Here is a 280,409-nt window from a genome sequence, read left to right as displayed (position 1 = left end):
CACAGTAGGTTCTGAAAAGACAGAAATGGAAGCATCCTGTAGACTGAGGTTCTTGATGTATAGCTGCTAAATCAAGCCGTTTTCTGTCCTGCCACCACTGTCGGCCGACGCTCATCATTTGTTGTGTTTTCAGTATCAGGATGGCTGCTCTCCTCCTCACTGTCCTCCTGGCTGCTCCGGTCCTGCTGGTCGCCTCTGACCCGGTTCATGACTCCAACAACGGGACGGTCCCTCTGGTTCTGTGGCATGGAATGGGTGAGTCTGTGACATGTTCAATAGAAACATTGATTATTAAAACAATAAAAGTGTAGTTGTTGGATAAGCTCCACTGCTGAAGGATTAAGGTTCTTACTGCCATGTGGAACTGACACCCTCTGCAGACTTCTGACATTATATTAGAGGATCCTCTGATATAATGTCAGAACTCTGCTGCAGATCTCTATGATACTTTAGATTAATAAAGTAACAACAGTCTGATCCGCAGTGCTGTTGGATCATGGGGTAGACCTGTACAGATAGTTCAATGTGACACATCCTGTACAACTGTATTGAAAAAAGGGAGAGATGACTATGCAGTCACACATGGGGGGAAGATGGATGCAGGAAGACCCACGGCTGGGATTTGAACCCAGGGCCTTCTTGCTGTGAGGTGACCATTCTAACTGCAGTACTGTGCAGCCACACAGTGGAGTCAATTGTTAATAATATTGTAGAACAGTGGCAGTGAGAAAATTGATGCTTTTCTAGAATTAATGAAAAGATCATATGAAAACTGGTCGGATAGGTAGCCAAAAGACCAAAAGCAACACTGAATGAGCTACAGGAACTTCCAACAAGTACTGGTTTAGTTCTACAGGTGACAGCAGTTTGCTGCATTCTCCACATGTCTGGGTTAAGAAGTAGGTTTGAAGACAGAAGCTCTCCATCCTGGAAAACAACCAGGTCTGGCTAAAATCTCCCAAACCTTGAATGTACCTATGTCCTGCAGGTGACAGCTGCTGCAACCCGCTCAGCATGGGCGCCTTTAAGAAGATGATGGAGCAGGAGATCCCAGGAATCTATGTGCTCTCTCTGATGATCGGGAAGGACGTGGTGCAGGTATTTTTTCTTCGTTCACACCTGAAGTCAGTTACCATCTTCCTCATTACTGTAAGAATCATTCTTCATTCTGGAAAACTCCTGAGGTCATTATGGTCGATCCTTCACTGAAGATTTACAAATAAATCAGAACAGACGAGAAAACGTTGCACGCATCATGTTGCTCAGGTGGAAATTGCTTAATATTTGAAGTTTCATAAGAATGATAATTTCTGCAGGAATAAATGTTGCTTCTTTCCTATTCTGTATGACTGGTTATAACTGTGTTCAGCCTGCAGTTATTACAGTTTGTAGCTCTGACTTGGAACCAGATCTCTGTTGGTACCAGTTCAAAACAGGGGATCAGCCAAATATGAAATAAAACCAGAAACAATCAGAGTTAACAATCAGGTTGTTTTGCTTGAAGACTATTATTCTTATTTAAACGGCTGCAGAAACACAAGGTGAGACTGAAGCTGCTGCTGCACGGCTCTGTTCATGTTACTGAGATTCATTCACATGCTCGTTAATGATCTGAAAGTCCGGCCCAGTCCTGGTTCCTCATCGTGATCTCCTTTTATTTGTTTTTTCCTTCAACATTACACCCAGTTCCATTGAGTTCACCTCTGCAGAACCCTGATAACAAACCATTAGTTTGGTGAACCACTTTCATGGTTCCACCTGTTTTTCTTTCAGTCTCAGACTTTAACTGTAAAGGTTTTAATATATGCTTTGCTATATTTTAATATGGCAGAGCAACTCTGCTTCTTCATGTTTCAGCTCTCCTCCTATGTTCTCCTGCAGGACATGGAGAATGGGTTTTTCCTTGACGTGAACTCTCAGGTGTCGATGGTGTGCAGCCAGTTGGCTCAGGACCCCAAGCTGCAGGGAGGATACAACGCCATGGGCTTCTCTCAGGGAGCTCAGTTTCTGTACGGGAGTCTTTTCTGAGTTTTTTGTTTAAATGATGAAGTTTCCTCTGAACCCTGCTTCCTCTGCTCTTACAGGAGGGCTGTGGCTCAGCGCTGTCCTTCACCACCAATGAGAAAGCTGATCTCTGTTGGTGGGCAGCATCAAGGTAAGCTTATGAAGAAAAACAACCCACACACAAGTTTATCTCAGGTCCTCCAGTGAGTTTCACAACATTACCACCACAAGTATTACTTCTGTTTACCGAAGCTTGTCTTTCAGGGACGTTTCCAGGTCTTAACCATCAGTTTCCGTCTTGCTATGAGGAAACACCATCAGTATTTTTAGCAGTTTATCAGCAGCTTGTGAGAATTTCTGTGCAGAGTAGAGCACACTGCTGAGAGGGCCATCCTGAACAATACTTCTATCCTGACACTACATGTTGCAGATACATGACAGTCAGAAGGATTGTAAAATTATGAGGAAAATATTTTGTGCAGCTGTTCACAATTCCCACTCATTATGAATATGATGCTGGGCTTTTTTTTGACAGCCTGACACATTCTGCATTTATACTGCACCCTAAAAAACTCCAAACTTTCTTTGGTCCCCCAGCAACCAGCACAGCTTAGTCTGAGTTCAGTTTGGAGGTGTGCACACTTCTCTCAGCTGGGGGAGTTTAAGTTCAGTTCAAGCTGTCTCCTATGAGCAAGAGCCCTGAGTGTGGTATGGTATATTCTAGAATTGCGCTGCTGAAGGTGGTAACGGTTGGAGTAGCTCTGATATTGTGCTTCTGATTTATTCTTCTTAAAAACGTATTCCTACTTTTGTGGCTGAAACATTGCTTTTTTGGACAATTATTCCCTCTTGTCTTGGATTTTGCTGGAAGGATTTCTGATGATACTTTTGGAAAGTTGTTATGAAGTGTAACCATAGCAATAATGTGTCATTTCTTTTATAACTGGGAGAAGCTGGTGAATATCTCAAAAGCTATAGTAATATCTGAGCTATGCACCAAAATCCCAGAGAAGTTGAAATGCAGGCACCATGGATACAGCGCTGGAGCAAAGAGGAGAAAGAGAAGAAGGAAGTTCAAACCATCTCGTCCATTGATCATAATGGGGAACATGAAATCTCTCAATCCTAATAAATTAACTTCAAGCCCTAACAACGACCCAGCCAGAGTATCAGGAATGCAGTATTATGTGTCCCACTGAGACATGGCTGCAGGATCATATCTCCAACTCCAGCATCTCTCTGCCAGGCTTTCTGACCATACGAGCAGACAGAGATTTAAAGGGGAGCAGCAAACGTATAGGAGGTGGATTAGCAATGCTTGTGAACAACAGACTGTAATCCAGGACATGTTGCTTTGAAGTGTCGTCTCTGCAGCCGATATTGAACTGTTAGCAGCCAGTTTTCATCCATATTATTTACCCAGACTGTTCAACAGTGTTATTTTAGCAATAGTCTACATTTCACTATCAGCTGCTGCTGCCACTGCATGTGATGTCATCAGCCCAGTTGTTGCTAAGCTACGGACGCAACACCCCAATGCATTTGTGGCAATATTAGGTGATTTTATTCACGCCTCACTCTTTGCTACACTTGTAAGATTCATTAATGTTGTGATTGCTTTGAAATAATGTTAAGGTAACATTAAGCAAACCGTGAAAAGGTTGTCTTCACTCTGGGACACAGTCCAGAACAGTGCATTCAGAAGAACATTTACCAATGAGATCGGTCCAGTTTAGGGGCCAAAAGCACTGTGAAATGTATGGAACATATAAATGTTTGTCCCCTTGCATGACCCCAGATCAGATTTAACAGCCATTTTCTCAGGTTCTGCTGGTGTTTCTCATGTTCTCAAGTGACGTTTTGACCTCTTTCAAAAATGACGCCTTGGTTCCAGATAATCCGATTGTTTCTCATCCTGAAAAACCACATAGTGACACGGCTTCTTTTAAACAGGAAACACCCTCCAGCAGAACCAGAACTCGGTTCATATTTAAACTCATGGTAGTCATCAGAACAGTGTTAAACATCAGCATCCACTCATCTCCACCCCTCTAATAGCTGGTTCTGTTTCTGTCTGAACGCTCAGGTGTGTACGGGCTGCCCAGGTGTCCTGGTGAGAGCTCCCACATCTGCGACATGATCCGTGAAGCTCTGAACCACGGGGCGTACAGCGACCTGGTCCAGAAACAGTGAGTCAACATGAAGCTCCAGGTTTTCTTTATCCCTGCTTGGTGTGACAGAGAGGGGGTGTTTGTGTTGTCAGCCTCGTACAGGCCCAGTACTGGCACGACCCGCTCAACGACGACCTCTACAAGACGCACAGCTTGTTCCTGGCCGACATCAACCAGGAGCGGGTCAGAACCATCAGCAGTGATGAAATAACCAGACGTTTCTGTCCTCAGATCCAGTGACTCAGCTCCAGTCTGTGTTTCAGGTGGTAAATGAGACGTACAGGAAGAACCTGCAGCAGCTGGAGAAGTTTGTCATGGTGAAGTTCCTGCAGGACACTGTGGTGGATCCTGTTGATACCGAGGTAACTGATCCCGATCCTGCCTGATGCATAAAAACCTACTGACGGAGGTGATGAACCTGTATCTGCCTCTCTTCCTGCAGTGGTTTGGTTTCCTGAAGTCGGGCCAGGCCAAAGAGACTGAGACTCTGCAGGAGAGCGTTCTCTACAAAGAGGTAACCCTGGAGAGTTGATGCAACATGTTCTTCCAGAAGGAGAGCAGACCATCCTTCATTAAACATGATTTAATCCATAAAACTTTAATTTTAGGGTTTTAATCCAGTATTGGGAGCAGCTACTGGGAACCAGTTCCAGGAGCTTCGCCATCAGTAGTTCTTAGTAATGCTCTGCTGCCTCCTGCTGGTGTTTCCATGAAACTGGAGCTTTTCACTAAACATTTAAATCTGCTCTGAAAACCAGTTCTATGTACGGGAGTGGTAGTCTAGTGGTTAAAGCTGCACGCTTGCGTTCTGAGCCGACTGCAAGTCGCCGGTTTAATCCCACAGACTCACTCTGGGTCCATGAGCAAGACCCTGATCCCCAGAAAGCTGCCCGGGCCCTGAACAGCTGCCCACTTCTCACCGTGACAGGTTAAATTCAGAGGACACATTACTTTGAATGTTCTGCAATGACAAATAAAATGTATTATTTAGAAAACCAGACCTGACTAAAACAGATTACATCTATTTTTGTTCTCATTGGGTTATTTTCTCAAAATCCATTTTAAGACACATTCCCAAAACTTATTTTCTAATAAAGCTTTTTCCACTTTAACATTCTTATTCCTTCTCCCAACATTTTTCCTACAAACACGTCCATCAGTACATGGTTGTTTCAAACATTGGGGACAGGCCATCTCAGCTGCTGTTCCCTCCTCTTCTTCAGCCAGGCCTTTAGAATGTGGTTTTCCATTTTCATGGAGAAGATGTGGTCCTGAAGGCAGTAGATGTTGCTGTAAAACCTCTGCTGGACTTTTCTGAATCAATGCTACCATCACAGAAGAGGAACTGATCTAAGCCCATACCATGATACAACCTCCTACCATCACAGAGCCTGGCTGCAGAGTCTGCTTCCTGACAACAGGCTGGATGCTCCTTTTCCAACAAGCATCTGGAGAACTGATCCATGTTCCCACTGTGTGATGGTCCATCCCAGAAGCCCCTAAACCCAGAGAAGACAGCAGGCTTCTTCTCTGCTCAGTAAACTCTGTGAATGGTGCTGAATTGTGGACCTGGACAAAGGTTCTCCAAACTAATCCCTGCCTTATGAGGTTCCATTAACTGGTGATGGATGAGGATTCTGGATGCAGAACAGTTTCAGAGATCAATGCGGTCCAACTGAAGCTGCTCCACGATGCTTTCATGATGTTCTGGTCTGCAGGAGGAATGTGAATATTCTTCTATTGAGAAGAACTTTGTTTCTAATCAGTTATTTCTTCATGTTTAGTTACCCCGATTTATCTTTATTCCTTTAAATCTGTTGCAACCTGAAATGCAGCAACAGATGTGTGAACATAAGGAAAAGACAAAACAAATCCATCTCTAGGAGACGGATGTTTGGATTTTGACCTCCAATATGTGGAAGATGGATGTTTTTTTTTTGTCAGAACTCTGAATCATTTTCCTGTTTCTCTTTGTGCCGCCTGTTTCTGCAGGACCGTCTGGGTCTGGCCGCCATGGATAAAGCTCAGAAGCTGGTTTTTCTCTCCACGGATGGGGACCACCTCCAATTCACCACCGAGTGGTTCAACTCCAACCTGCTACCATTCCTGAGGTAGACCTGTAGGTGGCGCTGCAGCAGAAACTCCTCTTTCTTTGCACTGATGCTTGTTGCACATTGAGCATGTTTTCAGGTAATTTTAGCTTTCTGCAGGACTAGGTCTGTTCTGAATGATGATGTTGACAAACTGCTTCTGTAAAATTCAACTTTTAACCCAATAAAGACAAACTTCCTAGTTTTATTGCAACGTTTTAATGACTCAGCACTGATGAGAACATTTCAGTTTGGACCCAAAAATAAAGTGAAGAAACAAAAATGTAGAGCACATTTTTACAGATTTGATTACAGACTTCCAGGTGAATCAAGGTGCAGCTTTCCGTCTCTGACTTTCTGACATGGAATGTTTCTAACACTTGGGAATGTCCTGTGTGCAATGAAGTGAAAACCTGGAATTCTAATTGTTCCCAGTTGATTTGGATTGTTAGAACCTCAGCAGCAGATGTGATATGATGCTTTTGGTTTGTTTTCCTAACAGTAAATTGCATAATAGTAAAACTGAAGCCTGGAGTGGAGGAAAAGAAGCGGAAAACAAGGAAACATCCTGACAGAGGAGACTGATTGGCTGCTGAGAATCTAATCTATGCTCTCAGTTTAGCTGTTCACTGCTGATTGGCTAGAGGATCTGCTATAGAGCGTGAGCAGCCCTCTCATTGGCTAATGAAGGGTCAGCTGCAGCTGTGATTGGCTGATGAGGCATGGGGCGGGGTTAACTCATGAGGTCTGAATCTCAGTCTACAGTGTGACATTAGCTGGTGGGCGGGGTTGATCAGTCAAGGTGGGGTGGTGAGGAGGAGGAGCCTCGTCTATCCGGCGATCTCAGTTGCTGTGGTAACGAGCTTCTGGCCATCCCAGATGGTCTTGAACTGTTCGGGAACAGGAAGCTCCGTCTGAAGGAAAAACAGGATTGTTAGAACAAACCAGGACTGATTGAAAACTCCATATTTGTGACCAAATATAGACGAGGTGACAACCAGGAAGAGTAGGATCAGAGATGTTCACATCATTTTTTTTCCCAGTCAATTCTCTAACGACTGAAAAACATTTTCTCATCAAATCCAGAACATCTAGGTCACCTCAATCTCTGTAGGTTAGGAATCCAAACCCGAACCGTTTGTCCTCAGGCCTTAATTACACACAAATTCACTCTCAAACAGTTATAAACAGAAACAGTTTCTTTGAACATTTAATTTACCATTCAAAATCCGCTAAAGGTTGCTTTATATCGTTATAAAAATTGATCAAAAGTAACATTTACTCCATTAAAAATATAAATGGGCATTTCTGCACTAAGAAAAATAAACAGAATAAAACCTGTTAACGTTGATTTTCTGCTATTAGTCGTAATGATTAAGTTAACAGCTGTTTATCCCCGTCTTCATATTGTCCTCTCCTTCATTAGATGTTACACTAAATCTGCTCTGGAGGGTTTTCTTCTCACTCTGAGCTGTAGACGTTTTAATAATGATAGGAAAGCATTTTCTAAAACCTTTGTTTTTAACTCTGAACATTAAAGATGTTCAAATTTAAGGTATAAATTACAACAAACGAAAACGTGTAGGAGGGAAATGAAAGTGAACAGAACAGGAAGTGCTCTTATTTTGATATTTGCAGCAGGAAGTGTTCTTGTAATGTAGCAGCTAGCTTAGCAACGAGAGAACGTCAACGTTTATTTTGTTCCTAAATGATCCGAAGTCATTTAATACAGCGTTTAGTTAGAGAGACATTAATCTGGTCATTTTTAATGAAGCTAAAGCTAACATGAACAGGTTGTCAGGAGCCATCAACACCCCATAATAATCCACTAACATGGCTAATAATCAAGCTCATACTTTGACAGTAAAACATGCAGCAGCTGCAGCCTGGAGCTCACAGACCGGCTTCCTTTCACTCTTCATTACAGGAGATAAAAACTGGTTCTAAGACTAGAGTCTCAGACCTCGAGTCCAAGTCAAGTCTGACGTTTTTTTGTGACTTCCACCATTTTAACTCTGCTCTGATTCTCCACATCATCTTAACCAAATCAAACTGAATTTTCTGATACAAACACTGATAACCTCCTCTAATCAGGCATAATTGGACTCAAACAGCCCAAGAGATTCCTAGTCTTGCTGTAAACCCACTTCCTGTTGGCATAAAGAGAAGAAATCTTTAAAAAGGCCAAATTCAGATTAAGATTCACTTTTATTCTTAATGTGACACAAAGTCATCCTCTGATAACCCCAGAACCTGATCGTCTGACTGGGATTTACTGAACCTGCTGGTTCAATGAGAACACTGTAGATATGTTCTGCTTAGCAGCACAGATGCAGTTCTGATCCTGACCGATAACCATGTTTCATGTTTGGACCCATTTTAGTGACAAATTATTCAATACGTTTTATGATCATATATATCGCCCCTAATGCACTGCTCCAGAGCAGTTGCACCAGACTGATTCCTGGCATCTGGACCAGCAGGAGTTTACTCTTTTTGGTCACATGTTCATGATGCCAGCAGGAAGGTGCAGGATTTAAGCCCCTCCCATCATTCAGGAGGTTCCAGCAGCTACATCTATAACCCAAAACATCCTGCCGCTCCTGCAGAACTTCTGATCATATTTAGATTAAAATCAAAACAGGAATTGTTAGTTTTATGCATCATGTGAAGTTTTCAGAACAGGTTCATTCAGAGAAGATTGTGTTGGGTTTGGTTGCCTGTATGTCCTCAGCTTTGTATAAATCAATAATAAACTACTATAAATGTGGTGTAAACAGCTGCCCTGCATTTTATGAGCAGCTTTATGGTTAATCAATTTACTTTTGAATGATTTAGCTCCTGAAGGATGGAAAAGTTAAACTCAAGCCAAATCTCAAACGAGCCTACATGGATCTGCAAACTGAGCAGATCTTGGATCATCTTCACAATCACAAATCCTTTCTGATTCTCCAGGTAAGATACTGACTGCTCAGAGGCACTTCACCTAATCCTGGTTTTAAAAAGGAGAATTTCCTTTAATCTGGGAGTCATGACTAAATGAAGCCAGGAATAATAACTATGTCGAATCAGAACCCGTTTTGTGTTATTTCTGAGAAGAAGAAATTCTCAGTTTTCAGAGTTACTCACAAACTCTCCGTCCTTGTTGGGCACCAGGATGTTCATCTCGGAGCTCTTGGCGCTGACGATCTCGCAGCTCAGGGAGTCTTTGCTCAGGTAAACATGGCAGCCATCCGTCTTGTTGATGGAGATGGTCGGGATCTTCCCCATGACCTTCAGACAAACGAGGCAAACAGGAGCTGATTAGCAGCTTCTTCACATGACCGACATGTGATCAGGACTGAACGTCAGCAGGTTGATGTGTACACACCTGAACTTTCACGTCCTTGCAGTTGATGACCTCCACGATGCCCACGACATCATCAAACACCAGACCCATCTTCTTACAGCTGTCTAATGGAGACATTCAAAATCTGAATTAAATTAAAATATTTCATGGATACTGACTATAAATCCCATTTATCTCCCAGCTTTTACTTCCCAAACCAGGGGGCGTGGTTCCCTGATCGAGTCACATGACGGAGACAATCCAATCTAAAGCCAGGCTGAGACTCTCCTGCTGGAAACATCTGGACCACGGTACAGTGTCTAAAGCAGTTTGGATCGGCTGAGTGCTGGTGACAATTTTTCAGCCAAACAAACATGTTGAATCACTGCTGAGACTGAAACAAACGCTCTTATTGGACAAAACTCCCAGGGATTGGTAAAAACTTAGGCCACTAGTGGCGCAAAAAAACTGAAATTTTAAAAATAATTGTTTTTTGAATAATGTTCATTCAGTTTGCTGTTTAACAGCCTGTATGGTCGCAGGATTTAATTTAGAAAGTGTATTCTCTCACACAGCCAGCAGGGGGTGCACCCTTATGATTTCGTTCACAGCAAATAAACCAGGAAAATAACCGGATCAGAACAAATTAACATGTTTAATGTAAAAATATTCCGAGTTAGTTTAAAGTTTGCTTTTTACACCCAGGTGTTTCTGGATTAAACTGAATCTGAAGAAAAGCTCCATCAGCCGTTAAAATAAAGCAACTGTTCTGGTTGGTTTGGACCCGTCTTCATGCTCCGGGTGAGTTCTTACCGATGGTGATGGAGTTGATTTTGCCTTTGACTTGCAGGGTGCTCTGGTTACATTTGAAGGCGTAAACCACCTGCTTCAGCTCCGTGTTGCTGATCACCAGACCCTGAGCTCCCTCCTGGTTCTCCTGTTCTCCAAGGACCAAAATCACTGGGTCACAGAAGAATTAAAAAGGACCAGACAGCTAAAGATAAAGCCAACAGAACCACTAACTCACCACTTTCCATTTCTTCCCCTCAAGCTCCAGCACAGGAGGCAGCTTGCGGCTCGGGGTGGTAGAAACAGCGGGTCGGGGGGAGGAGGAAGTAAACGGTTTGGGTCCGGTACGAACAGGAGCCCCCTGACCCCTCAGAGCCGGGTTTTTGTGGGTCTTATCGCTGTCGCTGACGTGCTTCAGGCCTGAAAAGGGTTCAGTTTAAGTGCAGAAACAGCAGACAGATGAGGAGAACTGCGGTTCAGAACAAATATTAGAACCAGGAGGAAAAACAAGCTGCAATGTTCAGAGATAATATGAAAAATATACAGTTAATATGAAACAATTGTTTTATATCTTTCACATCACAATACATTTTTTATGTTTACTAAAATAGCTATCTAAATTAAATAGGATATTCTAAAAAAAAATATTTTATTTAAAAAATAATTCAAATAAAATTTAGATTACAAACAGGATATAGAAAATTTCAAAAAAAATAAATAATTTAAATTCTAAAAATATTTTTTACTGCAGAATTTTCAGCATTTCAATAAACCCTATTTTTTCTTGTTATTTTTTATTTTCTGGAGCAAAATGAAAGCTAAACATTTTATAAATTCAAACAAATTGCAGCAAATTTAAAAACTTTATTTAAATTTCCCTGCAGTCGCCCTCGTACCTTTGGTGATGCCTGAACCCTGGTTGAGGGCAGCAAACAGGGCGTTCCGGCTGTTGGCTCCACCGTCGCCACCAACTGCAGCAGTTCCACTCAGCTCCTCGGGTGGAGGAGGAGGTCCAGGGGGAGGTGGAGGACATCCACCAGCAGGAGCGCTAGGTGGAGCAGCAGAGGCTGAAGCAACGGGACCCTGAGCAGGACGAGACACGATGAAGGTCAGAGATTCTGAGATAATTTAATGACTGTTCTTCAAATCTCGGGTCTGTTCTGTTTATTTTGACTTACGGTTTTACTCCAGGTCAGTCCGGTGGTGTGGTGTTGTTTGATGTAGTTCTGCAGCTCAGTCCAGATGGAGACGTAGGCCTTCACCCAGTCCACATGTGTCTGATCCCTGTGAGGACAAGACGGTGCGTTAGATGTCTGAGAAAGTTCTTCCAGCTTTACGTTTTCACACCTCAGAGAACCTCTGCGACCTTGACACATTAAAACCTCCTGTACAGAGAGGAAACAGGAAGTAACTTTACTGACTTCTCCTTGTAGTCCTTGAGGACTCTGTTCGTGTAGAACATGGCAGCATCCTGCATCTCCTTGACGAAGGGAGCCGGCTTTGGAGCCTGGATGCAGAGAGACACATGGATGCATCATCAGGAGGAAGAAGAGTGATGAAAATTTAAAGTAGCTCCACATTCAGTATAACCATCGGACATGATGCAGGAGGAGCACAGACTGAGTTTGACGAGAGAATGGAAAACGCTCTGCAGCTCCAGCCAACAAACCCACACAGAGCAGAGAGTCAAAGAGCTCCTTGTTTCCTGCCACCACCAGTGTTGTTCAGGAGTGGAGCTCATGTTTCCGAGAGCTTTAAACTGAACAATGTTTTTAAGTGGAGAACTATGGAAGCAAATCGTTACCATATTTCAAATGAAAAAGCATTTTCAGAAATGCTTTTTCATTTTAAGAATGTGGCTGCATTATTTGATTCATAAATAAAATTAGTAATCAATCATCCTATTTGCATTTTCTTCTTCATGACTACACATTTTATGCCATAATCAAAAAGAAAACAAAGCAGATATTGCTTTTTCGTTTTCGTGGTCTGCCCGCAAAGTACTGCCCAGAACTCGAAAACGAAAAAGCATTCCGAGCTGCGGGCGCAGAAGAGTGACGTCAGCAGCCGCTCTTCCTCAGCTCCCTGCTGACCGAGCTACCCATCTTGTTCGGTAGGGGGCGCTGTGCACGTCTGCATTGCATTACATTGCAAACGTGCCGAGAAATTGATTGAATTGCAGCAGGACCGAGCTCAATTTGTGGCAGTGGCAGAACTGGTAGTTCCGGTGGCAGCCTTATGGCCTGGGACATCCAGCGTGTTTTTAAGCATTTATTTATATTTTTCTGTGAGTGACGATTCAGAATAGCCGCTGATGCTCTATAATAAACCGGCTGTTTGTGCAATAAATCGTCATCCTTTCAACACGTCACACAAACACATAGTGCTATTTATTTTCCATGTCAAGTAAATACAATCACCTTATGTTATGGGTCTAAAGCTGTTTATTAAATAATAATCAATAATGAAATCATTATTTAAAGGTAACAGGCTATAACAATAATGACAACCCATTTGCCGATAATCAGCATCAGCTTCCACAAAAACAGTGGCAATCGCATTGGCAAGCTTTTACGGCCGGTCTGGCACCTTCTGGCATCCTCGTGGAATCCCGTGCCGCCGTGCGGCAGACTGTGGCAGTTCCGGTGGCAGCTTCGGTGGCAGGCTGTGGCGGAACTACCAGTTCTGCCTGCCACTGCCACAAATTGAGCTCGGTCCTGCTGCAATTCAATCAATTTCTCGGCACGTTTGCAATGTAATGCACTGCAGACGTGCACAGCGCCTCCCTACCGAACAAGATGGGTAGCTCGATCAGCAGGGAGCTGAGGAAGAGCGGCTGTTGACGTCACTCTTCTGCGCCCGCAGCTCAGAATGCTTTTTTGTTTTCGAGTTCTGGGCAGTACTTTGCGGGCAGACCACGAAAACGAAAAAGCAATATCTGCTTTGTTTTCTTTTTGATTATGGCATAAAATGTGCAGTCATGAAGAAGAAAATGCAAATAGGATGATTACTAATTTTATTTATGGGTCAAATAACTGCAGCCACATTCATAAAATGAAAAAGCATTTCTGGAAATGCTTTTTCATTTTCAAATTTTACATTTCAAATTGAATTTTGGTATCTATTTGCTGGGGCATATTTTAAAAAATAAATCTCAAATGTCTTTTTCTTTTTCATTTTAATTAAGTGAAAGAATGAGCAGTCTTGAAGAAGAAAATTAAAATGCAAATAGGATGATTGATTACTAATTTTATTTATGAGTCAAACAATGCAGCCACATTCTTAAAATGAAAAAGCATTTCCAGAAATGCTTTTTCATTTTCAAATTTTACATTTCAAATTGAGGGCTGCACGGTGGCGCAGTTGGTAGCACTGTTGCCTTGCAGCAAGAAGGTCCTGGGTTCGATTCCCGACCGGGGGTCTTTCTGCATGGAGTTTGCATGTTCTCCCTGTGCATGCGTGGGTTCTCACCGGGTACTCCGGCTTCCTCCCACAGTCCAAAGACATACCTGTTAGGTTAATTGGTTACTCTAAATTGCCCTTAGGTGTATGAATGAGTGTGTGCATGGTTGTTTGTGTGTTGCCCTGCGATGGACTGGCGACCTGTCCAGGGTGTACCCCGCCTCTCGCCCATAGACTGCTGGAGATAGGCACCAGCTCCCCCGCGACCCACTATGGAATAAGCGGTAGAAAATGACTGACATTTCAAATTGAATTTTGGTATCTATTTGCTGGGGTACATTTTGAAAAATAAATCTCAAATGTCTTTTTCTTTTTCATTTTAATTAAGTGAAAGAATGAGCAGTCTTGAAGAAGAAAATTAAAATGCAAATAGGATTATTGATTACTAATTTCATTTATGAGTCAAATAATGCAGCCACATTCTTAAAATGAAAAAGCATTTCTGAAAATGCTTTTTCATTTGAAATATGGTAACGATTTGCTTCCATAGAGAACGTGGAGAGAACAACAAAGCTCATCTCGACGTCATTTAATGGTGTTCTGTTGGGGGGTGACAGACTTTGGATATTTCACAGAGAACGAGTCTCAGCATGTCCCCTCGAGGTTCCGAGTGTCTGCTGAATGTCTGTGAGTGAGGGTATCAGAGCTTTGTGAAGACCTATGGTGGTTATTTAATCCTCTGTGTCTCTTAACTGGAGGCTGAAACTCCAGCCCCAAACTATGAGGAGTTTTATGCTGCCTGGTTTACTGGGTTCTGGACGGCAGATGAAACAAAGAGAAGCTGCAGCTTTGGACATTTCTACAACCGTCCAGCAGGCCAGGAACTGAAACAACAGATGTGCTTAATTTACATGATTAACATGATGTTTTTATGGCTTCATATCTGCAGAATTATCCAAAAAAATTGAGGGTTTTGTCTAAGAAAACTTCAACTTTTAGTTTTTGGCAGTTTTTCTGTGCTCTTGTTGGTTTTCAGCTCTCTAATAACCAGCGACGGTTCTAGACCAAATTCACCAGGGGGAAGGGCCAGTGTTTTTTCATGGGGGTAAAGAACAAAGGAATGAAACAAGAAAACATGGCAATATTTCATTGTTTAATATATTACAGGAGCCACAGAGCTGCAGGTTGCAGACCCCTGATCTAGCAGATGAGAACTGTGATCCTATCTCAATACGGCTGAGGCTAAAAGTGCAACACCTTTTTTTAATTCATTGTTAAAGTAAAACTGTAAAGGTTACAGTTACGGTTTCTGTGCCAGCACATATAATTATAAGAAACTGATTTAGTGTTATGTCTTCAGTACAGGAGCCAAAAGAGGGACCAGGACCAGTTCTACAGGGGCACTGACCCCCTTTTGCCCCCATCTAGAACCGCCCATGCTGGTAACAATTTGAAGAGCATAAAGAACTTTCTGGTAAATCCTGTTGGCTCCAACATGATGGTATTAAGAAGGTTCAAAGTGACCCGGGTGATTTAAAGGACCGCTTTTCAGTCAAAATGTTCTTTTCTGTTGATTAAAAAGAAAAGCTTCAAATGCATGAATGAGGCTAGTGAACTATGAACATAAATCAGTTCATTTTCATCTGAACTGAGTTTAGAACTAGTTCTTTTTCAGGACAAACTGGCACAACACTGCCCATCTCACACATACACACACACACACGCGATATTACCATGGCAACCCATCCCAGGGCGGGAACGCTCTCGCTGATGGCAGAGAGGTGGTTGAAGAGCGGAGAGGTCCGGTTCTGCTCCCGGAACGCCTGAACCTGCTGGATAGCTTTGGACACGGGCTGCAGGAGAGTCGCCAGAACCGACTGGGAGAGAGTAAACAACAACAATAAACAAATGACATCAGCAAACACCAGTAAAGGGAGGGTGGGTGTTCCCTCCACGTTCCTCCACTCAGTCACTAAATGATGCCAAGGAACCTGATAAATTCTGTACAGTTCACATCGTTTCCTTTATCTTCATAATATTTTCCCCAGTTTGTGTTTCAGAACCAGAACGTTTACCTGCAGCAGAGGTTTTGATCGGACTAAAAAGAAGTAAGATAAGAATGAACCTGCCTGAAACCACTTAAACTCTGCTGCTGATATCAGAACCATCAGCCTTACCAGAACTAAATGAATCCCAACATCTAGAAGGTCCAAACTGGGCCCTAAAAAGCATAAACTCTAAATAATTTGTTCATTTATGTATTGAACTCACGTCTGAGGGCTTCTGGGAGGATGAAGCTGTGATGAGAAGCTGTCTCTGGCTGGAGAAGGCTTTCTTCATCATCTCTGCCTGAAGAAGAGGCAGAACAAACCATCATTCTGGAGATGTTCCTCACACAGACAGTTACAGGATGTTCAGCTCAACCTTCAGGTGTTTGTCTCAAGTTAAACTGACTTTTAATCATTCTGGAACAGAAACACCTGAAAATACCCGACTTAATATTCTCGCTACTCATTGTGATCCATCAGAACCTGTAATCTTGTTCCCTCCTCTGCCTGGATGAACCCAGGACCTGCTGATCGCTTCATAAAAGGCTGATGGGAGGTCACCTACGTGTTTCTGGACGTCTCCTCCAATCTTCTGGCTGAGGTTGACGTACTGAGCCATGGGACCATTAATGATCTCATCATAAGCCCCGACGAACGCCGCCACGGCTGAAAGGAGGAAACAGAAGGTTGCATTAATCAATGACCAGGTTCTGATTGAAGCAGAGATGGATTCTGCTGATCCAGCCCTCGTTTCTTCATATTTTCCTTCTTCTGATCCATCAAAGTGTTCTGGATCGGTTCTCAAGGTCTTTAGGAGGCTTTTCCTAAACTCAGGGGATGATCCCTTGAGATGATTGTACTTAACAGGTGGAAATTAGCATGTCTGCTACAACCTGGCACCATGCATCCTTCCTTTTGAGAAGGCCAATGAAATGTGGTGCATTTTGTTCCTGTCTAAAAAAGGTCATCAACATCTAGTGTTGTGTTGACACAGAACCAGCTTTAAACTGGACCTTCAGAGTCTTTCATTTTGTTTTAGGTCTGCTTTCCTCAGATTTCCTGAAACCAAACTGAAGATATTCATTATGCAGACGGACTGAAACGGAGAGATGAAGCACCCAAAAACCAAAGAAAAACCTTTGAAGGACCTTCAGAGAACCTGGAGAACTGTGGTCCAGAGCAGGTCCAAAGTGGACCACTGGAAGGAAATAAATGAGGGCTGGATCAGGGAGCCTGGAGTAGAACAGCGTCAGTGGTGTCGTTCAGGGTTACCTCCCCCAGCAGAACCTCCGGTGCTGCTTCCTGGACCCGACACGGCCTCCAGACGGCCAACCGCCACCTCCAGCCGCTGCACCAGACTTGCCAACTCTGCCGCCATACCTGCAGGGTGATGACACACAGGAAACAGGAAGTTAGAGAGCTCCAGGGGTAATTTGGGAACGTTCTTATAAAGTAAACATCTGAAGAGGGATCTGTGTTCCTCGGGTGAAGACCGCCTCCATGTCCATCAACTACTGGGACATTAAGTAAACCAACATGTTCCCATCTTCCTGCAGCTGCGTTCTGACCCAGCTGGCAGAGGGTTGGATTTCAAACTACAAATTCATCCAGAACCAGTGTGCTAGATTCCAGGTTGGAAGCATTTCCAAACATGTCTTCCCAGACGGCGCCAGCAGCAACAGGTCTTTGCTCACCGCTTGGATCAGCCTCGTTAACAGGCCAGGCTGAGCTCTTAACGAGCTGCAGCTCATTAAAGGCTCAGCTGCTTCTGCAGTCTTTCCAAAACACCATCAGCAGGAACCAAACATCCAGGCAGCGCTGCTGCTAAAACCACAGATCTGGGCCGTGCGTCAACCTTCGTTCTGTAGCCCTGAGGTGGCGTTCAGACTGAGCAGCAGGGCGAAGCGATCACACAGAACCAGCAGGAAGATCCAGACATACAGCCGGGTCAGGAAACAAGAATATTAGGATTGTCTAAGACGAGTCCACTTTGGGACAGCAGCCCGTCTCTGTTCAGACCCATCTGTAGCATGTGACAGATTTTGTTCTCAGAGAGAGACCTCAGTTTGGGTTTTAACACAAAAACAAGCCAGTATATTCAGGCCAAGCATATTTCCCAATAACAACCAGAACCATGTGGTCCAGTTTAGTTTGCAGCATTTACACTTTAAACATTAGAAACCCAGTGAGGCAGAATAACGGGTTAATATAACAGCATTGCAGGAGGAATATTTAGTTAGTCTAAATAAATATACAGTTTATGACCCAGATTCTAAGGTCATCTTTGATTCCTCAGCAGATATTTAATAGGACATGTTACTGGTTCTGATTCTGTCTTCTTCACCTCCTCTCTCCTGCTGCAGGTTAAAAACATTTCGCCAGTTGAAGGAATAATTGGACTTGATTTTTTTTTTGCTGCAGAGCGTCCAGGATTCAGTGCCAATTTCTCCGGGATGATTTTCCACATTTTTAATCACAATGTCAATAAAAGGTTAAAATAGATCAAAATGGCTTTAATTCATCTAAAGGCCAGAAATAGTTACACAGCCTTCATGAACTTTATTTGGAGATTCCCAGGAAACGACCACAGATGGAAAATCCCAGCATGACTGCAGGAAGACGTGAGGCTGCAGAAAGCCTGTCTGGGCTGACTGAGTGAAGGTTCTGATGTGAAACGGGCCAAATAAGGCCCGTTTCACATCAGAACTGCTTCCTGCAGTTTTAAAAGTTCCTTAGAAATCCCAAAGCAGGTAAAGACCAAAGAAAAACTGAGAGGCTGCGGTTCAGGGCGTCTTTGGAAGAATATAATACAGACTGAGTCATTGAAAGGAAAACAGAAATCCGGACTGGATCAGGATCAGAACCCTCATCTGTCCCGTTTAATCATCTGGATATGGCTCTGTGTGTCCTGCAGCCTCACTGTTAATGGGAATATATTTTTAGATGCAGGAAGTTATCAGAGCACACGCTGGTGTGTAGCAGCAGAGCAGGAGAACAAGCACTGACAACTAGCAGGAATGTGGGTCGGTATTCCAAGCCACAGACACCCTGCTGTTTGTTGGGATGATATTCCAACATGGCTGTTACCTGACACCTGGGAAATGGACTCTCAGGTAGTTCCACCTGGCTGATGGACAGGAGTCCTTCCCCCTAATTCAGAGTAGAGCTGATTGGACAGCTCCTCTGCATGTTCGGGTTATTCCGTCCTCGGCTCTGATCCGGCTCCGCTGGAATAAATCGTTTTTCAGCTTTAACGACTTGCTGCTGTTTGTTTTCCTGAAATGTTCTGAAGCAGCTTTCCTCACCCATGAACGACGGATTTAAAACCTGATTTCTGCAGCTGTTTGAGGCTTCAGTCTCAAACCAAACCAGGAACTGATTATTGGAAAGTCTGCAGAACATCTCGCTTGGTTAGTTCTGCATGTGGAGGAACATCAAACCAAGACACGTCAAATTTTCACACAGATCTTCACCGAGTTTCTCAGTGATCCAGCAAATAGACCCAGAACCAGAAATGAACGTTTTCTGATGTGGGTTCAGCTTCACAGGAACTGAACCTTTACTGACTTGACCCAGGCAATCGGGGTTGGAATAAAGAACTTGCTGATGCTCTGCTGAAATGATATGATGCCGATTTTTACTCTGATATGGACATTTATTATTTATCAGTGGATCTGGTCTGCTTAGGAACATCCGTCTCCGGGTTTAAATCAGACTCCTTTAACATGAGACCTGATTATTGCTAATAAATGGAAAATCTGTCACTCTGAACCCTCATCAGGACATCTGGAGTTAAACTTTAACTCTGAAGGTGAAGTGACGCCTTTAGCCAGGGAGAGACAGCTCCTTTGCCTGCAGGGTCCAACACTTCCTGCTTTCACCTGAGCTGACTCACCTGCATGGAGGGTGGGGCCCTGTACAGGAAGTAACCAGCTAAAGCAGTAGGTAAAATCCTGCAGAGATACACAAACTAAGCAAAATGTTTGCTGCAGATCTAAACTCCACCATGTCTGATCCAGAGTCAAAATGTTCCTCCAAACATTTGGAATGACTAGATGTTCCAGAACAACCAATGAACCCAGTCAGACCACAGTCTGCTGCCTGACCCAGTCCTGGTACAGATCTGGGATTCAAAGCTCAGAAACCGAAGGTTTTCCACAGCGTCTGTTTAAACAAGAAATCGCTCTGGTTTATATGTCTGGGAGGTCAAACAGGCTCGGCTAGGAGCCAATCAGCAGCCGAGGAAGCGGAATAGGTTCTGAAATCACCGGATCAGGAACGTTTCCATGCAAACCGAACCGATAGAGGATTAGAAACAGCTCCTGGATAACTGGGAGTGACACTACAGCAATCGGTGGGAATATATTGAAAAAAAAAAATCTGTTGTTTTGGGCCTGAATTTAGTCTTAACTGGATTGTGGAGACCTTCACCAGGAAAAAAGCTGTTTCATCTGCTTAACAAGGTTATGTGGAGGTTCCATCAATAAATGCAAAGGTTTCTTGCTCATGTGAGCTCAGTAATGGGACTATGGGAACTGAAGATGTTCCTGCAGGCTCCTCAATCATTTATTTTCCATCCCTGCGCAGAGTCCTGACCACCTGTGCACCTTGAGCCACTGTGATGTCCCTGAACTGACCTGGTCCCGGTGCTAACCTGGTTTTCCCACCGCTGAATCAGGTGTTTACATGTGCATCCTCGCCCTTGAGCCGGTCTGCAGGCTCAGAGCAGCGTCAGCATGCGGGGCAGTGAAGTAGGTTAGGCCTGTGCGGGGAGGAACAGACAAAAAAGCAGGGCGCGTCCAGTCCTGCAGCTTTTATTCTAAATTAAAAACATGTTCCGGTCGCGGAGGGATACGTACACAGACTGCCGCAGAACACGGCCCTTACCTGGATCACAGGTGGGCAACAAATCACATCCAGACTGCTGACGTTACTAATGAGACCGGACTGTCAGGCTGCAGCTAAGCTAACAGAACCGGGGTGTTGGACTCACTTCTGCGTCCCCGTTAAATGTAGACCCTCTGCTAACAAAACACAACCCGTTACCCTCCGAACACAGAACCACTGGATCACCTGGAGACCCAACATGTTTGATCAGTACCGTTAGTTCTGTAGGGGAAGCTCATTCAGTACCGAGGAAACGCACCCATATAGGAGTTGACCAAAGCACCCAGAACACCGTCTGAAAACAGAGCCGCTGAGATGGAGACAATTAACTACATGAGTCACAGCATCCTATTTAAACCGAGTTACTCTAGATTAATTGGTTCTGTCGGGAATATTTAAATGCCCTGACTAAATGTGTGAGAACCGAGCCGATGTACATGCGGTGGTTCGATTATTGGGACGATATAAACAGTTAATCTGTTTTCCGGGTTGTTCCTCTCAGCGTCCCTCCCTGAAGTTCCTGATTTCTCCGTCTGTCTCCTCTCTGTCAGACCAGTCGCTTCCAGCTCTGCTTTGACCCCCCCGCCGCCTCCCATCCCAGTAAAACCAGTGAAACGAGCTCCGGTCCGGCCTACCTGCTAACCGGGTCGAGCAATGATTTGGTCCGTGTTCTCTCTCAGGGTGTGCAGGCTGCAGAGTAGACTGAGCTTCGGTTGGTTTTCTTCCTGGATGTCGGGTGAATTTACCCAGCTGTCACCGCGCCGTGTTTCCGCCCCTCGTTCAGACTAATTCCTTTCCCATATAAGGAATGTGAAGGCAGAGGGCAGAAACACAACAAAACCGCCGCTTTCCTTCCTCTCATCATGTCATCATGACAGCAGAAACCAGAAGTTACACATGCATCCATCTGCATTTTGGATGTTCAGTTCACTGACTGCAGTTAGCGGCAGTTCTACAGTTACAGGTGCAAAAAAACAACTGCACATGTGCACGAAATCTGTTAAAATGAGAGATGCAAAACCAAAACTTTGCCACACTCATGGACTGAGGAATGAAGGTCAGAAGACTAGGTCCATGTGTGGAGGAAGGAGTCAAGTGGAACAGTGAAGCTGAAGGAAAAGAAGGTGTGTGAGTTTAAGTATCTGGGGTCATCTATGAAAGCAAACAGCACTGAGGTAATGAACTGGATTAATAATGAGTATATTGGAGGGACAGCTAAGGTCATGGAGGAGTAGTGGAAGTACTAGATACGGGATGCTAAATGTGGAGCTTCCTGGAAGGAGAAGATCATTGAGGAAGATTGTAGGGAGAAGGAGAAATGGATGCAGGATGAGGATCCTGAAATATTCCCAGGTCAAATCTGGTGTTCCTCAGGGCTCAGTGGTTGGACATTTTCTGTTTGTAATGTTCACTATCTTGTCTCTTTGTATCACACCTACCCTTGATGATATCTATCATCCCACCATCTAATCATAATGGATTACATCCATTCTTCTCTTTGAGAGAAACACCAGGGTGTCCTGACTGGTGCCCAGTTCTCCTTTTCTGGAGATGTTCCTTCTATCTTTTCCTTCATTGGTTGGAACACAGGCCTATGAGTAATTATTGTCCTAAAAACTACTGATGCATCATTTCATTGGTTTCACTGCTTAAAAATTGGAGCTATGTTTATCTTTCCATTATTTGACCCACTGGGAATGCTTCTCAGTAGAACCCGTGTGGAGTCCACATATTGGCTGGAAAGTAAATTATATTATAGTGAAACATCTCAGACTGTTTTTGATGGAAATGTACCACAAAGGTGCTTTAACCTAAGGAAAGAACATCAGGTTACACTACATACAACAAACTTGATGTTTTCTCTTAAGACAGAAAAAAACATTCAAAAACAGAAAATAGTCTAATAACAGGATATGGCCACAATCTGCTTCTTTCTTAAACTAACATACAAATTTCGTGTCTGTTGTAGTTTCAGGAGGTGGATACCAGCCAAGATGTGAGATAACAGCTCTTAGAAGGTCACTTCCTAATACTAGCCATTATGGACATCATCCCGATTAATGAAGCAGCAAAGGACAACTGAGTTTAATGGGATCATAAAAGTTAAAGAGAAAAAAAACTACAGCTGAGCCGTCCGAAAGAGACAATCACCGTGGCAACAAATGGATGCTTGGATGCAAAGTTCTCACACAGAAAATAGGTGGTACAATAAAAGTAGTATAATTATTTAAATAATTTTTCCTCAACCTTCTCTTAGGAAAAAAAATCCTAAAATCCAACAAATCTGGACGGATGTAAATAAATTTAAAGAATGTGATGTATGGAGCATATTTGCAGCCTGTAAATGTGGGTGACAAGTCTGAAAATTCCAACAATATTTTATATTATATATTAAAAATAAGCAATGATCTGTGAAACAGTAAGGTAGTGTTACGACTATGAATATGAATATATTATTTAATATTAACATTTTATTAAATAATATTTCGGTCTGTTAAGGGTTGTCCTGTGAATACCAGCCCAGTAAGGTGATGGTATTAGGACAAAATAGAAAGGTGGTGTGAGACGAGATCTGACATTATTGAACAGCATAAACTCTGCACACATGGAATAAATTCACACAATTTCTTAAAATACAAGAATTTATTAACAAAAATAAGTCAACTCAAAGTCAAACATATTTCAATCAGCAAACTCTTTACTATGCTAAAACAATCAAACTAAAGTACCAAGCAGAATTAAAGAATAAAGAAGACTAATGGGCTATGTACAATATAAACAAGTTGATCAAAGATGGTTGAAAATCATGACCAAAAGAGTGATGCAACATTACCATGCAATGTTTATGTTTGAGAACCAAAGATTATCTTTAAGAATCTGGAAGTGAAGTTAAATTAGTCTTGGAACTAACTTAGGAAATAATCAGCAAACGTTTAGACAACCATTCACAATGCAAGATCAGATAAAATAATGTTTTAAATAATGATCTGCTGAATAAAACCAACCTTCTGGATGACTAATTCTCAACAATGTTTAATTAGCTGCCTTTATTTATTAAAATAATATTTAAAGAAATATTATTAAGGAAATGGTAAAATATTTAAGGAAATATTTTGGAAAAGAGCCCATCAGAGCAGCCAGTGGGTCACAGCCAGGACAGGTTGGCAGTTCATCACAGGGCCTCTAGTAGGCAGCAGACTCTGTGGGACTCAAGGCTGAAGGACCACCGGAGGCAGACATGTTGGTTTGTACTTTGGTTGTGTTCCTAACTCCGTCCAGTTTCTCCATCATCCTTCCTTGACACTGACATTTTCAACAGAAGCCAAGCAAAAGTCAATAAACAGAAAACCGTTTGACTCAACCTGACCAGCCAAGAAGAGGTAGAACCAGGGCTGGACAAAGTAATGAGCAGCAAGGTATGGCCTGATTTCACTGTTCTTTTAAAGCTGCAAAAAGACTAAACAGTAATAAAGGTGCTGGTCATCAAATATAACAGCCAGGTTTGTAAAATGATGTAATTCTGGTGAAACAATGGGTTCTGATGGGGGTAATGACAGGTACAGTCAAATATCATCTGCAAAATGTATGACAAGAGGCCATCTCATAAGGTAACAGAGAAAGAAATGGCGTACCAGCAGTAAGCTTTGAGGAACATCTGAAGAGTGAGAGATGGATGATTGTTCCTAAAGATCCATGGAATAATCTTGACAGGCTGCATTATAGTTATATAATTAGCTAATTTTTAATTGTAATCCAAGCAGTTCTTTGCAAAAAAATGTATTATACACACTTAAGATATCACCTGCCTGCCTGAGTTTTAGTTCCTGACCACAGAGCTGCTGCTAACAAACAGAATCTCCTTCAGCCAACCTGAATGCTGTAACAACATGAAGAACAAACACAGTAACATCTGAAGAGGTGATGATCTGCAGAGAAGAAACACAGAGTCCAGTTTTACAATAAACCATGAAAACATTTTATTTTGATTTACAGATGATCCGGTTTCATCAGGTTTGACCACAGATAGAGAGGAGGACGATCCTTCATTAAACATCATTAGAAAAACAATCATTCAGCAGTTTCTCCCTGTGTTCTGCCTTCACAGTGAAGCCTGCATAGCTTAGGTCCTAAATGTAACAGAAGACATGCCGAGCTCTGAAGACAGCTGGAAAATTTAAGGAAAGGTGAAAAAGAAGTAACAGAATCAACATGTTTGTTTTCCTCTAAACACATCTCCACCCACCTAGTTGTTTTCAAGTGTTCTGCCAGAGGTGGCACTTCGGTGCACTGGAATAATTTTAGGCAAAGGACGGCCGAATAAACTCACAAAGTCTGAATGAAACAGTTAAAAGCAGAAGTGACATTAGCAAGAGGAAACAGACACAGGCTGAACTGAATCATGGTCGAACTCGTCTAACATTCAGCACAGAAAAAGTGACTCGGACAGCCCAACATTCTGCATGCAGTGATCCTGTGGACAAGTTACAGGAAAGGTTCAGGGCTTTTCTCAGCCAGGAAACATGCAGGCTACATCATGTTTCTGCTCTTAGGAGCAAATCTTCTTCACACGAAGCTCCTTCTTCAGTTCTCACTTTAGAAATGCTTCCCCACCAAACTCGGTTAAACAGCAAAGCAGTTTTCACATCTTTTCTTTAAATGCAGAAAAAATAAAATAAAAAATCAAGTTTTTTAAAATTCATCAATTTTTTTAAATGTCATGAGTTTTTTAGTACAGACTAGAATCAATGCAGCGAAGTGAGGAAACCCTGCTGGAACAAAATAAATACGGAAGCATTAAATTAAAATGTCCCAAAGTCCGGAAAAACCTCATCATCCAGATAAAAATCAGGGATCTTATGATGGCTTGTCTGAGCAGGAAGACTGATTAAAGCCACTGAAACTAGTTTAAAATCTCATCCTAATATTTCCACTTTCCAGGAAAAAATATAAGCTTTTAATGAAATAAAATCAAAGCTAAAATGAGGCAGACTGTCAGCTGCTCCCAACTAAAAAGCTTTTAGCTCACGATTAAAACTCGGCTAGGAAGTAAACCCCTGTGAGATCTTCATGTCTACAGTGAACAGCTTTGACTCAGACGCGGATGAACACAGCAGAACAGTTCCTCACTTTAGCTGAGGTTTTAAACCTTCAGCATCACAGCTGATTTCTCCCGTTTTCAAAACAACGCCAGTGACAAAACAAGACATGAAGTCAAAGTGCATCAACAGCATCTCAGCGGCTCACTCAGCGCCTTTACGAGCCTCCTTAACGAGGGGCTCTCCAGTGTGTGACAGGATATCAGAATAAAAGCACATTCTGACCGTACTGTGGGTCAGTAACACAGAAAAACACACAGACATGCAGCAGAATCTCTGGCTCAGGCCGGCACTCTTCATGCAGGTATCTCCAGACTGGTTTGTTTTTGGAGGTGGTAGCTCTGGTTTGGTTGTGCCGTCACATCTGCAGACCTCAGACATGGCAGTGTTTGGTTGCTTCATGTGTTTGTGTTGTGCATGGAAGAGGAGAAGTCTGAGCGCTGCAGGTGGCTGGCTGTCGTGTCGTTGAAGCAGAAAGTAAAGCGCCTATCAGTAAAGTCACAGTGTGTAACTAGTGGTTCCCACCGTCAGTCCTCAGTGAGGCAGCTCAGGTCTGCCTCGTTCCGGCTCAAAGTGGGAGCAGGAACGCCCTCTCAGTCCTTACTGATAAAGAACAGTCCTCACCACTATAGCAGCTCCTCTCTGGGCTTCTTCAACCTTGGGGGCCCCTGGCCATTCTTCAGGGAGCCGTTCTGGGGCCGCAGGAGGTGCCCACGCTCCTGGCCTTCATCGCTGTCCAGGTCAGAGTCCGAGTGCATGAGAGCTGAGGATGTAGGCCCGGGAACAGGCTTCTGACGCGCTGAGGGAGGAGAAAAAACAAAACAAGGTTTGGGATCAAATCAGGAGACCTTTTCATTAAATCTAAAGATTTAACATGAAGTTTTGATGAACCACAGTGAACTATATTAATGGTAATAAATCTGTATCAATCTCATAATCAATCAAAACTATGAAGAAGGAATTCTTTAACCTCTCACCGAACGATCATCACAAATTTAAAGAAACACATTCTGTTTATTCATCAGATAAAATGTCCTGGACATTTCAAAGCTACTTACAGAAAAGCATTGTTAGAACATGAAAGGTCTGATATGGTGTGTTCTGTGCTACTTATATCAGGACATAAGAAGGACCAGAATTGATGGAAAAGCATGACTGATTCCACTTTAACAATAACTGGACCAAAAAGTAGAAGCAACGAGTGAAAAACGAAGGTCATCCCATGTTCCAGCAGCTTGTAGGACCACCTCTCAGTGCAGTTGGTTGATGTACCTCTGCAAGGCTCTCTGAAGGTCAAACCACACCATTTCAATCACCTTAAGGTCTGGATTTTTACTAAGCCATTGCAACACCTTGATTCTCCTCCAATCTGTTGAAGATCTGCTGCTGTGTTTGGGATCATTGTTCTGTTGATGATCCTGTTTGGACCAAGCTGCAGCTGTTGGACAGATAGACTCACATTTGACTGTACAATACATTGGTCTACAGATGACTTCATGTTCCCCTCAATGACTGCATAGCCTAGGTCCTGTAGCTGCAACACAAGCCTAAACCATCAGCCCTCCACCACCATGCTTTATAGTTTATCTGCTGCATTTGATTTTCTCCAAACATGGTTCTGTCACTCATGGTCCAACATCTCTACTTTGGTATCATCTGTCCAGTGGACATTGTTCCAGAGTTCTTGTCCTTTATTCAGATGCAGCTTTGCTAAACCAAGTCCTGCTGCCATCATGTTTTTAGAGAGAATAGGATTTGTCCTTCAATCCTTTGTTTTTCTTACCGTCTTGTTATGACCTTTAACCTACTGAGGCCTAGGTCTGAATCTGCTGGGACGTCCACTCCTGGCAAGACTGACAGCTGTCAGATGTTTTCAACTTGGGAATAATCTTTCTGCAGAACGATGGACTTCAGATAGTTTGGAGATGACCTTCTAACTCTTCCCAGGTTGATGGCCAGCAGCAGTTCCTTCTCTCAGCCATTGCTCTTGTCCTTCCATCTTGGCATAGTGCTAACACACACCTGCCTTAACTGCTACTTTTTTTGGAGCTTCTCATACCGATGATGCAGCTGGCTGATACTTTCCCTTCTTTCTCGCTGCTTCTGCGTCTTAATTTGGGCTTCGTTTAATGATGTACGGGGATAAATTATGCGCAGAAATGGTGCTAGTTGAGTGTGTGTGTGTGCATGCTGGTCTTACTGGTTCTAGGTGGCTGAAGCTCTAAGACGTCCTGCTCTTCACCTTCAAGCATCTTATATCGACTTTTGCTCCGGCGAACTTTGTTTTTACGTCTTCTAGGAAACAAAAACATCAACCATCATCAGCAGCAGCAGCATCTGGTGGCCATGCAGCAACCTGAAAAACCAACGCAGATCAAGAATTGCACTCACCTGTTGCAGCAACACACCACTGACCAGACCAGCGTTCCCGTGGCAACCACAATCATGAAGGAGGCTATGGTGACATACAGCACGCTCCACTCTGGAAACAGAACATACATGTTACAGTTTCAACATTCCATGAAACAAAGAGCACCATCATCATCATCATCATCGTGGTCTTACCACAGTTGCTCTCTGCATCTCCAAGCTGAGCTCTGATGAAGTTTTCCATCCAGAAAGAGTGGCACACACACCTCCGACTGAACGAGTCACACTCTCCGTGGCCAGAACAGTTCAGCTGGCAGACTGAGGATGAGGAGGGAGGTGAGGAAGAGTCTGGGCAGGAAGCTTTAACATCAGTGTTTACCCTGTCCTAAACGCCTGATCTCTTCCTGTGATCGTTAATGGTTTTTTTCTTTGGAAATCACCTTGTTGGAGCTAACATTTGTATCTTTGGGGAAACTACAGCAAACAAACTGTGTCTTTGTAACAAAGTGTTTCAGGTTAATAAATGTTTCTTGAGCCTTGCTGTTTTCCTGTCTGGCACTCACTGACTGTGTCGACACGTTGAGCTTTGAAGATCAGGAACTCGTTCTTCTGTTTGTGCAGTTTGTTGCGAAGGTTCAGTGTCACGCTGCGGCCGGACAGAGGAGGGCGCCCCGGACCCCCTGACACTAGGAAGACCAGACGAGTGCTGAGGAAGAGGAAGATTTAATGAAGAGTCAGCCCTTTCAGACTTAAAACAGGTGGAAATTAAACAAATGATATTGGAATATTGACGTAGCTCACCTGTGCTCATTAAACGCACTGATCTCTCTGACGATGATGTCACCGTCGAGCACCCCAAGTAGAACCCCCACCTGACGAAGCAGCAGGTCTCGCTGGCGCTGGGAGACCTGGGACACGGCAACCTCCAGCACCAGCTCCACCAGGTCACGCTCCCACATATCTGACAGGAAAAACACACAGAGGACAGGGATGAAGTCTGCGAGTGGGTATGCAGGTCTATGAGTGGGTATGCAGGTCTATGAGTGGGTATGCAGGTCTATAAGTGGGTCTGCAGGTCTACAGGTCCTTCTCAAAATATTAGCATATTGTGATAAAGTTCATTATTTTCCATAATGTCATGATGAAAATTTAACATTCATATATTTTAGATTCATTGCACACTAACTGAAATATTTCAGGTCTTTTATTGTCTTAATACGGATGATTTTGGCATACAGCTCATGAAAACCCAAAATTCCTATCTCACAAAATTAGCATATTTCATCCGACCAATAAAAGAAAAGTGTTTTTAATACAAAAAACGTCAACCTTCAAATAATCATGTACAGTTATGCACTCAATACTTGGTCGGGAATCCTTTGGCAGAAATGACTGCTTCAATGCGGCGTGGCATGGAGGCAATCAGCCTGTGGCACTGCTGAGGTCTTATGGAGGCCCAGGATGCTTCGATAGCAGCCTTTAGCTCATCCAGAGTGTTGGGTCTTGAGTCTCTCAACGTTCTCTTCACAATATCCCACAGATTCTCTATGGGGTTCAGGTCAGGAGAGTTGGCAGGCCAATTGAGCACAGTGATACCATGGTCAGTAAACCATTTACCAGTGGTTTTGGCACTGTGAGCAGGTGCCAGGTCGTGCTGAAAAATGAAATCTTCATCTCCATAAAGCTTTTCAGCAGATGGAAGCATGAAGTGCTCCAAAATCTCCTGATAGCTAGCTGCATTGACCCTGCCCTTGATAAAACACAGTGGACCAACACCAGCAGCTGACACGGCACCCCAGACCATCACTGACTGTGGGTACTTGACACTGGACTTCTGGCATTTTGGCATTTCCTTCTCCCCAGTCTTCCTCCAGACTCTGGGACCTTGATTTCCGAATGACATGCAGAATTTGCTTTCATCCGAACAAAGTACTTTGGACCACTGAGCAACAGTCCAGTGCTGCTTCTCTGTAGCCCAGGTCAGGCGCTTCCTGCCGCTGTTTCTGGTTCAAAAGTGGCTTGACCTGGGGAATGCGGCACCTGTAGCCCATTTCCTGCACACGCCTGTGCACGGTGGCTCTGGATGTTTCTACTCCAGACTCAGTCCACTGCTTCCGCAGGTCCCCCAAGGTCTGGAATCGGCCCTTCTCCACAATCTTCCTCAGGGTCCGGTCACCTCTTCTCGTTGTGCAGCGTTTTCTGCCACACTTTTTCCTTCCCATAGACTTCCCACTGAAGGTGCCTTGATACAGCACTCTGGGAACAGCCTATTCAGTTCAGAAATTTCTTTCTGTGTCTTACCCTCTTGCTTGAGGGTGTCAATAGTGGCCTTCTGGACAGCAGTCAGGTCTGCAGTCTTACCCATGATTGGTGTTTTGAGTGATGAACCAGGCTGGGAGTTTTCAAAGGCCTCAGGAATCTTTTGCAGGTGTTTAGAGTTAACTCGTTGATTCAGATGATTAGGTTCATAGCTCGTTTAGAGACCCTTTTAATGATATGCTAATTTTGTGAGATAGGAATTTTGGGTTTTCATGAGCTGTATGCCAAAATCATCCGTATTAAGACAATAAAAGACCTGAAATATTTCAGTTAGTGTGCAATGAATCTACAATATATGAATGTTAAATTTTCATCATTACATTATGGAAAATAATGAACTTTATCACAATATGCTAATATTTTGAGAAGGACCTGTATGAGAGGGTCTGCAGGTGTATGAGTGGGTCTGCAGGTCTATGAGTGGGTCTGCAGGTCTATGAGTGGGTCTGCAGGTCTATGAGTGGGTCTAGGTGTATGAGTGGGTCTGCAGGTCTATGAGTGGGTCTGCAGGTCTATGAGTGGGTCTGCAGGTCTATGAGTGGGTCTGCCGGTCTATAAGTGGGTCTGCAGGTCTATGAGTGGGTCTGCAGGTCTATGAGTGGGTCTGCAGGTCTATGAGTGGGTCTGCAGGTCAGCAACTACCTGGTCGGACCTCCACGGTTCCTCTGTCTGTGCTGCTCTGTCCTTTGCTGTCGGTTACTGTCAGAGTGAAGCTGTACTTCCCCACCACCAGGTTCCCCAGGAACAGCACCACCTGGTGATCAGAGTTGTTCAGCACATCCTGAAACACAAAAAAAAACAAACATAAAAAACCTCCTGCAGAACCATTGTTTGGTTCTTCTATCCTGGAAGGAGGTGAACATCTTTTTGTTTCAGTATTATAATACTCAGCACAGATGAGGATGATTTTTGGTCCTGTGACAGATGGTCATCAGCAGGGGCTTTTTTTGGGTCTTGAAACATTGGGGGCTTTAGCCCAGACCCAAAATATTTTAAAGTTAAAATAACATAGGACATGTTGTACTAGTTCTCTTTCTAGGCCGGGTTTTGATTGAATGTAAATTATTGTGAATCAAAAAAAAAAAAGGTTTACAATAATTGTACTTGTTTTTTTTTTTTTTTGTTATAAGCTGAATGATGGAGTTTAGGATTCATTAAATTGATTAAAAAACGTTTTTCTGAAGCAGATAATGACACATTTTGTTGTGTTTAGAAAAAAAAAACCTAATCTAAATTTTTGCTGAGAAAATGCATTCTTAAACTCAGATATTTACTATGGGCCAAATAAATTTGCTTCTTTTCTCATATATGGAAATGACCTTTTTGTACGTTACACTCTCATCCAAATGTTTCACTCCTGAGGCTCCATGGTCTTCATTTCTTACATTTCAAAAAATATAAAAGTTGATTTATTTAAAACTTCGTCAAACAGTAAGATCCTAAAAACACATTTATTTAATTTAATTATGCTGAGAGCTTTCCAAACATTTGATTAAAATTGTTCCTTCTTACATGAACCTGTTCTGTTTTTCAGCCCTTCATTCCACTTATGAAGAAATTTTGGCCTTCCAAAATAATAAATGAAACATTTACAGCGCAGTCTGTTGTTCTCCGCTGAACATGTGAGCCATGAGTTAAGTTCTAACTGTTAAACACTTTCTGAGAGAAATGAGTGTTAAATCGTGGAGTTTGAAACATGACATAGAACCTCATCCTGGACCTTTCTTGGACTGTAATCTTTTGCTTTGTTATTAGTATTAATATTACATTTATTAATAACTGTATACATATGGTATGAATATCTTGCCTTGAGTAATCTTGTACCCTTGTTTAATTTGTTTGTATATCACATGTGTTATTCATAAAAATAAAACAGTTAACTAGTTAAAGGTACACCTGTGAATAATTTCTATGATTTTTATTTCTCATACTGCACCTTTAAACGCAGAGCTGTATGTTTAGAATCAGCACTGAAGATATGAAAAAGAAGCCTTTCTTCTATATCTTAGTGGCACCAGTTGATATTTTCCCAGTGTATTCAGCAACAATTTATTCTTTCTATAAGTAGAACTGGACTATAGGACTGGCTGCAGCAATGAGATACAATGTTATGATCTGAAGAACCTTTTTTAATGTGTTTAGTAACATTTATTTTGACTGAACCAAAGAACCAGATATTTTTCCCATCATGATTAATCCAGCTAGAGGCTCACAGAGAGGATTCCTACTGTTTTCTATCACGGCCAGGCCATTTAACTTTACCTATAACTCAGGTCAAAGTCCCTCTACTCTGTTCCTCATCATGACCCTGATGATGCTCTTTAGAGTAAACCTCCACCCCATGTCTTGCTGGTTGAAGAAGTGATTAGCTTCAACTTACGATCAGGCCATTCTGAGTCAGCGTTCAGGTTTTATCGCTAACTTAAACCTGAGTTATGCTGCTCTGTTTCCACCTGTTCCTGTGCGCAAACACGCACCAGACTCAGCTCTCCGGTTGGCTCCGCGGTTGCTCTGAAATAAGCCCTGTTCGAGGCGCTCCGTGTAACTTTTGCCGGTGTTTGTGCACGTATTTGCGAAGTCGCAATGCCGTCTGTGTGCGCAGATAACAATTTATTGTTTTTTTCTTTTAACTCATTCCCAGGTTAGGTGAAGCGGGCAGTGATTAAATGGAGCACAACAGAAACAAATCATTTTGTTTTTTAGAGAAAAGTGTGAAATCCAATGCCATTTTGTGGCTTAGTGCATCTTTTTAATACTTCTTAATTTTGTCTTTTAAGAGATCCAGGGCAATTCAGAAAACATCCGGGGCTTCTGCCCCAGAAGCAAAGTTCTAACAACGCCTCTGGTCATCAGAGGTGATCATCAGATATGTTTTTTTATTATGATTTTGAGGAGAAATGAGTAAAGTTCTGTAAAGTGTCCCACCCCAGCAGCCGGACTGCTGTCGTCTCTGCTCCACTGGAAGCTCAGACCACCTTTATCGTCCGAGGAGCGAGACCCATCCAGGGTGGCTGTCCTGACGGGCAGGGAGACTGGCAGACTCGACAGGACTCGGGCCACGGGTGGCTGGTCCTTTTCTGGAGGGAGAACACGGTCAAATTTAGAAACTTCATCAGGAAAACTGTTGTCAGGAAGCTCTGAGACGGATCCAGAAGCAGCAGGTTCTGCTGGTGGACCAGTTTCACCAGATTGGGACCAGAAGAAACACAAAGACAGACCTTGGAGCATCTATGGTGTTTATGTACAGATAAGGCTCTGCTTGAATGTGTTGTTAAAATGATTTCCAGATGTTTTTGATCAAATTATGTGATAAAATGGAAGGTCATAAGTTGGGGAAGCAATGTGGAAAAATAATGATTAATGATAAAAATATCTATAATCAAGCTTTAAACTGATTAAAGCGTGTGTGATAATCTGATAAATAATAACCCTGATGGACACAGCCACTACCACCCCCTCACAACCTGTAGAGGGACGTCAGAGAGGAAGATCTTCTCCACAAACTGAATCTACCCAGCTCAGAGGAGATCAGCATGAAAACTTCCATCACATTCATGTCTGAGCAGAAATGTGGCTGATCGCTCACAGACCTTCTCTGACGATGACGGTCACCGTGTCGCTGCTCTCCAGCATTCTTTCATCCGTTACAGTCAGCGTGAACTCGTAGATGCCAACCTCAAGGCCCGTCACGGTGGCAATGGCGCTGTCTGCATTTTCAATTTTCACACCATCCGGGCCGCTGAAGAAGGAGGCCAGAGATGTAGAAGAAGTTCAGAGAAGACAAAACATCTAGAAAAGGGTAACTTTTTCAGGGTTAATCCAGATCTCCAACACCAGAACTGTAACGCCTGACCTGGTCTTTCTCCAGTGGTAGGTGGCGATCTTCTGGTCATCACTGCTCTTACTGCCGTCCAGCGTGGTTCTGTCCACAGGCAGCGTCAGCTCCTTCTCCGGCCCGGCATCAGCTTTTGGAGGCTTGTTGTTCTCTGCAGGAGAAACAGAAAAACCACCAGAACATTACTGATGAGAAAAATGTCACCTGAATAATTACAGTACTTTACAGTCCTGTTGAAGCACATGATCCAGTCATCATCTCTTCTGATTCTCCTTCCTGTGATTTAGACCAGTCTTATTATCTGGTAAAATGCTCTTCATCAACAGTTCTTTATGCTTTCTGAAGGTCTTTTAGAACTTCTTGGACTTTGGCAGCTTTACACCCCCATTCAGTCCAGTTCTACATCATTTGGTTTTTCCACCTGTTTAATTTTGTTATTCTTTGGGTCTCAGTGGATCCATGCTGCATGGTTCTGGTGATCTGTGGTGCTGACTCTGAACAGATTCCTGATTGTAAACAGTTCAGTCGTTGAACACGACCATGTTAACTCCTGACCTCTGATTCATTCAGGCAGAAAAACCCAAGGTTTGGACCGCTGTTGTGTTGACACTATTTGGATTTAGGTTTATGGTTTCCAGCAAAAGTATTTTTACATTTCTTTTGTTACAGAGAATGGCCTAGTCAAAGTCCAGACCTAAATCCAACAGAAAATCTATGGCGAGGCTTAAAAGCTGATGTTCGCAGGGTCATGATAACATGCAGGCAATCTTTCATGAAGCAATGAAGATCTGGATGTGAAGGTTCTAGCTGTCCCACTGTTTAACTGGACCATTAAGGTTAAACTGACTCAGGTGGTTCTGACCTGGCTGCACGATGACGGTGACCTTTGACGTGTCCTGCTGTCCTGCTGAGTCGGTCACCGTCAGCTGGAAGGTGTAGTCTCCCTCCTGCATGGCCGACAGCTGCAGTATTGGCGTCCGAACACCCTGAACAACGACAAGACATGGTGAGGCTCGCCGCTCTGAAGCACAGAGACGCCAGCGCCGCAGCATCACCTCACCTGCATCTCCAACACCTTGTCTTTGCTCTCCGGGCTCAGCGACCACTCGTAGGACAGGTTGTCGTGGTCGTCCGTGCTCTGGTTGCCATACAGAGTGATGGAGTTTCTAGGCAGCTGGATGACCTGCAGGGAGCAAGACAGCGGGTTTGGTTTGGGTACCGCCTGCGGTCCATTCCAGAACAAACAGGACAGAGAAGGTTTCTGACCTGGTTTGGGCCGGCGTTGGCGACAGGCCGGTAGTCCTTGGCTTTGTTCACAGACAGGGTGGCCTGGGTCGAGCCTGTGGCACCGTCAGAGTCCGTTACTGTCAGACTGGAAAAGGTGAAAACAGAAATTTACATTTTTCTCCTTTTTTCATTGAAGTTTATTTTTCTAAATCATGGTTTCCTGTTTTATTTCCACCTCCTCCAGAACATCTCTGTTCTAACCATCTGTTTCTCACAAGAAACAGGAAAACTTTCAGGAGAAAAAAATTCATCGATCCATAAATTCCCTTAGATTTCTGCAGCAAAATTCCCAATTATCCAGCAGCTGTTCCTCATCTTTCCCAAAGTCTATCCTCTCTGCAGGTTTGCTGTAAAACATTCCTGATCCGTGGAGTTCAGAACCAATCCGACATTCTTAGCCTCTGATTGGCTCCTCGCTGAGCCTACAGGAGCTTTAATGTGGTCTCCAACCAGGGTCCACTTGTCCTTTGGGAAAGTTGTGGAAAACCTTTAGTTACTATGCTGCTGGTCCAGAATCTGGACCTGGACTGGGTCAGACTTATGGGATTTTCAAGAATCTGTTTCTAGAAAACCGCTTTCAGTGAGTTCCTCAAACTCAATGATATTCAGCCATTCCAACAATTTGAGAAAGATTTAGAGTTATATGTCAGAAGAGACCAGAACCACAACATTTACTGCAGTTAAATTGGGACTAATATAAAGAGACGTTTGAAGTGGTTTTTCCAAGAATTTTCCTGAAACATCTTCCTCCATCCCTCTGAGATCTTGTGTGTGTGAACTGGAACCTCTGCAGAGCCTGGTGGGTCTCATACATCCAGCTCAGGTTCTTCCAGCTCCATCTGTACCTGAACGTGTAGTTTCCAGGAACCAGGCTGGTGAGGGTGAGGACGGGAGTGTCGGCAGAGACCTTCTCCTCCCTCAGGGGACCTTTGACCTCCTCCCAATGCCACGTCACCACCTTGTCATCGTCTGTGCTCTCTGTGCAGAGGAGGAGGAACGGAGAAAGGTTTGAGGTCAGTGTCTCTGTCTCTTCATCTGATCGTGTCTGTGTCGTGTAAAAACAACTCACGACTGCCATCGATCACCGTGGAGCTGGTCGGCAGGGAGATTTCCTGGAACTTCGGGGAAACCACGGCAACCGGAGGCTTGTTTACTCGTGGCTCTGTCAGGTGGAAAAAGAGGCATTAAGTCGCTCGCTGAGCAGAGTCACAAACATTTCATCTGACAGAAAGGATCAAACACATTATGGGATGTTTTATTAATGTGTCCCATTTACTGATTTATGTTCTATAAATATAGTTTTTATCTGATGTGATCAATGATTCAGGAACAAATACGCTTCTGGAGAGCAGATATGATCTCCAGAAGCATCGCTACCGGACAGATGCAGTGTCCCCTGTCCCCCATTAGTGCACATGTGGACCGGTCCAACACTGATTCTGGTATAAACATCTAAACACAGAATACGTTAAGAATGGCGTGCTCCCAGCAGGTCATGTCATACATAACCTGTGCTGGTTATTCTGATGATGATTATTATTATTCTAAGCCTGGTTGTGTTGAAGTGATTCAGAAGGGACCCGTCTGCATCCAGTTTTATGGCCGAGGCGTAGCTGCATTTTGCAACAAGCAAGATTCCATCATTCATCGGGTTTTCATCCTCAAAGTTTAGGAAATCAGATTATTGTGAAACTGTAAAACCATCTTTATGACCCATGTGGGGTTTGATAATAGACAGCAGCTGCTGTAGATGATTACAACACAAGTTTCAGGCTCAACAGAAAAAGTCAGAATGAAGCAGTTCATTTAGAAAAGGTCTCAACTGTCTGAAAACCTTCAGGTGCTTCGCAGGGAAGGAAAAGATGACTCTGACCAGAACCTTCATCAGTGGTGGCTTCAATAAGTTCATGTTTCAGCAGATTCCTGCTCTCACCTGGTCTAACGGTGACGTTGACGTAACCCTGTCCATGGGCCCCCTCCCCGTCCACTGTCACCTCGAACTCATACAGACCCACTGTCAACTGAGGGGAGACAGAACCAGGAGGTGAGACAGAACCAGGACAAGAGACAGAACCACGAGGTGGAGGTCAAACAGGAACATATAAACCTAGCTGTGCACCTTGCTGAGTTTCAGAGTTTTGCCCTTCTTCCCCTCCATCTCTCCGCTGTAATCTTTGGGATGAGTTTTCAGACGCCAGTCAAATGCATAGTTGGTTCCTGAGTAAAGCAAACGAGGGCATCAGATTTCAAACATGTGAACATGATGAAGCTCAGCAGGCAGAACAGTCTGCAGCTTTATGCTCATGTGGAGCTTCCAGGTAAGTTTTACCTGGTGGGGGAGGTGGGACCACGAAGGCGTTGAGTTCGACCTCATTGCGGGGCAACGTCACCTCCACACTCTCTCCTGCCGACACCACCAGCTCCTTGACTGTCAGGATGAAACCCAGAATCATTGCAGAGAAGGGTCCAGACTTCGGCTTCACGATGTATTCACAGAACCTCACAAAAAACTGTTGCTTTATTTTGCTATTAAATGATATTTAACTTCAGAATCAAGGACTTTCTTCAGTGCTTTGTTAGATCAGAAATAAACTAAATATGATCATGATCAGCTTCTGGCTCTTATTTCTTCTGAAGTTCTTTGTTATCTGATCCAATCATCAGAAAACCAACAGGTATTAAATATTTAATCACAAGTCAGTCCCTAAAACCTTAAAGCTCCAGCTCAGGGTTTATGAAGCTGATCTGAGATCATCCTCCAGCTGCTCCTAATGTTCCTCGTTCCAGAGCAGAGTTTATGGTCAGTATCCCTGTAGAACCTTTTAATATCTCACGCAGAATTTTATTAAAACCACAGCGAAGCAGGTAAACCTGTGCAGAAAAGTCTTCTCTATAATCTAAGAGAGAATGAAGCAGTATTTTTAAACAGTTTTCTCTCATTAGAGACCAAACCAGTTAGAATAAGAACAAACGGAGTAAGCTTCAGTCCCGTCATTTGGCCCAGTAGATATTCAGAACCTCCTTCTGTTGTGATTCAAACTTTCACATAAATGGGCTTTTACTTTGAAGGTCCCAGTGGAAACAGCATCCTGTTTGATGCTTTTAGACCTGAAAACACTGAATTCTGCTCGGAGATCACATGATTGCTGAGATGAAACTGGTCTGTGGAGGCCGCCATGATGAATTAAGAAAAAGCTGCTGAGTCAGAACCTCAGAAACTACCAAGTCACCGGTTTCTATGGTGATTCCCTCTTATCATGGTGGAGAATCACCATAGTAACCAGTGACTCTGTAGCTTCCAGGGTTCTGACTCAGAAAATACCGATTCACTGGTTGCTATGGCGATTCCTGCTTAGTAGGGTGGGGAGGCAGAACATCCAACCAACAGATACTGAGTCACAGCAAATTAATTCTTGAACCATGACCATCAGAACCATCTTTCTGGGTCTGCAGTGTTTCCTGTAGGAGATCTGACAGGTTAAACAGAACCTTCAGGTCCAGTTTCAACAGAACCATTCAGAGCTAAAATCTACTGGGAGTGAATGACAGTGTGGGCGTGTCTCTCTGCACTCTGGGCTCTGATTGGACATAAACTGTAAGTCCTGCAGCAGTGAGAGACACACTGGTTGGAAGGAGACAGAAATACCTACGACTGGATGGAGAACCTGGAAATGTGGAGATGAAACTGTGGCCATGAAATCCAAAAGGTTCTGAATATTTCACTGGATCAGAAATTTAAGATGAAAATTCTGTGGAAAAATCTGAAAAAAATCCTCACACTTAAACTGATGGGTGGAAAAACCAGAAAACAGATCAAGATGATAACCGGGTCCGGTAAAGTCCAGCTTCCAGTGACCTGTTTAAACTTTAAATGATGGTTGTGCTGAGACCTTTTTTTGAAGCTTTATGAAATATTTATAAACATCAAATGCTGTTCTGATCTATTTATTTATATAAGCCCCATCTGTATTTTTGTCAAACTGGAAATCATGATGGAGAAAAGGTGCCAAACAGTGAAACCTGAGATTTGCTGCTTCTGCATTGAAACCTTTAAATTCCGCCAGTTCTGACTGCTGACCAGCAGATGTATTGAGTTAGTTCTGCAGGAGCAAAGAATGGGAGAGATGTTAGAAGCTGTCAGTCAGAGGACAGCTGCAGGTTTCCACAGATTAACCTCTGCAGGACTTCATAATCACATCTGACGGTTCCACTTACTCCGCTGTAGAACCAACTGATGTTCCTCAGCAGATCTTTAAATCAAACTGAGATGTTCTCTTCTGAGACTCCATTAGTCTGTTACCGTTTCCAGATATTTACACACGCCCAGAGGAACTGATAACGGCAGTTATACCTGTTTGCAGAAGCTCGGAGCAGCTCAGCACATTCCAGCTGCCAACATTAAACACGCTACTGGATCTGGGAAAACAACATCTGACCTGCTGCAGGGAGGACAAAGTCCACTTCCCTGCTCAACACAGTGAAGACACCCCAGGACACTTTTACTAGCAGAGTCGTGTGCTCGCATCAACTGATTGTTACTCACCTGCCGGAGTCGGAGTCGGAGGGCTCACATCAGTGTCATTTGAAGACGCCGTGGGGTCAGCGGTGGAGTTCTGCAGAGACATTGTAGTAATGTTGTCTGAGCTCCTATTGCCTGACAAGCTGAGGTTCTGCTGCACCGTCTGCAGGACAGTGAAGGTGCTGGAAGCTGTGGGAGCTGGGTGAAATGTTTCCTGTTTGAAGCTTTCCTGCACAGACGCAGATGAATAAATAAAACTGATCAGGAGGAGATTTCAGACACGTGGCAGCATCTACAAACATCTATCTGAACAGAACTTCGCATCTAAAACAATCTGCTTATGAAACCTTAAACTTCAGAAAATAACGACAACGTTTCCATCCAATGCACACAACCTGTGGCCTTACCGTGTCGGTGAAGTGCATTTCCCGTCTTCTTTTATGTGGAGCCCGCCGAGGCCTCCTGCGCGTCATGCTGACCGGACCCTTCAGGTGAAGTTAGGAGAAAAACTCTGATAAGATAACTTTTGACTTCCACAAATTCAAACCCTGCAGAGTCTGAGTCACCACTGTACAGAAAGAAAGCAGCATCACCTTGGAGAGCATCTGCAGGAGGCCCAGCGACTCCTCGTGAGGCTGCGGCAGAGACGAGATGTTGCAGCCATCATTCTTGGAGCAGCTGAGCAGCACACAGCGCCCCCCGATGCTCCACACGGCATTACACCTGGGCTCCAGGCAGCATGTCTCCCAGCACGTTGCTCCACCTCTGCCGGATGCCAGCGGGTACCAGCCCAGGCTCAGGGTGCTGGTCCAGTGGATCCCGAGCACACCTCCGGAGACCCGGCACAGGCCAGCTGATACAACTGGAGCAGGAAGAAGGAAAGCAGAGACCCAAGTCAAAGAGATCGTCTTTCTTAATCTGAGAAGTTCCAGGATCCTTCACCTATGGTCATGAGATATTGATCGGGGAACAAACCCCCAGAACTCTGACCAGGGAGGGATGGACGGACAAGCATCTGTTAGGCAGCTGCAGTGTGAGCTTTCACCAGAGAGGAACTCCGACATTTCCTGACAGAACCAGGCTCTGATTAAAAACCAGAGCACAGCCTGCAGAAGGCTCAGATCCATCCGAGTTAGAACTCAGAATCATACCAGCAGCTCAGTTAGCTGGAACAGTAAATTCATTCATCCTAAACTGATTAATAATCAGTGGTTTTTAATTATCTTAACGAGTTAAAACATCACAGAAACGTCCTTCAACATCCAGCAGAAACCAAAGTCCAGCCAAGTCTCCTTAAAGCTGTTAAGATAAGTCATGTGGAGCCTTTTTAGTCCTATTAATGTCAGCTGACCAGACAGCTGGAGAACAGTGGTCTCATTAAAGACTGATATCATCTGAAGACCTCAGCTTTAACTGCAGATACAAAAGGGTCAGGGCTGAGAATAACATCACACAAAGCCCTGCGGTTCTTCTGAGACAGGAGCCTTTTCTCTGTGCCCCCCCCCACACACTGTGTCCTCACAGAGGCTCATTGTCCTGCGTTTCACTGTAAACCTCAGACCTGCAGACAAACAGCAGCAGGCTGCCTCACTTCTGATGGCCGCAAACAGCCTGAAAACGTCAGAGAGGTCAGGCAGGAAGCTGCAGGAACATCCTGAGGAACGGCAGCTGAACGGGCACAGCTCCCCGTCACCTCTTTCATGTTGTTTGATTCAATGAGGTGCTGTTTTTACCTGTGGGCGGAGCCAAGAGCCAGAGGTGGGCCAGCAACAAGCGCAGAAGGTGAGGTAGGCTCCAGGTGAGCAGGTCGGGACTTGCATAGGACATTTTCCACTTGTAACCAGGACCTGCAGGAGGAACAGAGACTGTTATCTGCAGAATGATGTCTTCATCTCCAGAGAGAAAACTGTCCAAAACCACAGAACCATGAAAGATGTTAAATCTAGAACCAAATCCTGAAACAGACTGGGGAGAAACGTACAGAACCGCTCCAAAACAACAAATCCTCAGCATATTTGATAAACATTCAATAAAATTACATTAAAAAGAATTTATTATAAAAGAAAATGAAATTAAAAACATTTTAGTAAATCAATAATGAAAAAAATACATCTTAAAAATAATCACAAAATATGGTAATTAAATGTGAATAATTTCAAATACATTAGGAGTACAAATAAAAACAAACTAAATTTAATTTAATAGAAAAAAATACATTTATATACATTTAAACAAATTAAATGCACACATTTCAATAAAATAAGTAACAAAATAAAATAGATTTTTCAATAAATATTTACTCTGTAATTTTCTCATTTTAGTAATGTGTTTCCTGTTGTGTTTCTGTGATGTCACAGAGGATAAGCTGCTTACCTGCCTCCTGGCCTGGGGAGGGAGGAAGAGCTGAGGAAGAGGAGGAAGAGTTAGGTTGGCAGTGAGCTGCAGTGAGGTGACGGGTGAAGACGAGTCAACACCAGAACCATGACCAACAGATCCAACATGGCCGCCTCAAGAGGCTCTGACGCCGCGCTGCAGAGGAGAAATCTGATCAGAGAGCTGAAAGGAACCAGATTAACCAATCACAGAACACGCGGTCCATGGGCCTGATTTCAGGTCCAAAACTAAAAACAGATAAAACTCTTCTCTCAGCAACATTTTATCTGGGATTGGTTTTGGCCCCTCAAGGCCACTGTAGTACCACATTCATAACAACAGTGAGTCCTGATGTGAGTCAGTGTCATAAAGAGATTAGTGACTGAACCAGTGAAGGTCATCAGGAGATCCTGAGAAGGTCAACCTGGTGAGACGTGTGGACATGGAGCATAAAGAAGATGTTTGCTTCTTTGTTAGCAACCATTAAGCTGATAACTTTACCAGAAGCTTCATTTGTCTCTGCTCTAATCTGCTTTGTCTCTTTATCTCAATACTTCCTGACCAGAGAGAAACACCTAACTCGGCCCACATGGTGGCGGTGTACTGGCGTGAAGATTTTAAAATGCACCGACCACACACTGTAACTTTAAGTTCTGGTACAGAGTCACTCATGAACTTTCTCCAGACTGGTCCTGAACAAAGATCTGCACCATGGACACGTAGGTTCCACCACAATATCGATGCAAACGGTGCTCGTTTTGTGTTCTACAGACCAAAAACTCATTCTTTCAGGCTTGTGAAACAGCTTTTTCAATATCGACGAAAACGGTGCTCGTTTTGTGTTCTACAGACCAAAAACTCATTCTTTCTGGCTTGTGAAACAGCTTTTTCAATATCGACGAAAACGGTGCTCGTTTTGTGTTCTAAGGACCAAAAACTCATTCTTTCTGGCTTGCGAAACAACTTTTTCAATATCGATGCAAACGGTGCTCGTTTTGTGTTCGCGGGACCAAAAACTCATTCTTTCTGGCTTGCGAAACAACTTTTTCAATATCGATGCAAACGGTGCTCGTTTTGTGTTCTACAGACCAAAAACTCATTCTTTCTGGCTCGTGGAACAGCTTTTTCAATATCGATGCAAACGGTGCTCGTTTTGTGTTCGCGGGACCAAAAACTCATTCTTTCTGGCTTGTGAAACAGCTTTTTCAATATCGACGAAAACGGTGCTCGTTTTGTGTTCTAAGGACCAAAAACTCATTCTTTCTGGCTTGTGAAACAGCTTTTTCAATATCGACGAAAACGGTGCTCGTTTTGTGTTCTACAGACCAAAAACTCATTCTTTCTGGCTTGTGAAACAGCTTTTTCAATATCGACGAAAACGGTGCTCGTTTTGTGTTCTAAGGACCAAAAACTCATTCTTTCTGGCTTGCGAAACAGCTTTTTCAATATCGACGAAAACGGTGCTCGTTTTGTGTTCTAAGGACCAAAAACTCATTCTTTCAGGCTTGCGAAACAACGTTTTCAATATCGATGCAAACGGTGCTCGTTTTGTGTTCTAAGGACCAAAAACTCATTCTTAACACAAGGACAAATGGGAAAGTTAATGAGGGAAGTAGCGATGCACTGCCACTAGAATCGTCATGGTGATGATTTACAATAATAACCCAATCACATGATCTTCTAATATCTTGCAGCCCTTCTGGACACCAACCAGATCAGCTCAAAAAGGATCTCCACATCATTTTCCATCACAAACCAAACTGGGTCATCAACAGAACAATGGTCCCACACACAGCAGCTAATCTACAGATTAGAATGGCTAAAAAAGAGAAGATTCAATATGTTTCTATGGCTCAGTCAAAGTCCCTATCTTGATTTGGTTAATTGACATGCTGTGGTGGGACCTTCAGAGAGCTGAGCAGAAATGATTGTCCAGTATTTACTTATTCAGTGAATGTCCTGCTGCAAAGTGATGCTGTGTCTGGATTCCAGAACCAAGCCCACATAACTGAGCCTCAAGTACTGGAATAAATATGCAGGCTGTTGTTTCTGCTGGAGGTCTGCAGGCCAACCTACATTCCTCCAAACATACTTAAAAGCTCCAGCAGCTTCTGTGCCATCATCCACCGATCTGTGGTTCCTGAACCCACAAACATTCATCCACCCGAGTTTGTTTAAGGTCCAGATCAGCCAGCACAGCAGAGAGTGCAGATTGAGCTGGACTCTGCCAGACTTTTAAGTGATCTGGGTCACCTGGGCTGGTGACAGCTCAGACATTCGACTTTTCAGACGGTTGCTCTGCAGAAGAATGGCCTTATTCAGCAGCCAGCTCCTTCAGAACTGAGGAAGGTTTGGGCTGAACCTTCACTGTCCTCCTAGCTCTAAGTTAGATAGATCCGTGCAGCAGCAACACCTCCCACAGACTCATCCACACTCTGCAAAGATTCAGCTGCTTGTAATAATTGTTGATCATCAGGATTTCTACAGATACCTTCTCTGACAGCCAGAGTTGTTTAGCAGAATAAGAACTGGTTTTGCTTTGAGTTCCTGCAACAGTTTCTCTGTGTTTCCAGTCCAGTCACCTTGGCTTATCTTGCCCTCAGGTTTCTCTCTCATTTCTAGTATGTTTCCTCCCGCAGGAGCCTGTTTTTGGCTGGTTTTACTTTCACACCAATCCTGGCTTTATCTTCACGTGTAAATAATTTCTTCTTTTCGCTTGTTTCCAGTTTCTGCTCTGCACATTCTGACCATCTCATTCTGTTTCTTTCTCTTTGATTCAGTGAACTAAAGGTTAACGAGTCAGCATTAAACCAAAGCTTTCGTCCCAATTAAATTACAATACAGGCAGAGCACAATCAGACGCTCTGCAGGAACCAGTCCACAAGGGTGGAGGCATGCTGGAAGTGGTTTGGTTGCTTCATCAGGTTTCTGTTTTTTATGTTCCTTCATTCAGGATTAAATACTAAGCTAATAAGCAATTAAACCTTTTCTTATTTGGTTTCTATGATTAATTTTCTGAAACTTCTCAACAACACAGTCCGGATCTGATCATACTTCATATCAATAATTTTACATGATGGGAGAAAAAGAACTTTGTTCAACTTAAATAAGACTCACACAAGACTGAATCAGTTGGTACTCCAGACCAATCCAGGCATTCTGAGGATGCTCTGAGATGGCCTTTAACCCCAAATTCAACAGAAGAAGATGAAAAAAAAGCAACATGGAAAATCTGAGAGAACAGAAGGAGTTCTGAAGGAGCCTTCTTTTAGAAGGCACCACAACGGATCATCTGCCTTCATCTCAACCAAACCCATGGCATGCCTACAAGCCCGGTTCTGCATGCACCCTGTGCTCCAGTCAGGATCTCCACATGCAGTCTACAGGGATGATCAGAAGAAACCAGGTCTAACTTCTGTCTCTGACCTTTAAAAGCTGTAAAAACATCTCAGACAACTTCAAACTGCAACGATGCAGCAACTCGACAGGTGGCAAAACAAAGAGGTCAACAACGCAGATCTAAAATGTTCTGCTGATTAAAACAACTTCAACATTTAACATGTTCTTTTAGAAGGCTTCATCTTGTATCTAATGAACTTCAACCATGATCCATCCATCCATCTGATGTCTACATCCACTTATCCAAACACTCTTTCCTCAGCAAACATAAAAGTCAGATGGGCCAAGGGAGGAACCATGGGAGGAAGCCAGAGAACCTAGAGAGAACATGCACACTCCGTGCAGAAGACTGGGCCGGGTTTCGAATCCTGGACCTTCTTGCTTCATATCAACAGTGCTAACAACTGCAGCAGCATGCAGCCCAACCATGAACTAATCAGATCATATCAAAGTGTATTATATAGCACAGTCAAAAACTATTTTCCGTTGACAGAGGTGCCAAGTGTAGAACCATAGTTATATAGAAGCAATAAAAATAGAAGATCACTGTAATTCAAAAAGATTAAATAAAGTAACAACAAAAGTCAGGATGTACCGTTTAACTAGAATTAAATTATTTCAGTTTAAATCGGTTTGAAAGGATCTTTCTGCGGAGACTCACAGGAGGAACGTTTGCAGAGTTTATATTAAAAGAGAAGGGACCCCGACACTGAGCCCTGTGGAACTCCTGTGGAGGGCTGTCCTGCTGAAAAAGCCCCCCGCAGACTTAAACCTTATTTGTCCTCTGCGCATAACTTGCGGAATGTCTCCAGTTTTCATGAGTCCGGGTCAACAAGCACTGTAGGCCTGAGCTGGTGTCACTAGTTCCCTCACAGAATCTCTGAGTCCGGATCAGAACTGATCCTGGGTCTGATTACAGCCCAGACTGGTACATGACGAGAATAAACTGGAAGAATTTCCTACAAGATGGAGGGTTTCTGCACCGTGGATCTGACATGCGTGTAAACGTCAGTCAGAGGTTACAACAGGACGTCTGGAGCTGTCAGAGGACCGTAGGCAGGCCGCCGTGGAGTGGGTCTGGTCTGCGGGCAGGGAGCTGCAGGAGGTTCGCACTGACACCCTGATACCACAGGTTCGGTGTGGTTTACCTGTGTAATCCGGGATCAGCCGCGATGAGACACCTTCAGACTAACAGCTGCGGTCATCTCTCCAGGAAATAGTACTGGATCCGGACCTCGGTACCGGTATGGATGTCCTCCGGGCGGTGAAGCGGGCCTACCAGGGTTCAGTCACTGAGATGTGTCGCCTAGTTGCTGGTTCTGTCCTTCTGCACAATAAAGTGGGTCAGAGCGGATCTGTACAGCTGATGACTGAAGGATCGACGCTGTAAAGCACAACTTCCGGTGGGAGGATTTTCAACATAAAAGTCCGAAGGTGCTGCGTAATTGGATCAAAGGGAGCGAACAATGGCAGTTAGAATTTTTAATCAGAAAGGATCCGTTAAAAATTCGGTTCTGTTACGCACGGAACCAGTCAAACTGTGGTTTTAATTCTTAATTTACCAGAAAATAACAAACTTTACTCTGACTTCCGCTTTGCGCCACCTGCCGGCAGTTTAAAGCTGCATCAACTCGGTTTAAAGGAGGGACTTTGTACTCTGCTCTGATTGGCTGTCTGTTTATGAAGTAAATTGTGACGTACTGGGAAGTTAAAGTATGGAAAACTATTTGGATCAATATTTCAACAAATCAAATCGCAACTTCTATGTGATTAACGGTGTTTTAAAAAATCACCATCAACGTGAACTTGTTCTTGGTCCAGTTTACACAGATTAAAAATAAACCATTCATTTGTGAAGCAATTTTTCTGAAAAGTTATAACTTCTGAGCTCAAAGTCCAAAAAATCAACCAGAAAATCTCTTGAGTCAGAAATCCAACTTGGAAAGTTGGAGACTTCTTACCAACCCAACCTCAAAATCCAAAAGGTCTCCTGAGGTATAGAAGGTTGAAAGAAGCTGCTGAATGTTGGTAACTGAATAAATCTTCCACAAGCACAGTATACAGTTTAAATAGTAGTGAACATGCACCTTGTAGAGATATCAGCTTGTTTTATTAATGCCCAGTCACTGAAAAAACGCCACTGGTTCTCTGACCTGCAGCTGCAACACAATTAAATTAGGTTTTATTCTCAGAAATCTCTGAGGTAAATTAAATGCAGAATAAATCCAAATGCCCCAATACAAACTATGTTATATTTATTCATAAATTCACAATGACCTTTAATAGTCATAAACACTTACATGCTAAATATCAGTTTATGATGCCTTTTAATAACTTCTAAATGAAGTTCTCCATTGGGGTTTTCAGTCTGGTTTTCCAGCATTTCCATCAGTTTAACTTTGGTCTCTGTGCACACAGAAACTGGAGGTTCATTTGGCTAAATTTACAGGAATGCTGCTAAAATTTAAAAATATTAATTTCTGCTGGAAAATAGCAAAAAACCTGGAATGTTAGACTGAACAGGGCCCCGTTAAGAGTATTTGTTTTTATTCCAGGTCACTTTCAAAGCACTGCAAGCTTCTTGATAATAATAATGAAGTGTTTATTAAGTGCTTACTGCTGTTAACTATAAATTCAATAAATAATAGCAAATAATAAACAGATACCTGATTAACAAGATTTCAGCGAATACCCAAAAATGGATTATAAGTGTCAGCTATACCGGTTGCTGACATCAGTAAATTCATGTGTTTCCTACGCCTGCTTACGTTGCAGGGGGCTGGTGCCTATCTCCAGCAGTCATTTGGCAAGAGGCGAGGTCACCACTCCATCACAGATACCTTTATACATTCATGGAACAGGTTCATGGTTTTACAGAAAACCGATGCAGTAACAGGGAGAACTTGCAAACACCATGCAGATCCAAATTGGGTCAATATGACCCAATCTCTGCTAGACTGAATAATAAGGACCTTACCAGTTATTGTAATTATATCAACACTAGAGTCAGCCAAACAGCGCTAGTCTCTTGTCACCTCTACTTTAGTCCTACCTAATACACCTAATTTCTGCCTCAGTGGTACTGCTGACCTTCTGAATTCTGTTGCCTAATAAAACCAGTAGATCAGGTAGATCCAGCTCTACAACCTTCTACACACTGATTTCCCTCATCAGAAACCCTAAGTTCATACGGATTATGGACAGTAAATAAGGTTCCTCTGAGGTCATGTAGTCACAGGTTGCTTTCCTTAACGTCATCCGGCAAATTTCCTGGGAAGAAGTGCAGATGACCCGGTGTGGAAGGAGATTACCTCTTGAACTCTGCTCTTTACCGGCGGGAGCGATCACAGACGACTTGTGACGACTTGCATATGACTTGTTAATGACTTCATCAACCACTGCCAATTTAAATATTGACTTTTAAAATATCAACACTGGAAATCCCACACCCTGGCTGGGATGTATCCCACTCTGCCAGATCATCGACTTTATTTACTATTAAAGGAAACATTTCGGTCTCTGGACACAACAAATTCTGTTCCGTTTACTTCAGTTACATGGTCGAACTGGTTGGATGGATCTGAGCGGTCCATCCAGAGGACGATCCAGCTGACGCGCCGGGTGATAAATGGTGCACACCCAGTCAATGCCTCGTTTTCACAGCGCAGCTCAAAATGGCGTCTTGGCTGCTCAACAAGCCGCGCTCTGATTGGTTCCTGCTGAGTGTTCCAGGGTTTCTATTGGTTTCTGAAGGTTTATTTTGATATAGGAAAGTTTACGGGCTGCTGTGCTGCGTGTGGGAAAGGTGTGACTCCAGTAAGTTGGTTTTAAAGCCTCCATCCTGTCGGATTTTACGTTTTCAGCTGAATTTAAACTGAGAGCGGCTGCTGTTGCTGGTTACTAGGGTTACCAGTTGCCAGGGTTACCATGGCTGACCGGGATTCAGAAGAAGAGGAGCAGGGAGTAGCAGGAGGAAGGTCTCTCAATGAAGCCCAGAGACAGGTGTTGGACAGGTGTCTGCACGCGCTCAGGCACGCGAAGAATGACAGCCAGACGTTAGCTGCTCTGCTGCTGGTGAGTCAATGAGCGGGGGACACCTGGACAGGTGACCTGTCCATCACACACACACACACTCTCACCTAAAGGCAGCTCAGAGAGACACATTCACACCACATGCATGTTTTTAGATGGTGTCAGGAAGTAGGAGAACATGGGAGAACATGCAAACTCCACATGGAAGGGTCTCGCATTCAAACCCAGGATTTTCTTGCTGTGATGCAACAGTGCTGAAAACTGCTTTCAAGCACAGTTGTGGATCTCATGGATCTAACCCAAACACGGACATCATCCTGAAAACCGACCTCATCATAAGCTAAACCACTTGGGGTTGATGGAGTAAGACAGTCTCCTTTACCTGACCTGCAGCTCCAGATCATCACTTACTGCAGCTTCATCTCCGGGATTCATCTGCAATCCTTCTTCCGTCCAATCAGAGGCCATGCTCTTTTTTTCTGCTGCTTAGATCTTAATGGTGGATCCAGTTTGGCTTCTTTTCCTTGAGCTGGTTTTTCTTAATTTGCTTCCAAACACGGCTTTCTGTCGTTCATTTCTTTAGTTTTTCAGCATCTGATGAGTTTTCCGTCCTGATTCTGTGACGTCTTCCTTGGTCTACCTGGAATTTTCAATTTTTCAACCTGAACATTCAGTTTGGACCCAGCTGAGTGGGAAGAGGAAGCATGTTTCCCCACGCTCTGTTGATTTGAATGATTCAGTATCAGAATCATTTACATACTCCGCCTGCAGCTCTTTGGTTTCTTGTTAATCAGCTGCAGCAGCTCGTTAAGGTGTGATGGCTCTCTGTTAACTCCTGACCCATCTGCAGAATTAGACTTCTTCAGGTTAAATTGAAGGCTGATTCCAACATTTTATTTCAAGTTTTATTTTTTTTTAAATATGTTCCATTAACGGGCTGCACGGTGGCGTAGTTGGTAGCACTGTTGCCTTGCAGCAAGAAGGTCCTGGGTTCGATTCCCAGCCTCGGGTCTTTCTGCATGGAGTTTGCATGTTCTCACCGTACATGTGTGGGTTCTCACCGGGTACTCCGGCTTCCTCCCACAGTCCAAAAACATGACTGTTAGGTTAATTGGTCGACCTGTCCAGGATGTACCCTGCCTCTCGCCCATAGACTGCTGGAGAAAGGCACCAGTTTCCTGCGACCCACTATGGAAGCGGTAGAAAATGACTGACTGACTGATGTTCCATTAATAATGTTTTGGAGTGTTTTAAAGATGCAGAATGTTGACTACAGAGTCAGTAACCTGGTTTGATATAACTCATCTGTGATCTTTAGGGTTATTTAAACTTGGTAAATGGACCTGATTTGATCTCTGTCCGTTTCCTCCTCAGATAACCCGCCTGTGCCCAGCGAGTCAGTTGGATAAACCCACCATGCGGAGCATCTTTGAGGCCGTGGGTCTAAACCTCCCTGCTCGCCTCCTGGTGACAGCCGTCCGGGACACTGAAGGCTCAGGCTTGCCCCGCTATGAGCTCCTCTCTCTGGGCACGGCGCTGCTCGCTGCCCTGAGCACAGACCCAGACATGGCCTCCCACCCCCAGCTCCTCACCACCATCCCCCTCCTGCTGGGCCTTTTAGCTGATGGTTTGGAGTTGAACCTGCAGAACCGAGCCAGTGTCAGTCCAGAAGATCATCCCAAAGGTAAAGGGGTCGGTGAGAGGAAGGAGACCAGAAAGTCAGATGGGGATGAAGGCAGGGATGCAGACGGATCTTCAGCTGTTCAGGATACTTCCAAACTTGATGAAGCCATGGCTGCAGACTGCTTCCTGGTTCTGACGGCTGTGTGTGGATTACCCAGGGGAACTGAGCAGCTTCTGAACCGGGGGGCCATCCCTGCTCTGTGTCGGGTAGTGGAACAGAACAAGACCCTCAACCACCAGAGGGCGCTCTCCCTGCTCGGGAGCCTTCTCTCTGGTAAAACCAAAGAGAAGGCGTGGAGTAAACACCCAGCAGAACTCCTCTCTCTGCTGCTTAGACTCTCCAAAGACTTCTGCCGGTCCTCAGGCCTGACCCGGTTTCAGATGTGTGCCCAGCTGGTGCAGTTCCTGCCCCCAGCAGGGATGGCGTCAAAGAGTGAGGAGCTGAAAGAGGCTATAAGCTTTGTGTGGGCCGCACTAAGACCCATGCTGCAGGCCAAGTTAACACCTAAACAGATCGGGTTGGTTCTGGTCCTCAGTGCCTGCTTACTGGACCTGTATGGGTGGGAGTCAGTGGGCCCACCCAAGTTCTGCTGTCTGCTGGTGAACCGGGCCTGTGTTGAGGTCAGGATGGGTTTGGAAGAACCTCCTGGAAATGATCTGAGTCCAGAGCTGCAGCATACGCTCACAGGTAGTGTCTCATTCCTAACGGGTTGCCTGATCCAACTTTTCCTTTTCTCACGGGATTTAGAAAGATAAAATGATCCTGGAACCAGACGGGAATGTAGAGAGGAAGTACATTTGGACAGACCAGGATGATGATGAGGTTTTACTGGGAACATATTAATATTATACAGAAAAAAACTAAATATTATCTGGTATAATAAACTAATGCAAACTGCTACAGCTCAGCCCAAACAATCAGCTCAGAGTCAGAACCTTTTAAACTGCTCGCACACCTCCCCTTCTCAGGTTTAAATGGTCAGATGGGTTCTGTTTCTCTGTGGGAATCTTTCCACCTCCAGCTCTGAGAACTTCACCAGGACTGGGCTTTACTTACTCCCACAGCCTCCAGTAACAGAACTCTGGACTCTAGCAGCATGAAAGGATGGTATTCCTGTGTATCCTGCAGGTTAGATGTTCTGGTTTATTTATTTAAGACCTGAGCTGTGAACAGTCTTGCAGCCCTGAATGCATCAGCAACAGCTAAGCCATTTAACACCAGAGTGAAGCTCAGATCTCCAGATGGATCCAGATGGAAAGCCTGTTTTAGAGCAGTTTGAGCCCACTCAGCATTTTGCACCAGTTGGTGTTCCTGACAAGTTCTGTAACCTTCGTCATCATATACCCCATCTTTTCCTTCCCACAGGGTGTTACCGGATCATGGAGGCTGCCATGGAGCAGGCCTGCACGGCAGGAGACGCCGCACCTCCTCACAGCTCCTCCTTGAATGCTCTCAGCCTGCAGCAGAGCCGGCAGGTCCTCGGAGTCCTGCAGGAGGCCTTTTCTGCCATCATGTTCCACCTGCAGCAGGTCAGACTACCAGGGGGACTCTGGAAACACAGACCAGTAAAGGACTCCTCCTAATGCTGGTCCATGAATCCTAATTTTCCCTGTGGGAGGCTCTGCTGTGCACGTTCAGACTGTGTCTCTTCTTCCCTCAGGTGGACCCCAGTCGCTTCTCCGACCCGTTTGTGTTCGCAACATTCCGTGCTCTCTGCTCATGGCTGGCTGAGGAGACTTCCTGCCTGAAGGAGGAAGTAACTGGACTCTTGCCATTCCTGATCGGTTACGCACGGTACCACCTGCAGGAGGGAACCTTCGAGCAGAGCCTCTCGGATTGGTTGGCCCAGGTGTCTGTCAGTGAGGAGAGAGAGGCCTGGACGGGCGGGGAGGCTCTCAGGTAAACACAAGGCTTTCAGAGTCTGGAATACTTAGCTTTGATATTTTTGGTTAAAAATGATCTGGAAATTTGTTTAGAGAAGTGTGGAATTTTAACATGAAAATTGTACCAGAAACTGAACACAGAAGCAGCTGTGTGATGAGGTTCCAATTTGACACAAGCTCCGCCCTCTTTGCAGGTATCTCCTCCCTGCTCTGTGCCACCTGTCGGCTGAGGACGCTCCCAGGAAGGTGCTACTCAGCCTGGAAACCCCAGTGCTGCTGGTCAACTTCCTGACACGGGGCTGGACCTCCTTGAGGGGGAGGAGCGGCTCAGCACTTACCAGAGATCCCAGCATGGAGACGGCATGCTCCACCCTCCTTAACTTTGCCGTGACGGAGCCAGAGAGCGTCAGGTACTGCTGCCGCAGTGAGAAGGTTCCTGAAGTTTGTTTCTGATGCTGATGCCGTTTAACCATCTTTTCCCAGGAAGGATCCATGTTTCAGAACCCTGGAGGCCCATCTGAGTGAAGCACTTCCTGTTCTGGTGCATAAGCCCCGCCTCCAGGTCCTAGCAGCCAATTACTGCACTCTGGGGCTTATGATTGGCCGACTAACAACTCCGACTGCAGGTCAGAGTTCATGTAAAGTCTGTATAGAACTGGATATAGATGTTCTATGTTTCTGTCTGGATACAAATGAAAATAAGATAAGAACTAATCTTGCTCTCATCTACAGACTGAAGGTCTTCTCCAGTCTTCTTTGTAAAACAGCTCAAGATCTGTCAGATTGTGTGGAGATTGGATTGTCTGTTGGGTTTAAGTCTGGACTTTGACTAGACCATTCTAACACATGAATCAGCTTTGATCTCAACCATCCCAATCTAGCTCTGACTGTATGTTTTGAGTGGTCCTGCTAGAAGGTAAACCTTCTGCCCCCTCTAACGGGTTTTCCTCCAGGATTCTCCTGGATTTACCTCCATCCATCTCCCCATCAACTCTGACCAGATTCCCTCTTTTTGCTGAAGAAAAGCATCCACACATCATGATGCTGCCACCACCACCACTGTGTTTTACAGTGGGGACGGCCTGTCTTCTCTGATTAATGCTCTCCTTGCCCAGCATGTCCGTCTAGGTGGACCTCCTGCAGGAGGTCTATCCTCTCTCCATGTTCAGATGATGGATTAAACAGAGCTCTGGGAGATGTTCAAAGCTTGGGAGATTGTTGTAGAACCTAGCTCTGCTTTAAACCGAACCAGAACTTTTCTAGGTTTTAAGGTTTTGAATTGTTCAGACCCTCCTGCTGATTTGAACTGGACCACCTCGGCTGTATAAGAGTCTCTGCTGCTGGTATGAAGTTCAACTTTGCTGTCTGTTCATCCTGTTAATTGTTGCTCCTCCTTGCCAGGTACGGAGGGAGCAGCCCAGAGATGTTTCTTCTCTGCAGCCCTGCGGTTCCTCCGTAGGGCCCTGCGCTCTGGCTCTGGTTCTGGTCCGGTTCAGGTGAGCGTCAGCTGGGAGGAGAGCTGGGAGGAGGCTGCGGAGCTGTGGCGTTTGTCCCTGCAGGCTCTGGCAGGCTGCGTTCGGGCTCAGCCGTGGATCATCGGGCTGATCCGAGACGAAGGCTGGCTGAAACACATCATGGGGGTTCTGACGGAGAGCAGCGGCCTGCCTGAGCGGCACACTGAGGAGGTGCTGGAGGAGGTGCTGTGTGCCGTGGTGGAGCACCAACCCGACAGTCAACAGGAGATCAGAGAGGTAATGAGGAGCAGTGGGGGAGGAGCTCTGAGCAGGATGAAGAACCTGAAGAAGTTGGTGGGAGTTTAAACAATAAAGGCTTGCTTGACTGAACCCTGGCTGATGTGGTTTCTACCTGGATCATGTTCTTAAGTTCTGTCACCTCCAACATCTTCACTCTGTGGGAGACAAATGTTTAATAAAGATCTATTTTATTACAGAAGCTCACCACTGTTTCTGTTTTGTTTCTTCATTTGATCCTCTGCGTCTAAATGCAACATATTCCAGCAGGTTAACATGGAGCGTCGGTCTCTGCCACCACAAGGTGGCGCACTGAGACCTAACCAAGCATTGCTCAGCTGTCCTGCAAGTTTATTTCTGCTTATTTGTTTCAGTTTTTCCTGATATTTGCGGAATCTTGAATATTCCTGTTTTGTTCTGGTTAATCATCACAGTTCAGCAGAGATTCTGCATTGTTGCAGTTTGGTATAAAACCAGAAATCAGTTTCTAGACAGACCAAAATTCAAATTGTTTTCCACAAATAAACAATAAAATCGTAAATGATCAGAGATTTGATCCCTGCAGGACGTCATGACTGGGATCAAGCATTAAACAGAACCAGAACATACTGATAGGTTTGGGTTTGGTCCCTCATCAGTCACAAATCAGGAATAACTGGATCGACTCCGGGCCTCGACAGCTTCAACCCCGAATATTAAACACTCTGGACTCTGATAAATTATGTTGATCTTAAATCTTTCTTTTTATTAGTTTAGTTATGTGTCATTTGAATTATTTAATATTAATTGTAGTTTTTAGGGGTTTTTTTTTGTTTTGTTTTTCTTTTGATTCTGTTTTAGGTTAATATAAACACTGATTATTTTTACTTCATTAAATGTGCTTTAAAACCTTTCTGCTCAGCTGTTGCTGACTCTTTGGTTTTAATGTTTTGCTTGTTTCTGTGTGTTGTCCTGTTACCTTTCTTCACCACCTGGTTCTGTTTCTTTGGGTTTTTAAAGATCAGTTGAAGTTCCTTACCCACTAGAGCTGTTTCTGCTTCAGAACATGTTCAAATAAACGTGGAGAACACAGAAGTTCTGCTTTCAGCACCTTCCACAGTTCTTTAGTTGAACGTTTTAAATGAAAGCAAACATTTAAACTTTCAGAAGAAACCGCAGAGTCATGGATCACTGTAGAAATCTGCACAGATTTTAGAAAAGCTGCAGGTCATAAACGGGTCGAACAGAGTTCTGGTTTCATCTGCAGGCACAGCATAAAGATTTCCAGGTCTAGGTCCTGGGATCTGTCCCAGATCACCTGATCTGGTCCAACTCACAGCCTTACCGGGTCTGAGAATGGACACTCAAGGAGATCTACTGGGGTGAAGGATGTTCTCCAGTTTCTGAGTGTTGGTCCGGGTGCATGGCTTTCTGAGGAATGTTACTCAGAAAGGAGCAGATCCAGTAGCTGTGTGCCTCTGATCTGAAACCTTCTGCTTATTGTGGAGTTTTAAGGTGGTCCTGTTAGTACTGTGAGGACTCAGAGAGGGTTGGATCTGGGTTGATCTTTGCTCCAACCCTAAAAAGTTTTTGCCCCCCGTCCCCGCAACCAGCGCACCTCCCTCCCTCTCCCCTCCTTTGCCCTGACTCATCCACACAAACTCCTGCAGCGCCTCTCCAACTAACTCACTCCTCTCTGCACCTTCAGCCTGTCTCCTCCTCCTCCTCATCCTCACTTTAACCCCTGAGCTGCAGCCAGACACCCGGACAGGAGGATGCTGTGGAAGTCCCGGACCAAAGCCGAGGCCGCGCAGGTAAACTCACGCTGGTTCTGCTGGGCTCACTCTGGGCCAATCAGAGAAGAATTCTGTCAGCGAGGTTCTCCGATCTAGGTTGGGATTTAAATTCTTTGATAATTCTGACTGCATGGTGTGGATATCTGCAGGAAAGTTTTATTCTAAAATGTGGTTTTTGTGAAACGATTAAAAATAAGATTTTATTTATCTTCTTAATCGTTGCCTAAAATCATCTAAAACAGTATGAAGAATAATGAAAGGAATAAAAATGCATCGTTTGGACCAACTTGAAAATATCTCTTTAAGACAAATGGACCCTGCCGACCCCTCCCCTCTCTCTGCCGGGAGCGCGCAGATCCTATAAGTAGCGCGCTCATGGTGAGGCTGCACGAGTCCGTGTGTGTCACGCGCGTGTGCGTCTCCAGCAGCAGCTTTTCTTTCCAGCTCGGACGGACAGGTGTACGGCAAGCAGCAGCTGACACTTTTCATTTGATGGAGCGCTGAGGAGCGCGGATCACACCTGGACACACCTGTGCGTCACCGGAACCTGCGCGTCCTCACCAAGTCACATTCAGGGTCTGCAGAGTGGTCCAGATGTTAATCCACACATATTCAGCCATGGTGAGTGTGAACGGAGGAAGACTCCGCGTAAAGTTCGGGATGTTCGGGTAAATCAGCTCCATCAGTGTTTCAGGGGTTAAACCTGTGGCTGCAGCGTCTCTCCGCTGCTTTTAGAGACTTTTTCCTCTTTCCTTCCAGATAGAAACTAGTCTGCTCTGTGACGGCGCGTTTAAGGACGCATCAGTCCGCAGAGGTGCTCTGTGTCTGCAGGGTGTCTCCGGCAGTCACACGGCTGACCCTCAGCGGTCCACCCGGGACACGATTCCGCTCCCCCTGCTGCAGTTTTCCTGCTTCCAGGAAAAACTTTGTTCTGTTGGATCGAGATTTCCTGCGCGCAGTGGACGCGCTGTGACCGAGTTTCCCGTGGCCTTGTTTTGCTGCCAGATAATTGACATGTTTCCATCTCGGTGCAGCATCGATCTGACTGACCCAGCTGCAGAATACCGATGGCAGCAGGATGTGTGAGCGGAATGAAGCTACTTTACTTTCTGTTGCGGGGTCACTTTGTGTTTGTTCACGCAGAATATTTACAGATGCTCCCCTCCCGGGATGCTGTCGCTACTGCTGTGCATTAGTTGTCCTTTGTGCAGCTTCTTGGTGGCCCTGACCTCTGTGACTCTGTAGCGGCGGCGCCACAGGCGGCTGCTGCCACCGCGCATCACTTCAAGCTGTATCTCTGATAATATCCCCATTTAATTCACATTGGGTCGCCTTGAAATATTATTTGATGTGTTTAAAATGGTCGACGTCTTTTAAATCTTTAGATTTTTTGTGTCTCAGTATTTAATATAACTAAACACCCTCCCGTTTTTTATTTTTTATTTATTGCATAAAGTTATAATATTTGCAGGGTGCTGCCAGGGACACAAGACGCGCTCCAGTTTTTAACGAACCTAAGTTTGTTCCCAGAGTTATAGGTTCTTGTGATTTGTGGTCCTCTGGTTCTGCTGGTTTCTGAGATGAGGGTCTCTGTTGGGCCTCGCACCTTCTCACCCGCAGCTCTCTGGTTTCAGGAGCGCGCAGACGGAATCAGCGGCTCATCTCCGAGCGGCCGCCTCTCCCAGCTCTCCTCCCTGAACCAGGCCGCCTACTCCTCGGCTCCGCCGCTCTGCCACACGCCGGCCTCCGACTTCCAGCCTCCGTACTTCCCTCCCCCCTACCCGCAGTCCTCCCTGCCGTATTCCCAGAGCCAGGACTCGGCCTACTCCCACCTGTCGGACCCCTACCCCACCATCAACTCCATCCATCAGCACCAGCAGGCGGCATGGCACTCCCAGAGGTCGCGCTCGGAGGAAGGCGGCCTGCTCACACAGTCCCACCGGGCTCTGAGCCTGGACCCCCGCCGGGAGTACCCAGCCGTACCGCGGCTCCTGCACGGACTCGGGGAGGGGGCAGCAGCTCTGGGGGATGGACCTCTGGGGATGCACCTGGGACATCATGGTCTCGAAGACCTCCAGGTGAGTCCAGATTTGTTCTTTTCGGGGTTTTTTTAGCGCTTCAGGGAATATCTGCATTCAATTCTCTAAATGCACAAATTGTTTCCGAAATTACTTGGACTTAAATTATGAACTATTATTTTAGATTGTTCACACGTCATCTGTTGAAATAAAATATCACCATATTTCCTCTCCTTTTAAGACAAAGATTTTAGAAAAAAATACCCAAATTATTATTTTAAATGCTTATTTTTCTGATGTGGTTTCTGAGTCTTTTTAATCAGATTTCTATTTTTTATTAGAATTATTGCTTATTATTATTGTTTTATTTTAGAAAACCCTTTAGGCCCTTAAAAAATTAATTCAGGCCTGTTGAAAAGCAAAATTAAATAATTTAAATACAAATGGAAAATCATCTGAAAAAAACAAATATATTTACATGCGAATTGAAATTTTGATTCGATTTAAAATAATATTTTTAAATTCATTTATTCACTATTTTAAATGAAGGATAGTTTTCCAATTGCAGTTTGTATTTAACGTCGTTAAATTGTCATTTTATAATTGTACATTCTATTCTAAATATTCTTAAGAAAATAATTTTATCAGGCAAGCTCTGCACATATATGTTGCCTAAATCATTTTTCCCTAAAAGGAAACACGCCATTTAATTTGGGAAATAAAGTGACGCACGCAGCTGCGTTGTGTCCCGCCGCGTCGCTTCGCGCAGAGACAAAGTGAGAGCGCAGCTTGCAGCAGAAGCAGAGTTTGTGCAGTTTTTGTTTTTGGCGCAGTCGGCCTCCGTGCAGCAGGTGCAGCCGCACATGAAAACACGGCGAGACGAATCGATGCCCACGGTCATCCACGGAGACGAGTTTCTGTTCAGCTCCGTGTTGACAAGCAGCTTTATTTGATTAATGGATGTTAAAGTCAGCGCGACGCAGCTTATCATCTTAGAGCTTTTGTCTTGTAGAAAATATTTTCGTTAAATCCCGTAAAATACTTAGAAAACACGTTTTATGTTGATTACTTTTGTGAGGATGTTTTAAATATGTATTTTCTGGAAAATAATAAACCTGAGTTTTGATTTGTGCTTTAAAATAAATTACATTTCAGAATCAGATTTATTGTTTTTCCGGAGGGGCAGAGGGAACAGAGAGTTGGACTCTCCATCTTTGACCTGAGCGTGCACGAGACACAGTGCGCGCGGATAAATGATACTGACCCGTGTGTGTGTGTGTGTGTGTGTGTGTGTGATGCAGGGGATGGAGGAAGGATCCGCCCTGGGCATCCTGGACCACTCTGTCATTAAAAAAGGTAAGAGGATATGTGTGTGCGCGTGCATGAGACCGGGAGAGGACAGAAAGAGTCGTGCGTGACTGTGTGCATGTGTGTGTGCACCTATATAATTGTATCCAACATGCTGAGAGGGGTTCTGTGTTTCAGGGCTCTCTAACAGAAGTCTCACTCTCTCAATAACACACGCACGCACGCACGCACACGCACGCGCGCGCGCACACACACACACACACTATAAATAATTCTGTTTTGCTTTTTCATTTGAAGTCAAGAAGTCCTCTAATACTGAGCTGCAGACTTCAGCCCAAAGGCACAGATTCTTAATGAACTGTTCATGGTCATATGAGAGAGAGGGTGTGTGTGTGTGTGTGTGTGTGTGTGTGTGGAAGTCGGAGCAGGGAAGAAAAGCGCAGGGAATGTGATAAAAGAGGAGTTGTGGATAAATTTGCAGAGGCTGATCGGTCTAATATCACCGTCAGCGACACTGGGGCCCGATTAGAAAATTCAAGCTGCTGCTGGGGGGTGGTGGTGTTATGGTTCGGGGGAGTAAAAGCTGTGGAAATGTCTCTCAGCCTCCATCGTTCGGGTGCGGCGGTGCAGAAACCTTGAGAGGAACAATCTTTCCACCTGTTTCTGGTCTGAACCAGGCTGATTCCAGCATTCCGATGATGATGATGATGAAATCCTCCTCAGTTATAGCAGGGAGACATGCGGGGGTGATGGGATGAAAAAGGCAGGAGAGGTCATGAACTCTGGGCTAGCAGCTATCTGGCAATGTGTGTGGGGTTCAGGTCGGGTTTGGGTTCAGAATCCTCATATGAAGTCAGACGGGGCACAGAACGTTTCTGTAAAACCCAAAGATGAAGGTCAGGTTCAGAGAAATGTTCCACAGATACTTTTTAACACACATCCTGAAAATGTTGCATCTGACCTGAAATGGATCAGAGCACAAAGAACAACTGACGGAGCTTCTGGGGGTTCTGTTGGTTCGGCATTTAATGTTTCAGAACAATCGAAATATGTTTTTAGTGGTTTTAAAAATCAGTAGGTATTTTTTTTTTTAAAGTGAGATTCCCTGTGGAAACATGTGGAATTAGCTTTTAGTTATTTCCGCCTCTGGATAAATAAAAAAGGGAAAAACATTTTGTGCTTCCAGAATATTTTCCACGTTTCATCTTCTAAAAGAGAACATTGAAACTTTCTGAAAATAAATATTTTAAGGAGCAAAATAACTTTGTTAGGGGACCAAAAATAAGCGGAGAAAGTAGAACATTACAGTCTAAAACAGAGACTGCTTGAAATACATCAGATTCAAAACTGTCAAGATTCATTAAACAAGGAGGATGTAGAAATGTAAATCTGTGAGTGAAAAACTAAGTACACCCTCACTGCAGCCAGGTGCTGCTAATCAGATAAATTCATTAACTGATCATCATCGGTCTGAGCGCCTCTATGAAAGCAGGAGGTTTGGCAGCATACAGCTGTGTGTTAGCACAATGTCAGGGTGGAAACGCATCAGCAATGACCTTAGAGAAGCAACTGTGGCTGCCCATCGCTCTGGGAAACGTTAAAAGATCATCTCCAAATTATCTGAAGTCCATCATTCAGCAGAGAAGGACAAGACTTCTGGGACAATGTCCTCTGGACAGATGAGACCAGCATAGAGATGTTGACCAAAATGCACAGAACCTGGAGGAAACCAAACACAGCAGATCTGTGCAAACATCCCACACCAACCTTCAGGCACGGTGATGGAGGGGTGATGCTTCGGGCCTGTCCAGTTAGTGGATAATGAACACATTCAAGCCCTAATTCAGCTGTGAAATGAAACCTTGATTGTTTTGTGCAGAAAAAGTTAAGTTAGGAGAAGAAAAGTGAGCACAAATGGAGCTGCTGGAGGTGTGAAACGGAGCTGAATGTGCTGCTCGGTTCATTGAAACAACACAATCAACAGAAAACACTCCAGAATTAGAGCTGTGGACTCACGAGACAACCTGACGCTACATAGATTACCAAGGAGCACAAACACTCCTCATCTTCAGGCTGAAGTTGTCTTTTCCTGCTTCTTCCCTCAGTTCCCATCCCGTCCAAGCTGAACGGCACCTCCCTGTCGATGCTGTCCATTGGAAAGGAGGGCCTGAGCGTCGGAGCCGTGTCCAACCCGGCAGAGGTGTTCTGTTCGGTCCCGGGTCGCCTGTCTCTCCTAAGCTCCACCTCTAAGTACAAGGTGACGGTGGGGGAGGTGCAGCGCCGCCTGTCTCCACCTGAATGCCTCAACGCATCACTGCTGGGCGGAGTCCTGCGCAGGTGAGCTTATGTTGCTAGGCTAAATAAACCAGGAAATTACTGTACTGAGATCTGATTTAATGTTACTGATTTAGAATAAACAGAAAATATAAATAATGCAGTTTGATTCACATTAGAGAAATTTAACTAACAAATTTATTTATTTGGAAAAACAACAGTAGAAATTCATAAGTACCTAAAGGAAAACTAAAGTGTCCCCGTTTACCTGAACTCAACACATTGAGGAAACATTTTAAAGATCCAGATGAATTTTAGGTCAACATGAATCAAGTCAAATAAGTTGCCAACGGAACCAGAACTCCTGTTGAGACTCTAGGCCTTAAAACAAAGTTTTAACCTGCACCCCGATTTCTGTAATTCAGATTTATGAAACTACTGCTGCTTCTGATCTGATTATAAATCTTCATTTTGACACTTTTTTTCAATTAAACAGCTTCACATCACATGACTTCTCTTTCCTCACATCTCCATGAGGCTTTTTTCCAATGAGATGTGTTAAATGTAACTGCAGTGCTCCGGCCGATGACCAGAACTGGGTCATGGGACTGAATCACAAGAGAAGAATATGTGGTTTAATGAAGCACGGCCTCAAGACACCAGAGCCAGTTTATGACCCCAGTTTCAGACTGAAACGCTTTCAAAGGACATAATTAAAAGATGTGACGGGCTGTAAAAATGCGGCCATAACAGAACTTTTCTGCCTTTAAAACAGAGGGTACAACAATCTAACTTGACTGTAATATTTTCCCATAAATCTGACATGAAGTCATTAATCTGACAGATCTACCAGCTAATTACTGTGAACATTAAAATTTCACAGAAATTCAAAATATCACTTCAAAAATATAAAGGAAACAATATATTAAAAATAAAAAATCATTATTCTGGTTAGATTTTTTTTTTTTAAGTCAAAGTTTATTTATAGAGTAATTTAAAAATGACCAAAGCCACAATTCTGGACAAATCAACCATAATTATAAATGGAACCAGATTATTATAATAATAAACAAACCACAGAACAATAAAATAATGGCTAACTGAATTAAACAGAGAGTAAAATACAGAATGTTGACAAAATAAATATAAACACTGATGGAGTCATGCTCAGCCTAGATCAAAGCCACGGAGAAGAAGTGAGTCTTTAAAAAGACTCTCAGGAGTCCAGGCCCATCTGATGTGCTTTAGCAGGCTAGTTCAGAGTCGACCCAAAGGCTCGGTCGCCTCGAATCTTGAGTCTGGTTCCAGGAACTTTGAGCAGAAATTTAGCCGGCCTAAACCTTCCGGCTGGATTATAAAAATGCATCAACTCTAAGAGGTGTTGTGGTGCCGGTGCATTAATAGATGTAAATACAGTCAATGACATTTTAATCAATTAATTTAACATTTCAATCTTCTAGAGCAGCGGTACCCAAACATTTCAGCCTGTGACCCCAAAATAGCAGTACCAGAGACTGGCGACCCCTTAAAAACAAATAAAATAATTTCACTCTATATTCAATTATTTGATAAATAAATATAGAATTTCATAATTTTATGGTATATTACTTTTTTAAATAATGTATTAAATTAATGGTTCAATTAAATTATTTAATAGGACATTTAATGGAACATTCATTCATTTTATGATACATTTATGTATTTGAATGTGACCCTTTTGGCCCTCCATGCACTGAAAATTATACCGCGTCACCGAACAGCAGGTGTGTTAAAGACTAACTTCTGTCAGGAAGCAGGAAGCAGCACAGTCTGAAACAAACCTAAGGAACAATACCAGCTCTACAAGAACAGAGACATTTTATCTTTTACTGCAGAACCTGGCAAGAACATGCACAGGAAGTCCTTTCTTGCCAGAACTCTCACTTCATAAGAACTCAGGCCCAAAACTGTTGAGTATCCCAACGGGTCTGTCGCACTGCAGCATTTCTAGATAACAGCGTTCAGGCACAACAGAAGAAAATGGTTCTGCCCAGATGATGCATCAAGAACAAGCTGGAAGAACTCTCATACCAGGTCCAGAAGAACAGAGTGATGGGATTATGTTCCTGCAATCCCGAGGAAGAAATGTAATTATTCTGCTCCTGCAGAGTCTGGACTTAGATCAAAGAAATGAGGCAGAAACAAGAAATCCATATTTTAGAACAAGAGAACAATTAGAACAAGAGAAAATAAAATGAATCTGCAGAGTTGGACTCTGCTGACCACAAACATCCATCAGTTTGCACTAAAAGCAGACAGAAGCTTGAAGACAACAGAGAAACTATCCGAATTGACATGAGACAGATTTTAGCCTCTTTCTCTCTGTCTCTCTCACACACACAAACACACACACACCCTCCTGAGCGTGCTCAGTGTCTCCGTGTCCTCCCTCAGGGCCAAGTCAAAGAATGGTGGCCGCTGTCTGAGAGAGCGTCTGGAGAAGATTGGGCTCAACCTGCCCGCTGGGCGACGCAAGGCTGCCAACGTCACTCTGCTGACATCTCTGGTGGAGGGTAGGCGTGCACACACACACACACACACACACACACACACACACACACACACACACGCACACACAGACGCTGTGACCTGCATACACTCTGGCAGAAGCATACAGAAAGACGTCCTCGCTTCAGCACACATGAACAAACAGCAGCAGAGGGGATGGTTCTGATGGCTGCAGGCGTTGGTCTCTCTCACACAAACACACACACACACACACACACACACACACACACACACACACACACACACACACACACACACACACACACACACACACACACGTGCATAGTGCCACTGCAGCTGAAGCAAACTGTTGGAGGAGACAGCGTGAGACAAACCAGCAGATCCAACCAGCCTGATACTGGTTGACCAGTACTCCTCCACTGAGGCTCAGTTCTAACAAACCCACTGCAGGTTCTGCAGGCTGCAGGCCTTCACAGCAACTAGTTCTAAGTTCACCTCACACTGATCCAGATCTACATATTTCATATTCATAGTTCACCATTAAACTCACCGCAGGTTTCCTCTTAAAACTGATGGTTTCAGGTCTGGATTCATGTGGAGTTTTGTGTTTCCAGAAAATCTACATTTCTAGAAAGAAACAAACAAGCAAGCTAAAACCTTTTTTCCTGCTTATTGGAATAACAATCTGAATTTCTACATTTATTGTTTTGTACTGAAAAAATGACCTCAAAAGTTATCCAAAGATCAGAAAATTTTCATCTGGAAAACTGAAAATGCGCAGGAACCCTGGTGGAACCATGGTGTTTCTGTGCTTCAATAAATCAAAAGGAACATCTACTGAGGAGTAATATGAAATGATTTCTCCTGCCGACACGCTGCTGGTGTCACAGAGATCTTTTTAAGACAGAGAAGCAGATTCAGCTTTTAACCCTTTAACTCCTCTTCCTCCTCTTCCTGCAGGTGAGGCCGTCCACCTGGCCCGGGACTTTGGTTACGTGTGTGAGACGGAGTTTCCAGCTAGAGCCACGGCCGAGTACCTGTGCAGGCAGAGTGACCCGGACCAGCTGCCGACCAGACGCAGCATGCTGCTGGCCACTAAGTGAGTCCCACCTTCATCACCCAGACTGATTGGTTGGCCAAACAAACTGTTAGCTGATCACATGACCTGAGAGGAAGGACCGAAGATCACTCAGCTGCAGGGATTCTCACAAACAAATAAATAAACAAACAGCAGGTCGATCATTTCCTCAAAAAGCTCCAAATTGGCTTATTCTGTGTTTTTGTTTTTGTTTAAATCCTTAAAAACCTATAAGAACTTTATGGATCTCAGGGATTTGTCCCAAAGACGTGGTCAGACTATCAGGACACACTCGATGGTGAGACCTTCGTGGCAGAGAAGAATCAATCAGTTGGACACGTTTCAAAGCCAAACCTTTGCTTTTGTGGGATGTCTGAACAAATAAAGCTTGAATGACCAGGTTCTGGCTTGAGGACAAGAAAAGCAGCTCCATCATCCAGGAGGGGCTGGGAGTAGAGCTGCTGCTCCTCCTCCCTGAAAGAAGTCATCTAGGGTGGTTCATCTGATCAGGATGATCCTAGAGGAGACCCAGAAATGTTGAGGGGCTATATGTTCCTTCTGACCAGGGAACATCTTGGGATCCTCCAGAAGGAGCAAAAGACTTGGAAGAGGATTGTTAGGGATTCCTCTCTGCTAGATCTATGATCTGATCTCTGAAGATAGAAGCTGCTGGATGGATGAAGATGGGGGAGTTTTATTCATTGATCTGGATCCTTTGGATATTTAAAATTCCTTGTAGATTCCAGAATCTGATGTTTAGGAAGGTCTTAGAGACTGTAGATTCACTGCAGCTGACATGTTTGCAGACATCAAACATCTCATGAGGCAGGAAGGGAAACTCAGGTTTTTATTTCCCGCTGCAGGCCTGATAAAAATCACAGCAAGCCTCCAGCACACGCTTCACTACTGATAGAACATCTGCTTCTTGGTTTTAGAGATGATGATGAGGGACACTTTGCCTTTAAAATAACCAGATCTGCTTCATGAACATGTGACCTCTGACCTCCACTCAGGTATTGTTGTGGTACGAAATACACTAACACTCATCCTCAGCTTCTCATTGACTCCTCATTGAGCCTATAGGAGCTTCCAGCAGGTGTCCAACCAGAGTCCATTTGTCCCTCAGGAGAAAAACTAAAGGACACCTTCAGGGTGTGTGCTGCTCTTCCCAGATCTGGACCAGGACTGGGTCAGAAAGTCCTGGTCCAAATCTGACCAGGTCAGATACCAGGCTGTGGTCTGACTGTAAAAAGGAGAGAGCTTGATGTTTCTCTCCTCAGATTAAGTGGCTTAGAGTGTGGTAAGGCACAGAGTTGTATTCCCGTGAAAGGACACGGATACAGATGTGGTGTTTTGGCTTATTTATTTGCTGTGGTCTGTAATAACAATACAAGAAAGGAAATACCTTCATTATAGTAAACTACAAATAATACAAACATAATCCATAACTAAGGTTGTAAAGGATTTATACGTAAAGTATAAATACAGAGAACATAAATCATCACCTCACACGAGTCCTACAGACATGACTATATTAGCTTATATTAGCACAGCATTATATCTTAACTTCTGCCCAGCTAAACAGTAAACATTATTAACGTCTTAACTCCAGCAATATAAAGTAATTAGACCCACCTTCAGCACAGCATCACACACAGTGAACGGTGCATTCACTAGCGTCAGAACGGCTATGGTGCATTGTAGAGCGTGGGAATTATTAAAACCAGAGAAACAGGCTACAACTGAACAGAACTTAATTCAATCAACGGGGTAACTATAAAATAACAATGTTTTCTGCTTTCAGTCGTCATTTTCTAGGAAAATTCAGAGATTTCAAACATCTGGAGTTCAGTCTCAGGAGCATTTAGTCATTCCAACGGTGTTGAGGACAACTAAAGAGACCAGAACCAGAACATTTACTGTAGATGGATCCAGGCTCTAGTTAGGAGGAGTTTGAGCCAGATTTTTCTGGATTCCAGAAGCTGAGAAAAACTTCCTCAAACTCTTTCTGCTCCTGAAAGAAAACCTATCCACTTTCATATTTTCCCATTTCTCTTAAATATTTAAATGTTCTGTGGAGAGAAACTTCCTAACTCCTCCTGTTATCCCTCCAGGGAAATCTGTAAGGAGTTTGTGGACCTGATGTCTCAGGACCGCTCCCCACTGGGAGGCAGCCGGCCCACCCCCTCCCTGGAGCCTAGCATCCAGGGAAGCCTGACCCACTTCAGCCTGCTGACCCATGGCTTCGGGACCCCGGCCATCTGCGCAGCGCTTTCAGCCTTCCAGAGCTACCTGATGGAGGCCGTCAAGGTGCTGGATAAAGAAGGAGGAAAGAGCCACCATGAGAAGGAGATGAAGCACCGAAAATAAGCAGAGGAAATGACCCAACCTCCACCCTCAGGATCAGACTCTTACCTGCCAGCAGCCCTGAGGCTCCTCCCACTGAGGGGCGGGGCTGATGAAGATATCTGTACTGTAAAGAACACCTGATGATGACGCATGGACCTCTGACCTCCTCCCAGTGACGAGGTTTTGATTTATTCCTGTTTCTGTGGACTCTCCACGCCGTGTTTTCCAGGAGCCCTGCAGCCCCCACGCTCACAGCCACACCCACTTATAAACGTCAAACAGCCACACCCACTCATAAGGACACGCCCACCAACACACCCACGCCCATGTCTGAAGGGTCTGAGGCCATCCGCCCTGGCTCCGACCTCCTCCTGAACTGTGGTCAGCGATGAATCTCTATCGCTAGTCCCCTGCAGCAGGTGCTCTTGGGAAATGGAGTCCTCCCAGCTACAGGAGATTTTTAATTTATTTTCAGGTGTTGGTAACTTACGATAACACAAATCATTTTGTACTTTCAGTGTGTGTTTATTATTGTTATTACTGTTATTATTATTGTATTACTTCATAATGTAATATATTATTAAAGAACTAAGAACTTGTTTGTTCAGGAGTTTAAATCCTCCAATTCAGCAGATTTTTTCCCTGATCCAGCCCTGATTTCGTATTCCAAACGTTCCTGAAATCTGTGAATGTGTTCTGCATGGAAAGTTCTCCAGGCTGTGGAGCTCTTTCTGAATCTCTCTGGACTGATTTTTCATTCAGTTTTAATCCTTGTACCAGATCGCTTCTATCAACCCATCCAGTTCTGGTTCTCCTTCTTATAGGACTAGTCTAGAAAATCTCCCAAAGGAGACATCTAGAAGGGCTCCTAGTCAGATGAATGTCTCAGCTAGTTCCTCTCATTATGAAAGAGCTGTAGCTCTACTCAGACCACAACCTGGATGATGGTCTTCCTCTTATTATATTTAAGGCAGAGCCCCCCTCAGCACTCTGAAGCCTATTCCAGCTGCTTGTGTCCAGGATCTGGCTCTACCAGCCATGATCCGTGTCTCAGAACCATAGGTGGAGGTTGGGCCATAGATGGAGCAGTAAACGCTGAGCTTCAACTTTCAGCTCAGCTCCTTCACCACCACATTCTGGAACAATGCCCTCAGTAGTGCAGATGAGGTTCTGATCTAGCTTTCCGTCCTGCAACCATTAAGTAAGACCAGGGTACTCCTATCATTAAGGCAGAAGGTCACCCTGACCCAGAGGGAGTTCCATATTGTCCCAGTTGGGAACCAGAACCTCATGTTTAGAGCTGTCTGTGGACCAGTGTTGGACTGACAAATAAATTACTTGGATCCAGTATTACTTTGGATCATCTGGATGTTTGTTCCCTGCAGGCTTAGAGCTGCAGCTTGTTCCCGTTTCTTCACCTGAATCTCTGACCCAAAGATCCAGTTAGACAGACAGAAACCAGGATGCCAGCTCCAGGATGGAGGTTTTATCTCAGGTACGTTCTCAGAGCTGAGAAGCTGCACCTTCAGGGCCCCGTGGAGACGTCACACTGCTGTTCTTCATGACAGGTGACGTCACCTGAACGCCTCGGTTCTCCTCCACCCATCTGCTCCTCTTTCTCCCCTGCACACTTTATTTAACCAAGACGAGACTCTTTCAATCACTGCTTTCCAGGGAAAACACACACACACACACATCTCTCCTTTCTACCTGCCGCCTCACCCCACCCCCACCCGTTTCTGACACTCAGCAGGCCGCTCTCCGCCTCTCGGTGCCTGCAGGCAAACATATGCTGCTCTTCCCGTCAGATTCCACTGTGTTTAATGTTTATTAATCACCTGTCTGGAGCTCAGAGACGAGGCAAAGATGGAGATACACACAGCTTCAGCTGTATGTCGACCTGGTTTCAATGCTGGGAGCTCAGCGAGTTTGGATCCAGTTACTGAGACATTAAACTGAACCAGACAACAGGATGTTAGGGAGCTGCACCATAACAGTAAAACAGCCCTGCTTTAATCTGTCCGCTCTGTCTGCAGTCTCTGGTTGCTCGTCTCCATCCAGCTTCACACCGTGCTGTCTTCACTGCACCCCAGAACTTTTCAAGTTCAGAGTAATGGTCAGTTATAAAGACCGGTTGTGGTTATACAGCCTCACAAACGCTGGCCAGAACCACCACACAAACCCATTCAAAATTAATATATCTAAACATACAACTGGATCAGGAAACGTGCTGAGTTATGGAGAGGAACAGAATCATGTTTATGAAGTCTTCCTCCATAGGCTGTAATGGGATTCTGGTTTAAGCAGAGATAAACCCAGTCTAGCTTGGACCTCCATAGCTCAGTCATCCTTTCAGTCAGAACCATTATTCAAAGTTTAAATGGGTCACAGAGAGTTGGACTTTACCTAACCCAGTTATCATCTAGATCCATTTTCTAGTTTTCCCAGTTTAGGTGTGATGATTTTTTCTGATTATTCCAGATTGTTTAGCTTACAATGTGTTGATGGTTCTGACCCGATCAGATTTTCAGAACCTTTTGGATTTAAACCTTTCACAACCACAGTTTCATCTTTCATCCATTTGTCTCCTTCCAGCCAGTGTGTCTCCTACTGCATCTGGACCTGAAGGTTCTGTTTAACCTTTCAGATCTCCTATAGAACACACTGCAGATACAGAACCATTTACATGTGATGACACGCCAGAAGGTTCTGATGCTCTGGGTTTTACTGGTTTGTTTGTGTTTCTGTGCTGAACAGTTTAAAACCTTTGAGGACATGAAACAAAACCACCAATAAGGCCGTTTTACTCAATCATTCACACAGAACATTTAAACACCAAAACCTGTAAAGATCTCTCTGTAGAACATGATGGTACCACCGGTGTCCACTGAAATCTCTTCTATCTCACCTCTGTTGCAGAAACAGGAATTAAAAGCTTTTCTAGCGGTAAAATTATTATATTTGATCAAATGCTCATCAACATTCCTGCTGATGGGTTTAAAACCTCTGCACGGCTGTAGAACCAATCTGGTGCACTGAATCAGAACCGGTTGAAATGCAAACGTGCACTCCTGTTTCCTGACACGTGCGCAGGCAGCAGCGAGGGTACATTACCCACACAGCTCTGCAGCAGCAGAGCCAGGAGGCTGTTCTGTTTCTCTGAGCTGATGAGTCGACCTCAGAAACAGGAAGCACCACAGGGAAGAAGAGCAAGAAGAACTCGTGTCTCTACTGGGGGTGATTTTTTATTGGAACAGAAACAGAACAAAGGTCATCGGTACAAAAACTGGAGAGGGAGGGCTGGTTGTGGGGGAGCGGTCACTTGGTACCGAGGGTGATCTTCTGCAAGTCATGGACGCCGTCCTTGTCGATCAGACGGACGTTAAAGGAGGGCAGGTTCAGAATGAAGCGTCGGTTCAGCTGCGGGAAGAGCAAGTAGAAGGACATCAGAGAAATACAGAACATCCTGCTGACCTTCAGAGGAGCACGCTTATTTAAGCTCGCCAACATTTTATTAAAGGTCCTAGAGCTAAGAGCAACTGGTACCTCTGGTCCAAACGACTTTTCTAAAGCGCCAGAACATATTTATACAGTGAAGGCAACATTTAAAAGGCTGGCTGTGAATCAGGCTCAAAGAGAGGAAGGAGAGGAGAAGAGTCACCTCTTCGATGCACTTCTTCAGCAGGTCCATGGCTTCGTCTCGGGTCAGATCTGCAACAGAACAGAACTTTCTTTAACCCCACAGTAAACAGACAGAGTGCGTGGACAGAACCAGAACCCACTATATGCTGCAGTTCTCAGCTGATTACTCTACTGGGTCTGAACCACTCAGTACAGAACTCAGAGAATTGTACACAAAGCTGGACTTTCAGTCAGGTTTCTGGAACCCTCGTGATTAAGCCAAATGAAAAGTTGACTAAAAATAAAAGAAATATGTGGAGAATGTGAGTTCTTTCCATCAGAACATGGCTACAGAACCTTTAAATAACATGTTAAGTGAGTCCAAGGTGACATAAAACCAACCTGTGACCACATCATTATTTAATGGAACAAGTTCAGAGTTCAGCTGGAATAGTGAGGTCCAGACATCTTTGAGATGGTTCCTCCACCTGGTTACGCAGGTCAGCTGCAGCATTTCCTCAGGGAGATGAGAAGAAATGAAAACCTTCTTTCCAATTAACCAAACATCTAAGCTGCACCGTGACCTGGACCTTCTGAAAGTGTTTGAGAACATTAAAGCTCTCCCTGCTGTGCTGCTGTTTCCAGGTTTCCAGTTTGAAACTGGTCTGAGACCAGCAGCAGGAGATGCAGCTTAATGAGTGAAGTTGGTTCTGTGGTCTATACGTTCGAAAATAAGACGTTTCTGTTGTTCTGAACAGTGTTTGTGTTCCACCAAGCCTTCATTTACATGGAAAGATGTGACGCTCCACTCTGACTGATTTTCTGAAGGTTCAACGGCAGCTGTTGGAACACCAGTAATGTTACTGGTCTCCAGCTGGTTTTCCCCTCCCTAACAGCTGGGTTTGGAGTTGGAGGCTGGAACAAACCCTCCTCCTCAGGTTAGGGAGGAACCTCATCCAGTGGTGCTAGGGATGATCAGAGTGTGACTGATTCCCGTCTCGGAGCGGGATGATAAACAAGTCACTTTGGTCTCACCTGGTCTGTAGTATCTGTCCATGATGGACAGAGTGAGGAAGGCTCCGTATCCATGGGCGGCGAAGGGGGCCTTGGCCAGGGAGGCCATGTAGTCCATGTAGAAGAGGCCGGGACCGTCGGATTCGTCGTAGCCTGCCAGCAGCAGGTTGACGTGGTATGGAGTCTGCAGAAGAATGAAGAGAAGGATTAATGTTCTGGCTGTGGTCTGAGTGGGCTCTACAAGCAGCAGCTGTGGACTATAGCCATCTGCAGCAGGGGTTCTGTAACTTTCAACAGGTCCAATTCGCTTAAATATCTGCAGTGATCCACAGATCTGAATCCAGGTCAGACATCAGGTTGTGGTCTGATTGGGTTGTCTAACTCCAATCATCTGCTGAGTTCAAACATCTGATCTCCTAGGAATATATAGTTTCCCTCTCCTTCACATATGAATCCACAGGAAGTTCTGAGGCCCTGGGTTGTTTGTCTTACTGGTGCCTTATTGGCTAAATTCCCAGTAAACAGTAACTTCTCTCCCATTAGAGCTGCAGTTATTCCATTGGAGCGTCAGGTCCGACTGGACCTCCAACTGGTTCACACCATCAACACATCTCAGTGCATGAAAAGTACAATCCATGTCCTCTCATTCCCTACAAGCGGCTCACACCTCGGATCCTGGAAGAATGAGGAGGCGAACGGGAGCTCAGGGGGAGGATGGAGGGTGAGGAGAGGTGGGAGAGGTCACAGGACTAAGTGTTCGGGGGGGGGGTCAGGGTGTCGCTGGCAGTGTGACATCTGCTGGGAGTCAGCACCCCTGTTGCTCCCTCCATCACACCCTCCCTCCTCCTCCTCCTCCTCCTCCTCTCTGTGCTGCCATCACCCTGAGCCCTGGAGAAACGCCAGCGCTCATTAAAAACTTCTGAAGTTGTCTCCCCCTCCTCACTCCCCCCTTTCTCTTTTTAAATTACATCTTTCACGCTCCCAGCCTCTCCACCCTCCTCTTCCTCCAACTTTCTACCCTCATCATCACGACTCCTTCTTTAAAAGCTCCTTCCCTCCAAAGAAGGAGCGTTTTCTTTGGTTTCCAAACAACCGGTGGCCTAAATTGTTCAGATTGGGGGAGGCCGGGAAACAGACTAAAAAACAACGACAGGACAGAACTTTGCATTCAGAACCGCTCAGAACACCAGGTGAGCGAAGAAGGACCCACCTGGCCCCTCAGCTCTCTGCAGACCTTTAGAGAAGTGTGGCACGAGGGTGATGTGAACGCTGGGCTCCCTGTGGGGCGTGCTCTTTGAGTGTGTGTGTGAACAAACACACAGATTCTCCTGTGTGTGTTTCACAGCGGCTGTGAATATCTTAATGTGTGTGCTGTAACTCCTCTGTGAGCCGGCGAACGCCCCGATGGCACCACCGCCCCCCCAGCTGACAGCTGTCTCACTGGTTACACTAACAACAACACCCACTTGGCAGCAGAATAAGCCGCAGCGGCAGAACCAGCTCAGAGGGAACCAGCACCTTGTTAACCTGCCACCTGCACCAACAAACAATACATGTTACCTCCACCCACCCCCAGCAGCTCACAGCCAAGAGGTGAAACAAAAGCTTCACCTGTACACACTTGCAGAGTGTGAGGCTGCTGGCCCCGTGCAGCCAATCGGATTCGACTACCTGCATCAAGCTACAGAGAAGGTCTGCTTCCCAACCATTGATCAGGTGGAACCTTCATGTGTCAGAAGAATGACTCTGAAGGACAGCGGCTGAACAGCTTGAGTCAGAAGGTCCTTCCTATGTCTCCAGTTCAGGTTCTGAAGACCAGCAACAGCTGGGTTAGAGGGTGTTTCCAGAATCTGAACCGGTCATCCCCCTACAGCAAATGATGTGCAACAATAAAGCCCTCATAGCTCAGAGCGACCCATTGGACTGTAACAGAAGTTACAGTGTCCGCCATTTTGTACGTGTTCTGGTTCTGTCCGACTGACGCCGCCCCTTCAGACAGTTCACGTCAACCTCAGAAATGCATCTGAGCACAGTCTGGATCCACTTCACATCTTTTAGACCTTCTCCTAGCGGTCCGGCAGTTTAAAGCAACAACCCGGAGAATCCCAGATGTTGGGAACGCGTCTGTCCCAGCGGGTTCCTCTGAGGTCTGATGGTTCCAACATCTGCTTCTCTGCTGATGAACGACCCACCAGGGCTGCTCCATATCAGTAAAACACGGAGTTACTGCTGCTGAATACAACCACAGAGGTTTTGATTAATCTTCATCACCACGTCCCCAAGCCTCTCCATCAGGAACGGGCGACTATCAAACAGTTTCTCCTGACCTTCATGTCGTTTTAAGAATTTAAAGCTCCTGAGAAAACAACAAACATTATAATGTTTGCAAAACTACAATTAGTGCTGGGATTGTTACTTTGACCTTCGTTCACTGCTGCCTCTATGACGGCAGCATAAATATCAATATCTTTACAAATATCATTAAATACAATCTATTGTGTTCAGTTAATGGTTAAAGTGTTTAATGCAGCTGATGTCCTGAAGAAGCCCAGTAATCATCTGTATGTCTGTCTGCTGTGACCTGCAAGTCTCCGGCAAAATTTAAATACTTTTTATCATCATTATTGCAACAGATTCTACGAGATATCCTGATAAACCTAGGTCCAGATCACCATCCCTGCTCTCCTTGAGCCCGAACATCTCACCTTCCACAAACATGCAGCAGGTGTGGGCATCAAGAGCGGTTAGGGTCCATCCTAACTGCCCTGAAATATTAAAAGCCCACCAGATATCACATCCAAGCGGTTCTTTAGGATTTAATCTACTGTGCAGCTCACTGAGCTTGGGCCAGAATGAGATTCTGTCTGAGCCAACAGTTGATCTTCATGCCTGCATTTTGGATCAGCTGCCATTAAACGGTGTTTCTGAGCAGATCTGGTGACCACTGGGCAGAGCTAACCCTTATTAACCAGGGAGGAGAGTAATTATGTTTCAGTGGAACCTTTAGGTGTTCACAGCACCAGTTGGGACTCAGATCATAGTCCCAGAAATCCTCCACCTCGAGCTGAACCGCTCATCCTCCACGTTCCCCCCACCCCGCCCCAAGCCATGTTCTCTTTATTGGCATTTCTCCTCAATCTGCTGAATTAATTGTTCATCTGTGCAGGAGCCGGGGAGCTGCTCGCAATATGGCACTACTAATTATTTGTGCCCATTGTGGGCCGGTGCTAGCAAATATTTCACCAACCTGAACGGGCCGGCGGTGGATCAGCAGTACAGAGCGTGACTGTTGCTGTAGCTGCCTGGAAGACTGAAAATCTCAAAATCTGATTCTTGAGAAATACAAAACACAAACTGGGGACAGAAAAATGTTTCCTGCATCAGGTCATCATGGTCCAACACCTTCCACTCTGCTCCACCTGTCCAGTCTGAGGCTCTGGTTCTGCTTTAACACAGAACCACGAAGCAGAGACCCGAATCAAAGCAGGGCAGATATCTGCACTTGTTTTGCTCCGTGGAGAGCTTCCTGTGCCTCACTGCTGAGGCCCTGAGGTGATTCCTGCTGCTCTAACTCTCCGTCTCGTTGGTGCAGAGAGCGAGCGCTGCACCCCAGAGGTTAGCAGTGTTGTTTTTGTGGACAGCAGGCTGGTTTGTGGACAAGGCTCCTTCACTCTGCACCGACTTCAGATAACTACGCCTCCCAGGGGCCTGGAGCCTCCGGGGGGAGGGGGGTGGGGGTGTCAGACTCATCTGTAATTTGTCCTGCAGGAATAAAGCCAGGAGCATTAGCAACAAATCGCTGATGGATTCATGAGCCTGTGCTGTTTAACTCACAGCTCAGACGCACGGAGGAGGAAGAATCATTGTTAATAAATGATATAAGGTCTTTATTCATCTTTTGAAGCATGATTTACATCCTAGTTAAATGTAAATATGTTTTAGTTTAGGTTCACTGAAATATTTGTCCTGCACAGACAGTAACAAGCAGCTAAAGTTCAATAAATGTTTCAGAGAAAACGGTGAGTTCATTAAATCATCATAGAGTTGATTCAAACTGAATATGTTGTATTTAATCACAGATTTCCATGAATAAGTGCACATGGTCTGAATTCTAATATTCACCATTATTTCAGACTTTCACAGGATTGTTTCAGCTTTTCCAGACCTAGAAGCAGATTTGTTCTTTCCACAGCAGCCTCCTGTCACTTTCAGAAGTTAGGATTCATTTTAGACCCATAGAGCTTTCCAAAGGAATCTTCTCTCAGGAAAATGATTCAAACAGAGCAGATAATGCTCTTAAAAAACACATATCTGATCTTTATTCTAATAACGTCCGTCACGTTTAAAAGGAAGCTGCTCATTTTTCTAAGTTCTGCTTTTTTAGTCATTATGAATTTAGTGTTTTTTGTTCATATTCCTCTCAGGCAAAATTATTATTACAGAAAGTAATCAGCAGCTAAAGTCATTAAACCTGATATGAAATGAATGTCTTTAATTAAACCAAATAATTGTTAACTTGAACAAAATTAGCCCAATGTGTTCTAGTTAAAATAGTTTTAGTCTTATTTCACCCTGAAATGGTCGAGAGACATTAGTGTTTCTACAGACTCTAAAACCTGTTTATACAAGCCGATAATTAGCGAGCGTCCGAGGTCAGAGTGTGAGGATAGCTGCAGGAAGGTGTGGGATGAAGTGGAGAAACGACTTCTGCCTCAGTTTCTGTTCACTCCTGAGAACGCAGCATCGTAACAAGCAGATTCATCACCGTGAGGCACAGGAGCATGAATATCAATGATATCCTGCACAACATGCTCAGCCTTGACTGAACAAACTGATCCTGATCTTACAGGTCCCTCCGAGTCTACTGTGTGAGTGTCGACTCCCACTTACACCGTGTGTGTGTGTGTGTGTGTGTGTGTGTGTGTGTGTGTGTGTGTGAGCTGTTGTCTGCCGGCTTCCCCTGGGACCTCCTCCTCCTCACCATCCAACCCCTCCTCCATGTGTCCCACATTCCCTCCTCTGCCTCACTAATTGTTTTTTGTAATTATTTTCACCCTCTGCTATTGTGACAGGCATCGGCTGCACTACTCTTAACAAATTAGTGGAACAGAAACGACTCGGAGCGAGACAGGCGCCTGAACTAGTGAGTAAAACCCAACAACATGCGGCCGCGCACACAGACATCTAAGTCCAGCTTCATCACTGAAATGCTCGCTAACCAGCTTGCAGAAAGCATCCCTCAGCTGGGACACGTTGCTGCAGAACTCACTTCTTGCAAACAGTTGGGACTACGTGATAAATGAAATAATTAGCAAATCATTTGCACCCCATATTTAGCTGAAGACTGTGCAGAAACAACTTGTTCTAAGCGACAAACTGTTGGCTTGTTAGAATCAAAGCTTTTTGGGTTCCTGCAACACTTTTCTTTAAGAGGAACTTGTGAAATGATCCCGTCTGCTTGCAGAAACTCCTCTGAACTCTGAGACCAAACAGATAAAAAGGTTCCTGGATTTCTGCTTTAAATTCAGTCTGAGGATGCTCCAAATGACCCCATGCTAAATCAACACGCAGCTCTTCCTGTTAAATGGTTTGATGGGGTTGTGTTCTGATGGGCCGGAGCACGGAACAGTTTTCTGTTTACCTCAGTACAGAGAAGGTTCTGAATGCTGTGTGTGTCCAAGTTTAAAATTCTGCTCTGAATGCGTGGATGAACTGTGTTCTCCATGTTTCTGAGCTCATGATGGGATTTGGAAACACATCCATGGTTGTTTCTAATGCAGAGCGGCCTGAGGGCCAGAGCATCTCCAACATTCAACCCTCGTCTCAGTTCTGTCCCCCGAGTTCCTCTGAATCTGCTTCAGCTCATGAAACGTTTGGATTCTTTGCTTTTCTATATTTAGAAGTAAGATTGAAATGTTGAATTTAAGCTGTTGTTTTAAACTTGTTTTTTACAGCTAGATGAAGCTCCAGAGAATGAAAAGCCAAAATTCAGTGTCTCACATAATCAGAACAACAATTAAGAAATAAAGCGTTTTTAATATATAAATGTTGTGCAACGGTCATATTATAGCCGACACAATCATAGAGAAGACTGCTGAGTGGACAGAAGTCCAGAAGACAGTCACTGACACCCTTGAGGGAAAGCCACAAAAGGTCATTCCTGAGAAGCTGGATGCTCACAGAGTGCTGTATCCAAGCATATTCATAGAAAATTAAGTGGAAGGAAGCGTGCACCAGCAACAAGGATAACTGCAGCCTTGAGAGGATTGTCCAGCAGAATCCATTCAAGAGTTTGGGGGAGCTTCAAGAGTTAGCGCTACGAAGACGGGTCCTACACATGGCCTATAAGCATCTTACCTGGGCTGAGGAGAATCAGAACTGGACTGTTGCTCAGTGGTCCAAAGTCCTCTTTTCAGATGACAGTAAAGTTTGCAATTAATTTGGAATTTTTCATTAGGTCCCAGGGTCTGGAGGAAGAGTGCAGAGGCACAAAGTCCATGTTGCTTGACATTTAGTGTAAAGGTCCCACAGTCAGTGATGAGATGCTGATTTCATTTTCCAGCAGAACTTGGTATTGGCCCACATTGCTAAAGGTACCAAGAGCCGGTCCAAAGACCATGATGGTACTGTGCTTGACTGGTCTGCAAACTGGTCTGACTAGAACCCCATAGAGAATCTATGGAGTTCTGTCAAGAAGAAGACGAGAGACACCGGAACCAACAATGCAGATGACCTGAAGGCTGCTAACAAAGCAACCTGGGTTTCCTGAACATCTCAGCAGAACCACAGGCTGATCTCCTCCATGCCATGTCGCATTGATGCAGTAATTCATACAAAAAGAGCCCCAACCATGTATTGAGTTTATAGAAATGAACTTAATGTTCAGAAGCCTGACATTTCTATTTAAAATCTCCCTTTTATTGATCTGATGTAATATTCTGATGTTCTGAGACTCTGAATTCTGGGTTTTCATTCTCTGTAAGCCAGAATCATCAAAATTACAAGAAATAATGGCTTGAAATATTTCACTCTGTGTGAAGTTTCTGCACCTCTACCATCAGTTGTTTCGACCTTTCTGAGCACGAAACACCAGATTTCTCCAGCAGCATGGCTAAGAACGCAGGTGAAGGAGTTTCCTGTGCACAATCTCAAACCCATAAACCCTTCTCCTCCTCCAGCAGATCTGACACCAACAGGAGCTTCTTGCAGTGTTTACCGGCAAAGTGAGAGCATGGACTGGTTCGTACAGCTGCATGCAGTAGTCTATGAGCCTGGTGCCGGGACAAGATGTCCAAAGCAGCAGCGGCACATAAAGATATGTGATGACTTAATAACATCCTGAAGACCTCACAAAGACCACACAGGTTCTAGCTGGTGTTTCATACCACAGTGTGATCTCCTGACTGACTTGTTGACAGATCACCGTTTTCTGATACTGCTTAAATTCAACCAGTGTGAGAGACTTTGAGTCATTACTTGCTTCTTACACTCTGAAAATATGTTGTTGGGATTTAATGCAGTTAAGTTTGTGACATATGCGAAAAAAGTGCTTTACTTCTACATTTTCAGATCACGAGACTTTAAATTTACTCCTAAACATTTTAAACATCGGCCCCTGTTAATGCACACTAAATCCTGATGGGTTGGGATTAGGAGAACCAACCAGGTTAGTTTGAGGTCTAATGCAGAAGTTGTTTTATAGAACTGCAGGGTAGAAGGTGGAGAATGTTTTCATCCTCTCTTTGAGTTAATATGACCTGTTTTAGAACAGGGGAATCAAGCAGACAAGTATGGCAGCTGTTGCTTTAACATCTGAATTAGTTTATGATTTTAATATTTGTCCCCTGAAGCAAAATGAGACATCAGGTCCTGGTGGAGGGATGTAATTAATTCAGACCAAAAACCTTTAATATTTATAAGGAGAAATTTGCTTATTTCTGTTGAATGTGCATGGCTTTACATTTACAGAATAGTCCCTAAAGATATGAAAAATAAGATCAACACAGGAGCTGTATTTATGACTGCCAGAAGGTTCCCTCCTAATGTTTATAAAAGCAGAGGTGATGAATAAGTTCAAGTTCATTCACTCTAACTTTCCAAATGTCTTGCCTCTATGGATGAGGTTTCATCACCAAATTATGAATCAGTAATACCTGTTCAGTCCATCTTTAGTAAATGTGAAAATGTAAAAATGACATCTTTATGTTTTATACAGTGTGTATGATGGACTATTTACCCTGCTCCGTAGATAGTCTGCAAGGTTCTTCCGTGTGAAGTTAGCTGCTGCTGACGGACTCAGTTCATAACCTAGAAATCAGAGGTAAAAAGATCTTAAATAACAGCAGGATGCTGTGATAAGATGAGAACAAGGAAACCTATAAGGATCACCAGAGTCACATCATCAACAACATACCGTTCCTCATTTTGTAGAGCTGAACGTTCTTCTGGATGTACTCGGCAAACTGCACCGTGTCTCCTGCCTCTCCCACGCACAGCAGAAGAATCTTCTCACTCAGCTTGAACATCTTGTCGTAGTCTGAAGCAGAAAACAGTGCACCCAGTTGGGCTCAGTTTAATCAATTATAAGATTTTTATACGCATGGACTGGGTGTGTAACTTATCAGAGAATACCAAGGTTTAAAAAGTTGGAAAACCAATCAAATTGTCTGTCATTTCTACAGTTAAAAGTAATATTGATGAGGTGCCAGAGGACGTGCTGGCGTTTTGTGTAGCTGTGTGGAGTACAGAGTAACACAGCACCCCCCGCCCCCCCGATGAATAAAACACAGTCCTGGCTTGACACTGAATGAACACCTCCCATCGCTCTTAAAGTAATCTGAAAACTACAGCTGGATGTCTGTTAAGCAGCTGACTGCAGGCTCTACCAGAGCAGATAACCTGACTAAACTGCCAACTTCTTATATTTGTTTACTAAAGAGCACAACAACAAGAAAGGAGACTATTCTGTGTAAAAACCACATTACCTAAAAGCTATCATAAAATTTTATTTTAAAACCTGAAGCTGTTGATTTTTCAGTGTTGGAATCTCACGACTCTTTCCTAACATTTAATCTCCAAAGCAGCTCACACAGGTTGGTATATTTCATCTGGATATTCTAGCTTGTTGTTGAAGTTTATGAGCTTCTTATAGGTGATCTCAATAAAAGTCAAAACAGGGGCAATGCAAGGCAAATTTAAGCAAACAAAACATTAGGATATGATAAGTGTTTGCTTTTTAAGTTCAGGTTCTGAGGACAAACAGCAAAGTGGTCTCAGATGACCTGATGGGTCTACATGATGTCAAACTCCAGTACTCGAGGTCCGGTGTCCTGTTTTAAACGACTCCCGGCTTCAACACACCCAAATCAAATGGCTGCAGGGGCCTATAATGAAATATTGTGCCGTTTGCCGTTACTGGAAATGTTTTTATTGTCATAAGAATTCAGATTTATTGTGACAACAATAAACTAAACATGAACTCCAAAAACTAAAATCAGTGGTGGGATTGTTACCTTTACTACGTTCACTGCTGGATCCATGAGAGGAGCAATAAATATTAACATCAGAGCAGTATTTGTGTTTGTGGGACTGACTACAGTGATTTGCAGTCACAACCATGCAACCTATTGCTAAAATGAATGCAAATGATTCCTTTTATTATCAGAATAAATACCACACTATACTGTGATAAATTTGAAGTACATAATACAGTTCCCTGATGAAGACCCAGTTGTTTGGTTCAGGTGTGTTGGGCCAGGGGGACATCATAGATCATGTAGGGCATTAGGACTGAATTTGGAGATGACTGGTATTAATATTACTGTTTGTCCTGTTGCTGGTACTGCTGTTGTTTCTGGGGGGTTTTTATTCAACTGACCAATACTTTCTAAAACTTGAGTTTTAGGAACAATTGACAATTGTATTAAATTGTAGCAAAGTATTCTTACTTTGACTATTTTCCCTACAGTTCAACTTGATGATCATAGTAATTTTGCCCACTGAAAGCTGTAGGATGTGTGGGGTATTGGCTTTAAACCGATTATTACTGGGTATTATTTTATGAGGAGTGAATCAGGTGGTCTGACTGATAGAGTGATAATCTGGGACAGTTTTGGGTTTCTTTCGAGAAGCAACTCTATTCTTTTCTACAAAAAAAGAAAACAGATCTTGTTGCTGACAGGATCTGAGGGAACCAGCCATGACTTTCACTTTCACAGCCTGTTCAACTCGAAGCTAGCTCTGTTCGTGGTAGAACTGGCAGGAGAGGTCGGGGTATATAAATATATAACAGGAAATTGGCTTAAAATAGGATGGAAGCCCATTAGAAATCAGGAAAGTTGTGGGATAAAACTAAAGACCAAACACTTTAGCAAAATCCCAACAAATCTGATGTTAGCAACGACATTAGCTCAACTTGTCCCCAGTTTCATTCCAGTTAACGTCACAAAAGCACTATAATACGTCATACAACAAGGATAAAACCTTAAAATTTGACTCAAATTATTATAAAAGCATTATATTGTAAACAATGACCCTAAAACCTAAATCCACCGGCAGAGCCAATGTTAAGCTAAGCTAAGCTAAGGAGGTAACATACCGTGTTTCATCTGAATGATGCTGCTGGCAGCAACATTATCAGCAGCGACGAGCACATAATCCGGCCCCTGAATCCCGATTAAATATTCCATGTTGTCCAAAAAGCAAAATGTGGATTATTGTGGGGAAACGGAGACGTCGAAACCGCGTTGGAGCTTCACCTGTTCGGATTACACAGCAAAAGTTGGAGCATACCCGTCGCAGGCTGAACACGTCATCACGCAGTGACCACGACGAAGGGCGGGTAAATTTAAACAAAGTGCTGTTGTGTTTGTTTCACCGAGTGGAGATCTGACCGTAATAGAACCCAAATTACACCGGGACAGGCCGCAGGATGAGCGAAGGGATCCCCCACGCCGTGATGGCGGAGGCGAACCACCTCCAAGCCTCGCAGCCGAGACGATCTGCTCGGTTTGGTTCTCCAGGAGCTCTGCGGGAAAGCGAGACCAAGATGGCGCTGGGAGTAAAACGGTCCATCACTGTGAGGAAGATCGCCCCCAGGAAAACCGTAGCTATATCTGAAAACAACAAGGAAAACACTCCGAGGAGATCCCAACAGCTTCGGGAGAAAGGGCGATCCCAACACATCCCGGAGCCAACGGTCTCAACCCCGGACCGCCGGACACCCACCATCTCTTCAGCCAGGAAGAAGAAGCAGCGGCAGCCAGCCGTACCTTCACCCGTCCTCCACACCTCCTCTGCCGCTAAGAAGACGCAACAGACCTCCGTACCTTCACCCATCCTCGCCTCCTCTCCCCCGACCTCCTCTCAGCCCACAGATGAAGAAGGCTCGATCTGGATCCAGAAGGTTCGCCGCTCCTACAGCAGGCTTAGCGACAGCTCGCCCCGCAGCCCCAGAAACAGAGAGACTTTGTTCGGCTTCGAGAAGCTAAACACCCCGGAGGTGATCCGTAGTCGGGTCGAGGATTCTAGGACCACTCTAGAGGTTTCTGGGTCATTCGTGTCTATGTTGGAGGCCGATGAACGCTGTCCCGAACCGGACCTGAACATCCCCGGCGTGGCGGTGGTGAAGGAGAAGAAGAGGAGGAGGAGGAGGAAGGTTCAGCAGATCGACACCGAGGATCTGGAGGTTCTGGCGGCCCAGATGAACGCAGAGTTCCGGGAGGCAGAGGAGTTCGCGCTGGTGGTGGAATGAAGAGTGACCATAAAAGGGACAGATTCAGAACATCTGGGTTTATCTGAGTCTGTGGGAGGGTGACACTTCAGGCTCTGTTAAATGTGCCTCTGTTATTTGTTTAAATATAGTTTATAGTTTGAAGAATCTGATTGTTTGATTTGATTTTCCTTTTTTTCTGTGCAGTGTTACTGAAAAACTGTTTTTCTTACTGAATGGACCGAACTGCAGCTTTGGGTTCTGTTTTAAATCAATTGAATCCATTCTCTGAGTTCTGTCTAAATCAGCTGGAACCGGATCATGACCCCATCGTTTAAGAGTTCCTGGAATGTTTTGTTAGGAGGTTCTTATGGAACCTAGATGGGGTTCTGGTTTTCCTTCAGAATATTAGGATTATGATGTTGGAAAAACTGTTTATTCAAAAGACTTCAGAAAGACTCTTTTTTTTTTTTTCCTGCATACTGTTCTTGGACTCTTATCTGGCTTTGCTTTCTGACATGTTTGAATAAATCCCGAATGAAGAAAATCAGAAGATGTTTGAAGGCATAACAGTCATTTCTTCTCTACAGATCATTTTAAATTTTTTATTTCAGTTCAGTTTTATCTCTTTAATTCCAGTTTACAACTAAACTTACCTTGCGTTGCTTAAAATAACTATTCCACCTAAAATCCAATCACATAAAATCCCATTTAATTCATTCCAGTCAGAAGCAGCTGATGATGAAATGCCAGCTATAGTAAAAAGTGGTCATTATGTCCTCCAGCAGCATAACTATAGAGATAGTTCAGGATAACCTAAGCCACTCTAACTATAAGCTTTATCAAAAAGGAAAGTTTTAAACCTAACCTTAAAAGTAGACAGGGTGTCTGCCTCACGGACTAAAACTGGGAGCTGGTTCCACAGGAGAGGAGCCTGATAACTAAAGGATCTGCCTCCCATTCTACTTCTAGAGACTCTAGGAACCACCAGTAAACCTGCAGTCAGAGAGGGAAGTGCTCTGTTAGGAACATATGGAACAATCAGATCTCTGATGTATGATGGAGCTAGATCATTAAGGGCTTTATATGTGAGGAGGAGAATTTTAAATTATATTCTGGATTTAACAGGGAGCCAATGAAGGGAAGCTAAAATAGGAGAAATATGATCTCTCTTTTTAATTTTCATCAGAACTCTTGCTGCAGCATTTTGGATCAGCTGAAGGCTTTTAACTGCATTTTGTGGACATCCTGATAGTAAAAAATTACAATAGTCCAGCCTTGAAGTAACAAATACATGGACTAGTTTTTCAACGTCATTCCTGGACAGGGTGTGTCTGATTCTGGCAATATTGTAAAAGAATGTTGTCATTAATGGTGTAATTATTTAGTAGAAGTTGTTCATAACTAGCAACGACCTTCACAGGAGGATGCAGGATGTTCTAAAGCTGCAGCTGAAGATTTGTGGGATGCTGAGTAAAACAACCTAAGACCAGAGGATGCTGATCACACAGCAGGGGTCTCTGCTGTAACTCAGTGACTGAATGGACAAACTGTTCATTTAATGAACGTAGGGACATTTCCCCCCAGAAAGGTGTGCTGCATTCGGCACTAACATGGAAAGATGCTGTCAGCGATCATGCGCATCCCAATAACTGCTGCTGATCCTGAATGAGGTTCCTGCTGAGACTGGAAACACGCGGAAGTTGCTTTAGTGTTTTCCAGCCCTGGGTAGTTATGAGTAGGGAAAAGATTCCTGTTTTTAAAAAGATGCAAATGTAAAATTTTTGAAATAATCGTGCTGATTATTTATGAAACATGGACACAGAGACCTTAGATTAAAGGTCCTGGAGCCCTGGAGAGCTTCTAGATGCAGCCCTGCTCCAACACATCAGAATCAAAAGGCACAAGACATTCATCTGGTTCAGGCTTGTTGGAGAAGCTAAAAGGAGCAGGATGGTATCTCTGCAGGACTGGACTTGGAGACCCCTGCCTTAGATCTTCCCAGAGTGCCACAGAGGGAAGATGTTAACGTCCCTGAAAGTTTCACTGTTGGATCGTTGGTGGATTCCACTGAAATCATAAACAAACACAAAAATGAAGCTTTAGATATTTGGATTCAGAGAAGAGTGAAATGGATAAAAACATCTTCAGGTGGTAAAATCAGTGTAATAATCAAAGATTAATATTAAATGTTGGATTTTAAGCTTTAGATATTTTTTCTGCATTTTTATTCGTCAAAGTGGTTCAAAAATTGATGAGGAAATCTGTAAATACATGGAAGTTTGGAGCTTTGAAAAGGAAACCAGATTTAAATTGATAATAAACAGATTTACAACAGTCACTTTGTCCTTTCATTATAAATACACTAAAACAAACCTGCTTGTTCTGTTGACCTGATGAGAGCCTGAAGGAACCAGAAACATGAGAGATTAGCAGCTTCATCCCTTGTGGAAACACTGCTGCGCGTTTTGGATGAATGTTCTGATGTTTACTAGAGAAGAGGACATCGGTTGGTTCCTTCTGGACCTTTTTGGGCCCTTCTGGCTGCAGTTTGTGTGTTTTCCTTGGGCATGTGGGCTTTCTCCGGGTTTTCCAGGTCCTCCCATGTTAGGTTAATTGGTCAATTAATTGGTCAATAAAATGTCTGAAAGGATGTGGATGTGGGTCAATCTGGCCCACCAGATGAACGTTTGTTAGTTTCTTCTCATGATGATGGATCACTCACCAGGGAAGGTGGTGATGTTGAGATTTATGAGCTCCAGCATCCTAACAGGTGAACTCCGTGGGACTTTCCACTCTGATGTTTGGAATTGTGGAAAATAACCCCTGAAGGTGGGAATGTGAAGCAGCTCTGGAAGCTGACAGGTGTGTGCAGCTGAGACGGAGCTTCAGATGAGAGCTGTTTACCTCTGCGTTTAGCACACACTGACAGTGTTACTGAGGAAGAGGAGGAGGAGGCAGAAATAATGAGCGTTTCTCTGAAAATCCACTGTTTGCTCATGCATTTCAGGGTGTGCACAGTGAGCTCTGTTTTTCTCCTCAGGTGCCTTTTCATCTTCATTTCTCATTTCGGTGTTTTTCTTCATGCAGACTGCCTTTTGTATATTTTTAACCCAGCAGATGCTGTCAGGAACAGTGAAAGTTTTCTCTTCCTGTTGGTTTACACCAAGCGCTGCTGCTGCAGGTTTTTTCTCTTATTTTCATGTGTTTCCCCCAGATCTCCCCCTGCCTCCCCCCTGCCTCACCCTCGGCAGTTGTCGCTGGTTCAGCCTGACTGCTTCGTTAGGGCTCATCATTTGCATTCAGATTAATTATCTAATTACCGACAAATGTCCGGCGGCCACCCCACACTCCGGCTCGTCAGCTCTCAGCCTGTAATTATTTTAATCATTTACTTTCATCTGGAGCGTTGCTGCCATGCTGCCGTGTTTAGAGGCCATTCTTAATTACCCTGCCAAGACTCCCTCTTCATGAGGGGGGAGAGGGGTGAGGAGGACCGATGGGGACGTGATCCAGAGGAAGCTCCTCTCCTCCGTCTCCCTCCCTCACCCAGCCGCCCTCCCCCCGTTATCGCAGGCTCACACAGGAAAGGCCCGTGGGCCTCGGAGCTCTGCTGCTAATACAATGACACAGAAACACGGGGAATAATGCTCCTTTTTGTTGCACTTCTCTCCACAGTCTGCGTGAAAATCTGAGCTCCTCTCAGCTGCTCCTCTCTGAACATTCAGGCCTGCTGCTCCTGCTGTTGTCCATGAGGGGTCAAAAGGTCAGCTTCGTCCTCCCGCGTTACTTCCTCCATGAAGCTGCTCCAAATCTGCTGAAGACAAGCTGGAGTGGAGGACAGATACCCACTCTGTAATTGGGCTTTTGAATATTCAAGTCAGTGCGGATGAAAGTTTAATGAAAAGATGATTATCTACCAGTTTAATCGCATCGCTCTTTCATATTCCATTTTCCTGTTCTCAGTTTTAAGCAGCTTCATCGTCCTGACAGCTGTGGAGGCCAGAGGAGGAGGATGAGGGATCAGGTCCTGATGCAGAATATGCACACTTACATTTAAAGAGCCTTTAATGCCAGTTTAAGGGACAGAGTCCCAGTAGAACCAGTCCAGTATCAGTGAGAGTTGGTGGAGTTAGTGTTGGACGTGTTCTCTGAAGGTACAGAGATAGGCTGTCATCCTGCATGTTTTGGATGTTTCCTTGCTCCAATACCTCCTCAGATTATCAAGATGTTCTGCAGAGGTCTGCTGATGAACAATTCCTCTCAATCAGGTGTGTTGAAGCAGAGAAACATCTAGAACGTGCAGGACAGCAGGCCCTGAGTACCAGGATTGGTCACCACTGCCACAGAAGAACCCACCTCTGCTCTGATGGCAGAACCACCAATGAGAACCATCTGGACTGAGACTGACTTGTATGGATAGCAGAACCAGACAATGCTCCTCAGAGGAAGCCATCAGTTCCAAAGAGCCTCAGGATGTAGGATTGTGGTAAACAGCGTCTGCAGATCCAGGAGGTCCTCTGCAGACAACATCTTCCTGGACCAAGACCTGGGATGAAGGACAGAGACACGAGAGACAAATATTGTATGAAAAGAACTGAAGTAGAACGGTCTAAGAGGTGACTTTGATGTGATCATCAGGGCAGGGCGTTATTTCATAAGGGAAGACCCGGATATGAAACAAGCTGAGATTTAAGCTGAACTTAAAGTGTCAATTAGTGAGAGCAGGATCCTGCTCCCTGAACCTGAAGCTTTTACTAGACCCAACTCTTTAGGTTTGTAGATATAAATGGGACCTCCTGACCTTCACTCTGTCCTTATATCTGTGTTCTTGTTCAGTTTTTTTTCTCTTCATCGTTTAGTTTTTAACATTTCTGCTTTTGTTTAGTTCTTGTTGTTTTCGGGTGTTTTCCCTCCTATCAGTTTCAGGGTCCCTACAGCTGCAAAGCATGCAGGCATCACTCTTCCCAGTATTCCCGGTTCTCCCAGTTTGGTCACATTCTTCTATAACTGACCCGTTTCCTCCCCGCTTTCAGCTGTTTCTTTGTGCCTCCATGACAAAAAACTCTGCCTTGTGTCTTGTGTTCCAGCATGTTAGAAGATAAGCTGCTTTAGATGAACACCAGAACCACCTTCTTCTGACTTTGGTCCTGTAGCTGATGACAAGTCAAGACAAGCTGAACTTGTTAAAATATTTTACAGTGTGAGCTTCCTGACTGAGAGACAGAAATATATAGATAATTACCACAATTAAATAATATAATAACTTTATTTAATAAAACACTGTGCTCTGCAGAAGCTGAGTCTGCACTGATGAAGATTTAATTACCTCTGCATGCTGAGAGCTTGAAACACCTCCAACTGACAGCAGAGATCACATAGATCAGGTGAACAGAGGAAGGCCCTGGCAGCACCATAATGAATTTTTGCTTTGCAAATGTTTTTCTAAACTAATTTGTCTCCATGTTGTTTCTTTTATTGCAAACAAACACAGTGTAATACATGTGTTGCACCAGTAGATGGTGTCTATCTAAATAGATGAAAATTGAAATTGTGCATAGCTAAACCCGAACATAGGAGTAGCATGTCCTTCAAAGGTCTAGGACCCATTGTCCTGCATGGTTCAGATGATTTAAAACTTGATTTTTTTAAAAAGAACGGGTCATTAACTGGTTTTTGCAGAACCTGATGGTACAAGGGACCGTGTTAGAGTGAAGAGAGCTTCTGTGAAGCTGCACCAAAACTGTGGACCAACCTGTTTAGTTGCATGAGAAAATCAGAGAGACTCAACACCTTCACATCCTCTTAAATCTCTTTTTAACAATTTAAATTATCCCAACAATCCTTATTTTATTTTGTATTATTCCACGGATGCTGCTGGTTCTGTTGGTTTAGAAGAACATGTTATTTCTATATCACCTTAAACAGATAAAAACCACACAAGGCTTCAGACAGAAAAATTATTAAACTTGAAAAATCAATAAAAAGGCAAAAACATTAATAAAATGACAACTAAAACCAAGGGAAGCTCGTTACACAGTCAAGGACCAACAGTTTTAACCCTGGTCCTTGGGACAATGGGTAAATGTTGGTTTGATAATCTGGAGGTTTTCATTTGGAGGTTTTCCAAGCAGGTCCAACTGGTAGGAGACCCAGATTCCATCTGGTCCGGGAACATGTTGGATACGTCCGGAAGCACTGAGGAGAGTCTTTCAGGAGAACATTATCTGGGTTCCCCTCCTTTACCTGTAATGTCTACTGATCTTCTGGTTCTAATTTATTCCTGTGTTGAAGCACCTCAGCAACTCAGTTCAGATATTTTCCATCCCACAGGAATCCTGTTAAACAGAAGCGACTCTTTGATGACTTCTCTTCCCTCCAGGCTTCTCCAGATTGTGTTCCTTTATGTGTTGTTTTGAGGACAGATCTTCTCCCTCAGTCCTGAAAAAGCTCCCACATTGAAGGAGATCTCCTGAAATCATCCTCTGCATCTCTTCCACATAGACATATAATTGAATGTTTAAATGAATGAACTCAGATCATCTGAGTAAAAATTTTTCTAGAACTAAATCCAAACCTGAAAAATAAAACTCCAGCAGACCTTCTACAAGAAATCCTGTTTGTCTGCTCTTAATTCCGATTCTTTGTGGGGAAAGTGATCAGCTCTGACCTTTACAAACAGCACCGGGATAAACAGTGGGCTGTTTGTTATTCATCATTATTTATAATAGTGAGGACATTAATCCCGTTTAGCTCAAAGATGGTGTGAAAAAGCTGCAAGCTTTATGGAGTTTTTAGGGATTATGTTGAGGAGCCACATGTAGCCCCGGGCCACCATTTGGAGAGGCGACACCGTTTGGACGGCAGAGATTAGAGGGAGCGGGGTTTGCAGCAAAGAGGCCACTTCCAGGCAGAGATACACCCTGCATAGGTCATCAATGTCTAGCTTTCATGAGGAATGCATGAAAATCCAGATAAGAGGCGACGCGTCCAAAGGAGGCCGCTAACACAAGATTAGTTTCCATCTCTATGTCACTTTGTTAAATTCATGAACTGCTTCATTAAAGAGCTTCAGCTTCATTAAAAGGCCGACATGTGTGAGGTGGCCACTTTAAAACCCAGAACCCAGCCTGGTACATCCACGCAGAAAGAACTGATCTGCAGCATTCTTCTTGCTTATCGGTTTAATCCTCGATTTCACGCTGCCAAGTTGCAGTCGACCCTCTCCTCTCGTTACTTTTGTTCGAGGGTGTCACCGTTTACCCCCATTTGAGGGACAGAGAGACCTGCAGCTCCCCCTCCGGGTGGAGCAGAGAAAAAGCGTCTGCAGCTGGCCCCCACGACTCCCCAGATCCCGGCACACGCACCTGCCGATCCCAGCCGGATAATCTGTGGGCGGGGCCCCACCAAGGACCCCCTCAATGCGCTTCTGAGAAAACCTCTTATGTGTGAAAAAGCTTTCTTTCTCCTGCTTTTGTTCCCAACAGTTTTATGGGCCAACACGGGCCTTTATGATGTCAGGGGGATTTTCACGGGACTCTATAGACAGAGATAATCCTTTCAGGGCCCAGTTTAACCTGCTGGTTTCATATTTATTAGCTGGTTAAAGCAGCCGAGGCAGCTGAAGCACCAACACACACACACACACACAGACACACACATGGATACAGTCCTGGAATCAGACACGCCGGAGCTGGCCTTCAACCTGCAGGGCGACCCGTGGGTTTCCCAACAGGTCGTTGAGAAAAGTTCTGGTTTCCACTCAGATCCTGCAGGATTAACCCGGCCCGAGCGGGAAAACTAATGATATGTTTTCCGTTCACAACTAAATCAGAATCAGGAGAGATTTAGTTCATGCAGAATAATTCCTGAGATTTCTCTGCAGCCTTTTATTCACATTTATGTTTTTGGTTGAAATTAAAGCAAAAAACATCAAATAAAACAGCAGAAACTCCTTCAGTCAATCATGAACCAATCAGAACATTTTACAGGAAAAATCAAGGATTTAAATCTGTTCCTTTTTCCTACATTTTAATAGTAAAATAAAAGACTCAGCTGTAATTTTTTCAGCTACATCTTTGTTCATCAAAAGTATTTATAAAAACTGATTATTTAAATGCAACAAATTAATTAAAATCAGGGAATAATCTGCAAATTATTTTTATTCTTTTATGAATCTGTAAAAGAAAACAATTTTTAAGCACCTTTATGTTGAATTTGAAACACGATATTTTAGAAAATGACGCAGCTTTTTATTTTTGATAAAAAATTATTTTTAATAAAAACCTGATAATGTGGTAAAACACCATCTTAACAGTAAAAATTGTAAATTAACTACATTGAAAACTTTCCCACGCCGAAGGTTATAAAACACTTCATGTTCAAATTAATAAATACAATCAAAGAAGATTCTCATTACTTAAAGGAAACAGGATTTAATCTCAAAATAATTTGAATTGTTCATGAGAAATTAAAACATCCTGGAGTCTCAATAGTAAGTCATCAGGTTTTTTTCTGTTTTCCGTTAAAGGTGCTCAAATAGAGTTTTTGTATTTCTGCTCCAAATATGCAGTTTTTTTTTGCAGCATAATTAATAACCTGAATGGTTGTGAGTGAAGGCAGCTGAAGGCCTCAGATGAATCCAGGTGGGAGAAATCAAGCTTAGATTATTTTTAACTTAATTACCTGATAGAAACACAATGTGAGAGAGAGTCCAAACACAAGGTATGGGCCTCCAGGGCTTCCATACATGCTGATCTCACCATCAGACTCAGACCAGGTGAGCTGATTAGAAAATGAGGAGCAGGTGTGACCTGTCTATCTATCTATCTATCTATCTATCTATCTATCTATCTATCTATCTATCTATCTATCTATCTATCTATCTATCTATCTATCTATCTCATCCTCAGGCCTCAGGGCCACAGCCTCCCCTCCATCCATTCTCCCCCACCTCACCCTTCTTCCCTCTCTCTTCCTCTTCCTCCCCCCTCAGCCACCCCCTTTCTGTCAGAGCTGATTGTTTCCACCCCAACGGAGCGCCGCGGGCCACCACACTGTCACAGTGCATCAGGCAGAGGAGGAGGAGGAGGCAGGGTGGTTTCTGTGTTCAAACAGCATCTGAACTGCAGCAGCGGTGAAACTTTCACATGTGGAGTCTGTCCGGTCTGGAGGAGTCTTCATGATGAGGAGGAAGATGAGGAGGCTGATGATTTGAAGTATTTCATTAGGAATGTTTTTGAAACCTGAGTATGATATCATCAGGGACTTTGGGTTGATTTGGATCGTCCTGGTGTTATTGTACTGATTCATCTTCTAGAACCTGCCCTGAAACTGCTCATTGGTCCGTCAGATCCAGCTGCTCACCATCAGGTCAGGGTCAGCATTTTGTTTTGCTGCCACTCCTGCAGAGACGGACTTGATTTCCTCCAAACATTAACATGATCTGTGGAGATTAATGAAGTTCAGCACCATTAAACGCTTTAAACTGGAAGAATTCAGTCTCTTTAATTCTTAAATTATGTATAATTTTATACATTAAATTCTAATGTTTTTACATCCTCACACTTTTTATATTTATATTGACGATGAACAGAGAAAACTCAGTTTATGTAACTTAGTTACATAAACAGAGAAACTTTGCCTCTTGTTTCATTTCTTTTCACCAAATGCAAATAAACCTGAAATTATCAAGAATTTCCTCCATTTCCCAGCGTGCACTGTTCTGTGCATGGAACGCTGTTCATCCTGATGTGTGGCCCTTGTCTTCGGTGCTCGCTGTCTACGAGGTGGCCCCCTGCTGTCACATCCTGCACACAGCAGGAGTCACCTCGGATCCGTTTTCAGTGTGGTTTTCAATCCAGAAATAAAATAAGTACACCTTTTAAAGTGTTGTTAATCTCTTGCATTGTTTATCTAAAACTGAGTTGTGAAGCATGTTTTAGGATAAATCCCATTTTCAAGAAAAATAAAGCATTTTATAAAGTAAAGTTATGATCTGCTAGTTGGAAAGGTCAGCTAATGGGTTTTAAAAATCCTCATATACAATTAATTTTACAGCCCTAAACAGAAGTTTGCTGGTTTTACCTCATAAATTGGTTTGCATCACACTCTTTTATGTTCAATAAAAAAACGTTTAAAACATTTTGAAATATTAATACATTTAAATTCAGATTTTGAGTGGAAGTTTTATATATGTTGAAGATTTTTTTTTACTTATTTATTCATGTTACTTTTTCTGTCTCTTTCAGCAGAGTTCTGGTTCTGGTAGTAAATAATCTGCTCTCTGTGAGGCAGTATCGCCCCCTGGTGGAGGTCATCAGAGACAGAACCGGCTGTGTGTTCAGGTGTGTGCACTCTGCAGTTTAACTGTAGGTGAACAGTTCAGACTGGACCTCCTGGTGGTACAGTGCCCCGTGCAGGCTTCAGATCAGCAGGTTTGACTCATTCATGTGAACCTGACCTGCTGCTGAACCATGGAGAGCCATGTTTCACATCTGTTTGTGAAGCCCATCACTGTGAGCAATCCTCCTAACAGTCCTACGTAGAGATGTCATTTGTTCTTATGGCAGAATGGGACATTTCATCCTGACTTTAGTTTGCTGCCACTGGGACCGCGACGCTGATGTTCACTGATGATGGAACTGCTGATCAAGGAACTCTGAGATGGTTGGATCTGTTCCAGTAAATGGCTGCAAACTCATTGGGTGGAGCTTCGTCTCATGATCCTAAACTAAAAAAAAACAGGACTTTTCTTACTGGAGAAATCTGTAAAATCCTTGTTTTCCAAGAGAAGAAGTTGATGAAGAAGTTTCTCCTCAGAAGTGCTGCTTCATTAACATCAGACTGATCGAGAGGAGGGGCCTTTACTAGTTTATTGTAAGTTTCAGGTCTAAAAGATGCAAGCTTCTGACAGAAATCCTCAGACACCAGGTTCTGAGGTGTTCTTCTTGTACTGCTGCTGTTAAATTAAATCCTAACATATTCAGCTGTTTTTGAATGTTTCCTGATGAAGTGCCTTTGAGCAACTGACTGCTGCCAGGTGTTGCCACTGCTGCCATAACCTCATGTGTTAAATTGGGTTTCTCAGGTTCCTGGTTAGTGAAAACAAAGAGTTTTTCTTCATTTAAGACTTTCAGCTGCCGTGTTTAGTCTCCCAGGTGTTCAATTTAGTCTGGTTTATCAGGGTCCTGCTGGCTTCTTTAATTTGAATCTCACAGACGGATTTTAAATTAAAATCTGTGAATGTGGACCCAATTGGTTCTTCCTGCAGCTTCCTTCATTTTGAACTTTAAACTTCTCCAAAACCACATCACCCAGGCTGTTTGTTCCTCAGCATTCCTTTTCGGAGCTGCTTGTTATTTCTCTGTTTTGCTGTAAACATGGTGGCCCGGCTTGATGCCTCCTGAACATCCACCTTCAGCCAGAGAACATCGGATCAGGATGTAAATTCACTCCGACTGTCAGACTGGGAACAACAGCTCCGATAAGCTTTAAAAACACCCGGGGGTCGGGCAGCAGGAGGAGCAGGGATTATCCAAAACTGGCCCTAGGGGGTCTAGCTTCTGCACTCAGCCAGATCGGACCTTCAGGGCCCTGGGTGCAGAGTGACAGGGTCCCCAGGGGCCTGGTGACCCCCTCAGGACGGAGATTACAGGGTGGGACTGCAGCTTGTATCTCTCATCCTGGATGTTAAGATGATCTCGGAGCGCCTAGGGCTGAGTCTCACACGGATATCACACGGACACACAACCAACCGTGTGATGAGAAGATACACAACAGCTTCGTTCAGCCGACACAGAGGCCATTGTGAGAGGAGAGGTCGCTGTAGGAATCAGGAATAAAAATAACATCAGCCATGTTCCTCTCAGTTTGTTCTGTGCAGTCTGGATCTGCTCAGATAAAAACTCTCAAATACACAAAGGTCTGATATCTTCTTTATTCTGGAATAATATGTCAGGAACAAAGACAGTTAAATATGCTAACCCTAACCCTTAAACCATTTGTGTTGTCATGGTTTTAACACTTTTGTCATGGAGTAGTCAAGGTGTCACTATGGGTGTCGTCATGGTGTTGTTCTTGTTTCATCATGGTGTTTCCATTGTATGGTGTCATCACTTCATCTTGACATCATCGTTGTGGGTATCACTGTGTGTGTGTTTGTCATCTGTAGTGTCATCACAGTGTTGTCACTGTTATGTCATGGTGCCATCACTGTGTTGTCATGGTGCCGTCACCATGACATCACTGTGTCGTCATGGTGTCGTCACAGTTCTGTCACAATGACATCACTGTGTCGTCATGGTGTCGTCACCAGGACATCACTGTGTTGTCATGGTGTCGTCACAGTGTTACCCATGTGTTGTTATGGTGCCGTTACAGTGTTGTCATGGTGTTGTGATGGTGTCATCACAGTGTTACCCATGTGTTGTCATGGTGTCGTCACGGTGCCGTGACTGTGCCGTCAAATTGATGCAAAGGTTTATGGTTCAGCTGTGAGTCGAGCACATTTAAAAAGACAGAAACACGAGTTCATTTTGGTAAATTCAGGAACATGAGAGCGTTGTGACATCACACTGTAGGCCTCTTTATGATTGGGTGACAGTGGCAGCGGCTCCCATCCGCAGAAGCTCCTTCCGGTGGGTTAGAATGACATCAAAGCTGGACTGCAGGCGGTTCTGCTGCTCTTGGACACGGCCCTGCAGCGTGCGCACCCAGCGGATCAGCGCCAGCCGGCGGTACATAGTCAGCTGCACCTGGTGCTTCTCCATCTCCTGTGCCTTGAAGCGTTCACGGTCCCGCAGCGTCCACACAGCATCCATCAGCTCAGGCAGCTCACCATCGGAGTCTGAGGATTGGTTATCGCCACGGTTACGCTCCTCCTGCAGGTTTCCCAGACCGCTTCCAGCCGGCGGCTTGTGGCTAAAGCTTCTCTGTCTCACAGCGGCTTCTTGGCTGTTTTTGGTCCGCCCAGCTTCATGCTTGCCAGATTTAGGCTCTCCAACTCCGATCCGGTCCCAGCCTCCCAGCAACATCGCATCGCCCCCATTATCCATGTTCAGGGAGCAGATGCTGCCTCCAGAGTGACAGCTGAACTCTGACTCCGAGTTGCTGTCTCCCCATTCGTCATCCAGGTCGTCAGCGCCATCCTCCTTCCTTTGACGCTCCTTCTTCTCATTAAGCATCATCATTCCCTCCTCTTCCTCCATCCTCCATTCCTCTGCTCCGTCAGGTGGCACCCGTCCGTACCCGTCATCCCCTGTCTCGATTTCAGGGAGGGGCTCCAGGGGACTCCAGCAGGGCAGGCGGGAGCGGGGTGACATGAGGCCCGAGTTGTATTGAAAGCCTGAGGTAGGCGAGCTCTGAGGGTCGCGTCCCAACATCAGGTTCCGGGGACGAACCTGGTTCCGGTTCTCATCTCCTCCTCTCCTGGTTTCAGCAAAGCCTTCATCATTGCTGCCTGGCAGGAAGTTGAAGTTGCTGTCTTTGTTCCTGATTGAGGAACTGTTGGTGCTGCCTCTGTAGGCCGAGTTTAGATGTTGGTCCTGATGGTGCAGCATCACTGACCTCGACTGAGACTCACTGAAAGACACAAAGACACAACAGAACCTAAACACAGAGAAAAACATCGGGTCTAAGAGCTGCTGTCTGAACTTACAGTTCTGCTTTGTCTAAAACCTCTTATTCAGTTTCCTTATATTTTCCTTCTTGTAATCCACACTTCTTAATCTGATAAAGTCATCTGCATCAACTGTCCTCCAAAGTTTCAGAAGGGCTTTTTCCCTCAGTCTCATTTCAGAAACAGAGCATGTGAAGAAAGCTGTTATACACCAGATCGGGACAACAGTCTAACCACCAGCCTAATAATGTTTTGGTTCCTCTTCTCGTGTCAAATCAGCCCTAACCATGCTCTGGTATCTGGCACAAATTTGCAGAACCTTTAAGTCCTGCAAATTAGGAGATGGGATCTTAAAGGATTGGACTTGCTTGTCCAGCATATCCCACAGATGTTTGACTGGACTGAGATCTGGAAAAATTGGAGGCCAAGTAAACATCTCAGACCTTTTGTTGTGCTCCTCAAAACATTCCTGAACCATTTTTGCTCTATTTTGGCAGAAAGTGTCTTGCTGCAAGAGGCTACAGCATCAGTAAATTCGTTCTCCATATACTGTCTGCAGCGGTGCTTAGGTAGGTGGTACCTGTCAAATTAACATCAGCATGGATGGTAGGACCCAAAGTTCCAGCAGACACTGCCCAAACAATGACGTTACCTCCACTGGCTTCCCTTCTTGCTATGCATCCTGGTGCCATGTGTTCTCCAGATACACATGGTGCACAGTGTTGCCATGTCTTACAATACAGACTCAGCAAGAAGGTCCTGGGTCTGAATCCCAGTTAGAACCTCAGTCTGAATGTCCTAAAGAAACCAGAATATTTCTGAACAACCTGTTGTGAAATCCCGGATTTGCCCTGCAGGTCCCAGGTCAGCAGACTGAGTGTGCTCTGTCTCTTGTCAACAACCGGACTGAACCAGAGAAGATAAGCAGCCAAAGTCCAAAGAAAAACCCTGAAAGACCTTCAGAAACTGTGGGGAACTGAGGATCCAGAGTCAGATTATAGAAAGTCTGGATGAAAAACTGGGTCGGGAGGTTCAGAACTGGACCGTTGATGCTCTGAGCAGCAGCAGAACATCAAGAGTTTAAGACAGAAATGTAAACACTGATGTACTGTTTCCCGTGCGCTTCCATCCTCATCTTCATCATTACATGGACACGTGTCTAATCCGGACTACAGGCAACTGTCAGTCCCCCCCACCCCGCCAAGCGCGTGAGCGTGGAACAGAAGGACAGGACAGTGACCGCGTCGGGAGCGCGCATGCGTTAATGTTGATGGTGGAGAGCTGCAGCTCGGTGAGCTTTAAACCGCAAACACGCCTCTAATTCTGCGGCATGTTGAAGATGCGAGAAATGGCGCACAGTGGAGCACGTTAACAAGATCAGAATAAAACCGGGTCGGGTCTGGGCTCTGCTCCCCGCAGAATATCTGGTTGAAATTCTGGATTCCGTGAAACAAGACAGAATGTTCGGGTTCTGCCTCCTTATGTAACTCACCCCATGTCTGCTCCGCAGCCTCTGCTTCTTCTCCTGTCGCTCCTCACTGCTCTGCTTTAACCGTGTGAACATGTTTGCATGGTTCTTACCTTTTTTACTGGTTTCCTGATCCCTGGAGCCGCTGCTGGACGCTGCGCCCTCCCAGTTCCTCCTCCTGGCTGATGTTTATCTGCCTCTTCCTCTCTCCTCCTCCTCCTCCCATCCTCCCTCTGTGTGACTAACATCCTGCTGGGCTGGGAGGAAGAGGGAACAATGAGAGGACAGAGAGTTTCTGTTCGGAAGCAAAATAACTCTAATTTAACTTCGTCAGGAGAAAAGCTGAAAGTCTGATCCGTTCTGCCGTTCTTAACATCTAAAAACGGATCAGAACCAACAGCTCCGTCAGTGTTCATCAGAGGTATAAGCAAACTTTGCGGCTCCCAGCTGGCTCCAGGAGAAACTAGATGTATGCAGGATCTGTTCTGTTCCTGATGAAAACGTTCGTAGTTTGACCGTTGTGTTAAGAAAGTCATAATTTAAAGCTAATCGAATCATTTCTGCTGTTTAAGCTGAAGAAACATTTTATTCACACACCTCACCTGAGTCCTTTTCTCCAGTTCTGCCCGTCTCTTTATCTAATCTGATCCAAAAATCTAAACCATCCATCTGCCTGTTCGAACCTCTCCCACCTGGTGTGGTCAAGTCTTGTTCGTCCTCGGGTTTTCTCTGTTTACTGGTACCATCCACTCCTCCTTAACGTCTGGTATTGTTCCTGTATTAAAGCAACCTGGTCCAGACACCAACAGTTTTTGTCCTACCTCAAACCTTCCATTCCCCATGAATGAATAGTTGTGTCCCAGGTTTCTCCTCATTCTTCTGGACCTAAATGTGCCCTTTGACACCCTGTTCCTCCACATGTTCTTGAACACATCTAACTAGTTTAACTCTTTCCTGTCTGCCCACTCTGACTGCACACATCTGAAATCAGTTCTATCTCAGCTTCTGTTACTGCTGGTATTCCCCAAGGTTCTGTCCTGGGGCTTCTTCAATTCATCTCCCCCTTCTGGGTCAGGTTTTCAGCATTAATTTTTCCTGCTAGGCCTCTGTTTGTCCATCTCTTCAGGTTAAGACTCTAGGAGTCATTCTTTGCACATTATTATTCCACTCGATAGCATCACTCAGTCAGTCATCGCCTCCATTGGCCCCTTACACCCCACAGTGCTGTTATTCTTGAACATAAATTGATTACACCCTGAATTTATGATGGCAGCTCGCTTCCTTATGGGAAAAACTTCAGTTAATCCAAAACTCTGCTGCCTGAATGACCTCCAGAACCCATCCACCAACTACATAACCCTTGTTTTGCAGCAGCTTCACCAGTAAGATATCTCATCAACTTCAAAGTCCTTCTTTCTAACCTTGGTCTGCCATACCTCAGTGAACTGCTGCAGATCTTCCTCCTCCATCCACCTCTTTGTGCCTCACACCTGCCTGTTCTCTGAGGTCCAGATCCTTCAGATGCTCTAACACTCACTTCTAGAACTTTATCCCACCAGAACTGATGTGGCTGTGTTCTGAGTCAAATTTTTTACATCACAATTACCTAGTGTGTATACTTTGTTTCTGCTGTGTGGAGGTTAAAGTCTGAGCTGCACGACATAGCCAGAACCAGCTACATGAGACCATGTTCCTTCAAGAGGCGATGTAAAGGTGCAAAGAAACACATAGGACATGTCTTCTGTGGACGGATGAGTTCTAATTGAAGCTGGATGTCTTAGAAAAACCACCCAGGCTGTGATGGAGGAACATCCGTGTCCATGGATGACTGGCAGATGATGGAGGCAAGGATGCCATTTCTTCCTAGGGGGTATGTAGTCATTTCAGCAGTATGCCGAACTTTCAGCACCGTGTGAGCTTGATGCAGACCTGTCTCCTGTTGGAAATGTTTGGAGCATCATGAAGAGGAGAGTCAGAACATAGAAAATGACCTTGGACTGGACTCTTGGATCCAGCAGGATTCAGGTTCCTCTGCAACTGCAGCAGTTAGTGTCTTCCCTTCATAAAAAACGGCTCTAAAAGGATGTTTGGGTTTCATTTTGGACCCACAACAAAAATGTAACACATTGAAAAAAGACAGTGAAGTAAAATTTAAGCTTTTAATAAAAAATACATTACCGGGGACATGCATGTGATGATATTTTTATATTTATCTTCCTGTGCAGCTGTATGGAGCCAGTTCCACCCCAATAGAACCAGAAAAACATCATTTCACTCATCTGGGTTAATTAGAGCAGATTAGAAGAACAGAGATAAATGAAGGCAGCTGCGACATAGAGGAAGAACAGTGACTGAATGTCTGGAACCAGAGAGCTCCATGAGGTCAGTTCCAGCAGCTCCACATCTACTTTTCCTACTGAAATCAGTTGTTTTGGTGGAGAACTTTGTTTGAAAGCTTCTTTTGTTTCCAGAGGGATGTGGTCACCATGTGTCCCAGTAGCTCATGATGTTCTGTCACAGCTGAGCTCTAATAAAACTGGAAATGTTCTGGACCAGTTTCTGACTTTCAGACAGAATAACATGAAGCTGATCTAGGATGTCCTCAGAGAACATCAGAACATGGAGGATGTTGAGGAGCAGGAACACAACTAAAATCAAGTCCCCTGTTGCTATTCTGAACCTGAGGGTTTTCTGACCTTATTGAGCCTGAATCTTCTTTCAGAGTGATGCTCTGGAGCTGCTAGCAGACTGGAGATCTTTGTGAGGAACCCCTGGCTGAGCTTTAACCCATTATTGCTTGGAAGGAGTACGCATTTGGTTGACCAAACACCAGCTCACCTGCTAACCAGAGAATATTCAGAATGATACTTGCAGATTTGATCAGCCTTCGTGTCTTTCTCCAGGCCTCTGTTTGTTTCGAGTGTTTTAGTGCAAACAAATGTCTGGTTTAACTTCTGGCAGAGCTGTTGGTGTGAGGACTTCTCCAAGCTCTGAAACAGCACTATGAGTTCCCCTCCTCTGCTGCATCCCGGGAAATGTAGTTTAAAACGGCAATCCGATGATCAGGTTCATCTGACTGAACCAAAGGGTCTGGATTGTTTAATAGGTATTACCCACAATGCAACAGGGCCAGGCAGTACCATGCAGAATGTGCAAGACGGCTCCAGGGTGATCCTGTTTGTTTGTTTATGTGTGTGTGTGTGTGTGTGTGTGTGTGTGGTATGCAGAGAGGCTACATCAGACAGATTTAACAAGTGTTCAGTGTCTCTCATCCCTCCTGACATGTTGTTGCTGCTGGCAGGAAGAATAATCCCCCTCCCCAACACACACACACACACACACACACACACACACACACACACACACACACACAAACACACACATTTTTATCCCTTTTCTCCTTCAACTAAATTCCCATTCAAGTGCATCAGCTGCCGGCGTCCTTCCTGCCTTCCTCCTCGCTCCGCTCTGCTCCCTCCTCATCCTTCTGCAGTAGCCTAAGCACATGAAAAATACATCAAACAGAAGCCTGAGGCCTCGTCACACACAGAACCGTCTCTGCCTCCGTCTGAGGGGGAAGAAGAAGAAGAAAAGTTACGTCTGCAGAGGACACTGATAAAGAGACGCAGCAGCTGTCCTCGGGGAGGACAGATCATTGTAATGTTAACATGACCGCCTTCTGACGTGCACACAGAGTAACAACAGCAGAACGACTTACCTTGTGCAGAAAGCTGCTCTGTTTGAGTTGGACTCAGCCTGCAGCAGGGTGAACCACTCAGCTTCATGCCTGTTGCATCACCGGGCCCAGCCGTGCGTTTGCTTGCAGAATCAAACTAGGCCGTCTCAACGCCTCGAGAACCAGTCCTCGCTGTCTGCAACCTGCAGAACATGGCTTGATCGTCAGCATGCCTCCATGTCAAGTCCAAACATCCCGGACCTCCCGCATGCAGAAAAACGAGCAGAACTGATCCACAACAGCCTGAATGTTGTGACATGTACACACACAGCCCTGGGTGCTACAGCTCCCGCTCCCCCTCACTCATTCCACTCTGGGTCTAAATAAATGGGATCTGTGTCCTCTGGACATTTTTCATGCCAGAACGTGTAACCTTCGTCCTGATGTAGGAGCAGAGTGCAAGGGGAGTTCAGGGGGGTCGGCTGCTCCGCTCTGACCTCCTAACTCCTTCTCAGAGGTTAAAGCAAGTTGTTCAGGAAGCTTCAGAGAAAATATTCCTATTAAACTCAAATCAGAGTTGATTTGATGACCCTGCAAACTGAACTCCACCCCCCAGGAGAGTTTTATCCACCATAATGGCTGAAAAATGATGATCGATGCAGCTCAGAGTCTAAACCTATCTGAGGTTCTTGGAGCCGAACTGAAAACTGAGGAGAAATGTGTCACCAGCATCACGCTGCAGGCGGGGCCCCTGCTGATGCTGGCCCCTAATGATGCATAATGGGGCCTCCTGCGCCCGCTCCAAACCCCGGGACCTGCTTCTAATCACCATGGCTCCTAATGAGATGGAGAGACATGAAAGGGCTCGTTAGAGGACCGCAGCTTTAATGCTGGCCTATTATTAGCCACTTACAGACTCATTAGTCTCTGAACTGCAATTAGGCTTCAAAACAGGAAGAAGTCTGAAGACTGAGAAGAAACTCATCCAGGCTGGGTTCTTTGGGTCCTCATGATGAAACTTTATTAGCATGACTGAAGGTTCTGAGAGAAATCACCTGGAAATGTCCGAGTAGAAACTTGCATCAGAGCTTCAGTCTGAGCTTCATCAGGAAACAGCAGAATTAGGAATGATTCTGGTCTCCTCAGTGTAGCTTCTTCCTTCAGAAGAACTGATTCAATTCACATCGAGCTGAACTCACAGCTCCAACATGAACCACTTCTGATTCATTTATCATTTTTAATGAGAAGGTCTTGTTGGTGGAAGTTAGGTCATCATGTGGAGTCTTCCAGATGATTTCCATCTCCTGATCATCAGACTCAGCTGCTCTCACCTCATGTTTCTGTTTGCAGATCAGGTCAAAGATCCAGACGGAAAAGCAATCATTTAATCTCTGAAGCCCTACGAACTGCTTGAAGTTCTTCAGACACACATAAACTTACTGATTTAACATGAAGAAAACATTTGAGATGTTCTTTTAGCTACACTTAGATACAACTGATCAGAGGAATAACAGACACCTTATCACAGCATCTTCAGTTTCTTATGCTCCTCTCTGCAAGATGAGAGTTGGACAAAGTCCATGAGGTCAGGGTGCATTCAGAACCAGGTTGCATGCAGAACTTCACATATGCTTTCAGGTCTGCTGTTTTCCTGAGTGATGGAAGGATGGAGCAGGAGATGATAAAGGGACCAATGAGGACGTGGCACCAGTCTGTGGTGCTGAAGGAGGAGCTGAGCTGAAAAGTTGAAGCTCTGGATCTACCACTCCATCTACGTTTCAACTTTTAACATGGTCTTCATTTCATAATGGGTCATGAGTGAAAGGAGATCCTCAATACAAGCAGCTAGTATAAGCCTACTCTACAAGGTGACCAGGCTCTGCCTCAGAGTTCAGGAGAGAAGCTTCTTCATCTTGGGGGATTCGGAGAAGAGCTGTTGCTCTTCCACAACGGAGTCAGCTGAGGAGGTTCATCTGATCAGCATGACTCCTTTGTGAGACTTTTCAGCCACCTCCCAGTGAGAAGAGAACCTGGAGACTCAGAGCTCACTGAAAGGTCTGTCCAGTACATTCCCTCTGGGATCCTCCAGGAGGTGCTGGACTGTCACTGTGGAAAGAGATCTCCTGATTTCCCTCCTAGATCTCCATATTAATCATATAAGGATCCCAACATTAAGATCAACATTTAATTTTACCTGTAAAGGTTAAAGTTCACAGTAAATATTTCCAGTACTGATAAATGTGCTGGTTTGGACTCACTCCTGCACAGTACCATCTGTTGCAGGATTCCATGCTGCTGCAGTCTTTAGAGGGAAACATTCAGTCTGATCCGGATTCTAAGTCCGGAACCACCTGTTTAACGGTCAGTCTGATCCCGCCTGTATGAACAGGATGATGCAATGCTGCGAGAATCAAACTGAGCTGCAGCAGCGACATCAGATGATGCTTCAGCCCAACAAAGACCCAGAGGAGGAGGAACGTGATTGGCTGAAACCAACACTGACACAACCACCATCACTTACTAATTCAGCCGCTCCATACAGAATACAGCCTTGAAGTCTGGAACCATTCACCTGCTCTCCTCTGAGGAACACCAGGAAACCCCCTCCGTCCTGATGGAGTCATCATGTGAACGTACAGGTCCTTCTCAAAATATTAGCATATTGTGATAAAGTTCATTATTTTCCATAATGTCATGATGAAAATTTAACATTCATATATTTTAGATTCATTTCACACTAACTGAAATATTTCAGGTCTTTTATTGTCTTAATACGGATGATTTTGGCATACAGCTCATGAAAACCCAAAATTCCTATCTCACAAAATTAGCATATCATTAAAAGGGTCTCTAAATGAGCTATGAACCTAATCATCTGAATCAACAGTTAACTCTAAACACCTGCAAAAGATTCCTGAGGCCTTTAAAACTCCCAGCCTGGTTCATCACTCAAAACCCCAATCATGGGTAAGACTGCCGACCTGACTGCTGTCCAGAAGGCCACTATTGACACCTCAAGCAAGAGGGTAAGACACAGAAAGAAATTTCTGAACGAATAGGCTGTTCCCAGAGTGCTGTATCAAGGCACCTCAGTGGGAAGTCTGTGGGAAGGAAAAAGTGTGGCAGAAAACGCTGCACAACGAGAAGAGGTGACCGGACCCTGAGGAAGATTGTGGAGAAGGGCCGATTCCAGACCTTGGGGGACCTGCGGAAGCAGTGGACTGAGTCTGGAGTAGAAACATCCAGAGCCACCGTGCACAGGCGTGTGCAGGAAATGGGCTACAGGTGCCGCATTCCCCAGGTCAAGCCACTTTTGAACCAGAAACAGCGGCAGAAGCGCCTGACCTGGGCTACAGAGAAGCAGCACTGGACTGTTGCTCAGTGGTCCAAAGTACTTTTTTCGGATGAAAGCAAATTCTGCATGTCATTCGGAAATCAAGGTGCCAGAGTCTGGAGGAAGACTGGGGAGAAGGAAATGCCAGAAGTCCAGTGTCAAGTACCCACAGTCAGTGATGGTCTGGGGTGCCGTGTCAGCTGCTGGTGTTGGTCCACTGTGTTTTATCAAGGGCAGGGTCAATGCAGCTAGCTATCAGGAGATTTTGGAGCACTTCATGCTTCCATCTGCTGAAAAGCTTTATGGAGATGAAGATTTCATTTTTCAGCACGACCTGGCACCTGCTCACAGTGCCAAAACCACTGGTAAATGGTTTACTGACCATGGTATCACTGTGCTCAATTGGCCTGCCAACTCTCCTGACCTGAAACCCACAGAGAATCTGTGGGATATTGTGAAGAGAACGTTGAGAGACTCAAGACCCAACACTCTGGATGAGCTAAAGGCCGCTATCGAAGCATCCTGGGCCTCCATAAGACCTCAGCAGTGCCACAGGCTGATTGCCTCCATGCCACGCCGCATTGAAGCAGTCATTTCTGCCAAAGGATTCCCGACCAAGTATTGAGTGCATAACTGTACATGATTATTTGAAGGTTGACGTTTTTTGTATTAAAAACACTTTTCTTTTATTGGTCGGATGAAATATGCTAATTTTGTGAGATAGGAATTGTGGGTTTTCATGAGCTGTATGCCAAAATCATCCATATTAAGACAATAAAAGACCTGAAATATTTCAGTTAGTGTGCAAGGAATCTAAAATATATGAATGTTAAATTTTCATCATGACATTATGGAAAATAATTAACTTTATCACAATATGCTAATATGTTGAGAAGGACCTGTATATGATGAGTGATCAAGTTCATCACATTTATAGAATCATCAAAAGATAATTCAGCTGGAATCAGGTGCAGAGTCTATCTTTGTGAAAACATTTTAGGATTAAATTAATATTAAAACTGTTTGTGATGACCAGTTAATGTAGCGACGTAAAACGTGCACAACGCAGCTCTATTCTAATACCTGATAACTTTAATGAATAGTGATGCTGACATACACTCACTGGCCACTTTATTAGGTACACCTTGCTAGTACCGGGTTGGACCCCCCTTTACCTTCAGAACTGCCTTAATCCTTCGTGGCGTAGATTCAACAAGGTACTGGAAACATTCCTCAGAGAGTTTGGTCCATATTGACATGATAGCATCACACAGATGCTGCAGATTTGTCGGCTGCACATCCATGATGCGAATCTCCCGTTCCACCTCATCCTAAAGGTGCTCTATTGGATTGAGATCTGGTGACTGTGGAGGCCATTTGAGTCCAGTGAACTCATTGTCATGTTCAAGAAACCAGTCTGAGATGATTCAGGCTTTATGACATGGCAGGTCATCCTGCTGGAAGTAAACCATCAGAAGATGGGTACAATGTGGTCATAAAGGGATGGACATGGTCAGCAACAATACTCAGGTAGGCTGTGGCGTTGACACGATACTCAATTGGTACTAAGGGGCCCAAAGTGTTCCAAGAAAATATCCCCCACACCATTACACCACCACCACCAGCTTGAACTGTTGATACAAGGCAGGATGGATCCATGCTTTCATGTTGTTGATGCCAAATTCTGACCCTACCATCCGGATGTCGCAGCAGAAATCGAGACTCATCAGACCAGGCAACGTTTTTCCAATCTTCTATTGTCCAATTTTGGTGAGCCTTAGTTTCCTGTTCTTAGCTGACAGGAGTGACACCCGGTGTGGTCTTCTTCTGCTGTAGCCCATCTGTCTCAAGGTTCAACGTGTTGTGCGTTCAGAGATGCTCTTCTGCATGCCTTGGTTGTAACGAGTGGTTATTTGAGTTACTGTTGCCTTTCTATCAACTCAAACCAGTCTGGCCATTCTCCTCTGACCTCTGGCATAAACAAGGCCCACAGAACTGCCGCTCACTGGATATTTTCTCTTTTTAGGACCTTTTTCTGATGGTAGTACGTGAAAATCCCAGTAGATCAGCAGTTTCTGAAATACTCAGACCAGCCTGTCTGGCACCAACAACCATGCCACGTTCAAAGTCACTTAAATCACCTTTCTTTCCCATTCTGATGCTCGGTCTGAACTGCAGCAGATCATCTTGACCATGTCTACATGCAGAGTTGCTGCCATGTGATTGGCTGATTAGAAATTTGCATTAACAAGCAGTTGGACAGGTGTACCTAATAAAGTGGCCGTTGAGTGCATTTGCTGCCGACTTCACATTATCCTTAATTATGACATCGCCTCACATCATCAGGAAATACAGGAACATCCTGCATGAAGCAACCAGTTCCATCTGGTAACATTAATACCAGAGATTCATGTGGAGAAATCCAGAACTTTACAGAGGAGCAGGTTTCTGCCTGTTCTCCATGTCTGGATGTTCTGCATGAACAGACATCAGAACCACCGACTGACCTCTCTTCCTGGATCTTAAAGAAATGTTCCAGGTCCGGGAATGTTGGGACCAGCTGTGAGAAACCATGAAGCCTAAAGGTTGAAAACAACCCTCTGAACTGAAACAAAGCTCATGTATCTTTTGACCAAGTTGACCAACTCCTCTAACGTGCACAGTTCTGCTCAGTTGGACCCAACTGATCCTGTATTTTGGGTCAATTTAAGCAGCGAACCTGTGATTAGTTTCTGCTGAATCCGCCTGCTGCAGGTTCACCAACGTCACAAACCGGATCAGGAACGACATCTTAAAATACACTTTTATTTACACTGTAAAAACAGTTCAAATCAGGCGATATTTACAGGATGAAACATTCAAACTGAAGCAGTTTAGGTCAGACGATGAAGATTAACACCAGTGAGCAGCAGTCTGAGGAGGTCAGATGTTAAACAGCCGCTGCTCCTCGTCAGTGGTCCAGGAAGCTGAAGATGCTCCTCTGAGAGTTCTTGGTGTGTCCAGCAGGTTGGGTCCCTCTGCACGGCCTCTTGGCTGCAGGGTTCACCACCTCCACCTGGCTCCTCTTCCTCACCACCTGAGGACCAACAGTTACAGAACCTCACTGAGGAGACACATTTACTGCTGGAATGACAAGAAACTGGATCCTTGCTGGGTTTTTATTAGAATCAGCTCAAGAACCAGAACTGCCTCAGAACCAGAACCTCTTAGGCAGGAAAAAAACAGCATTATTAGGAGGGTTCTTTAACTGTAGAACACCAGCTCCCTCTAGTGTTAGAGACAGGAAAGACCTGATCTCTCCAAAGATGGACGTTCTGCAGCTTGCAGGTCGAGATCAGATTCTCCTCAGATGGTTTAGGTCCTCCTAAGTTTAATGGAGGACGATTTAGATGCTTGGAGGTAAATTTAACAGTGACTCCTGAAAAAAAGGTTAAACCCTCCAGCATCTGAGGGTGTGACCAGCTTCTCCTCAGACCTCAAGCAGGGTGATGAAGACAACTGAGGAGAATCCTGAAATGAGCCAAACCCGAGCTGTTTAACTGCTGCTGTGTCAGACACTCTTTTGGAATCAGATACATACTGTATGAAGCAGGAGACCTGCAGGTTCTGGTTGGTTCCTCCACAAAGCTCAGAGTTGAGATGTTTGAAACTAAAATCTATCCTGAGAATGTTGGTTGGGAACAACTGGAGAAGTTTCATCCAGCTGCGGTTAAACGGACGCCTGTTCTTCAGATCTGGCCTACAGGACATCATCTACCTGCTCATGTCGCTGAGACTCACCTGGTTCCGAGGTCCGTTTGATGCAGCATTGACCTTCTCCGGGGAAAGAGTCTGAAACAGGAATCCTCTGGTGTTCCTGGGAGCCAGGGGATTCCCATCGGAGATGTTGGCCAGTTTCTGCAGGACGGCCTGAGGCTGACTCAGGAGAGAACCCCTCCTCACCTGGAAGAGAACCGGCACACTCAGAGCAGCTTCGGACACGCCAGAACCAAGAAATCCAAAAACTTAAAAAGGAAAATACTAAAAACTGAAGGAATGAGGATTTTACATCTGAATATCTACTTCTGTTAAATAGCAACATTAAACCAAATCCTGCTAAATAATCCAACAGAAGCTTCGCTGAGACCAAAATCTAGAACCTGGAGAAGAGATTCCTGCAGATAAAACATCTCAGGATGCAGAAGTAAGAGAAGGCTTGTGACTCACCTGTACAGGCTGAGAAGGTTTCTGGAAGGGGTTCAGAGCTGCTGAGGTCTTCTGCTCCGTCTGATTGGCTGCAGGTGGTTCTGATTTAAAACAGTTCACCGAGTTAGCTTCTGATTTAACCTGATGAACCTTCAGACCAATCCTCACATCAGAACCGTTTAACCCACAGTACAGAGACAGCCTACAGAACATTTAACCTGAGACGTGGTGAATAAAGTCCAGGTGAAGTGGCCTGACCCACCTTTCCTCTGCAGAGTTCTGGCAGTCAGTTTCTTGGCCAGCTTCATAAACTGACTATCTTCCTCTCCAATCTTATCATCTGCATCCAGATCTTCTCCTTTCTGAGCTTTCTGCTCCGTCTGAGAGAAACAAACAAGTTCGTTATTAGTCCAGGTTGGATCAGTTCTTCCTGCAGGTCAGTGAAGAACATACCTGCTCTCTGAGCCACTGTTCCCGCTCCAACCTGTCCTTCCTCCTCTGCACCTCAGCCGGGTCCACATCATCTTCCTCCCCCTCCTCCTCTCCATCTGTGGCCATCCCATCCACATCAAACCCATCATCTGAACAATAGGAAACAGAGTTCTGAGTCAGCAGGTTTATTACCAGGCTGCTGAAAAAAAAAAAAAAGGTCCAACTAGTCAGAACCACAAAGAGAAAAAGATTTGGATTTTTACAGCATCTCCCCAACCTCATTCTGAACAGAGATGTTGGAATCTGGACCAAAGTCCAGATTTACAGACCGATCATCTCTATAGCTCAGAACCTGAACATCTCAGGTATTTATGGAATCCATTATATCCTGAAGGTTCAGTTTTCCATGTTGGACAATGGAAGCACATAAAATGTTCCAGGAAAATACGTTCTTCCTGGAAGTTCTGCCAGGGAGCCCTCTCTGCTTGGAGTTACCACAATGTTCTGACCCAGATTATTTTAGAGGACTTTGTGACGCAACATGTTTAGCCTTCATTGTTCTCCTGGAGGTCTCTGATGGTGGAGCAGTTCACCGAAGTGATGGACTGATTGGATCATTCCTGCAGTTCCAGAAAGCTGTTCTCCTGATCCATACATTTACATCTCTCCTCTGATCGTCATGTTTCAGCTGGCTGTTTTGGAGAAGATGTGAGGAAGTCCTTCACATCCCAGATTTGGATAGTTTCCCTCTTTTATTGTATGGAGTGAAAAACATTGATTCCTTTAAAACCTCAGAATCACTTTATCAAATCCACATAATAAATTCCAAGATTATTTTTGTTTTCCAAGCGTTTTATCTGAGAGGTTCTGTTTTCAGGACCTCATGGTTTCCACAATGCAGAAACAAATGTTAATGTAAATTAAATGTTATAACCAGTAGGGGGCGACACTACTTCCTGTACCCAGAGGAGTTCTGTTCTGGAATCCCAACTCTAGTTTTCAGAACATTTCAGGATCTTAAATGTTTGAACTTCAGAACTTCAACACACTCCAGCTATAACCAAGAGATCCACAAACCAGCTGCTGTTGAGCATTTCCAGAACCAGCTTGGAAACCAGTGTTGACAGAACCCCTGGTCTGAGACCCAGCTGTGATCTGTTGGTTAGCATCTGGCTGCTGATCAGAAACATTAACTTGGAACTGCAAACACGTGGCGGGATCTAATGTCCTCATCCAATCAGCTCACCGATGTGCTTCCAGCGGAAGCGGCGAGCTCTTCCCGGTCCGTCGGAGTGCAGGTCGCCGTCGGCCAGGTATTGTTCCTGATACAGCCTCAGGCGCCTCTTATCATCGTCCAGGATCTGCTTCCTGGAGAGAAGAAACTGCATCTATAAAGTGGATTCCTGAGGTTCCCTTCAACAAACATCTGAAAACTGTATCTATTGTCACTCACATGTGGATCTTGTTGACTTGGTTGTGAAGCTCCTCGTCTGAAGGAAGTTCTTCCAGCAGCTCCTCTTCCTCGTACTCGCTCCCTCTGTCCCCTTCCTCATCGTCACTGCCAACATCACTTCCTGACAGCTCTGCCTCCGACTCCACGTAATCCATTAAAGTCCTGTGAACACAACCCAAACCCAGATTACAGGAGGACCTCTGAGGAAACCATAAATTTGAGATGTTTCTGAGGAGAATGTCTCAAACAATCAAAGCTGAAGGTGAATGTTTTTATTATCCTGAGGTGGAAAATTTAACGGTTGTCAGGAATCATCTTAAAAGCTTCTGTGGGAAAAAAAAAAAAGTCCAGATTTACATTTTCTTCTTCTTCTTCTTCACTGATCGGTGGTGGGCAAACACACCCTGCAGCTCCTCCTCTTCCACATCATTTTTCTCCTCTTCACTGACATCTGCTTCATCCTCCTCACCATCATCATCCTCCTGTACACCAACAGTCATGTGATTCAGATTTTGCCTGATAGACATTCAGATGTTCAGCCTCAGACTCTGAAGAAACCTTACCTGTTCACTTTCTACATCTGACAGAAGACGAAACTCACAGTTCTCCTCCTCTTCATCATCATCATCATCTGGCTTTGCCTCCCTTTTTAGAAAAGCAGAAGGTTAACCTTTAAATGAACATCTGTATTTCTCTAAAGGACGGACAGAATCAGTCTTTGTTTGGTACCTTTCTGCAGCTGCTGAAGCCGAGTGAGCAGAATCTGGAATCAGAAGCAGACACCAAATTAAATCTAAATAAATAACGTGAATCAACTGAAACGTTCCTAAAGTTTATCTGAAATATTTTTATAAATGGGAAAAAAAATTAAAGCTATGAAGGAGAAACGATGGCTGCTGTTTAGCATTATATATTGATTAATGGTTAAAATGAATGTTATTTAACACATTTATTCTTTCATCCAGAAGCTGGTCGGAGCAAGCTGCAAATGTTTCCACAAGGTGGCGCTAAGGTGCCAAACTGTCAGCAGCCAGAGTAGATTTCTGTCGACTTTAAACATACAGGCATCATTAAAAATAAACCTGACAGAATAAATCCTCCAGCAGGAGGACAACACCTAATGAGACCTCAGAATGCAGGCTCCCAGACAACACCAAGAAAAGGCCAGATGATGCTGGTGGAGCAACGCTGACATGGTGAGTTTTTCTGTCCTGAGATACCAGGTTTCCTTGAAGTAAGACAGCCAACTCACCACAACAAACCATCACCTGTTTCTCTACATATTTTACAAAGGTCTGAAAATGGACAACATTTAGCAATTTGTAAAAAACACTTTTTGTACTGGAAAAAAAAATGGAAACAAATGTTTTCTATACTGACTAAAACATGGAAAACTCCCAGTTTCCATGTGTTCTGGACTTTAAGGCTTCATGGGAACACAGCAGGACAGAAAAGGTTTCCCACTTAAAAACCAATTCTGGGATTGTTTAATAGAAGTCTAACTGCTGAGTGTAGAGAAGATGCTAGATGGTGCTGCGTGTAGACCTGGGGTGTCCAACTCCAGTCCTCCAGAGCTCCTATCCTGCAGCTTCTAGATGCACCCCAGCTTCAACACACCTGGTTCAAATAAATGGCTCGTTACCAGGCCTCTGTGGAGCTGAATGATATCTGATTCAGGTGTGTTGGAGCAGGGATGCATCTAGAAGCTCTGGAGAACTGGACTTGGAGACCTCTGGTGTAGACGTGAAGGTGCTACAGGAGGTGCAATTTATTTCCCAACAGTGGTGATTTAATTTCCCTGCATGGTTGAAGCAGGTAAAGGAAACAGATGGATGGCGTTTAGTTTACACTGAGCTGAGGAACTTCACCTCAACAGGTTGCTGATGGCTCAGAACATCTCCACCAGGCTGCTCTGCAGCAAAGTAACAGGATTCTGTGCAGTTTGGAGCTTAAATGTAATTATAGCTCCAGTAAAGAAAGGAGATGCAACATCCACTGTAATGTTGCAGAAATAAAAAAAGGCTTCTAACTGAACATCCTGGTCAAATCTGACTGCAGGATTTCATCTTCACCGCCAGAACACAGAACCGCTCCTCCTGGTGGCGTGTCCTGCATTCAGTTTTAACCTCTTGCAGCTCATTTGTTGAGTAAAGGAACATCACCGCTCCCTCACCTCGACTGGGGAATTTCCCTGAACACAGTCCCAGCAGCTGGTCCATGGTGTTATCAGGCTCTTCCTCCCTCGCAGCTGGAGTCTGGGGAAAAACTCCAGAGCACAACCCAAGCAGCTCATCCTCATGGGAGGCCCTGAGGCCCCTGACCCGGTCAGTGCTGCTCTCTGCTGTCCCAAACCCCCCTGAACAGAACCCCAGCAGCTCCCCCATGTTGGCATCCATGGCATTCTCATCTAGGTTGTCCAGGACTAGCTGTCTCTTGTGGGATGGCGGCGCTCCAGGACGCTGCCCCACATTAAGGAAGCCATCTGCATCCAGGAGCTGGGAGTGGGCATCATCTTCCAGGGAAAACCGACCCTGGGAGTCTCCTCCCAGACCTGGCCCAGATGCTGCTCCTCCTAGGGGGCCCGAGTCTGCTCCGGGGGACGGAGGAGCATACAGGTCCTGGGAGTCCTCAACAGGGAGGCAGAGGGATGGCTCGGAGAGTCTGCCAGAGCTCTGATTGGAACAAACAAAAGAAAATGAAACCAAACAGAAGATTTCATGGGAAAACTGGACAGAGCCTAGACATCTGGCCCGGACCTACTAACAGGGTGCATTTAAGTTGAGCCTTAAATGCAGTTTTAAAGTCATTTGGTTTTCATAAAACATCTGTGCTTCATGCGTTACGTTCCGTTTCACCTTGGAAGCAGAGCCGAGGATACTGGGCCGGAAGAAGCAGGGTGAAGGCGAGCGGAAGGCGGAGATGTTGGAGACGCCTCGTCCCATTGAGCGCTGGTTATTAACGGGCTGGTACGAGGTGATCATGGATTCGGCCAGCTCAAAGCTGCTGTTGTGACTGTTGTCCTTCACCAGGGACAGAGCGTCATCCTCCTCTGGAGACCAAACAGACAGAAGGATGTGAGCATCACCTAAATCAGGTTTCTACAGATTTAAAATAGTTTCCATCCTCCTGACCCACCGGACTTACTGCAGATGTCAGCGCCAGCAGGTCCAGACTTCCTTACACCATCACTGGAAGATAGGACAGCTTTCAAGGAATTTATACAGGTTGCTGAGAGTCCGATCAGCAGAAGCAGAGGAAAGTTCAAACTCACCCTGTACGGGAACAGGAACTACCGGTAAACAGCATCAGTGTGCCGTCTGTGTTAACCAGGTCAGGAGTCTGTGCAGCAGGAGAAAGGCTCCTGACACTCTGAGCCATGCTCTCCTCTTCCTCCTTCTCCCTTCCATCACCTCCCAGTAAGTCGTCCACACCCTGCAAGGGAGAAGACAAACACACACACCTGTCATTTATAAAGAGCCTGAAATTACCAAGAGAATTACCAGCAGCACGTTCAGGTTTTCACCTCATCCTCATCTGTCATATCTTCTTCCTCCTCTTCCTCCTCCTCGCAGTCTTCGTTGTCGAGGCGATATAGCTCAGCCTTACGTGCCCTCTCCTCCTTTCTGCGCTGGGCCATGGCAAGCTGCAGCCTCTGCTTCAGAGTCAGCAGTTTCTCTCCTTTACAGACAAACACATCAACAACCATCAGACATCAGTCAGAACATGTTGGATCATCTCAACACCATAATGATCACCATGATGAGCACTCATGGACCTGGTTTGGTGGCCACTGGCTCTTCAGCTCCATCTTTCACAGTGACTGTAACAGACTCTGTGTGCAACTCTTCCTGACCAGAGGGGGCGCTGTCTTTGCGGATGATGGTGAGATGCATGGTGCGCTCTACTGGTGGACGTACAGGCCTGTGAATATGCCGAAGGTACCGCTCCTTCAGGGCCTCCACACCTGTCAAAGTGGAGATCTGTGTGTGACCTCAGGACGGATTGGTTCTGGAATTTTGCAAGGATCCGGACACGACCAGGTAGGTTAATCTGTGGACCCACCTGGACTAATCTACAGACTTACCTGGGTTACAGTGAGGAGGTTCTAGCTGAACGAATGGTCCATCATCTGGACACAGCTTGGCGACAGGTGGGGGGTCCAATCCAAGCTCCTTCAGTCGAGCTAATTTGTCCTTCTTTGGTTTGGTAGGTTCTGATGCAGACTCTGAAACAGGGTCTGGCTGAGGTTCTGTTTGTTGGACTTCAGATGCAACTGCCGCCTGGTTCTGTTCTGAATGGACAGCTGGGGTTTCTGCTCCACAGTCAGAAACAGGTTCTTCTACAGCATCAGCACCAAGTGACTCCTGCAGACTTTCAGAGAGCAGCAGCAATGGGCCTGACTCCGGCTTAGGTTCTGGTCCCTCTGCAGCTTCTGCATGGACGTTCTCCTGTTGAGGGGATAAGGTGGCTGCAGGCTCAGGTAAAGACTGGATCTGATTGGATGAGAGATCAATAGAGGGAGGAGCATCCTGCTCAGTAGATGGCTGGGTGGGTGTGTCCACATCAGGAGGGGCTGACGGCGTCTGCAGCATCTGTTCTGAATACCTGGAAGATCTGACAGGAGGAACATCTATACATCAGCAGGTTGAGAGACAAATTCATTAAAACAGGCAAGTCGTAAAGCGGATCCATCAGAACCTGGCCGTGAATAAAAAAACTCAATCAGAACAAATGAGCAGAGAGGAAATCATGCAGCCATCTTTTCACCAGATCTGGTTCTGATGACATCTGATAAAAACATGAGACTCAAGGAGGTCCAAAACACCGTCGGGCAAAAGAGCTGAACCCATATGGAGCAGCAGTTAGAAAGCCTGGTTTTTATTTCCTACCATCAGAGGGCAATGTGATTGGCTGAGAGCTGGGTGAGGTCAGTGTGGCAGCACCTTCACCACAGAGAGCCACGTTCCAGCCAGGATCACATCCCTCCGATTCTAAAATGAGGAGAACCACCAAGAAGCTAAAACAGGTTCTCTTTTCCAGAGGCTGAGAGAGCAAGACTGGAAGATCTAAGAGGAACCTCAGATCATTTCCATGAAGTGAATAAAATATGATATTATTCCAGACAAAGCGATAATAGATCTACAGTTTAAACCGAGTCAGAACTGTTCTGTGTGCAGGCATGACAGCATCTGTTCACTGGGTCCAGATCAGCGAGGAGAACCGTTGTTCTGAACTCCAATGACAATCAGTGGATCAAGAAATCAACCTGAAAGTCTCCATTCAGGTTTCAGTACAGCTGTCTGTGATCCATGCTTTCAATGAAGACACCTAACCATCTGTAGCTGTTTGAACACTGAGCAGATCTTCATCACGTTAAGATGTTTACATCAGGGATGCTTTTTTAAAGGAGGAAGCTGACAGCCGAGCAGCCAGATGTTAGCGTGGACATCAGAGCTGCGCGCGCCAGATGTGTAGCGAGTTAAAGAGATGCTTGAACCACAGAGACATTAGGAAGCTAGAACATTACAAACACTGGGTGTAAAGGTTCCACCTGCAGGAGGACCTGTTTGAAGGAGCCTCAGTCGTTCTGTCAGAGCTAAAAGGTCTGAGTCCTTTATGTTCTTCAGGAACATTAGGAGCAGCACAGTTCTTCTGGAGGAGATGCACCTTAAATGACCCATTAATTCCTTACACCTTCCCACATGGATCATTTCCAGTATGAGAACATGCGTGTGTGTGCGAAGTGTTGTGTTTGGATTTACTTCAACAGGGCCATGGCAGGTCCCTCGGGCCGGGCTCTCTTCCTGAAGAACTGGTCGATAGTCTTGGGTTCTGGGATGTGGTACGGCAGACCCAGAGTGGACTCTGGGAAGGCGGAGAAGATGTTGAACCTTCAGGACCACCACTCACCAGTTTATCATCAAACTAAAGCCAGTTTAAAGACGCTAACTGACCTCGGACCAGCCTCTGAGACTCGCTGTGCAGCTGCTTCATTGCCTCTCTGCTGGCGCGAGCAGCTTTCCTCTCCTGCAGATGTAGAACGGTTAAAACAAGACCAACGTTTCAGGATTTCTGAGGATGTTGCTTCATTTTAGAGCTTTGGAGTCACGTACCACACGCTGGGGCTTCTGTGGGGACTCTTCATCCTCCTCTTCATTCAGGAGAGGATCCTGCCGTCAAAAAGCACTGATCACTCAGAGGAAGTGACTGTTTCCATGACTGAAGGTTGTTTAAAGGATGTTTCCTCCTGAAGCGTTTTAAAAACACTTCAAGAAAACAAACATTTACTTTCAGCAGCTAGAAGAACAAATCTCCTGGTCTTACCTTGAGTTTTTTCATTTTCTGTTTAACTGCAGCTCGAATGGCCTCCAGAGACTCTTCCTCCTCGTCTTCATCATCCAGACCAGTGTCGAACAAGTCTGGATCTCCCAGAGGACAGCCGCTGTCATTCAGAATCCGAGGAAGAGCTTCGTTCTGAGGAAATGAGTTAAAAATGTATCATTTTCATCTAAAGTCTGAAACATGTTCAGGATGAAGGACTCACCTCATCTACCTCACAGAACCTCTCATCTTTCTTCTTCTTCAGGTTTTCCACTGCTTTGCTGTGTTTTCCCTTCTTCTTACGATTTCTTTGACTCTTCTCCCTTTTCTTCACCTTCCCATCCTCCTCCATATCTGCCCTCTTCTCTTGCTCCTGCTCACTGTCTTCGCTGTCAACAGGAGCCTGGGTGATCCTCCTGCTCCTCAGCACTCCTTTATCCCTCCTCCTATCCTCCTCTGCCTCCACTTCCTCTCCACTGGAGGCAGGTAACACCAGGTGCTCAGCCATGTTGATGCTGTTCTCTGCAGCTGCCTCCTCTTCCTCGCTGTCGCTGTCTCTGATGGCGTTACGCCGAGGTTTTCTGTGGGCTGTGATGTCATCTTCGTCATCTGAATCTGAAAATTAAACTTAGCTGATTAGAAGCAGAACCTTATCGGATTTTTAACCACAGAACCAGCAGCATCTGAGATAAACGCAGGAGACAAAACAGCTGCAGAGTTTCTGAGCTGCAGCTGCTGCTCTGTGTGATGATCAGAGATGTTCAGCTGAACAGGAAGCAGCGTTATGGTGGGGTCTGATGATGTTGAGAGGAAAATCACCTCGATGTGTTTGTGCAGCTTCTGCTCCTGCTGATGACAACCAAGCTGCTGCTGTAGAGCAGGACCTCAGAAGAACATGGATGGTTCAATCAGCAGAAACATGGCAGGAAGCTGAAGACCTGAACTCATAGCAGGTCACTCTGAGGCCAGCTCCAACGCCACATCTGAACCAGTTTGATTGATCCAAACTCTCACTGACTGTGTCCAGTTTCACATGGATTACATGGTAAAGGCAGCCAGATGGTCTGAAGTGAATACAAATCCCTTCCAGTCACAGCATTCAAACGCTACCAGCTGACTATAAACTTCCTGTTGCTCAGTTTGTCCCCATTTTATTGGCCAAACACCCCCCATGTTACTATGTGAAATTACAGGAACCGAGGCTGGATCGCTCTGCCGGTCATCACAGTGGTACAACGTTCTGATCTGGATCAAGCCCCTCCTGTGTTGGATGTTTTTGTCTATGAGGTTTGGTGGTACTGGTGGACTTTTAGTTTGGAGAGAGGAAAGATTGCAGAGACAAAAGAAAGACGATCGGGTCCAAACCAGAAGGGTCTCAGTACCTGTGGTACCCCCTGATCTATGCTGCAACCAATGTCTGAGTTCTAGTTTATGTTTGGGACTGAAATAAGGTCTTTAGAACACCAGAGAACCCTGCTGATGCAGCCTGTTGGAGAACTAATGCAGTCCATGTGGGATAACCTGGGAGGTTCCTTGGTCTTCCCCTCCTGGCAGCATCAGGAACCAGGTTTACACCACAGTTAACCCACCCATCCTCTCTGGAGCTTGTTTCAGCCTTTTCTCTGTGTACCCTGCCTCATACAGATATACCTTTATCTCCGCAGATAAATGCAACGCCTCTTTACTGCTGTTATCAAGATATTTTACAGTCTCGTAGCTGTAGGATCAACAACCCAATCAGACCAACAAGCCCAGCACAGAAATCCCTGATAGTTACTGGAGAGGCATGAAAGATTGAATCAGTCACCATAATATCACAGCTGCAGAGTACTGCTTGGAGACTATAATATCTGAAGTACTACGGCGTAAATTACATGTTTGATCAGTTGGTGGGACTCTCAGCCCTTGATGCAACAGAGACGTTCAGAGCCTCACAGAAAGAGGAGACATAATTTAGCTTCCTTATTTCATGCAACATTAGGAGGAACACTGATGTAACCCAGGTTATTAAAACAGCTTGAGGATCATGATCTGCTCATGTAATGTGCTCTGGGTCTGAAGTCCTCTCTCCGAGGATCCTCAGTCTGACTGCTGCCAGGGTTCCAGACCCATTTTTAGTTTATTCTCAAATGTTTATGGCAATATGGACATTGGATTACAAAACATTTGCCTAGTTGGGTTTTATTATCTGCTCTTCCTCCATCCAGATAGGATGAAGCGTTGTGTTGACATTCATAAAGTGGTGAAGGACCATCTCATGTTTTTTTGTGGCATCTGGTCAAATTTAGATCTGTTTTAACCTGGACTGTAATATTCTTGATTCAGTTTCAGGTTTGTACATTTTAGATAATGAATAAGATCTAACAACGGGAAAGTAAAACTTTTCCATAATTATCTAGATTTGGAAAATGTTCAAATTCCAGACTGCGTCATAATATCCCTCTCTACAGTTGTACTTTCATAAAACACCTTTCTGCCGCAGGAAACGTTCAGACCACAGCTAACAGACCCTTACATGAAGAGATTTCAAACTAACATAAACCACATCAGGTCATAGTCGGTGTTATTGTTGCCTTTCTGTACCTGCATGTGTGTCTCTTTTATCACCCAACGCCTCGGCGGCCATCTCCTCGACTGGTGAGCCCATCCCGCTGTCAGAGTCGCTCTCCGGTGTCGTCTGGGCTGGTAGCACGTCTGCCTGATACAACAACAGATGGGTTTGGCAGTGAGGGGCACATCTACTGCACCAGTTTCTGGATTATAAACACAGAACCACGTTTTAGAAAGTACAGATGCCTCGACTCGAAAGAGTCGACAATATTTTTTACATTCATGGTTGATGATTAAGACAGGGTGTTCCCAGATTAGTTTGAGGAGGTTATGGACATTGAAAATAAACTGGAATCTGAAGGTTAAACCACAGAAGTCTGTATTCCCAGTAACAGCCTGATCACTGCACCTTTAATACAAATAGCACAGAAATCACCTTGTTTTAGTGTTTTCACGAATAGACTAAAGACATAATCAATCATAACCTGGGTTTTAAATAAACTGTTAGCAATTAAAAGGTTTTATTTTTTTCAACTACAGTCCGGTTCCTTAAAAAGTGACCTGGCTGCTGATTACAGTGTCATACATGTGAACTAAATCACCCTGAAGAGGATAAAGGTTTGCTTAGAACCTGTATCTGTGCAGAACAGGAGAAGACCACTGTCATGCATGAAGACCAGCTTAGACCAGGATCGGGTAGAAAAAGCACAGTACCAACTGCTTCAACCCGGATTACTTTCTCCTGCCCTGGCTCTAAAACCCCAGTAATTGTGATAAATCAGTAGTTTTCTGTAAAATACAGTCAGATCTCCAGCTGTGGCGCCTGAAAGCAAACAATGAACCATCATGGCTTCCTTCCAACCTTCACTTGATTCCAGTAAACAGCCATAAACTGAACACACTGCTGTCCATTAACTGTTCCCTGTCTTCATATTAAAGTAATATGAGGCGTTAACAGTAGATAAATGAGTTAACGTCCATTTTTAGTGTGAATCTCAATGAATTAACCAGGCCTCTATGAAGTCCAACCCTCCCGACCCTTGAAGCTAACTTAGCTTCGAAGCTAAGCGGCTAACTCTGCTCATTTTAACATCACAGATTACAGCCTAAAACCACACAAACAGAACCTGAACACGGATCAGAACCACACAAACACCGAGTATGAACACATATGAACCCTGTTCTTTACCTGCTGCTGGGACACAACGAGGCTCATCTTTGTTCGGACGTCTCCTCGGAATAAAACCCAACAGAGACCCGCTCAGTATAACCGACGCCGACAGCCCAGTTACTGTGACACCACCAAGTAAAAAGCTTCTTTAGGTCCACATTCAGGCCCCGGTTCGACGCACACAGCTCCTCTTCCTCCCGCCTGACCCGCTCTCTCGAAGCGCAGTTTGAGCTTTGGCGCGCCGTGACAGCTGGAGCTCAGCTTTAATCAGAGGGCTGTCAATCAACCGCTTCTCCTCCTACTATTGGTCAGTTCTGGACTCTTGTATCCGCCCACTGTGACGACACAACTCAGAGAGAGAAAGTCAAGCGCGAATAGAAAGAAAGAAAGAAAGAAAGAAAGAAAGAAAGAAAGAAAGAAAGAAAGAAAGAAAGAAAGAAAGAAAGAAAGAAAGAAAGAAAGAAAGAAAGAAAGAAAGATTATTATAGTAGTGGTCAGATTCACTACTCATGCAGTTTATTAATAATGTGTTAACACCACCTGAGACCAAAATAGGGCAAGCTGGACAAACAATTCTATAATTTTAATGCTACTTTTCTGTTTATATCATTAATATGTTTTAATTTTTATATTATGTGAATTGTACTTACTTAGTGTTATAATTGCCTCTATGTGTCGATAAGCTTGATATAAGATTAGACACTAATACATAATGGTTGGTATGCCACAACAGTTACTATAAATGTTAAAGCACAGTCATTTGAATGAATGCGTCGATAAACAGTCTAACTAGCAGAAAACTATTTCTGAGCTTCGAGTCCTTTCATAATAATGAAAGCTGCTTAAAATTAAATTCAATTAACTTCGGTTCAGTTTATTTATATAGTTCCAATTCACAACACGTCGTCTCAAGGCACTTTACAAAGTCGACTCAATCAAATCATACAGATTTCAAATCAGGTACATACATTGCAATTGATCCTAATTATCAAACAGTGCAGACAGATTCAGCTAATTATTCAAATTAGTTGAAAGGTTTTTCTGTCTAAGGAAACCCAGCAGATTGCATCGAGTAATCAGCATTCACTCCTCCTGAATGAGCATGTAGCAACATTGGAGAGGAAAACTCCCTTTTAACAGGAAAAAAACCTCCAGCAGAACCAGGCTCAGTGTGAGCGGCCATCTGCCATAACTGACTGGGTTTTGAGAGAGCAGAGCTGAGACACAAAAAGAACCCAGAAGCACTGATCCTGGAGTACTTTCTATGGGAAAGAAAAGTAAATCATTAATGGTAGTAGCTCCTTTAGTGGCTTCATCTAGGAGAGAAAAACAGCTAAGCAGATGAACTCTGAGTGTTCAAGTCTAGAGGATGAAAGAGAGCACATAAGCTCAGCTAGCTGTGTCTAGGAGAGAGACAGAAATGTAGCAGAGTGGCAGAAAGTGGCCATTATGTCCTCCAGCAGTCTTAGCCTATAGCAGCATAACTACAGAGATAGCTCGGGATAACCTAAGCCACTCTAACTATAAACTTTATAAAGCCCCTCCTTGAACCGTCACCTTAACGTGGTGGAGGGGTTTGAGTGCTCAAATGATCCTAGAGGCTATGTTGTCTGGGGCCTAAATGCCCCTGGTAGGGTCTCCCATGGCAAACAGGTTCTAGGTGATGGGTCAGACAAAGAATGGTTCAAGAACCCCTCATGAAGAACACAATATCGAGGCACGTGACGTCGCCCGGTACGGCGGAGCCGGGGTCCCACCCTGGAGCCAGGCCTGGGGTCGGGACTCGTCGGAGAGCGCCTGGTGGCCGGGTTGCTCCTCGCGGGACCCGGCCGGGCCAAGCCCAAACGAGAGACGCGAGGCCATCCCCCAGTGGGCCCACCACCTGCAGGGGGAACCGTGAGGGACCGGTGCAAAGAGGATTGGGTGGCGGACGAAGGTGGAGACCTCAACGGCCCGATCCCCGGATGCTTAGGCTGGCTCTAGGGACGTGGAATGTCACCTCGCTGGGTGGGAAGGAGCCTGAGCTGGTGCGGGAGGTCGAGAGATATCGACTAGAAATAGTCGGGCTCGCCTCCACGCACAGCGTGGGCTCTGGAACCCATCTCCTTGAGAGGGGTTGGACTCTCTTCTACTCTGGAGTGGCCCACGGGGAGAGGCGGCGGGCTGGTGTGGGTTTGCTTGTTGCCCCCCAGCTCAGCCGTCTCGTGTTGGGGTTTACCCCAGTGGATGAGAGGGTTGTATCCCTGCGCCTTCGGGTTGGGGAGAGGTCTCTGACTATCATTTCAGCCTACGGGCCGAGTGGTAGTGCAGAGTACCCTGCCTTCTTGGCGTCCCTGTCGGGGGTGCTGGATAGTGCCCCTCCCGGGGACTCCATTATTCTGCTGGGGGACTTCAACGCCCACGTGGGGAACGACAGTGACACCTGGGGAGGCGTGATCGGGAGGAATGGCCTCCCCGATCTGAATCCGAGTGGTGTTTTGTTATTGGACTTCTGTGCTAGTCACGGATTGTCCATAACGAACACCATGTTCAAACATAAGGGTGTCCATCAGTGCACTTGGCACCAGGACACCCTAGGCAGGAGGTCGATGATCGACTTTGTTGTCGTATCATCAGACCTTCGGCCGCATGTTTTGGACACTCGGGTGAAGAGAGGGGCTGAGCTGTCCACTGATCATCACCTGGTGGTGAGTTGGATCCGCTGGAGGAGGAGAAAGCCGGACAGACTCGGCAGGCCCAAGCGCATAGTGAGGGTCTGCTGGGAACGCCTGGCGGAGCCCTCTGCCAGGGATGTATTCAACTCCCACCTCCGGGAGAGCTTCGACCAGATCCCGGGGGATGTTGGAGACATAGAGTCCGAGTGGACCATGTTCTCTGCATCTATTGTCGATGCTGCTGCCCATAGCTGCGGCCGTAAGGTCTGCGGTGCCTGTCGTGGCGGCAATCCCAGAACCCGGTGATGGACACCGGCAGTAAGGGATGCTGTTAAGTTGAAGAAGGAGTCCTATCGGCTGTGGTTGGCTTGTGGGACTCCTGAGGCGGCTGACGGGTACCGTGAGGCCAAGCGTGCTGCGGCCCGGGCTGTGGCAGAGGCAAAAACTCGGGCCTGGGAAGAGTTCGGTGAGGCCATGGAGAAGGACTACCGGTTGGCCTCGAAGCGATTCTGGCAAACCATCCGGCGCCTCAGGAGGGGGAAGCAGTGCTTTGCCAACACTGTTTATAGTGGGGGCGGGAGACTGCTGACCTCGACTGAGGACATTATCGGGCGGTGGAAGGAGTACTTCGAGGATCTCCTCAATCCTGCCATCACGCATTCCATGGTGGAAACAGAGGCTGGGGACTCGGGGTTGGATTCTTTCATCACCCAGGCTGAAGTCACCGAGGTGGTTAAAAAGCTCCGCGGTGGCAAGGCTTCGGGGGTGGATGAGATCCGCCCTGAGTACCTCAAGTGTCTGGATGTTGTAGGGCTGTCATGGTTGACACGCCTCTTCAACATTGCGTGGCGGTCGGGGACAGTGCCTCTGGACTGGCAGACTGGGGTGGTGGTCCCCCTTTATAAGAAGGGGGACCGGAGGGTGTGTTCCAACTACAGGGGGATCACACTCCTCAGCCTCCCTGGTAAGGCCTACGCCAGGGTATTGGAGAGGAGAGTCCAACCGATAGTCGAACCTCGGCTTCAGGAGGAACAGTGTGGTTTTCGTCCCAGCCATGGAACACTGGACCAGCTCTATACCCTCTACAGGGTGCTCGAGGGTTCATGGGAGTTTGCCCAACCGGTTCACATGTGTTTTGTGGACCTGGAGAAGGCATTCGACTGTGTCCCTCGTGATGCCCTGTGGGGGGTGCTCCAGGAGTATGGAATCGGGGGCCCTTTATTAGGGGCCATCCGGTCCCTGTACGAGCGGAGCAGGAGTTTGGTCCGCATTGCCGGCACTAAGTCGGACCTGTTCCCAGTGCATGTTGGACTCCGGCAGGGCTGCCCTTTGTCGCCGGTCCTGTTCATATCTTTTATGGACAGGATTTCTAGACGCAGCCAAGGGCCGGAGGGGGTCTGGTTTGGGGACCAGTGGATTTCGTCTCTTCTTTTTGCGGATGACGTGGTCCTGCTGGCCCCCTCTAGCCAAGACCTACAGCATGCGCTGTGGCGGTTCGCAGCCGAGTGTGAAGCGGCTGGGATGAGGATCAGCTCCTCCAAGTCCGAGACCATGGTACTCGACCGGAAAAGGGTGGCTTGTCCTCTTCAGGTTGGAGGAGAGTTCCTGCCTCAAGTGGAGTAGTTCAAGTATCTCGGGGTCTTGTTCACGAGTGAGGGAAGAATGGAGCGGGAGATCGACAGACGGATCGGTGCAGCTGCCACAGTAATGGGGGCGCTGTGCCGGTCCATTGTGGTGAAGAGAGAGCTGAGCCGAAAAGCAAAGCTCTCAATTTACTGGTCGGTCTACGTTCCTACCCTCACCTATGGCCATGAACTTTGGGTCATGACCGAAAGAACGAGATCACGGATACAAGCGGCTGAAATGAGCTTCCTCCGTAGGGTGGCCGGGCACTCCCTTAGAGATAGGGTGAGGAGCTCGGCCATCCGGGAGGAGCTCGGAGTAGAGCCGCTGCTCCTCCACATTGAGAGGAGCCAGTTGAGGTGGCTCGGGCATCTATACCGGATGCCTCCTGGACGCCTTCCTCGGGAGGTGTTCCAGGCACGTCCCACCGGGAGGAGGCCCAGGGGACGGCCCAGGACACGCTGGAGGGACTATGTCTCTCGGCTGGCCTGGGAACGCCTTGGGCTCCCCCTGGAGGAGCTGGAGGAGGTGTCTGGAGAGAGGGACGTCTGGGCGTCTCTGCTGAGTCTGCTCCCCCCGCGACCCGGTCCTGGATAAGCGGAAGACGACGAACGAACGAACGAAGTAGTAAAATGGAGAAAAGAGATGCTTGCAGCTGAAGAGATGTGAGACAAGTGATATTGGAGCAAGCATCAGGGTTATAGATGAGACTATTGGTGTCAAAGACAAAGAGTGGCACGTAACTTGTAATGTGTTTGGAATTCAAGAGCTTCATGATCTGTTGATGTTTAATATATTAGTCATTGTTTGCATTTAAAACTCATACATCAGTTAACAGTTTTTTCTCAACACAATATTTTTATATAATGTTTTTTTTGTTGTGCATTTTTTGTTGCTGATTTGCAGCTCCTGTGGAAGCTATAAATACAGATATTTTTATATCTTCAACACACAAATTCGATTATGTTCTGAACTGAACACCGGTTCTGTAAAGAACCCAGTAGTACCTGAAGCAGCTCCACTCAGTTTTAACTGAGTGAGTGTAAAATAAATAAAAAGGGGGCAGAGTTACCGCCTTATTATATAAAGAACTGCAGTCCAGCAAAAAACATTTGGAAACTTTTGTTCTTTAGAACATGTTGAGGTTCTGGCTGGTTCTTTAGATGGTGGAACATGTTTAACCATCTCCAGGTCTCCAGAGTTTATCTGCACTGATTTTAACTGCATCCTTATAGTGTTACACAACGTGTAACAGAACCAACCCATAACCAAGGACATGTACTGGTTCTGGTTCTTTCCAGAAGTCTAAACATAGCTGATGTTACTCTTTCTGACCATTTCAATTTGCTATTTAAAGCAATTATCCCTGGAATCAGAACCAGAACCAGAACTGAGGTCATCACAGAAGGCTGCATTAATGATAACATCTCTGCAATGTTCTCCTAGATCTTCTCACCATCAGCCAGTCTACCCTCAGGTTTTGTTGATGACCTTGTAGATACCTTTAGTCTGAATATTGTGATGCATATGAATGAAATGGACCCGATAAAGTCCGAGGTTCTGTCTGGAGACAGAAAGTCACCATGGAGGAATGCTCCTACACTAAGAGCTCAGAAAACCTGAATAACTGTGGAGAAAAACAGATGTTCCCTTCAGGTTTATTACGACATAAAGAAAGTCTTTCTGTCTATAATCAGGACTTAAATGGATCAAGGCAGTTATGTCTTTTCTGATATAATCAATAAAAACACAAATAAAACTCAGACTTTATTTACTGTTGGCAGGCTGACAAACCTCTCCCTGCACATCCCTCCTGAACTCTGGTCCAACAAGACCAGCAGTATGTGTCTCCACCTTTGATAACCTGCTGATATCTCCTGCCTCCAGAACCATCACAGCATCTAAATGAGTTTAACAAACTGAATTATGGATCTATGACCGAAACTCAACTTGCTGCCTTGACTTCTTGTCCACCAGGCTGTTAAAAACTGTTTCTAGCTGTGTTGCTCCTAAAATATTACAGATATTAAACACATTCCTTCAATCAGGACAGTTTCCACCTGAAAACTGCAGCAATCAAAAACTCTTTTAAAGAAACCAAATCTATATGCATCCATAATAAGTCATTACAGACCCATATTCAATCTGACATTTCTGGTAAAGATGCTGAAAAAGAAGTTTATGAATAAAATCACCCCTTTACGACAGAAAAAATGTAACAATTTCTTCAGGTTTTTCCAGTCAGACTTTGGACCACAGCACTGAGACTGCAATTGTGAATGTTCTGAATGATATACAACTTAATACTGATGGGTCTAGAACTTCTGTCCTGGTTTTACTGGATCTCAGTGCTGTGTTTGACACAGTTGATCTGGTGCTGAACCATCTGAAGGACACCACAGACCTCAGCTGGACCCCCTGCAGTTTGCTTAGCGGGCAAACAAGTTGGTGGAATCAAAACTACCAAATGTATATATTCATATAAAATTTCTTTACAATGAAAGCAAGGTGGAGCCAAAGTTAAATTCCTTGTTTGTGAGTTCAATCTTGGCCAATAAAGCTGATTTTGATTCTACTTATTTGACAGACATGGATTATTTTGGGTCATTTGGTAATAATAAATCTGGGCGAGCAAAGATGAATTGTTGGATTCCTCAAAGGCTCCTTTCTGGGGCCACTTTTATTTGGCATCTAAATGATCCCCCTTGCATAGATTACCACATCTTCTGACAACACAAGACTTTATATCTCCGTGTTACTGCAGAACCACAGCCTATTACAGTCACTGGGTCAGTTTGTCCACAATATTCCTGAGTGGATTGGTCAGAATTTCCTCCATCTTAAAGTATATAAGACAGAAACCTTCCGTTTGGTTCTAAACATGGAAGGATTGATTACAGCGCTATATCAACTAGACTCATGGGACTAAAGACCACAGAACATGCAAGCAAACCTTGGTGTTGTTTTTGACTCAGATCTAAATTTTAATAGCCACATAAAGTCAGTTATTAAACTAGCCTATGATTATCTTAAAAACATTGCCAGAATAAAGAGTTTCCTGTCAAAACACGAAACAGAAAAATCTAGTGCTTTTATTTTAAGTAGATTAGATCACAGCAACAGTGTCTATACTGGCTTTGGAAAAAAATCAGTCAGGCAGCCGCAGCTCATCCAAAATGCTGCAGCCAGACACCAGGGACATGGATCACATCAGAACCTGTTCCTGAATCACTGAACTGGCTCCCTGTTTGGCAAGAGACCAATTTTAAAATGCTGCTGTTTATAAAGCACCAAATGGTCTTGGGCCAAATTTGGTTTCTGAGTTGCTGGTCCAGTATGAACCATGTATACCCATTATAAAATCAGAGACCTGCTTACTCAGTGTTTCCAGGATCAGAACCAAACAAGGCTCCTCAGCTCTGGAACAAACTGCCTAAAAACCTTGAGATGTGCAGAAACAGTTGGTTCCTTTAAATCAGGACTGAAAACATTTTTATTTATAGCAACTTGTGATGAAAGAATCTGACTAATAAACCCCTTGCCTGATCACTGATGAGAAACTGAAGTTTTAGATTGAATATTAGATTTGGATTTAATTTAAAAATTATTATTTGATTTGAATTTGCTTACGCTATATTTGAGTGCTGGACATATTAAGCCCTCCTTTAAGCCAAAACGTAAAGGTTTTTGTTATTATCTATTAGTCTTTCCTTTGATGTCCTCTAAAGCACTATGCGTTTCCTTGTTTATGAATGGCGGTAAATAAATAAACCTGCCTTTGTATTTATTTTCTATTTCCTTGTTTAAATACTGTACTGTACTGTACATGATTATCCCTTTTAATTGAAAATCAAGTTTGATTTTTAAAAGTGCGCTACATCCCCCTTTACGCATGCGCACAATCGGCTCCGCGGCTGATAAGGAGCACATGCGCAGTTCGAAATCACCAGCAGTATCAACGGTGTGTCCGTCAGCAGCAGCCAGCGAAACGAAGCTGAGCGTCCATCTCCAGTTTTCTTTAATCAGACCCCTCCAGCCTCGACATACCGCCCCCAATTTCAGCCTCGGTACGGAGCCGCCAGGCCGGGACAGAGACGGAGAGAGAGGCCTCGGCCATGGAACCTCTCGGACCAGGTAAGACATGTCCCATACCGAGGAGGAGCGGGCGGAGGGCGGGAGGCGTGTGTGGAGGCGGTGCGCTTCACTGGGGGCCGAGGATCAAGCGAGGCCTCCACGGAGATCACACCGAGGCCCGGACCGTGGTATCCGGGAGTGTTAGTGGAAGGTGGGGGGTGTATTTCCACCTGTGTGGGGGGTCTGTGGGTGTTTTGAGTGGGTCTCCGCGGATGTTGCAGCTTGTATTGTGTGTGTGTGTCGGAGGGGATTTAACTGGGACCTTCTTCCTTCCTCCTTCACGCTGTGTTTACGCTGGTGTTTATTCTCCCTCGCAGCTACACACTCATTCTTTCCTCTCAAAATGTCGTCGAAATCCGCCTGTAAACACTAAAATTTCCACATCGCCATCAGAGGCAGGCTGTCTGGATCTGAGATCTCACCGATGGGCGGAAAAACAAAATGAAAGCTGATTTAAAAACACAACGCGTCTCCGTGTTGAACCGAGCCACCGTGCGTGGTTTCGGCTCGTTATTTTCGGTTTTCCTGCGGGGTTGTCATCGGTTCAGGCGCCTGTCTTCGAGCCGCAGCCACGCGGTCAGCACCGGAGGATGGATGGCGCTTTTATTGATCCCATCTGGGGGCCATCTCCATCATATACGTCTCCTATATGATAACAAAGACAACGCACAAACAGCGCCCAGATGCGGCTGTTGTGCGTGAAAATCCATTTAGATGTCTACAGATTCCTCAGCGTTGTAGGTTAACGGGGAACCTGGTGCTTTTATTTATGTCCAGGAGGACTCTGATCTGCTGGTGCTGGTGAGAAAGGTCCTGATGGACAGCATTGTTGCACAACCATCCACAGGTGTGTGTTGGTATGGAAAGCCAAAACTGCCACAAATTGCAGATTCACATTAGAAAAGTTAGGTAGTTAATAAATCTTAATGACTTTAAACACACACATATATATATATATATATATATTGAGCAGAGCTGCAGACTGAACACCATGACATGTTAATAAATCCTGGACTCCAGTCTTGTCCCAAAAACATTAAAGTGGCTCAATATCTTCAAAAACATTAAAGTGGCTCAATATCTTGAAGAACAGTCAGCTAGGTAACATAACTAATAATGAAGCCATAAAGCACCTCCATTTTTTATTTTTCTAGTGTTAAACAAAAAAATATAAATATCTCTGACAATGGCTTTAATTCATAATTTATGTTTTATGTTTAGATTTAAAAAGTAAAAATGATTGAAAAGATTGTCAAATGGACTACAACTATATTTCCACGATGGGGAATGTAAACTGAATTTATGGAGAGTTTCTGGGAAAAATAAACAAAGTTGAGGAAACGTTATGTTGGGTATATTTTTAAATCCATTCAATCCGATAAATATGATCAACTCCTGCAGACAATCTGGTGTAAATTTGAAAAGCTGCCTACAGACTGAATGGAACCGTTTAAAAAGAGGAAGTATGAGGGGATTCTTTTTTGCTAATTCTTTGTAGAAACTTGTGAAAACATGTGTTGCTGAGATGACTCACAACACATTCAGAAAGCTCAGCAAGAAGTGAAATGAGGAAATTTAATGTCTGCAAACTTAAGAATGCAACATGACTAGAGTGTACAGAAAACCCAAACTGTAATAATTTAGATCATTAAACTGAAGGATTTGGGGGGAAAGCACCCCTTTTAAATCCAAAATAAGTGAAAGTTTGCAGGTTTTATGCCTGAGGCAATGATGATTTTCTGCGATCAGTTACTGAAAGATTTGACTGAAGGAGGCAATGAGGAAGACTACGATGAAGCTCAATGGGTGTAGTGAGGAGGATGTGACAAAGGGGTATGGTAGGGACAGGGAGAGCTGGAGATCACTAAAGTCTGAAGCTTCAGGGACATGAAGTAGCTGAGATATCGCCTCAGTGCACAGGATGTATGTTCAAACCTGACTTGCATCAAGTTCAATTAAAACTACTGCTGGAAAAATCCCAACACACTGCAGACCAGTTTGTAAGGAAAACCAATTAAGATGTTCATCAGGCTGTGGGAAAATGAGGATTTCACCGTTGTTAAAACATCAGTTCCCAGCTGAACAGTGGTGGAAACTCTGCAGTTTAGTTAAAATCTTAGTTTTCAACAACAAAGTGAAAAAGGTTTGGTGTTAAAAAGTTCTGATCTGTTGACTTTCTTTAGGATAAACATGATTTCAGTTTTTAATCTGATTCCTGTGGAGAAAAGCTTTTGGTTTCTTGTACATGTGTGCAGTCAGGCTGAGGCCAGGTTATAGTTTGTCTCTGTGTGTTTTACGATCACAGGTATCAGTCATAGTATTTCCTCGGATCCCACAGCTGGTAGAAAAGTAGTGGAGTTTGTATTTTTCACGTCTGTAAGGGTTTTAATGCCTGCCTGAGGAACCGTCCGTCATTAATTATGGAGTTTGGTGTGAAAGCCAGAGTTTGTGTTGTTTCTGCAGCGTTGTCAGATGAACACGCGTGTGCATGAGCTGTGTTTAGCTTGGAGTGTTTTTACAATGTAACTTCCTTGTTGTTTTGGAAAAAAGAAGCTTTTCGAATGAAATGTTCACAGCTCTGTTTTCTCCTGGCTGTCGGGTGACCTTTCTGCAGCTTTCTGGGTACACATCCTGGAGTTGTGTGTTTTAGGTGAATTTGTGCATGCTGTGCTCAGCCTCCAAACAGTTTGAAACCTTTAACAAGTGAAATAAATCTCATGCTGGAGCACTTCGGCCTGTAGAAAAACATAATGAATTCATCTGAGGAACCATTGAGAAGTCAGTGGCTCCTGTTTGGAGAATTATAAAGTAAACAGTGCGATAAGGAGCAGAAATAACTCCTCCTCTGTTTGTGTCCTGAAGGTTTTCAGTAAAATCCTGGTCCTAAATGTTGACAGTATTGTCTTGAAGTCTGTAGGACTCTAGAATCATCTCTAAGAGTCACTGACATCAGGAAATGCTGTTTAACCAGTTATGATCCAAAGATTTAAATGAGGAAAACAACATCACTCTTCTGGTTTTCGTTTTAAAAATTAAAATAAAAGAATAATTTTTCCGTGACACGTTAGATGAGATCCGTTTAAGATGGCAAACCTCAGCTTTAATTTAGTTTTTTGATTAAACCAGCGATGTTAATTATTCCTGTTAGTCTCCACTCTGAGGTATTATGCTGTCTTTCTACTGCAGTCTGAGCTCACTGTGGCTGGTGATGGATTTTATGGACCGGGTTTAATTAGTAGAGATTCACCAATCAGCAACAGGACTTTTATTTGAGTTTAAAACAATCATTTGAAGTATCAGGACATGTGCTGAGATGCCCTAAATAAGAATAATCTAGTGATTCCTCCATTTTTTTATTCAACTCTGACCTCTTTTAAAGAACCTGCAGCATATTTAGTTCTCATGTGTTCGGGTTAAAATGTTTTCTTTAGTTGAGAGTATAGAGAAAAGATTTGTATTATTTTCTTTGAGCTAAAGAGAACTGGTTACTTCAGATGTCTGCAGGCAGGTAGTTATGTAATAATTACAGAGGATAGATGGTGAAAAGCGGCAGGGAAGGAAGTCAAAGCTTCAGATAAAATGTTAATGTTTGTTCAAGGGTTCAGGTGTTGCATAAACGAATGAGTGAATTGGTTTATTCCTGCCACAGAGAACAGCCGAGTCTGAGAAGACGAAGTAAAGTTCTCACTGATCCGGGTTATGGTGACTGATCTGCTCTCGGTACGTCTTCTGCCCCGTCCATTGTTCTGCGGGATTAAACCAGGTGATCCGCCGGTGACTTGCGGGTGTGGGCGTCTGTGTTCTGTCTGACTCATCACCGGGCCTAAGAGTTAAGCCGGGCTGTCTTTGTGCTGGATCGCTCTGGTTACCAGGGACATGGTTAGATGGAGAAGATGCTGCAGAGGAGACCAGTCAGCTGAGAGAAACCATCTCAGTGACACAGACATGTGGAGACTGATCTACATGTCAGTCTGTGACGGCGTGGAAGTGTGCTCAGTGGGTTGTCAGCCTGAAACTTTGGGTCGGAGTCGGGGTTCTGACTGCCTGGTTTGGTATTTGTATTGAAGCCTGTCTGTCGGGTACATCCCAGTCAGATGTTGAAATTGTTCCTGGACGGGAAGGTTCGGTGTTGGTACCGCTGAAACTCAACTAATGTGATGAAGGGATTTCAGATAAGTGGAGCTGAATGAGTCACGGAAAATAATTATGTAAGAACATTTTTGCGTTTCTTTTGACTCGTAGGCCAACAAATTTCAGTTTGAAACACTTCATAGACCAAAGAAAAAAACCTTTATTATTTTCAGGATAATTCTCTGGATATACCTTAAAATCCTCCACATGTACACTGGTGGAGATTCTGTCATCCAGGACATGACTGGCAACTGGACCTCTTCTCTTGTTTCCTAGAGATGCTTTACCTCTGATCCAAAAGGCTTCTTCACTTCTAAACATGGTTTGAAGTAACGGTCTTATGAGTTGTGGTGAAAAGAACATCTCTAATAGGGCCGTTAAGGTCACTAATGGGGATACATGAGTCTCAGGTCCTACTCGCTATTCAGCTCAGTGTTTGGGTCGTTGTGCTCGACAATCCAAACCTGTCCCTATCGATGCCATGTCAAATGTTCTGGTCACATGTCCCGGGTCTGAGTTGCTGAAACCCTCCTGGAATATTTGTCAGGACAGCAGAGTAGGTGTTAGAAAGATGAAATCTGAGGCCACCCCCTTTGATTCGTGCTAAACACAGAGATGGCTCCTTCTACGAGCAAGAGTTCCTGGTTGTTCTGAACAAAATGGACTGGATGCGTCTGACTGAATGTTGTTCTTTATGTTATAATATAATACATTCACATCTCCTGCAGCCTTCAGCGTGGCATTGCCATCTGTAACGACAGAGTCGCCTGAAACATCAGATGTTTCTGGTCCAAGTCGTCACCAAAGAGCAACAAAAAGGACTACTTCTCTGAGGTTGCAGTGTGGAGGGGTCCGTTGGAGCAGGACATTTGGACGGGGGTGGGGGTGGGAACGTGTTCTCAGGAAACGGTGGGGAGGATCCTGATTGTCTGTGCTCTTGCGCTTCACTGGTTAACTGGAGCGTCATGTTTGCAGAGTTCAGGACCCCCGTGTTCCTCTGGCTGTCAGTTGACAAAAGCATCGGGCGGCTTCCATCATTAGACGCCTGCTCTCCGGTTATCTGATGATATTTTCATTTCACGTTGGTCTGAAATCTGAGATCTTTTCTGGGAGCGTTGAGTGTTTTTCATGTGGTCCACGTCAGGAAACGGATGGCAGCGAGTTAATCATCACTGTTGGTGTCTGAGGGTGCAGCTTTACTGAGACTCTAGGGTTCTGTAGCCTTGGTTCTGGATGTGCTTTCTGAGTGATTCTAGGGTTGAAGAACCTACACCCTCCATCAGACCTGAGGTTTCATTTACTCACTAATCTGCTCTTCAACCACAGCAGATTTTATTATATTTACACCTGAATCCATGATGGGAATGTTGTGTGTGATAAATTAAGTCCACCCCACTCATAGGTACATAATGTGTAAAACCCTGGGTGTACTTTCTTTTTAGAGCAGCAGTATGCCCACGCTGTGTTTAAACGTAACGGTAATCCCTGCCTGTGTGTGGCGGCCCCCCATATTGCCCCGCTGCAGTCTGTCTGCGTGGAGCTGCTCTTTGTCTCTCTGTGAGGGTGGTGGAGGCGACCCGTGTGTCTGGGTGGAGCTCTGGGGGCGGGCCGACGGATAATTGGAGGTCATTGTTTCTCCATCCTCTCCTTGACCCCTGGATGTCTGAGGTCAGAGCTGGGAAAGCGATTTTTCTGTCGCCACAATGTTTTCATGAAAGATCCACTATGAATGATCCCCGAGAACATCTTTCAGATGACCCAGGATGCTGCAGCTGAACTACTGAGAGAATTTACTTTGGTTCAGATACTCTTGGTTAACTCTGATCTGTGGAGAGATTGTTCTTGTATAGGAACCTTGGCTGATGTTAGATGTTTCCATCAACCCAAAAAGACCCGTTTGTTCTCAGTTTAGGTCTGTTGGTGGTTCTGGGAGGCAGAGCTGTTAGTCTGATAAAAGGGTTTTTTACCCTTCATATGAAATGATTGTAGAACTGGGTAAAGACCAGATTATTTCTGTCATGTCAGGATTTTATTTTCCTTTTTAGATATTTAAGAAAATACCCTGATGACAATCTGTCGGACGGTGAATGATCTGCTCTTTTCTCTCCAGGCCCGCCTGCCCCCACCGCTCTCTTCCAGCCTCCGCGGCGTCCCGGCCTTGGCACGGTGGGGAAACCCATCCGGCTCCTTGCCAACCACTTCCAGGTGCAGATTCCGAAGATTGATGTCTACCATTATGACATCGAGATCAAGCCAGAGAAGCGTCCTCGAAGGGTCAACAGGTGGGTGTGGGAGGTGTACCAGAGGAGCTGCAGGGTTCGGATCAGCTTTGCATTAATGCTCTGATTGCCTTTCAGGGAGGTGGTGGACACCATGGTGCGGCACTTTAAGATGCAGATCTTTGGAGACCGGCAACCAGGGTATGATGGGAAGAGGAACATGTACACAGCACATCCACTGCCAATCGGGAGAGACAGGGTGTGTATCTGTGGCGTTCCTTCCTGTTCCTTAATTCCATCATGTCTCCTCCAGAACCTTTAACCAGAACCTTCACTGTTTCCTGTCAATACTTCACTCTAATAAAAAATCTGTTTCCAAATGTTCAGAGACTTCATTGCTACAGAAACCTCCAGGTTTAAATGTATGTTTTGGTTTTGAAAGGCAGTTGGACTTCAGTGGTGATCAGGTCAACACCTGGACCTCAGTCGGTTGAGACAGTCTAATGTTGTAAATCCGTTTTGGACAGAACCAAAGCTGCTGTACTCTGAGGAGTTTCGCTACGGATAATCTAGACATCAGCGAACGGATGATGGTTGAATTCATCTGTTTCCTAAAGCATCACCTTTAGCTGATGAAGACTTTCAGATGAAACAGTCATCCTCATAACTCAGAATAAAACAAAGTATGTTGCTTAGTTTTTCTGTTTGATAGATGATACCGTAACCTCTGCAGAAACCAGGAGAACATTTGGTTCTGCCTGCTGGTTTTTCCTGATCGTTCCGTATAATATCTGGAGATACATGTGTGAAATGTTTAGATATGAACTCCTCTTCCTCCCATAAAATTACCCCTGAGCCTCTCAGTGCGGATCTCTTCGTTGCTCTGCTCTGTCTTTGGATAAATATCCGACGCTGACCGTTCTCTCTCCCACTTTGGGTTTGAACCTCAGGTGGATTTGGAGGTGACCCTGCCAGGCGAGGGGAAGGATCAGACGTTTAAGGTGTCCCTGCAGTGGGTGTCGGTGGTCAGTCTTCAGATGCTGCTGGAAGCTCTTTCAGGTCACCTGAACGAGGTCCCCGAGGACTCAGTTCAGGCTCTGGACGTCATCACGCGGCACCTGCCCTCCATGAGGTAACGCTTTCCATCCGTTGTTGTTTCCTGCTCTTCTGACAAATTCTCATATTATCCAGGAATCAAACTTTTCTCTAACTGGGAATTTTGTAATGGATTTTTGTCCTGACAGCAGCTTTTAACCTGGATTCCTCAAACATTTATGTAAACAGTTATTTAGCCAGATTTCATGGAGCTGATTCTGGTACTACTTGCTTTCGTGGGTTGTGCTGTGGTTCTGAGTTAGACAAACAGGGGTGGAAAGAAGAGTCTGGTAGCATCTGGTTTGGTGCAAACACCCAAAGGTCAACCCAGAGTATCTGATGATTAAGGCTGTAAATTGTTCTGAGGATTATGAGGAGAACACCAGCTCAGTAAGGACTGGTCAGAACCCGGCTAACATTTGGATTTCAGGTTTGATGAGAAATAGTTTTATCTGCTTTCAATCTCACATCAGACATCTGTAGGAGCTGCAGGTGTCATTGGTGTCAGATTGGATCACACCCAGAGATGGAGCTGACTTTGGGTGCAGGACTGACAGAACATCTCACGCAGAGGCCCTGAGACTGACAGGAACAAACCCAAAGACTGACTGAAGGATTGAAGTGTCGGTCCGGACTCTGGTAGTCTGCTCTGAGGGCTGCTCCAAGTCATTCAGACTAATTATCTCTCAGTAAAGACCAGAACCCAGCCTGCAGCCACAGTTTGATACCATGACTCCATGCTGTTGGATCCTACCGTGTTGTTTCCTGACAATCAGTGTTTTTTTGTTGGATTAACTCCACCTCTGCTGTTGCCGTCAGAGGGAAAACCTCATGTTGAAGGATTAGATTGACCAGTTTTCTTCTATAGTTTGAGCAGAAACATTTTATCCAGCTCACACCTTCCATCCAGATTCTGGAAGTCCAGTAGTTGTCCAAGAAGCTCTTAGCGATGTCCAGATGTTTGATTAGAATCATTTAATGATTGTTGGAACATCTAAACAAAAACCCAGAACACGTTTCCTGGATGTGATAACTGTAACTACGCTGACGGTCCATATTTCCCCACTCAGGTACACTCCTGTTGGGCGCTCCTTCTTCTCTCCACCAGAGGGCTACTACCACCCTCTGGGTGGAGGCAGGGAGGTGTGGTTCGGCTTCCATCAGTCCGTCCGTCCTGCCATGTGGAACATGATGCTCAACATCGACGGTAAGATACAAACCTTCTCTTGAGGGGCTCAGTTCAGATCGGAGCAGATCTCTGGAGATATGATGAGGAGTCACTGCAGCCTCGGTATCTGCTGATAAACACAAGAAACATTTCTTCTCCTACAATATTTACATTTATTCAATGAAAAGACAGTTGAAACAACTACCTTGGTCATGGCTGGCCATATATAATTTGTGTACAGGTTTCTGTAAGGCTGAGAATCGGTAAATCTTGTTATTTTCCCTTTTTAATTAACTTCACTTATGAATGATGGATGGGGAAACTTAAACTGTTCTAGAGAGAACATAGGGAGAGAAAAATGTCATAGATTTCCTTGGTTTAAAGCCACCCATCCTGCTGCTCAGTCTCTCATGTGAGGCAGGATGGTTGTGGTTTGTTGCACCGATGAGTGTGCTGAAACGTCTCTGCTCCGCCCTACAGTGTCCGCCACCGCTTTTTACCGCGCCCAGCCTGTCATCGAGTTCATGTGTGAGGTGCTCGACATTCAGAACATCAACGAACAGACCAAACCGCTGACGGACTCACAGAGGGTCAAATTCACAAAGGAAATAAGAGGTGAACACACACACGCACCAAACACACAAAGAGTTCTGGCTCGTTTTTATTGGAACATGTGCAGACTAGGGTAGTCAAACTTATCAAAATATCGATTTAATCGATACAAGAAACATAGATTATTCAAAGATACTCATGTGCATCAAAAAGGAAACCAACTGAGCCGTTTCTATTTGCCCAAACTGTCACATCTCTTCCTGCAGCAGCGCTGCAATAACAGAGACATTTGCCCCTCCCCTCCCTAAACTCCAGCTGGATGTTTTAACATCTGCTAACATGGAGATAACAGCCAGGAAATAAAACACATGCTAACCTCTTTAGCTGACAAGACTATCACAGAGCGTTGTTTGGAGGTGCTTTCCCTGTGAGTCAAATGGACAGAAAATACAAAACGCTGAAGGATGCCACATGCTAGCTAGGCTACGAAACTAATGTTTGAGAGCAACTTAACAAGGTCTGTAAAGCTGGATCTGCTATTAATGTAAAAGTATGCTTGTGAGACCTTTCAGTGTTTAAAAAAGATCCCCAGAAAAGATATTTGGTTCCCTGCCTTGATGTAGCCGTGATATTTGATTGTCACATTAGAGCAGAGTAGGGATCTGCTGATCAGGTGGATTTATAACCTAGTCATCAGTGTGAGAACCTCTGTAAAAGCAGGACTGTTGGTTGCTCTGTAGCATACAGGCGTGGGTTAACACAATGCCTAGATGGAAAGACATCAGCAGTGACCTTAGAGCAGCAATTGTTGCCTGGGAGGGGTTATTAGGTCATCTCCAAACTATCTGAAGTCCATCCTTCTACAGAGAGAAAGAATATTCCCAAGAGGAAAACATCTCAGACAGCTGCCTAGAAGTGGAAGTCCCAGCAGATTCAGTCCAAGGTCAGAGCGTGAGGCTCAGAGAAATGACCAAAAACTGAGAAGCTCCATCTCAAACTACAGACCTCAGTTAGCAGGTTAAAGGTCATTGAAACTACAGATCATCGTGTTGCTGCTGCTTCTGTTTGACAAACGTTAAATATGAAGCTTATGGTGTTTTTGATCTGAACATGAAATTAAAGTCCAGGAAACTCAGGACACACCAGGAGGTTGAAGCTCCAACTCAGAAGGTTGGTGGTTCCTGGCTAACCCTGACTTCAGTCTCCAGTACAGCGGATGACATGAGGTTTAAAGTTGCAGCTCTAACTATTTAATTTGCAGTTTGTAACTCATGAAACCTGATGCAGACATGTTTAGAGAAGTGTCCAGATGCATAAAATAAGGGGAGGGTTTCAGTATTTTTATTAAGTAAGTTTGCCTGACAACAACTGGCCAGTTGAGCTTGTTTTCTGATGCCAACAGATTTACAGCTTAACTGTAACAGAACCGGGCTGCTACAGCCATGAGCTGCTCATTATTTCAAATTAAATGCATCTAGATATCTGAGATCTCAGAGTGAGTGTTTGGAGGTTTCTGCTCTCTGATCTCATGTCTTTGTGCAGGTTTGAAGGTGGAGGTCACACACTGTGGTCAGATGAAGAGGAAATACCGTGTGTGCAACGTGACGCGCCGACCCGCCAGCCACCAAACGTAAGCTCTGCTGCTGCATCCGTCATCTGTTCGCATGCTTTTTATTTCAACTACTCACCGAGACGTCGCTCTTCATCCCCAGGTTCCCCTTACAGCTGGAGAACGGCCAGGCCATGGAGTGCACGGTAGCTCAGTATTTCAAACAGAAGTACAGTCTACAGCTCAAGTATCCACATTTACCCTGTCTGCAAGTAGGACAGGAGCAGAAGCACACCTACCTTCCTCTGGAGGTGAGAAGAAGATGGTTTTAATCTTTAATTCCTCACAAAGAAACCTGCTGGGTTATTAAACCATGGTTTCCTGCTCTGTAGGTCTGCAACATCGTGGCTGGCCAACGCTGCATCAAGAAGCTCACTGACAACCAAACTTCCACCATGATTAAAGCTACAGCTCGCTCCGCCCCCGACCGGCAGGAGGAGATCAGCCGCCTGGTGAGGCTGGAGGGGAAAATGAACCTGGATGTTATCCAACTGATGTTAGTTGGATTTAACCTTTCTTGGCCTTCCTCTTCCTCAGGTCAAAAGCAACAGCATGGTCGGGGGCCCCGACCCCTACTTGAAGGAGTTCGGCATCGTTGTGCACAATGACATGACCGAGGTAACGGGACGTGTCCTCCCAGCGCCCATGCTACAGTATGGGGGCCGGGTGAGTACAGACACAGGGAGGGACTGTGGCAGGGTGAGTACTGGGCCGGGCGTGCACCGGGTGGGGGGCAGGGCAGAGTGAATGCTCACACATCAGGGGGTTCCAGTGTTTCAGAATGAAAACTAACCAAATACCCAAATCTTTAGACTAGTAAAGTTCTGATATTTCTGACTTTACATTTTTAACTTGAATTGAAGAGGCGCCTTGATGCAGCCTTCAATCTGTGAAACCTGGAATTTTCCCTGAGTTCTGGTCCCAAGGAGAACCTCAGCAGTCTCGGGTCTGTAGCGTCTCTCAGAGCTTTCAGTTCTGTGTCATGATGCAGGTTGACCTGCATCGCTACATTTACCTGTATTTACAGCAGGTAAAGCAGCAGTGTTTTTATCTGAAATGTCCTAATTCAACATAAACTGATCACATTACAATGTTTTCACCCTGACTGGAGGAGGCAGGTGGTCATCAGGTTGAAGCTGGCTAAATGGGGAGATGTTTCTGATTAGTTGCTTAGAGCATCAAACAGGAAGTGCACAATCCTTCAGGATCCCACACAGCAGACTGAAGCAATGATTCTGGAGGGTCTTCTAACTCTGGACCTGCCGACTGAGCTACACCTTCACAAGCTTAGTGACACAGGGTCGTTTTTCATGCATTCACTAAACCAGTCAGCGGATGTCCTCCTGAGCCTTTTTCTCCAATGTACGACGAATCACTGCACAGATCATTTTAGCTCAGCAACTACAAATTAAATTAAGTTTTATATATATTATCTGCTGCATACAAGATCTTTATTTTAAAGCGTGTGACTCTTCAGGGTTTAGAGGGATTTAAACATTTTCCAGAGCAGTGAGGCATAAAGTTCAAGGGAATGAGTCTGTGAGGGTACCTGTCTGCTCAAATGTTCAGCACCGCTCCACCAGGAAGCGATGGGTTAACTTCTTCCATCTAAAGACGTTTTAGGAGAGAAAAGCACAGCTGGTTTCCTCCCTGATGACCACAGGGGGTCACAGTCTATCACCAGCAGATCTAGCCTTTCTCTTCATTATCACCTTTTAACCACTGATGTCTCCCCCTGGTGGTAATTAGATAAAATGCTGTTTTAAGGGTTTTTTAGGTCTGTGTATAATTGGCTTTAAAGCCGGAGAAGAAAAGACGTGATGAGCTGCTGAGATTCCCTCCTTTGCATTTCAAACCAGCTGCTTATGGATCTGCTTCATGATGCAGAAAGACTTGCTTTCTGCAGACTATCCAATCACAGATCAGAATATTTTAACCAACACAGCCCAGCATCCAATTACAGAGGCACAGAGCTATAGCCAATCATAGATCAGAGTTTTGCAGCTGGTTTGGGATTGATTGAATGTGTGAAAGGATTTGCTTCTAACAGGAGGATGATCAGACTTCCAGCAGGATGCTAAAAATCCCACCGGACTCCTGTTTTCCAGATAAATAAAACTTGAATCCTGTGTTTTTCTTGACCCTCACAGAGAAACAGTTTTTAACTGAATAAAACATGCTGCCCCCCTGATCTGGTCCCTGTCCTGCTGGGATACAGAGTCTGACCATCTTCCAGTGAAATGCTTTAAACTGGAAGCCTTTCCCATTCCTGGCATGCTGTGGATAAAACCTTTTATTTTTATTGGACTGATTACAGATGTTGCTTGATTGGAGGTTGTTGGAGCACATTAAACTCTTGTTGGGGCTCTTTGGGATGGGAAAAGCTCCAGTGTATTTTCTAAGGATACCCTAATGTTTCTGAAATATTTCTGATCCTCACGGAGACAATCATCCTGCAAAGTGATGCAGGAGCTGCTCAGTGTGGAGTCTGGTCTTGGAGGATGAATGAAGCTCTTAATGAGCTGTAAAGATCCGAAAATCAACGAAGCCTTTTTTGTTTTCGAGTTACAGCTGAACTCTGAGCTGATGTTTTCTGCACTGCTTTATGGGGTCTGACCTTCTGATAAGGTGGCTGTAAAATCTGAGCTTTTCTCTTCCAAACCAGCTGACTGATGCTGAAAGCGGCTCCTGCTGAATGATGTGTACCAGTGTTCAGTTCTGTGGGTTTAACAGCTTCATGTTTGTAGTTCTTGTGTCGGCCCATCCAAACGGGGGGTTGACTAAGAGTGTAGGGACTCTCTCCGCAGAATAAGACCGTGGCCACGCCCAACCAGGGTGTGTGGGACATGAGAGGGAAGCAGTTCTATGCCGGGATAGAGATCAAGGTGTGGGCCGTGGCCTGCTTCGCCCCGCAGAAACAGTGCCGGGAGGACCTGCTCAAGTGAGTCACCACCTGAACTTTCAGTTAAATTAACAGGAGGAGAGACAGTTTGATACTAAAAGATGGGAGCTAAAACACTTTTTATTTATTCCGTTACAAAGAGGAGATGGTTGCCATCAGCCCCAAACCTCAATCTGATCATGTTAGAAAGTGTTTTCTTTCTCCTTTCTGTTCAAGTCTAACAGCACAAGTCCTCTTTTTAATGAGCTATCGGGTCAAATCAGCCGTTTAACCTCCTCCAGGTAGAACCTTGTAGACTGGTTCTTCATGTTTGTTGTGCTTTAATTTAACAGAGTTAACATGCCGTGTCTCCTGACCAAGGCGTTTTCATATGAGGTCACAGTGTATGTGACCTCACCATAGACATGATGCATCGGAAAAAGGATTTTATCTCCCAGCCCTAACATTCCTGCTGCAGTTTTATCTGCACCGCAGAGATCTTACGTCATTGAGTCATTTTAAAACCTGAAAGTGTGGAGTGCATTTATACTCCGACCCCTGAGTCAGTACTGTGTAGAACAACTTTGGCTTCAGGTCCAGCTGCAGGTCTTCTAAAATGTATCTTTACCAGCTTTGAACATCTACACACGGACTTTTGTTCTTCCTTACAAAACTTCTCAAGCTTGGTAAGACTGGATGGAGAACATCTGTGAACATCTGTTCCCATGGCAGGATAGTAAAACTAGTGGAAGGTGAACCTCCACCCCAGTCTCAGGTCTGCAGCCTCCAACAGGTTTTCTTCCAGGATTGTCCTGGATTTAACTCCATCTGTCTTCCCATCAACTCTGACCAGCTTCCCTGTCCCCAAAGCATGATGCTACCACCACCATGTTTTACTGTTGCAGAGTTAGATTTCCTACATACAGTGTCTTCCATGTTGGACAAAATGTTCAGTTCCAGTCTCCTCTGATTAGCTTCTTTCTCATGTTTGATTTTTCTCCTACATGGTCTTTGGCAAACAGTAAACAGGACCTCTAATGGATTTCTTTCAACATTGGTTTTCTTCTTGTAATTCTTCCATTAAGACCAGATTTGTAGAGTCCATGACTTACAGTTCTCCTGTTGACCGATTCTCCCACCTAAGCTTTGGATCTCTGCAGCTCCTCCAGAGTTACCATGGTCCTCTTGGGTGCTTGTCCGATTATGCTCTCCTTGTCCAGCTTGTCAGCCTAGGTGGACCTCCATGTCTTGGTAGGTCTGCAGGTGGTCCATCGTCTCTCCATGTTGAGATGATGGATTGAACAGAGCTCTGGGAGATGTTCAAAGCTTGGGGGATTGTTGTAGAACCTAACCTTGCTTTAAACCGAACCAGAACGTTTGTCCCTGACCTGTGTGCTGGGTTCCTTGGTCTTCATAGTTGTTCTTTAATGTTCTTACACACGGCTGGTCTTCTGACGGCAGGTGACTGCACTGGATTTTATTTAGGGGTGTCGGAATAAAAAGGGTTGAACACAAATACACACCAAACTTTTTTAACATTTTCTTAGTAAAAAAAAATAATGAATACGTTTCCGTCCACTTCAGTCATCTACTGCTCTGTGTTGGTGTTTCCATCAAGGTTTGGGACAACATGTGTAAAAGTTTTAGGTGCATACATCTTTGCCAGGTGCTGAAAAAACCTGTAACTGTTGCAACAGGAGCTTCACTGACCAGCTGAGGAAGATTTCAAAAGATGCCGGGATGCCCATCCAGGGCCAGCCGTGCTTCTGTAAATATGCCCAGGGAGCTGACAGCGTGGAGCCCATGTTCAAACACCTCAAGATGTCCTATGTAGGTCTGCAGCTGATCGTTGTCATTCTACCTGGAAAGACACCAGTCTACGGTAGGAACCGGAAATCTTGTCTCTCTCCTGAAGACGTACGATAACACGGTGCGCTGTTGTAATGATGATGTGTTTCTGCAGCTGAAGTGAAGCGGGTGGGAGACACTCTCCTTGGCATGGCCACGCAGTGCGTCCAAGTGAAGAACGTGGTGAAGACGTCCCCTCAGACACTGTCCAACCTCTGCCTGAAGATCAACGCCAAGCTGGGAGGCATCAACAACGTCCTGGTTCCTCATCAGAGGTCAGTAGCGTGTGCAAGTCTGCCAGGGTCCAAAGTAAGACTAAAAGATCTTCTGAAAGCCTGGAGAGATGTTGCTCTGCACCAGGAATGTCTGAGTGGCAGGAATAACGAGGAGAGAGTTGAGGAATATGTGCAGGAATTGTGTTGGAAGGAGTGTTTTCCTCTGATCTCATGAGGAGATTCCCAGATGTAGAGCTTATTTCTCAGAGAGATCAATCAAGCTGTTCCTAATAAACCGATCTGCCCTTCGTCCTGCTTCCTGTCCAGGCCCTCTGTGTTCCAGCAGCCCGTCATCTTCCTCGGTGCTGACGTCACCCATCCTCCAGCAGGTGATGGAAAGAAGCCGTCCATTGCAGCGGTGGTGGGAAGCATGGACGGTCACCCCAGTCGATACTGTGCGACTGTTCGAGTCCAGACATCCCGACAAGACATCTCCCAGGTAGTTTAAATCCTGCTGAATCCCAGAATTCCTACCAAGAATCCAGTCAGGACCGTTGATAAGACCTGTGCTTCTTCATCAGGAGCAACTCTTCAGTCAGGAAGTAATCCAAGATCTGACCAACATGGTGCGGGAGCTACTCATCCAGTTCTACAAGTCGACCCGCTTCAAGCCCACACGGATCATCTATTACCGCGGCGGTGTATCCGAGGGACAGATGAAGCAGGTGGGAACGGAGTCCACGTTCCACGGAGCGGTGCTCATCATGTCACAGCAGCAGGAAAGGTTTTAGTTGTGTTTGTGTTCCAGGTGGCGTGGCCAGAGCTGATCGCCATCAGGAAGGCGTGCATCAGTCTGGAGGAGGATTACAGGCCCGGAATCACTTACATCGTGGTCCAGAAGCGTCACCACACTCGCCTGTTCTGCTCAGACAAAGCTGAGAGGGTCAGTGTGACTCGTTCTGTGTCCTGTGGTTTGTTCTGTGCAGTGAGTCTCACTGCGATGTGATTGGTCCACAGGTTGGGAAGAGTGGGAATGTTCCGGCTGGGACCACAGTGGACAGCACCATCACACATCCATCTGAGTTCGACTTCTATCTGTGCAGCCACGCTGGAATTCAGGTGGGAGATCAAACATCCTCACATGGATGAGATGATCTGAGCTGAAGATGTTAGAAAGGATGCAGATGGAAGCTGCTGCATCAATAACCATACGTTCATCCCTCTCCCTCAGGGAACCAGTCGTCCGTCCCACTACCACGTCCTGTGGGACGACAACTGCTTCTCGGCCGACGAACTGCAGCTCCTCACCTACCAGCTGTGCCACACCTACGTCCGCTGTACGCGCTCCGTTTCCATCCCAGCTCCGGCCTACTACGCCAGGCTGGTGGCTTTCCGAGCACGCTACCACCTGGTGGACAAAGACCATGACAGGTGAGGCAGGCCCACTACCTGAGGCCCAGTTTATCTCCACAACATCAGAACAGACAGCATCCACCCCAGGGGGTTGCTTTCAGATTTAAACCTGCGTGTTGAATTATGTCTAATCACAGGAGGATCCGACAATACGGCCATATTTTACAGGTTCAATTGGACCTGTTGCTATTGATCCAAAACATGTTTGGTCAGGTTTAGGTTGGAGACTTGGAAATGTATTGGTCGATTCATGGATCAAACATCTGCTAGGAATTGTCCCGTTAAGCTCCTCGTTAGAGAACAGCAGGTTGAAACACTGAACAGTTGGACATGAGCATTCAGAAGTTTAGAGAAGGTCACATTAGGTGAATTTTTCTGCTGCTGTCCTTCCTGTTTTGATAACTTAATTTCCTCTGACATCACCTCTTCCTGTGTCGTTGCAGCGCTGAAGGCAGCCACGTCTCGGGTCAGAGTAACGGCCGGGACCCCCAGGCGCTGGCGAAGGCCGTCCAGATCCACTATGACACCCAGCACACCATGTACTTTGCCTGAGCGTCTCCTCTCTTCCTGTGGATCTTCTTTTAATCTCCTCTCTTCCTCATCTCTCTGTCCTTGTTGATCTTCTTTTTTGCTCTTTATTTTCTGACTCTGCACCAAAGCGGCTCGGTTGCTGATCTCCAGCAGGTTCACGGAACGCTTTCCAACCGGCGTTCCTGCCCAAGCCGCCTTTTCTCAACCAGCAATCTAGCACTGCGGGCCCTCAGGGGCCCCAATGCACAACTGAAAAAACAAAAACAAACCCCACAAACACAAACGACAAGTCGAGCCATTGTTTTGAGTTTGTTTTTGTTTTTTCCTCTATGAATGTCTGCACTTGTGTGTTTGTAAGAAACTTGGAGCCGCGGAGCGCCAGCCGTCGCCTCCGCGGCTCTCCCAGCTAAGCAGGACTCTGATCTACTTTACCTCAAAGCCCCTCGGGGCCAAATCTGTCACAAGGTCTGGGGTTTGGTGGGTGGTGGGGAGGGAGGCGAAGGGGCTCGACCTTTTCAGAATGAAATATTATATATATTATATTTTTTCCTTTTTATGAGCGTGTGTTGAAACTTTCTCCTTTTCGGTCTTTTACAAGCGAGGTGACCTGTGTGTCCATGCTTTCCCCTCATTTGTGTGTGTATGTGTGTGTGTTACTGCTGTATGAGTGTGTGTTTGATGGCAGACCACTGAACTGTAAAGGGAAATAAGGAGATAACTGCTGTAAATGCCTCAGATGAGTTGTTTTTATATTCACACATACAGGACATATAAGCATATATTTACACCTGCAGAGTGGCGCCTCCTGCAGGCAGCAGAGGGTATCCAGTTTGGGTCGGCGCATGAAGCCGATCTGATGTGTAGCAAGGGGTGGGGGGGGGCGTGCGGTTGGACCTGAAGGTGGCGCTGCAGGACTGGTTTTTGGCTTGGATTATTAACGGCCTCATTGCACTGACCCGGGGCGAACCGAGGGCACTCTTATCAGTCTCTTTATGCATTTCTACATACAACAAAGCAGATTTGTAAAAGTTTTAATATAAACCGTTTGGTGGTTATCTTAAAGCTGTTGTTTAGAACCTGTAGTTTACCCTCGATGTTGTTGTTGTTGTTTGTTGTTGTCGATGTTACTGTTGTGATGAAATTTTACGGCTGGCAGCAGAGCCACTCAGTAGTTCCTTCAGGAGCGGACAGCTCGCAGCGGGTTTAATCTTTATTTGTAGCATTCTGGTTAACGGTGATGATGAGGAGGAGGATGGACGGATTCATGCTTCCTCTCCCGAGATTGGTTCAGTGTAGCAGCTTCCGATCGGAATGATGGAGACAATCAGGGCCGGAGGAGGGATTTTAAACAGTTTTACTCTGTTTGTTTTTGAAGTAAGCCCATCATAAAGTCTGTTTAACAGTGTTTGCTTCATCATTTTTATTTTAAAACACTGGACTAATTGAGCACTGCATTAAAGACAGTGGAGCCCCCTGGTGGTGTGACTGAATGCTGCGGGATTAGAGGCAGATGGGTCGGTGTGCACGCCGCATTCAGGTGGGGGCGCTCAGTGGAAACCCTTTTGTAATAAACCGCCCATAAAGCTGCAGGTTTACTATGAATGAGTTTGAGCACCTTCCTGCTGACGGCGTGCACGCTGGCGTGAAGCGCCGCTGGTGGGAAAAACGCAGCGAGGGGCGGATAAACGTCACGGATTGATGGATCACTCCCAGAGCAATATGAACCTCGATCAAACGAAGCGATTATGAATCTCCTCATCGCGCTCGTCCGTCTGTTTTCTCTAACTGTACTCTGATTTTTAAAGCTTTCGGTTTGTTTTCTTTGCTCGTATCAATCAGTGGGAATGTGCATTTGGTGGAATAGTTATGTAGGCTTAGACAGTTTCCTTTAACAGATGTAGATTTGCTCGCCTGCATGCTGGAGTATCGTCCTTTTAAAAAAAAAAAAAAACTATTAAAACGTTTTTGAATCATATTTATTATAAGAAACGATCTAAAGTTTGGGGTAAATGTTCATCAGTTTAGTGGGACTGTTTATAGTCTAGCAATATCTGTCCCGTCTCGCTGTTTTTAAGGCTCCTCTGTGAATCATGGGAGTGGGGCGGTTCTTTACGATGTGTTCTAATCCAAACGAGGTACTTTGATCAAACTTGGACCCGTTAAAGAGCCGACCCTCTCCTCTGTGCCGGGTCACTGGAGAACAGGACCGTTGCTCTGGGTTTGAGCCCATGGCCACAACTCCCGTTTCCACGGTGACCAGGAACCCTCCTCTTTTTGACGGGTGGGGTCCAGGGGGCACCGACACCGCCGCGGGACCGGTTTTTAACCTTTTTAAACAAGCTCCCGGATTGTTTGTGGCCCATTTTAACAGGAGAGCTTGAATTATTTTGAATTCCTCTCACTTTGATATCTGTTTATATCTCGATGGATTTGTAATTTTGTGTATTGTGCATTTCATTTTGTTTTTACCTCTTTGGTTCCTGTTGGGGCGGGTTGTTCAAGTTTTGAGTGAAGGTTTGTTAGATCAGAGCGGTGCGGTTTCGTTAGAATAGAAGACCAGACGGCCATTCACTTATTATTATTATTATTATGACTATTATTATTTTAATTATAATTAATATTATGTGACATGTTTTTTTGTTGTTTTTTTTTTAGCCTGCAGGGAAATCTTGTGTTCATGTGCAAAGTAATAAATTGGTATTTTAAGCCCATGAAGCTGCAGTGTTGTTATTTCACTAGAAGTGCTTCTGCATTCATTTTAGCCACCAGATGGCGATCTTTTACTCTGTAATATCCAGATTTCCCATCATGACCAGTCTGTAAACTTTGACCTTTCAATATTTTACGCAATTGTGTTTCCAGACTTAATTCCCTTTTTCTATACCATGAACATTTTTATGTTTATGAAATGTAATGAAAAAGCAAAACGTTGTAATTATTATGTATTAAAGGTTGGTTTTAGTTGTAGGTTGATCCATCTCACGGGTTGGATTCAGAAGGAATACCCAGTCATCTGCCTCTGCAGCAAAGCTCTCCAGTTCTACCTGGGGGATCCATAGGTGTTCCTAGGTCAGAGAAGAGGTATACAGGTCCTTCTCAAAATATTAGCATATTGTGATTAAGTTCATTATTTTCCATAATGTAATGATGAAAATTCAACATTCATATATTTTAGATTCATTGCACACTAACTGAAATATTTCAGGTCTTTTATTGTCTTAATACGGATGATTGTGGCATACAGCTCATGAAAACCCAAAATTCCTATCTCACAAAATTAGCATATTTCATCCGACCAATAAAAGAAAAGTGTTTTTAATACAAAAAACGTCAACCTTCAAATAATCATGTACAGTTATGCACTCAATACTTGGTCGGGAATCCTTTTGCAGAAATGACTGCTTCAATGCGGCGTGGCATGGAGGCAATCAGCCTGTGGCACTGCTGAGGTCTTATGGAGGCCCAGGATGCTTCGATAGCGGCCTTTAGCTCATCCAGAGTGTTGGGTCTTGAGTCTCTCAACGTTCTCTTCACAATATCCCACAGATTCTCTATGGGGTTCAGGTCAGGAGAGTTGGCAGGCCAATTGAGCACAGTGATACCATGGTCAGTAAACCATTTACCAGTGGTTTTGGCACTGTGAGCAGGTGCCAGGTCATGCTGAAAAATGAAATCTTCATCTCCATAAAGCTTTTCAGCAGATGGAAGCATGAAGTGCTCCAAAATCTCCTGATAGCTAGCTGCATTGACCCTGCCCTTGATAAAACACAGTGGACCAACACCAGCAGCTGACACGGCACCCCAGACCATCACTGACTGTGGGTACTTGACACTGGACTTCTGGCATTTTGGCATTTCCTTCTCCCCAGTCTTCATCCAGACTCTGGCACCTTGATTTCCGAATGACATGCAGAATTTGCTTTCATCCGAAAAACGTACTTTGGACCACTGAGCAACAGTCCAGTGCTGCTTCTCTGTAGCCCAGGTCAGGCGCTTCTGCCGCTGTTTCTGGTTCAAAAGTGGCTTGACCTGGGGAATACGGCACCTGTAGCCCATTTCCTGCACATGCCTGTGCACGGTGGCTCTGGATGTTTCTACTCCAGACTCAGTCCACTGCTTCCGCAGGTCCCCCAAGGTCTGGAATCGGCCCTTCTCCACAATCTTCCTCAGGGTCCGGTCACCTCTTCTCGTTGTGCAGCGTTTTCTGCCACACTTTTTCCTTCCCACAGACTTCCCACTGAGGTGCCTTGATACAGCACTCTGGGAACAGCCTATTCGTTCAGAAATGTCTTTCTGTGTCTTACCCTCTTGCTTGAGGGTGTCAATAGTGGCCTTCTGGACAGCAGTCAGGTCGGCAGTCTTACCCATGATTGGGGTTTTGAGTGATGAACCAGGCTGGGAGTTTTAAAGGCCTCAGGAATGTTTTGCAGGTGTTTAGAGTTAACTCGTTGATTCAGATGATTAGGTTCATAGCTCGTTTAGAGACCCTTTTAATGATATGCTAATTTTGTGAGATAGGAATTTTGGGTTTTCATGAGCTGTATGCCAAAATCATCCGTATGAAGACAATAAAAGACCTGAAATATTTCAGTTAGTGTGCAATGAATCTAAAATATATGAATGTTAAATTTTCATCATGACATTATGGAAAATAATTAACTTTATCACAATATGCTAATATTTTGAGAAGGACCTGTAGTACCTACAGAGAGGTCTGGGTCAGGTTCTCTGGTAAACCTCCAAAGGGAGGTCCAACTGACTTTCCAACGTGGAGGAGCAGCAGGTCTAATTTTAAATGTCCCAAACTTTAGAGAACTGAGGCTGTGACAGACTGCAAATAAAATCCATCAACTATAAAACAAACCAGTTTAACAGATCCTCAGGTCTGGATCAGTTTGACAGGAATAAATCCTGGTCCAGATCAATCCCAGAGGTTTTTATTTATTTGTTTTGTTTTTAATAATTTGCCCAGAACAAAACGAATTTTGCTGATTGTATTTTCTAAACTGTTGGGCCTCAGCTCAGATCATGTTCGGTGTTGGAATAAAGTTCTTTCAGCTGAAGTTTGTCTCGATCCATTTAACCTGAAGTCTGTCCTTAGCTAGTGTTCAGAACTGCAACATTTACCAAAACCTGGAAAAATATCTCGAAACATAAACTGTGTTTCTTCTTCTTAACTATGTTCAGAAATTATTAAACCTTATTTTCTGCAGCGCCACCTGTTACAACCGTCACTGACGCCGCATGGCCACACAGGGGCGCTGTTGAGCCGCAAAGCGCGGTGTGCTGCAGCGCTCTTCCTGAATCCTCCTCTCTTAAAGGAGCAGCAGTCACGCTTCTCCGCGTCCCTCCACGGCGACGCGTAACCCTGACGCGGTCCAGTTGCGCAGGTCACATCCAGATGTGCGTGCTCGTCTGAACCAATCAGCTGCGGTCGGGGAGGGGGGGAGGGGGGCACGGGGGTGGGCCAGTGCGGGGGCTGAGGATGAAGATGGAGCACGACCCACGCACGGAGGAACTCTCATCCTGAAGGAGGAGGAAGAGGAGGAAGAGGAGGTGCGCGCTCCTGTGGAGATCCCACATCATGCACGCGGATCAGACCTATCTATGGTGATCTGTTCGGTTTCGACTCGGTATCGCTGTTTTCTGTCTACAGCAACAACAGTGTGCACGCGCTCAGCAGCGCACCTTTGTCAGCAGGTTATGGAGGAAGCGCGCACGGTCACGCGCGCCACACCACCGGAGACCGAACAGACACGTTGATGTGAGGGTACCGGACGGACCAGTGTTCGGATTAAGCCCGTTTTGTCAGAGAGGAGGAGTTTTAATTTCGCTCAGCTGCTGAGCCCCGGGTTCTGGACCTCAGAACACCCCAGGCTTGGACAGGAACATCTTTGTTTCGTCTCAGGAGGACCGTGAAGTCCAGACAGTTCGGACGGGACCAGTGTGCTTTCAGTCTCAGGTAAGACAGGTGGTGTCTGTGTGAAATCCTGCGTATGAAGTCAGATTCCGCTGAGATCCGGTCCAATGTGTTTTCACATCTGAGGGGTTCTGGTTTGTTGATCTGCTGAGAGTACATTCATCTCACCTGACGCCTAGGGTGAAGCAGCACCCGGGCCGCAGTGCACGCTGGTCCTCCACAGGTACCTGCTCTGGTGGGTCAGTTCAGCCTGAAACAGAACTGATCAGAACTCAGTTTATTATTAAAGACTGAAATTAAGCTTAGTGCCAGAACCCCTGATGCAAGAGGTCCTGCTCAGTGAGGCTTGGGGTCACCAACAGACTGAAGGCAACATCAGGTCCAGAGAAGATTGGTTCCAGGTTAAAAGACCCCTTTCAGTCTAAACGGTCAGGCGTTTCTGTTCTGAGCCATTAGAACTCGGTGAGTTTCTGTTACCTTCAGCAGAGCAGGTTATGTGTTCAAAGCAGCCTTAAGAAAGCTCAGACGAACAAACGAAGCTGCTGCAACTCATGGCCCAGCAGATGTTTTGTGATGAAAGCAAATGAGGCTTTTCTGATCTGAAATAAATGCAATCATTAGGCCCGGAAATGCTCTCCGGGGAGGACAGCTCACTCCCGAGTCAAACAACCCAAAACAGTCTGAGAACATCAGAGAAAAGCTGACTCTTAATCCAGCTGCTGTTCCTTTAGAACCAGATCTGTAAGGTCCAGAATAACTGAAGCTGGACGAGTGTCAGAAACTCAATATTTTTGCCTCATGTTGGATTTTGAGCGTCTGTCTTGTTTCACGCTGTCGACACGTTGATGGTCGTCATGATTTCTTGTCCTTGAACATCTCAGGTCACCTCCTGCTCAGATCACCTCCTGCATGTCTGTATGTTTGATAGAATACCAGAGATGCACCAGTCAGGTGTTCTCAGATGAATCCAGATTTAAGACCTCTGTTTAAACGTTGTACGTTCAGCAGGTTCCTTAAGAGAAATAAATCTGCAGGGAATCAAGGAATTCCCGGATGATTGGAAAGGTCCAAGTTCTGGGTGAAAGAACGTGCTCCCTACCTTTGATGTTTGGTGATGTGCTTATAGAGCACAACAGTGAGAATTTACAGTTTTGATGCCTTTAATGAATTGGAAACAAAAAACAGATTTTCCAGTGTTTGAGCTACAGGTGAGTGATCAGAACCGGTTTGGATCCCTGGCTGATTGATTGATCTCTTCCTGATGTTCCAGGTCTATTGCCTCCTGGATGTTCTGGCTCTAAGCTGAAAGGTAATCAGGATAACGTCTAACACTTGTTCCAAATAAACTTAAACTGAAAATAAATAATTTTCCCACAAACAGATTTAATGAGAGTGTTCCGAGGTCAGATTATAATCCCTCTCTGAGCTGTTAAGAGGAGTGTTAATCTGGCCTGAGATCAGAGATGGAGCTGCGGTCCCACTCGGACCTCCTAATGAAGGTTCCTCCCATCCCCGCCGGGTTAATTAGACCTGGTGGTGCTGGGTGTTCAGACCTCATTAATCATGCAGCTCTAATTGTGCTGCGGACCTCCATGTCGCAGAACGTTCTGCTCCTTGTTAACATCTCATTATCTGCTGCAGAGCAACAGGCTGGCACCGAAAACCACAAGCACCTGTTGGTTCTGAAATTGTGGGATTCATGGAGAACCACCTCAGAATCTGTGAGCAGGTCATTTGATTCTGTGTGCAGGAGAGAATCCCAGATTCAACCAGCAGTTAATCCACAGATGGTAAAATGTTCTTCAGACATAAAACTGTTCCTGCTTCCACCATGGTAGGAATAACAGATTCATGTCAACATCAGCAGCTACTGAACTGAAGTTATTCCAGAACCAGTTTGGATCTGTGTTTGGGATCATTGTCCCGCCCCTCTCAGTCCAAAGCTGTTGGTTTAAGGTGAAGTTGGAGAATGTAGAGGTAGTCCCCCTGGTACAATATTTCATCCACTCTGTGATATGCACTAGTACCACTGGCAGCCAAACAGCCCCACAGGATGATGGTGCCACCACCATGCTTTACAGTTGGTTTTAGGGTTGAAATCCTCACATAGACTCCTCCAAATAACCTTCTTGCCATTGTGTCCAAACCGGATCCATCATCTCTCAAACATCATGGAAGGATTATTGTTGTCGTTTAAATAATAATAATAAACAGAGTGTACGCCCCCGCCCCCCTGCATGTGTACTGCAGATCTAAAATAATAAATCCTGTCAGGTGTGTGTTGACCTCCTGTGCTGAGCAGTTCTGTCAGGAATAAATCAGCAGCATGTTCTGCAGCCGTGCGCCGAGGTTGAAGTGAAAACATTCAGAATAAGTCAAAGCAGTCAGGCTGTAATGACAGAGTCCCGGTTTAATTTTAGCTCCACTGAGCCGCTCACCTCACCACAAGGTCTGTGTTTTCATCTGAACTAAACTAATCTGTCGCCGGCTTCAGCCAGCAAAAACACACACACTACACATGTGGATTATAGCTTCTGCATGGACACACACACACACACACACATTTGTATATATAACTTATGCTATTAAATCTTCTTTTGTTTAATTTTATCTTATGTATTTCTTTTTTGTTGAAGCACTTTGTGATTTTGACTTCCATTCATTTTCTATTGTTTTCTATGGCCTAACCCTAAACCTAAAGTCACAGGTACATACCTAACGATGAAACTAACCCAAACTCAATTCACACATTAGCCCTAAACCTAAGAATTAGCCCAATTTGCATTGTGAGGACATAGCAAAATGTCCTCACAATGCCAATTGTCCAGACAATGTTGGTCTGCTGTCAAGTTTTGCTCCTCATAACGATGTATATATACATGCCCATGCACACACAGGCCTCCTAAACCCGAATCAGCCTTTAAAGGTTCAACACATCACTTGGAAGGGAAGGTAGATGTCATTACAGCCTGTGTTTGCTCCCATCAACTAAAAACTGATTCTGGTGTCAGGTCCAGGTTTCCTCAGTGATGGTTCTGTGGCCACGGCGTGGGTACCATCCATTCTGTTCTATCAGAGCAGCAGAACCACAATTGAGTGCAGGTACATTGCAGGAACATGACCTTCTGCAGGTGAAGACCAGCAGCTTGATACAGGTGACTGTTCACACTTCAAGCCTTAGACTGTCTCCTTCATCACCCTTTGACCTGTCAGCATCATCATCATCATCATCATCATGTCTTTAGCAGTTGTCCCGCATGTGTGGATTCTGCTGTCCTGCACATTAACAGAACTGTGAGAAAGTATTTACACCCTTATAGATTTCTTCTGTTTTAATCTTCGGATCATTAAAGAAACTTTATTATCAAAGATGATCTGAGGAAATACAAAATGCAGTTTATAAATATTGATTTAATTTATTAACAAATCTGGCCAAACCAACCTGACTCTGTTTGAAAAAGTAATTACCCCCTACTGGTTGTTCCACCCTTGGCAGATAACTGGTAATGAGTCTTTAAGATCATTGTAGAGTCGTTTAGACCCGCTCTGCTTTGCAGAATTTTTTTAATTCAGATACATTGCAGGGTTTTCCAGAATGAATGGCCTGTTTAAGGTTATGCCACAGCATCTTAACCGGATTCAAGTCTAGACATTGACTAGGCCGCTCCAAACCTTTCAACCTCACCGATCCATTCAGACTTGCTGGTGTTTTTTGGATCGTGTCCTGCAGCAACCCAAGTGAGCTTGTGTTTAAGGTCACAACCTGATGGTCCACTTTTGTCTCATAAACCTTCAGAATATTTTCCCAGAGATCTTAAGGATCATTAGGATGTTTTTTGGTAAATGTGAGGCAGGTCTTTGTGTTTGTTGGCCTTGGAACACTCCCATTGAGGCCATTTTTGCCTCAGAGTAATCACTTTAGCCTCTTGCATCTTCTGAGGTATTATGAGGTGTTATGGTCCTCCTCACCTCTTTGTTTGTGGACCAGAACCAAATACCCAGCAGAGCTTGCAGATCTCTGTAGTGTGATGAGTTTTCTAAGGTTTATTTGGTCAGCTTTCAGCTTCATATAGAGTGTCTGGGTGGAGGACACTTATTCATTTAGGTTTACGGGCATTTTGTGGTTTCAGTGGACTCTGCTGACCTGCTTCAGTTTTACGTGGCATCACTGACACAGGTTCAGGGGTTGGTGAGTCCATCCTAATTACAGAGCAGTGAACCAAAGGATTTAGGACTGACAAACAGTCCTGGTTTCTGGGTCAAATGGCTCTGTTTGTGTGTAGTCTGCACTTCATATATGCCATGGTTATTGCAATAAACCAAAACCAGGGGTGTGAGGGTGGACACCAACCGAGATGGAGAAAGGGAGGACATCCTAAGAGGACATCATACACTGCTTGTGGATTATTTAATTTCCCTTTGGGATTAATAAAGCATTTTTGAATTGAATTGAATTGATTCAGAGTAGAACATCTGTGTCCAACCAGTGTACTCTTGTGGGACCTTATGAGACCTGGCTGCATGCTAGATCAGTTCATGAAGAACCCAGTCAGATGTCTCTTCTGGTCCAGGGAGTCTGGATTGTGTTTCTCCTGGTGTCTGTTGGTGAGCAGCCTGCAGGTCTGGATGACATCCATTGTTCTGCTTTACCTCACCAACCCAAATCAGTTGGGTTTAACTTAAACAGTGGTACAGAGCTGTTGATGACCCGCTTAAAGATCTTTGTGATGTAGCAGATGATCAGGTGGGTCGGACCATAGCGGGTTCACTCACTGGTATCGTCCTTGCCCTTCCAGGCAGATGCTTTTGTGCCGCTGGTCCAAACTTTTAGGGACTACGTCTTATTGAGCTGTCCAGGTTGTGTTATACTGAAAAAGATGTCCCTGCTGGACTGGAGGAAGACATGTTGTGGTCAAGGTCCATGGAGAGGAAGAGGAAAGTAGGTGAGGTATGGATGTATTCCTGAAATATAACAATGAACAATCAGCCTCAATATTTTATATTATTATGAGTTTATTTTAATAAACCTTGTTTAAAATCAGGACTTCTGTGTTTTGGGTCGCCATAAGACATGGTCTGGTCCTCACCAGGTTCTACATTTATTTCCACATGTTGGTCACGCTGAGTGTGAGTGGCTCCTTTAATTTATTAGAGGTAAATGAGTGGATCTGTTTGGATTTAAAGTTGACTAAATTAGCCGTTGGGATCTTCTCTCCCTGAACCTGTCTGCTGCTGACCTGAAGCTTCTGCACCTCTGCCAAAGGAGATATGATCCTCCCATAGTCCTTATGTCACTCTGGTTTTTACATCAGCTTCTTATTGGTGGTGTTTCCTGCTGATATTGGCTTCAACTATCTGAAATCAGCAGGATTCATCTACAAGATCTTCTGATGCAGACTAAAGATCTGCAGAAGACATGCAGCCGAGGCAACAAAGAAAGGAAAATCAATGTTTTAACTAAAGCAGAGGATGAATTATTTATTATCAAGGAGCATGAAATCAGATCCCCAGTGTCCTCTTCTCCTCCATTCTGACTGGCTGCTGCTGTGAAAGAACCAAAAACCACCAAATGACTCCAAGCTGACCTGAAAACAGCCAGAGATCTTCACATATTCACAGAAACCAGTCATCTGCACGAGTCTCTGCTGCCATCACTGTTATCAGACCAACTTATCATCCCACAGAGGTGCTCGTGTCCTTGGAGATGAGGGGTCCTGGAAACATCGACCACAGGCATCTGATAGCCGAAAAACTTATTGAATCTTGCTACCATAAGGTCAGAGCGTGAAGCTCAGAGAAATGACCAAAACTCCAAGAGCTCCATCTCAGACTGCCTCAGATAGCTCATTAAAGGTTAAAAGGTCATGACAGGACAGGTAGAAAAACACTGAACTAGTGGCGGCTTGGAAGGGTTGAAGAAGAAAGCCTCTTCTCTCATCTGTAAAAACAAGATGACAGCAGCAATTAGGTTATAAAGCTGCATCTGAAAGAAGGACATGACCTCTGGAACAAAGTTCTCTGGACCGATGAGACCAAGGTATCGATGTTTGACCATGATGAGCAGAACCATGCTTAGAGGAAACCAAACAGGAGATCAATACAAACACCTCAAACCAACTGTCAAGCACGGTGGGAGAGGGATGATGATGTGGGCTTTTCTTGCAGCCACAGGACCTGGGCACCTTACTGTCACCTTACAACAGAAGCTTGGTCCAAACTGGATCATCTACAGAACAATGATCCGAAACACAGTAGCAGATCTACAACAGAACGACTGAAAAAGGAATAAATCAAGCTGTTTAAATGGCCTAGTCAAAGTCCAAACCTTAACCTGATTGAAAGGCTGTGGGTGGATCTTCAGGAAACTGAGCAGAACTGTAGCATCATTAGAAGAAGAGTGGACCAAAGTGCCTCCACAACAACCTGAGACATTGATAAAGTCAGAGAGAAACCACTGCTGAGAGTTACTGCTGCTGAAGGAGGTTCTACGGGCTGCTGGATCAGGGGGACGACTTCTTTTTCATTTTGGCTTCATCTTTGTTTAATGAATAATGATAAATCTGTGTAGGACCTGGTAAAACCCAGATCAGTTTTTGTCCTGTAGAACCGCTATAACTGAATGCCATTGACTGAATGTTCTGGTGGATTTGAATGGTTTGAGGAAACCTGTTGTTGCTTCACATATCAGACTTTCTGGTTCTGTTTAACCTCTGTTAAACAGAACTCCAGTATGAAGCTGGATCAGACGTCTGCAAAATGTTCGTCAGTGGAAACGGTTCAGCCGTTATATCTGAGCTCAGACCTCTGAGTGTTCCTTGTTGGCTCTGATCGACCCGGTTCTGTTTGTGGAGCTGCCAGCAGGCAGGTAAGAGTGAGGAGGAATGTGGAGGTGAGGCCTGAAAGCTGCCTTTGTATGGCTGCTGGCAGGAGGAGAGCTGGGTTTACAACACACACACACACACACACACACACACACACACGCACACGCTGGGCAGTTAATGGGGTAAAGTTTGTGTAAATATGAGGCTGAAGAACCGTTGAAAGTCTGTGAATGTAGCACAGAAACCTCCTTCTGTTCTGACCAACAGTGACCCGGGTGTTCTGCTGCGCTGACTGGTTTTAAACTGTAAACAGGTAAGCTCAACTGGAGCCCAGTATGATGGTCCCAGTTCAGCCCCTACTGGGCTTTAGGTCAGTTCGTAGCTGTTTTCTCCATTTCTGCTTCCATTTTGGACCTGAAAACAAACCATTTTGTTGTCACGTTCTTTATTATTGGTGTATCTGTTTATTTCTCCTAGAAGTTCAGTTTTGATGAATTATGAAGATAAATAGTCATGAAAATGCTAAAATATCTGATATTATTTTATACAAATTATGCTGTTTTTGCTAGACTTTGTATTACATCCTGTTTCTGTTTGTCATGGTTCTGACCCAGGTTAGTACGCTGACAGTTGGTGGACATGACCTCATGGTGATACAGGAGGATATGGAAAATTAATTTAAAATGTGCTTCATCCTTATCAGCAACTAGTTCAGTTCACATGATCAAAACTGAACTAGTTCATGTTCATAGTTCAGCACCTAAAATGTCTGAACTAAGTTCACACCAGAACATGAACTAGTTAATCTTCATTTATCAATATATTTTCTTTAAATAAAGTCTTTAATAACATATAGTTGATGACATCATGCATCAGTTAGCATATTTATTACATCATCTCCTTGCAACCTGCCTCTTCCAGCTTATTTACACCTCTTTTATTCTCTGCTGTTCACTTAAATAACTCATACTTTAGATCCATTTGGCTGAATGTTTTAGTATCGGAAAGCAAAGCGATTGTGAAATTTCCGCCTTTAAAGCCTAGGTTGATGTTCCTCCTTCTTTAAATCCTGGTTCTGTTTAAACACAGCAGTTGACAGGGTCCTCACAGGTCCTCATAGCGATAGATGTTCTGTGTAGCCCCTTCTTATGTTCAGAGATAGATGCAGTGGCTGATCTGATTCTCAGCTTCTAATGTTGGATGATGGTGAAACTATCACTTATAGAATGAAAGTGTTTCTGGTACCAGTTTTCCTGCGGTCCGGACCTGAAACCCTCTGCCTCTGTGTGTCTGAGAGCTCTGAATGTGCTGGCGCTGCAGTCTGGCCCAATCTGTGGAGCCATGAGGAGTTTCAGACAGCAGTGCTCGGTCTGTGCAGTAATGTGGATTCTGTTTGCTTTCTTCTCTCCAGGTGGGGCACTGCAGACAGCATGAGGCAGCCAAAGGAGTCAGCCTTCATCAGCCAGAACGAGGCCGGATGGCAGCGGGAACGGCCGTCCCACAGCTGAGGCAGGATTAGGAAAGTCAGAACCTTGGATTGGATCATTCTGGCTCAGAGGATGTCATGTTAACACGTCGACCTCTGCCAGGACCTCGTTAGAGTCTGAGTTGACCCCTGTGAGGCTGCAGAGCTGAGGGGCCCCGGACAGAGACTCAGCTGGGGGCCACAGAGACTGCGACTGCCCCCATGCAGGCACGTAAGAAGTATGTTCTGCTGGGCCTTTGTGCGTGCTGCTGGCTCGTCCTCTTCTACTGCGGCGGAGGAGTCCAGCTGCGTGTGCTGCGCCTGCTAACGCGCCACCGGGGGGACATTCTGCACCCCTGGCCCAACTGGACCGACAGGGCCTTCTTGCCCCACTACGCCCATCTGGATGAACTCCAAACTGACCCGGGGACAGCCGAGTCACCCCGACAGCGCCGGCAGGCATGGTCAACCATCTACAAGGACAGCCGTTGTCGCATGGAGACGTGCTTCGACTTCTCCAGGTGCCGGCGCCGAGGACGCGAAGGGTTTGGGGTCTACATATATCCATCGGAGAAAGGTGACCGTGTGTCAGAGAGCTACAGGAGGATCCTGACCTCCATCTCTGAGTCCCACTACTACACGTCAGACCCTCGAGAGGCGTGCCTGTTTGTGCTCGGGATAGACACATTGGATCGGGACCAGCTGTCGGGACAGTTTGTTTCCAACATGGACGAGCGCATCCGTAGTTATCCTTCATGGAATGATGGGCGGAACCACCTAATCTTCAACCTGTACTCAGGCACCTGGCCCAACTACACGGAGGACCTGGGCTTTAACGTTGGTCAGGCCATCTTAGCCAAAGCCAGCCTGAACACAGAACACTTTCGGCCCGGCTTCGATGTCTCCATCCCGCTCTTCTCTAAGGATCACCCGCAGAAGGGTGGGGAGCGGGGCTGGCTGCTGAGGAATACCACGCCGCCGCGGAGGAAGTACCTGCTGATGTTCAAGGGGAAACGATACCTGACGGGCATTGGCTCAGACACCCGGAACGCTCTTCATCACATCCACAACGGGAAGGATATCGTGTCCCTGACGACGTGCCGCCATGGGAAGGACTGGGAGAAGCACAAAGACGCCCGATGTGACCATGACAACCTGGAATATGAGAGGTAAGAGCTGGTCACAGTGTCCAATCCTTCCAGGAATATTAAAACAGTTGTTGATCTAATTATTAATCATTTTAAGCTGTTTTTCAACCTGTTCTGACTCAAAAATGGACAATAATCCAACAGTGTTCAGTAGCTTCTGCTGCTCACATCCAGAACACTGTGCTGATCCCAGTTTGATCCAGTTAATCTCATTCTAGTTTAGCTGTTTCCAGTTTAAACCTCTCTTTGAAGTAAAAGTTGTGAAGCTGAAGTTCTGACAAGTAAGCTCATCATAAGGCCTCAGGCCGTCCATTCACAGAAGATAAAAGCTGCAGGTCTGAACCTTCACACATATCTGCTGATGGACCTCAACGAGACCTCCAGAGAACCAATCCGCTCGCATCTAAAAGTAAATAAGCTAAACCAACTAATTGAGGATCCAACTGAGGCATCAGATTACATTGAATTGTCAGTTTGATAAAGAAGTAGACAAGGTGTCTGCCTCACAGACTAAAACTGGGAGCTGGTTCCATAGGAGAGGAGCCTGATAACTAAAGGATCTGCCTCCTATTCTACTTCTAGAGACTCTAGGAACCACCAGTAAACCTGCAGTCTGAGAACGAAGTACTCTGTTAAGAACGTATGGAACAATCAGATCTCTGATGTATGATGGCGCTAGATCATTAAGGGCTTTATATGTGAGGAGGAGAATTTTTAATTATATTCTGGATTTAACAGGGAGCCAATGAAGGGAAGCTAAAATAGGAGAAATATGATCTATCTTTTTAATTTTCATGAGAACTCTTGCTGCAGCACTTTGAATCAGCTGAAGGCTTTTAACTGCATTTTGTGGACATCCTGATAGTAAAGAATTACAACAGTCCAGCCTTGAAGTAACAAATGCATGGACTAGTTTTTCAGCATCACTCTTGGATAGGATATTTCTAATTTTGGCAATCTTCTGGAGATGAAAGAAGGAAATCCTAGAAACCTGTTTAATATGGGATTTAAATGACATGTCCTGGTCAAACATAACACCAAGGTTTTTTACTTTGTTACCGGAGGTCAATTTAATGCCATCCAGGTTAAGTGATGGACTAAGCAGGTTTTTTTCTGGTCCAACAATGACAACTTCTGTCTGAATTTAAAAGCAGAAACGTTTTTATGTCTTCAAGACATGCCTGTAGTCTGTGTAACTGATTGGACCCATCAGGATTTATGGATAAATAAAGCTGAATATCGTCAGCATAACAGTGGAAATTTATCTCATACTGCCTGATAATTTGACCTATTGGAAGCTTATATATAGTAAAGAGAATTGGCCCAAGCACTGAACCCTGTGATACTCCACAAGTAATGCATTAAGATGTATCACTAACAACAAAATAACAAATAAGATTGAAACCAGCGCAGTGCTGTTTCTCCAATCCCTACAGCATGTTCCAGCCTTTCTAAGAGAATAATGTGAATGACTAGATCAAATGCAGCACTGAGATCTAACAGGACAAGAACAGACAGAAGTCCATTATCTGAGGCCAGGAGAACATCATTGGTGACTTTCATTAGCTCTTGTCAGAATATAGTTGCAATTATTACAGAAGGATGAACTATGATAACTGCAGAGTTTACAGGCGTCTTCCTAGGTCTGGTTTCAAGCAGCAGTCAGTTAGAATAAAATATCTGTGCTGTTTCAGGCTGAACAGCTCTGTGGTGGTTCTGATCATAGAAGTCTTTTCACTGTAGAGCAGCTACCTCTGGTTTGTTTATGTTGGGTCAGGCAGCATCAGGATGGAGCACTTCACGCTATGAATAAGCTCATTTATCCCACACTGACCACAGCGAGACTCCTGGGTGGGCCGAGCAGGGGCTGGTGGTGAGTTAGGAAGCAGTCACAGCTCTAAGGGTGTGAGCAGGGGGGCGGGTGTGTTTGCTTCTGATGGTCTCTGATTCTGCCGGGGTTTTATGGTGGAGAAGGTGGTGATGATGAGAACTGTAGATTCATGAAATCTTCATCTGTGACCCGTTCTGCTGTTCCTGTGTGAGAGTGTCTCTGTTCCATGCAGCAGGAGGCTCTTATAGGGTGGCTTCAGGTTAATGAGTAGCTGCATCTGCTGCACCATCAGATTAACCTGGAGGGACCGGGACAGCTAGTGACCCAAGTTATGTCCAGAATCAGCAGGGAGGCTGAGCTGAGCTTCATGACATTATTACGTCATGATCCTGCAGCAGATCAGATGATGAAAAAAACTGAAAGCAGTAACTAATGTGTTCATGTGGAAACACAGAAGAGTTAGTATTATCATTTTTATGTCATATTTATTGTGAACTGTCCTGTTATTTTAAACCTGCACACAGCAAAAAAAATAAATACATAAACAACAGACTTTCAGAAAAGCGTGATTATTTAATTTAACGGACTGTTTATGCAATAAAAAGCTGAATATGAGCAGTCTATAGGAACATGTGAGGAACTCTGGTCCCTGTTGGTTCCTCTGTATGGTCTTGAACTATGAGAAGGTCAGAGGCTCCTTTCAGTCCAGTCTAAATGGAGGCAGAGCTGTTCTCAGCGTTTCAGGCAAACTGCAGAATATCCTCCAGTTAGCCTCACATCAGGATTCAGAATGGTGGTCTTCCAGCCATGTGTTCAATTTATCTTTAAACTCTGTTTCAGAAAAACCCAGCATTAGCTGAGGCTTAATAGGAAGACCCGTGTCAGTTTAAGAACATCTCCTGCTTCCTTCTCAGATTCAGTGTCAAACTGCTTTACTTCCAAAGTTATCCTTCAACCTGTCTGTTTTCTGCAGCCCCTGCAGGGGCTCTGGGCTCTGCCTCAATCTTACCTCAAATATTTATCACATGAATGATAAACATTTAACTCCAGGAAACTATCTCTGTGTTTCTTTTTAAATTAATTATCTTAATCCTGTCTGATTTTTTCAGTAATATCTGAATGTTACTGAAATGCATGTAAAATGTCTCATGGAGGGGAACAGGAAGTGCCTGTAACTGGGTTCAGGGTCCATTGAATGTCACGATGAAGACTAGAGACAGTCTGAGGAAGGCTGCAGGCTGACGGAGGCCTCAATAAATCAGAGGGCTGAATGTGACCGAGGGAGAGAGGAAGACAAAGGAGCTCTGCAGCCTAATGGCTTCCTCTCCTCACTGGGAGCTGCTTGAGAACGGAAGAAACCACGGGTCCATCTGTGAATGTAAATGAGTCGGAGTGGAGGGCTCTCACAGTTCTGAGGTTACCTTTGGACTGACCGAAGCAGAATCAGAGCAGAGGAGACTAAATTGGTTCAGTCCAGGATCGGAGGGATATCTGGGCTAATAATCCGACGGAAGGAAGCCCGAATAGAGCTCCGGCCCATCATCCCGGTCCGGTCTGGTTTAAAAGTCCAACAGCGGCTCCCAGTGCAACATGGATCAACCTGCTGTTGATCGATACAGTAACAAGGCATCAGATATGACATTTTCAAAGGTTATGGATCATTAACTGACGCTCCCCTCCTCTCTGCAGATCTTTGCAGCGTCTTGCACTTCATTGTTGGGCTAAATATGTCTGGTTGTTGAGGTTCCTGTGGCCTTCTGCTGTAGAGCATCACAGAGCAACCAGAAGATGAGCAACAATCCTTGTCTCTGTGCTCATAGACACCCACTCTGTTTCATTATTTTCTCATGAACAAGCTGATGGAGGAAACAACAACACAAACCCAGATCTGCAGCTAGCATCAGGTCATCCTGATGAACTGGAGATGCAGGAGATGCTTTACTGGCTGTAGCTTCTGCAGAACATCTAAACGTTTGTGGACCTGAAGCTTCCAGCTACCAGATGATGTTTTCAAATTGTTTACACCAGGCAGCTGATGCTAGAAACCACAGCCATCCTTCTTCTATAGCCCGGGTCTGACAGGAACCAAGCTGGGCTGCTTGTTATTTCTCATTAAATATTTGTGGTCCGGTTCTGAATTGCTCATTGTTCTGCAAACCGCCGCTGACTGTTTGGAAACCCGAAGCCTCCTCCTCCTAGATGCTTTAGCATCTCTGAGGGCTGAAGGTTGTTGTTGTGTGGAGAGCTTGTTGTTTTCTCATTACGACCATGTTCAGGATTCTGCTGAGGGTTTCGGGCTGAGGCTGACATGCTGCTCCTCCCTCCTGTTCAACTCACTTCCTGTTTCTATACAACCATCGTCTCTAAAATTCATCCCCGAATCCCACTTTGATCTCATCATCTATCCATTATGCTTCTCTTTAGGGCCTTGTAACCTTGGTTTCTCCTCTTTAGCTGTTAATGATGGTTGTAGTTGGGCTTTTTTGGACATCAATATTGTTGCTCCCAAAGTTTGCTCCTAAACATTCTTGTTTCAGTCATTTCATTTCTTTAGTTGTTCAGTTTCTGTTTTTAGGCCGATGCTCTGACTTTTCTGTCCGTAAGCTGTGATGTCCTCCTTGGTCTACCTGGATCTCCTCTTTGTTCTACATGGAGGTCCTCTATGGTCTACCTGGAGGACCTCTATGGTCTATCTGGATCTCCTCTTTGTTCTACATGGAGGTCCTCTATGGTCTACCTGGAGGACCTCTATGGTCTATCTGGATCTCCTCTTTGTTCTACATGGAGGTCCTCTATGGTCTACCTGGAGGTCCTCTATGGTCTATCTGGATCTCCTCTTTGTTCTACATGGAGGTCCTCTATGGTCTATCTGGATCTCCTCTTTGTTCTACATGGAGGTCCTCTATGGTCTACCTGGAGGTCCTCTATGGTCTATCTGGATCTCCTCTTTGTTCTACATGGAGGTCCTCTATGGTCTACCTGGAGGTCCTCTATGGTCTATCTGGATCTCCTCTTTGTTCTACATGGAGGTCCTCTATGGTCTACCTGGAGGTCCTCTATGGTCTACCTGGAGGTCCTCTATGGTCTACCTGGATCTCCTCTTTGTTCTACATGGAGGTCCTCTATGGTATACCTGGAGGTCCTCTATGGTCTATCTGGATCTCCTCTTTGTTCTACATGGAGGTCCTCTATGGTATACCTGGAGGTCCTCTATGGTCTACCTGGAGGTCCTCTATGGTCTATCTGGATCTCCTCTTTGTTCTACATGGAGGTCCTCTATGGTCTACCTGGAGGTCCTCTATGGTCTATCTGGATCTCCTCTTTGTTCTACATAGAGGTCCTCTATGGTCTATCTGGATCTCCTCTTTGTTCTACATGGAGGTCCTCTATGGTCTACCTGGAGGTCCTCTATGGTCTATCTGGATCTCCTCTTTGTTCTACATGGAGGTCCTCTATGGTCTACCTGGAGGTCCTCTATGGTCTATCTGGATCTCCTCTTTGTTCTACATGGAGGTCCTCTATGGTCTACCTGGAGGTCCTCTATGGTCTACCTGGATCTCCTCTTTGTTCTACATGGAGGTCCTCTATGGTATACCTGGAGGTCCTCTATGGTCTATCTGGATCTCCTCTTTGTTCTACATGGAGGTCCTCTATGGTATACCTGGAGGTCCTCTATGGTCTACCTGGAGGTCCTCTATGGTCTACCTGGATCTCCTCTTTGTTCTACCTGGAAGGCCTCTATGGTCCACCTAGATGTTCTCTATGGTCTAACTGGATGTCTTCATTGGTCAGATTCTGACCCAAATCCATAAGACTAAAGCACATGTAGCAGGAAGGCTCTCTCTGTCGGAGCTATTCAGGGTTCCTCGGGGTAAAAAGTCCATCTGACTGAACAGAAAAGCTTCAGAATTCACATCAGAACCTTTCCAAAGATGCTGGACCAACGTCGTTTTTCCTGAAGCCAACAATGCCCATCCTATTGACCCCCTCTGACATCACATACTCGGATCTTGACTTCATAAAAGCATTTTTAAATGAAATTTTTAATGAGATTTATGATTATTTTCTATCCTGCTGAATAATTGCATCTCTCTCTGTCAACTGGGCTAATCTGCAGGATTGGACTTGTTTTAGAAATGCAAACTAAAGACTGATTCTCCTTTTTTTTCTCTAGTGGATCTGATCTTGATGTGTGATTAGTTACATCACAGACATGTGAATTATTTAAGGTGTCCTGTACAACGACAGAAGGTTGAGCAGCAGATATAAACCAGCAGACTGGATCTCCTGTACCAGGAGGGGTTCCACAGTTTTTATCAGCTGATGGGAACAAAGTTGATGAGTTTTCCTGAAGAGATTCACAGCATAAACAGCTGCTGCTGCTCAGCATTGTTCCTGGATTCAGATGATCAGAACATCTGCTTTCTTCATGCTCAGCTCCTCATTTCTTCAGGCTTTGTTTTCGGAAGCTGTCATGTACCACTCAAATCTGCTGTAGGGTCGCTTGGCCCCCGGCCCCCTCAATAGTGTGGATGTCCTTTTAATGGGTGCCATTCAGAGCTGTAATGGGTCTTCATGGAGCTGGATTGCACAGCAGTAGGAAAAGCCTCCAGCCAGCAAGCTGCTTTGTCCGGACCAGCTGGAGCGTAAACGCTTCCATAACATCACCACAAAAGAAGCAGAGACACAGGGAAGGAGGCGACCTGCAGTCGGAGTTTACTGTTTACACTTACATGACCTATGACCCCACACAGCAGGCTGATTTCTGTGTCCTCGCCTGTCAGCGATGACTGATTTCCAGCTGCTGAGTCTCACAGACAGAAATCATGACTGTATAACAAAGCTACATCATTACTGTCAGAGGGTTCCAGGAACTAGACCGGCCCCAGTGTCTCTGAGGCTTTCTGAAGCATCTGATTCCAAACAGCTGGAGAAATTAGGCCAGAAAATACCGAGCGGAGTTTCCAATAAGATAAAGTAGGTTTTTTAATAACAGCTGCTTTGATGTGGAACAAAGGGCTACCATTGGCTGCTCATGGGATGAATGACACAGCCACACTGCAGGGTCCAAAGCATGAACATCTTCCTGGATCCGGCTTTTAATGAAACAGGGGGGGTATTGGGGTTAAACTGGGATTTACCCTGGGGGGTTAATTCATGGTCCGACTGATTATTGTCTGCTTATTTCTGAAATATCAGACCTTTTTGCAGAAACTTAAAGGTCTGTGAAGATTTCTGGCCCGGATTTGACCTTTCATGAATATACTAACTTCTACCACATTATGAATTTATTCCCGAAGGACCTCGTTTCTCCTGCAGGGATGTTTCTGTTTGAGTTCATTCCTGTCTGATCCAGACCATTTGGGTGGTTCTGTTGTATTTTCCCTCAGACACTGTTCTCATGTTTTTCAATGGATGGATGGATGGAAGCAGATTGAGTAAAACTGAGCTGATAAAAGAAGGCTTAGAAATAAATCTAAACTAAAAGTCCTCAGAAGCTCCGATCTTGCTAGCATCCATGTAGCTCCTCCTAATCTTCAGACCACTTCCTCATGTGGAGACTTTTCCTCCAGGGACAATCACAAATGCCCGTGTCCTCTGAAGAAGTGTAGGTGGACCTTCTTAGTGCAAAAGGTTCCCATTAGGTGTAAACTGTGGTGTGTAAAGTGAGGGTGGGTGTTGCAGTTAGTCTGAATGCAGAAGAACCTGACCTTCAATAAGCTGCAGATCATTTCTTCAGGGGGAGACAGGAGTGTGTCTCTGTAGTTCCTTGGAGCAGCTGGAGCTCCTCCTACTCTTTAGTCTCTGCTGAACACAAGCTTCACCCCTGGACACTCTCTATTACCTGCTCAGTGGAAACATCTAGCTGATCAGGTGAAGTTCCTGTCTGTCTGATCAGATGTTTGGGATAAATAAATGTAGATTCTTCAGACTCCTGCAGACCTGTTTGGCTCCTCTGTCTGTGTGTGTGTACGCCCCAGATACGGCTCCAGCTTGCAGCAGATGAAAAATGTGCAGATGATGATTAATTACTCATGAGTCGTGCTGTTGAGTTCTCATTTAATGATAGCCGTGCAGGGACTGCTCTGAACATGTCGCCCATCTCCGTGTTCGTCACCTCTGATGAATGAGAAACATTTTGAGAATTCAGACTTCCCCCGAGTTGCTCCAGAAATGTCTCCTCTGTCGTTTTTTTTCTGAAGAAGTGTGTTCAGGCCACAGCTGCAGGTTAGAGTCTGATGGATGACCTGAACATTCAGCTACAAACATTTTCCCTCCGAACGTTGCTGAAACCAGAAAACAGCAGCTTCTGTGTGAAGAACAGGGTTTATTTGGGCACATCAGACTCCAGCTAATGAGGAGGTGTTGATACTAAAACTTGACTTGGACTCGTTCACTTTTTGTTTCCTTTCCATTCTTTATTCTCACTGGTTCATCATGGGATGCTTGATGTTTAGCATGTTTCCTCAAAGCAGCATCTGGGTTTAAATCCTGGTCTGGGTTTACTCCAGCTTCCACCCACCCTCCATAAACACGCATGTTAGGTCAAGGTTAAAAATTCATAGTGTGTGCAGACAGTGAGTCTCCATGGCGACCTGTGATGGACAGATGGACCCATCCAGGGTGTGTCCCACATCCTGCTAACCTTCTGCACTGCTGCTCTGGGAGCCTGAACAGCAATGAGCAGGTTTAGAAAATAGACGGTTAAATTTATGGGTGGGTGTCAGTGAAGGTTCCACATGGTCAATGATGAAGCCATCAGAATATTTTGATGTTTAGTCCAAGAAAAGGTCTAAAAAGTTTAAAACAGAGTAGGCACATGAAGCTATGCCTCCCAAGCTCCACAAAGATTCACACAAACATGTTCCAGAGAAACTGAGCAAGTTTAGGAGAAGTAAACCATGTTCAGAAGGGTCTTCACATGGTCAGGAGGAGGCTATGTGGTGTAATTCAGTCTGGTTTAGAGTGATGACCTCAATGATGACATAATTTACTCCTCCTTCTCATTCAGCCTCCTTCCTGCAGCACCTCGTGCATCTTCAGCCTGGAGCACCTGTGTCCTGCTGTGGTGCGTTTGCATGACCCTCAAGTTGACTATGACTCTTTTAACAGTCTGCTGTTGTCCTGACCTCTCACCCAGAAACCAGTAGCACATTGCTCTCATGCTTGTCCTCCAGATGGAGAGTTCATGTTCCTCTCAGCGTGATCAGCCAGCTGTCCTCTGGTTACTGCTCTGCTCATCGGTGTGTCCTTCAACCACAGCTTCACTGCTGTCCTCCAGAAGCAACTACAGCTTCACAGTCGTGAGTTTAGAGCAGTAGAGTGGAGGTGGGGTACTGGTATGGGCTGGGCTCATTAAAGATGAGCTAGTTGGATCTTTTTGGGTTGAACATGGACTTAAAGTCAACTTCCAAACCTACTGCCAGTTTTGAGCAGTGATTCAGGAAAAACTCCTCATGGTTCAAGAAGACCATGATTTCCTGCAGGAGATTAATGGTCCAGATGGATATAGGAACCAGGAATTCTGAGGCACAGTGAATGCATCATAATGAGGAGCTGGATGGAGATAAAGATGGGAGGGCTGGATTATTCTCCCCCTGACCTATACTGACAAGGTCTAACAAGGTCTGATTAACGGAGAGTCTGGGCCGGCTCTGCAGAGGGAATTGTTAATCGATTAACCCAAGGGAGTCCAAGGAGCCAATGTGGTTGGTGCTTTAATGTTATTCTGAGGAGGTGGAGCTTCAGTGTGTGGTTATTCTCTGTGTGTCCTGCAGAGAAGGTGAGGTGAAGCAGGCAGAGTCACAGAAACAGAGTCAGTGTGCTGTGAGGAGATCCTGCAGCTGAGGCACAGCCTCCCATGAGAGCGCGCTCGCTGCCACCTTCACCGCTCAGGTTGATGCACGGTTGATTAAACATGTTGGAGTTAATGATCCCTGCATCAGTTCTTCGTCCAGAGCTCAACTCATTTAGCTTTCTAAACAGCATGAAGGAAGCAGGTTCTCATTAGAACATGTTAAGCACATTAACCTTAAATTTTCAGCTAATATTGCTGATATACTCACCATAAACTAAACAATAATATAGAAGCAGTGAGTGGAGCAGGTCCTAACTGGTTACATTAGCGGTGCTGCTGATTAAATGCATGGATCAGATGATCATCATCGCTATGAGCAGCAGCAGAAGCGACCAGTTCTTCAGATTTGTAGAACTGGTTTGTGATTTCTTACAGAACCATAATGAAGAACCTTTTAAAGGCAGGTTGAGTATCTCCTCCATCCCTCCCTGTTTCCATCTCCTCCTCCTCCTCCTGCTTACGGTAACTCTGTCGATCGATCCTGGAAACAGATAATTCACTGAACCCGGCTCAGATCTGCTCTACCTCGGCTCTAATGTTCCTTTCTGTCTCTGCAGATCTCAGCTGGAAGCAGAGACATTTACACCCGAAGCAGCCATCTGCAGGTCTAAGGGCTCATTAACACCTTAAACGTACTGACCAGACTTTAGAATCAGTCAAACCCAGTCAGGATAACGTTCTCCTGCCGAATGGATTATATGCAAACTTTTCTTTTTAGTTGTTTAACTGGATGAAATGACAGAACAGAGAGCTAAAACATTCATTGTTGGAGTTTAGATTGGACTGTTATTGTATTTTTAAGAATCCTGTCTGATGGACCTTTCCCTGAGGAACACCTCAGCTCAGACACAGAAACTGGTTCTGCTCCAGCCTTATGTGTTTGGGTCAGAACACGATGCAGATTGCTTTTCTTTTATGTTCAGCAATATTCTGTTGCTGTGGGCTCAATAATGTGACTCACCAGAACAGCAGTCATTCAGGTGACATCCAGAACCATCTGGATTAAACTCTATAAGGTCAGAAACAGCAGAGGACTTTATTTATGTTTAAACAACAAAATCATGTGCTGAGTCCAAAACAGTGCACTCGGCTCGTTATTCATAACCTACTTGGGATCATGATCCATGTGGGGGTTAACTGGTTCCACTGGACCCATCGTCAGTCTGTCTGCTAAACGTCCTTTCCTGGCAGTCATGGCTGATGATTTGGTTGGGTTGCAGGTACCGGCCATTGGTACCATAAAAAAACAATTAAAGCTCCTTGAATAACAAATGTGAGTTAAAAACCCAAATGGACCAAATACTCTGTTCTGTAGAAAAACGTCTACTGTGAATTATTTTAACCCAATAAATCAGGATTTCCAATAAACCAGCAAACCAAACAGAAACCCTGGCTGTGACATTCTGTTTTATCAGGGTTGCCGGTATGTTGATCAGAACCAGAACCTTCAGATGAATGTATAAATATGCCTGAGCCTGCATGTATAATTTTGAGCCTGTGTGGATCAGAGAAAATCCACAACACATTTAGACTTCTTTCTTGTATATATCCTTGGCAGATCTATGTTGTAAAATCTTTGCATCCTGATTGAAGAATAGTTGAGATAAATCCTAAGAAGCTCCAGATGAACGTTGATGCTGAAGGATGCAAACACCTGCCTGCATCTTTAACCAGACCTGCATCTGTAAGCAGACCTTTCTGTGATGTTTCTATGGTGTTCGTCAACAGATGGATGAGGCTGGAGTGAAGAGCAGAGCAAGGTGACATTCTGGCACTGTTCATGACATGAAATGACAAAAAGCTTCATCATAAGGATGTCAGGACTGTTTCATCACTAGCTTTAAAAAGGAGCGTGCCTTCAGAGGAACCTCCTAATTTTTGAGTGGGAGAGGAGATCAAACACGAACCAGAGCCAGATTTCATCATGATGAGCTGCTGGAGGTGAGACCCCGACGCTCTGAGTTTTGCGTTTCTGAATTATATTTCCGCATCTCTGAGACAGAGAATGTTCTCTCTGATGGGATTATCAGAAGGAAATCTGGGGTTTCCTTAGAAATGTGTCTGTGTGGATGTGTGTGTGTGGGGGGGTAAAGTCAGACTGTGATATCTCCTCAGGTGTGATGTTTGGAACATGCTTTATCTTCCCTTTCTGTCCTTTATGGTCTCAAACTGCATCCTCCTCATTTTTTCTCCCTGAGCTGCTGGTTTTTTGGATTTACTTGTCTCTAAATGTGCATATCCTGTTCTGAGTGTCAGTCACAGTTATTTTCTATCACATTTTCCTTATCGGGGCTCTGCAGCCGCATCAGGAACCAGAGATGCAAGTCCGGTTTGTTCCACCCAGACAGGTCTCTGATTAGCTGTTCCCCACTTGCTTCTCATCTGGTCTGAATTAATGAACTATTCAGCCTCTGAGGCAGAGCTGGACTCTGTTCTCCAGCTCTCCTTCAGGATCCCTGCAGGAAACCATCCAGCTCTGGTCCATGAAATGCAGCATCAGTCCTCGTTGACAGCCAGCAGACGTCAGCCGCCCACAGGAAATTAATGCTGCGCCTGATTGACAGACACAAGCTGGTAGTTTTTTATTGAAATGTAAAAGAGTTGAAGCATCCAGGGTCGGATCTATCAGAGAGTAGGCTGTGTCTCTGCAGACTTTCAGGGAGCTGTCACCAAGCGTGTCCTCACCCCCCACCCCATATTGGACAGGTCTGGCTGTCGATCCTCACCTGTACTTTCCTAGCTTTACGTCTCCTTCAGCAGTTTGACTGAAAGCTGCTGGGAAAGTTTGAGATGAAAAGTCTCTTTTCATCAGTTTGATGACAAAGACTGAGCCGCTGAAACAACAGAACACCCAGTGATGCTTCAGTAAGACATGAAATCAGCTCCTAAAATACCTGATGTGTTGGTTTCAGGTCAGACATTTGGGCCAAAATTCAGCACTTTTCCAACACATCTGCGAAATTCTGTAAAAATGATCATTCTTTTCAGTCAGGACACCATAAAAGTGAGCATTAACACACTGAATCCAAATGGATCAAAAGTTCAGTAAATTGTTCTGCAGAACTTTGTAAATGCACAGTTTCAGTCTGAATTTACAGCTGTTCCAGTTTGAGTCATGGTGTTTTGGTTCCGTTTGGACCGTGGACTGTCTGCTGTAGGACCGTGCACAGTGTGCAGTGTACACCAATCAACGTGCACCAATCGGAGTATTCTCCGGCTCCTGGACCTGGAGGATAGCAGGTCACTTTAATTCTGGAGTAGTTGCATGTTGTCTATGCTGAGTGAACTCTCCATCACTAAGTCTGTTTCCTTGCTGGTTGTTCGGGTCACCAGTTTGATGTGTGCAGTCAGACGAGTGCTCCAGCTCTGAGCGGGTCGCTGTTAACGACTGAACAGTTGGGATTGCAGCTGTTTGAGCTGTTCTCATGAACCTCTCAGATCCAGTCTCAGGAATCTGATGCTATGCAGTAATTAGATGCTGTGTGCTGTTTGGAGCGTGCTCAGTAGGGAGCTCTGAGGACTTTTGTAGTTCAGTCACACATGCTGCTCGTGTGTTGTTGTTTAATTAGAGGATATCACCTCCCCTGGAGTCCCACTGCTGCTTCTTTGATTCCTCGCTTCTCTTCCTTCATCTCCTCTGTTTTATCTCCCATCATGCACCAGTGCTCCCCTCTGGGTGAAGACAGTCACCAGTTAGAAACAAACATCAGGAACCCGTTTTCTCCTTCTGTCTCCTCCATTTATTGCAGTTAAACATCTAGAACTACTGAGCGGGGCATTTCTAAATGGGTTTGATCATATTTGTTCCGAAATATCTGGTTAGTGGCTTTAAAGTCTGCCACAGCTGAGGTTCTTCACTGATGTTTGAACTGAGAACATGAGCTTCAGTTTGTGTTGCTGGTTTTGTGCAGTGTGTGAATGGAAACTATAGCATCCTGTCTGACCTGAACACTGACTGCATTCTGCTCTGTTGAAGACGCCACATCAGCAGCTGATTCTACGCTGGATCTTCCAGGACCTTCTCTGCAGGTTTCTATCCTCTCCCACTAACTGATGATGATGCCTCACAATCTGATCATTTCTCAGGACGTTAAACGGCAGCTGGAAAGGTTCCCAACATAAAAACTGTGCTTAACCTTAATCAGACCCAGCACACATGGAATACATGCAGCTGAGTTTGTCACTATTCTGCTGGCCCGCTACACCCAGTGGGAAAAATTTTAAAGAAACCACAAAAATCCCAAACATAAACTGTGCGGATTACAGTGGCACAACGTGGAAATTTTAACAGTCAAAAGGAAAAGCAGCTGCAGCCAATTTATTCCTGCAGACACTAGAAAATGATTGGCAGAGAAATTTATTATGCTGTGCGGAACACAATCTAACTCTGAGACTGAGCAATGAAATGTTAAACTGGGCTCATTTTAGTTCTAAAATACTTTATTAATCCCAAAGGGAAAGGAAATGGTCCTGGTTGGAACCGAGGAATCTGCTGGGAAGTTTTTACCATTTTTAATCTGAAACATTCATAGGCAGACTTTATTTATTCAATCGTTCATTTAGTCTCAAACTATCATCCTTTCGATCGGTTCTTCCCTGTATAAAACATGCTGAGGTAAATGGTGTTACTGTCTGTCGGTGCTGAATTATCACAGTGGGTCTTTTACAGTTCTGATGGCTTTTCTGGATTTTCTCATTACCTTCTGAGACTGAAGAGGCAGCAAACATCAGGTCAAACAGCAAAGCAATCAGAGCACCGATACAGAGGCAAGAACCAGACTAAAGGTTCTGAATACTACAGAATCAACGCGTTACCTCTGAAGGTTGTTGAGCGGAAAACTGAAGGAAAACACTCAAAATGCTATAACCAAGTTAGCTAAGCACAACAGTGTGATGTTGACAGTAGCTTCCCAGATGGAGGGATTTCATCTGGGGCTTCACCGAGCTCTCAGCAGAAGAGTGAGAAGAACGCTGGGAGCTAAACACTGGTGGAACAATTTGAGTCAGCTAAATATTTTTCCCTTAAAACTTTCTCCTTCTTCATTTATTTTTCTAAGAGCTGGTTGGTTTGGACCTGCTCCACCGAGGTTACGCTCTATATTTGTGCTTTTCTGAGCAGGAAGGTCTCAGTTGGAGGTGAAGTAGATGCATGTTGGTCCATCTCAGAGGAGAGCTGCTTCATGAAGTCTGCATGTGGATTTCGGCAAACAGACACGATGTTTGTTCAGTTTGTTGGTCTGTCTGAGTCTCTGCTGGTTTTACTGGCTTCTTCTGCAGTCACGCTCCTCAGTTTGGATGCAGGCCTGTGTGTGTGTGTGTTGGGTGCATTCAGGCCTGTGTGTGTGGGAGTTTATTGATGCAGAAACTCTCTCCTGCTCAGAGCTGCAGTGTAGCTGATTGTGTTGCAGCAGGAAGATGTTCTATGAGTCTAATTAACTTCACGCCTCATTTTGGGAGTCCTTGTGCAGTTTGTGTCTGTGTGGGTTGGGGTTGCTGCTCGTTGAGGCAGAGCTAAAAGTGTGAGCGAGTTATTTAAAGTGGATGAGAGGTGTTGAAGAGCAGTCTGAGATGCTGGTGTTCAGATCCAGCCGTGGAGAAGATTGATGTAAAGACAAAGATCTGCTAAGTTTTCTGATGGATCACAAGCTTTTAAAGAACATTTTGGACGCAGGAAGTGGAGAGCGAGCGAGGGACAGCCAGCACGTTTTTATTTATTTAGTGAAAATGTAAAGGTGACTAAACATGTTTTATTCTATCATTCTTATGAAAAATATAAATTTTATACAATATATATTTTAGCTACATATATTTATGTCACAATCTGATACACTTTTCATCTTTGAGTTTTACACCAATCAGAGAATCACTGTGATAATCACAGCTTTACCAGCACACAGCACCGGCTGCTTGGGCTGATAAGGCTCCTTCCAGAGCAGAGAGCTGCAGGCCAGCTCAGATATAAACACAGACACATGCAAACCATAAACTGAAAGAAGAACTGAAAGATGTGTTCTCAAAGCTCACATTTTATCAGAATTTACCAGCTGCTGATCCGTAGCTCTGCTACGAGGATTTCGACTCTTTAGTGTTGAATATAAATCCGTTTCTGTTTTTACTCCTCTGGTTAAGTTCAGCTGCTTCTTTAACAGAAACTGATAGAGTCTGAAGGCTAACCTGTGAGTGTGAGTTCTTTAAGAAGCAGCACATTTTAAAAACCTCGTCTAAAATCTCTCTGCAGGGCTGCACATTCTCATGCAGCTCACTCTCTCCCTCTGAAACTTCAGGAAATCAATGGAAACGAGCTTCAATCAGTCTGAACTCTGAGTCGTCGTTAAATCTGAGCGGAGCTGCAGCTCCTGGTTCTGTGTCAGGAGAAGGAAACCTTAAAGATGGAGCCTGACAACAGATTCATTCTGATTAACATGCCTCAGCACATGTTCAGACCTAACTCTGTCATTACTTCACAGCTGAGGAGGAAGAGGCTGCTCAGCATGCTATCCTGGACAGAACCAGTTGCACTGTCTCAGAATCAGTGCTTCTGACCTGTTTGCCAAGTGAATCTGCTGCCTCAGACTGAAGCATAGGCCATGTTGAGGTGTCATCATGTTACCCAGCAGACTGTGGAGATGGCCTGCATCAAACGTTTGAAACAGAAGCTCTCTGGTGACCAACTGGTGCTTGCTGGAAACAGCTGCAGGTCTGGAGAAGATTCACCCTCTAATTTAGGTCTAACATTAAAAAGAGCGTGACCTTTGTTAAAGCTGTGAGAGGAGCTCTTATCTTCCCTGGACTTTGGAACAGAACGAGCAGATGAGCTCTCTGAGCTTTGATAGAAAAACCTTTCATATGGCAGAGATCCTGGTAATATCATGAAATGAGTTAATCCCCTTTCAGAACAAGCCTTCCTCCTGTTGTTAGTTGTTGTTCAGCTTATTTACCAGGAAACCTCCAGGCTGCCAACCAGCCGCCTCTCACAGGAATGTTCTGGAGAGCTTCTGGACCCAGGCCAGTCCCCGCACACTGCGTGCACTGTGTCCCCCTTCCGGCACTGACAGTGGCTCAAGCTGACGAAGGCCTGGAGCTTAATGAGGCCTTCTGTGGAATAAGGCGTCACATACGGATGTCTGGAGTCACATTTCACTGCAGAGTGATTCCTCTTGCAGCCAGAAGATCCTCCTTTGAGCACCAGAATGTTCATATTTTGGACAGAGTTGATAGATGGCTTGAGAGAGAAGTGAAGGAAGCCATTTTCATCAAAAGAGAGAAACCAACAGAGGAGGAGGCCTCAGACTTCAGCTGACAGAAACACACAGGTCAGCTTTAAGCCTGATGTCCATCAGTTCCAGACCAAACCACACTTTCTGCAGGTGACCAAAACACCTCTCAGTGGTCCAGGCCAACGTCACCAACAACAGCCTATTGTTAGGGGAGTTTAATCTGCATGTAAATTTAGAACAACTCATCCCGAACATTTTAGAAGGTTGGAACTTCTCCCTCCCAGTCTCTGAACTGAGAAGCCCTTTAGATGAAGAGCGAAACATCCTCAACTACAAGAACTGAAGTCCAGTTGGTTTGTTTTTGAACCTTTTTTTGAGTTTACTATGTGTCACCTCTTTATCAAAGTCTGGAAGAAGATCCAAACTGGTCTTCTCAGATGAACAGAAACTGGTTATGATGTCCAGTACAGGCCTGCTATGAACTGGAAATGTCTGGAACACCAGTATCACTGTCCACAGTGACACCAGTTTAACATCACCATGGACTGAGAAGGTGCTGAACAAGAAAGAAGCTCCTGCTTCAAAATCAGAATCTTTTGCCTGGACTGAAACCTGCAGCTGTCCACGTCCACAAACCAAATGTCTTCTGTAGTCTGATGGTCAGACGAGACAAAGATTGAGCTGGAGAGTCAAGGTGAGGCTTTCAAACATAAGAGGACTGTACCAGCTGTAAAGCATGGTTAAGGCAGTATTATGCTGTGGGACTGATTCACTGCCGGTGGTACTGGTGCACAAGGTGGATGGAATAATGAAGAAGGATGACTACCTACAGATTATTCAACTTCACCTCAAACTACCAGCTAGATGGTTGAAGATTGGACCCAGCTGGGTGGATCTGGAATGGCCTATCCAAAGCTTAGACCTTAATTTATGTGCCATGTTTAAAAACTGGGTCTGTTCCAGGAAATCAACCAGTTCAGAGGACCTCTACCAGTTTAGCCAGTAAGGAAACTCAGTTATCTGCATTTAACTGGTGTTAAAGAGGGGTGTATGTACAGGGGTTGGACAATGAAACTGAAACACCTGTCATTTTAGTGTGGGAGGTTTCATGGCTAAATTGGACCAGCCTGGTAGCTAGTCTTCATTGATTGCACATTGCACCAGTAAGAGCAGAGTGTGAAGGTTCAATTAGCAGGGTAAGAGCACAGTTTTGCTCAAAATATTGAAATGCACACAACATTATGGGTGACATACCAGAGTTCAAAAGAGGACAAATTGTTGGTGCACGTCTTGCTGACGCATCTGTGACCAAGACAGCAAGTCTTTGTGATGTATTAAGAGCCACGGTATCCAGGGTAATGTCAGCATACCACCAAGAAGGATGAACCACATCCAACAGGATTAACTGTGGACGCAAGAGGAAGCTGTCTGAAAGGGATGTTCGGGTGCTAACCCAGATTGTATCCAAAAAACATAAAACCACGGCTGCCCAAATCACGGCAGAATTAAATGTGCACCTCAACTCTCCTGTTTCCACCAGAACTGTCCGTCGGGAGCTCCACAGGGTCAATATACACGGCCGGGCTGCTATAACCAAACTTTTGGTCACTCAGGCCAATGCCAAACGTCGGTTTCAATGGTGCAAGGAGCCCAAATCTTGGGCTGTGGACAATGTGAAACATGTATTGTTCTCTGATGAGTCCACCTTTACTGTTTTACCCACATCCGAGAGAGTTACGGTGTGGAGAAGCCCCAAAGAAGAGTACCACCCAGACTGTTGCATGCCCAGAGTGAAGCATGGGGGTGGATCAGTGATGGTTTGGGCTGCCATATCATGGCATTCCCTTGGCACAATACTTGTGCTAGATGGGCGCGTCACTGCCAAGGACTACCGAACCATTCTTGAGGACCATGTGCATCCAATGGTTCAAACATTGTATCCTGAAGGCAGTGCCATGTATCAGGATGACAATGCACCAATACACACAACAAGACTGGTGAAAGATTGGTTTGATGAACATGAAGGTGAAGTTGAACATCTCGCATGGCCTGCACAGTCACCAGATCTAAATATTATTGAGCCACTTTGGGGTGTTTTGGAGGAGCGAGTCAGGAAACGTTTTCCTCCACCAGTATCACGTAGTGACCTGGCCACTATCCTGCAAGAAGAATGGCTTAAAATCCCTCTGACTACTGTGCAGGACTTGTATATGTTATTCCCAAGACGAATTGACGCTGTATTGGCCGCAAAAGGAGGCCCTACACCATACTAATAAATTATTGTGGTCTAAAACCAGGTGTTTCAGTTTCATTGTCCAACCCTTGAATATATCTGAGTCTGTGTGGATCAAAGAAAATCCACAGTAAATTCCAACTTCCTGTTTTTAAAAGTTATTGTAGCTTTATGAAGATGATGGATGAGTCCATCAACGTGTGTGTCTCAGAGATGGACCCACCCCTCAATAGGGGGATTTAAATGGGAAGAGGCCATCAGGGAGAGCGAGTGGGCTTCTTCCTGGAGGTCATCCTTGGTGTTGCTATTCAGAGTAGCCAGCTGGGAATGAAAGCATGTGGTTGTGTCACCAGCAGGCTCAGCAGACGTTGGCTTACACGGAGCTTCAAAGGCAGAGGGATCAAGTCGCACCAGGGAGCCGAGACAAGCTGGAGTCCAGCAGGAAAACTCGGAGCAGTCACAGTGAGCCTGGAGCCTAAGGTCATGTTCAGTGTGACCCGAGCTCAGCCACCAGCCCTGGAGCAGCAGAAGACAGATCAGAAGCCCCTGTGTGTAATATCTGTGGACAGAATAGGGACTGCACACAAATAATTCAGGAGAGCTGCAAACAGACTTCAGCTTCAGGCAGCATTCCCTAGCCTTACGGCTGGAGATCCATCAGAAAACAGCTGCCCCGGCCGTAATCCTGTCTTCTGGCTTTAAAAGGAGAAAACATCTGAGATAAAAGTAAAAGCTGATCTCTGTCTCGGATTCGACCTTAGACGTTTTTCATCCTCATCGGAGCATCCCAGAAGAGGAGAACCGTTTATCAAAGGAGCAGGTTCACATTTAAGAGATGATTTAAAATCTGAAAATCTGCAGCTTGGTTCACTAACTCAGCATGAAATGGGGTGATGTGTAGAGCTGCAATGAGGAGAAGGTCACTGAAGTTCAGGATGAAGATAGGAACCAGATAGAAGCTCACAATGTCTGGCTTCATCCACCAGCTACAGGGTGTGTATCCCAGGATTTTCTGTGGCTCCAGAGTCCAACTCCTCACAGCTGAAACACATCCTGGGATGCACAGGTTGATGGTTTGATTCCCTCTACATGTTAAAGCTTCCTAAGATAAAAATAAACACCAATGACTTCTGATGGCAAATGAGCTCCACCACCATCAGAATTTTTTTATCTTCTATACCTGGAAGTTCTGATCCAGATAGAGCAAAGATTGGATCTGGTGTGCCGGAAACTCACAACAGCAGCAGACGCACAGATCCGAGAGGAATTCCAGAGAAATTCCCCACATTCCAGAAACGCCTCCTAGATAAACGTGTCAGGCTGCTCCATGTCAAACCTCACACACACACACACACACACACACACACACACACACACACACACACACACACTCTTCTCTTACTATAAAATGTGAGGACCTTGCATTGCCATCCATTGATTTGAAGGCATTCCTGGACCAGGAGGGGTATATAGTCCCTCCAGACCAGGTCTCCAGCTGGTTCTGGTTCCAGGGGTCTCTTCCCAGTGGGACGAACCTGGAAAACTTCTAAAGGGGATCTCACAGAAGCCTTCCTGACCTGTTAATTAGAAAATCTGTCTCTGTGGTTTAACATGACTGTCCGTCAGGCTGTGCAGATATATGAGCTGTGTCTGCAGTCCTGTAGGTTCTGTTCCTCTGGGCTCTTGACTCTTGAGACCATCACCGATCCACAACCTGATCAGAACTGGTGTTAGAGAAGAACTCTGAGGCTGTCAGAGAGTCAAGGATCCATGTGAGCAAACTGAGCAGGTCCAGTTCTGAGCAGGTCCAGTTCTGTCTGAATCTCGAGTTCACTGTCTGAACTCGAGATTCAGACAGTGACCATGTCTGAACCTGAGTAAGGCCACAACCCACATCTAAAAGCTGAAGATCCAGAATCAAAGCTAGTGATCCAGTCTGGTTTAATAACCAGAACATATGAAAGGGGTTCAAAGCAGCAAGCGGGTCAGTTAGAGGTAACAAAGCAGATGAGGTACCAGGACAGTCAAGATCATCTCCTCATCATGAAAGCTTGAGTCAGACAGAGAGCAGCAGGATGTCATCGTGAAGGAGGGCAGTTGGACAGAGCTGGTATCGGTTCGGTCAGTCAGCAGATCAGAAGCTGCTATGTTTCTGCGGCCTCAGCAGAAATTTCCATCTGATCTTAGTCAGTTCCTCTGAAAGGCTGCAGAGATCTTGGATGTTCAGACAGACTCAGAGAGACCTCAGCTGCAGCTCTGCCACTCTCACAGCAGTGGCTTAGAGACCTGCTGGAGGTTTGCTCCCTGTCTTCTGACTGGAAACAATCTGTGTTGGAGATGCCACAGGCAGCAGCTGCAGATGCTCAAACTAAAGTCTCCACACTGAGGTTCTGCAGACAACTGGACTGTTTCAGGGTTTAAAACTTCATCAGGAGACAGAACAGTCTGCAGTCTCCTCCATATTTGTTTTCTGCCTGATGTGGTGAGACAACAGCAGCCATGTTGGTGACACAACCATCAAACAGGAGCTGGAGAGTGGATGAGCTTCCAGATGTTCCACTGATTGATTCCTCTGCTTCCTTACACCTCCTTCACATCTCCTGCTGCTCTGATTCATTTTCAGGACTGATTATGCCCGTTGTTCTGTGTCCGTCTACAGCCACCTGTTCCATCCTTGGAGAACCTCAGTAGAATAAGAGCTTGATATGTTCCTCTGATTCCTGTCTGGTTCCAGAGGGAGCATGCCTCCTTTGGAGCAGATGGTTTTCAGGTTCCAGTGTCCTGCAGGTCTTATTTTCTGCTTCATGGTTTAACAGGAACGTGGGTCTCAGTGTGCACCTGCACCTGACGGTGACCCGCAGCAGCAGGCATCTTTGGCTGCAGCTCAATGAAACATTCCTGAACTGTAAAAGTGTTGCAGATTATCACAGAGACTCCGAACGTAGCCCTGAGAGAGCATTGGGTTTGGATCAGTTGATGATTGCATTGGTGTCGGGGCAGTTTATGACCTTCTCAACCCTGCTGGCCCCAAACGGAACACCAGACAGGACAATGGACAAAGTTTTAAGTGTTCTGCAGAAGTTCTGACAGAACAAAGGTGCTTCATCCTATCAGATGGAGATCCCAGGCTCTGTTCATGAATAAAAACAATAAAGAGAAGCTCAAAACATCTGAGGGATCTGTGCAGTGTTCAGACCAGTTCCTTTAAACTGCAGGAGCCGTTTCCAGTTTGAGTCAGCTGTGGGTTTCTGACCTTCAGGGTTGGTATGATGGATGGGAAGCCTTTATCAACAGAGGCTCTATTTATAGATGGCTCCATTAAGCAGGTTTTATGCTTCATCATAAAGTGAAGGTCAGGGCTGTTTGATGTCCTGAGCTACCTTCTGTGTGTCAGAACCATTCAGCTGACGACCCGGCAGCTCAGAGGCTTTGTGAGGCCCTGAATGGGCCTCCTGCATTAGGATCAGTGCAAACCTTTCCTGTTGTTCATGCTGAAAGGAGATGGCGTACCTGTGGCAGCCTCACCAAGGTGGGCGTTGCCCTGTGTTAGCACAGCTGCAGCTATGAAAGCATGGGTATTTGTTCAGAGCTCAAATCCTTTGGTTTGAGCTGCTCCGATGTCATGTCTGCTGCTGGAGAAGGAGGTCCTGATGGGATTTGTCTGTTTGTTGATGCTGAATTGAAGTTGGAGAGCAAAAACCTTCACTTTTTTGCTGCTGTAGCTTCTGTTTACATGCTTCTTTTGTGCGCGCTCACGCAGGCAGCATAACCTTGAATTATTCCTGTCCCGTCTCCTGAAAAGGACCCGTGTTCAGCTCCTTGAGCTCCATCAGTGACGGAGTTCGTCATTGCTCCTCAGAAAAAGGCCCACACGCTTACTCAGTGTTAGAAACAGGGGAAGTGGAGGAGTTCTTACCTCGCTTGGTTCTGTATTTATAGGCAGAGGAACTGACTCACACCAGTTGATGCCTACTGAACTCCTAAAACTGAGCCGGTTCAACCCAAAGGGCCTTTTATTGCCTCTAAATCTGCTGTTTTACTCAAATGAAATCTCTGCCTTTGGTTCTGATCAGCCCATTTTTACCAATAACATTTGATTATTGTGTGCAATCAGAGCAGGTCTGTTTCCCTGCCATCAGAGCAGCTCGGTGCAGATCTCTGCTGCGTCTCCATCCTGTCGCCTCGAGGACAACAGGACACTGATCCCCGTCACATTCATGGACCTTCAGCTGCGCTCCTGTTTCTATATTTAACATCAAACATACATTCAGCTTGTCAGTTAATAGCTGATCCCTGCTGGACCCGGATCCCCTATCATCCTGGTGTTTGTTTTGTCCAGGGGTCTGGTTCCTCTGGTCCCCCATTGCAACTTCACCTTGGTCAGACCCTGTCAAGCAGGGGTCTGTTCTGTCATTCTGACTGGCCATGCACTTTCCCAGGATCGGAGGAATAATCCTCACCAGACAGGAAAATCCTGCAGGAACGTTAAATTTGACAGGCAAACTATCTTCATTGCATAAGGTTAAACTTTAGATCTAAAGGTAGAGGTTATCAGGTTAAATTGTGTGGTTAGAGATGTTCATGAGGAACGTCCGTCCACTAAAGTCTTCTTCTGCTGCCACTTGTTGAACAGAGACGTTTTTGCTGTAGCGCCAACTAATGCTTAAAAGAAGAACTGAAGTTGGGCAGGAGTATTAAATTCAACTCTGCAAAAGCACCTAAACTCAGTCAGATTTACAAACATCGGTGAGTGCAGAAAACAGGAAAAGGGAACCGGGTCACCCTCCTACAGGCTCAACGGGGTTCTTTAGCTTGGATGAAATTATCTCCAGCAACATTAAATCTGCGTAGAGAGAAACACTTTGATAAAGCCAGGTCCAATGATGTGAAATGTTTTATTTAATGTGGTCTAATCCGAATTAAAACCCTCCAACTGAGTCTCTGTCTGCTGCTTTTAGACTGAGTAAAAAAACATTAAAACACAATCTTCTTGTGAGTTTATGTAACTCCTGATTAAAAACACAAATCCTCTCTCTGCCCCCCCCCCCCCTCCCCTTTTAAAAAAATGTTTTTTTTACCTGATAACCCTGACTGATGGAGGTATGAGTAACAGTGTTAAAGGATCAGCTGCTGGAGGGTTATGTTCAGATTACAGAGTTTAGTCCTACGTCTCTGTATTTAACGAGAAGCGGACAGCGGCAGATAAGCAGGACGGGGCTGAGAATGTTTCTGCAGCAAACAGCAGAACGTCACAGAGCCGCCGGTTTGTAATGACAGGCTTCTCTGTGGTCGGGGTATTTGTGCGCATCATGCAGCCGTCCAGAAATAACAAGCTGCACGACAGAGTGGCGTTCAGGAGGAGGAGGAGGAGGAGGAATGCAAACAACCTGTGGCCAAACTTTCCAATCACTCACAATCTGAAACGTCTGACTTTCAGGCTGTCTTCATACCAGACCACCTTTATTTATAAAGCGCTTTAAAATAAGCCAGGTGCTCAACAAATTACATAAACAATTAAGGAAAATAAGACAAGTTGAAAAATTCTTTAGAGGGTTCATGCAGACATCAACAGGTTAACATAAAGCAAAACAAAAAGGTCTGATTTAAAGAAATTAACTAGAAAATAAAATGAAAACTTAGAAATCAGGAAACAAAGGGAATTATCAACCACTACAAACAAATGTTTATATCTTCTCTGATTGTCATGTTCTGTAAAATAATTAATTTTAGTAGCCACACACAGACTCATGCAGTCATAGTAAAGTAAGTACACCCTCTGTAAATTCCATATTCATTATTCAACAAACATGAAGCCAAGATGGAAAAGCTGCAAGGTGTCCAAGTCCAAACCCAAACCATCACCCCTCCACCACTTTGCCTGACATGAGGTGTTTGTCCTGATCTGCTGTGTTCGGTTTTCTCGAAGCATGGTTCTGTGCCTTATGGTCAAACGTCTTTACTTTGGTGCCATCTGTCCAGAGGACATTGTCCCGGACGTCTTGTCCTTCATCCAGATGCAACCTTAGTCCTGCTGCCATCTTGTTTTTAGAAAGAAGAGTCTTTCTCCTTCAAACCCTTTCAAGCAGCCATACTGGTTCAGTGTTTCACTGTCTCGTATGACCTGTTCAGTATGACCTACAACCCTCCTGCAGTCCTGGAAGGGTCGCACAAACCCCATGTGTGCTACTCGAGTTTTTCCCTGTCTCTTTCGTGGTTTTCACAGGGAGCCCTCCACATCACATTTCCAACCACTGCCCTAGATTTTTGGTCCTGCGGGGGTCAGAGCAAACCTGCATGCAGTTCTTTCTGGTGCCTCCCGTTACATCTGCCTCGCTCTGCATTAGCACTTAGCCAGGACTGTGGGAGGGTTAACCTTTAACCTGCTAACTGAGGCCTGCGGAGTCTGAGATGGAACCCTTGGGTTTTTGGTCATTGTTTTGAGCTTCACACACTCGTTGGCTGAATCTGCTGGGACGTCCACTCCTGGCAAGATTATCTGAGGTGTTTTCCTCTTAGGAGTAATCTTTCTCTTTGTAGGATGATGGACTTCATAGAGTTTGGAGATGACATTATTACCCTTCCCAGGTTGACTGACAGGAACAGTTGCGTCTCTGAGCTCATTGCTGATGTCTTCCCATCCTGGCATTGTGTTAACACACACCTTTAAGCTCCAAGGCAGCAAACCTGCTTTTACAGAGGTGCTCACCTTGATGATGATCAGGTATCATTGCTTCTGATCAGCAGCTTTTTGCTGGTACTTTCCCTTTTAAATCCTGTTGAAGCAGTAGGTTGGGCCTAGTTTCTAACTTGGTTGCTTTTTTTCCATGAGTTTGTGACAGATGCAGGACAGGATTTACTGTGTGGACACACCTTCTTCTTTCTGTTGATTTTCTGAACACAGATTACTGAGACAAGGAAAAAGATGAAGACAGATGGGATGAGTGGAGCAGATTAAGGGTGCTGTTGAATCTGACATATTTTGTTTTGTTCTGAACATCCATTAACCTGTTTTTGTTTCTGAATCTTTGGTGGATTTCTGTTGGTTTTAACCGAATTATGGGTCAGGCGGGTTTGACTGGTTTCCATGGAGCTGCTGGGGTTTAGGCCCATGGCGGCGTTCTGCTGATCAGTTTGCTTACATGTGGAGAAAAAGCTCAGGTACAACAGAATAAAAGGTTTGGACAGAGCTCTGTCCATCATTGCTGCAGGAGCTGATAATCAATAAGCTGTCAGTTCCTGTGGTCACATGACCTTTACAGTAGACACCAAACAGCTGAACCTGCTGTCAGTCACCCGTCAGTCCATCTTATTACTGAAGAGGTCCGCAGAAACTTGGAGAGACTTGATATTTTACATATGAAACGCAGGGTTGCCCTCACACAAACAGACGAGTCCACAACTCCCCATGATTCAGCATTCTTCCACATGTCCACACGAGATCAAATCGGTTCACAAAGGGAAACTGTGGCTCAATGGGTAGAGTGGACATCCTGCAGTTATATGAAACTGCAGGGTGTTGTATATGAAAGTTGTGAGTTCAATTCCAGCTTCCTCCAGTGCCATGTGTCACAGTGCTCCTGGGCAAGGCACTTAACCCACAGTAACCAACCGATATCGTTGTCTTTGGGTGGTTGAGATGACTATAAATGAGCTACAGAGTTACACTACCCTACAAGTCCACAAGTTAATAAGACAGAGAAATTCACAAATCTAGATTTTAAACCTTTTCATCTACAGCATACTGGTTCTGTTTGCAGGTATTTTATTTTTACAAGGTGTGAAAATGAGATGTTTGTACCTGAGACCTGTGAGTTTCTAACTAACTGGAATAATTAAGTGTTATGTTTGGTTTCAGATGTTCTAACATGAACTTTCTGCTGATGAAAAATGTTTTTCTGATGTTAGTTTAGTTTATAATGTGTGCAAAGCCACCATATTTATGTTTAAATACCAGATTAATGACAGAACCATGCCTAAGGTTTGCAGATATGACCTTTTAAAGAACCTGAACATCCAGCAGTGTTCAGATGTTTCAGGTGTCCTCATGTTCCATATTTCTCCTCTCCAGTTACAAACAGGTTCTTGGCTCTGAGGAAACATCTGACTCCATACGGGACCATCAACATCCTGATGTCCCGATTAAGGAGCTGTGATGTTAAAATTTTTTGGGTTATGTTTCATATTTCACTGACCCTGCTGCTCTAGGGGAACACCTAATGGTTTAACCTGGTTCTTCATTGGACCTATTTATGATAATTAGTAAAGGATAAATTGTAAAACACCGAAAATATATGTTTGATTTTTACAGTTTTGTTATGTAAAATCTGCGAATTTAAGTTAAAACCAATGGAATGATCGATGGGTGCATGGATGGATAAATGGATGGATGGTTGGTTGGATGGACAGATGGATGGATGGACAGATGGATAGATTGCTTAGGTTTGTGTTGTACACGGACATGCTTGTCTGTGTACAACACAACATGCTAGGGGTGACGGTGGCAGTAGTGGTAAGGGTTTCTCCTGTAGCCCCCACTCTGTCTGTCTCAGTCGTTGTGTCCTTGGGCAAGACACTTCACCCCACTTTCCTGCTGATGGTGGTCAGAGGACCCGGTGGTGCCGATTGAATGGCAGCCTTATTCTGTCAGTCTGCCCCAGGGCAGCTGTGGCTACAATGTAGCTCACCACTGTCAGTGTGTGAATGGGTGAATGAATGGGTGGATGACTGATTGTAGTGTGAAGTGCTTTAGAGTCTCTAGGGACTTGATAAAGAGCTATATAAGTGCAGGCCATTTACCATTTAGTGTGTAATGTCGAATGCATGAGTGTCCAGAACGATCTGTATATAGTTAACCTGCTGAGTTGAAGCCAGACAGAGTTTGTGCTCTTTGTGTAAGTCAGAAACAGAATCTAACTGCAGGGACCGTTGGAAGGATGGATAAATTGATAGATGAATGAACAACAGATGGATGGATGAATGGATAGTGATTGGACGGATGGAGGCCAACATTAAGGTGAATGTAAACAGTGTAAATGTAGGAAAATCAGCTCCATATCGTTCCTTCTTTGGTATTCAAGCCATGCATGCCTATGCTGCTGTTACACTGAAAACACACACGAGCCATGGATGCAGCATCATACATGTTCTGTCCATGCTGCTTCCTGTTGCATGATATGACCCGGCTCCATGTATCAATCTGCTTTTCTGACTGAACTATGGAAAACATTTCTGGAAAACAAAGCTGACTCATGAACTCTCTGCCACATGTAGAAAATGTTCATTTTGCTGAGAGACAGCAGCAGAGACAGAGTGCTTTTCAATTGTTTCCTGTAGTTCATTTCATAAAGAGCTCTGCAAACAGCCAATGCGCTGGTGCACATTAGCACACACTGACACAGACCTGAGCCAGGAATGGCTCCTGTGGATATCTGTTCACATGTTCTGGACCCTTCGGGTAGCATCAGACACACTGAGGATGAGGAGCAGGAGCAGCTCGCTGAAGGGTTTCCCATTCTGCTGAAATATGAGCATCGGGGTTGGAGCCTCAGCTGGGTGACAAACAGCAGCAGCGTTTCTAACTTGGCCTGAGTTCAGCTCATCCTGTCTACAACACAGATCAATGAAAGACATGATGGACTCAGTCTGCAGTGCCAACTTGTCTATGGTAAAGACATTTATGGTGGATTGTGACCTGAGGCTCTGTCAGTGTGACATGTTCGCTCTGATGTATCAGAGGCAGGTTGAGCTGCCACGCTGATTCACCAGGTTAGTTCAAAATCTAAAATCTGAAACTTTCTTTAGAAGCTTCAGGTCCGCTGTTTCTTTGATTCATTTAACCCTGGTTCTGCATTTGCTCTCGGAAGGTTTCTGATGTTCTGGCAGTTCAGACCAGAACAGTGAGCTTCAGGGAGAGATACACTTTATCAATGTTCTACATCACACACAGATGCTGGAGACCCTGAATGATCTTCCAGCTCCTCCTGGACTTTGTGAACATTTGGTGTAAATGTGTTTTGGGCCTTTTTCTGTGTTCTGCTGCCTTAAACTGAACATATGAAACTATGATGTCTTCTCTCTGTTCCCATCTCTGTCAGGTTTGATTACCAGGAGCTCCTCCATAACTCTACCTTCTGCTTGGTGCCCCGAGGCCGACGTTTGGGCTCCTTCCGCTTCCTGGAGTCTCTGCAGGTAAATGTAGGGACTATACAGCAGCAGCACAGACTGGACCCAACAGCAACACTGTTTTGTTAACCTTTGATCTTTGGGCTGATAACAAACCAGAATTACAAAACCTGGAAAAAGTATTTACACCCCCTGAACCTCTCCACATTTTACTGTTTAGCTTTTATTTGAAGAGACAGACCAAATGAAGTGAAAGTAACATGATTTATGGTTTTCCCCATATTTTGCAATAAAAAATCTGAGACGTGTGGCATGCATTCATATTAATCCCCTCTGAGTCAGTACTCTGTAGAACCACCTTGTCCAGTTGCAGGTCATTTGGGGTTCATCTCCACCTTTGTCTGAAGGTTTTGCTCATTCTTCTTTGTACAACAGCTGCCAGATTGAATGGAGAACTGAGTATCATTTTGCAAGTCTTACCAATGTTGCCCTATTTAATTTAGGTCTGGACTTTGACTAGGCCATTCTAGCACATGAATCAGCTTTGATCTAAACCATCCCATTGTAGCTCTGAATGTATTTTTACGGTGGTTGTCCTGCTGGAAGGTGAACCTCCACCCCAGTCTCAAGACTTCTGCAGCCGCCAAAGGCAAACTGCTAACAGGACTTCTTCTAGCTTTCTTCCTGTTACTCTTCCATAAAGTTCAGATTTGTGGCGTGCATGACCACTGGTTGTCATGTCAATAGATTCTCCTACCTGAGCCGTGGATGTTTGCAGCTCCTCCAGAGTCACCATGGGCCTCTTTACTGCTTCTTTGAATAATGGTCTTCTTGCCCAGCCTGTCAGTTTAGATGGACTTCCGTGTATTGGTAGGTCGGCCGTTGGTCCATCCTCTCTCCATGTTCAGAAGATGGGTTGAACTGAGCTCTGGAAGAACTTTCTCCTTGACCTGTCTGCTGTGTTCCTTGGTCTTCATGATGCTGGTTATTCGCTAATGTTCTCTAACAGACCTTTGAGGCGAGAAATAGAAGATCTGCAGTTAGACGAAGATCAGGTTACACACTGCTGGATTTCATTTATTGGTATTAAAGGGGACACAGTTTTTAAATTTGTATTTGTAAAAGAAACAAGGATTCATTTTTTCTCCTCTTCACTGTTATGACCTACTCTGTGTTGGTTCGTCATATAAAATCTATTGAAGTTTGTTTGGAACGAGGCTCAACGTGGAGAACTTGAAGGGGTGTGAATCCTTTTAAAACTGTTGCTGACTGTTTTTACTTAAAGAAACAGCATCAGAGCGTTGTGTCAGAGGAGACGACTCTAGTCCAACAGGAAGCAGAGCAGTTATGAGGAGCTGCAGAACGTTCCTCTTCTGATTGATCTGGGAGTGCTTCCTCTCACTGTCCGGATCCGCTTCGAGCCTCTTAAACTCAAATGGGTCCATTAACTCAGACACACAAAGGCATTCGTGCTCCACCAGTGTGCTGCAGGAAGTTCAAGCACTAAACACAACAGTTTGAGGCTCTGCTGCAGGAAGTTCTGCCCAACAATGTGGACTAAAGAGGGTTCTGGAAACATCAGGACCAGTTCCTGTATGCAAACAAAAACCCACTGGGCTCAGCACCAGGAAGGCTCGGTTTCAACTTCCTGGCCTCCCCCGATTGTCCCTCCCCCATCCACCCATTCTTTTCAGAGTATCTCACTGGTGTGCTTGTGTTGGGTTTCTGTGCCAATTGATCCGACAAAGGAGCTGTGGTTGGAAACTTCCAGGAAGTTTCCACACAGGAACCCTCCTTTCCCCACACACACCCCTCACTCCTCCACCAGCTGATAACTTTGGAGTAACCCCCACCCTGAAGCAGCAGGATCTTTAGAGTGTTTGAAACTCCCCTCACGAAGCCTCCACTAACACCCGGCCAAAGCCACAGGCTGCACCTCAGACTCTGAGGCCTTGGATTTTCACTCTGGGAGTCCCAGTTTGTCCAAGCTGCTTCCTAATTTTGAACACTCCTGTCCTTCAGTATTTTTATCTTTAGACAGACGTTCCCGGCAGACCGATGGACTGTTTGATCTTCATCATCAGTGCTGCTGATGCTGCTCCCTGCTGGATTAATTAGGAGCAGAAAGTCCAGCCTGGACATCAACGCTGCAGAGCCCAGAGAGCAGACAGATTCAGGAACGAATGGAAGAACATCAAAAAGCTGTTAGTAAAGGAAGAGAAGAGGAAACATCTAAACTGGACTGGTTCTGCTCCGCTTAGCCTCAGAGTCAGTCCTCTTTTGCAGGACATATTTAGGATGGTCTCCTGCAGAGGAGAGAGTGTCTCTGCTCACACTGGTGGAGTTTAACAAACTTGCGGAGCTTCTTGGGATCAGAAGAGGAAACACTGATGCCAACCTCACTTCGGAGGAATGTTGCCCTTTACGATCTGACCACATCCAAACTGTTTCAGTCTGCTCCACTGTGTGTGTGTGTGTGTGTGTGTGTGTGTGTGTGTGTGTGTGTGTGTGTGTGTGTATCCAGGCGGCATGCATCCCCGTCCTGCTGAGCAACGGCTGGGAGCTGCCCTTCTCTGACGTCATCCAGTGGAACCAGGCCGTCATTGAGGGAGACGAGAGGTTACTGCTGCAGGTAACACACATGCACAAACATGCATGGTGTGATCTGTGGGTCAGAGGGTCGGTGGTTTGATTCCCATATTCTGCAGGGGAATCTGAGGCATGGGGAGAGGGAGGGAGTGTGTGTTCGGCTTATGTGTTACCTGGTTCTGACAGGTAAGTTAAAGCATCGATTTGCTTTTATCCACCTGATCCTCTGCACACAGGCAGGTGCAGGTTTCACCTCCGGTCCTATAAACTGATTACATTATGTATGATCCAGAACCAGAACTCTTACAGGACCAGGATGGAACTGAGAGGCTGCTTGTCAGACCTGACCTAAGATGAGTCCTGCAGATTAAATTGAATTAAACTTCATCTGAGCGAGGAAATCAATATGTCTCAGCATCGCTCACTAATGAAGCTCTAATTATCTCAACAGAACCTGAGTTAGCGCTGAGTCCACTGTTTCAGAGGGACAGACCACCTTAAACACACAAATTAGTTTCCCAGTGCTGACTTCCTGAAAGCAGCTTCTTCTTCTGCAGAATCCATCTAAATCAGCATCCGTCAGCCAATAGAGAATAGGTTTGACTTGGGTGTCAGGCTCTGATCTCATCACTCTGTGGGCTCAACATGTCAGGATGACCTTGTCTCCGCCAGTGAACTCCCCATCTGTGTCAGAAGATCTTTTGTCACAGACGGGGGGAGCCCAAGGAGGGCAGTGGAAGGGCTGAAGAGGACCAAGCAGACGCAGAATGCTTTGCAGTTAAAAAAAATTAATTGTTAGATTGTGTTTGAAATATTCTGCAGAGTGAGAGATCATTTGTGAAACAGTAGCACGGCTTGAGTTAACTGCATGAACAAGCACACAGCTGTCACCCATTAACTTTTCAGTATTTACCTAAACACAGTCCACACCTGATCTCTCAGGATAAATGTATCCTTCCATTCGTCGTTGCTCAGCTGACACTCTTTATTTTATTTGTTAGTTTTGCATCTCTATGGAGCTGCAGAGTTGACATCATTGTACTATTGTGTGGATTTCACTGATAATAAATCAGCTTCTTTTTCTTTTGACCCCTGCAATCTCCAGGTGCCGTCCACAGTGCGAGCGGTACCAAACAAGCGAGTCCTGGAGTTCCGCCAGAGGACCCAGATGTTGTGGGATGCCTACTTTTCCTCTGTGGATAAGATTGTGCTCACCACTCTGGAGGTCAGTCCAGAATCCAGAGAGTTTTCCAGGCTGGTTTTATTGGGTTTAATGTGCGTGTACTGGTTACTGCTGAGCTCAGAAACAGCACCTTTGACTCCAACCATTACCTCAGACAGCGTGCTGCAGGAGGAGTCCAGGAACCTGAAGTGTTTGAGAGGAAGCCAAAGTGGACTCAGTCAGAGCCAAGGTGCAGTGAGGCTGTGGTAGTTACTGTAATCAGGAGATGTGGAGACAAAGTCTGCTCCTGCTGCAGGTGACAGAAGGTTGCTTTGGTTAAACTCAGAAGTTCAACTGGAAAAAACAGAGATAAAGCTACTTTCTGTTCTTCTAACATCTCACAAGCATATGCAACATTCCCATAATGAGGAACACCTTCTGCAGGCCGCTGATAATCTGCTTGTGTATATTTATACAGCAATCAGCCTGAGCTCGGTCCAGTTGATACCAGCTCTGCTCCTGTGTTCAGCATCAGGAGGCTGCTGCAGGAACTGGTGTCCAGTTTCCCACAGGGCTGCTACCCTATGATCCAGTAGCTGATTGAAGAAAACCTGCTGCTGTGTAACATGTTCCTTCTCTCCTGTCTGTTTCTACTTAGATCATCAAGGACCGGGTGTTCTCTCACCTCTCCAGGAACAAATATATGTGGAATTCCCTGCCAGGAGGTCTGCTGGTGCTCCCAGAATACTCCACTCACCTGGCACACTTCCCCTTCTACTACCTGGGATTAGGTACGCACACACCTCATTCAGCCTGGGAAAGGTGTGGTACAATGAACTGAGCTGAGATCATTGGTCAGGCTGATATCATCAACCACCTCCATCTACCACTCTGAAGAAACTAGGATAGTTTGTGATACAATCAGGTTTAATTTCCCTGTAGGATTAATAAAGTTATTTTTGTTCAGCTGATCCTGACTGTCCCATGTTTCTGCTCAGAGGACCATCTTCTGATCATCACTGAACTCAGTTATTATTCCTCTTCTCTGTTTTGGACCACACTCAGGTGTCAGTCCTGGTCATGAGTTCACCGCCGTCATTCACGCCGTCTCTCCGTTGGTGTCCCAGTCACAGCCAATCATGAAGCTGCTTCAGGTTGTCTCCAAGTCCAAGTACTGCTCACAGGTAAAGAAACCGACTAAAGAGAACTTGATAACACAGCATTGGGAAACATGCAGCTCTGAAGGTGGAGGAAATGAAATTCAGACCAACTTTCTGCCAAAGATCCAGTTTGGACCAGTTCAGACCAAGCTTCAGCTGCTGGACAGATGGGCTCACATTTACCTCCAGTATATTATGGTATACAGAAAATATTCTGACACAAACACCTGGCAGTATGGGGTGCTGATCTGCTGTGTTTGGCTTCCTCCGAACATGGTGCTGCCCATTATGGTCAAACATCTCTACTTTGGATCCATCTGTCCAGAGGACATTGTCCCAGATGTCCTGTCCTTTATTCAGATGCAGCTTTGCTAACCTAAGTCCTGCTGCCATCTTGTTTTTAGAGAAAAGAGGCATCATCCTACAACCCTTCCAAGCAGCCATGCTGGTTTCTCTAATTGTCCTTCCTTGACTTTTAACCTTTAACCTGCTAACTGAAGCCATTAGAGTCTCAGATGGAGCTCTTGGGTTTTTGTTCATTTCTCTGAGCTTCACGCTCTGATCTTGGGCTGCATCTGCTGGGACGCACACTGCTGGGCAGATTGGCAGCTGCCTGAGATGTTTTCCTCTTGGGAAGGGGAGTGGTGGCTTAGTTGGTAGAGAGCAGGGCGTCCCACAGCCTACCACTATGAGTTTCTGAGCAAGATCCTTAACCCCAGAATGCTCCCCGGGCGCAGGAAAGTGGCAGCCCACTGCTCCTTAAGGGATGGGTTAAATTCAGAGGACAAATTTTGTTGCAATGACGACGGTTATTATTTTTTTATAATTGTTCTCTGTTGCTCAGTTTTTGTTGTTCCTATAGATTTGGTGAACTAAGCATGTTTTTCCATGAGATGTTGGTGATTGTTCTGATCTGTAAAGCTGCTGGAGGACTTTGTTTTGAACATGTCTGTAAAGTTGTCAGTCTGAATGTGATTCTGTTCAGATGTTGTGTAACTGGTTTCTTCTGCAGAGCTCAGTCATAAATCAGGTTAATGTCAGAACCTGGGCGTTTACTCAGCCTGTGGTAATGTCCAAGCTGAAAAAGCTCTTTGGGATCAGAGCATGTCCCAGATTTTAGAGCAGGAGGTTCTGCTGCCGTCTGAGGTCAGGAAGCATGAGGTTCTAGCCGAAGCATCAGCAGCTATTTCAGTCCCTCCAACACATGCAGCGTGACTGTGTGATCCGAACTTTACGGTTCTCCTGCTGTTCCAGATCATCATTCTGTGGAACAGTGAGAAGCCCCCACCCCCCCGAAGCAAATGGCCCCCAATGCCTGTCCCCCTCATCGTGACAGATGGCAGGAGGAAGGTGAGACCCCATCACTGTGACGTCACTTCCTGTTTGTATTACATCTGTCCCTCATTCAGCATCATAACATCAATGCCCTGCTGTCCTCCTCACAGACCACCAGTCGCTTCCTGCCTCACGTTGCTATAGAGACGGAGGCGGTGCTGAGCCTGGACGAGGATACGGTGCTGCTGACCAGTGAGGTGTGTGAGACCACACACACACACACGCACACATACACACACACACACACACACACTCTTGTTTTGCTATATGTAGTGAGGACTATGTGTTGACTCCCATTGACTTCCATTGATTTTCAGTCATTTTCAACCCTTTCTATGCCCTAACCCTGACAATAACCCTAAACCTAACAATTACCAGTGCATGCATAACCATAACCTGAACCTAAAGTCAATTCACATCTTAGTCCTAAACCTAACCGTTAGCAAAATAGATCGTGAGGACCAGCAAAATGTCCTCACTTTGGTACAAACGGTCCTCAATTTGATGGTGAAATCGGGAAAATGGTTCTCACTGTGATGCCAAGACAGGAACACACACACACACACACACACACACACACACACACACACACACACACACACACTCTCTCCTGACAGATATCCTCCTCTCTGCTCCTACAGGTTAACTTTGCTTTCCTGGTGTGGAGGAGCTTTCCCGATCGGATCGTCGGCTATCCTCCCCGGAGCCACTTCTGGGATCCCCTGAAGCATGCTTGGGGCTACACCTCCAAATGGACCAATGAGTACTCCATTGTCCTGACAGGAGCTGCCTTCTACCACAGGTCCAACAACATGGAAACATGTCCAGTTTATCAAATAATCAGTCAGGATCTGATCAGAACTGGTCCCAGTAAAGTTCTGATTAACAGCTGTTGTCTGTTTAACAACTTAAAACAGCTTCTGACTGACATGAGGAGATGTTTGGCTTCATCTCAGATCTGATCAAACATATAAACTCATCACTTTACTTGCTGAACATCAGGAGAGAGGGACATCCTGCAACCATACAGCAGGTGTGAAATATGGCCTTCAGGAAACTACATGAAGGTGTTCATAACCTCTTCAGGTCTGTCCTGGACCATTCAGGGATTATTAAGATTATTTTAGGGAAAACTTAGAGGATCTGAATCTGCAGTTAGGATCAGAACAGACCAACGTGCAGCAGCAGGTCGAAAAATGATCTGATCTGTCAGGATGACCTTATTCCACCTCTCAGGATCCATCATGGGTTACCGCTGAAGCTGGAAGTTACAGAAGCTTCCTTCCACCCTGCTGGCAATTTTAAAATCCCAGCAGCCTTATGTTTATCATCCATTTTTCACCATGTTGAGGTAAAGCAGACAGATCATCAGCTTCATCTTAGATCCAGTCTTCATGGACATGGACATCAGATTTACTGCTGGGAAAATAAATATTAAACACATCTTTTATTTATTTTTATGTTCAGCATTTGTTATAATATAATAATATAAATAAAGTTGCCTTGTTCACTGTATTTCCTATTGAAATTATGGAGCTGATGAACACCTGATTATTACTCTGCACGTGTCTCTGCAGGTACTATAACTACCTGTTCTCCCACTACCTGCCCCAGTCCCTTCGGACGCTGGTGGACCAGACGTCCAACTGTGAGGACATCTTGATGAACTTCCTGGTGTCTGCAGCGACTCACCTGCCGCCGATTAAGGTTGCTCAGAGGAAGCAGTACAAGGAGGTCCCGCCTCCTCAGGTACGTCCTCCTAAGCTGTCAATAGACCATGGAGAGAACCTCCAGTAGTGGGAGTTTGAGGCACTCCTAAATAATAACTCCCTGAAACTGATCAGAACCTGCAGGAAACATGTTTCTAGTGGTGCAAGTGGAGGTGACTGGTTTCCATGGAGATTCTCTTCATGCTCTGCAGCGACACGCTTGTAAAGGTTTCTGCTGAATGATGGTGTCCTGTCTCACCTGCCAGGGCACAAAGAGCGCCACCTGGGCCAACCCGGAGCACTTCGCTCAGAGGCAGGAGTGTGTCAACACTTTCGCCAGCTGGTTTGGTTACATGCCTCTGGTCCACTCACAGCTCCGCCTGGACCCCGTCCTCTTCAAGGACCAAGTGTCTGTTTTCCGTAAGAAGTACAAAGACCTGGAGCGGGCGTAGCGATGGGATTACACCAGCAGGACCACCTGGAAGGGTGGAGGCCTCTGGGACAGAAACATGGACCAAGCAGATGAGGACGGGTCCACTCCTCGACATGAGTAGGTCCTCGTGGTTCTGGTGGGAGGCGTCCGTTGGAATGGTGTCTCAGATAGAAAAGACATTCTCTGATGGACAGTGACACAGCTGCAGGTAGATCACAAAACACCTGAGGAATGGGACCGGTTCTGCTCACTTCACAGTAGAATTCTGAAAGAACCGTAAATAATAACTGATTATTTCACAGTAAAATGTTGTCAAAACAATAAAGTGGATTCTGATAGGACCAATAAAGCGGTTCTTAAACGCAGCTCTGGCATTCTAATCTAGTGTCCATGTCTTTCCCAGCTCAGTGTTGATTCGTAAACAGAACAGGAAGGCTCCAGATTCTGTACCCGGTTCTGATTCTCTACATCTCGTTTCATTAGAAGTGTCTGAACCTCCCGGTAGATGGTTGTATTTACATCCACAGTGGTTCTTAGATGTAAGGAGCATTTATGGATCACTTTAACATGAACAGTTCAGATGGAGGTAGGTGGAGCATGGTGATAATAGACGCTTCAACGTGTAGAAGCTGAACCACAAGATCTGCTGCAGGAACGTCCTTCAGTTACAACTTCACAGGTGGTCTGAGGAACAGGGTTGGAGGCAGATTCCACCCTAATCGCTCATCTTCTAGATGATTCAGACTGAGGACCGAGTTGAGAAGATCAAGATTTTCTACAGGGCTCCCTACAGGGTTTCTACAAGGTTCCATCAAAGTTCCAACACTGTTTCCTACAGGGTTCCCTACATAGTTCCTACTGGATTTCTACATGGTTCCTTACAAGGTTCCTACAGGGTTTTTACAGGTTGGTTACAGAGATTTCTACAGGGTTCCTACATGGACCTGTAAACTGGAGATGTTTTCTGAAACTGGATGACAGGATTTACTGAGATCATTTTGTTTATTTTAAATAAGCTGATAATGTCATAAAAACAAGCCTTTTTTTGTGTTCCAGTTTCAGCATCTCTGTTCTGACACTCAGCGACCATCTAGAACAATAATTATTGTTGTAGGTTTTTATCTAAACTAGCATAATTGTTCTGATTTTAGGCCCACATGTCAACCAGACATGTCAGCCAGCTGTCTGAAGAAACGAGCCTGAAGTCTCATTAGATCAATTACCAGGTAATTTAACTGTTATCAGGATATTCTGGAGATAGAATCATGAAACTAGCTCAATGTTTTCTTATTTCAAGAAAACTTAACGTCTCAAGATGATGAGATAACTATCACAAAATGAGTCGAGATCTTAATGAGTGGAAAACGCACTGAAAACCCGCACAAGATCTCTTTAGGCCAATGAACAGATAATTACCCTGTTAAAAAAACAAACCAGCTTGAGGTCTGGCCTTGATATAAAATACATGAGAAAATTAACCTAAAATGAACATGACATCTCGTCATATTAGAAAAACGTATGAAAATGTTATCTTGGGGTAACACTATGAAACGTATCACAACAAAATGAGCTTATTATGAGATGTTATGAGAAAATGAACCCAACATTTTAGATAATGAGACTCGTCAGGATAAATGGAGATTATGTTATGAGGCCAAAATAAGCACGGCTTCTTATTTAGGGATGGGACGGTTCTACCAACAAAGGCTCAAAATCACATTATCCAGAAAAAATAAACTGTAATGATTAATACAAGATGTCCTCATGCTGAGATAATTAAACCATTATCAGAACAATGAGCCACAATCTCATTAGTTCAAGCTAATTAAACTTTCAGCTAAAAAGAGCTCTGGATCATTTCATCTGAAGAAAACAACAACTTATCTTGTGAGAACATCCTGAAGGTTAAAGTATTGACCCCTGACCTGAACATCTACACGGACATGATGCCACCATGATGTGCATCTCTGGTTCATCTACTCAATCAGATCGGCAGCTTGTGACTTAAAACCTACAGACACGTGCACGCTCATGTGTGCACCATGAGGTTGTGCTTTAGGTGATGAAACTGGGTTTGGGTCCGGTTCTGGACCTTTACATTCTAGCAGTACACTGACACTAAAGCCCAAAGACTGTAAAACGTGAATTACATGATGGGCTGAAATGTAAAAGATGACTCCAGGATTGGAGATATTTTGAGTCTGGAAAGGTCCGGGGTTTGAGCGGGAACAAACGGAGTCGTGTTCTGATTTGGGATCATCTCCGGCTGAAATAAAGCTTCAGTTAAAGGATTTTCCCCTCTTCCAGCCTCAGATTGGTGAGTCCCTCTAGGCAGGAAGGCATTGTTGTGTTGTTATTCTGAATCAAACTGAATGACTTGTCGACTTGTTGCAGCGTGGGAGGAAACAGGGATCATCTCGTCTGGGAAAATGGGCTCCATCATGTGGGTGGATGAGCTCTGATCCTGGGAATCCTTCTGGGCTTTAAGTCAAACACTGAGCTGTCTGACAGCATCAAACACACAACATGTTTAAAAAGAATGGTTTATTTCATACAAAAACACATCAGTTTACAAAAACACACCATTAGAGTGAACAGGGAGACGCCTCCCACTCAGGAAGCTCAGTAAACACACAGGAAAGAGACCAGCGCCACCTGCAGGCACTCACCTGTAACTGCTGTCAGCTCTAAAACACTGATCTAAACACAAACTGAGTCATTAGCTGCCTCCAGCTGAAAGGAAACACCTCAGAGAAGCAAAGAGCTTCAGCTGCTCCAGGGTCAGTGATGAACAGGAGGAGAAACCAGGCTGAGGAGGGTCAGTAATGAAAGGAGGAGGAACCAGGATCAAGAGGAGGAGGATGAACCCAGCTGAGGAGGGTCAGTGATGATGAGGAGGAGGAACCAGGACCAGGGATGAAAAGGAGCAGGAGGAAAAACCAGGCTGAGGAGGGTCAGTGAGGAGGAGGATGGTCCTGTGTCCAAAGCCTGGTATTCGCCATCATTTAGTGTCACTTCCTGAGCGTCAGCATGGCGTTAACATCCCATAGAAGGTTCCTCATCTGGTCCATCAGAAACTTCATCTCCTGGTTCTTCTGATGTACCTTCTGCAGGGGTTAGACAGGAATATACATCAGTGACAGAAAAATACAGCAGCTCCAAACCTACAGAACCTTTCTAACCCCTTGAAGATCTGAAACATGCACCTGAGGCAGTGCTGCCACCCAGAGGCATCTACAGGGAGTTACACCTCACCATCCATGATCTAATTTCCTGGAAACTAAAGAAAAACCTGGATCCAACATCTACGTCCACTCTGGAGATCTTTAACACGTTGAACAGAGATGGGAGTAAATCATCTGGCTGTAGCTACAAGTTATCAGCCGGTTTGAATCCTGAAACCAGAATCCCTCTTGCACTTCCTGTTGCTGAAAACTAATCCACCATCTGTGAGAAGATCAGCAGATAATTCTACTTCTTCGGCTGGGAGACGTAGCAGTGGGAGAATTGGCTTTAACATTCACAGCAGGAGCTGAATTTACTGCTGATATTCTCCAAGGAGAACATGAAAAACTGTAGGCTCCACACAAACAGTCAGGAAAATTAATTCATGGCCCAAACCACAGACTCCAGGTCTTCTTCAGCACAGCATGAAAGCTCTCCAGGATCCAGAGTCCATCCGAGCTTTGGCTGCTTCTTCACTCAGTCTGAGTCCAGAACCGTTTCTAGAGAAATGGTTCTTACCTCTGTCCTTGGAATCATTCAGGAAGAAAAATGCTCCTAAACAGAAGCGTCGTGTCCACATTGAGAACCTCACCATCAGTGATCTTCAGTCAGATCTTCAGGCTCTATGTACAGACACAAACTGGTCCTATTTATTCAGCAGAATCTGAGAAACATCTCAAAACAAGGAATAAAATCAAATTTAGGAGCCCTGGACTGAAGCTTTCACTCCTGATGTTGGTCCACTAATAGAAAAGTTCTGGACTGAATCCGTATCGGTACCAATCTCAAGGGTGAAACTGAATTCTTGTGAAACAGTTAAGGATGAGCAGAATTTATCCCACTGAAAGCTTTTAGCAGGAACTTCCTTCAGCCAACCTCAGTTTGGATCAAAACATTCGTGGAAAACCAAAGAAAGTGAACATTTTATTTGTCCTTTCAGAACCAAGTCAGTTAGAGACCAGAATCCCGATAAGGAAACCAGAACTTTTTCAGGACTTTTCTAACCAAATAAACAAGGAGAAGAGCCCAAAGTGTTCTGCTGAGACTTTGGGACTCTTGAGATGAACAGATGGACCAAGACCGATACATTTTGACTGTTATTAGTTGGAAAGCATGGTGGGAATACATGGACATAATTTCAGGTAACTCAGGTTCTCTCACCTCCAGAACCTCCTGTCGTTCCTGGATGACCCCCGGGCTGCAGGGCTCCGATCGGACCGAAACCAGCTCCTCTCCGACATATGGGACGAGCTGAGGACACAGAACAACACGGATCAGCACAGACCTGCTCCTTTTGTCCCGTTTTGATGGGAAAAACTGTGGAACAGGAAAACAGGAGACTGAAATCAAATCCAGCTCCACACTCACCTCCGTCGGCACCTCTTGCAGGTCAGAGGTCATCTCGACACAGCGCTCATACAGCAGCCGGAGCTTCCTGAAGAGCAGGGCAAGTTGCCGCAGATGTTCCTGGAGCTTCCCGAAGCGGTCCTGGTACACGGCGTGGCTCTGAGTGACCCCGTTCGGAAGCTGGATCACAGACAGACGGATCATTAGGACAGATTACGGTTCTTCCAAGAAGATGGAAACAGATGGAGATGATCGGATCTGGATGTGAAAACAGGCTGCAGGGTAACTCAGGGGTGCTGCTTCATCGAACAGAACCGCTCTGCAGGTATCAGATGGTTAGAACCACCTGAATTCTGAAGATATCCTCTCTACTGAACTTTCACCTCACAATTAATCCTTCAGAAGATGGACCAACATGCAGAGTTCCCACATTATTCACAGCCCGTTCCCTCATCTGCTCCCTCCACCTGAAGACATTCCTCCAGGAACCTCTTCAGCTCCATCTGAGTGAGGTTTACAGCTCTAACTCATCCTATTTGATCTGGAAATGAAACACAGCGGAACAAAAAGGTTCTTCCGAACCTTTCCCGACTTGTAAAATGGTCAAATGGGGTTTGAAACTTTTCCAGAACCGTGCGGGATCCTGTTAGAGTAGATCTGGGTTTCCTCCTGATGATGAGATGTTACTGTGTCTGAGGGATTTACCTCTGTTCAGGAAAAACTTCAACCTTTCCCTAACTTTCACCTGGACACACCTGGAGTAGCGAGGTCGGTTACCTGCGTGGCGCGCGTGATCTGGAAGATCTCCATGGTGCGCGTGACTATGTCCTGCACGGTCTCCTGTCCGATCCTGCAGAGGAACACCGGGGAGATCTCCCGGAGCGCCCCGGGAGGAGGCTGCTGCTGCTGCGGGGGGAGGCCGGCCAGCTGAGGGAGGGGCGCCGCCATGAGGTAGAAGCAGGAAATGACGGCTGGAAGCTGATTAAACTCTCTGACGTTCAGATGTTAGCATGAAGCTATGAACGAACCGATCCTCGTCCGATCACATCTGCTCGCCGCGGGTTCGTTGTGTCACTTCCGGCTGATGTTGGAGACCCTTAAATTGAGCTACTGCCACCTCCTGGCTGAACCCGGTGATTACAGTCATGTCACTAGTAACGTCACCCGGGTGGAAACCAGCAGCTTGTTTTAAAAAGCTGCTCCAGTGAAACCAGTAACAGACTCCGAGGGACACACTCACTAACGCAGGCTGGACCGTAGCTGTTGTGGGCGGACCTACTGAGGTGGCAGAAGATGGAGTTCAGGACCATCCATCTCAGAAGAGAAGACGTGTTGCACCCACACACCCTACGACCTTAGCACAGATGAAGCAAAAGTTTTCAGAAAATCTAAATAGAAAATAAATCCAATGAATCCCATCTTCTGCTCTGTTCCCACATGAATAAATGAAGTGTTGCAGGAAGCTGGTCCTCCACGCACGATTCTCTCCACTGGATGGGGACAGACGTGGTAAAATCACCTGATCTCAGGTGCCTGGCTGTTTGTGCTGTGATGGACTGGAGACCTGTCACATGTCCTGTCACACCACCCTAACACGGAAAAGAGGGATAGATGGATGGATGTTTCTAATTCTAATACACACTAATGAAATTCAATCTGTTTCAACAAATTTCAGAATGTTTTGGTTAATTTTATCCAATAATTTGCCAGCAGTGAAAAGATCACTCTGATTTCCCAACATGATATGTAAATAGCGGCTTTTCTTTTTTTTGCATGTGATCAAGTTTCCTTGGATATATCAGGTAACGTGTGTTTGAACCACGAGTTCACGGAGGCTGCAAGTAAAATATAATCTGCTCACAAAAACAGCTTTAATCTTTAATGTTTAAACAATGCTGGCTGCTCCACTATATCATCATCATCTTCATCAGGTCCGATTAATATAAGAGGAACAAGACAGATCAGGATGTTAGACTCATTATTCACATTGGGATTCACATAATAACACATCAATAACACACATTTACATGGAACCCATTCATTTATTTTATAGATTTACACATTTGTTCTTTTGGTTTTATTCTTGTATTATCAAATAGGTTATTTAAAGCAATATTTGCATTTATTTGGTTTGTTTTCATGTATTTTATTTTGCTAAAAAAAACTCAACTTATAAAATCTTAGAAGAAACTTTGAATTTCTAATACATCTGGCTAATTTTGTTTTAATTCTAAAATTGTATTCCTTTTTTAAATTTATTTTTTATGTTCAGCACTTTGCTTAGTAGTTGCTGTTTTTAAAGTACTTTATAAATAAAGTCCAGAACGTACATACGCAATATTCTTTTAGACAGGTTAAGAATTTGGAACTTGCTTTTGTTATAAACTGAGCTATGACAAAGCTAGACTTAATACCCGGTTTAGAGTTAAATACAGAGTTCTGCAGAACATTTCTTTTTTTTTAAAAGTCTGGATAACATGTTTTGATCAGAGCTTAAATAGTTTAGGACCTATGGGGGCTTTCATTTTGGATTGGTAGAAAAAAGAAGGACCTTCTGAGTCACTGTTATCTGTGGTGATTTGAACCTTCACTGGGAGACAGGCAGACAGAAACGCTCACTGTTTGGACCATGAGTGCCAGAATGTTCTGGTGGCCACACGTGATTTTTCTGTGTCTGTAGTGTTTTATGTACAGTTAAGACCAAAATTATTCATAGATAGATTTAAAGTTTGGAAGGCCCACTTGCCATCACCCTAATCCTCAGCTCCCTGGGAGGGAATGAAACTGTGTGTGTGTCTCTCTGCAAACTGGCCTCTGATTGGTCAGAAAAGTCCTATAGCAGTTGGAGACACACTGGCCGGAAGGAGGCAGAAATACCTAAAATTGGATGTAGAAACAGTTTAAATCCAAAAGGTTCTGAATATTTCACCGGGTCAGAACCATCATCACACTCTAAGCTGAACATTATGTGGGAAACTCTAGAAAAATCCTCATGAATGATAACTGGGTTAGGTAAAATCCAACTTCCTGTGACCCATTTAAACTTTGAGTGGTGGTTCTGATGGAAAGGACAGCTGAGATGCGAAGGTCCAAACTGGACTGGGTTTATAACTGATTTCAACAGAATCTCATTATAGTTGAAAGGAGCCTTTTTTAGTATTTGTGCAAACATAATTTAGCAGATTTCATGCGGTCGCAGGAGATTTTCCAGGTGAGCAGTAATTAAAAACTGTGACGGAAACAGAATAATTGGAAGCAAATATGCCTAATGGTAATAAACGTGCTTTCATGCTTTTCCACTGCCAACCTTTATTAATGACGTGTTAGAAACACTCACGGAGTAGGCATTTGATCTTAAACTAATTCATCCCCAGAATGATCTTTATTCTAGAAAGACCCGTTCAATGACACCTGCTGGATCGACACCACATTAATACAGAGAAAGCTACATAGCTCCTACACCTCAGCTGGTCTAATAACTACAGGTAGTAACATCAGACCATGAGACATATTACAGCCTGACCAATAAGCAAAAGCTGGTTGGTAATAGCAGGATAGGAGTTGTTTCTTTCCACTGTTGCCACATGCCTGCTGATTCTCCTCAGAGAAAAACATTTTACTAACTGGTTTTAAATGATTGCTAATTTAATGCTACTGTCCTTACATAGGATTGAACTTGATTCTTTATAATTGGATGTAACTTGTTGGTCTTCTAAAGTGAGGTGTCATCTGATGTAATTTGGCACCATGTATATAAGATAAATTAAATCTGATAAATTTAATGCGCTGTCATCTGAACGTCTTTTTTTCTGCTGATTAGTTTTTTGTTTCCATGATCCAAACGGTGCATTTAAGTACAAACACGTTCTGCAGCGCATCTTCCTAAAAACCAGTCAGTGAAACTAAAGAGGTGCTGCGTTCAGGTAGAAATAAGACGTTATTTACAACACTAAAGATAAGATAAGATAAGATAAGAAGTTTTTTTTGCACGCTGTTGCCAGCATTACAATGAAACTGCATACAATGTATAGAAGGTGTACGTGCATGCGTCGTGCAAGTCAGGGCAAAAGGAAATAAAACAGATCAGCTCAACAACACCATGGCATGAAAGAGAAGGATTAAAATTATGTTATAAAAACTAACAGAACATGGGTCATTAAACAGAACACATCCGGCATTTCTAAAACTGAATAAACCAATAAAAATTAACAGATAAAATAAACAGGTTGCTGCTGAGTTTGAACGTGATTTATTAAGCTTCTCCACCTCCTCCTGTCTGTTCATACGTCACGTAGTGTTACCATGGTAACCACATGTCCCATTTTTTTTGTAGAACCAGTGAAACCAGCAGGTCAGTAGAACTAAAGGTGTTCTGCAACACCCAGAGTGGACTGCACCTCCTGTGTCCTGCAGCCGAGTCTTATCTGAGAGACATATTGAGGCAGCTGATAGAAGGAAACATGCAGCAGATTAAAACGCTGCTGATAAGCTGCTACAAAGAGCAGCTTGTGACTCAGAGCAATACAAGTCAGCCAGCAGGAACAAATTAGTTTCCTCTCAACCTCACAGCCATACTTTCTTTTTCTAACTGTCTTGTCATGACCTTTAACCTATAACAAGCTAACTGAGGCCTGTAGCGTCTGAGATGGAGCTCATGGGTTTTTGGTCGTTTCTCTGAGCTTCACGCTCTGACCTTGGGCTTAATCTTCTGGGGCTTCCACTCCTGGGAATATTGGCAGCTGTCTGAGATGTTTTCCTCCTGGGAATAATGTTTATTTTTGCAGAATGATGGACTTCAGATGGTTTGGAGATGACTTTACAACCTTTATAGGTTGATGGTCAGCAACAGTTGCTGCTCTGAGGTCATTGCTGAAGGATTTCCAACTTGGCATTGTGCTAACATTCACCTGCATGCTTCAGAGCCTCTGCTTTTATGGTGTTGATCACACAGATGATGATCAGCTCATTAGTTCATCTGCTCAGCAGCACCTGGCGGATACTCTCCCTTCTAAATCCTGGGTAGGCAGCAACAGTGATAAAGTTATATTTATTCATTTCTTTGTGGTGATAAAGCTGCTCCTGAGATAAAGTTCCACTTTCACCTCAAAGCTGATATGAGAAGCTGAGTTAATCCGCAGCACGTTCCATTAAGCTCCTGTTAGCACTCAGACGTGTTTTCCACCACAGCTTTATTTAATGGAGGTTCACTCAAATAAAAAGAACATTTAGAGCAGATAGAGGAAAATTCATGTGTTATCACAGTGAGCTCAGAGCTGGTGCTAAGTTTCTGTGGTTACCTTCCAGTTTCAGTTACTTTATCATCTTCACTTTATCTCTCGAGCTTCCTCTGTTGATTTCCTCCATCCTGCACTGGGGTCCGACCCGGAAAGTTGAACATGGAAAGGGAAGAGACATTTAAAACAAGTGTTTCAGACAGACGCAGACTGATTAAAGTCAAAGTTAGTTAAGCTTCCAAACACAGAAATATGTGTAGTCTAACTGTGAGAGAAAGTTTGATGGAGGAAGACAACTGATGGTTCTCTGTGAAAACTGTGCGGCCTTACCGACATTGTGGTGACAACAGGAGCTGAGATGAAAAATTATCCTTACAGGGTATCTATTAATACTAATTGGGTACTTGTTGCTAGATCTTAACTATGAGGGATGCTTATGGTGTATTTCTTTGGGAACAAACAGGGTACTTACAGAGGTACTAACAAAATACCTCTAGGATACCAGACATGTGGTATATGCTGGGGTTCTACCTGGGCATTTACAAGGTACCAACTGGGGTATTTCTGGGGTAAGTATGAGTAAATATAATAAACCAGATAACTGTGAGGGTACTTACAGGATACTTTAGAGGAAATAAAGACCTGCAGCATACACTTCTTCTGGATGAGCATGTAGCAACATGAAAAAACCTCTAGCAGAACCAGAACCTGGCTCAGGGTACCTATGAGTGCATTTACAAGTTAACATGTGTGACATAAAGTTTCTGTTAAGAAATTAAAAACAATAAAAAGTTATTTGACGTTTTACTTTCAGTCCATGCAGGACCTCCTGCTTTTCACATCATGTGAGACTTTGGAAAACCTGACTGAGATGTTTCTGAGTTTGGCGGTTCACAGAGAGAGTGTTCTACAGTTTAACATCAGAACATCCTGGCCTCAGCTGCTAATGTCCAACATGTTTCACTGTCTCTCTGGTAAAACAGGATTATAAACTTTGGCTTAGAGACAAAGTAAAGTGGGTGAACATGCAGGAGGATGGTCAGTAAGGTGTGTGGTGGGATTTTATGAACAGAAGCAGCTTTCCATATAATTTTCTGTTGCAGTGAAGTTCAGAGTCAGTCATGTGAACAGAAGGTCGGAGGTGTTATCACCTGTTATCAGCCTTCCTGCTCTGCACAGGTATAAAGGTGTGAACTGAGAGGTGGAGACAGTCATACAGGACCAACCAGAGCATGATGATGAGATCCGAGATGCTAGTTCTGTTTGTCATGTTTCTGAGCTGCACAAGGGTAAGAAACTAATGTTTGAGTCTTGAACTGATGGCTGGGGTGACATTGGACTGGAGGAATCTGGGTGATGAACAAACAAAGCAGGTGTATTTGTTTTTCTAGCTTAAGTATCAGAACATTCAAATCGAGTTAAAGGAGAGATTTCCATGGTCTGGGACAAAACCGAAGCTGAAGCTACTTCTGTACAAAGAGGTTTTCAGGTTTCATGGCTTTAAGACAGATTATCTGTTTCAGCAGAGAGAGTTTGTCAAAATTTTCAGAGTCCAGTCTGAGGTTTTTTGGGTTTAATGTAAAAAAACATGTTTTATTTTACTGTATAATAAAAAAACCTGAAGTTTATTTGGACTGTCTCCTTCAGGTGATCACTGTCCAGATTGGTTATTCACTATGGGTCATAACAAAGCAAGTTCAGTTCGGCCCAGTTAGATGGTAATAGTCTGTTTTACAGACCAATCAGCGGACAGAACAATTAAAACAATAAAAACACTTAAAGTAGCTGAAAAAGCAACAGAAGAATCTGACCTTCAGACATCAGTGAGGTGAATCTACTGAGCTCTGATAGGGAACCTCTGATATACGAGAACTGAAGGTTCTGCTGTTCTGCTTTAACCAGCACATGGGAAGTAAAACCCTTACCGATCACAGAGACGGAAGCTGCAGCTGGGTCTCTGTTAAAAGGTTAGATAAGATAACTGTCCAACAGATTTTCATGAAGTGGAGACATTCGCATGCCCATAGCAATACAGGACATTTCAGAGAGGCATCATGGGAAAAAGATCAGCTTCGGTGAAATCTCTGTTTGGGGATGCATAACTAATACGCCGAGAGCTTCAGACCAGATGGAGACAGATCTGGACCTGGATGGTCAGGGACCTGATTAAAATGGTCCTCATTCAATCATCTGATTTAGGTGTGATGAAGGAGGGACACATCTAAAACCCACAGGACAATGGCCCCCAAGGGCCCCCGCTTTAGATAAACTGTATTCAGCTCTGATACGATTCTGCACGGCAACATGAGGGCAACTTAAGGGAAGAAGAACACGATAGAGACTCTGATGCAGATTTAATCAGATGCATGATGATGACTGCAGGAAACTTATCAGCCTCATAGAGATCAGTGACCGCAGCCTCATGCAAAGGTTTCCTAATGTGTTCATGCCTAATGGAAGAACTGCTGGCCCTCTTTTGCATGCAGATTTGGGAATCTTTGGGACTCTCTCTAACACACACACATACACACATACACGTAAACACACACAGAGCATAGCTTCTGACTCAAACAGGAAACTCTTTTTGTAATGAAAAAGGTCCAGAGTGTAAAAGTCCTGGATAACTTTTTAATGTTTGTGACTCTGATTCTGATCCATATCAAGTCTTCAGAACTTTTTGTCCTCAGGTCTTTATTTAAACAGGTTGCTGCACCTCATAGGTACCAGTTTTTTTCTTTTGAAGGTCAGCAGATCTTCCTGCTGCTCCTCGTCCATTCTTCTCATTGCCATCTCTCCTTCCTTCTGCAGGGGGAGAACACAACCTACCCTGACCAAAACAGTAATGTCACAAGGACAAACATGACTACAAGCAGCATAGAAAGTCATGAAACCAGCCAGCTGAGCACAACCATTTCCTTAGAGTCAACTGACCTCAGCAACAGCGGCAATGGGAGCTCTGTTAGTCCAACTCCTACCTCCTCCAAGGCCCCTTCCATCACTGCTTCCTCTCAGACGGATGTCCTGTCCTCAGCAGTGACTTGGACCTCTGCAGCTGCCACTCAGAACACCTCGGTCAGCAGCGCTCCATCCCGCACGACCACTGGAGGTTCTGTTTGTCTGTCTGCAAGCTCCAACCTGATCCTTCTGCTGCTTTCAGCTTCCTGCATCCTGGTTCAGTGTGCACACATCTGAATCCCCCACAATTCTCTCCTGTAAATCTGTAAACGATAAAAACTAGCAGGAGGGGGAGAAGATTGACTAAGTTTGCACAAATGTTTGAGAAATGATCCGCTTTCATCAGCAGTGAAGTGCCTCTCTTGCACTGAGCTCTCTTCTATCTGAAACTGATGCACAAATGTATTATGAAATGTAAAACATTTACTCATAAATGATCAGAAATTATGGAAATTGATGTTTTTATGACCAATAAAAAATTAACTGGGCTGTTCTGGTGGTGTTTTTTACTGAAAGGAAAGTTTGGTCTCACTGGAGAGTCCAACCAGGACTTCTGCATCGCTGCAGCTGATGGAAACTAAATCTCCGATGCGGCTCCTGATTTACATCCTGCTTTTAAAATGAAAACAGCTTTTATTTAAACAACAAGACATGCAAATCAGGATGTTGTTCTTTCTGCTTCGCTGCAGGACATCTCTGCACAGCATTCTCAGAACATGAACCATGGAGCTGGTGGGGTAAAGGTCTGAGGATCCATCAACTGTACAGAAAAAACTTCATAGAATAGAAACGTTTCTGGACTGAGGGAAGTTCAAAATATTTCAGTCTAATACATCATCAAATTTTACCAAAACAAAAAAAAAACTAAATGTCATCAAAAATGTCAGGCAGTTTCTAAAAACTAAATTTAACCCTGATGAAGGAAATCAGACTGAGTTTAAGGACAATAATCACCTGATAGATTAAAGGTTAGTTCATAAAAATCTACATTTGTCAGGAAACAATTTTTTTTTAATAATGAAAACATTTTGTCTTTCTGGAAACTGAAGCTGCTTCAGTGCAAAATTCCAGCTCCAGGATACCAGGAGCTACAATAATCCACCTGTTAGACTCAGAATTGGGTTTCACTTTCCTGGAGGTTCGCCTAAAGCCAGAGCTACAATGGAAGGTTTATATCAAAACAGAGATGTGTGTCAGAATGGCCTAATCAAAGTCCAGACCCAAATCCACCTGAGAATCTGTGGAGAGACTTGAAAGCTGATGTTCACAGATATTCTTCATCCAGTCTGACTGAGCTGTACCTGCAGAAGGGGGGTGGTTCCATAAAGTACTGAGTCAGAAGAGCTGAAAACAAAAACACGCCACATTTGACTGATTCTTATTTCTGCAAATTAGAACACCGTCTCGTCTTTGACAAATTATAGAATAGAAATATCCTTTATTGTCCCTCAGTGGGGAAATTCAGGTGCAGCAAGGTGAACGGAAACGGAAGTATGGAGAATCAAAGGTAAAATATAAAAACAACTACTTTGTGTTGGTCCGTCACATAAAATCCCAATAAAATACATTGAACTTTGTGGTTCTAATGTAACAGTTTATAAAAAAAGGTCAAGGAGTGTGAAAACTTTTGCAAAGTTTAAATTGTAAGAAAAAAATGGAAAAGGGGGGCCTGAGCCCTGTGTTTCCTTCTGGGCCCCACAGTTACAGAGTCCGTCTTTGTGCCACAGAACTATCTTATAAAGCAATTTTTTCCGTAAATGAACAAGACAGCTTCAGGTGAGCCCAGGTGTAATTTTAGGTGTCTCCTAGATTCGCGGACAGATGGATTTCATTTGATCCTGTGGGATGTTTTGCATTGGTGGTTCATGGCAGGGTGGAGACTGAGGTGATCTCTGTGGCATAAAAGGCTGGCTTCTGGAAGATTTTACCCATTTAGAGAGTGTTGGGGAAGACGACACAACGGTTGGTATCAGACTGAGAGTGAGAGGAGCTCATTGAACATCCAGCATGAAGGCCATGGTCTGGAAGCTGTTTTCTCTGTCTCTGCTGGGGTCTAATGTCTTCCGGATGGGCTTAGTTCAGGTAAAACACCTGCTTGCTAAAACTAAAACTATATTTGATTTTTCCTCTGACCCTGATCCTTTAACTCAAACACTTGATGTTACTGTCTGATTCTGTTTAAAGCTGTCCTAACCAGAACCTGTTAACCCAGTCAGACATCGGTTAGCATCCATTACATTTGGACTAATAGGGAACTCTAGACGGCACTCCATTTAGACGAAGGTCTGGATTTTCACACGTTCAGGTGAATGAACCAAATGTAGCCCTCCTGTGTGTTTCTCCTCTTGTTCAAGTCAAATGGCTGCTGGGAAATGGACAACAGGTGTCTTCATGTGGACGGCTTCACATTTGAGCCGTTTTTAAGACGTAGTTTAGACTGACCTAGTGGACTTTTCTACTAAATGTAGCTCAAGACGATGGTGTCCTAAATCTGTTTCTGTCCTCCATCAGTCCAAAGATTCTCCAACTACAACGAATGAGAACATTGCCTCCACTTCAGCATGGACCTCCATCAGCACCACGGCTACCACTATCAACGCTAACAGCAATGGAAACAATGGGAATGGCAACAACAACCCCACCAACAGCAAAGACACCAGCAATACCAGCAGCACCGGCAGCACCAACACGACCACCAACAACTCCAGCAGCACCAACAACAACAACAGCACCAGCAGCAAAGACACCAGCAATACCAGCAGCACCGGCAGCACCAACACGACCACCAACAACTCCAGCAGCACCAACAACAACAACCCCACCAACAGCAAAGACACCAGCAATACCAGCAGCACCGGCAGCACCAACACGACCACCAACAACTCCAGCAGCACCAACAACAACAACAGCACCAGCAGCAAAGACACCAGCAATACCAGCAGCACTGCCAGCACCAACACGACCACCAGCAGCAGTGGAAGCAACCAGTCTGATGGGAGCAATCAGCAGCAGAAAAGCACCACAACCAAACCACCAAAGATAAACTCAGCAAACGGAGGGAGCAGCTTCTCTTCTATCAGTCTGCTGATCTTCTCCTTCATCATTCTGGCTGCCTAGTCCTGTTAGGCTAAAGATCTTCAGCAGTAGATCAGATCTTCTGCCCACCTGAGATAACAGAGACACAGCAGCAGTAGAAACAGGACTGGTCTCCATCATCACCTTGCTGTTTTATTCTGTAGATTAACTTGTTAATTTGATTTAAATCATATATAACTGATAATGTTGCTTTGACTCACTCAAGCCTGAGACGTCGTCACACCTGCTCTGATTGGACAAACAGATCAATCCAGACTGTAGTGGTTAGTGTTACTCTTAGTGTTAACATGTTAGATAAACTATCTATTAACCCTCAGCAAATATCTGAAATTAAAATGATCGACTGAAAATGTTTCCTATAATGTGTGATATCTGTATTTATAATATGGATTCAATATTAAAATGTAAAGATAAAACAAATGAAGATAAAATAAATCTTTGACTCCAGTTTGATTTTGTACTTCAGTGTGTTTTATGGTAAGGGTCCTCCCTATGCTCCGGGTCCTCCCTGACTCTGCAGGTAAGAGGGAGACTCACACCTGGACAGGTGAGCAGCCCATCAGAGGAAACAGAAACCAGGGCATCCAGTTTTAGAGACAGAAACTAAATCCGTTGCTTCTACCTCTCTGCCTGCTCAGACGCTTTTCTCCAAAGCGCCCTGCTTCCTTGCATTCTTTTACTCTTAACTTTTTATCTCTTAGCCAAAATTACAGAAATATTGGACTAAAACAACTTCTTACCAGCGACTCCCAAGGATTATTATTATTATTATTATTTTTTAAATTTTTTTAAAGGATTTTGATGTTTTTATAATCAAACTCGAAAGCAGGACAAGTTGACGCCAGCTAATCAACACAAAATGCCTTCCTTCACCACAGAGGACTTCGACAAACGTTTACAGAAATGGGCTGTTTTGGAGATGAAAATCCATGGACTAGAAGTGAATGTGGGGGTGAATATGGGGTACAATGATGATTCAACTCTGCCTGTGGTCCCAAACAGTGACAGCCAGCTCAACAACTCAGCCAGCAATCAGAACTCTGAGAATAAACCTACCGGCAGAAACCTCTGGCATGTTTTAGGGGCATGCCCAAAAAATCAAGGTGGACGACTCACTGGAAGATCTCAGCAATTAAATAAATTAGAATGGCCAGAATTACAGAGAAATGTCCCCGTTTCCCCTGAGAGAAGGAGACTTCGACAGCGAGCTGCTGTCACAACAACTGATAGGAGTGAGACAGCTGGAAATGATGGAGTTCCCCTCCAAAACAGATTTGCCCCAGTACAGAATGAAAACCAGGAAAATGATCCATCTTCTGAGAATAATAAAAGGTTTGAGAACACCCTTCATTCTAAACAATCTTCTCCTGAATTGCCAGAGAAAAAGCACCCCACCAGACCAAGAATCCTGATAGTGGGCAACACAGCTGTGATGGGATTAAAAACTTCTGCAACAAGAAAAACACAGAAGTTATGATTGGTACCAATAATGTGGTGTCCGATATTCTTGCAATCACAGAAAAGCGCCCGCCTCTAGAAAACCTTATTATACACTGTGGAGCCATGGATGACGTGGCTAAGAAAAAATCAGAAGGACTGAAGGAGGATTTCACTTGTCTTCTGAATATTGTTGGAGGTCTCACTATCAAGGTGTTTCTCAGCGGACCCTTTGCACCGATTTTCAGTGGAGATGAGATTTTTTCCAGACTTCTGATGATTAATAAGTGGTTGAAAAAAACGTGCTACCACACCTGTGAACTTCATCGACAACTTTAATATTTTTTGGGAAAAAAGACAACTCTTCAAGCAAGATGGTTTCTGTTTGAACAAGCCAGGAGCCAGACGTCTCACATCTAATCTCTTCTATTCAGTAAATAATCGGCCAGCAGCTTCGACCTTCAGCAGAGAACATGGAGTATCAACAACAATGATAACGCTGCCTCCAACAGCTCCTGCAGAAACAATCGGCCAGTAATAGAAAATCAACAAAAACCATAAACTGTCAGGTGCAACCACACACAGAGTTAATATCAGCAACTAAGTCATATAAACTGGCTTTATTGAACCTTAGATCTCTTTTTTAATCAATGATTTCATTACTGACAATGATCTTGATGTTATGTTTTTAACAGAAACATGGTTACATGAATTTAATGAAGCTCTTTGTGAGAGCAGACAGCAAAGAAAAGGTGGAGGGGTGGCCACTTTGTTTAAAGATTTACTAAAGTGTAAAAAAATATTTCTGGGCAAATTTGACTCTTTTGAATATGTGTCTCCGAACCATGTTCTTGAATATTTACAGGACTCCTAAGTCCAAAACAAACTTTTTCAGTGATTTTGATGAGCTTTTATCTGTGACATGTGTTGATTATGACTGTTTAATTATTGTAGGAGACTTCAACATTCTCATGGACAATCCTGAAGACATCAGTGCAATAGATCTATGTGACACTCTTAGAAATTTTGGTTTGACTCAACATGTTAAACAGCAAACTTGATCATCACTAAGGGTCTAAACATTTCCAAGGTGTCTGTAACTGATGTTGCTCTATCTGACCACTTTTCTGTTATTTCTGAAAGCATCATCTGCAATGACTCAGTTTGCCAAAGAGACATGATAAGAAAACGCATCTTTAAGGACGGTGCTGCTGAAACCTTTAACCAGATTTACTCTTCTACCTCCACTTTGCCCTGTAACACTGTAGATGAGCTAGTAGATAACTTTCATTCTAAAATCTCAGACATCATTGATTCAATTGTTCAAATTAAAGTGAAAGTCGTTTCTGGGAAGAAAATGTCTCCATGGAGAAGTGCTCCACCAGTCAGAAAAAAAGGAGTGTCAAAAAGCTGAACGCAGGTGGCGAAAGACGACTCCAGGCTCACTATATTATCTATAAAGAGAGACTATACAAATATAACCTACAACTGAAAAATGCAAGGGAATCTTTCTTTTCTGAGATCATCAGCAAAAACATTAACAATGCTGGTGCATTATTTGCCACGGTCGACAGGTTAACAAACCCTCCTGTAACTGTAGCATCTGAACTCCACTCTACCAGGGCCTGCAATGAATTTGCTAACTTCTTCACTGAAAAAACCCAAAGGATCAGAGAGGCAGTCAGCACATCCACATCAACTCCAGTACCAATGTTGTCTCCAACTACAGCTGATTTTGACAAAATTTCCCAATTTCAACAAATAAACTACAAAATCTTAAAAGAAATCATACAGCAACTAAGCTCTTCTTCCTGCTGTCTCGATCTTTTACCCACAGCTTTCCTTAAAAAAGCTTTGCCCGTAATAACATCTGATTTAACACAAATAATAAACACGTCCCTTTTGTCAGGTGTTTTCCCCCAGGCCCTGAAAACAGCAATTATCGAACCTCTATTGAAAAAGAGCAACTTGGACAAGCTGCTACTACAGAACTACAGGCCTATATCAAACCTCCCCTTCATCAGTAAGATTATTTAAAAAGTTGTGTTTCAGCAGTTAAACAACTTCCTAACAACGACCAACCGCTTCGATGTCTTCCAGTCAGACTTCCTGCTCACCACAGTACAGAGACTGCTCTTGTCAAGGTGTTCAATGACATCTGTATAAATGCAGACTGTGGAAGAACCACAGTGCTGGTATTATTGGACCTTAGTGCAGCATTCGATACTGTTGATCACTCCAGAGCGCCTGGAAAACTGGGTCGGCCTTTCTGGTACAGCACTCAACTGGTTTAAATCCTACTTGAAGGACAGGGACTTTTTTGTGTCAGTAGGTAACTTTACATCAGAGACCACAAAAATCACATGTGGCGTTCCCCAAGGGTCCATCTTAGGGCCCCTCCTATTCAATATCTACATACTCCACTAACTCAGATTTTAATAAACAACAACGTAAGTTATCATAACTATGCAGACGACACACAGCTATACGTTACGATGTCACCAGGTGACCATGAACCCATTCAAGCGCTGGGTAAATGTTTAGAAGAAATCAATGCATGGATGGGCCTCAATTTTCTTCAGCTGAATCAAAACAAAACTGAAGTAATAATCTTTGGACCAAAGGAAGAGCGTTTAAAAGTTAGCATACAGCTTCAGTTAATACAGCTAGAAACCACCAGTCAGGCTCGAAACCTGGGTGTAGTGATGGACTCAGACCTTAACCTTCAGAGGCACATAAAGGTAGTAACAAGGTCGGCCTTCTATCACCTAAAGAACATCTCCAGGATTAAAGGACTAATGTCTCAGCAGGACCTTGAAAAACTAATTCATGCGTTCATCTTTAGTAGAATTGATTACTGCAACGGTGTCTTCACAGGTCTGCCTAAAAAGTCGATCAGACAGCTGCAGTTGATCCAGAACGCTGCTGCCTGCGTCCTCACTAGAACTAAGAAAGTGGAGCACATCACCCCGGTTCTAAAGTCCCTACACTGGCTCCCTGTAGCTCAGAGAATAGACTTTAAAATACTTGTTAGTCTATAAATCACTGAATGGCTTAGCACCAAAATACATTACAGACTTGTTGTCAGTGTATCAACCAGCCCGACCTCTCAGGTCTTCCGGCTCAAATCTACTCTACATACCCAGAACCAGAACCAAACATGGAGAAGCAGCTTTTAGTTCTTATGCTCCACTAATTTGGAATAAACTGCCAGAAAACTGTAAAAGCACCAAAACCCTAAGTTGCTTTAAATCAAGATTAAAAACGTATTTGTTTAGAGTGGCCTTTGACTGTGCCATCTAAACATTATTAGTTACATTTTCAGTCCAATTTTCCTTTCATTTTCTTATCCATCATTCTATTCTCTTTATTTTATTTTACTTTTTTAAATTACCTCTGTTGTTTGATTTTATCATTTGATTTGTTTTTCTGTATCTGTGCTTATTTTCTTTGTGATTGTATTGTAATTGTATGTACAGCGCTTTAAGTGTCTCGTTGCTGAAAAGCGCTATATAAATAAACTTGCCTTACCTTTTTTTTTTTAACAAACTGAGATTCATTTACTTCCAGGTTCTGGTTCAATTTAAACTTAAATCCGTTTCGCTTGCTGCATGTGCAGTTGTTACTGGGATGAACTGGTCTGATTGTAAATACACTGCTCAAAAAAAAGGTAACCCTTAAACAACACAATATAACTCCAAGTAAATCAAACTTCTGTGAAATCAAACTGTCCACTTAGGAAGCAACACTGATTGACAATAAATTTCACATGATGTTGTGCAAATGGAAAAGACAACAGGGGGAAATCTTTGGCGATTAGCAAGGCACACTCAATAAAGGAGTGGTTCTACAGGTGGGACCACAGACCACTTCTCAGTACCTATGCTTTCTGGCTGATGCTTTGGTCACTTTTGAATGTTGGTGGTGCTTTTACACTCGAGGTAGCATGAGACGGACTCTACAACCCACACAAGTGGCTCAGGTAGTGCAGCTCATCCAGGATGGAACATCAATGCAAGCTGTGGCAAGAAGGTTAGCTGTGTCTGTCAGTGTAGAGTCCAGAGCCTGGAGGTACTACCAGGAGACAGGCCAGTACACCAGGAGACGTGGAGGAGGCCGTAGGAGGGCAACAACCCAGCAGCAGGACCACTACCTCCACCTTTGTGCAAGGAGGAACAGGAGGAGCACTGCCAGAGCCCTGCAAAATGACCTCCAGCAGGCCACAAATGTGCATGTGTCTGCACAAACAGTTAGAAACCAACTCCATGAGGATGGTATGAGGGCCCGACATCCACAAATGGAGGCTGTGCTCACAGCCCAACACCGTGCAGGACGCTTGGCATTTGCCAGAGAACATCAGGATTGGCAAATTCGCCACTGGCGCCCTGTGCTCTTCACAGATGAAAGCAGGTTCACACTGAGCACATGTGACAGACGTGACAGAGTCTGGAGACACCATGGAGAGTGATCTGCTGCCTGCAACATCCTTCAGCATGACCGGTTTGGCAGTGGGTCAGTAATGGTGTGGGGTGGCATTTCTTTGGAGGGCTGCATGGCCCTCCATGTGCTCGCCAGAGGTAGCCTGACTGCCATTAGGTACCGAGATGAGATCCTCAGACCCCTTGTGAGACCATATGGTGATGCAGTTGGCCCCGGGTTCCTCCTAATGCAGGACAATACTAGACCTCATGTGGCTGGAGTGTGTCAGCAGTTCCTGCAAGATGAAGACATTGAAGCTATGGACTGGCCCGCCTGTTCCCCAGACCTGAATCTGATTGAGCACATCTGGGACATCATGTCTCGCTCCATCCACCAACGTCACGAAGCACCACAGACTGTCCAGGAGTTGGCGGATGCTTTAGTCCAGGTCTGGGAGGAGATCCCTCAGGAGACCATCCACCGTCTCATCAGGAGCATGCCCAGGCGTTGTAGGGAGGTCATACAGGCACGTGGAGGCCATACACAATACTGAGCCTCATTTTGACTTGTTTTAAGGACATTATATCAAAGTTGGATCAGCCTGTTGTGTGTTTTTCCACTTTAATTTTGTGTGTGACTCCAAATCCAGGCCTCCATTGGTTAATAAATTTGATTTCCATTGATGATTTTTGTGTGATTTTGTTGTCAGCACATTCAACTTTGTACAGAACAAAGTATTCAATGAGAATATTTCATTCATTCAGATCTAGGATGTGTTATTTGAGTGTTCCCTTTATTTTTTTGAGCAGTTTAGATTTGAACTGGACCTGTTGTAGCACCCCTAACCCTAACCCTGACAGTGTTACAACAGTGCACAGCAGATTGGCTTAGGGTGACTTCAGACGACAAGGGATTTTGTTTCTTAGCAAAATATCTGAAAAAATATGAACAAATTAGGATGAAATTTTTAGACAGGGTGCACATTCGGACAGATTAATAAAATTTGGTGATGATGTAAATCACCATCTGGATCCAGAATGTTTTTGAAGGATTCTTTGTCATTGCCAGACCATGGTGTGACAACCTGGAGTTCCTACATGGTTCCTCAACCTGTCAGCGGCTGACATGCAAAGACCAGAAGTCATCCAGAGTAGAGCTCATCAGTATAGAAAACAGCTGAAATGCTTCAGTGACCCTATTGACCTGGCAGAGGTCTGCGCTCCATGACAGATATTTTATTTTTCATTTGAGTCCAATTTATTCCTGTAGCTCCAGCGCACAGCAGAAAACATCAGGTCACTTTACAAGACAAACAGATGCAATTCATATTGACTTCATTTTAGTTTCATACAGTCAAAGCCAGTCTGTATCATACAGTACAGTACATTATTCCAATTAAGAAGTTAAATCAAAGCTTAACATCACAGCAACACCTCTTCATGAGCAAGCATGCAGCGACAGTGGAAAGGAACAAGGGGGTTCGGGATACCGGAAGCAGAACCTTATTCTGGATTTATTCTGAAAGCCAGTGCGGTTTAATATTAAGGTTTATAAAAACTATACTGTCAATTCGTGGAAAACCTCATGAAGACTCTGGAACAAATGCTTAATGTTTCAGGAGGTTCTGATTATGTTCCCTTCATGATCTAGAATGTCTTTCATGCTCCATGCTTGGATACAGAACCGATGCAGCAAACATGGGGTCTTTGGGCTTTATTTAAAAAGTATCAATCACTAATAATCAGTGATAGTTCCTGCGTTGGTAGTGTTGGGTCATCCGTTTTGGTCGGATGGACTGACTGGGCTGCACAGTTCGATATGCACAGCTCAGCATTTGTTGCAGCGATGGACATCGAAGCTGACATCAGAGTTAAAAAAAGTTGAGGAAACAACTTTTAGCCGCCATTCCAGATGCGGTTCATGAGACTGGGTGAGGAGGTAATCCCTGGAGAATCAAAAGCTCGCAGGCGGGTTTCATTTCCATTCTCCATCACTGGCCAACCTCATCAGAAGTCTCACTGGGATAAGAAGACCGGGAGATCCACTTTACCCTGTTGAAGGTAACAGGGGTTACCTTCAACAGGGTAAAAGGTTTTCCAAAGGAGACGAATTTTCCTCTAGGTGCTGTAGAAATTACCTGGGCAGGATACAGTAGGATAGTAAGGGTGATTTTAGAATCCCCATTCATTTAACTAAGTGTGCTTTATGTTGTATGTTGCATGCAATGCTTTACTGAAGTTCTGCAGAACTTTCTGATTGCTATTTAACACTGTTCAACCCAGAAGCATCTACTATGTTTTCAACAACTTAGCACTGACTCAGTTAAGGTTAAAGTAGATTCTTTAAGCAGACTGAGGATAGGAACTGAGCCTTGTGTGTAGCTCATTGTGTTATAGTTAATGGCCCTTTGTGGTTTATGTAGTTCCTGCTTTGGGGGGTTTTATGACTGCATGCTGATAAGGAGCTAAGCCACACCCGAAGGGCGCTGCCCGTGTGGAACTTGTTGAGTCCCATTGCCTTTGTTCATCTTTCCACGTTAATCCAAATTGTGTTATACTAATTTGTCTGTGAACTGCTGGTTTGATCTCCACCCACCCTCCAACACACGTCCTTATTTTTGATTATTAGTATATGCCTTTTTGTAGAATAGTGCATGCTTAGTTAGGTGAACGTTGTTGGACCAGAATAGTTAGGTTGTAAGAGGGACTATTAGTTGAATACATTTTCACACAGATAAAGAGACGGTGATTGTGTTTATTCTGCGTAAGAGTGAGTATTTGTCAAAAGAAGGTCAGAGTCCCACCAGACGGTAAAATGGTTGAGAACACAGTGACGTTTGGTATGGTTTTGGTTAATAATTATTAATTATAAATGATAATTAACTAATGGTAATTATAAGTGCTGTGAGCCCAATAGTCACACCATTAGAGTGTATCTCTGATCTTTATTCGTAAGAAATGATTTTTGGTTGGAATTTACTTCTTCTAAATTATTATTTTAATTATAATTTTTGATAAATATTTATAATCAATAATCATAAAACCAACAGTAGATGTTCTGTTCAGTGTCCTGATCGGGTTTTTTCTCTGCAGTGTTTCATGGAGGTAGTTTCATGTTCTGTGATCTATACCTCTGCCTCCTGCTTGTTTCTGGGTTCTGCTCCGTCACAGTCAAGGACAACTAGGAATCAAACCTCCCCTTCAGTAGAACGTCAGCACGGTCTCTTTTTGAACAGAACCAGCACAGAGAACTGCCACAAGCATTTGTTCTGTGTGGTTTGGGGCTGCAGTGCCTTTGTTTACAGTCTAAATATGTTGTGTTCATGAAGCAGCTCATGGTGCCGTGGCTCTTTCTCCAGAGAGACCATGAACCGTGGGGAAAGCGGTCTTCTTGGGTTTGATTCCTGATTCTGTGGAGACTCGGGAAGATTTTCTCTGAAGCTCGTTCTGGTTATAATCACAGTAAATGTCGTGAAGCGACATCTTTGGTTTTGTTGTGGTCTTGTGTTTTCTATTAGTTTGGAATTTCTCTAAGTTCTTTTAGTGGTTTCTTTTCTATTACTTGTGATGGTTTTCTTATGAATTTGACTATTATTATGTTTATGGTTTTTCTAGTTCCCTTGTCTTCTTGTAGTTTCTAGTTTAGTTTCCCATTTAGTATATCTGTGTTTATTTATGTTTTGGTATTTGTTCACCTGCGCTCTTTGTTTCCTAGTTTATTTTCTCTGTTCCTCCTCGTCCTGGTTCCTTTTCTGTGGTTTAGGTTTTGTTTATTTTCAGTCAGACTTCCTTTATGGGTTCTTTGTTAATTATTAGGTTTTGGTGTTTCTTCTATTCCCTCTAGTTTCTCAGTTTGCGTTAGTTAATGATTATTCTAGGTTCTTATGTCTCTTTTGGTTTATTATCTTCGTCTATAGTTTTGCTTTGATCTGTTTTCCCTGAGTTTTGTTATTTATAGTTTTGTTTTTGTAGTCAGGTTCCTTTGGTTATGTTACTGTCTAGCTTCCCTCATGTTTTCCCCTCTGGATTTATGTTATGGTTTAGCTCTCGTGTTTCGTTTTGTTTCTAGCCTTGTCACCTTAGCAACTATTCACTTTCTCTCAGTTCTCTACTACCTGGTCCACACCTGAATTTCATCTCCCCTGATTTCCTATCTCTCATTCTCATTGGTCCATACTCCACTTCCCTCTATTTATTAGCTCTCTGTTCTTGTTTGTTCCTCGCTGGTTCCTTCTGTTCGAATCCCCGTTCATATCTCTGTTCACCTACCTTTGTCTATGTACTTTGCCTACTATGTTCCTGCAGTATCAACTTTGTTAGTTTTTGGATTTCTTGTATCTGCAGTGATTTTGCTACGTTATTGCTACGTTTGGAAAACCTTTGGATTATTCTTTAAATAAAGTAAGAAGACTCCTTTAAACATGCTACTGCCGAGCTCTTGTCTGTGCTTTGGTCACTCTAAACCACAGAGCGCGACAGTAATGTCCCAGTTTCATCCCATGACCTGACCTACATGTCAGCCATGACCTTCACCTTGCAGCTGTTATTTCCTTTAAGAAAATTCCTTCCACTGTTTTTCAGGTAGTCAATGATCCACCTGAAGAAATTAATTGTCTCATTTGCCTTCAAGCACCAACAAGCAAACATAACGTTGGATAAAAATTAAACCCTTTCTCAACATCACAAGGAAAAGGAAATATTTTCAACCTTGCCTCAGGGTTACTTATAAAGGTGGAGAGTTTCTTCTCGGTTCAGTAGCATTAGACCCAGCTCAGGTCACATCGCAGCTTTCAGGTGAACTTCTCTTCCTCTGGTTTCTGCACCATGAAGACAACGGCTCTGGACATCTTCTGTCTGCTTCTGCAGACATCCACACAGGTATCTGTTCACCATTATTCATTCTCAATCACTGGAGACCCTTTTTGTCCTAGCAAGGTTGTTTTCAGTTGGTTTAGAAAGGTTTTTCTTCCCTTAATGACTGAAGTAATTTAAAAACAGCATTTTCTATGCATATTACTTTAGAAATTAATAATAGAGATCTGAATAACTTTGATTTCTGTACAGTTGTTTGAACAGAAGATGCTGGAATCTGCAGATGTTTAGAACTGGCTCCAAAATTCTTTCCGACATCTTTAAATCTGTTATTCTCCTCTTCTGATCTTCACTGAGCTCCTTAAGTTAAAAAACTCCAGAACCTTCAGCAGACGCATTGACAGATTAAACTGTATGGGCCTATTTGGGCCTTCATGCATGACCTTTCATTGAGACGTCTGTGGCTCAGTGAGGAGAGTAGTTATCTTGCAATCCGAAAGTCGTGGGTTCGATTCAAGCGTCCACTTACTACATGTCGATATGCCCTTGGGCAAGGCACTTAACCCAAGTTGCAGACCGCGTGTGCATGTGGCTTTAGTGTAAAGCCCTTTGAGTGGTCAGTATGTTTGGAAAAGCTTTGTTTAAGTTCACTCCATTTATCATTTTATTGTTCAGTTACTAAAATTTGTCCAACCTTCTGGTCCAACATCTGTGTCACATTCATGACATCCTGTTAAACCCAATATTTCTGACACTGATCAAACCGATTGTCCACCTAGGTTCACTGGGATCTAACACCTGAAGCAACAAATATTACTCAGCCTACTGTAACTGTTGCAACAGCGCCACCTACAGATATAGTAATTACATCTACAACACCTAAAACCTCATCTGTGGTGATGACGGCCACATCAGCTTCAGCCACGTCCAGGCCAGGATCAACGTTGGAAACCACCACAGCTTCACCAAACAGCTCAAAAACTGCACCACCCTCCGACCCATCCAGCTCCACATCTTCACCACCATCCAACTCATCTGCACCACCCACCAACCAATCCAACTCCACATCTTCACCCCCATCCAGCTCATCTGCACCACCCTCCGACCCATCCAGCTCCACATCTTCACCACCATCCAACTCATCTGCACCACCCACCAACCAATCCAACTCCACATCTTCACCCCCATCCAACTCATCTGCACCACCCACCAACCAATCCAACTCCACATCTTCACCACCATCCAGCTCATCTGCACCACCCTCCGACCAATCCAACTCCACATCTTCACCACCATCCAGCTCATCTGCACCACCTACTGAATCAACAACCATGAAAAATGCTTCAACTGAAGCTTCCTCCAGCTCAGCCACCATGACTCCACATAACAAGCCTAAAGGCACTCAAATGAGCACTAGAACCACCACCTCTATTGTCATCCATGGTGGATGTTGTGGCTTCAGACCTCCTCTGCTGCTCTCTGCAGCTTCTCTCCTGCTCTGTCGGTTCCTTTTGTGAGCCTCAAACATCATCAAATTAAGCATTTCTGCCTCTTCAGAGAAGGTTTCCTGTTTCTCCTGAATGCTGGTGGAGAATCTGAGCAAAAGAAGAACCATTGATGTGTTGTTTTTTTTTTTTATTCTCTGGGGAGGTTTTTGGTTAATTAAAGATTTGAAAACTTGGTTCTGCCCAGTTTCATGTAAATATGATAAGCTCTCTGTTCTGCTGGTTGTTTGGGAGATATACTTCCGTTTTAATGAGTTTAGGGGGAAGAAGTCCTCATGTTAAACAGTAAAAATTAGGAACCAAGTTGTTTCTAGTTGCACAAAGTGGTGAAAGTTAAGTTACAGGTGAAGCTCAGAAACATTAACATGAAAAGTAACTGTGAAATATGAATAAAGTGGTTCCTGGTGCGGACGTTTCCCTTTAATCTTCAGATCGACAGATGGCCTGCAGCGCCTGCAGATGTTCTTCTTTAAAATGGTTCTGAGAGACAATCAGAGAACAAACATGTCAGAAACTGATGCACATGATGCAATGGAGGTGAATGAAACTATGTGAGCCCAACCTGCAGAGCCGAGTACAGAGAGGAGCCGCTCAGCCTGCGAAACGCTGCCCGGATGCTCAGCAGGTCCTCCTCGCTGTGGGACAACATGATCCCCTGAACCAACGATGTCTGCATAGAGAGGTCCGTCAGAAGGTTTAAGACCAGTTTAACCTGCAGAGTCCTGACAGTACTCTAAGTGCAGCAGGGGCAATTAGATTAAAATCAGCAGCGAGGGAGGATTGTTACATTTCTCCCTCAGCTTAGTTAAATAAATGATGGCGGGGATGAATCTGTGGCGAGCAGATAAACAGGTGGGGCCTGATGTACTAAAGAGAGCGCAGATTTCATACAAAAAGTTGGTGGTATTAAATATATATATAAAAATTGTTACCTGGAAGTCAGCAATCGCGCACGGAGCTTATGAGGTTTGTTCCAAACACAACTTTTATTATTAGGATAATTAAATTTATTATTATAGTGTTAAGGAATCGTGAGTTGAGGAAAATGTTGTATTATAGTGAGACACATTTTCGCATCACAAATAAGTTGCACACACAGTAAATTCAAATGTTTTCTATTCACTAAAGCATATTGACTTCCAGATGGGTTCCTTATAGCAGTATGAGTCCAGGAGCTCAGATTACTTTCCCAGAGAGCCACAGTTTAGATGAACTTTATGGATCAGAGCAATACGGATGAGGCCGACCCATATGGCTGGCATGGCTCAGGGATGACTGTTAAATACCCGACCTGTCAGTCAGCTCCCTCTGAGAAGCTCCGGTTGAAAGGTACGCTATTTATGATTCAGTTTCATCGCTCTGGTTTGAACTATAAATCCTCAAACTCATGAAAAAACATCCGGTTTGAATAATTAAATAAATAACTCTGAATAGAGTCATATTTCAGGTGAGTTTCATTAATGTCAACTGAAAAAGTTTGCTTGGATTACACGAGACGTTCATTTTTGTACACGCCGAGTTGTGCGTGAAATAATGCGCCGCAAACTTTTTGTGGGCATACATGAGGCCCCAGATCAGTTTAATTATGTCCATCAAACTCTGCAACTGTCAGAGGTTGTTCTTACTGTTTACCAGGACTGTATTTGTATAAATATGAGAGTATTTTCCAATATTAAGGCACACTTTAAAAATAAATATGAATAAGCTGGAATGATTTTTTAAACACCTGAACCCAGAAATACGAATTAAGCTGTTCATTGAGCTCAGTCAGGTTTACAGAGCAGGAAACATGTTTCATCCAGAGGATGTTTGCCTCAGGCATGGACAGGATTTCATTCCGGGATTATTACAAATTGTTAAAGCTTCATGAAGCATTTTGGTCAAACAGAAGCAGCTGCAGTAACAAGAAATATTCATGTTTCTAAATATATTACTGGAATATTCGGATGTCTGCGGTCAGAGCAGACCCTTAAACCATCCAGCTGATTTTTTAAATTGAAAATACATCAGCAGCAGATTTCTGTCATGTCTGAAAAAAAAGTACACAAAAATGAATTGTCTGCGTCGCATATTATGAACCCTGAAGTTGTGGCGGTCATAAATAAGCTTTTTTTTTAATGCTAAAACTACTTTTCAAATAGACTAAATAAATATTTGTAAAATATGAAAGAACGGAAGCTGATCTGGATGTAACTTGGTGCACATAAACGATGAGGATGGACATGAGTCAGCTTGCAAGGAGCTGGAACATCTTGTGCAGTGGTGACCGAAGTCATTTCTTAAGGGCCGGAGTCCTGCATGTTGTAGGTGTCCTGATTTCATGGGGACACATCTAAATCATGCAGGACACTCGAGGACTGGAGTTGGACAACCCTGATCTCCTTACACAACTACGTACGTATGCCCCACATGGTTGGAAGTTGCACTGAATGATGACCCAGGTTCTCACAAACCCATCATGTGACCCAGGGGTGTTTTTAGGGTCTCAAAACATTGGGGGCTTTAGCCCAAATCCAAAATATTTAGATTTCAATAAGACAATTTATATGTAAATTAAGGTTAAATAATATAGGACATATTGTACCAGCTCTCTGTCTCGGCTGGTTCTAGACTGAATGTAAATTATTGTGAATCAAAGAAAAAGGTTTGCAATAATTTTATTTTTTATTTTTGTTAGAAGCTGAATGAAGGACAAGGAGAAACAGAATTTAGGCCTGATGAAAAACCATTTTGCAGAAGCAAATAATGACACATGTTGAGGTATTTAGAAAAAAAACCTAATCTGAAATTTTGCTGACAAACATTTTTCTTAAACTCAGAGATGTTTAGTTTGGGCCAGATAAATGTGCTTCTTTTGTCATCTATATAAATTACATTTTTTAAACGTTACATTTTCATCAAAGTGTTCCATTCCCGAGGCTCCCATTGTCTTTATTCTTATATTTCCAAATACGAAAGGGGTATAAAGTTGATTTTCCTAAATCTTAGTCAAATGGTAAAATCCTAAAACACATTTATTTTAATTATACCAAGAGCTTTCGAAACAGGGCTTTGAAAAACAGGGCTCTGAAATGATCCCTGTTTGAGCCGCTCAGTGTGACTTTTCAGGTAATGAAGGAGGCAGGTCGACGTGGAGTAAACTGCTGTTCTGGACTTCTCCAGAATCGAATCCGTCTCTGGCTGTGCGCATAGTTGCGCATTCGTGGTGCTGCCAGTGCGCAAATAGCTATTTCTTGTCTTCTCCGTTTAACTCATTGTCAGGTTAGGTGGAGCGGGACGTGATTATATGGAACACAATTGAAAAAATCTGATTAAATAAAAATGTGAAGTCCAATACCATTTTGTGGCTGCATGTTTTTAATATTTCTAAATTTCTTCAATCAAGAAGGGGCTATTCAGAAGACATCCGGGGCTCCTGCCCCGGAAGCCCAGGTCTACCTACGCGCCTGTGATGTCTCTGCAAAGCCAACACACTGTTCTCACAGAGGCTTTAAATACTGCCCTCTAGTGGCCATTCTAGATGTGACAGATCCTAATAAATCAAATTATTCCCACCACCATCAATGCGCTGCATGTGGAAACCAAATGGAAAGCATAATTTCAGATAGAGAAAAAAAAGCAAAGATCCCTTCACTTATTCATCAGTCAGCATCTCACCTTCATGGGGACCAGTCTCTGGGCGAGGTAGACCTCAGGGTTCTGGATGCACTGAACTGTTCCAACGCAAAACACAGAACCATGAGGAGCTGATCAATATGAACAGAAGTCAAACCTGGAACATGTCCTCACCTAAAACTCTCAGACCGAGTCGAAAGTCGCCTGAGAAGCGTTTCTCCACCATCTGATCCACCATCTGGCCGGTCTCCAGCTCCAGTTCCATCAGCACTGTCAGGACGTTCAAAGTGAGCAGACTCATCACACTTCCACCAGCAGACTTCATCTCACCGACTCACCTTTATCCAGGTGATCCGAGTCTCTGGATGTCAGGATGTTAATCCATGGTCCGGCTTCAGCTTTTTTTCCACTTAGAGACGCAATGAGAGCCTTGAAACGTTCAAACAGAGCTGAGCTGAAGTCACTTTGTTTCAAAAACAGAAGCTGCTTTCTGATACTCAACCTTTTCTATGTAGCAGGAAATTATTGTTTGGTTGCTAGAGTGCAGACAGGTGCAGCTAGCATCATCCTCCTCTGCCTCAGTAAAAGGTTACAAATGATCCTGAGTGTATTAAGAGCAGAAAAAGTTGGAATACCTGAACATCTCTCTGAACAGCACCTGCAGAAACTTCTTTCTGTTGGAAGAAAATATTAAAACCCCTCATAAATTCTTTGTTGGGACTAAAAACAAATTAAACTGATTATCAAAAGTCCAGAAAGCATTTTGTTCTACATTCTGGAGAACATTGACCAGGACAGATCAGAAGTTCATTTTTTTAGATCAACTGACTCTTGGAGAAAATTTTGGAGAATGTTCTTCTTCTTATTATTTTGCTTTTCTTATTGTTTTTTGTCTTGGTGCTTCTATTTTATGTTCTAGGTCAAGACTTTTAGTAATCAAGCATGTTCTCTGTTTCCTGAAAACCCGAACTTCTGATAAGGTTCTGATGCGGTTCAAGGTTAGGAGGAAATTGAAAAATTACTCAGTTTACATTCAGCAGAGCCACAACAAGTTTGGCAAAGTCTCCACTGGTTTCTGCTTTCAGCTCCTTCTCCAGCTCCTTCTTATACACTGAAAGCAGAGAAAATCCAACAAGTCAACCAACCGCAGGGACCAGACTGGACCCCTTTAGAGCAGGAAGGTCCAGAGACTCACCCTGTCGGTAGACAGCACTGACTTCCTTAAGCTTCTTTCCAGAGCGGGTACACAGAATCTCCAGCAGTGTTTCCTCATCTGTGCCCAAACCCTGCAGACACACGAACAAGATGAACATCTGGACAGAGATCCAAACCCTCCGGATAAATTCCCAATCAGACACAGAGGCTCACCGCCATGGCGCCCTTCAGCCGGTGGGCCTCCAGCTGATCCGGGAGCATCATCAGCTGCAGCAGCAGATCCTCAAGGTCTCCAGAAAGGACCTTCTTTAGAGCTGCACTCAAGTCCTACAACACAGAGCAGAATCCTCTGAGCAGACAATGTTCCGTTTCAACATCGGGAGATGTTCTGAAGCTCTGAGGATTGTTCAGAGCTGCACTGCGGTGCAGAACCTGAATACCAGACCCAGGTTCTGTCTGTTTCATTATCGGATTACATAAAGATGGTTTGAAACTCTGATTGTTCAACAGATTTATGTCCAAACCAGAGGCAGATTTTAGGAAGAACTCTTAAACAGTCGTGGTGTAAAGAAAGTTCTCCTCTGTCGTTTGGAGGTTTTAAACATATCAGGACAGAAGAAAATTGATCTGGTCTTTTCAAGTTATAAACATGTTCAGTCTCACCTCAAGGGAAGAAAACACAACTTATTCCCACTGTCATTATTTACTGAATAGGGGTGAAGCCAGGATGGAAAAGCTGAGTGAAAAACTAAGTACACCCTCACTGCCGCAAGTATCAGCCAGCAGCAGTGAGTCGGTTGATTTCATGATCTAATCATCGTCATCTAAGATAGCAGAGGCATGTCTGTTTGCCATTCTGGAGGACACAGGTATGTTAACACAATGCCAAGGCGGAAAGGCATCGGCAGTGGGTTGGTTTAGTCTGTTATCTCCTTTAGAACTCATTCAAAATGCTGCAGCTCGACATCTCACAGACAAGCAGGAGAACATCTCACCTGTCCTAAAGTGGATCTTGGTTCTTTACGTAATTCAATTTACTATTCGATTGTTGATTTTTAAACCAGAGATCAGATTAGTACATTTTTTCCTGTCAGATCTCCTGAAGGTGAGAAGATGCTCTGAGATGGTCTGAGAACCAGACTGAAGGACAAAGAAGATCATAAAATCAAATTTTTATTGCTTGCTTTTCAAACTGAACTGAATGATGACATCATTTACATTCACTTTCAACCTCCACTGTATTTATTTCAAAGTTATCACTGTGCTGTTTTACTTGTGCTTTCCTGTTGTTTTGTTTTATTCTGAGACACTTTCTTTGTTCACTCTGATGTTTTTAAACGTGCATTTAATTAATGTGACCCCAGAGAAGCAACTGCTCATCAACCTATGAAAGGTTCTCAAGTCATCTTCAAACTACCTCAGTCCATCTTTCTACAGAGAGAAAGATTATTCCCAAGTGGAAAACATCTCAGCTCAAGGTCAGAGTGTGAAGCTAAGAGAAATTACCAAAAACTCAAGAGCTCAATCTCTGACTCTACAGGCCTCAGTTAGCTGGTTAAAGTATAAAGGTCATACATGACAATTAGAAAAACCATCAGCACAATCTTCCTCATAGCAACTGTCAAGCACAGTGGTGGAGGGCTGATGATGTGGGCTTGTTCTGCAACCACAGAACCTAAGCACCTTATAGTTACTGAGCGGACCATAAATCCCTGAAAAAAAGAATTGATGGTCTGCTCTAATCCCTGCAGGGAGGAGCTAGAACATTAGGAAAGATGTGATAAGGATGGAAAGGAGATGTTCGGACTAAGGAATGTGATGTTTGGGAGTTCATAACATCTGAAAAGCTTCGGAGCTGATCTCCTTCTGCACACACAGGTGTGTTCACACTCATATTTGATTGGCAAACACAAAGTTCAGAGGATCAAAGTGCAGCAGTAACCCAGTGGCATGTGTTGAGAAACAGGGAGGCTGCTTCTTCCTTCGTCTACACCTGTCTGCTTACCTGCTTTGTTTGCTCCTGGAAGCTCTTAGCGATGTCTTGTCTCTGGGCGTTGCTGCGATTGGTCAGAATCCTCACCAGTGTCACCACGTCTGAACAAAGTCCACAAAGATTAGACTCACGGTTCCTAGTGGTTCAGAGGAAAACTGTGTGAATGCCTCTGACACAGCTGATACCTTTCTTCCCCACCGCTTCCTGGATCTCTTTCACATCTTTGTCAGGTTGAAAGTTGGAGAAGGGTCGGACGGTACCGAGAGTCCCCCACCACATGTCCTGAGAGGGACACAGAGAAACAAGGTGAAGACAGGACTCTAAAGTCAGTTTTAACCTGAGGAATGTAAAACACGCCACATTCCTGAGCAGGTTGTAAAAAACCAACGCAGCAGATGTTATCTTGATGTTAGTATCAGAGACCTGTGCAGGTGTTACTCACAGAAGAGGGGAAGAAGTCAGGTTCCATGGCTCCAGGTTACAGAAGAGCAACTTTGACACAGAATCAGCACAATCAGCAACAAAGACCCAAAACCCTGAAACGTTTTATTCTCTTTATGTAAAACCACACTTCCACCAGTTGGGGAGAAGAAACACTCCACAGACCCTCAAGGTTTACCCTGACTGAAAGCTACAGATGATATTCCAGCATCTTTCTCACAGACAAAATCATTCCCCTTACCTGGAGTCTGTGTCTCTTTCTGCCCTCCTCAGTCAGTCAGTCCTGGATCACAGAGGCAAACCTGCTGCAGGTACACCCACCTGCTGCCAGTCCAACTCCTGGCCAATCAGAGCTCTGCATTTTCTAAGCTTTGTCCGCGCATTGGTCCATGTAAGGCCTCCTACAACCCACCTGGAAAACGATATGTTCCAGGATAAACAGGAATCCTGACAGGCAGGTTTGTTCGGGCCGTTTCTGTGCAGCATGACGCTGACCTGATTGGAGCTCAGACAAAAGGTGATGCTCCGTTAGCTCCAGATTAACTTGGATAACAGCAAAAAGGTGATGAGAAGCCATCTACGTGCAAGCTGATCATATCAGAGCAGGTGAAGAGCAACTCAGAGGTTCAGAGTGAAAACAGGATTTCAGGAGAGGATTTACAGCCACCATAGGACCTGGTCTGATCCAAACGACTTTATAACACCTTACAGGTGTTACCGCTGCAACTCTGGTTGGTTTAAGCGTTGACCTGCAGCGAAACATGATTCCTGTGTTGTTGCTGCAAACACAGCTGAGCTGCCGTATCCTCCTTCACGGACCCATGTGTTCAATGAGTTGCATGGAACCATCAAAAACTGATGCAATAGTCTCCCAGAACTTACAGGGTTCTTTCCTCAGACGTCCTGGAACTTACTGTCTCACAGGTTACCTCTCATGAACATACTTAGTACTTTCATATGGCTTGGAGGTTACTTTTCTTGAACGTAATGTGCTTTCTGGAACTTACAGATGACTAAACATTTCAGGTTACTTTCTACAACTAGTTACAGCAGGTTAGATTTGCAGAGAATACATAACTTTTCTAGAAGTTACAGGCTTCTCTCCTTGGACTTATAGGTTAATTTTGCGAACTGATTCCCAAATCTTATAGGTTACCTTAGTAAAAACTGCAGACTTGTTTCCAGATTACTCCTCTTATACTTACAAGTTACTTTCCTTATTATACATTAAATAGTGCTCCCCAAAACTTGCAGGGTACTTTGGACACTTCTGGAATTTACAGGAAAATGCTGGTTATTTCCCGATAACTTCGGGTTTCTTTAATTTCAAGATTACTTTCTCACAACTTACAGGTCATCTTTCTGGAATAAGGAGGCTATGTTCTGCTCACATGTTCCCCTAAACTTAGATGTACTGTTTCTGTAACTCGTGGTCCTTTCCCAGAACTTACTGGCTACTTGCCTGGAACACTAAACTAACCGTCCTTGAAAATGTATGTTTACCTTTCCAGAAACTACAGATTCCTTGGACAGAATGTACTGAGTACTAATACAGTTGGTTACAGCTGATGGCAGTATGAACTTAAAGGTTTTTTTCACTGGAGCTTACTAGCTACTTTTAGGGACTGAAATGGTGACTTGTAACTTGTAACTAGGAACGTTCCTGGTGCTTACCAGCAAGTTCCAGGAAAGATTGGGCGTTATTCAGGAAAATTTCTGATGGTGATCGGTAAGTTCTAAGAGGTAACCTTTAAGTTTTAGAAAGTACAGGCTGTTTTTATGTAGGGCTACCTAAGACTCCTGAAGCCTGGTAAATATCACAAAATGCTGCACAGAAACAAAACCTAAGAACATACAATATGAAGTTAATCAAGAACAACTAAAACAATGTTTATAAAAGGCTAAGATGAATTATTAGCAGTAGAAGATAATTTCAACACAACGTATAGGTTCATCTTTAAAATGGAGAAGGTTCCAGAATCACATATCTGAACTGGTTTCTGTAGCAGAAGAGCAGGATAACTTGAAGATCCAGGGATCCACAGGTTGTTACGCCCTCTTCAGGCAACAGTCTGCATCAGTCTGACTGTGGGAATCAGCTGCACCTTTAAAGGCTCAGAAATAATCCAGGCTGGTATGTTGAGCTCTGCAGGTAATGTTTAATTAAACCTATATACTCTCAGTAAAGTAACCAGTCTGCATGTTGTTTATGAAATGGGGGCTCGTCCGGGGTATGTTGAACTTGCTTTGGACACAGAACTGGACCCTTACTATGTTGTCCCACCTCCGGCTCGGTTTCTAAGTCACTTGTAGATTGTGTTTTTTTCTATGGGAGCATAGACTTCTGGACTGGGGATAAGGACTAAGATTATTAATGCAGGATGGAGTCTGATGATAAAAGGCTTTATATAAGATTTTAAATGTAATTATGAACTTTACAAAGAGATGATCTCTTTTTCAGATCCAGCTAACAAAACAAAACATTCCCTTTATTTTTTATTGAACATTTTAAAACCCTTCCCTTGCATTCAACATCATCTAACAGAATATATTTCATCTCAAATATTAACATAGAGCTGAAGCAGGTTCATGTAACACTAAGAAGCCATAAAAAGGGGTCCAACAAGAAGAACCCGAGTGCAGTTACGTTCCCACAGGATACACAGCAGCATCCACACACACATGTACACATGCTGTCTGCCTCATCCAGTGGCAGAATAAACTGTTTGACACAGGCAGAATATTTACAGGAGCTTCATGGAGAAGCAGAAGTTGGTTTCCAGAACTGCAGAACAGCACCTGCAGGTCGGCAGATCCTCCAAACACTCGACTAATGTGTCCTGCAGGGAGGACGCAGCCAGGACAACCTGGTTCCAATCTGACACCAATATTTAATAAAAGGAGCATATCTCCAGGACATCCTGCTGTGTCACACAGCTCCACTATCTACATGTTGGTTAAACTGTCTCAGTGTGTTCAGATGCAGTTCCACTGTCTTCTTGTTAAAGGTCTCTGTGTGTTCAGGAGAACATGCAGATCAAGAATCCAGCACCAGGAGGTTTACATTCCCACTGAGGGCTACAGCAGCTGGATCTCCCACTGCTGACTTGGACTCTCATCGTTCTCCGGCATCACCACCAAATGTTCCTTATCGTAGTTTTGGCCACCTGAAGAAAACAAGGATGACAGTGTGCTAAAGAGGAGGTGGAACATATTACAGTAGAACATCTACAAGCTTACAGAAGAACAACCTGGAACAGGATGGAAACATCTCAATAAAAACAGCAGGAACTCTTATAATTTCATGTCAGGCAGCACGAAGCAAAAACATTTCATCACATTAACTTCCTTTTGTCTGATCATTTCCATCCAAACCTGCAGGTCTTTTCAGGCTGTAGCACAATCCAGAAAAACATGGAGCAGCTAAGGTTTTCCAGTTGTCCACAATGTATAAAAAAACATTGTTTTTAGTCAGCTCAATGATCCTTTAACTGTCAAACTGAAGATTCTCTGAAAGTCTCTGATCTTCAGACATTTAGGCCCTAATGACACTGCTGTGGGACCACCTGAGGATCACAGCCACCCATCTCAAATATTTAATAACTTATATTTTTCACCTCGTTTCAAAGAGTTAGTGCTGAAATGTTGGGATTTAAGTTAATGTTAATATTTTGTAAATGATGTATTTAATGGCATTGCTATTTGTGATTTGATGCATATATATTCAGCCATGATGTGGCTTCGAGGGACCCCAACATGCGACATAACTCCCCTTTCATGTCAATGCCATTTCATTCCTTCAGTATGCTGGTTTTTTGAGGCAGGAATAACTTGGATTTCTCAACAGACTCGGACATGGACCATGGCGAGACGGATTATTCAACACTTTTAGAGAGTGGAATCACTACTTTTTGAAAGTTAAAACTTTAGTTAAACCGTAAATTATGATGATGCTTTATTGGATAAAGTGATTTTGAACTAAAATATTATTTTAAATATTTTTGGTAGAATATTTTAGCTGTTCTGATCATTTTTATATATAAAAGTGTTGGTAAGGTTAGACGAGATGTAATTATGTTACCATCCGGTACAGCATGTGCGTGCTGATGATTAGCTGCTCTTGTCGACCCGATATGGACTTCAGTGAGGCAGAGGTTTAGTCATCAGAGGGGCTGTCTGACTACTGGTTCCTCAAGACTGAGAGGAGAAAATGTTGTTGGTGCTCATCAGTTCTGTCTGCTGTATTCCTACCATCCTGGAGAATAGACGGGTTTCTCTTCTGGATTTCGTCTAAACATCCCTCTGAAAACCGATAGCTGCATCAGCCCAAGCCCGGCTCACAGCCGCAGGGCTGCTACGAAGAGAGACAACACTGTGGCTGGCCATGTGTGGAGCGAACCTACTGAAGCAACATTCTGCCAGCCCGTCCACAGCCTTGAGAAGGAGATGGTGGATTGATACTAGAGCAAGCTTGCTTGTGTGTCACCTCTGGATGAGAGAGACTGAAGCTTCTGCCACCTAAGGTGGGACTGAGGTTGAAGACCATGGATTACCGGATGGACCCGGCACCTCTTCCCCATCCTTCAAGATCTACATAGATAATATAAAAAGATGAGGAGACTTTCCCAAACAGGGATCAGAGAAAGATCTGAAAGGGTCTCAGACTCTTAGAGCATGAGTCGGTACCTGAAGGTTATTCATTATTTTGTTTATTATGTTTAAATTTCTACTCTGACTTAAGCAGAAGCTGCAGGGAAGTTTGTTCTTAGAGCCTAGGAGATGTGTGCTCCTCTCTGACAGAGATTGGTGCCATTGTTAACTCTCTCGTTAACAATAATTAATCATTCAAAAGCAAAGGAAAAAAAATCCTGTTTCACGGACAGTTTTGTTTAGCTCTGACTGTTTCGATCATCATATTATAGTGATTATTAATTGAGGAAATCCACGCTGACACAGACAGACTCAAAGATAAGTGCAGAGGGACAGACTTCTGTAAGAAAGTACAATAAATAACCTAAATTATTATTGGTCAAATATATAATGAACAATAATAAAGAAAGGTTGTCTCATCATATCGGATCCATAGATCTGTCTGATTCCCGACTCTTCCCGTCTCACCTTTAACATCCAGCACCATTCCAGGAAACGTCAGGCTGCTGATGAGGCCTTTCATCTTCACCGACCAGGTTTGGATCGACTGGTGGGACTCGTTCCACAGAACCACCTTAGCTGCTGGCTCCACACTACCCATGACATGCAGACACATATTGGTAGACAGCTGCAGCAAGGGCAGAAGGAGATGAATTAAAGTTTAAACTTAAATCCGTCCTAAAGTTAAGACAACTCTAAGGATCAGATCTAGCAAACTGGATCTCTTTACTGCATAAAACTGAGATAAAATAAATAAAACGTAAACAGGCGTAAATGGATATGCCTGCATGTAGGTACATGAGTACGTGTCCATGCATGCATGCCTGTATGGATTAAAATAAGGGAGGCTGGACAGATCTTTAGGATGGACAGATCTTTTAATTCTAATTCTATGGAAATATACTATTAGAAAGGTTTGTTGGCCCAAAATCTAATTGGAAAGAAAAATACTAAATATGTTTAATGGATGCTGAAGCCAGGATATTAAATTTAACCAAAGCAGTTCCTTTTAACTCTGTAGATGTTCCTGATGTTGCATCAGATCTTTGTTTTCCATCCCGCAGCATCATCACCTTGTTTTTAATCAGTCCATCCTGGTAGAACCAGATGTCGCTCTGCGGCTCCACCTTCGCTTTCACCACCACCCGACTGAACCTTTCCCCCACTCCCTGCACTGACAGGAAGTGGCCGCTCTCATTGTTCTTCACACGGAAAACGTACCGCTTCTGCAGGAGGATGGGATAGTTTAAAGCAGCCGTCAGTGTTCAGCTTTGGAGGTTTTATAATAAAGTTAACTCATGAAAAACACAGATGTTTCAGATTTATCAAAGAAGTGCTTTAAAATATAAAACATTTTCAAAGGGGAGGAAACAGAAGAAATTAAACCCTCTGCAGCCAGAGAGCGTTTGAAGCCAGCTGATCACTACATTCTTGCTGCCTCGTGTGATGTCATTAAATCAAGTACACACAACGTGGAAGTAGAACAGTTTAAGAGTGCTTTAAAAAATGTGTCAGCTGGGTTTTATCATCTTTAAACATCCTCCACTCACAGGAAAAACTCACCTGTCATAATTAGAAAAAGGAATGGTTAACAAACCTGTCTGATGGGGTACATGGAGCCAATCCTTTGCAGGGAGCTGAACTTGGGCCAGTTGGTGATTTCTATTGGCTCCAGGAGGAACTGGCGCCCCCTGTAGTTGCTATGTTCACATACCACCCAGCTACACAACACAGAGAGACCCAGTTAACGTTACCCGACTGACAGCCACTCTGACACACACTGTGACACACTGACCTGCCACTGTTGACCCGGACAGACAGGATGTGGTTGTTGAAGCCATCCCGGACCAAACTGATGACCTCTGACTCGGTGGTGATCTCTCTGCCCTCTAGACCCTCGAGCCCAAACAAAGAGATGGACGGAACCGACAGCGTCTGCACACACAGATGAACGTTAGCCTTGACACCTCGACAGAGCATTCCGTTTCATCATGAGAGATTCCTCACCATCGGCACCAGCTTGATGGAGAGGACCGAGCAGCTGGAGGGGCAGCCCATACTGGTTAAACTGGGATAGTCTTCCTCAGTTAAAACATACATATTCCCAGAGAACTGTTTGTTCTCACAGAGGACCCAACTGGAAGACAGAGAGAGACCTTAATGCTCACCATCAGCATCATCCTTCTCCTCCTCATCACCATCATTACAGTAGCAAAGCACCAAAACAATGAAAGCACCTCCAATGTGACCTTTAACCTTCAGTTCCCTTTTAAAAAGGGACCTTTAGTCAGGTGTCTCCTTGTTGTTTGAAGCTTCATTTCCTGCTTATTCTTTAATCAATGATATTTAGATTTTTTCTGTTTTCTAAATCCGTATCAAGGAGATAATGTTTGATCAATGATGTTAATTCTGGGTTTTATTTTTTCAGTTTTTCCATTTTGAACAGTTGAATTTTGGGTTAATTGTCAAATTATTGATCCAGAGAAATAAGCAGAGCTGACTGTGCCTGTGGAAGGAGAGTATTCACTCTTTAGAGTGATTGTGAAACTTCATTTAGTAAAATGTAATTTTAGCTTTGCTACATTATCCTCTTCATCTGTTTCACCTTCACTAATCTGAACTTCACATGACATTTTCATTATGTTCCTTTTAACTGTGGTCTTCCTCATCACTCCCCCTCCACTGGATCCTCGGAGGTTGCTCACCTTCCTCTCACCACTTGACACGACATGACCATAAATTTATCTGACAGTGTCCCCTGGCTGTGGTGAAAGACGAGACATTCACCCTGGAAGTCTGGTTCAGAGTACAGGATGATCTGGCGGAGAGGAAAACCAACACAAGGCTGTTAGATCGGTTTTAAACCAGCAAAAAGGAACGAATCTTCGAAATGTGAGGAATAAGAGTGAAAAAGCAGAAAGTTCAGAGCAGCAAAAAACTAGACCAGATTTAAAAATGAACATATGTAGATTCTTAGAGAAATGTTTTACCTTTTTTCTGATTTAAATGAAGATTTCATATTTTAACTAAAGAAGTTGGTCTGATTGCCAAGCAATCTAAGTCCACAGTGGGATGTAGGTGATTTAAGTAAGTTCTGATTTAATAGAGAGGAATCAGAACCTAATGTTAGCTTCTAAAATACTTTAAATCTAATGTCAAGCTTCCAAAAACATCAGATTTCATGCTGTCCTCATTTTTTAAACGAAGATGAAGCTTGGTGCCAGGCTTCTTAAAACAAGCCCACATCACCAGCCCTCCACCACCATGCTTTAAAGTTGGTGTGAAGTGTCTCTCCTGATCTGCTGTGCTTGGGTTTCTCCAAACCTGGTGCTGTCCTTGAAGACCACCACTTCTGTCTCACCTTTAACATCTCGCACCATCCAAGAGGACATCAAAAGATGATGAGGCCTTTCATAGGTCTCATCTGTCCAAAGGACATTGTCCCAGACGTCTTGTCCTTCATTGAGATGCAGCTTTTTTGTTTCTGTTCACCTGATATTGGACTGAAATCATTTTATAACCTTTAAAGCTCTGATCTGTTTTTATATTTCCTGATTTGCAAAAACGTGAAAGACGATTTTCTTTATAAAATCGCTGCAACTGTTGGACTTTAGAGTAAAACAAGTCATGCTGACATGAAAACAACCTTCAGGCTGAATCACACTTTCATTTATTTAATAGATGCTGGTGCATTTAACCATCAGCATAAATGCATCTCTTCTTATAATCGAATGTTCGAAGTGTCTTTAAATAAATTTAACCAAAAGTAGAAGCAGATCATCTGTCTGATCTGAAAACTCTGCAGAGTTCATGTTTTAACACCAAACAATCCATGAAATGGAGATAAAACCGTCCCAAACACACAACACATACAGGTCCTGATTCAAAGATGAATGTTTTCCAAAACTCACCTTGTCTTTGGTGCTGGAGGCATCTGCTGGGGCCTGAAACACAATAGCGTATGAGTGAAACCAGCTGAGCTCTCATTGAGATGGTTTTCTGAACATCTGACAGGTCCTCACCGGTAAGATGGGCTGGACCGAGCAGACCCGGGTGTCCAGAGAGCCCCAGTCAGCACAGTTATTGTAGAAGCCTTTCTCCAGGATGTACTGGTTCCCTGAGAAGTCCACATGAGAGTAGGCGATCCAGCTGGAAGGGAGAGTCAGAGTGTGAGATGATTGCTGGGACACACTGGAAGTCACCGACTGAAGATGTAGAAGAACCTACAGTCCACTGAGGACGTAGATGGAGCGAGTGGAGGTCTTATGCTGAAACAGCTCCACGTCAGGGATGGCCTCAGTCACATCGAATGGTTTCTCCTCCGTTACACCATCCTCTTCCTCAGGCTGCTCGAACATCGTCATCATTGGGTCTGTCAGGTCCTGGAAACAGGACAGGAAACGGATTCAGTGGTCTGAGTAAGCCCTTCATGTTGGTTCGACTTTAATCAAGTCTTCTCTGAACAGCTCCTCAGCAGTTTATCATCTAGAACTCATGATGTCCACATGATGTTTAAATGACCACAGCCTTTAGGTTGATCATTTGTTAACAGAAGGAGTTCTCCTAAAACCATCTCCAACCAATTAAACTAAGTTTAGATGGTTGTGAAGGTGGTCCAGCAGCATGTTCTGGTCAGGATGGAGAATTCTCCACCTCACATGTAAGCTACATCTCTATTACAAAACTTTCCCAACACGAAGCCCAACAAAACAGGGACCTACCGCACAGATGATCCGGACAGAGCGCAGCTCCAAGTCGCAGCCCCCCCACACCCTCCAGTCATGGTACTCCCCCTCCTCCAGTAGGTACTGATGTCCACGGAAGCCCTCCTTCTCATATCCCACCCAGCTGGAGCAGCAGAGGCAGACAGAGATGTTCAGACTGGTCTGGTCAGTTATTAACACATTCAATCAGAGCTGCACTCACATTCCTCCCAGGACCTTTAGCGAGCCAAGACTGCCCAAGAAGACAGTTTGCTGGCGGTCGGTCCGGCTGAGGAAGTCCCTCATGTTGGAGGTGATGGTCCTAGATTTCCCAGTGAAGTATGGCTTCTCATAGATCACCATCTGAGGACAAATAGGAACAATCAGGATGCTGGTTTGTTGGTAATCTGCAAGATAAAATTAGACACTGATGCAGGGTCTCACCTTCGGTTCCCTCATGTTCTCCACCCGAGGTTCTCCCTGTCACAGAACCAAATTCAGCTTATAACAGACAGGAAACAAAAACCCAGGCTTCATCACTTAAAGATTTCTGAATCAGGAATACTCACCATTTTGAGCGGATGCACAGACGCCACGTGGGGGTTTTCCACCCCCCACTCCGTGGGATTGGAGTAGCCCCCCACCTCCAGGATACGTGGGACACCCTGGAAGAAGGGCTGAGCAAACACGAGCCATCTGAGGAGCAGAAAAACATAATGCGAGTAAAAAATAGTCCTGGAGCCACCTCTGCGGATAGAAATGCATCTTTTCAAAGATCACTCACAGCCCAGCATTCACGATAATGGAATTGGCTTTGATGGGAAACCCAAAGATCCTGGCGTCCTCTGAGGTGTCCCTGAAAATGACCTTCTTCCCCTCTGCCTTCTCTTCTGGGAAGAGACAGATTTCTGGAACACTGTAGTCCTGAGGAACGACACAGAGAACAACTAACAGATATGAGAGACAATATGGAAGTAACCACCGGCGTCAAGTCAGAAGCTCTAAAAAGACAGTCCTGTTTCTGTAGATTAACGGTTTCAAGCAATCTGAGGAACCGTGGTTATGGAGCCGAAGGTCAGAAACCAAGGTTCCAGTGGAACCTGACAGATGAAGACTGTTTTTCAACAGTGAGCTTCTCAAAGAAGTCAATATGACAGAAAAAGCAGAGGAACAAAGAAGTGACTGGACAGTCTTCATGATTTCATAATTGTTCCTCAGCTGGACCTGAGACAAAGATGTACCGTTACTGAAACACTGTCACCTTTATCTAGTTCTGGAAGTCTTACACCCAGAGAAAGTTATGCAACAAACTGAATCAGCAGAAAAAACTCCAGTGGGAGCTTCTCCAGACTGTTTTTATCAGGTCACATTTCCTTTAAAAGGTCCATGTTGAAGAAACTGAATAGGGCCACTAGGTGGTGCTACTGAGAGCACAGTGGAGCCTAAACAGGAATAGGTAAAGAATAAATTATTTCTCCTCCAAAGAGACTCAGATAAACTCAGAGCCTGAATCAGGTTTGATGTTCTGCTCCCAGACCAACTGTGGAGTTATCAGGATAAACTGCCGCTCAGGATGATGACAGGAGGATAAACGGGAATAAAATCACATGATGATGATCATTAATCATAATTCTGTCTGAGATCACTAAAGGAAACCGAGGAATCATCTCCTCACATTCTGTTCTGGTGATGAACACATCCCTGTTGCAGGTATAAAAAGGGAATTTGTGAAGCTCCCAGGAAGATATTCCAGGGACCTGCTCAGCTTAACACCCTCTACATACACACCCCACAACTGGGGGGGGGGGGGCTCTAAGCGCTCCTGGCCCACAGCATCATCCCTCTGTGTGGAAACAGTTTTAGGAAAAGTGAAGCCATCTCACTCTGACTGCTCTGCGCACTGATCCGATGATGAACTTCCGAGTCTGCTCCTCTGTCATTTCACCGTTCTGCTCCTTCTCCTTCTGATGATCCTCCTTTTGTCCGTTTTGCAGCTGCTCCTCGGGTGGTCTGAAGGGACAGGTGAGCTCCACGTCTCCCTCATCTAGGGCGATTTTCTCCCCTTTAAAGTTAGGCTTCTCATAAAGAACCCACCTGAAGGATACCAGGAAGAGGAGATAGTTAGAAAATCCTGTTTGGAGGAGATTTTACACCTGAACAGTCCTGACTGAAGGTTAAAACAGGAGTAACTTAACGTTCTTTAAAAAGTTCCTGGAAACCTGATTTATGTGGCTGTTGATGATGGACTGGTGTTTGAGGTCAAAGGTTAATGTGTCAGTGTCTTTATTCCTCCATCACTGGCCCTCCCCAGGATGAGTAAAGGATCTGACAGCTGTGAGCTGATGGAGTAAAATGAAGCGTTACAGGTCAGATAAGCTCCATCACTCTGCAGTTGGACCAAACATTCCCCACATGAAGCACGCTGCAGCTGCAGGTGTGGTTCTACACCTCCACAGCTCATCTGCTGCCTGAGTGACAGGAAAATCCTCCACCCACCCCCAACTCCACAGAGGCTGGGTGTGGTGCTTTATGTTTGCATGTGACAAAGTTTCAGAAAGTCTCGGTGGAATGAGGAAGAGATGCTGCTTAGCTAACTGGTGAGGTTTAATTATAGGAGATCATCTTTACAACATGCTGAAGGACAATAAACCATTTTAAGGCTCTTTAAAGCCATCTTAACTCTTCCAGATTCTCAGCAAGCTGTCAGAACCACTTTGAAATTCTGTTCTTGGACTTGATACCCGATCTGGTTTTGAGAGATATCAGAGAACAAAACGACTGTTCAATTATTAATGTTGCCTGCAATTTTTTCTAAGTTTGAATGTAGGAACCAGAGTTTGTGTCAAACAAACTGGAGTTTTATTGATCCAGTTCAGATCTGGCACCAAAAGGTGTTCTGGGTGATCCAATCACACATGTGGGAAACTGAAGAGAGTAACCATCCATACCCAACTCTACTGAGCCTGGACTGAAATTAATTTAATAAATGTTGTCTTAAACGCATTGATGTCCTCAAGACAATTTGATGCAGGTTGGCTGGAGCCTGGCTCCTTAGGTGTTAGAGGCAGATAAATCTGGTAGCTGTCTCCATAGCAGTGGAAGGAGATGCCATGTTTTCAAAGAATAGGCCTCAGAGGGAGAAAAAAAGAAGAGGACCAAGTACTGAACCCTGATGAACACCGCTTGAAAGAGGGGCTGAGGTGGACAGCGCATTTTCAACACTGAACGTTCTGTCGCTCAGGTGAGAAGGAAGTGCTGGACCTTTAAGCCGAACAGTGTTACAAACCAGAAGAAGGATGTGGTCCACAGTTTCATTTGAAAGGAGTGGAAGTTTGGATTTCACTCTGAAGTTTAAACAGACTGAGGGGTCCAGGCCCTGTTTTGTACCAATGGGTTTACAGCTGCATGTTTAAAAACATCATGGACCTCACTGGAAGTAACACCGCTATTAAACTGAGGTTGGAGTTGAAGGAAGAACCTCTTTAAAGAGAAATGCAGGCAGCAAGGAAACCTCAATATTTCATTGATTCATCTTTAAAAAATGTAAATGAAACTGGCTCAAACTGGTTTAAGACAGCCGAGCAGGGGACAAAGTGGACGGGTCATGGTGACGTGAACTCAACCAGCAGCTACATGCTCCAGCAGGTCTGACATTTAATAACAGAAACCAGAACAGGTCCTGGCTCTGAGAGGGCTGTGATTTTCTGCTGAAGGTGATTTGGTTTAACCAGTTCTTCTGAAGAAGAGCAACCATTAAACAGTTATTAAGAAACCACAACACACACATCCCCAGAAAGCCTTTTATAAGAACATTATGTGGAAGTACGAGAGATTTATGATGAATGTGGAATAGATTGGAATGTTTATCTTGAATCATATTAAAGTTCCGAAGAAAAAACATTTATTGATTTCTATCTGGAGATTTTCTGGAGTCAGAAGCTGCAAAGCGGCCATGTTATCATCACCGTTAATTTAATAATTTGATATAACTGCCTTTGATTTACTTTATTTCACTTTTACGGACAGGGCCAAATATTACTGTAATAATTTGTGTCATAAGCTAAGACCAAAGAGACTAAAAAAACCATCCAGAGGTTCACATCTGGCTGATAAACCTCATCTGATCAAACATCTGCAACCTGAGCAAACCCATCCAGAAAACCAGAGAACTAACGAGGAGCTCAGATCTTTACTATCTGACAGATGGAGAAGAATCAACTGATCTGCTAGTGGTGCAGTAGTGCTCTGGTCTCCTACACTGACGTCTGATTGCTCGGTGGAATGGATAACCAGGTCCGAGGCAGCTCCGTTTGAGCTGCCTGGCTGTTAATTGGACCACTATGTCACAGAACCTGTGTGCAGCAGCTCACCCTCCTCTGACCACCCTAATGGAGATGGTCTCCTGCAGCTCCCAGGTTGTGGCATCAATGATGTCACCGTGGATCTCCATCCTCTGACCGCACATTCCCGGCCGATCAAAGATATACATCTATTCAGAGAAGAAGAGGTTATTCAGAGGGAGAATCCTTCAGTCATGATGTTTCAGAGATGGTTCTGCTATGCTGGCTCTCAGAGTTGACTTCAGCAGCTTTAGAGGTGGAGCAACCTCCACCTTAAAAATGTTTAGACTTCAGCGTCACTTTGACAGATTTTTACTCTGAAGCATCACAAACAGCAAACCTCTAACAGCGGCGTGCTGGTTCTCATGCTGCACAAAAACAAGAACTACTATCATTCTGAGATCTGTCAGTGCTGTGAAAAAGTATTTACACCCTTATATTGTCACATTTAATCGTTTCAGGTCAAACAAATTTTAGTATCAGAAAAAGATGATAATTTGATCTTGATAAATCTATCCAAACCAAACCAACCTAATGTGAAGAGTATTTACCCCCTAATCCTAATAACAGGTAGTTTCTCCAGAGTCACTAGAGGAGTCTGGACCCAGTGTACCTTGCAGAATTGATTTAATGCAGACACATTGGGGGGTTTTCTAGCATTCATTTCAGTCAGATTTAAATATAAACTTTGACTAGGTCGCTTCAGAACCTTCAGACAGTAATTGCTGGTGTTCTCTGGATCATTGTCCTGCTGCAGAACCCCAGTGAGCTTTAGCTAAGGGTCACAAACTGATCGTTGGACATTCCCCTTCAGGAGTTTCCTGGGAAGCAGAATTCATGGTTCCATACAGCCAGTATTCCAGATTCTGAAGCTGGAAAGCAGCCCAGACCATGACACTACCAACACGTTGACTGCGGATGTAATGTTCAGCAGCAGTGTTTCTGGTCTTAGACGTAGGCCAATTTTGCCCAGTCTCTCTTTCTTATTTGTTGATTCATGACCTCTGACCTTAACAGAGGCAGTGAGGCCTGCAGGGCTTTAGATGCTGTTCTAGGTTTTTCTCTGACCTCCAGGATGAGTTGTTGATGAGCTCTTGGAGAAAGTTTCGTAGGCTAGCCTCTCCTGGGAACGTTCTCCACTGTTCCATGTGGGATAATGGTTCTAACTGTTCTCCTCTGGAGACCCAAAGCCTTAGAAACAGCTTTGTAACCCTTTCCAGACTGATAAATGTCAGTGACCTTGTTTCTCATGTGTTTTTGAATTTCTTTAGATCAGAGATTGATGATCTTCAAGCCTACTTCATGTTGTCATACAGGTTCATTTTAACTAATTTATTGATTATTTAGGTAGTAATTGTAAGGCCCGGGTTTGGCTAGTAAACTAAACTAAAAAAAGTAGGAAATCTCAGTTGATCATAATGAAACAAGGGGGGCAAGTACATTTTTAAAAAGGTTCAGGTTGGTTTGCATAGATTGTTTCCCTTAATAAATGAAATCATCATTTTAAAACTGATATTTGTCTTTACTCTGGTTAGTAAATGAGACAAAAATCAAGAAAATAAAAATACTATTTTCTTCTATTGCTTCTATTGAGAATGGATACAAGGAAGTCTGACAGGAACCCTGTTAGGAACTCTGATGGAAGCCCCTCCTGCTTCCTCAGCTCAGACAGGTTCAGAGCTCTCTAGCCCTGCAGCGTGGAGGAGAAGCTGAAGTTCAGCTCCACCGCTTGGATTCTGCCTCTTTCAGTAAAAAGACGAGCGCCGTGGAGCAGTAGCAGCCGCAGGGGAGAGAATGGACGGGTCATGGTGCCGGTGAACTCAACCTGCAGCTACATGCTCCAGCAGGTCTGATAATAATTTAATAACCGAAACCAGAACAGGTCCTGGCTGTGAGAGAACTGTGGTTTTCTGCTGAAGGTGATTTAACCAGTTCTTCTGAAGAAGAGCAACCATCAAACAGTTATTAAGAAACCACAATACAGTCAACCCCCCCCACCCGCAGGCAACTTTAATGAGAACAATATGTGGAAGTATCTGAGAATTACGACTAATCTGGAATGTTTGTCTTGAATTAAATTAAAAGTCTGAAGCAAAAACATTAGATGATTTTTATCTGGAGACTTTCTGGAGTCAATTGCTGCAAAGCAGCCATGTTATCTTCACCGTTAGTCATTATTTGAGTTTATTTCAGTTTTACGGTGTCATAAATTAAGACTAAACAGACTAATAAACCATCCAGAGGTTCACATCTGCCTGATAAACTTTATCTGATAAAACATCTGCAATTGAAGAAACACGTTCAGAAAACCAGGTAACTAACGAGGAGTTCCCCTCGTTATTGTCTGACAGATGGAGAAGAATCAACTGATCTGCAAGTGGTTTCAGAACAACATCTTCAAATTTACAGTCCATGTTCCCATCATCATGTTCATGCATGTCAGATTAAACCAGGGATTTATTTCAACTATTCCTCCTCCAGTGTCCAGGGAGCGAAATGATTATTCAACACAGAACTACAAAGAGTCTTAAGATCAAGAAGTCTTAATCTATCATGGATTTCCTCTGATCCACACAGGCTCAGATATATTCATACATTTAGATTGATCAGTAACTGATGCTGAAGGTTCTGTTCAACCTGCTGAGAACAAGGCCTGCTACATTCTGTTTAGTGACTGGGCTGGCCCAGACTCAGAACTATGAGAAAGTCCAAAGAACTCAGTAAAGATCTACTCAAGCTGGGAAAGTGTAAAATAAATAAATAGAAGGACCCATTTGTATGGCGGTGCCGATTACGGCTTACAAGCATGATACTTCCAACCCATATTCAGAACTGATGAAGTTATTCAGATGAAAGGTGAAACATTTTAAGGAAACAAGGGAAGGAGTCCAGTTGCAGTTGTTCTGGATCTCACACTCTCACCAGCATATCTTTACAGATCTTTAGAGGACCAGAGTTGGACAAGCTTTAATAGTTCTGTTCTGCAGCCTGACTCCATTGGTTGATCTACAGGATATGAAGGTTTCTCATCTAAACTCACACATGCTGCAGAGATCCAGCTGAATAAAGCCAGATGTTGTAAAGTGGACTCAGCTTCTACACGAGACACGTTAGTCTTTTCTTGCAAAAAGTCTAAATGGGACAGAATGTCTTTCTGCTTCTGACTTTCTTCTTGTGAACAATCTTCCACAGTTTTAACATTTTATGATTCTTTAGGATTGAAAAATGAGCAGCAGGAACCAGTTTTAAACTCTGGCTCTGTTCTTAGGGTGTGACGTTATTTGGACCAACTGTAGTTTTCCTGGTTTTTGGTGAAACTCACCTTTCCTGGACGAGGGTTGAGCTTCCCATGATCCTTCTCTTTAGTCAACTGCAGACACACAGAAAAAAACGCTTTTATGAACAAACATCATCAGTACAGCTACCAGACGATCCAAACTTGTGACCCGGTCTCACAGGTTCTGTTGGAATCAGAGAGGAGATGTGATGAACATTATATCATCCTGTGGCTTTTTAAAATCAGGAAGAAGATCTGTAGCCCTGGAACGTTTCAGGATTCCTGAGGCTCAGCAGGAGGAACAGGTGGGTTTCTGGGTCAGATTTGTTCAGGTTAGAGTCTCAGGTATCATCTGACCTCAGCTGTGCAGGAAAAAGGCAACTGATAGGATCATGTTTCTGACAACAGATCCTGTTTCAACTCTCGCTTCTCTGACTTCATTTATGGTGTTCTGCAGATACGCAGCCACCTTGACACGGAGAGGCTAAAGATGTTTTCAGCTGCTGGGTCACAGAATAAATGTAAACTCTGCATCCTGCAGCTTTTGTTGCCTCCTTCTTACATGAAAACATGGTCTGCAGGTTGTTTTCTGCTAGCAGGTCCAGAAAGCCAGCGTCACACACGTCTGACTCATTCATTAAAACACTCTGAGCCCTCAGAGGCGCCTCTGGGTTCATGCTCTACATGTTTCTAAGCATTAATAAAACATAGCGTGCTTGTTGTTGTTTGTAGGAAGGGAATGGTGCTGGTTAGGGTTGGTCAGGAGAGCCCCAAGCCATCCACCAGAATCAACACTGCTGATGCTTTTTGGTAGACAAACCTGATCCTAGCTGCTGGCTGACAGGCATTCAGGAGTTGCCATCACATTCCTATATCTCAGCATCATCAGAGCTTAAACAACACATAGGTCAGTGTTCCTCCCTGGAGCCAGAAAATGTGCTGTTTCAGCAGAATCTCACATCCACAAAGAGACAGATGAACATGTGATGAAGAGCAGCAGAGAGAGGTCCTGGAGGAAAGCAAATTATCTTTCCGTCACCTCGTCTTCCACCTCATCAAACAAACGAGAGGATGAATGTGAAGGATAGGTGCGGCTGCGTCTCTGCAGGAACAGACAGATAGCTGCGATGGGTGTAGACAGCTCTGACAATATTTACCTAAAAGTGAAGCATGGACTTTCTGCAGGATTTTAGAACAGCTGCTTTACATTCTGATAAATGCAGTCTGCCAGGACTCTGCCAGCTTCATTTCTACACAGAGAAAATGTCAGCTTCAGCTTTTTTGAATTTAGGTCTTTATTTCATTCCAAATCCAACAGGTAAAAAGAAAAATCCTCCCAGTTCATCCAGATGATTTCTGCAGGAACTGTTCTCACTTTCTTTTTTTTAAGCTTCCCAGTAAAAGGTCTGAAACATCTACTCTTCTTCTACGAAAACTAGAACACTGATTGCACAAACTGAACCATAGTTTAAGCTCTGCAATCTAACAATGAGTTTCACAACTGAGCGACAATAAAGGTTATCCCTTTTCTAATCTATTCTCTTATCAAGACTCCAGACTCCTGCAGCGGATCAGACCAACTGGTCACTGTAGGCCTGACAACAGGTGTGTCTCACATAACTGTTCCTCTGCAGGTTTGCTCTAATGTTTCCCTGCAGAGGAACAAACACCTGGAATAGCCTCGGAGTCAGATTTTTCACCTCAGAGGTGAGATTTTTAAAGGATCACACAAACCTAAAGCCTTTTTACGTAATACATGTTTTTATTCTATTGTTGATGCAGTTGAAAGAATGATTTAATGGTAAATTATAAAACAAGTTATTCTTTGTCTGTGAGCAGATCTCTCTCTGACATCTTTAATAATCTTGTTGGCCAGCTGCAGATCATGATGCATTCACTGAACCTCAGAAGCAGGACGTTTAGGATTTATAAAGCTGATGCATCATGGTTACTACAGGGTTCTAGTCTGTAATGTTTTCATACAACTCATAAACAGCTTGTCCCTCAAAGATGGAGCATGTTTGAGGTGTGACTGCAAACCAGAAAACAGTTTCAGAGTCTGGTTGCTTCTGTCAACGGCTTTGTTCTGGTCTGTTTTCTGAGGTCAGGTTCTGGGTCAGGGTGATGAGATCCAAGGTTCTGGGTCAGGCTGCCAGAAACCTTCTCTAGCTGCAGACCCAGCTGCATCAGTTCTTTAGATTGCATGCTTCACATCTCCTCCTCCAATCATCCATCAGGGGATAGGGTTAATGATCACTGACAGTGTTTCTGCACATGCTGCCTGCCGTGCACTTCTCACCTCTTCATTATTCTGCCAGATAAAATCATTTTGGATCAGATAAATCGCTCCTAGGCCCACAGATGGATGCACCAGAACGTGTGCAGACGTGTGAGCCACACGCAAACACTCCCTCTGCTGTCTAATTACATATGTGATGTTCAGAGGAAAGATGTTTGGATCAAGCTGCAGTTTTTCTGAAACCAGTTTTTATTTCTGTTCAACACAAGAGACGTTCTAAAACAGAAGCAGGAACAGAGTAAACCGATACTCACACTGCAGCATTTCTGACTATGCTGCAAACGGATTTTTACCTCACTGATCATAGATGTGAGGATGTGAAGAGTACAGAGACGTTTTATTCTGCAGCATGAAAGGATCCATCTCCAAATATTTACTAAAATCTAAAAAAATGGAACAGAATCCGGTCTTCTGTGGGCAGACTCATCCTGGGGGCTTCATCCGCTTCTAACCCGTGGCCTTTCATGGGGGGGGGACACACACACACACACACTCTGTAACATGCACTCATGTTGCGGTACTCACATAGGCATCTGGGAAGGCTCGGTACTTCGACATCAGGCTAAAGTCTGGTTCATCTTGCTGGCTCTGGAACTGAGAAGCTGTGGGCAAACTGCTGAACTGGGGCCCTCCCTGCAGGCTACTGAACTGGGGCCCCCCCTGCAGGCTACTGAACTGGGGGCTTCCCTGCAGGCTACAGAACTGGGGCCCACCCTGCAGGCTACTGAACTGGGGCCCACCCTGCAGGCTACTGAACTGGGGCCCTCCCTGCAGGCTACTGAACTGGGGCCCTCCCTGCAGGCTACTGAACTGGGGGCTTCCCTGCAGGCTACTGAACCGGGGGCTTCCCTGCAGGCTACTGAACCGGGGGCTTCCCTGCAGGCTACTGAACTGGGGGCTTCCCTGCAGGCTACTGAACTGGGGTGTCTGCGACAACCCCTCACAGCTGAGGCTCCTCTGCAGGACCCCTGGCCCCTGGCTGAACAGGTGAGGCTCCGGGTTGGTGAGGGGCCTATGCAGGTTGATGGAGCCGGTGGGGCTGAGCAGGCTGGTGGGGATGTTGGTGGTGGGGGAGCCGAGGCTCAGGGAGGCAGGACAGCTGGTCCTAAAAAAGCTGGAGTCCCCGCTTCCATTCATGGAGCCCAATGAAGAGGAGTTCACGACGAAGGAGAGATGCTCCACACGGGACCCGGTTGTGTTCCCAAGGGGCCCCACTTTACCAGACTCCCTTACCGTCATACCTGACGATCCAGTCTCTGGCAGAGATCTGGTGTGGGAACAGAGCGGCTCGGTGTTCCCATTTTCCAGCTTCTGTTCCACAGATAAGGAGCGGTAATTTCCGAAGAGGATGCTGCCGTTGAGGCGGGAGCTGGTGGTGGGAGACTGAGGAGCTCCATTTCCGTTAGGCAGGTTCGAGATATGTTCCTGAGGAATAAAGAGGTCTGAGAGTTAGACCTCTGAGATCAGAGGAAACTGAGCTGCAGCTTCAGGTTAATAGAAACAATTAACATTTACTTCCATAAATTTTACTTCCCGCTAACATAGATTTCTACTTTGTTTTTAAAGTCTAGTGAGTTTTGCAGGAGGATTCCAGATCAGAGCTGATCAGGATTAAACACCAAGAAATGGTAAATGGTCGGCACTGGTATAGTGTTTTATCAAATCTGAGGACCCGAAATCTGTTTACACTAGAACCAGTCATTAATGCACACATTCCAAACTGGCAGTGGCAGTACTGACTGGGGCAGACTGACAGTAGTGAGGCTACCATACAATGGGTGCCACCAGGCCCTCTGGCCACCGTCAGCAGGCAAGGCGGGTGAAGTGTCTTGTCCAAGGACACAACGACTGAGACAAACGGAGTGGGGGTTCGAAAGGCAACCTACCGGTTACAGGACGAACCCCTACCACCGTCATCCCCAACAAAGATGAATTCAGTGACACTCCAGAGCAGGACAAGGACATCCTGACTTTTCCAGATTGATCCTGCGACACTGTTGGAGCTCAAGCTGCAGCTGCTGTCTGTGAAGTTCTGAACATTTCTGAATATGAACCCTCAGTGTTTAACTGTGGCTGTCAAACTCAAACCTCAGATTGATTTGAATCTAAAATATCTCAATGAGCCGTGACTAAATAAACTGAGTGTTTCATGCTCAGTCTGAAGTCTGTAGAGTGTGGGGTACCTGACTTTTCTTCATCAGCTCCAGCAGGGAGCAGTTGTCTCTGGAGGTGTTCTTCTTCAGGCCCAGGCCAGCCAGTAGGGTGTAGGGTTGGTTCTGGGGCTCCTCTGTCTTCAGTGGGGGGCGGATGAGGGAGGGGGTCGGGTCAGAGATGATGGGGCTCAACATGTCCTCCTTGATGGGGGGCAGGGGGGAGACCAAGACAGGAGGAGCTGCTCGTAAGCTTGTGCTCCTGGGCCTCTGAGAGGGCTCCATGCTCTTCAGGGTGTCCACCAGGATGTCCATTTCATTGAAGGCGGAGTCCATGCCCGGGGAGGATGGGGGAGAGAGGGAAGGTGCAGGATCAGAGACAAGATCCACCAGGGTGGCCCTGAAAACTCCGGTGAAGCAGGAGTCGTCGTCGGTGCTGCAGGAGGACACAGTGAGCTGCTCCAGCTCCCACTTAGATTTTCTCCACTCTGTCTCTCCTTTCAGCCGTTCCTCCCCCTCACTAGCAGGAGCAGCTGGCTGCTCCTCCTCCTCCAGCAGGCTCCGCCTCCACTCCCCCACTTCAACAGGGCTTAGATACACAGAGCTGTCAGTCAGGCTGCTGGGAGCAGATGAGGAGGAGCTAATGTGTGTGTAAGGTGCATCCTCAGGCAGAGCAGAGGAGGTGTCGGAGGAGTCCAGGAGGAAGGACCTGCTGGACTTATACTGAGTTACACCATGAAAACAGTTCTTAAACCTATATTCTGGTTCAGGATCCGTTTGCTCGGATATGCTGCTGGTTTCAGTACCAACCAGAGACACTTTGTGGAAACAGGGTTTGGGTTCCTCCTCTTTGGGAGGAGATGAGTTCTTTAGGGTCAGTTTGGTGCTCAGGCTGCTGAAGCTTGAACTCATCCTGTCGTCAGGTTCTGGTTCTGGCTCTGCTCCTGAATACTGGAAGCTGAAGGAACACAGAGAGACAGGAAGTGGTGAAGCAGCGGTCATATGATCAGACTGGGTCAGGGTGTGGTCATAAAAACTAGCCAGGAACCGCTGTGTGTATTTCTGCAGGTCCAGAATTATCCTTCCACATTCAGAACCATTTCTATCATCAAATGCACCAGGTGCAGCCGGGAAGACTGGTTAGATAAGCAAAACTCAGTCAGCTGACATAACCAGCTCAAAGCAAACATGACCTCCCACAGAGTAGTCATGGTCCAGTCCCTAAACAGAACAGGAGCAGAATCTGAGCTAAGAGCATCCATGAATGTGTTTGTGGGAGGTTCTGTCCATTTCTGATTTATTTCTTTGTTTTCCTTCACCTTCAGTCATGTAGCAGGAGCACACTTGCTCATGTTCTTTGAGTGTGGCCCAAATGTGGTATGAGGATTATATTTCAGTCCTTAAACTCCATTTGGATCAGTATTTTTCCTGTTCTTTCCTACAGAACCACCTCTGTAAAGACATGGACCATATGAATATCCAGTTCTTTTACAGAAAGCTGTCCTTCATGGTCCATTGGCTCCTGAAAATCGCATAACCTCCTGTTTCATAACCTCCTTTAGCACTGAAGTTCTTGAGAAGGTTGTGAGATAATCAACATGAAGAGCCCAGCCTACTGGGTCATCTTTCCTCAGACTGTTCCTGGGCTGATCTGAAGTCAGCTGAGCAGATGTCAGACTGATCCATCACTGAGCTTCAGCTTCAGAGTTCCTGAACACACCGACAGCTTCATTGCAACTAAAACAACATCCTGAGAATCACATTTGAACCTGACAGAAGACAGCCTGGTCAGGAGGAACCAGATCACTGAATCATCAGTCACAATTCTGAGCTTCAAGTCACGGTCAGCTTCCTGCAGCTCTGATGATTCAGCATCAGTCAGCAGATTATACTCCCTGATCAGAACGTCCCTCCTGTTAACACCCTGGGTAGTGAGAACCTGCTGAAGGTAGCATCAGCCTTAAGTACCGCTAGAGATGCAGCAATGCAGAACCCTGCAGGGATCTGACAAGGTTTCCAGCTCATTTGAGCAGCTACAACAAACTCTGAAATGAAACAATCAAATCTGAAGAGCCTTCTTCTTTACTCTTTGGTTTCCCAGTCATGGTAAAAACCAGCTCTCCTCTCACTGCTTCCAGAGGATTTCAGGCAAGAGATGATTTTGAGATGTTACCTGAACAGCATCAGATTGAGCACCTTATAGATGCATGAATTTGACATTTTGCTGCTCTGGCCCTACAGCGGTGCAGTAACACAACATCAAGGTGAAAAGACATCAGCAGTGACCTTGATGGGTAGGAACTGTTGATGCCCATCACTCTGGGTCTGAAGGTCATCTCCAAACTATCTGAAGTCTATCATTCTACAGATAGAAAGATTATTCCCAAATGGAAAACATCTGACAGCTGCCAATCTTCCCAGGAATGGACATCTCGGCAGATTCAGTACAAGATAGTAAGCTCAGAGAAAAGACCACAAAAAACAAGAGCTCCATATTAGACTCTGCAAGTCTCAGTTAGCAGGTTAAAGGTCACGACAGGACAGTTACAAAAACACTGAACCAGTATGGCTACTTGGAAGGTTGAAGGAGAAAGCCTCTTCTCTCTAAAAACAAGATGGCAGCAAAGACTGGTGGAACCTTTAGAGAAATTAAATGAAACCTCAATGAACTGAAGCAAAGTGGGAAGAAGAATGGACCATTATTCCTCCACAACGATGTGATATACTGGCAGCTGAAGAAGGTTCTACATACTGCTGGATAAGGAGGAGGACTGGTTGATCTGGTTTCTGCACTGGTAACCATGTAATAATGACTTGAACTGGAGGATACTGGAGGGAACCTGATGATGTTCTGTTTTCAGTGCAGCTACTGTTAGAACCGGTCACAGAGAGCTGGAACAGAACTTTAGGCTGAGGGTTTTCAGCTGAGCTTGGTGTACTGGGCGCTGTGGCTGACCCCACAGTGATTCTGATGTAAAACTGCTGAATATTTACCAAAATAACAGCTCAGCAGACTAAAAACTTGTTGATGACCTGAAACAGACGCAGTTCTCTGAACAGTATGACTGCAGACATTTTACCATAAAAACACCAACAGCTCATTCTGTATGTGGACAGTGAGAGTCAACATCTCTGAGAAGGTGGAAAACCTCCCACAGTCCACTCTGAAATATCACACGGAGGTGATTCTCAGGGTTTATCTCTTAAACTCATGATGAACAACCTCTGTCTAGTTCAAACTGCCTCATTCATGGTGATTTTCAACATGCTCCACTTTGTCTGAAGCCTTCAGTGAAACATGGAAAGAAGATAGAGGATGGAGGTTGGCGACGATCTCCCTGACTGCTGCCCAGTTGATTTCAGACCAGAAATCTTCAGGTGCAGCTTCGTCAGTGATGTTGGAGATGTTGCAATAAAATGTGAAGAGGGTTTAAATATAGCGTGGTTGCATCAGTCGCTTCAATGTTCATCTATGACTCTTTTGCTGAGGAGGAATGTGACACAGGTGTGGCTCTCTGAATAACTTCTTCTCACCCAAACAGCTAAAGGTCAAAAGTGTTGTTTTAGGAGCAACGGGCCATGACAGGATTGTACAAAAGAATAAGAGTCAGAAAACATACAGCACAGGAAGGAAAACTGGAATGCTTAACAGTCTTCTCTCAGCTTCATTGAACATGAAGGCAGAACCAGAACACAGGTTCTGATCTACACAAAAAATGCCAAAAGGAGAACCACCCCCTGAGTTTGTAAACAGGCTTCAGGGCTGTGCTGCAGCTCAACACTAAATGTTGCCATCTGGTGGCTTTAAAACTAACTACACTCAGAGAAGGTTCAGCTCCTCCTCCTCTGAAGCTTTCACAGTATTACAGTCAGTGGGGGTTCTGGTGAGGAACCCAATAAATTCAGCACCACCCCCATTACCCCTCCTACTAGACAACTCATAGCCAAAATGTCTTAGATGCATATTACCATTTATGCATGAATAACAACAACAATAATTATTGTTGAAGGTCTATCTCACACCCCACACTGAAAGGGAAATTCTAACTTATCAAATCAGCTGATTTTTGGTATAGTGGTACTGAGAGACAGGAGCAATTGTTAGGGTGCTTTAAATCCTAAACAGTTTTAAGATTTTGGTTTTTTAATCATACCTAAAGTTAAGGTTCTGCCATAGCAACGTACCCATTTCACCCCCAGGTTATTAGTGCTGACACCTCACCCACCTACACACACACACACACACACACATACACAACCTTGAGGCACCACTGGGCTACACATCAAACTGATCAAGCTGATCACCTGAAGACAGATGTTGCTGTCTGTAAATATTGATTCTCTGAACAAAAAGTCTCCAAAAACTCTAAGATGCTTAATGAAAACAGGTTGTAAAAGGTTGCCTCATTTTTTAGTGTTAAACATGTTATATGGTTAAGGTGTGGGAACCAGCTCAGCATTCCTGCCAGCAGTTGCCTGGAACATCATTCCTTTAGGAAGTAGTCATTTAAATGTTAAAGTGCAGCTGTGAATGCAAATGAGCTATAGGTTTCTGCATGTGTGAGCATATTACAAAAACAGATACAGCTGCAGTCTCCTGCAAGAAGACGCAGTTTCAGCCAGAACCACCGTTTCTCCTGCATGAAGCCTCCATGGTTGATGTTCCCATTCTTAGCAGCTTCATTTGATTTGTTGACGTTTATCCATTCCTGCTCCTCATCCTGCAACATGGTCCAAAAGACAGTTGGGATGGAGCTGATTTAGAGCCAGCTGGAAATTAACAAGTTGAAGTTGTTTTAAACTGATGAAAGATTAGAAGGATCTTCATTTTTCTACCTCTGCTGACCAGAACATCTTGAAACCATCAAGGAATCTGGAGGACTTTCAGGGAGCAGCCTCAGCTGGACAGCAGTGATCTCTGATCCCTTTGCTGGTTCTGCATCCAGAACCATCTTCCAGCACCAGCTGATAGAACCTCATGGAGCAGGGATTAGTTTGGAGAAACTTAGTCCAGCTCTACAACCTAGAGTTACATTCACAGACTTTACTGAGCAGAGAAGAAGCCTGATGTTCAGATGGATCGGTTTTCCAAATGTTTGTTGGAAAAGAAGCATCCAGCCTGTTGTCAGCAACCAGACCCTACAGCCAGGCTCTCTGATGGTAGGAGGTTGTATCATGGTATGGGCTTGGATAATTTCATCTTCTGTGATGCAGCACTGATGCAGAAAAGACCAGCAGAGATCTTAGAGCAACATCTGCTGCCCTCAGGACCACATCTTCTTCAGGGACGTCCATAATTTGTCACCATATAGACAATAGAAAACCATGTTCCAAAGGCCTGGTTCACAAAGAGGAGGGTGCAGCTGCTGGACTGGCCTGACCCCAGTGTTGGAGACAACCCTATACTGATAAATACTTTGAGATGTAGGGAGCAGGGGCGGGGCGTGGCATAGCGACGGCCCACCATACATGGAGGCCTCAGTCCTCGATGCAGCCGTTCCGGATTTGGGTCCGGACCCCAGAAACCTATACTACATGTCTTCCCCCTCTCTCCACCCTACTTCCTGTCTGGCAACTTTGGAAAATAACACAAATAAAGGCCACTAGTGCCACAAAAAACAAAAAAAGAAATGATGTCTTTGAAGGAGGAACGGGATAGAATAACAACTGGAGGTCTTCATGGATTAGGATCCTCAATATCAGAACAGTTTTAAGTGTTGGGATTACGAATGAGAAAAACTGCAGCAGAATACATGAATTTCAAGAAATAAAAGAAAACAAAAAACATCTTTGGTTCAAACCTCTGGGAAGTGTCAGTGTGTTTGTTTTTCTTGGTGCTTTAATGATCTTCCTAATTTCAGGTTTCAGCTTTCCCGGCAAACATTCTGCAGCAGGATTATAATCTAATTTTCTAAACAAACTGTCAATAAAAATCCAAAATCAGGGAAAAGAAATGGCTGTAATAATCTGTTTCCTCTAACTGAGCTTGGATCAGCAGGCTAAAGCTCTGGGGCAGGTTCTGGATTCATCAGGAGAACATGATGTTCATTTCCAGCGTTTGCTCAGTTTTGTTTTTATATTTCAGATTAATTTAAACTGCTTCCTACCCAGGTTTAGGGGAAGATTTGCTGCTGTCATGTATGGCGCTTTAATTGGACCAGTACCTGTCTGAGCTGAGTAAGAACCTAGGACAGACTGAAGGACTTCTGCTGCTGTTCAGATGATAAACAAGTACAGAGAGCTCTGACGTTATCTTAGGACCGCTTTCTCCTCTCGATTCAGTCAGCATGTAAACAGACTCACCCGTGGTCCAGATGACTGGTGGGCTTGGCTGGATGCAGGTCAGGAGGCAGTGTGCGCGTGTCTGGAGCTGGCAGCTTGTCTGACACCTGTTGTTGTGTCGCAGCGATTCCATCAGCGCTTTTAGTCATGGTGTCCGCCCACTCAGGACTGCGGGTGGCACCAGCAGCGTCAGGTATCTGTCCTGCTGCAGAACACGTGTTTGAGCTGAAGGTGCGCTCCTCTCCCTCTCTTGCCTGGACACAGAGCTCCTCTCCTGTTTCCTCGGGTCTCCTGACTTCAGAAATTAGAAACTTTCCCTGCAGGCTCAGGGCTTTCTGCTCCTCGTCAGAGAGATCATCAGTTTCTACGTCTTCGGCCTGGTTTCCTTCCCCTGATGGATCAGAGGAGGGCGGGGTGGAATCACATTCCATCAGCTTGTTTACCTGCTGAACTGGTGGGGCCAGCAGCTCCTCCCTCCTCTCCTCCTCTGCTTTCCCTCTCACCTGTGCAGAGTTAGTTTCTCCTTTCTCCTCAATCCTTGGATTTGGTCCAAGGATGCACTCAGAGTTTCCCTGGAACAGCAGCTGATCCTCCAACCTGTGACCTTTAGTTATTTCCTCGATCCTTGTCTGAGCCTCCCCCCTCAGTGTCCCACCTGTCAGGCCTCCCCCGACCTGCTGGGTGTCCTCCCCCTGCAGCTGCATCTCTCTCCCTTCTTCAGGCACAAACGTTTTTTCTCTTTCATCCACCGTGAACATCTCCTCCTCTCCGCTCTCAGTGTTGTCCTCCTGAGCGCTGAAATAAACTTCCATGGTGCTGCCTTCGTCTGATCCCACACTCAGGTAGGCAGGACTCAGAGCTCTGTCCGATCCGTCTGTCGGTCCAGTAGGCACAAAGAAATTCTCCATTTGGGTTTCGACCTCCTGGGTGTTCATTCTGTGATCCGGAGGTGAGGAGACGGGTGTGAGCGACTGTCTGACCAGGATCACTCGGCGTTTAGCGCAGGAAACCCGAGAGTCTGTCCCTGGAGACGTTCCAGAAACAGGAGAAGCAGCCGAGTCAGGAACAAGGCCTCTGCTGTGTGAATGGGAAGCAGTCAGCTCCGAGTATGGAACCTGGATCCGAGACGAGCTAGAGGTCTGTGCAGAGGGAGCACAGGTTGGATTTATTTCACCAGAACTGAAAAAACCTGCGGCGGGATCATGTGACTGCAGGGAGCGGGTTTTGTCAGTTTCTATGGGGCTCTCAGGGGGGCGCTGGACCTCAGTGGATTCTGTCTGGAAGGCAGGAAGTCTCGCTGGGATCTGGGATGGATGTTGCAACAGTGAAGCAATGACCTCAGAGGTAAAATTCAGAGGAAAGAGGGAATCATAAAAAGCTTCATACACCAAATCCTGACTGATGGGAAGATGGGTCGGTTCAGCGCTGATAGGTGAGATCATGGAGTCCGATTCAGGGTCAGACCTCTCAGCTGAGATCTGTTTGCTGCTGACAGAGGAGGTCCCTGGGTCAGGTTCAGGAATCAGGGACTCAGTGACAGTTAAAGCTTCCTGATGTTCAGCTTCTCCTACAGCTAAACTTTCACTCAGAGGCGCAGTTGAGTCCTGTCTGGAGGGCTTGGTCCTCTGCTCCTCGCTGACAGTTGAGGTCAGAACCACAGTTTGGGGTTCAGAGGTCACAGTGAGAGTAAAACCTTCCTGATTCTCTATCTTTTTGGGAGCAGATTCCTGACTCAGAGGAGCAGCAGCATCAGAAACATTCCTGTTAGCGCCGCTGTTCTGCAGGATCAGCTCAGTTTTTCCTGAGGTGTTGTCTGTCTGATGATAAGATGAAGCAGAGCTGCCTGACGCAGCAGATGTGGTGTAGCTCTGTAGGAAGTCTGGGTCCACAGCTGTTTCTGCCTGTTTGGACTGGAAGCTGGGAACAGCTGAGGAGGTTTGTGTTTGAGCTGGAGCAGATTCCTCCACTGAGGAAGCTGAATCTTCCAGATGAAGCTCCTGGATAGAGGCAATTGGAGCTCTTGGCGTTCCCTCAGCACAGCTGTTGGAGAGAAGCAGATCGGATTCTAGCTGGGTTTTGGGAGTGAGGAATGACCCAACAGGGAAGGAGAAGTATGCCTCAGATCGATTTGAAGACAGAGGAGGAGGAGATGGGATGTTGAATGTCCCGCTGGTATCAAGCTCGGGTTGGGACACACTGAACTGCATCTTCGAGTTGGCCTGGTCCAGATCCAAACAGGAGGCCGGAGTCTGTGAGAAGATCAGTCAGAGGTTCAGATTTACAGTTAAATCATCTGAGAATCTAAACATCTTCACTGGAAGATGGAACAGACAACCTTCCGACCTGATTTTCAGCTCATTTAAACAATCAAGCCGAGCAGAGCAAAATGTTGTGGACCAGAACCTCATCAGCTGAGGGATGAATGTGGAGTAGAGCTGCAGATAGTTTGAGCACTCAGCTGGTTTTTGGTTTGGATTGAGAACCTCAGGAGCGTTTTTCTGAAAGAAACTTTTAAAATCTTCCATCCACTCCTGTTTAGAGGAGCTGTTTTTCATCTAGGCTAAAATAATTATACAATATAAAGCAGCGAAGGTTTTAAAAACCACACAGGCTCACATATATTCATACACCCACTGATGTTTGGTTAAACAGCTCTTAGCAGGTTGCATCTCGACCTTTCATGTCCATCAAGGTTCTGGAATCATTTTGGAAGAGATCAGACCGGTCTTCATCATTTCATCCCCTCCGAGCAATGCACCACTGGTACCACTGACAGGGAAACAACCCCACAGCATGATGCTGCCACCACTATGCTTGACAGCTGGTACAGTATTGTTTGAAAGCCTCACCTGGATTCCTCTAAACATTCTTCTTGTCATTATGTCCAAACAGCTACATCTTTGGACATTTGGACACATGGACATTTCCTTAACTGAGAGGAACAGTTTGGATCTTCTTCCAGATCTTGGCAAAGTGGAGATCCATCTGAATAACCTGGCCTTCTGCACAGTTGTTTAAACTGAAAACGTTTGGATCTTCAGATGTTCAGAAATAGCTCTAAAAGACTTCCAGCTAACAATATCTCCTCCTTAGATCTTCACTGAGTTCCTTGGATTTTCTCATGGTTCCGAGTGCTGTTTAGCCCTGTGATGCTATCAAACTAACTGTTTAAACGCTGCACTGGATCATGATTACCAATTAGAAGTTAGCAGGTATAGGTCTTAGAAGGACATTCCAGAACCTTCAGAAACATTTAATAACAGATTTAGATGCACGTATGAATATATCTGAGCCTGTATGTATAATTTTGAGCCTGTGTCAATCAGAGAAAATCCACAATAGATTCAAACTTCTTGTCAGTATAAATTCTGGTTCCAGCCTGGTCAAAAAAACCAAAATGAAGAAAGTTGGGGTGATAAAATCATCACCATTTCTTGTTTTAGAGAAGAATGTTCAGAACCTTATCAGAACCGCAGAGAAACATAAGGTTTCTGAAGAAAACGTTTCAGCTCTTAAGAGTATAACAGATATTCTGTCAGATGGATCTGAGAGAACCATCAGTCTATGTTAATATGTTCCCTCCTTGGCGCCCACCCCCTCCTCCCTTCACATATGCAACACAGCACAGCAGCAGGGTCTTGGGCGGTGGGATGATGGGCCTTGTGGGCATGGATGGGGGTGCCCTCCCTGCTATATTTGGCCCGGTCCTGCACCTCAATTTTAATGCACTAGAGACACTTAGGGCTTTGGGGTCTCATACATCCCCAGCCACAACCTTAATTATAATGAATTTTAGACATACACATCTGCATTCAAATGGGCAAGGGGTCATGGTGTGGTACTCTGGCTCCCACTGCGGAGCCTATGCCGGTTTGGCAGGGATTTTGGGTGTGGGGATGTTCTGGGGTTCTTTGACTGCGTCATTGGGAGGGCCCAGCAGAGGGCTGCCTGCCTTGGTGGCGTGTTGTCTGTGTATGTGCTTGGGCCATGCCCCTGTCTGGTGGCCTGCCTGAACCTGGCTCATGTAGGCTACCATCTGCTCCATATGGTAGGCCTGAACAGGTCACAAAAAAAAGATGTTACCTCCTCCTGCATGTTGATGCCGGAGCTGTGAAGACCAAAGGTGCTCTTTGAAATGTTCTCCTCAACCCTCTTCTTCCTCTTCCTCAGGTCAAAGGAGAATGTAGCAAAGCGTTTGGGTTTTCTGAGGTCCAACTCGGAGTAGCTAAACTCTTTGGCCTGAAAGAAAAAGAGGAGGATTTAGGAGAGATCAGAAAGATGGATGGATGGATGGAGTTTATGTAAAATGTATCTGTGATGTTAACAACATGCCAAACTTTGTTCTTCTCTATGTAGATCTAAACCAACCAGATCTGCTCTTGTCTCCTAGCCCAGCACTGCTGTCAAAGGGCAGGAGGAGTTAAATTAAAAACCATGGTTCAAACAAAAGAGCTGGCACCACAACTTAATTCCAGGCTGCAGAAGCTGCTCCACCCTCAGAGAAATGAAAGACTGGTCAAACATGATCTGCTGCGTTTGGAGCAGAACAAATTATCGACAAGTTCTGCCTCCTCCAGCAACAAAGACTAAAGCTCCTCATCATCAAAGTTTAGACTGAGGAGACACAACTCCATAAGTGGATCTGTTTTCAGAACCAGATTTTGCTTTTTATTATTTCTGCAAATAGGTTGACCATTTAAACCCTTAACCTGTCTTCAGGCTGTAGAACGAGGGTTGAAGGAGAGGTTTTGAGAGGTATAGTTGAGTTCATGTAATGTCCTGAAGACAGTTTAACTTTAAACCCAAATAATCCCGTTCAGTGTGACTCTGAGTTCAGCCTGAGTCATGTTTGCTCCAGATCAGCCCCCAAAAACTGTAGTTTTAAAGCTGAAATGCTGAACTGACCCAAAATAAAAATATAAAAGCAGGTAAAGAAATAAAAAGGAGAAATAAAGGATACTCTTTGCTGCTGGTTTTATAGCAAGAGGTCGGAAAAAGTCCCCAGACACAGAATTCCTCCTAGCTGCCTCATAAGAGTCTGAGATTGCTGGAACTCATAAATAAAAGACGATCACCATAAAAAAAATCAGTGGATGAACCTTCTAACATCTACAGGATTAAAAACATCAGCACCAGAAACACCAACAGGATTACGCAGTTTCTGGACCTGCTGTGCTTGCGGCTGAAAGTCATTTAGATTCTGTCCCGATGCTGAAATTTGTACAACAGCTCAGATCTGCAGGTAGCAGCTCGTTAACATAAACTGGTAAAAGTTCAGGCATGAAGGAGACTGTGGGTCTAACATGTGACTAATGGTCAGAGTGTGCAGTGCCTTGTTTGATGGTGAATCCGCAGATAATAACAAAAGGAAAATATTTAGTTTTTGATCAAATATTTGTTGTTAATCTGCCAAAGATTCTGAAAAAATGCAAACAAGTTCCAGCTGAATGTTTTTGTTGTTGACCCCTGACCTTTCCACCTCATTCACAAACAAAGCGCTGGCGCCCTCTGCTGGTCAAACAGTCTGCCGCTGTCCAAATACAATCATGACTACAACTGAGGTCTTAAAATGATCTGAGATCAGCAGAACCTTCTCAGGACTAGACCTGTGGACCCAATTTGCTTTGATTTAGACAGAAAACTATCCGTAGAACAACTGAATGAAACTCCTGAGGAGTCTTCACACAGATGGGAATGTTTATGGCCCTGCTGAAAAGGACATCTGCAGCAGGACGCTGAGACTCCTCACTCAGCATCCAAAGCAGGGGTGAACAACACCAGCACTCGTGGGCCAGTCTCCAGCACCTTCTAGATGTTTCCTTGGTCCAACACACCTAAATCAAATGGCTGAATTACCCCTTCAGTATGCAGTCAAGCTCTCCACAGGCCCGGTAATGAGCCACACAATAAATTCAGGTGTGTTGAACCAAGGACACATCTAAAAATTGCAGGACACCGGCCCCCGAGGACTGGAGCTTTTCGACCCTGTTCCAAAGAGAGGAAAGAACTGTGTAAATAAGCTCCAAGCTCTGTAGCTAAAATCCACAGAAACCTACAGGTCAACTTTAACAAACAGAAACCCGGAGAAAGTCATTTCTTCAGCTCAGAGTTTTTGATGTGAACCTGATCAGAAATACAGGAGAACATGCTGGCAGCGAAGCAGAATCGGATAGGATCACTCATCGTTCAGCATCTTCATCCTTCACGGGTCACCTAGGTGCTTGTGCATGTAAGATGTTCAGGGTTATGCAGACAGACCCCTGTGGGGGTCATTATCCTCATCTGGATGGAGCAAGGGTAGAAGATGGGATCAGAATGTACCTTCAGACATTTTCTTGTTCAGACAAGTTTGTGAATTCAGTGAACGGCTTGAAGAAAAGTCTGCTCTCTGTCAGAAAGATGTGAAAACACCCACTGCACCCAAACGTACATAGAGTTCAGACCCAGGCTCTTCACAAAAACAGTCCCTAACAAACCCAGAGCTGGTTCTGGTACCTGGTTGGTTTCCATCTCTGTAGAACAGCTAAGAAAGACCTGAAATCCTGAGCTGAAACTTTCCTGGGGAAACAAGAAGATTCCTTATCCTAAATATTCTACAGGAAGTAAATCACTTTCCATCCAGTGTAGGTCTTAGACACCCCACATCTCCTCCATGCATGGGGACAAAAAAAAAAAAAACAGTGGAGAAGAAACACTTCAGTATATGTTCCAGATTTAGTCTCTAGGTTTAAACTACAGACCTGTCACAAATATTTACCCTGAACTAACAGGATATTTCAGGATGAATCAGCTTCACTGACCTTTGCTCTGGACTCCTTGGCAAAGACAGATGAAGACTTCTTCACAGAGACGATTCTGTCAGCCTCTCTGTCCTCTGCAGGAGTCCTGGACTCTGCAGTTCTGAGGGAGACATGGATACAGCATCAGTTCACGGACCTTATCTTCTCAGCACAAACACCTCCTGGGTTTTCACAGAACATCATGTGTTCCCTTATCCTTCTTTAGGAAATCCCTATTAGGAGAAAAAAAGCAACAAAGTAAACCCAAACATGGAAATCTGTTCCCAGACAGTTTCTCCGCTAACGTCCAGGATTTGTCTCAGACTGGAGCGTCTGCAAGGTCCTGCAACCTGGATGCGACCCTAATAACTACTGTCACAGTTAATATTAGAAAACATGTCACTGTTAAAAAAACTGGGGATCTCAACAGGTCTGAACAGGACTTAACTGGGGTTTGGACCTGGACCGAGGTCAGCCAGTTGAATACCTGTGACCTACATCTAACCCCAAACTGTGAAGTGATTTGGTCCATTTGTTCTGCTGTGATCCTGAAGAGAACCGAACATGTTAGTAGTGAGCCTGACTGATTCAGCTGCAGCACAAAGTAACCCTCCAGATAAACTCCATGAAACAGAAAGTCAGAGGATGGGCCAACAGTTTATAGACCAGTAGTAAACATACACACACACACCTAGCATCATGCACGCACACACGCACAGCGCACACACACACACACAACTAGCACCATCCACATACACTAAACACACACACCAAGCATCATGAACAGACACACGGCATGCATATACTAAAAACCACGCATGTACACACACACACCCCCCCTCCCAAACACACACAGACAGACAGGCACACAACTAACACCATTCACACACACTATGCCATTGACTCAGCTTGCAGTAGCTCTGAAGGTGACGAGTGTTCAGGGTCGTGTTCTGCAGCTGCAGAGCGCCAGCCTCTGTGTTTTCAGAGATGAGAAGTCCTTAAATAGCCGGATGAGTCAGATCTGTTGCTCCTGATGAATGTTTACATGTCAACAAACAGGAAATACGCAGAATTTCCATGTTTTAACTTTCAACAGCTGACTTTTGCTGAAAGAATGTGACCGAGTGAAGGACATTCAACATGAAGAGACTGAGGAAGAAAAAACTGTGTTTTCTCTGTTCTTGCAGTGAAATGTGACGATGTGTCGAAGCTAAAACCAAACACAGGAGTTCAACCACAGATGATATAAACATTTACCAAACATGTCCTAAAGCAGATTTTGTCTCCCTGAATCATCAGCTTCACAGCTTAAACATTTCTTCTGCAGTTTTCCTTCATGTTTCCTGCAGAAAGTTCTTCTTGTTGCAGTTTTTTTCATGTTTTCAAGATGTTTTTCTGCTGCGTTTCATTCTGAGAAGCTTTGGTTTCGTCCCGGGATTAGAATATTTTTATTACACTTACTCCTTTCCTTTTCCCAGTGAAATATTCCATGCGTTTCTGCCTGACACATCCAACACCGTGCTTCACCCAGCCACATGCATCAGATCACAGTGCATTTAAATGTAAATGTTACTGTAAAGACACAGAAAATGTCTGTTGGATGAAAGTTGTATAAGAAGGTGTTCCCAGTCTATGCTGAGGAACAGTATGATGGTAAAGAGGCCCTCAGGCATGATTTTGTGGAAAGGTTAAGCTGTGAGTTTAGAGCTGCTTTAAATTAGCTTTTTTCCCCAAGACGTCCAAACATGACACCTCTAAAATTACCAGAGCCAAAACAACCTGTCAGTTTGAATTAAAGCAAGGAAGAATTTCTGACCTTTAACTCTGAATGCATTAATGTGACATATTTAAAGTCAGAACAGCTCTAATCTCTACGTAAACAATAACCCAGGCTCCACCTTAAAGGATCTAATTCTGGTAAACTGCACAAAACCTGAACCGCCTTGCACAAATAAACGTTGGACCGGCACAATATGAACAGAATGACCTGAATCTTCCTTGTGGACCTGCAGCAGCCACTGCTACTGCAGTTTGCCCTTATCTGATAACAGTATTTGTGTCATCACAGGTGTTGAAGGTCATAAAGTTAATGTCCAACTGCTGTTCAGAGTTCATAGCTCCAGTCTGTCAGGAACAATTCATGCTTAAGTCATAAGATTGACGCATCGAATGTTTCTTGGCCGGTTCCAGGTGGTTTTTTAAACATATTGAAAAGATTTCATTCAGAGTTCTGTTTGGGTTTAGAGAAGGTTGTCTTCTGTCAGAGTTTAAGCATGCATAGCAGCTAAGAGATGTAAGATCCACCCTGAGGAAAGGCATCTACAGCAAACAGAGCTGTAACCCAGAGAAAACATCTCAGAATGTACCTCCCTCATTCAACATCATTTAAAATCATGTCTATAACTTTAAGTTATTCATACTGAACACTGACTTTGCCAGCCTTTTTCCCCTGAACAGCAGCAGTCCAGCTTTGAGGATGATAAGGAGGCCTTTCAAAGGTCAGTTTAAGCAACACATTCCATAACAAAGTGACTCACTATAAATGAAAGTCAGCTGACAGCAGAGGAAACACAGAAACTGTGACAAACTATCCCTGGGGACAAAGACTCGTGTGTCTCACTAATTGGTAGTTTGTAGCGAATGCAGCAAGTATGCAGAGAGGCAGGTTCCTCCATCCCGCTCTTGAACTGAAACACCTGATCACAGAGTCACAGTTGGGGTGTGTGGTCCACAGGAACAAACACCTCCAACATGATTTCACCTTCAGGCAGCTTCATTCACCTGAGCCGTAAATCTGCCATCCGTCAGATAAAGTCCTAAACCTGGATTATGTGTAAATCCTTCACAACTAAACCAGACAGTCTAAACTCCTGCTCCGTTTTTCTTCTCTACTGTCATCAGATGTTAATCACTGCAGATCACCTTCACAGACTCACACTTTATCCATTAATCAGAGAAGGAGGAGAAGAAGATGGAAAATATCTGCTAAGAGTTTCCGGTGCGTTACTATTCAGTTCATTCATACAGGTCCAGGTCACAACTAATGTGATGTGGACCCCAAAGTTTGAAGACATTGCAGCGAAGCGGCAGCTGGTTAAAAGATTTCTGTCTAAAGGAAATCTGAGGTTTTGTTTTAGCTCTTTAAAGTCATCTGGGAATTATGACCCGGATCTGGATTAGTTTAGTTCTGGAAACTTTTCCATCATTTACCAAGATAAGGAACCTGCTCTCTGGAATAAACATGGAAGAGGAATTATCCACTAATTTAAAAATATGGAAACATGACAGCTCCTGCAGCAGTCCTGCAGCAACAGCCTTTCAGTCCTGCAGCAACAGCCTTTCAGTCCTGCATCAACAGCCTTTCAGTCCTGCAGCAACAGCCTTTCAGTCCTGCACTCCCACATCTTTTGCGAGAGGTAAGGAAAAAATGATGGAATCAACCTTTAATTTGCATTCCTAAAAACTACCTGCACACGTCTACAGAAAGGTTCTCAGTCCAAGTGGAAAGGCTCCAACCTGCAGAGCTGATCTGAATGAGAACCTGACTGATGAAGACAACTTTATTCATTAACAAATCTCTCAGGTTGTGAGAACTACAGGCGCTGTAACAAAGAACTGACTGGTTTCAGTTTTCCCCTTCCTGACCTGCAGAAAGATAAGTTATCAATTACAACAAAGGCTTTAAAAAGACAGAATATTCAGCTGTTTTTATTATGCCTTTAAAACAACAGACTGAAAGGAGGAGCTGGAATTAAATCCAGACTCAAACCATTTATGAAAAATGACAAACAGCAGAAAATGAGCAGGTTTCAGAACCTCTGCAGAATGATGTGTCCCTTCAGTCCATCCTGGAAATGAAGCTGGGTTTCAGTCATTTAACCCTGAATTAGACAAGATGTTCAGAAACTAGGAAAACCTAAAATAAAATAAAAAGTCTAACGGAGACATGTAGGACATTACATCCAAATTGTTTCTGTTAAATCAGGATTGCAACCAGATCCGACTTATTGAACTTCATTGTGAAGCTTTAAAACCTTTAAAGAAGTACCTAAATGGTGCAACTTTGGAATTTCTGCTGCCATCCAAAAAATTGATCACACATTACTTCACAGAGATTATGTCTGTCTGACATCCGGATTCATCTTGCAAAATGAATATTGCTCTCTTTGTTTTAATGATCAGGATGTCTCCAGACCTCCCTCTGAGCTCTGTGATGTTGTCACTGAGATCTTTATCATCAGTGGGCAGAAAATACACCTAAAACTCCTCCAACTGGCCAAATACATCACAGCAGGAATACCCTGCTTCCAAGAAGTCAGATGTGATACTGCACACATCCAAGTTGCTATGAACTGCCATTCGACATGTTGTGCAGCTCTGTATCAGTCAACAGTCAGCCATGATTACCACCATCCAAGCACGTCAGTCTGGAAACGTGTTACTGGTCTGTGGGCCACTAAATGGACTTGCATCAGTTACCAGAACCAGGATTCCTCAGCTTTATTGTACCTTCAGGATAGGCGAGTTACATTAATGCTGACAAATAACTGATCCAACGGGATTCGAAAATTCTACGATGTCTGAACATCACCTGAAGTTTTATTATAGTGTTCTGGGCTCAGTGGAGTTCCATCTGCATCTTGGATCCAGTTGTTAGTTGGGACACGGAACAAGAACATTGGTGCTGATGGTTTCAGCCAAACCATCTAATGATCTCATTCTGTTTCATCACATTGTTCTTGCAGGAATTTAGAGGCAGACAGTTTGATGATCAGACTTTGAACTGAGGGACTGGGCAGATCTCCCCTCAGCAGAGGTCAAAGTTTAGCAATCAAAGGGCTAAATACAGAGATCAGCCGTCCTGGCACCACTCAGCTCTCACCGTTCCTACTGCAGTCGGGTCCCGAAGGGTACCAATACAAAGCCCTGAGGAACACATTACTACATTATTAGGAAAACCATGGCCTGTACCTTTTAATGGCCGTCAAGCTGAGTGACTGATTTTACGTTACGGGCCTCAGATGATTAGCATCAGAGCTCCGACTGACCGTAATGTGTTTTTACCTCTCTGATGTTTTAAGATTTAAACAGCAGAAAAACAAACCTGCCCTTAGGACTGAAAAACATCCTGTAAGACCACTTTGTGTTGGACACTACACGTTTCCATGGCAATGGCATCGACCAGGTCACAGAACTTCAGCCAGAGAGCTCAGACAGAGTCCCCTCATTTTCCCACGTAGACTGCCAGTTTAATGTTTCAACAAAGTTTGGAGATGCATCCGAAGATAGAGCTGCTCGCTGTTTCCCGGGAAAGGAGGAAATCACCATAGCAACCAGTGAAGTGGTTGAAAGATCAGAGATCGGTTAAATCTGCAGCAGTGAGCAAATCCAAAATGAAGAACATGAAGAGGAGCATGAATGAAGAGGAATTCAAAATGTATTCAGCTCAGATGAATCCAACCATACCTTTAGGAAAGCACAGCAGTGGAAGTGTGATGATATGGGATTACATGATGATATTTGTAATCCCACAATGTAGGAAAGTTTTTTTCCAAAATCCCTCAAAACCTCTGAGATCTGGAAGTCGGTCTTGTGTTTATACTTTCATTTAACAAACGGGATGAAACTGGGAAGATCTGGGAACATCTTCACTTTAAACCATAAACATTCAGAATTTAATCCACAATCAAAAGAAACTGTTTAGAATGGAAAATAATGAACAATAATTGACAGAATGAGTTTAACTTTGTGCCATTTAGCAGGCTGAGCTGAGAATTTCAGAATCTTAATCTACAGAAGGTTCAGTCTGACTCGGTCCAAACAAGAACAGACTGTCTTAGAGAGACAGTTCTCTTCAGCATGATCCAGTGAAAGGATGCAGGCGGTCTGAGGAAACCACCTTAGCCAGTCCTGCATGAGAAACCACCACATCAGGACTTCCACATAACCTCTGAAGAACCTCAGACAGCCATCATCATCATCAACACAGCCGGCTGCTCGGTCCGTAAAATGTAAACATATGAACCTGGGAGGTTTTATATTAACCTGTTCTGATAAAAACATTCAAAATTATCTCAAAGACTGTGGACTTCCTGTTGACCATCTCTGCTTTATGATGAAGCTCGCTGTAAATTTATTACATTTATTCTGTGGTAGAGTCAGACTCAGACTCATTGCTAAGGTCAAAGGTCATCTCCCTCTAACAGACCTGTATCCTCACAACTGGCTTATTGGGCACCATGATTCTTTGGTACTGATTGTCTGGGGCCCACCTTCTCACTGGTCAAGATGTTTGACCACACATCACCCAGACTGGCCTAGTTTGACTGGTTCCCAGTGTGGATTTTAATGTGTTGTTACTGTTTAAACCTCTGGTACCATCTCACTACCTCACTGACCTGCTGCACCTCCATACACCACCCAGGACCATCTGCTGCTGGACATCCCTGAGGCCAGGCTGAAGACCAGAGGTGACCCAGCCAGGTTCTGGAGCAGAATCAGGTACACCAGATCTGCTCCAGAACCTCCTGACATGTTGATATCTTCTCTAAGAAAACGTATTGTTTTCTTATTTATTAATAAATTCATTCGGGGGTCAGTTATACAATCGAAGATGTTATGAAGGTGCATCCAGCAGCACCGACCTGGTCAGCCTACTTCGAGAGAACTGGGATGATGAAGTTTCTCCAGGTTTCTTCTCCACGTTCAGAGGAGACAGGATGCAGCATCACAACCCGCCTGTCCGCGGGGCTTATCAATTCCGGTCCCGCTTCGTGTGACTGATAACTGGAGCAGCTGTTGAGCGCCCAGTAACGCCATCATAATGTTTGCATATGATGGACCAACAGAACCAGCGCTGCAGATTCGTGTAAAAGCATAAAAGCAGAGCCAACATGTGAGTCTGCGGGTTACCTGTCCTCCCCCAGCAGAACCTACCGAATCTCCTGCTGCCTCTGAGCCTCGTTCTTCGACTTCATCCTAAATTTTGGAAACTTGAACTTCTTCCTGTCCTGTTCCTTTTGCGCAGACTCGTCCTGATCCGCCTCGGTCCTTGAGAACAGAGTCTTCAAAGACTTTCTGGAGGACGTCTTCTTTGCCATGTCGGACAGTCGGTTGGTTAAAGCTGCCGTAGACAGATGACAGCTGCTGCTGCTGCTGCTGCTTCCCTTTTTGTGCAGAAGCGCAGCTCAGGTGTGGAGACACGCCCTCCAGTGGGAGCACTCACACACCGGACAGAAACACCTGCATCCAGTGGCGGCTGGCCAACAGAAGGCGCCACCGCACGACTCACCACATTACACTAAAAGACAAATTTAAGAAAAATAAAACAATACCATACAAATATTTCTAAATAATATGTATATATATTGTAGATGTACAAGATAAATATTTTACAGTGAATGATGAGTTTCGTTCATCGACGCTGTCTGATTGGTGACGTATTTCCACTCTGGGGGCGCAGAAATCGTTGCCTAGTCGTCAGCTCATTTGCGCATGCGCTAAAGGAAATCCCTTGAGCAGGGCAATTTTTTTTTATGTTTGTGTTGTATAAACAGTCTATGATTAAAAGGGCGACATAACAAAAATACAGATTAAAATGGTGAAATAATTGAGCGATATTTAAGCTTTACATTTTCAATCCACCAGAGGGCGCATTGACAGCGTAAATGCATTCAAATCAATCATTTCAGTCAATACACTGTTTTCTACTAAATTATAATTTTCAAAGTGAATTATGAAAATTATTATTCATCAAGGGAATTATAATATTGTCTAGGTTTATTTTATAGTTACTGAGAAATCTGCTTCTTCTTCATCTCAGGGATAGAAGGGCAAAATAATTAGAATAAAACACTATTTATTCTGAAGCAGCTGCTCCTGACCTGCTTCCTGGACCTTCAGAACAAGAGGAAAAATTCAAGCAGCATGATACTACCACCACCGTGCTAAACAGCTGGTACCGTGTTCTGATGCTGCATCCGTTTCTCAGAGCTCTGAGCTGGGAATGATGTAACACTTGAGTTTGGAGCATTCTGGATACAAGCTGGGAAAAAGTGGGGTGCTAATTGTTCTGGAGCTATCCACCATTAGCTAAACTGGTCAATATCAAGAATGTTGCATTAAAACACAGAAGGAGCGTGTCTGCAGTCTGTGTGCTGCTGGTTTATGTCACCAACTTTCACAGCATTCTGGATGTCTGCAGCCATATTGGAAACTGAACCCAGGGTGCCTCTCTGCTCGGACATTTTCACAGACAGGAAAACAAATTTAAGCGGACATCCGTGTGGTATTCCCAACTGAGAACCAAAACAGTCCAAAGAGAACCCCACCAGATTCTGGATTTACTGAAACATTCTTGTCTTTGTGTCTTGATTGTGTCCAAAGATCTCAATTTGTGTCTCGTTTTGCAACCAAATGTTTCTCCAGAAAATATTTAGCTTATCCTTGTGGGCAGCTGCAGGTTTCAGTCCAGCTTGAATGTGTCAGTTT

General features: G+C 44.5%; 17 protein-coding genes and 1 long non-coding RNA gene across 30 annotated transcripts in view; 10 read left to right on the top strand and 8 right to left on the bottom strand.

Moving 5' to 3' along the window:
* ppt1 (palmitoyl-protein thioesterase 1 (ceroid-lipofuscinosis, neuronal 1, infantile)) overlaps nt 1-6,473 on the top strand; it is a 7,773-nt gene extending 1,300 nt beyond the window's left edge. Inside the window, exons 2-10 of the mRNA XM_047384745.1 lie at nt 134-255; nt 989-1,098; nt 1,882-2,009; nt 2,085-2,155; nt 4,091-4,193; nt 4,268-4,358; nt 4,439-4,537; nt 4,618-4,689; nt 6,168-6,473. Coding sequence (XP_047240701.1) covers nt 141-255; nt 989-1,098; nt 1,882-2,009; nt 2,085-2,155; nt 4,091-4,193; nt 4,268-4,358; nt 4,439-4,537; nt 4,618-4,689; nt 6,168-6,290 — 912 coding nt within the window. The 5' untranslated portion in view covers nt 134-140 and the 3' untranslated portion in view covers nt 6,291-6,473. The remainder of the gene's footprint in view (nt 1-133; nt 256-988; nt 1,099-1,881; nt 2,010-2,084; nt 2,156-4,090; nt 4,194-4,267; nt 4,359-4,438; nt 4,538-4,617; nt 4,690-6,167) is intronic.
* Nucleotides 6,466-21,490, bottom strand: cap1 (CAP, adenylate cyclase-associated protein 1 (yeast)). Its single transcript, XM_047384742.1, has 13 exons — nt 21,355-21,490; nt 17,105-17,212; nt 16,398-16,498; nt 16,056-16,133; nt 15,518-15,661; nt 11,804-11,889; nt 11,561-11,666; nt 11,279-11,465; nt 10,621-10,802; nt 10,407-10,530; nt 9,636-9,718; nt 9,395-9,538; nt 6,466-7,179 (listed from the first exon to the last, which is right to left on the bottom strand). The coding sequence occupies exons 2-13, from the start codon at nt 17,208-17,210 to the stop codon at nt 7,096-7,098; spliced, it is 1,425 nt and encodes a 474-aa protein (XP_047240698.1). The 5' UTR covers nt 17,211-17,212; nt 21,355-21,490; the 3' UTR covers nt 6,466-7,095.
* A 3,181-nt stretch (nt 21,491-24,671) lies between these two features.
* kiaa0319l (KIAA0319-like ortholog) lies at nt 24,672-42,654 on the bottom strand. 2 transcript variants are annotated; one of them, XM_047383987.1, is made up of 23 exons: nt 42,519-42,654; nt 41,879-41,992; nt 40,739-41,007; nt 40,553-40,630; nt 40,170-40,374; nt 37,956-38,054; nt 37,746-37,843; nt 37,560-37,647; nt 36,696-36,788; nt 36,472-36,604; nt 35,606-35,711; nt 35,400-35,522; nt 35,202-35,325; nt 34,358-34,490; nt 34,095-34,243; nt 33,430-33,581; nt 31,147-31,285; nt 28,987-29,146; nt 28,749-28,891; nt 28,381-28,503; nt 28,207-28,297; nt 28,016-28,110; nt 24,672-26,614 (listed from the first exon to the last, which is right to left on the bottom strand). In XM_047383987.1, exons 2-23 carry the CDS (start codon nt 41,970-41,972, stop codon nt 26,442-26,444), a joined length of 2,868 nt encoding a protein of 955 aa, XP_047239943.1. In that variant the 5' UTR covers nt 41,973-41,992; nt 42,519-42,654; the 3' UTR covers nt 24,672-26,441. The 2 variants fall into 2 exon arrangements, with proteins under 2 accessions (XP_047239943.1, XP_047239944.1); XM_047383988.1 differs by having other exon boundaries at nt 28,016-28,107.
* Nucleotides 42,655-49,474: 6,820 nt separating this feature from the next.
* On the top strand, nt 49,475-55,474 carry ncdn (neurochondrin). 2 transcript variants are annotated; one of them, XM_047382795.1, is made up of 8 exons: nt 49,475-49,733; nt 49,822-49,991; nt 51,324-52,320; nt 52,999-53,162; nt 53,294-53,532; nt 53,711-53,926; nt 54,000-54,142; nt 54,918-55,474. In XM_047382795.1, exons 2-8 carry the CDS (start codon nt 49,845-49,847, stop codon nt 55,334-55,336), a joined length of 2,325 nt encoding a protein of 774 aa, XP_047238751.1. In that variant the 5' UTR covers nt 49,475-49,733; nt 49,822-49,844; the 3' UTR covers nt 55,337-55,474. The 2 variants fall into 2 exon arrangements, with proteins under 2 accessions (XP_047238751.1, XP_047238750.1); XM_047382794.1 differs by having other exon boundaries at nt 49,475-49,991.
* Nucleotides 55,475-56,918: 1,444 nt separating this feature from the next.
* Nucleotides 56,919-69,176, top strand: tfap2e (transcription factor AP-2 epsilon). Of its 3 annotated transcripts, none has more exons than XM_047382919.1 (7): nt 56,919-57,060; nt 58,677-59,120; nt 60,362-60,416; nt 62,474-62,705; nt 65,076-65,194; nt 66,111-66,249; nt 68,343-69,176. In XM_047382919.1, exons 1-7 carry the CDS (start codon nt 57,022-57,024, stop codon nt 68,596-68,598), a joined length of 1,284 nt encoding a protein of 427 aa, XP_047238875.1. In that variant the 5' UTR covers nt 56,919-57,021; the 3' UTR covers nt 68,599-69,176. The 3 variants fall into 3 exon arrangements, with proteins under 3 accessions (XP_047238875.1, XP_047238876.1, XP_047238877.1); XM_047382920.1 differs by lacking the exon at nt 56,919-57,060 and adding an exon at nt 57,419-57,663; XM_047382921.1 differs by lacking the exon at nt 56,919-57,060 and adding an exon at nt 57,801-58,124.
* Nucleotides 69,177-71,804: 2,628 nt separating this feature from the next.
* On the bottom strand, nt 71,805-84,025 carry psmb2 (proteasome 20S subunit beta 2). Its single transcript, XM_047384490.1, has 6 exons — nt 83,810-84,025; nt 81,626-81,748; nt 81,449-81,519; nt 73,234-73,396; nt 72,239-72,288; nt 71,805-71,997 (listed from the first exon to the last, which is right to left on the bottom strand). Exons 1-6 carry the CDS (start codon nt 83,898-83,900, stop codon nt 71,896-71,898), a joined length of 600 nt encoding a protein of 199 aa, XP_047240446.1. The 5' UTR covers nt 83,901-84,025; the 3' UTR covers nt 71,805-71,895.
* Nucleotides 84,009-85,477, top strand: cdca5 (cell division cycle associated 5). Its single transcript, XM_047384489.1, has one exon. It carries the CDS (start codon nt 84,143-84,145, stop codon nt 84,962-84,964), a length of 822 nt encoding a protein of 273 aa, XP_047240445.1. The 5' UTR covers nt 84,009-84,142; the 3' UTR covers nt 84,965-85,477.
* An 8,509-nt stretch (nt 85,478-93,986) lies between these two features.
* Nucleotides 93,987-96,620, top strand: LOC124878776. The gene is made up of 2 exons (XR_007040855.1): nt 93,987-94,294; nt 94,636-96,620. It is a non-coding gene; the product is annotated as an uncharacterized LOC124878776 (long non-coding RNA).
* A 226-nt stretch (nt 96,621-96,846) lies between these two features.
* Nucleotides 96,847-100,316, bottom strand: LOC124878775 (UPF0500 protein C1orf216 homolog). 2 transcript variants are annotated; one of them, XM_047382879.1, is made up of 2 exons: nt 100,122-100,316; nt 96,847-98,503 (listed from the first exon to the last, which is right to left on the bottom strand). In XM_047382879.1, the coding sequence occupies exon 2, from the start codon at nt 98,479-98,481 to the stop codon at nt 97,510-97,512; it is 972 nt and encodes a 323-aa protein (XP_047238835.1). In that variant the 5' UTR covers nt 98,482-98,503; nt 100,122-100,316; the 3' UTR covers nt 96,847-97,509. The 2 variants fall into 2 exon arrangements, with proteins under 2 accessions (XP_047238835.1, XP_047238834.1); XM_047382878.1 differs by having other exon boundaries at nt 100,033-100,178.
* A 9,493-nt stretch (nt 100,317-109,809) lies between these two features.
* Nucleotides 109,810-123,389, bottom strand: LOC124879835 (claspin). Of its 4 annotated transcripts, none has more exons than XM_047384591.1 (24): nt 123,149-123,389; nt 121,993-122,162; nt 119,633-120,024; nt 119,413-119,562; nt 119,202-119,258; nt 119,043-119,115; nt 118,851-118,953; nt 117,173-117,702; nt 116,864-117,052; nt 116,612-116,766; nt 116,360-116,520; nt 116,224-116,276; nt 115,944-116,137; nt 115,262-115,760; nt 113,818-113,851; nt 113,652-113,736; nt 113,446-113,570; nt 113,089-113,250; nt 112,882-113,003; nt 111,657-111,784; nt 111,466-111,583; nt 111,225-111,304; nt 110,799-110,960; nt 109,810-110,094 (listed from the first exon to the last, which is right to left on the bottom strand). In XM_047384591.1, exons 2-24 carry the CDS (start codon nt 122,054-122,056, stop codon nt 109,969-109,971), a joined length of 3,762 nt encoding a protein of 1,253 aa, XP_047240547.1. In that variant the 5' UTR covers nt 122,057-122,162; nt 123,149-123,389; the 3' UTR covers nt 109,810-109,968. The 4 variants fall into 4 exon arrangements, with proteins under 4 accessions (XP_047240547.1, XP_047240544.1, XP_047240545.1 ...); XM_047384588.1 differs by having other exon boundaries at nt 121,993-122,107; XM_047384589.1 differs by having other exon boundaries at nt 113,652-113,733; nt 121,993-122,107.
* A 7,778-nt stretch (nt 123,390-131,167) lies between these two features.
* ago4 (argonaute RISC component 4) lies at nt 131,168-151,914 on the top strand. 4 transcript variants are annotated; one of them, XM_047383436.1, is made up of 19 exons: nt 131,168-131,541; nt 137,783-137,954; nt 138,030-138,150; nt 138,842-139,023; nt 140,057-140,193; nt 140,635-140,769; nt 142,249-142,336; nt 142,419-142,566; nt 142,648-142,767; nt 142,853-143,014; nt 145,108-145,256; nt 146,894-147,078; nt 147,160-147,319; nt 147,587-147,758; nt 147,841-147,984; nt 148,068-148,202; nt 148,277-148,378; nt 148,491-148,690; nt 149,116-151,914. In XM_047383436.1, exons 1-19 carry the CDS (start codon nt 131,523-131,525, stop codon nt 149,222-149,224), a joined length of 2,640 nt encoding a protein of 879 aa, XP_047239392.1. In that variant the 5' UTR covers nt 131,168-131,522; the 3' UTR covers nt 149,225-151,914. The 4 variants fall into 4 exon arrangements, with proteins under 4 accessions (XP_047239392.1, XP_047239394.1, XP_047239395.1 ...); XM_047383438.1 differs by having other exon boundaries at nt 131,169-131,541; nt 142,853-142,981; XM_047383439.1 differs by having other exon boundaries at nt 131,170-131,541; nt 142,853-142,981; nt 145,123-145,256.
* Nucleotides 151,915-154,681: 2,767 nt separating this feature from the next.
* On the top strand, nt 154,682-202,571 carry ext1c (exostoses (multiple) 1c). The gene is made up of 12 exons (XM_047384349.1): nt 154,682-155,165; nt 163,356-164,578; nt 193,791-193,884; nt 196,343-196,450; nt 197,513-197,632; nt 198,228-198,360; nt 198,635-198,753; nt 199,984-200,079; nt 200,175-200,261; nt 200,706-200,866; nt 201,642-201,813; nt 202,040-202,571. The coding sequence occupies exons 2-12, from the start codon at nt 163,632-163,634 to the stop codon at nt 202,223-202,225; spliced, it is 2,223 nt and encodes a 740-aa protein (XP_047240305.1). The 5' UTR covers nt 154,682-155,165; nt 163,356-163,631; the 3' UTR covers nt 202,226-202,571.
* Nucleotides 202,572-204,735: 2,164 nt separating this feature from the next.
* Nucleotides 204,736-208,021, bottom strand: zgc:114119 (Mediator of RNA polymerase II transcription subunit 30-like). The gene is made up of 4 exons (XM_047384051.1): nt 207,556-208,021; nt 206,800-206,958; nt 206,593-206,682; nt 204,736-205,313 (listed from the first exon to the last, which is right to left on the bottom strand). The coding sequence occupies exons 1-4, from the start codon at nt 207,724-207,726 to the stop codon at nt 205,218-205,220; spliced, it is 516 nt and encodes a 171-aa protein (XP_047240007.1). The 5' UTR covers nt 207,727-208,021; the 3' UTR covers nt 204,736-205,217.
* A 5,123-nt stretch (nt 208,022-213,144) lies between these two features.
* LOC124879713 (mucin-5AC-like) lies at nt 213,145-215,455 on the top strand. The gene is made up of 2 exons (XM_047384428.1): nt 213,145-213,301; nt 214,821-215,455. The coding sequence occupies exons 1-2, from the start codon at nt 213,245-213,247 to the stop codon at nt 215,202-215,204; spliced, it is 441 nt and encodes a 146-aa protein (XP_047240384.1). The 5' UTR covers nt 213,145-213,244; the 3' UTR covers nt 215,205-215,455.
* A 1,455-nt stretch (nt 215,456-216,910) lies between these two features.
* Nucleotides 216,911-218,084, top strand: LOC124878704 (putative mediator of RNA polymerase II transcription subunit 29). Its single transcript, XM_047382798.1, has 2 exons — nt 216,911-217,049; nt 217,479-218,084. Exons 1-2 carry the CDS (start codon nt 216,975-216,977, stop codon nt 218,082-218,084), a joined length of 681 nt encoding a protein of 226 aa, XP_047238754.1. The 5' UTR covers nt 216,911-216,974.
* A 9,875-nt stretch (nt 218,085-227,959) lies between these two features.
* Nucleotides 227,960-230,411, top strand: LOC124878819 (putative protein TPRXL). Its single transcript, XM_047382938.1, has 2 exons — nt 227,960-228,796; nt 229,510-230,411. The coding sequence occupies exons 1-2, from the start codon at nt 228,743-228,745 to the stop codon at nt 230,245-230,247; spliced, it is 792 nt and encodes a 263-aa protein (XP_047238894.1). The 5' UTR covers nt 227,960-228,742; the 3' UTR covers nt 230,248-230,411.
* anxa14 (annexin A14) lies at nt 230,351-237,775 on the bottom strand. Of its 2 annotated transcripts, XM_047382937.1 has the most exons (13): nt 237,681-237,775; nt 237,441-237,490; nt 237,184-237,280; nt 237,011-237,099; nt 235,219-235,332; nt 235,046-235,136; nt 234,882-234,961; nt 234,486-234,524; nt 234,189-234,279; nt 234,025-234,120; nt 233,893-233,948; nt 230,798-230,905; nt 230,351-230,715 (listed from the first exon to the last, which is right to left on the bottom strand). In XM_047382937.1, exons 2-13 carry the CDS (start codon nt 237,465-237,467, stop codon nt 230,656-230,658), a joined length of 948 nt encoding a protein of 315 aa, XP_047238893.1. In that variant the 5' UTR covers nt 237,468-237,490; nt 237,681-237,775; the 3' UTR covers nt 230,351-230,655. The 2 variants fall into 2 exon arrangements, with proteins under 2 accessions (XP_047238893.1, XP_047238892.1); XM_047382936.1 differs by lacking the exon at nt 237,681-237,775 and having other exon boundaries at nt 237,441-237,674.
* Nucleotides 237,776-239,826: 2,051 nt separating this feature from the next.
* LOC124878703 (beta/gamma crystallin domain-containing protein 1-like) lies at nt 239,827-280,126 on the bottom strand. The gene is made up of 25 exons (XM_047382797.1): nt 280,097-280,126; nt 278,856-279,085; nt 271,941-272,040; nt 269,224-269,379; nt 265,162-267,389; nt 258,892-259,816; nt 257,234-258,133; nt 254,455-254,502; nt 251,163-251,281; nt 248,676-248,886; nt 247,577-247,716; nt 247,362-247,488; nt 247,237-247,272; nt 247,016-247,155; nt 246,811-246,937; nt 246,317-246,471; nt 246,112-246,238; nt 246,001-246,033; nt 244,795-244,907; nt 244,097-244,226; nt 243,885-244,024; nt 243,687-243,810; nt 243,163-243,315; nt 242,558-242,717; nt 239,827-240,606 (listed from the first exon to the last, which is right to left on the bottom strand). Exons 1-25 carry the CDS (start codon nt 280,124-280,126, stop codon nt 240,518-240,520), a joined length of 6,741 nt encoding a protein of 2,246 aa, XP_047238753.1. The 3' UTR covers nt 239,827-240,517.
* Nucleotides 280,127-280,409: the final 283 nt, after the last annotated feature.

Source organism: Girardinichthys multiradiatus, chromosome 13 (assembly GCF_021462225.1).
Source record: "Girardinichthys multiradiatus isolate DD_20200921_A chromosome 13, DD_fGirMul_XY1, whole genome shotgun sequence".
NCBI classification, from domain to species: domain Eukaryota; kingdom Metazoa; phylum Chordata; class Actinopteri; order Cyprinodontiformes; family Goodeidae; genus Girardinichthys; species Girardinichthys multiradiatus.
Note: the sequence above shows the minus strand (reverse complement) of the source record. Positions and strands in the feature narration are given on the sequence as shown.

What these genes read in the sequence shown, in the direction of transcription:
- cap1 (XM_047384742.1), bottom strand. Translation starts at nt 17,210, where the DNA reads ATGGCGGCAGAGTTGGCAAGTCTGGTGCAGCGGCTGGAGGTGGCGGTT. An exon ending in GAGGAGACGTCCAGAAACAC is followed by an intron (nt 16,134 to 16,397) that starts GTAGGTGACCTC and finishes CCTCTTCTTCAG; the next exon opens with GCAGAGATGATGAAGAAAGC. An exon ending in CCTCCCAGAAGCCCTCAGAC is followed by an intron (nt 15,662 to 16,055) that starts GTGAGTTCAATA and finishes ACTCTCTCCCAG; the next exon opens with TCGGTTCTGGCGACTCTCCT.
- kiaa0319l (XM_047383987.1), bottom strand. Translation starts at nt 41,972, where the DNA reads ATGTCCTATGCAAGTCCCGACCTGCTCACCTGGAGCCTACCTCACCTT. An exon ending in AAATGCACTTCACCGACACG is followed by an intron (nt 40,375 to 40,552) that starts GTAAGGCCACAG and finishes GCGTCTGTGCAG; the next exon opens with GAAAGCTTCAAACAGGAAAC. An exon ending in ACAGCAGTCCGGCTGCTGGG is followed by an intron (nt 31,286 to 33,429) that starts GTGGGACACTTT and finishes TTTGTGTTTCAG; the next exon opens with GATGTGCTGAACAACTCTGA.
- ext1c (XM_047384349.1), top strand. Translation starts at nt 163,632, where the DNA reads ATGCAGGCACGTAAGAAGTATGTTCTGCTGGGCCTTTGTGCGTGCTGC. An exon ending in AGTCCAAGTACTGCTCACAG is followed by an intron (nt 198,754 to 199,983) that starts GTAAAGAAACCG and finishes CTGCTGTTCCAG; the next exon opens with ATCATCATTCTGTGGAACAG. An exon ending in TGACAGATGGCAGGAGGAAG is followed by an intron (nt 200,080 to 200,174) that starts GTGAGACCCCAT and finishes TCCTCCTCACAG; the next exon opens with ACCACCAGTCGCTTCCTGCC.
- LOC124878704 (XM_047382798.1), top strand. Translation starts at nt 216,975, where the DNA reads ATGAAGGCCATGGTCTGGAAGCTGTTTTCTCTGTCTCTGCTGGGGTCT. An exon ending in TCCGGATGGGCTTAGTTCAG is followed by an intron (nt 217,050 to 217,478) that starts GTAAAACACCTG and finishes GTCCTCCATCAG; the next exon opens with TCCAAAGATTCTCCAACTAC.
- cdca5 (XM_047384489.1), top strand. Translation starts at nt 84,143, where the DNA reads ATGAGCGAAGGGATCCCCCACGCCGTGATGGCGGAGGCGAACCACCTC.
- LOC124879713 (XM_047384428.1), top strand. Translation starts at nt 213,245, where the DNA reads ATGATGATGAGATCCGAGATGCTAGTTCTGTTTGTCATGTTTCTGAGC. An exon ending in TGTTTCTGAGCTGCACAAGG is followed by an intron (nt 213,302 to 214,820) that starts GTAAGAAACTAA and finishes TTCCTTCTGCAG; the next exon opens with GGGGAGAACACAACCTACCC.
- LOC124879835 (XM_047384588.1), bottom strand. Translation starts at nt 123,175, where the DNA reads ATGAGCCTCGTTGTGTCCCAGCAGCAG. An exon ending in ACCTCCTCACTGTAACCCAG is followed by an intron (nt 117,053 to 117,172) that starts GTAAGTCTGTAG and finishes CCACTTTGACAG; the next exon opens with GTGTGGAGGCCCTGAAGGAG. An exon ending in AACCTTCTCAGCCTGTACAG is followed by an intron (nt 110,961 to 111,224) that starts GTGAGTCACAAG and finishes GTTCTCTTCCAG; the next exon opens with GTGAGGAGGGGTTCTCTCCT.
- tfap2e (XM_047382919.1), top strand. Translation starts at nt 57,022, where the DNA reads ATGCTGTGGAAGTCCCGGACCAAAGCCGAGGCCGCGCAG. An exon ending in CTGGGCGGAGTCCTGCGCAG is followed by an intron (nt 62,706 to 65,075) that starts GTGAGCTTATGT and finishes GTCCTCCCTCAG; the next exon opens with GGCCAAGTCAAAGAATGGTG. An exon ending in GCTGACATCTCTGGTGGAGG is followed by an intron (nt 65,195 to 66,110) that starts GTAGGCGTGCAC and finishes CTCTTCCTGCAG; the next exon opens with GTGAGGCCGTCCACCTGGCC.
- psmb2 (XM_047384490.1), bottom strand. Translation starts at nt 83,900, where the DNA reads ATGGAATATTTAATCGGGATTCAGGGGCCGGATTATGTGCTCGTCGCT. An exon ending in CATCATTCAGATGAAACACG is followed by an intron (nt 81,749 to 83,809) that starts GTATGTTACCTC and finishes TTTCTGCTTCAG; the next exon opens with ACTACGACAAGATGTTCAAG. An exon ending in GGACAGATACTACAGACCAG is followed by an intron (nt 72,289 to 73,233) that starts GTGAGACCAAAG and finishes GTTCTGTTGCAG; the next exon opens with ATCTGACCCGAGACGAAGCC.
- ncdn (XM_047382795.1), top strand. Translation starts at nt 49,845, where the DNA reads ATGGCTGACCGGGATTCAGAAGAAGAGGAGCAGGGAGTAGCAGGAGGA. An exon ending in CGTTAGCTGCTCTGCTGCTG is followed by an intron (nt 49,992 to 51,323) that starts GTGAGTCAATGA and finishes TTTCCTCCTCAG; the next exon opens with ATAACCCGCCTGTGCCCAGC. An exon ending in ACGGAGCCAGAGAGCGTCAG is followed by an intron (nt 53,927 to 53,999) that starts GTACTGCTGCCG and finishes ATCTTTTCCCAG; the next exon opens with GAAGGATCCATGTTTCAGAA.
- zgc:114119 (XM_047384051.1), bottom strand. Translation starts at nt 207,726, where the DNA reads ATGGCGGCGCCCCTCCCTCAGCTGGCCGGCCTCCCCCCGCAGCAGCAG. An exon ending in AGATCACGCGCGCCACGCAG is followed by an intron (nt 206,959 to 207,555) that starts GTAACCGACCTC and finishes TCTGTGATCCAG; the next exon opens with CTTCCGAACGGGGTCACTCA. An exon ending in TGCAAGAGGTGCCGACGGAG is followed by an intron (nt 206,683 to 206,799) that starts GTGAGTGTGGAG and finishes CTGTGTCCTCAG; the next exon opens with CTCGTCCCATATGTCGGAGA.
- anxa14 (XM_047382937.1), bottom strand. Translation starts at nt 237,467, where the DNA reads ATGGAACCTGACTTCTTCCCCTCTTCT. An exon ending in CTGACTTCTTCCCCTCTTCT is followed by an intron (nt 237,281 to 237,440) that starts GTGAGTAACACC and finishes TGTCCCTCTCAG; the next exon opens with GACATGTGGTGGGGGACTCT. An exon ending in GGCTGAAGGGCGCCATGGCG is followed by an intron (nt 235,137 to 235,218) that starts GTGAGCCTCTGT and finishes GTGTGTCTGCAG; the next exon opens with GGTTTGGGCACAGATGAGGA.
- ago4 (XM_047383436.1), top strand. An exon ending in CATGATGCTCAACATCGACG is followed by an intron (nt 140,194 to 140,634) that starts GTAAGATACAAA and finishes TCCGCCCTACAG; the next exon opens with TGTCCGCCACCGCTTTTTAC. An exon ending in CAGGGAGGGACTGTGGCAGG is followed by an intron (nt 143,015 to 145,107) that starts GTGAGTACTGGG and finishes CTAAGAGTGTAG; the next exon opens with GGACTCTCTCCGCAGAATAA.
- LOC124878703 (XM_047382797.1), bottom strand. Translation starts at nt 280,126, where the DNA reads ATGGCTGCAGACATCCAGAATGCTGTGAAA. An exon ending in CCTCCAGCACCAAAGACAAG is followed by an intron (nt 244,908 to 246,000) that starts GTGAGTTTTGGA and finishes CCTCTCCGCCAG; the next exon opens with ATCATCCTGTACTCTGAACC. An exon ending in CCATGTACCCCATCAGACAG is followed by an intron (nt 243,316 to 243,686) that starts GTTTGTTAACCA and finishes ATCCTCCTGCAG; the next exon opens with AAGCGGTACGTTTTCCGTGT.
- LOC124878819 (XM_047382938.1), top strand. Translation starts at nt 228,743, where the DNA reads ATGAAGACAACGGCTCTGGACATCTTCTGTCTGCTTCTGCAGACATCC. An exon ending in TTCTGCAGACATCCACACAG is followed by an intron (nt 228,797 to 229,509) that starts GTATCTGTTCAC and finishes TTGTCCACCTAG; the next exon opens with GTTCACTGGGATCTAACACC.